This window comes from Sparus aurata, chromosome 21 (assembly GCF_900880675.1).
Source record: "Sparus aurata chromosome 21, fSpaAur1.1, whole genome shotgun sequence".
Taxonomy (NCBI): domain Eukaryota; kingdom Metazoa; phylum Chordata; class Actinopteri; order Spariformes; family Sparidae; genus Sparus; species Sparus aurata.
In genome coordinates, this window is record NC_044207.1 from 697,509 (window position 1) to 978,115 (window position 280,607).

General features: G+C 41.4%; 4 protein-coding genes and 6 long non-coding RNA genes across 13 annotated transcripts in view; 6 read left to right on the top strand and 4 right to left on the bottom strand.

Moving 5' to 3' along the window:
• The window catches only part of LOC115573000 (uncharacterized), a 5,092-nt gene extending 1,158 nt beyond the window's left edge, over positions 1-3,934 (bottom strand). Inside the window, exons 1-3 of the long non-coding RNA XR_003982198.1 lie at positions 3,590-3,934; positions 603-647; positions 278-347 (exon numbers count right to left, since the gene is read on the bottom strand). This is a non-coding gene — a long non-coding RNA (uncharacterized LOC115573000). The remainder of the gene's footprint in view (positions 1-277; positions 348-602; positions 648-3,589) is intronic.
• A 40,141-nt stretch (positions 3,935-44,075) lies between these two features.
• Positions 44,076-150,447, top strand: LOC115572152 (xenotropic and polytropic retrovirus receptor 1 homolog). Its single transcript, XM_030401983.1, has 16 exons — positions 44,076-44,788; positions 99,513-99,564; positions 121,298-121,399; positions 122,676-122,899; positions 123,664-123,813; positions 124,703-124,786; positions 127,136-127,217; positions 131,365-131,454; positions 132,237-132,334; positions 132,685-132,864; positions 135,347-135,512; positions 135,622-135,816; positions 137,717-137,883; positions 138,014-138,153; positions 138,883-139,104; positions 143,591-150,447. The coding sequence occupies exons 1-16, from the start codon at positions 44,720-44,722 to the stop codon at positions 143,643-143,645; spliced, it is 2,076 nt and encodes a 691-aa protein (XP_030257843.1). The 5' UTR covers positions 44,076-44,719; the 3' UTR covers positions 143,646-150,447.
• Positions 65,150-67,629, bottom strand: LOC115572153 (zinc finger BED domain-containing protein 1-like). Its single transcript, XM_030401984.1, has 3 exons — positions 67,001-67,629; positions 66,385-66,856; positions 65,150-66,109 (listed from the first exon to the last, which is right to left on the bottom strand). Exons 1-3 carry the CDS (start codon positions 67,588-67,590, stop codon positions 65,609-65,611), a joined length of 1,563 nt encoding a protein of 520 aa, XP_030257844.1. The 5' UTR covers positions 67,591-67,629; the 3' UTR covers positions 65,150-65,608.
• A 12,858-nt stretch (positions 150,448-163,305) lies between the features above and the next one.
• Positions 163,306-203,667, top strand: ttpa (tocopherol (alpha) transfer protein). The gene is made up of 6 exons (XM_030403986.1): positions 163,306-163,425; positions 166,153-166,649; positions 184,622-184,775; positions 199,088-199,281; positions 201,832-201,942; positions 202,034-203,667. The coding sequence occupies exons 2-6, from the start codon at positions 166,470-166,472 to the stop codon at positions 202,280-202,282; spliced, it is 888 nt and encodes a 295-aa protein (XP_030259846.1). The 5' UTR covers positions 163,306-163,425; positions 166,153-166,469; the 3' UTR covers positions 202,283-203,667.
• Positions 203,668-206,078: 2,411 nt separating this feature from the next.
• On the top strand, positions 206,079-206,863 carry LOC115572158 (uncharacterized). Its single transcript, XR_003982033.1, has 2 exons — positions 206,079-206,513; positions 206,614-206,863. It is a non-coding gene; the product is annotated as an uncharacterized LOC115572158 (long non-coding RNA).
• A 6,760-nt stretch (positions 206,864-213,623) lies between these two features.
• On the bottom strand, positions 213,624-218,276 carry LOC115573420 (uncharacterized). 2 transcript variants are annotated; one of them, XR_003982276.1, is made up of 5 exons: positions 218,051-218,276; positions 215,285-215,446; positions 214,955-215,012; positions 214,332-214,367; positions 213,624-213,785 (listed from the first exon to the last, which is right to left on the bottom strand). It is a non-coding gene; the product is annotated as an uncharacterized LOC115573420 (long non-coding RNA). The 2 variants fall into 2 exon arrangements; XR_003982275.1 differs by lacking the exon at positions 218,051-218,276 and having other exon boundaries at positions 215,285-215,500.
• Positions 217,617-225,514, top strand: LOC115573419 (uncharacterized). Of its 3 annotated transcripts, none has more exons than XR_003982272.1 (5): positions 217,617-217,725; positions 220,020-220,060; positions 220,315-220,417; positions 222,669-222,750; positions 222,891-225,514. It is a non-coding gene; the product is annotated as an uncharacterized LOC115573419 (long non-coding RNA). The 3 variants fall into 3 exon arrangements; XR_003982273.1 differs by lacking the exon at positions 217,617-217,725 and adding an exon at positions 218,165-218,247; XR_003982274.1 differs by lacking the exon at positions 217,617-217,725 and adding an exon at positions 218,324-218,549.
• A 26,023-nt stretch (positions 225,515-251,537) lies between these two features.
• Positions 251,538-252,006, top strand: LOC115572253 (uncharacterized). Its single transcript, XR_003982067.1, has 3 exons — positions 251,538-251,573; positions 251,678-251,805; positions 251,936-252,006. It is a non-coding gene; the product is annotated as an uncharacterized LOC115572253 (long non-coding RNA).
• A 10,446-nt stretch (positions 252,007-262,452) lies between these two features.
• On the bottom strand, positions 262,453-265,368 carry LOC115572424 (uncharacterized). Its single transcript, XR_003982083.1, has 2 exons — positions 265,009-265,368; positions 262,453-263,994 (listed from the first exon to the last, which is right to left on the bottom strand). It is a non-coding gene; the product is annotated as an uncharacterized LOC115572424 (long non-coding RNA).
• Positions 265,369-275,696: 10,328 nt separating this feature from the next.
• asph (aspartate beta-hydroxylase) overlaps positions 275,697-280,607 on the top strand; it is a 34,490-nt gene continuing 29,579 nt past the window's right edge. The window contains exons 1-3 of the mRNA XM_030402233.1: positions 275,697-276,035; positions 277,389-277,547; positions 279,918-279,962. Of these exons, the coding sequence (XP_030258093.1) occupies positions 275,951-276,035; positions 277,389-277,547; positions 279,918-279,962 (289 nt within the window). The 5' untranslated portion in view covers positions 275,697-275,950. The remainder of the gene's footprint in view (positions 276,036-277,388; positions 277,548-279,917; positions 279,963-280,607) is intronic.

Sequence of the window (280,607 nt, forward strand, 5' to 3'; positions counted from 1 at the left end):
CGGATGATTTGGATTGATGGCTGATCTATCGGGGCTTCCTCAGTGATACAGTTCCAAACCAAATTTTAGTCAGATACTAACTACTGGTGCACTACTGCTTAAGCTCAGATTCAGAAAAAAATATATAATATTATATATAAAATATTGGGGGGAAAAAAATGTCAAGAGACCAATAAACAAGATATGTGAAATGATCATGTAGTGACTTTTTTGTTCATTTTTAAAATAACTACATGCAGCTCGAAATATCAATATAAAATCCAGATATCAACAGTACCTTGGACAATCAAGCAGGGGGTGCTTGGTAATATCACTGTCCTCTGCACATCAGTGGCTGTGGCACACGGCTGTAAAATAAGAAATAACATAGCATTGTAGCGTATTCAACATGGTGCATAAAAGACGTGTCACTGGTTCTAATGATTTAGAGGTTAATCAGAGCAAATGTTATGTGTCAACATATGAATGAATGCGATTAAATTACTGACTATAGGCTTAATTTGATCCAAATGTCATTTGCTAGTTTGATGAGACATTCAGTGGTGGATCAAAGTACCACTTGATTTTCTCAGATTATTTACAGTTCTATGTGCTATTTTTACCTCAACATCCTGCTCCAGGGATCACTGTCCTTGTTTAAACTGCCTCTGAAAAAGAATGGAGAGCAATTAGTGACAGATCATATACTTTAAGATGGAAAGATTAGTAGTCAGTCAAATACTCATGCATATCCCTCTCATCGATATGACCACCAAATGAAAGCATATGATTTGAGCTTTCCAAAGATATAAGTTACTTCTCTGTGAGGCAAAGCTTCGTGGAGAAAAACTGCTTTGTAATAACTTAGTTGCTGCAGCTGGAGGCTAACGTTAGCTTTCTTTAGCTTTGACTTTCGCTAATTCGCGGCGAAAACATCGCGTATTCTCGGTCAAATAACTCACACACTATGCCTCCTAACGACATGTGGAGACGAATAGATGAAAACACACAATTTGAATTTTAATAATTATAATAATTATCTTAAGCTCTTACTAAGAATAATGCTAAATGTTTATTTTAAGCACTATTTATACGTGAAATATTAAGTAAATGCATATGAACCTACCCGTGATTGCCTGTCTTCGGCTCCTGATTCATACTTTCAGCTTGAATTAACATGAAATAATTAAGTGTAATTCAAAAAATGTTCTGCTTAATCTATTTACAGTTATAAATTGAATTACATAAAATATCTATTTTTTGTATTATAGTTCATTTCAGTAATAAAAAAACACATTTTGTGTTTGTCTCTATGTTCTGGTCAACTCTGTTACCTCTGTTATAAAACTGCAAAAAAACTCTCCAAAGCCTTCAAATAAAAAGCATGTGACCTGCTACCAGTGATGTCACTTCCTCTTGCTGGAAACATGCTAGCAGTGAGGTCTATCATGCTTCTTCTCTCATTATTTTGTATAAAATGTTCATGATACACTAAGAGTAGATTAATTATTTGTCAAATCTGTTGCTGTGATATTGCAGTGAATCTCTCATTCAATTTTTAAAAAACGGAGATATGATGAATATCCATAAAATTCTGATTTTAGACATGATAAATGATAGCTGGTTTGAGATTAGCACATGGAGTTAAGGCACAAAATGATGTAAAACATCAACTCTGTTACAGTCAACTCTGTTAATGGTTTTAAAAAATTGAACGATAACAGAGCTGACGATGAGTAACAGAGCTAAATGTTCTCAATCACATTTAAGTATTTTGCATTATTTTACATTTATTATGGATTTTGGGTCATTTTACTGTAAAGGGAACATTTATGGTAAACATTACAGGTTAATGAAATTGGATAATTTCTGTTACAGATGAAGTTTTCAACAGCAGAAAGGCAACGACAATACAGGTTACGGCGAGATGCCAACCCTGTAAGGAAGACAGAAAATTTGCAAAAAAACAGAAATAGATGCAACAGTGGCTGATCTGGATGAAAGGGAGAAAAGGTACAAGTGCAGGTATTGGAGAGAGAGGCCCAGTGAGGTGCAGAGCAAGACGGAAAAGACTAGTAGAGATAGAGAATGTGCATTTACAAAAATGTGCATAGTTCACCTTTAATTATGAATACCTATTTCTTGAAAAAATCTAACTTACTGAGGAGTGTACCTTTTAAAATATAGGTAGAAGATATGTTGTGGTATCTCTTTGATGATGTCCTCAGAGTTATCACACAACCAACCTTAGTGATGGCACGTCATGTAAGAATAGACAAAAGAATTTGCTAATGACTGAGTAGACATACCCAGGGCGTGAGGGAGTTAGTGTGGTGAGGTTGTCAATGGCTGTTTGACTGGTTAGTGTGCTTGCCTATGGTCTGGACAGGTTGGGTTTTATTCCTAACTATCTGTCAGAAACATTTTGAAAACTGTTTTACTTTCCAGATCAGTGATACCTGAGACCTATGCAGTTATTATTCATGTTCTGGAAATTCTGTAATCAATGTATCTTTACATGTAATTAAATAGTTGTTTTTCCATTTAGAAATGGTTTTAAAAGTTTTAGTCAGGCAGAAAATGTTGTTGATTTTGATCTTTTAACTGAGGGTAGTCAACTCTGTTATTCATATCAACTCTGTTACCATCAATGTCAACTCTGTTTGTTTAGGGTTTTTGCTTTTAAAATTACCATTAGATAGGTCTAAGTGTTTATTGTTAAAATATTAATCAGAAGCTGTGTCATAACTAACATTCCTACCACATGAAATTTCAAAGCATTTAAGACATTTTTAATGCTGTGTTGAGTTAAAATGCCTACTGTCTTGGCAACATTTCTGTTGAATGTGTTGATATTTGTACACCAAAACAAAAAGTCTCAGTCTTATTAGACTAAAGGCTGAATTAATGGATGCAGAGACAAAAGTTGTCTTAGGAGAGACAGGATTTTGAATTCTAGCACATTTGTTTATTACATATATTTGACCCAATTTGTCCCAAACAGAGTTGACAGATTTTTCAGTTTCTACATCGCTTTTCAGATTAAATATTTAAAATCTTACATGTTTAAGATCAGCAAATACTTAACATGTTAACTTTAAAGTGTATTCTATAAGATTACAAAAAGTTTAATGAAAAAAATTAATCCTATTTTTAGTTTTCTTCCACACTTGAAATGTATCCGCAATTCTGGAATGGCCCATAAGTTACTTGTCTATGAGGCAAAGCTTTGCGGAGAAAAACGGCTTTGAAATGACTTAGTTGTTGCAGCTGGAGGCTAACGTTAGCTTACTTTAACTTTGACTTTTGCTAATTCGCGGCGAAAACATCGCGTATTCTCGGTCAAATAACTCACACACTATGCCTCCTAACAACATGTGGAGACGAATAGATGAAAACATACAATTTGAACTTTCCAAAGATATAAGTTACTTCTCTATGAGGCAAAGCTTTGCGGAGAAAAACGGCTTTGAAATGACTTAACAGCCAAAAAAGTGGAGCATAAAGTGACGTTACCTTGATCCAAAGATCGTTCACTTACTAACATTAACTCACACAACTAATATAAAGTTGTTACAAGCTGCCTAAAATGTAATGATGTTAACCTTACCTTCGAGCTCTTCTATCGGTGTGTGTCAGGTCGTAACATCATCCACCATGGATGTATGTAAGACAACAGTATCTTATCCACCCGTATCCACCTGACGTCTCTTCTTGGTCCCACAATGCAGTGCGGTTCAAGCGCGATTCAAATTTTACAATAATTTGTTGTGTTATCACAGAGGATGGTTTGACTACAGTATTTTACAGTGGAATATTACAGTAAAATTTTGTTAAAACCTGGCATCAGTTTTTTTTTTACAGTAATTTACTAGACTTCACAGAAAATTCTAAATTACAGTATTATATTGTGATTATTACAGTTAAAGCCTGTAAAGTGATAATACAGTAAATTATTGTGAAATATTACAGTAAAATATTGTTAAATTCTGGTAACATTTTACAGTGTAGGTGAATCAATAAAGTCATAAAAACTTGCACACCTGCTCCACTGGGCAGTAACAATTTGTTTTTATGATATATATTATGTTGTACTGTTCATGATTGAACACATGATATAAATAAACCTGAAATTCACTTCTCTCAAAGTTAAGCCCAATTAATTTTCCTCATTTTAAGTTGATCATTTAAAAGAATGCTAGCATGTTCATTCCATTCATTATAATATCTACAAGGTTAAAAATGCTCATTTTGCAGCAGATCATTTCTCCAGTTCCTGATGTTGTACTTGTGGAACTTTTGCCAATTCAGATCAAGGAGGAATTCAGGAGAACAACAACAATTTCTCTGGAGCAACGCTTCATGTACAAACTCGACCACTACACACCAAAACTTGCCCTGATGAAAGCCAAGCAAGGAGTCGTGGGGACCAAGCTGAGGCCTTTCCTGGATAAACTGAGTCAGGTGTACTTGTTCAAAATTGTGCTTGTTTCATATTTTTTTGCAGGGATATGACCTACTGTCTCTCTTACACTCACACACTCATGCACACTGCCTCATGTGTATGCACACACAACACAAATCCACTTCATCCTTCCAGACAAGGCTCTTGCTCCTTGCAGTCAAATCACTGCTCTTTGTATGCTCTTGTATTTTCACTTCACAATTTATTGTGTATGAATAATGGTTTAGTATTGACACATACGTATTAATCTGTTCACAGAACCAAAGCATTGAGATGAGACGTGAAGCTGTTATCCGCAGCCTCATACTGTAACCTTGGCGAGAAAGAAGAGGAACTTTTTGAAGATTGCCTGGTAAAGCATTGTTATTATTTTTGAATACACGGTTAAATTGACAAAATCTAATGAAGTTAGAGTTCAATAATTCAGATGAAGTACAATCACAAAAATTAAACTGGGTTTTCAAAGCCATAGTTTTTTTGTGGGGGCGCTGCTGCACGGGTGAGATGCAGATGTGAAATTCAGCAGCTCCCAACAGGTGCAATTTCAATCAATCAAAAAGACCATTTAGCCAATGTCTCATTCTTGAAATAGTTGCAGGACGTTTATAGTACATTTTGATGCGACAACTGTAAGTTCTCAGTCCTGAGAATGTCGGGTACAGGCAAGCTTAAGGCCAAAACATCGCGGGGAGCTTCTGCCTCTGCTAGCCAAAACATTCATGCTAGCGAGGAAGAGGAGGTAACAGCAACCATGCTCAGAGATATAATACAGTCTTTGAAAGCGGACATCTGTAACTCAATCGAGGCTGCTGTTAAGGGACTTCAAGTTGATATCGCCGCTGTCAAGTCAGAGCTGAGTACAACTACAGGAGCCCTGCAGCAGACCATAAATCTCCAAGAGGAAAGACTAGCCGCTGTTGAGGACTCCGCCACGAAGACGAGAGATAGCCTAGCCAAGGTGGAAGCTACCGTCAGTGCTCTAAAAGGGGAGATTCCTGCACTTCAAAATAAATGTGAAGACCTAGAGAACAGGTCAAGGAGAAACAACTTAAGGATCATCGGCATTGCAGAAGGGGAAGAGGGCAAAACCCTGACAGCATTTATCTCCAACCTCCTAAAAGACCTGTTGAATCTGAAACAGCTACCACTTATCGACCGAGCTCATCGATTAGCCCAAGCTAAGCCGAAGCCGGGGCAACCACCCAGACCATTCATTATGAGGGTCCACTTCTTCCATGTTAAAGAGCAGAGTCTCCGCCTGGCCCGAGAGAAAGGAAATCTCCGGTACAACGATAAGGCAATACACATCTTTGGAGATCTGACCGCGGGTGAGGCGAAGAGAAGGGCGGCTTTCAACGATGTGAGGAAGACTCTGCAGAACATCGCGGGTGCCCGGTTCGGCTTCAGACATCCCGCCACATTCAGAATCACAGTGCCTGGTGGAGAAGAGCATAGTTTCACGGATCCGCAGAAGGCTATGGACTATGTCAAGTCAGCCTCGTCAGAAACTACAGACTCAGAATAGCCCCTGGACTACAACCGGCTTCTGCAAAGGTTATCTTGTACTCTCTCCTCTCTTCTAATGGTTAGCATATCTGTAAATGTTTAAAATACGGTTCTGGATGGACAGTGCCGCATACTTTGCGTTTTGGTCTTGCAGTCATTAATTCATGTGTTTTTTTGTTTGTTTTTTTTCCTCTCACCCCTCTTTTATGGTTTGAGTTCAGCTGTGGTCACACAGCTTTAAAGCTAGTAGAGCTTAATGTTGGGACATAGAGTGAGTTTGCGCCCATGTTTGGGGGGTTCTTGGTTGGGCGGGAACTATGGGCTTGATGTAGTAATATGTCTTTATGTGTTTATGTGTTGTTTTTACCCTCTTAATGTGTTGCGGTGGCCACAATACCTCTGGCTTTACCTCTGCTGTGGACTATATGACAGTATGTTCTCTCTAAAAACATGGCTTGCATTAATTTTGCTAGCTGGAACGTAAAAGGATTAGGTCGACCCACTTAGCTCAATAAGGTTCTGACCCATTTAGATAACATGCATATACAGATTGCATTCCTCCAGGAGACTCATCTTTCTCTTTCTGATCACGTAAAATTGAGAAGAAAATGGGTTTCGCAAAGTTATCATTCTCTTTTCAATGGCAGGGCCAGGGGGGCTGCTATCGTAATACATAGAAATGTTGCATTTACTGCTTCAGATGTCATTGCTGATAGAAATGGGAGATACGTTATTGTGACCGGAACTTTATTCAATACTCCTGTAGTGCTGGCTAATGTCTATGCTCCTAATTATGATGATGAGAGTTTTTTTATTAGATTTCTGTCATCCATCCCGAGCATTGACTCTCACCATCTGATAATTTGAGGCGACTTCAATACTTGCCTAAACCCAATGTTGGATAGATCTTCCAATTGACAAATAACTACATCCAGGTCGGCGAAGGCAATAAACAACTTTCTTAAAAATTATGCAGTTGCAGACATTTGGCGTTCTCTTAACCCAACTACTAGAGCCTACTCTTTTTTCTCTAATGTTCACCAAACCTTCTCCCACATTGATTATTTTCTCTTAGAGAAGAGACTTCTTCCGTTAGTCAGGGCTTGCACATATGAAGCAATTGTAATCTCAGATCACTCACCACTCTCCCTTAAACTGAAATTTAGTGATATACCTATAACTCATCCACGCTGGAGATTTAATACAAATATGCTTTCAGATGAGGATATGATTGAGTTCATTACCACTAACATTGATATCTACATACAAACTAATTCCACCCCGGACGTGTCCCATAGTACAGTCTGGGAGGCTCTTAAAGCATATATGAGGGGTCGGTTATTATCCATATCATCATTTGCGAAGAAACTACAAGCTACAATGCAGTCTCTAGACAGACCACTATCTCGCGAAGAAGTGGCAAAAGCTATTTCTGCTCTACAAACAAACAAAAGCCCTGGCCCTGACGGGTTCCCAGTGGAATTTTATAAAACATTTTCTGCAGAGTTGGTACCAATGTTATTAAACATGTATAATGAGTCATTTGACTCAGGTTACCCAAAACACTACGTGAAGCCTCCATCACATTGCTATTAAAGAAAAATAAAGACCCCCAATCCTGTGGCTCCTACCGTCCTGTGTCCCTTCTGCCTGTAGACTTCAAGATTTTAGCGAAGGTCTTGGCCACACGCCTAGAATCCATACTCCCACTCATAATTTCTCCAGACCAAACTGGATTCATTAAAAACAGATTCTCGGAACTCAAGATGGAGGCGTAGAGAGTGGCTGACTCTTCTGTGCTCCGCACCTCTGCACTCATATTTACGACATAACTCCGCCCAAATCAATATCCACGACAACCTCCGTGTTGGGTATTTTAATATGAGTATTGATGAGTATTTTCTGAGACGCCAGGACAAAATGCCACCAAAAGAAAACAGGAAATCGTCCAAGACAAGCAGACCGGAAGCTACTGCTAGCTTGCCTGACCTTTCCACAGTGGAAGAGGAGCAACAGCCGCTGCTGGCTAGCACCGAGGATGCACTTGACCCGGCTTTTCGTCAAACTATTCGGGAAATAACGATAAACATAACCAAAGTAATTGATGAAAAGCTGGGGCCACTATCCCAAACGCTACAGGCTCACGCCCGGCAGCTGAAAGAAATTGAGGGAAGAACCACCGAGGCAGAGAACAGGATCTCTGAGGTTGAACACACCTCGGAGGCGGCAGAGCAGCGGATTCAGGTGCTTGAAAACCAATTACAAAGCATGGCCAAGCATATCGATGATCTTGAGAACAGAGGCAGAAGAAAAAACGTGTGGGTTATTGGTTTACCAGAAGATGTGGAGGGTAATAACCCAACAAAGTTTTTCGAGAGCTGGATACCCAACCTGCTCGGGCTGGAGACGAAAGCTGGTCGGGTGAAAGTTGAAAGAGCTCACCGCACACTAGCTCCAAAGCCGGGGCCGAACCAGCGACCGCGACCCGTCCTAATCAGGTTTCACAACTTCGCTGACAAACAGAGGGTGTTGGACGCCGCAAGATGCAGCGGGACCGTGAGGTACCAGGAGTCAAGCATCATGTTTTTCCAGGATCTGTCAGCCGCGGTTCTGCGCAAACGAAAAGGGTTTGATGACGTGAAGAAGCGGCTGCGGGACATCGGGGCTAAATACATGATGCTCTACCCGGCCACGCAGAAGATACTCCATGCTGGGGAAGCCAGGAGCTTTGACTCCCCCGCTAAAGCCATGGCTTTTGTTGACACTCTCAAGTGAACTAACTGCACGTGAGTCACTAGTCAATCTGCTCATGTTTATGGACAGGTTATCTATCTGGATGAAAACGTTGTTTTGAACTAAGTTTGTCTATGGGCGGATCATATATCTGTTTGAATAATGATGCTGACTCATAGAGCTAAAGTGAACATTTTCAAATGTCAATCCTTGCCCTACTATCCTTTGTTTCTGTTTATGGGTGGCTGATGACATGATGTGTAGGCCAATAGAGCAGAGAGTATCCTGATTTGTCTTTTGTGGGTCATGGAGACTCAATTTTTTATTTTTTTTTTTTCCTTTCCCCCCTCTCTCTCTCTCTTCCCCTTCTGTTTTGTTGGTCTGCTCGTTCTTGTTTAAGGGTGGATATAATTATCATTCTGGTGGTGTTGTCTGAGCTTGGAGCTGTAAGAGAAGTTAGTCAAGTTAGTGTTCAGTTATGAAGAAGGTTATGGAAATCCCCTGGTTATGCGTGGGGAAGGTTCCTCCAACAGTGCTGTTGGCACATCTGTTTTGTGTAATGTCTGTTGTCTATTTTCTGTGTCTCAGCTGGGTTACAATCAGGTGCAGAATCAACATAGAGATTTTAATACATCATACATTTGGGAGCTTAAATCATTTCAGTAAAAAATGCTATGACCTGTGACACATTGAAACTGTGCACTGGAAATATTAGGGGGAGCCTAATGACATTGCTATGTTGCAAGAAACACATCTGAATGATGAGGAGCATATAAAGCTGCAACAGTGCGTCTTTGACCAAGTTTATTTTTCATCTTTCACCACCAAAAGCAGAGGGGTGGCAATACTCATTAGGAAAAATTTACCAGTTAAAGTGTCAAGATGTATTAAAGATAAATATGGACGGTTTATACTTATTTCAGCCTCCCTACATGGGGAGGATTTTGCTCTCTTGAATGTTTACTGTCCTCCATGCCACCCCCTTAACTTTTTGATTGAGACATTTGCCAAGTTATCTGATCTTGCGGTGGATAAAACTTTTGTTGGAGGGGACTTTAATTGTCTTATGAATCCTTTGATGGATAGGTTTCCTTTAGGTGCCCTATCGTTATCGAAACAGTCGAAACAAGTCATTGGCCTCTGTGAGGACTTTGGCTATGTGGATGTTTGGAGGACACTTCACCCTGCAGATAAAGAATTCACCTTTTTTTCCAACCCTCACAATTGTTACACAAGAATTGATTACTTTTTCGCCCCCAAACAATCTGTAGAATCTGTTGTCTCCTGCTGAATTGGAAACATTATAATATCAGACCATGCGGCGGTGTATATGAACATTACATTTAAAAAACTTTCCAGAAAACCCATGAGCTGGAGAGTGACCACTTCAATTCTAAAAGATCACAAATTCATATCGTATTTCACTACAGAATTTCGTCATTTCCTCTCTATTAACTCCCCCTCTGCTAATAATTCATCTCTACTCTGGGAGACCTCCAAGGCCTATGCCAGGGGTTTAATCATCTCCTATACTGCTACCAAAAGACGTAAAAATACAGAACAACAAGCTTTATTAGAAAAAAGGTTAAGTATGTCAGAGAGGGAGTATGTCAAGAAACCTACAGCAGCTAAACTGAAAGAAATAACTGCTATTCGGTCTACACTAGACTCCTTGTTAACAAAGAAGGCAGGGGAAAAATTAGGATATGCAAAACAAAAGTAATTTGAACATGGGGATAAACCAGGTAGATATTTATCCAATTTAACAAAAAAACAAAGGGCTTCTCAAATTATTGAGTCAATTTTAGATGGGTCAGGGACTTGCTCTTCTGATTCTAAACTAATTAATGACACTTTTAGAAATTTTTATACACAATTATATCAGTCGGAACAAGCTAGCAATGCCAATACATTAATGGAAGCTTTCTTCTCCGAACTCGACCTCCCAACTATATCACAAGATCAGAAATCTAAATTAAATGCCCCCATCTCAGCGGCCGAACTGCGTGAGGCCATTCAACTCCTTCAAACAGGCAAAGCACCAGGCAGTGATGGTCTAGGTAGCTAGTTCTATAAAGAATTTCAAAGTCTTTTATTAGAGCCCATGATGAACATGTTCAACCATTCCTTTGAATGTGGCACTCTCCCACCATCATTAAGAGAAGCTAATATTTCTTTGATTCTTAAAAAAGGTAAATGCCCTGAGGACTGCGCCTCGTACAGGCCGATCTCGCTGCTAAATGTAGATCTAAAAATTCTTTACAAAGTTTTAGCAAGACGCTTGGAAGTCCTTCTACCATTTATAGTGAAGGAGGATCAAACTGGTTTCATTAAGGGCCGTAACTCCTACAATAATGTTAGAAGGTTGTTAAATATTATTCAACTATCTGAGCAGCAGTCAATGGATGGGCTTGTGATTTCCCTAGATGCGGAAAAAGCCTTTGACCGCGTTGAATGGTCTTATTTATTCTTTACACTTGAGCGGTTCGGCTTAGGTGATGGCTTTGTTAAATGGGTGAAGGTCCTGTATACCCAGCCAATGGCTGCAGTCATATCCAATGGTCTTAGATCCACAAATTTTATGGTTCAGAGGGGTAGCAGACAGGGCTGCCCTTTATCACCTCTTTTGTTCGCAGTGTCAATTGAACCTCTGGCGGAAGCTATCAGACAAGACCCTTTAATGGCTGGATTGGATGTGGGTGAAAAATCACATAAAATTACATTATATGCAGATGATGTGTTATTGTTTGTGTTTAACCCCTCAGTAGCAGTTCCTTGTCTTATTCAGATTATTGCCCGGTTTGCGGCCTTTTCTGGATACAAAGTGAATTTCTCCAAATCAGAGGCGATGCCTCTGGGTAATTTGCAACAGCCACCAGATAACCCTAATCCTTTTCCATTCAAGTGGTCCCCTGCAGGTTTCATATATTTGGGTATATATATTACACCTAAATTTAATCGGATGTTTCAAGCAAACTTTGTCCCACTATTAGATAAGATCAAACAAGATATGGAGAGATGGAACAATCTTCCCATATCATGGCTGGGCCGAATCTCACTTCTGAAAATGAATATCCTTCCACGCTTGCTCTATCCAATACAAATGATTCCCATCTTATTCAATCATGAAATAGTGAAAAAATTGAATGGTTGGTTTAGTTCCTTTATCTGGTGTAAGCGAAGACCACGGATCCTGATGTCGGTGTTGCAATTACCAAGTGCTATGGGTGGGCTGGATCTCCCAGATATTAAAAAATATCAATTGAGTGCCCATCTAAGATATATAGCTGATTGGATTAAAAACGATGCTTCCTCAATCTGGCTTGATATCGAGAGTCCCTATCCAACTGTCCTCTAAAAAATCTACTTTTTATCAACAAACTGAAATGTATTAAAAAGCTTTGCAGCAATCCTATTACAATTAATACTATTAGAGCATGGAGGAATACACAGCATATGGAAGGCAGATCAGGGCTCACATCGGTTTTCACCCCGATTGCTGATAACCCTGACTTTCTCCCGGGGACCTTGGATACGGCCTTCAGGTGCTGGTCAGCCAGGGGTATTTCTTCTTTGGGGGACCTTTTTGATGGTTCTACCCTCTTGACTTTCAATCAGATTATGGGAAAATATGGCATATCAAGAAATGATCTTTTTCGTTATTTTCAGGTCAGAGACTTTATTATAAAAGACACATCGCTGCTTGCTGATGTTAATGTCACACAGATAGGAAAACAAGTGCTTCTTTCTCAGGGGAATGCTTCCATTGGAGCCTTTTATGCTGGTCTGAGGGATCGCTCGGGTCACAGTGCTCGGGCGCTGGGGGTGATCTGGGGGGAGCTGGGTGTTGTTATAACTGAGGAGATGTGGGATGACATCTGGAATAATGCAAGGAAAATCACAGTTTGTAATCGGACTAGAGCGATGCAACTTAAGATACTGCATAGAGCACATGTTGCCCCAAACCATCTATCCAAATACAGAAAGGATGTCTCTCCACTTTGTCTTAAATGTAGGACAGAAATTGGTGATCTTACTCACTGTTTCTGGTCCTGTGTTAGGATGCAAAAGTATTGGAGGGAAGTCTTATTTGAAATACAAAAGGTTCTGAAAAAGGAGCTGGAATTTGACCCGGTTTCCCTCCTTTTGGGTCTCCCCAGCGGCCGTGTAACTGATATGTATCAGAAAAAACTGTATAATGTTATGACATTTTGTGCCAGGAAAAATATTCTTCAGCACTGGATCTCAGACAAAGCCCCCTCGGTTGCGGGATGGCAGAGGACAATAATGGAATATATACCTCTGGACTTTCTGACCTGTCTCCTGCACTACAAAATGAATGCCTTTGAAAGAATATGGAAACCATTTCTTGACTATATTAATGTAAATCTTTCTGCTATATTGACTAGAGCATTTGTATAAAAAAGAAGACATTTTTCTGTATTTGGCTCCCATTGGACTTGATTCCACTCTGTGCTGTATAATGTACCTGTCTTGTTAACCTGGAACTGGTTAACTGTTTTTTTTGTTTGTTTTGTTTTGTTGTTTTTTTTTTTTTTTGGTTTTTTTTTGTGTTGTTACTCCCAGCTTGTCTTTCGTCCCTGTTTGGTCTTGTCACGTGTCTTGTCTATGATGTAAAATTAATAAACACATATATTAAAAAAAATTAAAAAAAACAGATTCTCCTTTTTAATATACGTCGACTTTTTTTTTTTTTGTTTTTTTTAAGATTTTTTTCGGCATAGACACCTTTATTAAGCAGTAGACAGAGAGGAAATACGGGAAAGAGAGGGGGATGTGACATGCAGCAAATGACCTCCGGCCGGAATCGAACCGGGGTCGGCTGCGTATATGGCATGCACTCTAACCACTCAACCACCTGCGCGCCCACGTCGACTTTTTAACATAATCTATCACCCCTCACAGTCTACTACCCCTGAAGTTGTAGTCTCATTAGATGCCGAAAAGGCGTTTGATCGGGTGGAGTGGAGGTATTTGTTTTATACATTAGAAAAGTTTGGCTTTGGACAAAAGTTCATATCATGGGTCAAGCTGCTGTATACGGACCCCGTCTCTTCAGTAAGGACAAATAATGTCTCATCTGAACTCTTCTCAGTCTCCCGCGGCACACGACCGGGGTGTCCTTTGTCACCCCTGCTGTTTGCTATTGCAATCGAGCCTTTAGCACTGTCATTGCGCCAGACAACACAACTGACCAGGATTTTTAGAGAAGGCCAAGAACATAGGGTCTCCCTATATGCGGATGACCTCTTGATATACCTCTCTGACTCCTCCCACTCCCTACCATCAGCCTTAAATATCTTAGAGACATTTGGTAAGCTCTCTGGATATAAAATTAACCTATCCAAGAGCGAGCTATTTCCAGTAAATGAAGCAGCGCATTCATCATCATTCAACACCTTACCTTTCAAAGTAACTACTAAATTTACCTATCTTGGAATTAATGTGCCAGACAAATTTTCAAGACTTTTTAAAGAGAACTTTCCTCCCCTCATGACAAAAGTTGAACAACTCTTGAAACATTGGAACCAACTTCCACTGTCGGTGGCAGGTCGAATTAATTCAATAAAAATGTCTATACTTCCAAAATGTACATATTTGTTTCAGAATATTCCCGTTTTCTTACCAAAGTCTTTTTTTCGCAAACTGGACGGAATTATTTCGTCATTTATTTGGAATCATAAACGCGCTAGAAATAGGAAAGGCCTTCTGATTTGACCCAGGTGCTCTGGTGGCATGGCTCTTCCAGATTTCCAATCCTACTATTGGGCATGAAACATCCGACCCATGGCTGTATGAAGACCCTGGTGCGGATGCACTTTCTTGGCAGTTCATTGAGTCTAAGTCATGTAAGCAGTCCTCATTGGCAGCTCTTGTTTACGCACCTTTCAAACCATCCATAATGGATAAAGCTTTCCTTATATGGCACAATGCGGGCATAAAGCAATTTCAAGATCACAATGGAACATTCGTCTCCTTCCATTGTTTGTGTGATACCTTTAACATTCCTAGAACTCATTTTTTCCACTGTCTTCAAATCCGTAACTTCAATAGGAATATGTCCTCTGTATTTCCAAGACAACCCTCTTACACCTTCTATGACCACATATTGGATAAGCCTTTATCATTCAAGGGTATTATATCAATCACTTATAGTGTGCTGACGGCACTTTCACCCTCATCCATTTCTGACATAAAATCTCAATGGGAAGGTGAACTCGGGGAACCCATTTGTGACGAATCTTGGGAGTCTGCCTTGAGCAGAGTTCATGGTTCATCAGTCTGTGCAAGACATGGGTTGCTACAATTTAAGACATTGCATCGCATACATTGGACTAAACTCAGACTGTTAGGTTTTCTGATGCAGATCCGCTATGTGATCGATGTAAGTGCAATCCAGCATCACATACACATATGTTCTGGTCTTGCCCAAAGCTAGATCATTACTGGGCATCCATTTTCGACACAATGTCAGGCTTCTTGAGACAGCCAATTTCACCAAGCCCTTTAGTTGGATTATTTGGGGTTGCTCCTGTTCATCTGGGTCTAACTAGGGCACAATCAAATAGTGTTGCATTCCTCACACTCCTGGCCAGACGGCTGATTTTGGTCAAATGGAAGGACTGTAAACCCCCAACATTTACACACTGGGTCAAGGAAGTACTTTACTTTCTCAAACTTGAAAACATAAGATATTCTCTGAAAGGATCAGCAAAAAACTACAACAAGATATGGGGACCTTTTCGTGATTATGTCAAGGCACATATCACACTATCCTTAGACTAAGTAGAGACGTATACTCCACAGTATAAGGTTGCCACCAGTCATCATAAGGTTACTACAACTTTCAATCAGTGGTCACCCCCCTCCCCTATATGTTTTTTTTTTCTTTTTCTTTCTTTTTAATTGTCTCTTTTTGTGTATGCTTGTTTCTTCTTGATAATTTATCGGTCAGATTGCTCTAATATATTTTATATTCCTTTTACGATCCTTTTTTGTCTTTTGTGCCTTTATTGTCATTTGTCATTTGTCATTTGCTACATTTAATGTAAAATATTTCAGATAATGTTCAAGATGAAGGGCTCTATCTTAACGATCTGAAACACAAGTATCAAACGCAAATCGCAAGTAGCCTTGTGGGCAGATCTCAGGCGCTGTTGCTATTATGCCGGCGGGATAAATGACTCTTGCGCCCGACGCAAATCTAAAATGGGTTGGTCTGAAGTAGCTACATTAGTCATAGGTGTGGTTTGGGGTTAACGTGCAATAAACCAATCAGAGCGTCATCTCACATTCCCTTTAAAAGGAGGCGCGCTTGTTCCATGGCGGATTGCTATTACAATGGCGAATTTGCCAGGCGCACGCCAGGAGAGGTTCACGGCCGAGGAGACCGACGTTCTCGTCAGGGCCGTAAAAGACCGAGAAGTGGCGTTGTATGGGGATGGGAGAAATCCATCCAAATTAGCTTTGGTTAAACGGGCGTGGAAGGAAATTGCCACAATTGTTTCTAAGGCTGGCATCCCCATGACATCGCACCGGGCCTCGGGAGCAGTGCACAGGGGCCGAACAGTGCGCAAGGGCCAGCTGATGACGGAGCAGCGCAAACACCAAGGTGCAGAGGATCCAGACCCACTACACGCCGTGGCAGCATTGTCAGACCGGACCGCACTGTCCGGGATGCGGCAAGGTATTAATGCCCGTCTTGACCAGGTGGCGATGTTGCTGCAGCCTCTCAGGCGCATCGCCTCAAGTCTCCAAACGCACCACCTGCTCCTGTTGTGCCCCTTCCTCCTCCTCCCCCAACTCCATCTCCGTCCACCCGCTCCACTAGGAGCACATCGCGCATTGCCACTCCTGGACCCTCATGGCTATGGCGGGTGCGTCACATATCAGAGGGAAAAATAATTAGTTCTTCTGTTTAAATCTTTTCAACTTTTTTTTGTATGGTTTGCAAAAATGGGAACTGCTTCCTTGTAGATGAGAGAAGCAAAGTGTATGCACGTTGAGCACACACTACATTATGGCCAAGCATGCGCCTTTAAAATAGCATCTGAATAGGCGCGCAGGTGGTCAAGTGGTTAGAGCGCATGCCATAAATGCAGCTGACCCCGGTTCGATTCCGGCCGGAGGTCCTTTGCTGCATGTCACATCCCCCTCTCTCTCCCATATTTCCTATCTGTCTACTGCTTAATAAAGGTGTCTATGCCAAAAAATCTTTAAAAAAAAAATAAATAAAATAAAATAGCATCTGAATAAGCGGCACTGACTTTAGACTAGGGTTTTCCTGGTCTGTTGCGGAATTGTTTTCTGAAACAGCAAAATAGCACCAGTGAACTTTTGCGCCGGAACACGCCTCCTCTTTTTGCTGAACCGCCCCCGGGAGAGCAAAGTCATTCCCTAATTTAAGGACGTGCGTCTGTGGAGGGAAAATTCCAATGTGTGCCGAATGCAAAATAGGGATTACACAAGTGCCAGTGTACAAAGTCAATTGCGCTTAGTGCAAGATAGAGCCCGTAATGTCCAAATTTAACTGAAATAAAAAGTATGTAAAAAAAAAAAAAAAAAAAAGAAGCCATAGTTTTTTCTTTGCACTATAAAGGGGGGCAGTCGATAATGGCACAGTGATTGGTTGGGGTTTGGCACGAGGTATCTTCCACCATCACCGATTGGTTAGTCGCCACCTGCAAGGGGAGATGGGATAACAATGGCAGCGTCAACAACACGAGCATAACATGCTGCTGCATGCGACTTGCCTGAAGACCCCCCGCTGCGTAAGGCCACTTTTGACGGTTGGAGATATAAACATTACATTACTTTGAATTTGTTGAACGTAAGAAAAATAACTTGACTGTAAGGTGCACACTTTGCCCGTGTTGGAAACTTCTCTCCACCGCTGCTAACTTAACGAAGCAGCACGCACACACAAAGCTTGTTGCTAAGGAACCGTGGAGCAACATGAATGTAACGAGTAACGTAACTAATTACTTTCTTCAGGGAGTAATCGTGTAATGTAAGGCATTACTATTTTTGAGAGTAATGTGTAATTCCGTTGCGCTGCGTTTTCTTTCCGCGTTCTCCGTCAGGGTCGCGGGGATGTTACCGCTTTATCACCCGTTTTTCAAGGGGGTTGCGGGTTACTGGGGCCAAATCCAGTTACTTGATTGGCGAAGGCCAGGGTACACCCTGGATGAGTCGCCAGCTCATCGCAGGACCCTTACTGATGGCAGAGGCTGCACCACAGGGTGCCAACTGCACATCAGGAGCAATTTTGGGGTTCAGTATCTTGCTCAAGGATACTTCGACATGTAGCTCAGTTCTGCCCCGGGGAGCCGGGATTCGAACCAGCGACCTTCCAATCACTGGTCCACCAGCTCTACCCACTGTACATCCTCCCCGTAATGTGTAATGTGTAATATAATACTTTTTTGAGTAATGAGCCCCAACACTGTGGATTACTAATCCTGGTTCACTGTAAAATAGATTTTATTCAAAATTGTTATCTGATCTTTGTTTGAAGATGGTCATATTTAGCATGTGTTCACTTTGCCTTGATAATGAAGGTACTTCACTTCAAATGGTTAATGCAATTCTATGTTTGTCTTACTTTTTCTTGTAAATTGTATGCAGGAGGCCAGCCGCAGTGATGCCACTCAACACATCCTCAAGATCCTGGTCATCCATGGTGCTGATGGAGCGGATCCAGTAGATGTATCCATCCTTCTTGAACGGAAGGAAATGTTGCCAGGATGCAGGAGTACTGCTAGACTTTGCACGCTGCTTATGGGGCTAATTTATGCCCTCAATCTTGCATACCCCTCAACACTGCGCTACACCTTTGAGGTGTTTCAGAAACTTTTCCTAGAACTGGATGGAATTAAGCTGGCCCCCAAAATACAAGCTCTAAAGTCGAAGTTACTGCTTTAGATGCTATCACCATGGCAAGTACTGTACAATCTTGGCTGCTGGTACACCTCAACTCAATCAAGCTGAATACAGCAGCTTGATACTAAGACTTGAAGTGGATCTCTTCAGTTTCACTCTCCAAAAGACTATGCTGGATATGGTCAGATATGGCCAGGACTTGTTGACCATATTGCTGTTGGATGGTTTAATGCAAAAACAATGCTTATATGGAAAAATGATTGCAGTGATATAATAATGTATTGTGTGCCAGTGTAAATATTGATATCCCTTTCATTATAAACACTTGGCCCCAGTTGTATGTTTGGCACTTAACAAAAATAATAATGTGGGGCTGTAGTGACGTTGTCCTGCTCGCAATCTTATGGAGAACCTGAATTGAATTTCCTCCTGGGTAACTCATTGTGCAGTTGTGTATATGAAATTCTTTGCATTTGCAAAATGTTTTAATGCATTAAGGTTTTAATGGCATATTTACAGTGCACTAGTCAGAGTGCTGGTTTGAAGGTTTTAACGCTTGAATTGCAGTGATAGTTTTATTACTTTTGAAAAGTTCATGTTGGTGACTGGAGATTGAAGTGTTTTACAAAACAGCAGACACTGATAATTCAGTAATAGTTTATTTTTCAGTAGGACAAAAATGGGCATTTTATATCTGCATGTGTTGATTAATGCTATTCATGAAACTGTTACATTCATGGTTTCTGAGATTGAATCTGTTGAAAAGGCCTCCAGCTCTCGACCCCAAACATTCAGCGACTAACTGCCCTGATAAAAAGTTATTCCACTTGGTCAAATTATGCACAGTTAATTCTAGACAGTTGTCATTCAAAATTATCAGAGGGTTTTTCTGAATGCACTTTAAGTACATGTTTAGAGACTTTACCAGGTGCATGTTAGTGATTCATTGGTATTTAATGTTGACAAAATAAACAGTTTAATTGTATTGTATTTTAGCTGTGTGGTTTGTGATAAGACTATATTTAATGCATATAGAAAATCATTATATTTATTTGGTAACATAGTAAGAGTAATATAACTTCTTACCACTGAAAATGTCAAACAAACTTTTTTAAATAAAATCTACTTACTTTACTTCATAACAGTAAATATTACATATACATAATATTTACTTAGTTTGATTACAGTGACTTTTATGTCTATGAAAAAATAAATAGAATTTACTTAATTAGTTTAGATAAACATATCTAATAAACTTGGATACTATTAACTAACATTTACTTAATATCTTCACTAATTTTAAGTTAAGTGGTAAGTACATTTTATTTGATACTGTCAGGTGAGTTGTACTTGATATTACAGCAGTACTTAAAAAGTGTTAATGCAAATTGTTTCGAGGATTTTATCAAGTAAATCGTACAAGTTATTTTTTTTTTTTTCAGTATATATTGGTTACTGTTACTTCTTTGTCTTCTTGGTCTTCTTCTTCTTCTTGGTCTACATCTAACAAACTGTTACACACCTTGGATTTGTATTAACACTCAGATAATGTTGGGGATGCCAAATCACACAAAATGCCAATTTCTACATGATGTTGCTTTAAACTGACCTTTGTCAGTGAATGAGTTGCTGGCTCCCAGTCCTGCCTGATTCATAGAGTAATTTGTTGAACGTAAAATCAATTATATATTTGTTTAAAGTGATATGTTAAATGTAGTGAGGAACAGCAAGGAGGATGAAGGCAGAGGAGGAAGAGGAGTAGAGAGAAGAAAAGGCTTGAGATATAGAAGGAACCAGAGAGGAGAGACAGCTGCATGTGGTCAAATCACTGCTCCAGCCTCCGTCTGATGAGTGTGTTTGGTGATGTAACAGACTCACAGAGTGATGGTACACTCAAGTGTCATTGAACTTTCCAATCTGCTCCTCTCCTGCCGCACTGCCAGAACACAACTTGTTATTGATTCATTTAGGAAGTATGACGTGAAACACGTTTCAGCTCCAGCTGTGAGTGAACACCTTCCACCTGCTTCTGTCTGATGGAACCAAAGGAAGCACATCATGTTTAAATTATGGGGTTATAACTCTGACATAACTTGTATTCACAAGATGTGGCAAAGCTCCTACAGGAGTGGAGTAACAGAACAAGAAGGGTGAAAAATGTCACAGTCAATCAAATGAGAGCAAATATTCAGAAGACTGGGATGACTTCAGCTGTAAATGTGTTTATGTGGGCAAGTTGATTTTCCAAAACTGAGTGAAGCACACATGTGATTTAACAACAGAAATGTTAACATCTGACAGGACTTTGGTGGAATTTAGTTGTCTGTTATCATTAACTTAAAGGAGCACTGTTGGTATGTGAGTTTTAGCGCAAAACATTCAAAAAATGAACATTATCATCAGACTGTGAATGTTGTGTCAGTGTTGATGTTATGTCATACACTACCAGTCAAAAGTTTGGGCACACCTTCTCATTTAATGTTTTTTCTTCATTTTCAGGACTAATTACATTGTAGATTCTCACTGAAGGCATCAAAACTATTAACGTTAATCAGACAGTCTCAATGAGCTGTGAATGTGCTTACCTGAAGAAGAGACTCTGCTCCTGTGGGCGCGAAGAAATGGCGGTGACCTGAAATTTCAAGCTTCCGTTAACTCGCGGTCCTCTCTCTCTCTCTCTCTCTCTCTCTCTCTCCTCTTTCTGTCTGTCTGTCTGTCTGTCTGTATCTATCTATCTATCTATCTATCTATCTATCTATCTATCTATCTGTCTGTCTGTGTGTCTGTCTCTCTGTCACAACAACAAACACTGCTCCTGTGAGCTCGAAGAAATGGCGGTGAACTGAAATTCTAAATTTCTAGCTTCCGTTAACTCCGTGGTCATCTCTCTCTCTCTTTCTCTCTCTCTCTCTGTCGTTCTCTCTGTCTCTCTCCTCAATTCAATAAAGCTTTATTGACACGAACTACAAACACAACAACGTTTTCATTGTCATGTTTTACATATAATAAAAAAAGGACATGTACAAGAATAAAATAAAAATAGAAATTGTGTTTTCACTACAAAAGAAAGATATAAAATAAAATATACTATAATTTTATGGAAGCCCATTTCCGCCACTTGACAAAAATAATGAGATACTTTGACTTAGTATCTCATAATTATGACTTAGCTATCTCATAATTTTGACTTAGTATCTCATAATGTTTTTTCATCAAGTGGCGGAAATGGGCTTCCATATTATTTAAAAAGGATGTGTTAACAATGTTGCAATAAAACTCTATATGATAAACTCTTACAATTGTTGTAGGCCTATGTTTTCCTGTGGGACAAAAAAGTTAATCTTATCTTAATTCACTGTGTTTTGACAATAATACAACATGTATAGTTTTCTATTGCATTAAGTGCTTGTGTCGGCCTGAACAATGCCCCTTAACTGTGATATAATAAGCACATACCACGGCCTGTCCTGATGTATTGCTTAAATATACCATACTTTTTAACATTCTACTTTCTGTACAAATGATGGTATGATTTAATGGTTGTGTACCGTAAATTTAAACGTAAACAGCAAACAGCAAAATCTGTAATTCAGACAGAATGATACCGTCAATTTTAGGGTAATTACACGCTTGTGACATTACAGTATTTTACCGTGAATTTAGCAAACTTTTTATAACATTCACAGTAAATTCCGTATTTTCTACTTAGTAAGGCCGTAAAATTTAAGTTATTTACTGTTTCTTTATTTATGGTAATTCAATTTATTAACTACATTGATATACAATTTTTGATTTTACGGTTTTTACTGTTGCTATTGACAGTTTTTTACCGTAATTTTTACAGTGTGGTCGAGTATTCTCAGCTTCTTTCAGTTCACACTCACGTGGGGTACTTACACTGATACATAATTCTGTGCCTTTTCATCTTATTAGTGTGGATGAAGATCGACTAGGCAGATACCTCATTATTCAGTGTGAAATTCTTTCAGTTCGATTAAATCTGGTTAATATATATGGGCCCAATGAAGATAATCCGTCTTTTTTTAAACACCTGTTTTTGTCCTTGGCTACTTTACCTGGCAACTTTATCATGGGTGGGGATTTTAATTGTGCTCTACAGCCTGGAATGGATAGATCTACTGGAATTGATGCTTCCCATAATCAGACAAGAAAGGAGCTGCTACAGTATATTAAAGAATTACATTTAATTGACATCTGGAGAGAGAATCATCCTGACCAACTAACTTCCTCTTGTTACTCTCGTACATGTCAGACATTCTTCAGAATTGATTATTATTGGGTTTCTGCCTCCTTGGTATCTACAGTCTTGCGATCCTGGTATGATAGCGTTATAATTTCAGATCATGCTTCGGTTTCATTTATCCTGAACATGCCCCAATCTTTGAATTACTCCCCAAGATGGCGTCTCCAGACATTTTGGCTTAGGGATCCAAAATTTATAGAGTTTATTGGAACACAAATTGATTATTATTTTGAAGATAATACAAATCAGACGTCAGCTGCTATACGAAGGGAGGCTTTTAAGGCCTTTTTGAGGGGCCAGATGATAAGCTTCACAAGCTTTAAACACAAGCAATTTAGATTGGAGATGGAACAACTGGAAAAAAGATGAAGGATACTGAAACAAACTACTTTGCAAATCCTTCTCAACACTTATTTGTGGAACTTAATGAGCTAAGAGCTAAATACAATGTTTTATCTACAAATAAGGCAACTTAAAACTTGATGAAACTGAAGCAGTCCTATTACGAACAGGGTGAGAAAGCTAGTAAGCTCCTAGCCTGGCATATTAAACAGATGGAAACTGAAAGAGCAATAAATACAATACAAACAGATGAAGGCTTGGTAACTAGTGACCCTAAAAAAATTAATAAGACTCTTTCTAGCTTCTATGAAAATGTATACTGTTCGGATTATTCGACCTCAGCTTTTCATAGACAAAAGGAATTTTTTGATTTATTAGCCTTTGTCCCCCTAAAAGAAGACTCTCAGGCTGCTCTAGAGCTTGACCTAGAGGCCGAAGAATTGTCTGCGGCTATAGGTAGCATGAAGGGGGGAAAACCCCTGGACCGGACGGAATTCCCATCGAGATATATAAAACCTTTAGAACTAAACTAATACCACCTCTGCTCGAGATGTATCGTGAATCATTAGATAGCGGATCCCTTCCTCCTTCTCTCAATACAGCAGTAATTACTTTGTTGTTGAAGCCAGGGCAGACAGCCACTCTCTGTGGATCTTACAGACCAATTTTACTGCTGAATAATGATCTCAAAATTCTTTGTAAAGTATTGGCTAGACGGCTTGATCTGAGTTTGCCGGAAATAGTCCAATAGTCCAGCTTTGTGCAGGGAAGGCAGGGCTTTCACGATATCCGTAGAGTACTTAATATAGTGTTTAATAAATCTGGCTGTACAGACACTGCCATTCTGTGATTGGATGCCGAGAAGGCCTTCGACATGGTGGAGTGGCTATATTTATTTGAGACTCCGCAAAGGTTTGGTATAGGGGGAAAAGTTCTTGGTTGGATTCGACTTCTTTATGCTGCTCCACAGGCTGTAGTTTTAACAAATGGGTTATTTTCAACACCTTTTGAACTGCACCGGGGGACAAGACAGAGTTGCCCCCTGTTGCCCCTGCTATTTACCCTTGCTATCAAGCCACTTGCTATGGCAATTCGAAAAAACACCAACCTGAATGGAATAAAGATAGGAGGTATTGAACATCGCTTGGCTCTATATGCAGATGATGTAATTTTGTTCTGTTCTAACTTGAAACAGACTATGCCTACTTTACTTTCTCTCACAAACACTTTTGGGGTCTTTGCAGGTTACAAAATAGATAGCATCAAATCAGTAATATTATTTATGAATGAAAATGAGAGACTCAACCCTCCAGTTCATACTCCTTTTCTGGTTTCATTGAAAGGCTTTGTGTATTTGGGTGTGAAGATCACTTCCACCATTGACATTTTTTTTTCCCACCAAATGTATTTTGTGAAGGACCATCCCCCAGCCTTGGTTTCAATAGAATCTCACTCAATTCATATTCCTTTGAATTTGTATATATATTCAGCCAACAAAAACAAATTAATCAAGCAGACCAAAAACCCCTTCCTCAAAAATACAATAAGGATTTGGCACAGTGCTCTGGAATACTCGGGAGAGACTTCCAAGTTATCACAGTTCTCTCCTATCTTTGGTAATGATGAGTTTCAGCCTGGAAGAGCAGATAGCGGGTTTAAAATTTGGGCATCTTGAGGTGTAGCTAAAATAGCTGACCTCTTTAAAGACAATCATACTTTCATGTCTTTCGAAAAACTTAAGGCCACGTATGGAATACCTTCAAAACACTTCTTTAAATATCTTCAATTGAGAAGCTTCGTACTGGCCAGGCAGTGTAATAGTTTGAAACTTCCCCGACTATCTTCTCTTGAAGACTTTTTGATGAGATTTTCAGACTCTAAGGGGCAGGTGTCCTTTCTTTACAATTTTTTTGTAAGTAAATCCAAAGAGTCATCACAAAACATATTACAATCTTGGGGATCCGATTTGCAAGAAAATCTAACAGAAGAAGAATGGGCCACAGTTTGTTTAACAGCTCAAACTCAAACTGTAAATACAAACTCTGAATTACTACAATACAAATGGATAAGCAGACAGTATATAACCCCAAGTAAACTGCACCCTTTTAACCCAAATATCCCAGATACTTGCATTAAATGTAAGCAACAAAAAGGTTCTTTATTCCATTGCATGTGGGAATGTCCTCTGATACTCTCTTTTTGGGAAAAAGTATTGAACCTGGCCAGTCGAATCATTGAAAAAGAAGTACCTCTTATACCAAAGTTATGTTTACTGAATATTTACCTGGACAACTCTGTGACCTCCAAAAATGAAAAATCCTTACTCAATATCTGTTTTCTGGAAGCTAAAAGATGTATAGCCTGTTCATGGAAAAGGGATAAACCTTGTACTACTTTGCAATGGTCAACAGGGATGTCTTTCTACTTGGCTTTGGAAAAGATAAGCTACACCGCGAAAAATAAGCTTGACAAGTTTTGGAATATCTGGAAGGTTTTCTGTAATTTCCTTGAGAAAAAGGATATCGAAGTAGATGACTGGAATGATGAGCTGAACTGAAGATTTATCTATCTTTTTATTTTATCTTGATTTAGTATACACATTTAGACCTTTACATACATGTATATATATCCGTGTGTGTATATACATATATATATGTATATGTACATATATGTATATATATATATATATATATATATATATATATATATATACACACATATATATATATATAGATGTACGCATTTATGTCTTTACTTATTTTTCATTTATCTATCTTTCTACCACCATGACTTTTACACATGCAATGATAATTTGTTTTGTGGTCAAAATGTCCCTCCTCTTTCTTTTTTTTTTTTTTTTCATTTTATGTTCATCATTATCATTGCCATTATTATTATTGCTGTTGTTGTTTTCTTGTATGTGCCTTTTTGTTCTATGTTGTTCATTGTTTGTAAATTAACAAAATGTGCAATAAACATATGTTTAAAAAAAAAAAAAAAAAAGAACCAGTCAGCTAAATGAAGAGAAATGACTGTCCATCAATACTTTAAGAACTGAAGGTCAGTCAGTGTTGTGGAAATTCTCCTTTGTGAGGTAGAGAGTTGCTAAGTCTCCGAAGAACTTAAGACTTCAGCGTATGAATCAGATCTCTTTAATAACACGCAGCGTGGAGAGAAGTCAAAAGCGTTCTCTCCCGAACTCTAAAATGTTACCCCTTGAAGGGATATTCCGGTGTAAATTTAATCCATGGTCTAAATCACCGTGAAACTATGTTAGACTCCCTCTCGAGAGATCAAGTTAGCAGACCACTAATTTACGGAGTTTTATCAACCTCAGAAACGACCGCACGACAACAATACATTGCAGTAAACGGGTCCAAATATAAACCGCCACCACAAAGCCACAAATAATGCTCAGAACAGCACCAAACTTCAGCAACAGTACAAATAGGGTCTCAGCACATAGTCCGGGGCATATAACCTCCGCTAGCTTAGCTGGATTTCTGCTGAAAAGCTGACTAAATTTATCACTCTCCTGCAGCAGCTTCCTGTTGACGGGAAGTCCCGACGACTCGATTACCGAGTGCAGTAGAGTTCCGCGGCTCATGGATGAAAATGTATGATTATAACTCCATGGAAAAGCAATCAAAGTTCATATGTGTCTTACCTGCCAGTTTATAACAGTTATTATCAAGAGCGGACAGGGAAAAGAACGGAATTAGGTTGATAAAACTCTGTAAATTAGCGGTCTGCTAACTTGATCTCTCGAGAGGGAGTCTAACACAGTTTCACGGTGATTTAGACCATGGATTAAACTTACACTGGAATATCCTATAATAAGTATAGAAACAGAGAGGAGGTTACCTTCATTTACAACAGTCATAAAACATTTTCTTTACATATCAATGACTCTTTGATGTTTGGGTGTATCCTGTTCTTCCCAGGACAGTGACTCTTTGATGCAACAGATGGGACAGCATATGTCATCTTATCTACACTTCTGTATCTTCTCATGTGGGGGATGTGCCCCCACCTGTGGCTCTTCTGACACCTCAAGCAACATGACATTCTCCCTTCCTCCTCCTGTCCTTACAGCACAGTTGACCACTAACAGGAAGACTATGTAATTTCTTACATCAGTCCGGAAAATTGCAAAAACTTTGAATGTGTCCCCAAGTGCAGTCGCAAAAACCATCAAGTGCGACGAAACTGGCTCACATGAAGACCGCCCAGGGAAAGGAAGACCAAGAGTCACCTCTGCTGCTGAGGATAAGTTCATCCGAGTCACCGGATAGAAACACAAGGAATCGACGTTAGACCAGTAGAAATCTGTGCTTTGGTCTGATGAATCCAAATTTGACATCTTTGGTTCCACCCGCCGTGTCTTTGTGTGATGCAGAAAAGGTGAACAGATGGTCTCTACATGCATGGTTCCCACCATGAAGCATGGAAGAGGAGGTGTGATGGTGTGGGGCTGCTTTGCTGGTGACACTGTTGGGGAATTATTCAAAATTGAAGGCATACTGAACCAGCACGGCTACCACAGCATCCTGCAGCGACATGCCATCCCATCCAATTTGGGTTGGACCATCATTTATTTTTAAACAGGACAATGACCCCAAACACACCTTCAGGCTGTGTAAGGGCTATTTGACCAAGAAGGAGAGTGATGGAGTGCTGCACCAGATGACCTGGCGTCCACATTCACCTGACCTAAACCCAGTCGAGATGGTTTGGGATGAGATGGACCTCAGAGTGAAGGCAAAAGGGCCAACAATTTCAGACTTTTTTGTCTACTACATAATTCCATATGTGTTCATTTATAGTTTTGATGCCTTCAGCGAGAATCTACAATGTAAATGGTCATGAAAATAAAGAAAAAACTTAAAATGAGAAGGAGTGTCCAAACTTTGAGATGAGATGAGAGCTGGCACATGACATTTTCCTGTGGCCTGAATGACCACGACCCACTCTGGCTGAAAATACTGTGAAAGTGCTGTCGCCAAACAGAAAACAGCCAGTAACAGGATGCCTCAAACCTGCTGTCTCACAATAATAAAATATATATATATATATATATATATATATATATATATATATATATATATATATATATATATATATATATATATATATATTCATGTATATTTATGTATTTATGTTTAGTTTTTATTAGGGCTGTCAAAGCATTGTTAGATTTACGGCCGTCGATGGCACCTGTAGTCTTGATCCAGAGGGTGGCAGAAGAATAAGAAAGGGAATCAGAAGAAGAAGAAGCAGGGTTGGCGTTCGGGAAAAACACGGTGGACTGAAAAGTGAAAGCGAAAGGAAATGGAGAAAGGACTTATGATCGGCAAATTTACTTTCAAAACACTGCCAGATGGGTCTGTCGATATGACAAAAGTTATCTGCACGTACTGTCGACATGAAATGAGTTACCATTGAAGTACGTTGAGTCTCAAGTATCATTTGCAAGCCAAACAAATGGCAGATGCAGAGAGCCCACCGCCCCCCTCGCCAAAAGCTGACATCACCATGTTTTGATCCCATTTAGAGTAAGATGATATTTTTTGAGCCTTTTATTTTCCTGCATGATTTGAAATGTTGAATAAACATTTTCATAAAGTAAGCATATTTGCCCTTTCTTATGTTGTTAAAAGTATTCAGAACATGAAAAAATACATTAAGGTACATTTAGAACAGAAAAAAATGTGCCAGAAATATTGCGATTAATTTGCGATTAATCACGAGTTAACTATGGACAAAATGCGATTAATCGCGATTAAAAAAATTAATCTTTTGACAGCCCTAGTTTTAATGTTATGTCTTTTTGTATTGCACTGACTGAGCTGAGCTTACAACAGGCGCATTGTTAGACCTGGGCATTCCGGGCTATAACCCCCGATGTATTGGGAATAGCTCCGGATCTCTGTGCCTTAAAAAAAACAAATAAATCAAATATAATTGCCTGATGATGAAAATAGCCCCAGAGGTTTTTATGTGGTTGCATATTGAACAGCCAGCAGCCACAAAAGCAAACATTGTTACAGCACAAATTACAGAAGCTGACCTGGCTTTCCTTATGGCATATGCCCATATATGGGCAGAGTCAGAATAATTTGTTGCTAATTCAACATCAGTGTTATTCTTTCCCCCTCTATGCCTCACTGATATTACCAGGGCCGGTCTATTAGCCTACTGTTTAGTACCATTGTAGCGTTTATAGTAGTTAGTCATTATGGATATACAGAGGTTCTTTGGAAAAAAAAGTGGCAGCCAGAGCAAGAAGAGGGGGAGAGTGAGACATCATCTCCCCCAACCCCTGAGGAGGAGCAGTGATAGCTTGCTTGCGCAGATTCAGCAGTCACGCCGTGAATTCAACCTCTATATGGTCACCTTGACACCAGGAAGGCGCATGGGTTAATTATTCTAATTTTAATTTCTAATTTTGCCCGCTGTGGTAAATCAAATCGGAATTGTGGTCGTGGGTGTAGTCTGTTAAATGAACCTACAAAGCACTGTAGGCCTAATGCAGATAGACAATGAAGCGAAGAAATTATAATAGGGAATATTCTACCTGCTCTAATAGCCTATGCACACAGCACAGGTCTTATTACAGGCCATAATATCTTTAACGAAAACATTACTCAGTAGGCCTATAGTGAGGGAAAATTAGCTTTATTTGTAATTAAAATGTGACAATGAGGATCCCAACAGTTGGCCTTCCTTTTCTTCTCAAACTATGTTGAAATTGCATCTTTAGCAGCCAAATTATCAAAATTTCCCGGGGGAGAAATCCCCAGACCCCTGTTAAAAAAAGACTCTATCTGCGGGCAGTGATGCCAGTAACACATTAATATTTCCAAACCAGAAATCAGATGAAAGTTACTTATTCAAGTCACTGTGCGTTACTATTATTTTTCTAATTTTCCTTGGTAAAAATATATATTTTTGCTTTCTTATTGCGTCTCGGGGAGTGATGAACACATACAACAATGGAGGGAGGAGAGAGATGCGCATTTTCAAGCTGGAAATACAGTCATTATTTTGAGTTTGTCACAGCTAAAGATGAGAATATTAAGGTTTGTTGTACACTCTGTGCTGGCTATACTTTTTAAATGAGTAATCAGAAATCACATGACTTTTTCACGGTAACTGAGGCTAAACCCCTGGATGTTTTGCACTCCTAGCGATGCCCATGGGCTGTGGAGAGAAAAACTTTGGAGACGGGCAGCTCTGAGCTGCTAGGTGCGGGTGCCAACCTGGTGGCAATTACAAGCAGGAGAGGTTGTTTTCAGTCTGCTGCAGTGGCGGTTCTAGACCAGTTTTAATAGGGGGGCCAGGTTGGGGCCGGCGTTTTTGTTAGGGGGCACATACAACCCGGAAAAAAGGATAAATCCCTCATTCAGACAAAACAGTGTTTACAATTTCAGCAATGTTGATTGTGAAGTAAACTGCTGAGACACTTTATTTCTGCCTTTCCCTTCAAAACAAAATCCATACAAGAAATCTGTCATTGTATTATTGATGCAGACTCCCTGTTGGGGGGCCCACAGGGGGGTCCAGACTCGGAGTTACGGGGGTAATGGCCCCTGTTGCCCCCCCCCCCCCCCCCCAGAACCGCCCCTGGTCTGCTGTCCACATGTCTTCATTATCACATAAGTCCACCACAGATGACCCCTCCTGTGATCCGAGGTCTCTGTCCAGACTAAATCTAGGGCCTATGCCCCATGGCTAACTGAGCTATGAGCTAGTTGGCTAACAGTAGCTCACTACAGCTGAATATCACTATCAAAGAGCAGCAGTAGTCAGCTACTCTAGAGACACGTGTTTTTGGAGCTAAAGCTGAATTCTGGCCATATTTTACAAATAAGTCCATTAACGTGTCCAGTGCACCATTGTTGTGTGTCATGTAGTTCATGAAACGGTTTCCTCTCCAGCACATCATCGCTGTGCTCCTCAGACGAGCGGCTGAATATTGAGAAAACATTATTCAGCACAGTGACAGAGGAGCCAACCGGCAGCATCAGCTGCACAGGAGGCCTATCCCGGTCCCAAGGGCAAGGGGGGGGGCATCTGTCTGCATGGTGACGTCACCCCGCCCAAGCCGCTTGAAGCCTGCTCCTGTGCTTAATCCAGCACCCACTCGCCCGTCCGCACCTTCCGGGAGGATGAATTCAAACACTTTGATTTCCTTTGAATATTTTTTCACTATCCAGGGAGTGGGAAGAGGACACCGAGAAGAGACTGCGCCGCAACAGAACTGTCTTTTTCTCCTGCGTGAAAGGATGAGGGAAGGAGAGAGGAGAGGAGGACAGAGAATGCGGAGGCTACGGCATGGACCCTGGAGGAGATAATGCGACAGGGAGACCAGCAGCTCCGGGTTTCACTGCAGATATGGACGCTCTGCATTTTGAGCCGATTGATTCCTGTTGTGTGAGCGTGTGTCGTGGATCTCTGTGCGTCAAACAGACTGATGCAAGCAAATGTATGATTCCGACTAAAATGTTATGTACTCGTGTGTACATCTATATGTTGCAGCTTCTCTGTCTTGAAGCGCACAGTGTGTGTTGTTAGTGTTGGTCAGTAGTGATGTGCTGAGGCTGCTGCATGGCCCGGCCTACAGACTGTAATCATGACGGGAGCAGTGCGCCTTATATAACATTCCTGCAGGGACATTGTGTGTGTGACAGTATTGAGTATTTGGTGTGCATGAAAGCAGCAGGGCTAGCGTGTAGTTCAGTGTGTACAGGAGGCTATGCGCTGCTGCAAGATGTGTGTTTTTTATGGGATCTTATATGGAGACTATATCAACATATCTGTGTCGTCGTTCACAGCTGATTACATTACGCGTTAAAAGCGTTTTTTTTATGAGAAAACTGACTCTGTCACTGTCTGGCGCAGGAGAAGAAAAGATTCCCAGAAAACCCAGTATTTGCTCCTTTTAGTGCGTAAAAGTGTTTTTGTCACTGCCATGAAGTGACAAAGACGCTCCGGTTTCCATGTGTTTCCATGTGTTTACATTGTGATAGACTCCATCAGATGTGGCCTGAGCCTCCTGTACAGGAGATCTCTGCATCCTGGGCTCTGCTCTGTCATGGCTGCCTGCTTGATGTGTCCTTGACATGTCATGCAAAAGAGAGATGGAGTATGATCATTCATGATTTAGACTTTTGAATCTCTCTGAGGGCAGGCTGTAGTAAACAGGTGATGCTAATGTGAATTTTAGAGTGAGAGGAAGATGATCTGCAGGTTTATCTTGGTGTGACCTTTAAATACTGTCATTGTGAGTGTTACCCTCTGTAAAGAAGTCAGAATTGTGTGTGGTGTTCATTACTGTCAGTTTTCTTCACAGATGGATCGGAGGCAGCTGTGACAGCACTACACACACTCTGCTGCTGCACGCTCTAAACTCTCAAGTGATGCTGGACTGGGTTTATCAGCCGACAGTGGGTTATTCAGAGTATACAGGAGTACCAAAGTTACACTGCTTGTTTAACCTCAAGGTGACCGTCTCTGCCTCTGTCTCTGTCGTCCTGTCTCTGGACTTCCTCTCTCAGTGTTCACAGTGGACCTTGATTTAAAATCAGTCAATTAAGGCACGCGGTGAATGCCAAGAGAGGAGCCTTGCTGCTCCAGGATGGCTTGACTTTGGCAGTGAATGTATCAGCCATGGCTGTGAATATGTGAGTGCCCTGTATGTGTTCATGTATAGTACTGTTGTGTTCAGGAGCCCAGGAGGAGCAGAGGCACATCCACTTAGGCACAAGAATTATAGATCATATTTACAATGAGCTCTGCATGAACAAATACAAAAAAGGTAGATGTATTGAATTTATTAAAAGTAGCTACACATTTATACATTCTATACAACTTCAAGTGGATCAATATTACTGATAGAATTAAAGGAACAGTTCACAGTATTCTCAGTCATCCTCTCCTCCCTCCTGATGAAATACAGTCAGGTGAAGTGTCATAGTCCACAGAACATGTGTGAACAACAAAACAGAGTTGCCGCATTCTGCTAAACAACTGAAGTCGCTGGAGACTTGATTTAAAACAGAGAAACAACTAGAGAAACATCAGATGTCTCCATACAGCTCATCTGCTGTGATCACAGTCTGCAGGAGAGAACACATCACTACCTAATCAGAGGAGACATTTTACTGTGAAGCTCCAGAAATGTTTTGTGGACTACGATACTTCACCCGACTTTCACCAGCATGGAGGGAGGAGACGATGACTGGATTTTAATATTTGTGTGAACTGGTCCTTTAATGTTGAACCGTAGTCGATGGAGCTGCTCAGTTTACTGCTGGCTATAAAAAATTATATAAAATAATGCATCATATTTGAAATACTGATCTCACTGATCTTTTGTGTGTAAAACCTCAACCTTTAAATAACCAGTTACTTAAACTATTGAGTAACTGTACTAGAGTACAATATTTGTCTTTGAGTAGTGGAGAAGCATAAAATGGAAATAGTGAGAAGTCAAACACCTCAAGACACCTCTTATCAGTGAATAGCAGCCATGCAGAAGTTTGGATGGACTGTCAGCACCAACCATCCCAGAGAGCCAATCAAAGCCCTTCATACTGAACTGTTTATTGTGATGAAATAATGTCAGATGCAAAATGATTGTAAGTAAAAGGATGATTAAAAATAATAATTGGAACTGGAGCTGAGGACAGTACATCGTGATTCTTTACCAAGGCCTGTTTGGTCAAAAACATGAGAGATGTTTTTAGAAGAAGGGAATGAATGAGATTTATCAAAAAGAAGTTAGAGAAGAAGTTGGTTCTGTTCTGGAGCTGTGGTCTGCACGACTCAGAACAGAGTTACAACAACCCCCTGATGACTGAAGACAGGTCAGCAACATCTACTGTTCATCAGGATGTCTGTCAGTGTTTCAATAATTCATTCATTCAATTGTTGTTTTATGCTGATGACATTAATTCAGCCCGTTCTCACTGATACAAGTAGACTGGACCAATCAGTGGAAACACCTGTCAATACCGCCTCCTTATTGATCAGATGGCTGAATCTCTGAAACACCTTCAAGAAAAACTGGAAATGAAAAGCTGCATCAAGGGAACATCTCTCTCTCTCTCTCTCTCTCTCTCTCTCTTCCTCTCTCTCTCTCTCTCTTTCTCTCAATTTCAATTTCAATTTCAACAAGCTTTATTGGCATGACTGTGGTTCACAATATTGCCGAAGCGTATAGGATTACAGAAAAAATGTTAACAATAATAATGATGATAATAACAATAATAACAATAATAGCAATAATAACAACAATAGTAAACAGAATATCAGTGTGCAGGTAAGAACCCAGTCAGGATCAGCTGGTTCATGTGGAGGAAATCATGTCAGGTGTTGTTGTGCAGCTGGTCTCTTCTCCTGTGGCAGCATTCACAGATCTCGCTGCATCTACAGCAGTGCCAGTTTTTTCTCCCAGTAAATGTTGTAGTTTTTCTTGGTCCGATAGTTTGGGGAAGTCTGGGGTTGTACCTGTGATTTTAATGTATATCTGGGTTCTGAGGTCTGTGTATGTGTCACAGTGCAGCAGGAAGTGCTGCTCTGTCTCCACCTGTCTGTGTGGACAGAACCGACACAGCCGGTCCTCTCTGGACAGCCAGGTCTGTCTGTGTGGACAGAACCGACACAGCCGGTCCTCTCTGGACAGCCGGGTCTGTCTGTGTGGACAGAACCGACACAGCCGGTCCTCTCTGGACAGCCGGGTCTGTCTGTGTGGACAGAACCGACACAGCCGGTCCTCTCTGGACAGCCGGGTCTGTCTGTGTGGACAGAACCGACACAGCCGGTCCTCTCTGGACAGCCAGGTCTGTCTGTGTCTGCCGCTCAAGGCCAGCCTGTGGTTGCTGAGTCTGTACATAGTCAACGTTTTCCTCAGTCTCGGGTCAGTTACAGAGCTCAGATAATCTGCCATGGAGTATTGTCTGTTTAGGGCCAAATAGCATTGGAGTTTGCTTTGGGTTTTGGTTGCGGATGTCCAATAGTTGATGTAATTGTCTTTTTCTTGCTATAATTTGGTGGGGCTGGATGGTGTGAGGGCGGTCTTGGTGCCCGGTGCTGTTGGAGCTCAGCCTGTGGACCAGCTGGCTGAGGGGACTCCCTTCTTTGCTCTCCTCTTGGCATCGTAGGGCTTTGTAGTGGTAGGAGCTGGGCTCGCTGGCTCTGAGGTGTTGGTAGAACTTTATTGCTCTTTTTTGGATCCGAATTAAAAGGGGAAATTGGCCCAGTTCAGCTCTGCATCCATTATTGGGGGTGTTCCTGTGAACTTTGAGGATGCTTTTGCAGATCTCAGTGTGCAAGCTTTCCATTGGGTGTTTGTCCCATTTTTGGAAGTCTTGGTTCATGAGAGGGCCCCACACTTCACTACCATACAATACAATTGGTTCGATTATCGATTGAAATATTTTGATCCAGATTTTGACAGGGATGTCTATGTTTGAAGACTTTTTTATAGTCCAGAAAGCTCTTCTACCTTTTTCTCTGAGATCCTTAATGGCCAGATTGAAATTTCCCGTTGATGTGATATTTAGTCCTAGATATGTGTAGCTGTGTGTGTGTTCTATGTCTGTAGAGTCCAGGTGGAACCTGTGGGGATGTTTCTGACTCTTGCGTCGTTTCTGGAAGACCATGACTTTTGTCTTCTCCAGGTTAACGGTCAGGGCCCAGGTCTGACAGAACTTTTGCAGGTGATCTAGTTGCTTTTGTAGAGCTTCCTTTGATGGAGCGAGCAGTATTAGGTCATCTGCAAACAGTAAACATTTGACTTCTGTGTCAGAGAGGGTGAGACCAGGGATCTCTGACTCTTCCAGGGATTTGGCCAGTTGGTCGATGTAAATGTTAAACAGGGTGGGGCTCAGACTGCAGCCCTGCTTCACTCCTCTACTTTGGGGGAAGAAGTCTGTTTCCCTAGTTCCAATTTTGACAGCACATTTATTATTTATATACATTGTCTTGATAATATCGTAGATTTTTCCTCCAATACCTTTTTCTAGTAATTTCAGAAACAGACCATGATGCCAAATTGAGTCGAATGCTTTCTTGAAATCTACAAAACAAAAGAAGATGGTGTTGTTGTTCTGGTGGACGTGTTTCTGGATGAGGGTGTGGAGGGTGTAGATGTGGTCAGAGGTTCTGTGTTGTGGTGTAAAACCAATCTGACTCTTGTTCAGGACATTGTGCTCACTGAGGAAGTTTTGTAGTCAGCTGTTTAAGATGCTGCAGAATAACTTCCCCAGGTTGCTGCTGACACATATGCCTCTGTAACTGTTTGGATCATATTTGTCTCCACTTTTGAAGATTGGAGTGATAAGCCCTTGGCTCCAGGTGTCAGGAAAATTTCCAATGTTAAGTATCAGATTGAATAATTTCAATATGGCAGTCTTGATTTTCTGGCTGCTAAACTGAAGCATTTCATTTAAGATGCCATCAGGGCCACTTGCTTTCCTTGGTTGCAGGGCCTGGATCTTAGCCAGCAGCTCCCCTTCATTAATCTCATAATCTAAAGGATTTTGGTTGTCTTTAATGATTGATTCAAGGATTTCTAGTTTGTTGAGCAGAGAATTTTGGTCTTAATCCAGTGTGATTGCACTGTATAGATTTTCAAAATGTTTCTTCCATATTTCCCCGTTTTGAATAGCCAATTCTTCCTTGTTTGATTTGTTGAATGAATGCCATTTTTTCCAAAAATTGTTTGAGTAAATGGAGTCCTCAATTTCTTCAAGTTGACGCTGTTCATACTGCTCCTTTTTAGCTCTCAGTGTTTTTCTATATGATTTCAATGTTTCCCAGTACTGGAGGCGGAGCTCATGATTGTCAGGTTGTCGGTGTTTCTCATTGGATAATTTTCGGAGTGTTTTTCTCAGACACCTGCAGTCAGAGTCAAACCACTTTTCATTAGCTGAGTTTGAACTGTGATACTCAGATTTTTTCAGATTGGATAGAGATGCTGTGCTGTCAAATATGGAGTTAATATCCCGCACAGCCTGGTTCAGGCCGTCGGTGCTGTGGGGATATGAGGTGGTGATAAAATGGTCTAACTGACATTGGACTGTTGGATGACCGATGGCTCTCTGGTAGTCATCCTTACTATTACTTGTTCATCTATAAGGTTGTTTGGAGGGGTTGAGTTTACTGGGCTCTGCTACAGGGGGGTCAGTTGGTGTCTTACTAATGTATAGGGTGATTTTGGTACATCAGGTATATGTCTGTCTCCCTGTGCATTGATCTGATCTGGTTCTGTGCCTGTTCTGGCGTTAAGGTCACCACAGATCAGCACGTTTCCTTGTGTCTGGTAGAAGCTGATCTCATCTTCAAGGATGGAGAAGCTGTTTTCGTTATAGTAAGGGGACTCTGATGGGGGGATATAGGCTGTACACATGAATATGTCTCTGTCTGTGGAGACCACCTCTTTTTTTATTTTGATCCAAATTGAGAAATCTCCTTCTTTGAGTAATTGGATTGAGTGAGTGAGGTTCGTCTTGTACCAGATCAACATCCCTCCTGAATCTCTGCCTTGGCTTACACTTCTCAGTTTGGTTGATGGGAAAATGATTTCTCTATATCCTAAAGGACAACCAGTGGGCATGTCTCCTCTATTCCAATTCTCCTGCAAAACAATGATATCTGAATTCTTCAATTCTTTCTTAAAGTCTGGGGTCTTGCTCTTAAGGCCAAAAGCAGAAGACCTCAGACCCTGGATGTTCCAACATGAGATTACAAAAGATTTAGATGTCATTAGGTTTAGAACTCAATATGTAGCATTCTGTGTTAAAATGAGATAAACTTCCAATCCTATTGTCAATGAAGAGATTTGGAACATGTTAGGTATCAGGAGTTTGGACCTAATAATATTATAACCCTTTAACATGGATGAATAAATAAATAAGTAAATATGTACAATAATAGATAATAATAATTTGAAAAAATAAATAAATAAATAAAATGATAAAATAATAATAATAAAATAAAATAGAAGTAAACACTCTAGGGTTGTCTACTGTGTTTGACCTATCAGGTGGGAGCAGAGCAGGCTGAGCATGTGCTGGATGTCTCTCAGCTGGCTGTGTGGAGGTGTAGGGGTGGGGTTGGAGGTTGGAAGGGTAAGTGGGGGGTCTGCTGCTCTCCTCACCACCTAAGCGTAGCTCTCTCTCTCTCTCTCTCTTTCTCTCTCTCTCTTTCTCTCTCTCTCTCTTTCTCTCTCTCTCTTTCTCTCTCTCTCTCTCTCTTTCTCTCTCTCTCTCTTTCTCTCTCTCAAATTCAAATTCAAATTCAAATGGCTTTATTGGCATGACGTAACATTGTACATATTGCCAAAGCAAGCATTACAAGTTATAATAATCACAATAAAGGAAGCAGTATTTACAATAAAGGAAAACAGCATTTACAATGAATTCATAGGTAATCGGTAAAAAAAAAAAAAAAAAAAAAAAACTTTTTTTTTTAATTTTTTGTTTTTACAGTAAATCACTCAATTTGTGTCAACTAAAAATATCATTTAAAGTCATTAAAAGGCGACAATATAACAAACAATAAACAATCTCTCTCTCTCTCTCTCTTTCTCTCTCTCTCTATCTCTCTCTCTTTCTCTCTCTCTCTCTCTCTCTCTCTCTGTGTTCTAGGTTAAATTTGATGCATGCTTCTGTTACATTGCAAAATGCTGGAGTGGATTCTGTTAAATGATTGTAGTCACTGTTTATTGAACATAAATGTGTCTATAGTTCTGATGAATAAAGTGAATCCAGTTCTTATTGTGATTCTCCAATGTGGCTGTTTTTTCATGACTACATTTAGAGAATTACTGTCACGGATCAAAAAATGAAAAAGGAAGGTCCGACAGATCCAGAACATGGGCTCAAAACACCAGATAAGGTCAGACTTTAAAGTGAGAGCCGATGAACACAGGAGAGAGCAGGCAGTAGCTCAGTCAGTAGACTTGGCTTGGGGGTTCAAGTCCAGCTACAGACCACAATATGGAAGTGGACTGGTAGCTGAAGAGGTGCCAGTTCACTTTCTGGGATACTGCCGAGGTGCCCTTAGCAAGGTACTGAAACCCCTATGTGCTCCCCGGGCGTCTAACATGGCAGCCCACTGCTCCTAGTTTGTAGTGTGTATGTGTATGTATACTTACAATGTGCAGCTAGTGATGGGTTAAATGCAGAGGACAAGTTTCAGGTGTGTTTGCATGTTGATTGTAAAAATCACTGACAAAGTTTCTTCTTAAAACAATTTTGATCACACTTGGATCAGAAAATGGATCACCGGGAGAAAAAAGTGCACATTTTTATATGATAAAGTCAACAATGGCTTCTTTTCATTTTTATTTAATTAAACCGGCTGGCAACATTAACCACAACGCAACTTTTTACACATATACAGCAGAACATTTCCTGCAGCTGTCACTTGAACTGTTGCTGTAGTGTGAGGGCAGTGTGTGGACTGATCAGGATCATGTGATGTGATCCACTTTGGCTGTTTTGATGAGAGAGACTGATGTCTGTGTCAGCTCACTGAGTAGTGATCGACTCTGTCACATGCAGCACAGATGCTACTGCAGCAGCTTCCCAATATGGCAGGGGTCTGTGAGTAATGACTGTGTAGTTTCAAACTACAGACACGGATGTATTACGTGTAAACAACCTTATTACAGAAGGTGAGCCGACCTAACTTGAGCCAGGCTGCCTGTTAATCCTCAGTAATGACTGCTCCACATTCAGTTTGCTGGATGTTCCCACAGGCAGTAAATCATGTCAGCCTCACTGGCTCAGGTTCTATTACAAAATCCAGTTTAGAGCTTTTTATGAAAACATAAAATATAATAAACACACACACATACACACACACACACACACACACACACACACACACACACACACCGTACACACACACCGTACACACACACACAGATTATGTAACGTCACATTGTTTCTCTGTATTGATCCAGTTGCATGCTCACATGTATTTCAAGTTGCATATCTGTCATATTAATCCTTCAGCATCAGGCAGAAAATATTCTGAATTACATAATATATAACATACTGCTGAAGCAACAGCACTACAGGATATTTTTAAAGTGTGAAATGTGATTGCCGTTACCTCCCCATGGTGGAAGACTGATAACAGAAACAAAGTCTGCAGTCAATTTCAGTACAGACACATAACCTCTGTAGCTCACATGTAGTGATAGTGATAGTGATAATCAATCATCATTAAATACCTTCAACAAGGGGGCGTCTGTAGCTCAGCGGCTCTAGAGCAGGTCAGCTAGTGATCAGATGGTCGCTGGTTTAAATCCCAGCCCCAGGCTGAGCTGAGCTGCATGTCAAAGTGTCCTTGCGCAAGATACTGAACCCCAAATTGCCTCTGATGTGCAGTTGGCACCTTGCATGGCGGTCTCTGCCACCAGTGAGAGCCCAGCGATGAGCTGGCGACTTGTCAAGGGAGTACTCTGCCCTCGCCCAAAGACAGCTGGGATTGGCTCCAGCAAAAACTCCCACGACCCCATAAAAGGGATTAAGTGTTTACAGACAATGGATGGATGGATCAACGTTCAACAAGTTGGTGACAGGTGCTCACATTTGTGATACAATACAGCCTACCAGTTTCTGTTATATGCAAATTTAATTGCATCGTGCAAATGATACAAATGAGCTTGAGCCATCAGTCAAAAATAAAGGCAGGTGGTTTTGTTGCCAGGTAACAGTGGTTGTCATCTGGCATGCAGCACGGCCCTGCAGGTAGCAGAGGAGCAACACCTGAGAGTGCAGAGCTGCAACCTGCTCCCCTCCACCGACAGCTTCATGCTAACTTTACACTCAACACTGTTACACCTGCTCTGATGGAATCAGACACAAATATTACTTTAGTACATTTATTTGATAAAAGTGACTCGTGTCTTTCAGATTAAATGATGTGTTTACTTTGTAGGTCAATAACAAAGACTATACAGACTAATGAATGAATAATAATCAAGTCATGAAAACAAACTATTCATGGTGGAGAGTTGAGGATGAGTTCAGGAGTCTCACAGTCTGAGGAGTGAAGCTGCTGTGTAGTCTGGTGGTACAACTGTGGCTGGGTAGGGGCTGGCTCTTAGTATCCTCTGTATCAGAGTCAAAGTCACACATGTTTTAATGTATTCATTTTATCAGCAGTAAGATTCAAAATAAACACTGATCCAATAATCTGAAAAATGCTGATCTCTCAACTCAATTTGAAAACATCACCATGAAAATAATAGAGATGGTTTCTGAACAGTCATTCAGCTGGTCCCGGGTTTCTACCAGTCAGATATAATGGTGCAAGACTAGTGGTTTTAGGCTTCAGTCTTGATATTTAACTTTATGCACAAGTATTGGGGGAAGGACTATGATGCATTATGTATAGTATGGGGGAACATACTGTATCTGTAGGTACTTGTTAGTTGGCCTGTAGGTGGCACAACAGGCTCGCGATGTGACTGATCCGACAGGTGTGATTTAAGATTGGATCAATACAGTTTGACTGTGGACAGTGTCATGAGATGAGTGGTTTCTTCTCTTCAAATGTGGGTCTGCATGGTATTACTGTGAATGTGTTCATACAATGACATTTGTTGTCTTAATTCTAGTGGTTTATTTGTATTTCAAACTTCTGGAAAGGAAAAAGATCAAGAATTATATTAAAACATCTTCAGAGAACAAATCAGTGATTTTTCAATTCCAAATATTTGTGAATATTTGGCGTATAAATAAAGTGTTTTTAAAACATCTCATACAGAGAATTGTCATCTGGACATTTTGTTCAAATAATCTGGACATATTGTCCATCTTGAAATGTGGATTGTGTTTTAAAGCATGGGACAACAGTGTTAAAGTGACACACCTTAAATATAGCATGATTTCATATTTCAGCTGGTACTGTGGGATAAACAACACAGTGAGTACAGAGCTGAAGCACTGCTATACTAGTTGTACTTATACTGCTAATACTGTTATTGGCACATCTTTACGGTTACCTTATGGTTCTGCTAGCACCACCACCGCTACATTTACAAAACAACTGAAATGGACTGTATTTTTATCGAGCTTTGTTAGCACTACCACCAGTCAAAGTGCTTTTTGACATATAAGCACATATGCACCTGCACAGTGGTGGCAATGCGTGAATGCTCATCAGTAGTGATGAGTATTCATGCACACTTGCACACAGATTTAAGACCACCTGGAGAAGTTCAGGGTTGAGTTCATCTAGCCTGAGGACACTTCAACATTTAGACTGCAGAGGCCAGGAATCGAATCCCCAATCCTCCAATGGCTGGACGACTGTTCTACTTCCTGAGCCATTAGCATCACACATCTGAACTTTTATTCATTATTACATTATGACTATTACACGCTATTGCTGAATACGTGAGGAAATACAACAGCAAAGAGTTCCTGACAGTCAATAAATGTATCTGAGATGAGACAGCATTACCAAAACACGACCTGCTGGGATGCAGTGTTTTATTTGGACACTAGAGGGCATGGTTCATCTGATTTACAACCACACAAAGATAATTATGAATATGGAACTAATATTTCATGATTTGACCTCAACGGTCTAAACAATCTTCTGAGCATCATTTACAGCCTCATTGTCCAGAAAGTGACTAAAATCTTCACCCCTTAAAGAGTTTAGATGTTTTGTGAACAAGCTGAGTAAAAAGTATTCACAAAAATTGGTCATATGGATGTGCTTTTAACAGATCTGATTAATATGTGGCCAGATGACAAACCAACCCTAACTTGAATCAAGGCGCTTGAACAAAAGGAAGGTCCTCCCTCAGAGACAGAGGCCTTCATGTTATGAGGCTGTACACAGCATCAAATGTATAACATCCACCTGCATGACGTTACAACCTGACCTGACAGAAAACAAATGACATGAGACTCACTTGATCTTGGACGTTAACTTGACTTAAACCACTTGTCTGTGTTCACTGGATGTTTTCAGGTTAGTGTTTTCAGTATGGCAGTCAGTATTTCAGAAAGTTATAGGGTGAGATTTGTATTTTTAGTTGAGAAGAAGTTAAAAAATACATTTTTATAACATTTCTTTTTCTTTCTTTTTTTTGAACATTTATTTCTCTGAACACTAATGATATAATACAGATTATACAGCATGGTTCCTATTTCATAAACATTGAGTATATATCTTTTTATAGGAATGTCCTTTATTTTCTTTTATGTTATATTTCTATAATTCCCAAAGTGACTAAACTGTAGCTTGGTCTGTATCATCCTGATCCATGTTTCCATGTGTAGCTATGGTTGGATGAGTCAGGCACACACACACACACACACACACACGCACGCACACGCACACACACACACACACACGCACGCACACACACAGACACACACACACACACACACACAATATGTGATGGAAAGTTTCCACCTGAATTTCCCCCCTCGTTGAAAAAGACGAGCTGTATCTACGTCATGTTCTGTCAAAGGTGGCTGGCGACGTCACGTGTGTGGCATTCATGTGTCACTGGGATATATGGTAAACACGCGTCGTTTCGTTCACAACAGCAGAGTCGAGAGAAAGCAGAGACGAAAGGAGTTTGAATTAAAAGATTCTCTGGGACACATGACTGAGCAGTTTTTGGTAAACAGCGAAGTCAGCTTTAGAGAGCAAGGATGTCTTCTTCTTATAATTATTATTGTTGTAAAATTCAAATGCACATTTTCTTAAACTGAATTGTAAACATGTCAGGGATCAAGCGAGGTTTAATGAGAGACGTGGAGGACAGAGTGGACAGCAGAGTGAATTGTGGATACACTCTGAACGAAAACAATAACGTGTGACTAAAACAAGACTTCAAGTGCCAGTGTCCACCGAGCTGAGCAGAGGCCTGGTCCCTCCCTCTGTGTGACAGGCTGCCCATCGTCACACCATTAAGTTGACATCGAGCAGTTAGCCGCCCTGGACGGATGACGTTTCCTGAACATTGCCACACCTTGTACCACCCACCAACAACATGTGCGCTGAAGATTGGCTTTTCTTGGTATTTCAGAGTGCTCCTGAAGGCAGCAGAAGGCAGGAGGTGGAGAGAGATAGCCGCTGAACAACAGGGAGTGAGAAGGGGGGGGGCACAGCAGGACCTAGCTAGCGCAAGCACCGTCAGCCTATTTACCACCGAATTAACCGCTGTTTTTTCGACGTTGGCGCGACAGCTAAAATCAAATTTAAACATTTTTCCTTTAGCTAAAATATGACCTCACCAGCATTTCGTCGAGTGTGTCTAGAAAGACAGAAATGTGTGCCGGTAGCTAGCTAGGTTTACGAGAAGACAAAAAGGGCATCTCTGTGTCTTTGACGGAGCAGCCCGATCCTAATCTTCGGATGAGAGTTTCAGTGTGACCGTTTGTGAAGCAGCACGATAAAAGAAACCCGCGACTCGACCGCGCAGCCGCTCCGAGCTTCAGTGACACCGGAGGAGGGGAAAACACCCAAGTGTCAAGATGAAATTCACAGAGCATCTCTCCGCTCACATCACCCCTGAGTGGAGAAAACAGTACATCCAGTATGAGGTGAGTTAGCTTCATGGTAAACCTGCATTTAGCTAATCAGCAGCTAGCCGACTGGCTAACTGGGCTGCCACTGTCAGAATGGCTAGGTGTCTCTCCAGTGGTATATGTGTTCACAAACATTTAGTCTGAGATGGCTTCCTTGTCTCTCTCTTTGTCAATCGCTATTGAACAGGAAGAGAGCTACTGCTTCAGTTTTTATGCCCTTAAACAAGGTTACAGCAGCCAACCCTTGCGCTAGCTATCACTCTGTGAAGCTAGGTGCGTTCAGTGGCTGTGCAGGTCCCCACCTCGGTCACATCAGGCTGTGGTGGAGCTGCTGTGTGCCGGCCCGTACAGCCCCGTGGCTCTGTGTCCGTGTCGGTATCAATGTCTGTCCTTCGAGCCGCTCTGAATGTGTTCAAGAGACAAAGGGCTTTCGGCTGAGTCATCATTTATTGAGGCAGTTAACCCCACTCTCTGTCCCCAGATTCTGAGCGAGCTCAGTCAGCAGTCATGTCGGTGGTGTGGACGGGGTCATTGAGGTGCTGATAGCTCAGTCTGCAACCTTTGAACCATTAATGCTATTAAGACATGCACTACACTTCTTATCTTGATGCTGTAAACAAATTATTACAAAGTTAAAGAAAGCCTTTGTATCGTTGCTATTGTATCTGACATCAGCCGTATAAAGGCTTTCTGTGACAGTACAGTGTATGATGTTTACAGGAGGAACATGGTGCTCATCCTGAGAGAATGACACTTCTGACATAAGTCATGTTAAAACTGTGACTGGCTTACAATTGCCATTCACAGCTGTAACACAGCCCGTCTGTGTTCTGGACGCATTTCATTAACATTTATCAATTTGTAATCAGTATTTAATCAGGTCAATATTGATTGGGGTAATGTAAAAGGTACACCCTGTCACAGTCAACTAATGTTGTTGAGTAAATTGGATGAGAGCAGTACCAGTTCTGCAGGACAGGTGTTTTCTGTATGTCACAATGGATGGATGAAGTTGAGCCAAGGGATGGTGCGTGATAGCATTTCATCTAAAATCAGCATTTGTAAATTCAAGGACCTGTGAAGGATTTAGTGGCATCAGCCATTGGGTTTCAAATTGCAGCCAACTGAATACCCCTTGTCACACCTTTCCCTACAGTTGCTGATAAAAACTTTTTAAACAAATGTGAAAGGCCTCTCTAGAGCAGGTGATCGGTTTGTCCATTCTGTGCTCCTGTAGAAACATGGCGGTGCAACATAACAGACTTCATTTAAAAGGATCTGCTCTCTCTACATAAAAGGCGTATTCTAAGATAATGAAAACACAAGGATTCTTAGTTTCATGTAAGGGGATAATGCTCTTCAAGGTGTCCATAATCAGGAATTACATGCGTCGGACGGTTGCCTCCGCGAAGTCCATTAATTCCTGATTATGGACACCTTGAAGGGCATTATCCCGCTTATACCATGGTCACTTGCCAAAGAAAAGCAATTAAGACCATTAATTTATATTTTCATGCGTTTTAAAAATCTAAATATAAAGTTTTTCACAAGCCATAACTAAGTTTCCCTGGTAACGCCTGAGGGTTTGACTAATACCTGGAACAATCATTACCCTCCCGTAAGGTTTTTAGGCAACGGAAATGTTGTTCACTCTTCCAGTAAATAGGACGGACCTTTGATATGACTTGGCAACGGGAGATATTCTATTCTGCTCAGCGTTGAGCCAGAAAGCTAACGCTATGCTAGCAAGATTCAAAGTCAATAACATTGCATACGGTTGACAAACAGTAGATATAATTTGACAGTATGTTGAACAACAAGACTAGCTAGTCTTAGTGTGTAACATTATGGCCGCAGCCTGAAGTGGAGAGTTGAACAGCGAACGGGATGTGAGATTATTCGCATATCAGTAAATTTAGAGGGGAAGTGAACTTTCTGCAGCTTGTGTGTTACAGTCCTGTGGTGTTCAGAGGATAAGACACTGAAGGACTGACGGACTGAACTCAGTGTTAGAAGTAAAATATTCAGATTTGATAGGCCAGCTAGCGCATTAATAAGGGCGGTGAACAGACAATTTCACTGGAACTACTTAGTAGGTGTCCATATATCACACCCTGCAGCCAATCAGAATTGAATATTCCCCAGACAATGGTATAAGTGATTATAATATATGAACATCATATCATATATCAACCTAGAACCAGATCCAAACTGAACCATAAAGTCAATGCACTGCTCTGGATTATGAGGCATGTATCGCCATTGTGATATAAATTATACATTTATTTGTATGTAGGGTTGCCAACTCCCTGAAAAATAAATAAGAGACACTACCCCCACCCCCCCCGCCCACGGCTTGGTAACTTTTTTTTTAGCCCTTTTTTGTGTGTGAAACGATTTCCAAATCATTTGACTCGAATTTGAATTTAGTTTGATGCATGTTTTTGAGTGATACGAATACATAGAAAAACAATTATTATTCAACAATTTATTTTTTTGTGCAAAATAAAAGATATTTTTAACAGAAATCTGTCCTTCTTAACTTGACAGAATAAAATAAATATTTATCTATTTAACAGAACTGTCCTGCTTAACTGAAAACCGTATAAAATAACAGAAAACAATAGAAAGTTGTTACTTTCTGACTGATATATATAGTTCATGTGTAGTATGTCAACTGCCTGTGCAGTATAAATTCTGCACGTCACATCTATCTATGGACTGTTTGAACTGACATGTGTAAGGTTGTATGTATGTATGTATATAGTATAGTGTGTATTCTTTATCTATTATTCATCTATGTATTACTTTTATGTATTATTGATCTATTTTATGTATTCATCTATCAATTGTATGTGTTTATTACACTAAACGTTTTTTTGGCCACAAAATACTGACATTTATTGGACTTAAAAAACATTCTTCTTTTTCTACATACCATATCTGCCTCTGGTGTATGGAGGACCAAACCTGACATAAGTATAAATAAATAAATAAATAAATAAATAAATGCATAAATGCATAAATAAATACAAAATAAATAAATGCTGAAATAAATGTATAAATAAATAAATGCATAAATAAATACAGAAATAAATAAATGAATAAATAAATAAATGCTGAAATAAATGTATAAATAAATAAATAAAAGTATAAATAAAAGAATAAATGCTTTTTATTTATTTATACATTTATGTTCACCTACATTTATTTATTTATACATTTATGTTCACCTACATTTATTTATTTCTGTATTTCTGTTCACCTACATTTATTTATTTCTGTATTTCTGTGTCCATATGTAAATGAGGAGGTAGGAGGTCCTAACCTCAGTCAAGAGCATGATTGGTCAAATCGGAGAGCCAGACAAAAGCAAACGATTCCTGATCTCAAGCCTCGCTCTCTGTAACGTTGTAAACAGCTCCAGTTAGCTTAATGGCCTCGACCAGTGTGACAGGTTAACTGGCGTTCATTTTAACTTGCGAGGGTCCCAGATGTGCTGGTGGTGTGGTTTGAGAATCCTGTCTGGAGAGCCATGTCCGCTAACCAGGAAAAACATTCTGCTCATCGTTCCAAGTCATGTATACGTGTATTCGTTTTGACGTGGCTTGAACACTTCTATCCACACGGAGAAGCCGGGGCTGCGACTTGCAAACCACTGCTAGACGAGCGCTACAGAGCACAAATCGTCCAAAAGTGCATGTTGTCGGTCTATATCTTTGTCGTGAATCTCTGTACTCTTCAACAACTCATGTATGGAACAGTATTAAGCATTTGTTTACGCCGAACGGCTCGAGAGCGGCGTGGACACCGCTGTTAGCAGTTAGCTGCTAGTTAGCTTTTAGCTGCTCGCTGTAGCGCTAAGAGCGTAGCGTCCAGGTTAACTATTGACACATGTTACCACCGAGAGTGAGATACATGTCTGGGCTTTCCTATGAACCATTGTCGCTACTGGTGTTTGTATCACACGTTGATCTGGACGTCTCACGATTTGCCACAGCTGATTGACCTCACGCTGAGCTCGGGCTGGATGTCAACGTACTCTGCAGACTGTTTGACCAGCAGGCTGTATGACAGTGTACAGTTTTCACACAGACTTAGCGTCAGCTTAATAACGATGTATGCGGCTCGGAACGATGGCTTTAAGTAACCATTTGAACAGTGCGGAATGAAAAATACCCGATGGTAACCGGTGTCACAAGGTAGCATGGACGCTGCACTACAGCGAGCAGCTAACAGCTAACATAAGAGCTAAAAGGGGTCTCCACTCCGCTCTCGAGTCGCTTGGCGTGAACAAATGCCTCAGCCTGTACCACCCATGAGTTATTTCAGAGTACAGACATTCACGACAAAGATATGAGACCGACAACATGCACTTTTGGACGATTTGTGCTCTGTAGCGCTCGTCTAGATACACATATACATGACTTGGAGCGATGAGCAGAATGTTTTTCCTGGCTAGCGGACATGGCTGAGGACCCCTCTCTCTCCAGACGGGATTCTCAAACCACACCGCCAGCACACCTGGGACCCTCGCAAGTTAAAATGAACGCCAGTCAAATTCATAACTAAACCAGAGCTACATGAACAAATGTCAACAACTGCAGCTAACAGTTAGCTGAGCGGGCTTGCTGGTAGCCAGCAACATTCCTGTACAGTGTACAGGAATCAGCGCTGCTAGTAAGGCAGAAGTAGTAGACCCTCATCGAGCACACTCCTGTAACCAATCATGCTCTTGACTGAGGTTAGGACCTCCTACCTCTTCATTTACATATGGACACAGAAATACAGAAATAAATATATGTAGGTGAAGAGAAATGCAGAAATACAGAAATAAATAAATGTAGGTGAACATAAATGTATAAATAAATAAAAAGCATTTATTCTTTTATTTATACTTTTATATATTTATTTATACATTTATTTCAGCATTTATTTATTTATGCATGTATTTATTTATGCATTTATTTATTTATACATTTATTTCAGCATTTATTTATTTATGCATGTATTTATTTATGCATTTATGCATTTATTCATGTATTTATTTATGCATTTATGGATTTATTTATTTATTTATTTATTTATACTTATGTCAGGTTTGGTCCTCCATACTGGTGTTGCCTGGTGGACAACAAACCAGTCAAGGGTCCACCTGGTTGTCCCTCACGTGTAGACCACTAGATGCATGCTGTTTCATGTCAAACAGTTCACCATGGGCTACAGAAAAAGTGCACCAGCAGACATTATCTACACTATTTCCAGCCACGTTTTCTTTTTCCCATTCGAGTCTGTATTTTTGCAGCCTTTTCTTTTTCTCTCGGGGGAGTACCGTTACTGCTCATGGTGGAAGGCGTACCATCTGCAGTGTCCTGTGAACCTGTGTCGTTGTGAGCCATGCTGGATTGTTTTGCCAGTTGCCTCAGTCTCTTGTCTTCCGGTATCTTCTTGCAAGTAACAGTACCTCGACCAATGAGAAGAGCCGGATTCTGTATTGTTAATCTCGTGTGTGAGTCTGCTGTCGGCTCATTGGTCACAGAGCAGGAGAGGGCTGGCAGTAAGATTACCGTATATTTTTATATAAAACGCCCTGTCATTCATTGATTCTATTGACATTTTAAAGACCATTTTGATTCTCAAGGAAATACGGGACAAAGCGTGTCCCTTTTTAAGCTCAATACGGGACACGTAACTTTGTTTCTAAATACAGGACGATTTCGTTTTTCAAGGGACGGTTGGCAACCCTATTTGTATGTAACCCAAGTTACTTTTGCTTAGAGATGATTTCTCTGTCCGATATTTGGGCATTTATATATCGCTTTGTATCTGCATCGATGAATACTGATGATCTGCTCCCACAAATGGACTTCTTCGTCTCTGTTATGTTTCTGGCCTAAACACACGTGAAAATGACATACTGTTGTCACATCTGAGGAACAATGAAGTTATCTGGACACATTCTCATTTTCAATATGTGTATCAACCTCTAATGTTACAAAATCAGAAAGCAATGCCTGTCTCCCTGCTCCTCACCATGGAGCTTAACAGTCTCCTGTTCATTGGAAATGTGCACATGTCCTGTAGTGTGCAGAACATATAAAGGCATTGGCATTCCAAGTGCCTGTGTATAAAGTGTAAAGGTATAGTAATTATTGATAATGGTTAGAATTCAAGTGTTAAGAATTTGAATATAAGAAATACTAAAGAATGACATATAGTGGCTTTATAGAGGAAGATTGAAAGGACTATGCAGCGATGTGTTTTTGTGCTTCACCTATGACTAATGGAATGGAAAATGCATAACACTATGTCATACTTCATAAAAGCATAGTGTAATGTGTTGTCGATATGCATGTGTATGAATATGTTCTTAAGTTGCATCAAGAGGAGTCATGTACTGCATGGTTTGTGGCCTGTGAGGTCGGTTGTGGCAAGAATGCAGCCAACATGTTTCTGCTTCCAGGGCTTCTCCCTCTCCTGACACTTTGTTTTAGTTCTCTGTTCCCTTTGCAGCACAGGCACACTTTAGGTTTGAGCTAAAGGTCTTTTCTTGCAGTTAGAAGTGCAGAGTGTTAAGCAGCTTCAGCACTGTTCGATCAGCGTACCACCACTTTAGAATTCACTGCAGCCCAGCTCCTGACATCCAAGCAACCAAATCAGCCTCAGTTGCCTAATTACCAAACCAAATGAGCTTCTGATATATTCTCCTCACAAGTTTTTGTCTATTGAAATGACAGTGGTCCTTTTTAGAATAACGTGCGGAGTACTTTGAATGAATGAAGCATTGAAGAAAATGCAACAACAAAGTTGTTATGTTAAAGTGAAATGTTTTCAGAAACAGATTCCACTGTGGTTTTGTACAGTTTGTGAGCTGTTTTAAACTACAGCAAAGATGGCACAAATGCATTTGAATTTGAGTTGTAAGTAGGTCCTCAACAAATATTCTTCTTGAATGTTTTGCTATGGACAAAACCGAGCCAATTTAACAGTCAGTAGCTTTTTTAGATGACCAAAACAAAACACAGATTAGGGCTCCTAAAGAGACATGACGGTACATGTCATGATGATGATGTCTGCTTCTTTTCAAGGTGTTTCCCTGGTGTCCTCCTGTTAATCTAAACCCGCTGACTGTTTATAATCATATGCATGCTATTATGTGTTGTGAGTAAGAACATCCTGGAAAGTGACAAAGTTAAGTTTTTCACTCTAAATTAAATAATTACATAATCACCATCAGTAACCTGGATGCTCAGTGCTGTTCATTGAAGTCTCAGTTGGGAGGACTGACCGTCACCGTTTTTTTCAACGCAAACGCTCGGTGAGTTAAAGTTTTTGCCGGTGACAGACGCTCTTTTTTGGGCAGGAATGTGACGAAGAGTCGGTAGAACGGACGGAAGGACTGACACTTCTCCACATATAACTGCAGTATTGTTTTCCTCATAAGTTACAAAAGATGGTTACAGTTACTATGTTACTGTTGTTTGGTCATGTAACGTTGCTTTGTGGGATATTTCTCTGTATTTAGTTGAGTGAAGGACCTGTGTAGTTATCAGTAGGGATGTAACGGTATGAAAATTTCACACCGCAGTAATAGTGACCAAAAGTATCACGGTTATCGGTATATTGCGGTATTTTTAAAAATGTCTTCAAAATGTTGAATAAACACTGATAAATTGAAATAATTTCATCAAGATTTATATTTAAATATATTTATTATATATTAAAATAGTCCAAATCCAAAACACTGCAAAATCAACATTAGATAATTTTAAAATAATGTATCAAAACTGTGCAAAATAGGTCATTGGCTTTTTGTGATGAGGCAGCCTGTTTTTGAAACGTGTCCTTTAATGTCTGCTACAGTGGTAGAATGAGATGTAGTGGCAGCAGCATTCGATTGGCCAGCAGACCCTCTCTGTGAAAAAAATGAATAGAAAATGTCATTATTAATTATTACTGTCATTGTTACTTAATACTAAGGGTGCAACCAACAGATCACAAAACTCACAATTTAGATCACATCACTTTTGTGAGGAACAGGTTGGATAATTTTTTAGATCAAAACAAAAAGGATTATTGTTGTTAAATGAATTATGAATACTCTATTTTGACTCTTATTTCTATCTAGACACTTGTTATATTCACCATTTTTATATTGTTCTTTATATATCTATCTCAGTCAGTTTGTGTTCACTAACTCAGTCCACCCAGTATGTGTTTGTGTCAAATCCTACTCACTGCAGCTCTGCATCAATATTTGGGGAATTATTAGGTCGACTTTAAAAAGTGAAATCTAGAGTTAATAAGCGGTTCAGATAACGTGCCAAATCACGGATCAACTTTGTCCCGTTATACCACTATCTGGTCAGTTTACATTAGTGTGAACAGCAAATTAGACAGAGAAAACTCGACATACACATACATCATGCACACAAGCTTGAGGTTAATTTACCTTGCATTTGCTGAACAGTTGCGGGTGATGGTCGTAAAGTGAAAGTAAGTAAATTAAATGTGTTTTAAGACAGGGCTGCCATCCTCGACCAGCTGTCCTGAGCATTCTAATAACAACCACAATACGCCCAGACTTCAGACTTGGTTCTCTTTAAAGGCGGAAAAATGCTGTGAGGGCCGCTACTATCATGTCCTCCCTCCGCTATGTCTTCTTCATTACATAACAAGCGCACGTTGCACGCTGCACACCGTGGTTACCGACTGCGGCGGTTACCATGGTAATTAAGACTTAAACGGTAACCTTCACCGTCAGGAATTTTACTGTGGTTTACCGTGACACCGGTAACCGTTACATCCCTAGTTATCAGACTGTCAGACTAACACACCTTGATACTGGCTTATCCATTCACACTGGTTCGGTTTGCCAATACTGTGCCTCTAATACTGCCTCCAGAGGCGTATCAGCGCCGGAGCGAAATTTTACCCCTCACTGCCTCTGAGACTTTTCCACAGAGGAGGAGGTAGAGAATTGACGCAGGATCCCAATACTCAAAGGGCAGTGTGAATGGGGCTGTTGTTAGCTGCAGTCCGTAATGGAACTGTTGTCAGTTTGATTTTCTGTTGTCGGTCAACCAATTGATTAGATGACTAATTATTTCAGCGGAAGCTGAACTCGTATAAACACTCCTTCTTTATGGAACCTAAGCATGTGGGCCTGGCCTTGACAAACACATTGTGGCTCAGTGTTATGCAGGTCAGATCCAGCAGCAGTGAGAGGGACCTCTCTGTTGCTTATTTCTACAGCAGTTTCACATGGACTCTGGTTTCCTCCTGCTCTTGCAGTTTTTGGACTCAGACCAGATGAAACTTATTGTTCCACCCAGCTGTAAATCTGGCCCTGGGCCCAGTTAGTTTTAGGCCGGTGAAGATGTGGGAGCCAGGCCCCTGAGGTTTGCATATCCATGCTGACCAGGGCTTCTACGTGCATGTTTTCTCATGGCAGCTGTGTTTGGGTTACACACTTAGCAGGACAGTTGGATAAACAGAGGTGTACCCTGAGCTCTTATGATGTGAGCTGTGCTCAACTAAACACTGTCAACTCCTTTGTTTTCATGCTGGCCTGGGCTATGTACAGCATGGTGTGTTTTATTACCCTCCTGCCTTTAGCTCACATTATTGACATTAAAACAGCATGCAACTTTTTGCGGTAACTGGAAAACTTGTTACTGAATGCAGTCTTACTTGTTCAGTCTTTAAAAATGTGTGGGTCATGACTCAGCCTGGACAATAGAACAAACTTTGTTTACGGACTGCCAGACTGGCCGCATTTCCCAATAAAAATCTATAATGGAAGCAGCTTTATTTTACCTGACAAATTGTGACCAATGACCAATAGACAGGAATGACACTGCTCAAAAGAATTAAGGGAACTCTTAATTAATAGTCACAGTATAACACCAACTCAACTCAACGTCATGGATATTGATCCGTCCATTTAAAGGAGAACTTCGGTCGATTTAAACATGCAGCTTCATTGCTCAAACTACCCTTGACTTGCCAGTACCGAAGACGCGAACAAATTTGGTCCAGCCATTACAGAGCTCCGTGAACGGAGATGTAGCATTGAACGCTAACAGCATGGGGTCAGAACTTCACACTGTGTTTTAACCGTCTTAACATGCTCCACATCTCACACCAAAAGTTATGCAACATCAGCAGACACCTTAGCACACAGCGCTGTAGCATGTATGACTCAAACTGAATAAAAAAGTAGTTAAAACAGTGTGTTTGTGCAAGGAGCTACTTACCTGTTTGTTGACATCCGTGTGTTCCGGTAGCTAGACCAAACTAGTCAATCCGTCGAGCGTGCGCTCACTCCCTCACTGACGGAGACGGAAACGTATTCCAGCATTTTCGTGTTTATGTTCATAATGTACATGTCCATGTTACAGCCTGTCATGAGCCATGAGCCTTACAATAGCCTGTTAAGCCTGTTAAGTGCACACTCGATGGATATGCTAGTTTGGTCTAGCTACCGGAACACACGGATGTCAACAAACAGGTAAGTAGCTGCTTGCACAAACACACTATTTTAACTACTTTTTTATTCATTTTGAGTCATACACGCTACAGTGCTGTGTGCTAAGGTGTCTGCTGATGTTGCATAACTTTTGGTGTGAGATGTGGAGCATGTTAAGACGCTTAAAACACAGTGTAAAGTTCTGACCCCATGCTGTTAGCGTTCAGTGCTACATCTCCGTTCACAGAGCTCTGTAATGGCTGGACCAAATTTGTTCGCGTCTTCGGTACTCACAAGTCAAGGGTAGCTTTAGCAATGAAGCTGCATGTTTAAATCGACCGAAGTTCTCCTTTAAGAAGAACCAGTAATTGTGAACCAGTTTCACCTGCTCATGTGCAAATGAAAGTGACACCAGGTGCAGTGGAGAGGCAAAAGCAAGACAACCCCTCAAAAAGGGAATGGTTTTGTATGTGGTGGCCACAGACAATTGCTCTGTCCGTATCCTTCCTCACTGATTCTTCTCTAGTCTTGTGATCAGCTAGTTTCCTTGTCACTACTAGTAGCATGAGGCAGCACCTGCAGCCCAATCAGGTTGCACAGGTAGTCCAGCTCCTCCAGGATGGACATCCATATGTACGGGCACAAGAAGGTTTGCTGTATCTCACAGCACAATCTCAAGAGCATGGAGGAGATACGAGACTGTTGCATGAGTAGAGCTGGACAGGGCTGTAGAAGCGCATCAACCCAGCAGCAGGACTGGAATCTGCTCCTTTGCACAAGGAGGAACCAGGGGAGCACTGCCAGACCTCCATGCCATAGCCAACAGCACCATGACTCCTGTTAGGTACTGGAATGAAATCCTCAGAGCCATTGTATGACCTTACGATGGTGGAGGACAATGCCGGCCTTATGTGGCCAGAGTGTGTAGGTACTTCCTGAATGACAAATGTATTGATACCATTAACTGGCCTCTTATTCCCCTGACCTAAATCCAAATGAGCACCTATTTGGCATATATTATTATATTATATTCCCGGAGCCTAAAGTCACATATTGTCCAAACAGTCCAAAACCCAAAGATGTGTCATTTACTCTCAGAAATGACAAGGACAAGCAGCAAATGTTTGATGTTTTTTGCTTGACCAAAACGATAAACAATTATCAGAATTAGCTCAGATTAATACTAATTCAGACAACTAACTGATTAAGTGACTAATTTTGGCAGCTCTTGAGGAGCAGATTGCACCAGCTGGTCCATACTAAGACAAGTCCTAACTGCGAGGTCGGTCTTGGGTAAAACCAGTCTTTACGATGGAACTTAAGCGTGGTCTTAATTAGGCCTGGTCTAAGCGATGTGCGTTCATATAAATGCTGCTTGACCATGGCTGATGCCTAGCAAAGCATTTGTTGCTAGAATACATTTTTTATAAGAATGGTGTTGCTTCTTTAAGGAATGGAGCAGTATGTTGTGAGTCTGCGTAGTTTTGTGTGGTGGAGTGAGAGTGTGCGAATAGCAAATAGTGACGGTAGATATAAGTGAAGCAGAGCAGATGATTTAACAGTAAATTGATAATCTACAGTGTAGATCATAGGCCATTTTTTGTGTTCATGTTTTTTTGCCATCATAGCTCTGATCCATCGAGACATGGACTCCACCTCTGAAGGTGTACTGTGGTATCTGGCACCAAGATGTTAGCAGCAGATCCTCTGAGTCCTGCAAGTTGCGAGGTGGGGCCTCCGTGGATCAGACACATCCCACAGATGCACGAGTGGATTGAGATCTTGGGAACTTGGAGGCCAAGTCAACACCTAAAACCTGTTGTTGTGTTCCTCAAACCATTCCTTAACCATTTTGCAGCGTGGCAGGGTGCAATATCCTACTGAAAGAGGCATCTGCCATTAGGGAACACCGTTCAATGAAGGGATGAACTGGGTCTGCAAAAATAGGCTTGTTCGAAATTAACTGCAGCTTGGATGGATAGCAGACGAAACCAGGCAGCAGCAACAGGGCCCAGGCCCAGGGCCCTATACAATCTGTTTTATTTTTTCCCAAATTCCGATTTAAATTTTTGGGAATCACGTTTTTTTTAACCCTTTACTCTCATTATACTACCAAAAACGGTGTGTTTTTAATGTAAATGACTAAAATGTGCACAAATTAAATGGAAATTACCTTAAATTTATTAAGGTGACAAACGCATTTCCTCAATACTGTACCATACAGTACATTAAAGTGCATCAAAAACATTTTGACTTCATCATGTCTTCATACAGTAGTATGTGTTGTGTTTTTATGGGTTTCATTTGGGTTTCATTGAATAAAAACATGGTCAGCTCTCAGGCAGATCCAGTAATTGTTTGCATACCAAAATTGTTCTGAAAATTTAAGTTGTAAATATTAAAAAAATAGCAAAGATGACCAACAAAATGAGAAATTATACTCGTGAGGTTCTGTCAAGTTAGCATACTAACCAGCTAGCAGTGAAAACACCAGCCCTCCCCCTGTCCTCTGAGCACCCAGCCCAGGCAGAGTCAGCTAAGAGGGCTGTGGCTAACGGGGTTAGCTAGCTAACAGCAGCTACTGTTAGCAGCAGTTAGCAGTCAGTCTGGTATTATATGCCGATAATATGAATCGGACAGGTGGCTAACTCTCACGCATTACACCTTTAATTATGATTTCTCAGGTCTGCTTCTTTGCAAAACAACAGTTCACCTGACACATACAAGTCGTTCGGGAACTGCTCGGCTCTGTACTGAGGGGTAAATGACGAGTTTCTGAGTTTTTCGCTGACAAAGACGGAGCCGTGGGCAGCTGCTTCGCCATGCTTACACTTGTTTTGACAGGGGAGGGGCTCAGTCTGTGGAGGGGGGTTGTTGTGCCACCAAGATTTGCTTTCCTACATGCAGTTTTCCCCAGACATACGTTCCTCTTCCACACAAAAACAGCATGTCAGAGAAATTATGTCAAAATCCGCGATATGCCGCGTTCAAAAGTAGATTCCGTTTTAATCGGCCAGTTCCGCGATTCCGTGATCGCGGAAATCATAGGGCCCTACCAGAGCCAAGAAGCTGCTTTCAGGAGGTACAGTTTTCCAGTAGTATTTAGCCTGTACAGGTAGTTACAGAAACACTTGCCTCCTGTTAGATTTCAGTTTGATCAGACACATTATAAGTCTGTGAACAGTTATGACACCACCACCTATTAAAACTCTACACTGGCCATCTGTGATTTCTGTTCATGTATCAACCTCCAGTTTACATAAATTCTCACTTAAATCTGCATCATATTAATTTGCTGCTGTTTATAAGTCATCTGACCAGACCAGTCCTTCTCAGACTACATGGAATACAGTTAAAGGAAACAATGAAAAAAATAGAGGACAATAGTTTCATTATTGATCTGTCACGTATTAATACTTTCGGGACTTCACATCTGAATCCACACATCCTGCTTACCACAAGTTGTTGTGTGGTTAAATATTTTACAGGCTGATTTCAATATTGTCAAATGCTAACAATTATTTATTGTGCTGTTTTTCTATCAAATGTCATAGTTGAGTCAACCTCTAAACCACTCAGCCGTTAGGTCAGGCAACAGTGTGTGAAACGGTGTGTCCCATCATGCAAAATCTCACATTATCAATTTGCACAAGCATTCGTGAATACACTGCAAGGCTCTCACCAGACAAGTGCTTTCTCTGGTAACTTCCACACAGCTGTCATCATTTCTTTGCGCTAGTCAGTTATACTCCTCGTTGACTCCTGTCTGATCACAGTAAGAAAACCACTGAATTTGCATGTTCCTATTTTTGCCGCTTAAATGTTAATTATTTTTTTAGGCACACCATTAAAGCTGCAGTCTGGAGTTTTGAGAAAAAAGTTGTTATTTGAATGAGCACAGTACCCAGGTCCCTCCTTCTTCCTCTCTGCTGCCTGCAGCCCTGCCTTCAAAGCCCCTCCCCACAGAGGAGCCTGCTGTGCACGAGCAGGCTTGTAACCACGGTAACAGAGGAAGCCAGATAACCAAGATGGCGCATTCAAAATACCAACAACAACATAAGCCCTGATTGTTGTATTTCTGATCAAAACAACTAAATTACAATGAGTACCTCATGCTGACCACTGTAGATACCCTGAGTAACAAGCAATATTCCTCACATCGTGGTAGACGGAGTTACCTCAGGTAATCATTCAGCTAATCATCATCACCATGCTGTCTTTCTGAAGCACGAGTAATGTTATTTCTCTTAACCAATTCAACCACTTCAGAGCGTACTGAACACAAATTAATGTTATAATTGCCCAGTCACTTGAAAGACACTTTTGCTAACCAGTAGACATAAAGACAAAGCTAAACACCGGAGTTGGCTAACAAGCTAGATTTATCAACAAGCTATGTAGCTCGACTGCAACATCGGTGATATGCGCTATCTTGAGTATTACTGTAACCACCGCCACCATAGCCTTGTGGTTCAAATATTGAATGAAACATATCAAGCAGCGGTCCTGACTTGTCCAGCAGAAAATTCTTTACAAATCCTGCAGCTCCCTCCACCTCTGAAATGATGCTGAAATGATTTTTACACTGCTTTTCTTTGTCAGTCTTCTCATTTCTTCTCTTTGACGTGTGAAATGGTGGGTTATTTTTCGGCTCTGTTGTTGTTGTCTTTTCTCCGCCATTGTTTACAGTTTGAGCTTGAACATATCTGACCAGGTAAGAGCAGGCACTGCGCCTGCGTTGGGGAGGGGCACTGCCCAGTATGTGCTGCATGAGGGAGGGGGGCTGCCAGCAGCGTGCATGAGAATGACTGACGCTTCTCATCCTTGACTCTGATTGGTTGTGTTGATTCGGGAGTGGTGGAGTCAGACAGCTGACTTGTATCTTATTCTACTGTCACATCATAATGACAATTTTAGCAGATATAACAAAAAAATTGTTGCAGACTACAACTTTAATTAAGCAAAACTAAATGTCAAAAATAGGCGAAAAATATCAGCTCCAACAAACTAACCGGCGAGGCGTCTAGCCTATTGCTGATAGAAGATGTATTTGTCCAATTGCCCAACCTTATCATTAACCACTGCAGACCAGGAACACCCTACAGGACCTGGATTTTGAGATGCTGTAGTTGTTTAGCCATCACAGTTTGGCCCTTCTCAAAGTCGCTCAGATTGTTACGCTAGCCCAATGTTCCTGCTTCCAAAACATCAACTTCCAGTACAAAATGTTGACTTGCTGCCTACTGTATCCCGTGCACTTACAGGTGCAATTATATAGAGATAATCAGAGTTATTCACTTCGGTTGTCAGTGGTAATAACAGCTTTCACAAACGGTGCAGAATATTTGCCTATTCTATCCACCTTTTTAGCCCTGAATTTATTTATTTGGCATAATTCCTGCCTGAGATTTGCCATTGATATTTTCATCTGCCAGACTACTACATGTGATATTGGCAAAAAGCCAGCATACACTGAACAACGTAAACCCTGCCTGCAATTAATAACTATTCTCAGTAACAAATAATTTACTGATTTCACAATTAATTGTTTAGTCCATAACTTTTCCAACTTTGGTTGGCCAAAACTAATAAGTCCAAAATCCAAAGACTGTTCATTTACTGTCAGAAATGACAATAAAAAGCAGTAAATCCTCACATTTAACTTCCACTCCGCAAACTTCTATTATTAGCTTTTGTCGACTGTCTTGTGTTTTTTCGATGTCATACATTGTCATTTCCATTCAGTCAGTGTCACTTTCCATAGATGCAGAAATATCTTGTATTAGGTGTTGGAGCAGAATGATAAACACTGCTATACAGTGGACGGCAGCACCTTGTTTGTGACGTAATGTCCATATGCTGTTGGCCTCAAGTGTTTTTTCTTTTTTTTGTTTTTCATCTTAGTCAACATAATTTTGCTGTCAGGGTCTGTGCACAGCAGCAGAAGTGGAAAGTCCAAACCGCAGCAGCCTTGGTTCATGGGAAGTGAGTTTGCTGATTGTAGCTTGTTTCAGTTGGACTGATGAATAGAGCAACTGACAGAAAAATAATGATGAATCAACAATTCTCCGTTTTTACCTGCAGTCACATTTGGAAATGGGTCTCTGAAACAACAACACACTTAACATTCCTGCTTAGTCTATGATGTTATGAAGTTTCATATGAGCCATTTACAGTTTTATTATATATTCATTTGCTTGTATTTTTTTATGCTGTCTGTGGCAGTGCCAGCCAAAATGTGGCCCAGAAGGCAAATTTGGCCCACTGTCAGATTTAGTATTTTTTTTGTTGCACGAATTAAAAAAAAAACAAAACCCAAAAACACTTGTTAATAATAATAACAATGTATTTGTTTTTACTTGAATTTATTTTTGGGGTAAAAATGCCCTTAAATGTATTTTCATGACCTGCTCACAGCAGGCAGAGTGACACAGCACAGGACGTCTGTCAGTAGAGGGAACTTTGCATCCTAGTAGACCTACTCGTTTTTGTCTTAACAGTGCCAAGCGATAGATGTTTGCTTTGGGCCTGTGGCACCCCATTGCAATTTGGTATTAACCCTAACGCTGTGTCTAGACTGAACATGAAGAAAATACATGTAATGTGTTACTTGCGTGAGTTTGATTGCAGGGTTATACTTTCTGACAGTTTTTTTGGTTTCACAACTTGACAATCATCTGATTGACATTGTGAGTGTGAACGGCAATGCTGATAAGTTTTCGTGAAAATGTCAATATTTTCAACTCATGCGAATGCTTGCTTGGTATAATTTTTCGCGTGGAAATGAGAATGTACAATTGTACATTCGAATCTAAAACAGAATGTAATCAAACTTCTTGAATTAAAATGAATAAAATGTAGCCGCAGAAACAAAACAGTGTATCGGTTGAACATACAATATTATACCATGGTCTGGGTGAATACTTGATTCTGATTGGCTGGAGGGTGTAGGTTAAAAAGTGATATACGGACACCTACTAAGTAGTTCCAGTCAAATTGACTGTTCACCGCTGTAAATCAATGCGCTAGCTGGCTTATCAAATCTGAATATTTTATTTCCAGCACTGAGTGCAGTCTTTCAGTCTTTCAGTGTCTTATCCTCTGAACACCACAGGGTGGCGACTGTAACACACAAGCTGCAGAAAGTTCACTTCCCCTCTAAATTTGCTGATATGCAAATAATCTCACATCCCGTTCGCTGTTCAGCTCTCTGCTTCAGGCCGCGGCCACAGTAACGTTACACACGGCCGGTCATTTGTTCGTGGAAATCTTGCTATTGATTTGGGGACAATGACATGACTGGTTAGCTAGCTATTCATGTTAGCTAGCATACTGTCAAATTATATTTACTGTTTGTCAACCGTATGCAATGTTATTGACTTTGAATCTTGCTAGCATAGCGTTAGCTTTCTGGCTCATCGCTGAGCGGACTAGAATATCTCCCGTTGCTAAGTCGTATCTATGATCCGTCTTATTTACTGGAGGAGTGAACAACGTCTCCGTTGCATAAGAATCTTACGGGAGAGTAATGATTGTTCCAGGTATTAGTCAAACCCTCAGGCATTACCAGGGAAACTAAGTTATGGCTTGTGAAAAACTTTATATTTTGATTGTAAAACGCATGAAAATGTAAATTAATGGTCCGAATTTCTTTTCTTTGGCAAGTGACCATGGTATAAGCGGGATAATGCCCTTCGAGGTGTCCATTAACAGAAATGAATCGGACTTCGCGGAAGCACGCCTCCGCGTCGTCCAATTCATTTCTGTTAATGAACACCTCGTCGGCCATTATCCCTTACGTAATCAAACAGTAGCCAAACACTGTAAACATGTAAAAAATATATTAAGCGCAAAGTCTTGCAAACAGGAATTCAAAATAAAACATAGCAGCTGAACCTGAGAATAAACTAATAAAAAGTTGGTCAAACAAAAACTTGGTCACACATCTCTCTATAAAAGCAAGGAATCTCTGTCTGTCTGTGTGTGTTTGCCTCAAATATCTCTGCGGATCAGGATCAGACTGACCTGAGAGTTTCAACATGGCTGCTGCGTGGTTCAAGAGTGTGCAACGTCGCATTTGTTTGGACTACAATGTTAATGTTACCGTTAGGGTTGTCACGATACCAGAATTTCAGTAGTCTATACCAATACCTGTGAATTTCCACGATTCTCGATACTAATTTGATACCACGAATTGAATTCTCTAAACAAGTCGGGGTGCCTGTCTTTGAGGTGTTTGGCCAGGTTTGACCTGCTTCCTCCTTTCGTTTGAAAACTTCTGAGGCACTGTTTGCATGTCGGCTTGTTTGAGTCTGGAATTGCTCCGTATTTATCCGCTTCGAATGCAAAATACTTCCACACGCGACTCTTAGTACCTGTCTTGTCGACGAGTCGACGTGTTGTGCTTTCACTCTCACTTGCTGAAGCCATTTTTTTCTAAGACAGCAGGTTTTCTTCTTCAGCGCCGCTGACTGCTCTGTGCTGCTCACACGCGTATACTGCCCCCGTCAGTTCCGCCAAGAATCTACACAGCTCGCCGAGTGAAAAGTTGTATATTCGGTTCTGACGGTACCAGAAAAAAGCAAGTATCGAATTATTTTTTTCCGTGTTGGCATCGAATTGGTATCGAAGTATTGGTTCTTGTGACAACCCTAGTTACCGTTAATAAATAATTTCAGAAATGCTTTACGAATTCCGCTAGCATTGCTAACCATAGCCACCATAGTCACGTGCGCACCAGAGCCAATCACTGCACACCATAGCCACGTGCACACCAGAGTCAATCACTGCAGAGCCCGACTCCAAGACACACCTTAAGAAACAAGCGAATTTATACCTGCAGCGGCGCAATCTGGACCGGGATTTTGCCGGCGGTTCGGTTCCATTCTGTGCATCTGAACTGACTGTTGTGGATTAATGAGACTAAACGAGTCCGGACCGAGTCTGTTCGGGTCTGAGGAGATCCGGATACACAAGGACAAAAAACTGGAATAGGAATCTGTCGATGTTCATGTGTAGCTAACGTTAGCTGACGCGACGGCACATCCAAAACCGGACTTACAGTAAATAATGTCCGCCACGCTTTTTCGTGAACATTGCCGCCACGTTTGCGTTGTGTCTGGTGCAGGAAGAAACGGTAAAAACGGGCTTTTGTCACGAAAGTGTCCGCAATAGAGATCGCGAGTTTTGAGAGTTGAGAGATTTGTGACATAGTGTGTTTATCGTGTAGTGTAGTTGTTTTTTTGTGTTGTGAGTCAAAACAATAAGGAGACTGCTGAATGTGGAACAGGCAGGGAGGACCTGAGAGAGCCCTGAGGCATTGCCTGCATTTAAATGTAAATGGTTGATATAACTTTGTAAATTTCAAACACTTATGCACAAATTTAGCAAACAACAATTTATATTTGCATTATAAGTAATAAAAATGGTTTGTTAAACATATTTGTGGTTCTCGCAGTAAAAAATCTAACTTTTTCTACTCTGATTTTATGTTTTATGTGATTTTAGGTCCAATTGTGTTAATACAGTATGTCAAAATGAAAAAATAACTGTGCAGTCACACATGTGAGGTTGTGCTGAAAATAATGACACCAAACAAGATAGGGCTGTAGCGATACACTAATCTCACGATACGATACGATACACGATATTCAGCTCACGATATGATATATATCACGATATTCAGCCAGCGATACGATTCGATACGATTCGATACACTTACATCATTTTCTGAAAGATTTTAAAAGGGACAGTGTGATTTTGGTGACATCTTGTGAGTGAATACGACAATACAACCATTGAATTAATTGAACTGAAAACTGACAGCATCAGTTACACAATACATGACTCTGACTGGACAGAGTCTACACCTTGCAAATGCTGGACAAAATGAATCAAAGATGAGGTGAGAAAATGTGTTTCATTTATTGAAACAGTGCAAACTGTAGCTTACAAGCCTTTGAAAAGTAAATAAAGTGCACTCTTACAATGAACAATGGAGAGTTAAAAAGTGCAGCAAGGGGCCTGTTCTGAACAGATTCTTTGACAGCTTTTTTAGCTTGACACTGAACATATGAGGTAGCCAGTCTAGCCACCAGGTAAGTAAACATAGTACCATGGCTTCTCCAAAACAGCCAATACTTTAAGTCACCAAGAACAACATTTAAACATTTAACTTAAAATGTAGCCACCAGGAAAGTAAAAATAAACCATGGCAGACAGTAATTCAAGTCCATAGGAGCAACATTTAAGCCAACTTAAAACTGTACCCGTCTTAGCAGAGTCGTTTAAGGCCTGTAGGTCCTGACCTACAAGTGAACACGAAACAGAAAGTCTCCTCTCAACATAACTGCAGACCAAGTGATCTACATTCTCTTCAGATTTTTGTTCAGAAATAGTAACTGATCGACGTGCTCTGGGAGAAGTGCACTTCTCTGAGCAGTGATGATATCTCCGGCGGTGGAGAAGACCCTCTCCGAGGATACACTAGTGCCAGGGATGCAGAGGTACCTTTTAGCAAGGTGTGACAAGAGTGGATACTCATACTGGTGATCCTTCCACCAGACCAGTGGATCTTCTTTCACTTCCAGGAGATCTGCCTCCTTGTAGCGGGTCATCTGCTCCTTGGCCTCGTCCTCTTGGGTATTAGTCTTGTGTCGTGCTGCACCACCACCATATCTTTCACCAAGAAGGGCAGCCAGTGGACAAGACGGCCTTGGATTCCTGGGTGGAGGATGCTGACCTTGACTGCTCTCTCCTTCCTTCAATCGCTCTCCATCGTCTACAGCCTCTTCTTCGGATGCCATCCCCTCATCATCAGCACCAGTATTTGCTGTCCCCTCTTCATCCATACTCCAAAGTGACAACTAAATTAAATAGGTCAACATGAAACGAAATTCATGAGCTTTTACTGTAATAAATCTTTTAATTAATATATTTAATATATATGCCTTTAAAACTGTTTACATTATAGTATTTATGCTTTTTAAACTATTTAATATTTATCCATTTTAAACTGCCTTTTAAACTTTGAACAATTATTATTACAATTGTTATTTAGGTCTATGCTTTCTCTTGCCAGGAGATGGTGGATAGGATACAAGGCCAAGGGTTAAACCTAGCAGTACCATCATTGCCTTACCTCTGATGGCTGCATGCTCAGTCTTGCAGCCTCTGCAATCAGTCCATCATAAACTTTCTGTCTTTCGTTCTCAGTCAGGAAAGGAAGACTTTTGAATCTTGGATCCATAGCTGAACATGCATGGAGAGTTGCCTTGAGGTCGGTGTACCTCTTCTGAAGATCCCCAGCCATGGCAGCCTTCATCTCTTTTATGACTGCAGATTCGCCTTCTACCAGTTTCAGTCCGTTGATCAGTGTGTCCTGGAGGGGCGCGACGACTGACAGTGTGGGGGTCTTCTCCTTGGACATGTACTGTGTAGCCTCCTTCATGGGCTTCATCGCGCTGACTACTTCTTCAGCTGTTGTCACGTCTGACTCGGTCAGTGTGCACAGATCCTTCTCGGTCTTCCTGACCTCACTCGAGAGTAGGGCTGCGCAGATGGCTGGTTGTTGCTCAAGGAATCTTTCCAACATGTCGTGCGCACTGTTCCACCTGTAGTTAAATAAGAGTGAGAAACTTTATTTATAGACCTGTAGCACCCTTCACAGCATGGATGCACAGAATGCTGCTTTAAATTAATTACAAAATAAATTAGTAATAAAAACATAAAATATTGAAAAGTAACCACACACTAACCTGGTAACCACGTCTGTCATCAGCTTGTGCTCTGGCAGTCGTAGAAGCCTCTGTTTCTCTTTCAGCTTGTTGTGGGCTGTGGTGCTTCGTCTGAAAAAATTCACAATGCGTCTCACTCTTCCCAACAGGCGTGCGACTGCTGTGATTTTGAGGGCCCGTTGTGCAGCCAGATTTAGAGTGTGAGCATAGCATTTGACATGAAGTGTGAATGCTGCCTCCTCAGCTGCGATTGTCATATTTGACGCATTGTCAGTGACAATTACTGGATCCTTTTCTGTGATTCCCCACTCAGCAAGAGCCTTTCTCAAATGTTCTGCCAGGTTGTGTCCGGTGTGGCTCTCGGGCATGTCCCTGGTTTGTAAGACATGCGTAACAAGCTCCCATTCCTCGTTGATAAAGTGGACCGTGATGGTGACATATGCTTCAGTTATTCGCGACGTCCACCCGTCACACGTAACAGCAACTCTCTCCGCGGTGGCCAGGGAGGCGTTGACGTGTGCCTTTGTCTGAGCATACAGCCTGGGAATGCAAACCTTGGTGAGGTGTTCGCGGGTTGGAATAGGATAGCGGGGCTCCATCGCGTTCACCATGCGCCTAAAGCCTGCGTTTTCGACCACCGAATAAGGTCTCAAATCCTGACAAATAAAGTAGGCAATGGACTCCGTGATCTTTTGCGACCTTGGTGAAGTAAATGGGAACTTGTGTAAACAACCGCCATCGTTATCCAGTATGGTTTGTTTTGGGTCACGCCGCAACTTCTTAGGTTCCTCAGTTAGCATTAACGTTACCTTGTCCGGGTGGTGACGTTTTAGGTGGGCTCGTAGGTTGGTGGTATTACCAGAGTATTTCACGTTTGTGTGACACAGCTTGCAAACCGCCAGACTTTTATCTAAATCGTCGCTTTCCTTCTTCTTTTTAAACCCAAAATGCTCCCACACATCTGCTTTCAAGCATGAAGGTGCTGGATTGATATTCGCCGCCATTCTCTTGAATCTCCTCGCTCTGACTGCGTAAACAGGAAAGTAAAGTAAGTATCTCGACGGGTAACTTGCTAGAAATGCTCTACAGCGACACTAGCGGCTGGCTGACTTAATCGCTCTTCCTGCAAAGCGAACGGGGGAGAATGGCCAGCGAGCAGAGTGCCGGGCGGAACAGGGGGGATTTGAATGGGACTTAATGTATTGATACCCGCGGCTGAAAAATCGATACTTTCTGGGGAAACAAAATATCGATATATATTGCAGAATCGATAAAATTGCTCAGCCTTAAAACAAGACAAGGTAAATTGTTTTTAAGGTGAAATATAATGGTAAAATCAAAAGTATTCAAAAATGGCCAATTATATCCCTGACCTCTCACCTTCAAACACAGCCTCATTTGGCCATCCATGAAACAGCAACTTAACCTCCCACTTTTCTATAGAAATGCATGCTTCCTACGGGCAATGCACTAGTACAAATAATAACCAAACATTGTAAACACGTAGTACAGTGTCACACCACTCATGACCTGTGAATGTTCACTTAATCAGCAATGGCAAAATCTTTCTCATAAAGACAAGCATTTCTGCTCTCTCTGCTGTAAGTCTAATTCTCTTTTCATCCACAATGTTGGAAACTGTGCTGAACACTCTCTCGCTTTCTACACTAGTGCAGTGGGCACAGAGGTATTTTGTGACGGTGGCATCAAGACAAGATAATCGATATTTGTTGACTCCCCAGTACTGGTATGGCTTGTCTGAGGCAGCGATGGTTTTCTCTGTAAGATATCCATGCAGTTGGACTGCATGGCTCAAGCTGCTTGCTGCACCCAGGTTGTCACTCTCCTCCACAATTTGGTCAAACTCTTGCGTAAAGCTGCTCGTGCTTGGTGTTGCTGGTACTTCCATCCGAGGGGCCTTTTCTTGTGGCTCTGCAGCCTCTGATGCTCCAGCTGTGCTGCTCCTCATGTCTTCCTCTAGTTCCCCTGTCAGTGCATCTTTTGCACGCTTTGCAGATTGTGCAGTCGTAAAGTATCTGAAACAGAAGTAAAACATAGGTTAGGCTAAATATGAAAAAACTGATGACACTAAAACTTGAGGCTGATTAAAGTAATATACAAATGAATATATATATTAATTCGTATAAACTATATAAAGAATGTAGCTCTACATGATTTATGTTCTACATGTTTGTACAGCATGACATTTCATCAACTACAGAAGTTGTGTTACTGTGGAGAGTAAAAAAACAATCTATTATATAGATCTAATGTAATTAGTTAGTTTACAATCTCACCTGTCTTTATATTTTGGGTCCAGCCAGATGGCAAGTGCATATAGAGGTTCAGGTATGCAAGTGGAGAATGTTTAAAATGTCCCACAATTTGTCTACCGATTGCAATGGCATCGCTCACACTCCATTGTGACAGTTGTCCCTCATTGACTACAAGCTGCAATGTGTGAGCAAAGCAGCCTAAGCTCCGCACCTCCATGATGTCCATGGCCTTTTTCATGTTACTTGCATTGTCCCGGAATATAACATGCACTTTATCCAAAGGAATGTGCCACTGGTCAAGCATCTCCTTGATTCTAAAACTTTCTGTGTTATTGGCAATGCTTTCAAGCTTTTCCGTTGGAAACTTTTCACGTTGTAGAAGTGCATCTGCCAGAGTTAGTTGCTGGGCTGTACTGTCTCCTGCTCCTTTTGGTTTTGTTGAGCTGCAGGAATTTGGCGTGCTCCTTAGCATGGTACTTTTTGGATGTGCTTGGTTAAATTGGCAGTCTTGTACTTTGCAGTACTACCACCACCCCTCGAAACATTTACTTTGCAGACATTGCAAACAGCCATTGAACTAGTTGGCGTGGCAAGCGTGAAATATCTCTACACAGCCGACTCTTTGGCTCGCTGCATGTTGCTCAATTCTTCCAGCATGCGACAAACGTGCTGCTGACGAATTACGTAGGATGTGCTGCGACAGAGGGAAAACCTGGATCGGCCCATGGATCTGTTAATTTTCCCGATCCAGCTATTTTGTCCATATTGGGGCCGATATCCAATCTTAATATCGGATCGGTGCACCCCTAGTTTTCTTGCAAGGCCTGCCTCTGAGTCAAACATAGTGAACACAACAAAAGAAGCCAACCAATCAAACTAATAACTCATAGTGTAGCTCTGGTTATGTCCGATTTTCTTGAGGTTATGATACCGTGGTCTATGAGCTATAGTCTCTCCTGTAAACACACTGACCTCTTCAGCCTCTCTCCCAGTCTGCTGCTGCTCCTGAGCCTGAGTCCCACTGATCTCCCCCCTCTTGTTATCCAGCGCAATACCAAGGCCACGGAAATCTCTGCTAAATTTATTCTGTTTTTTTTGCTGGGACAAAAGCATTTATCAGTTGGGTTTTGTCCCATTCTCCTGTTGACGGACTTGTTAAATGTATTTAGCACGGACCTCCAAGAGCACCATGGCCATACGAAAACAACCGACTACTCATAATATTCATTTATTCTTCACGAGACATTTAAATGCCATGCAATGCAATGTTTCCATTGCACTTTTTTCACATTTTTCTTTTATTGATATACCAACCATTCATCACTTTTAGCAATATTTAGACTTCTGACATTATCACTGGCACATACACAACTCTAACCCAGCCACCTCCATGAACCCTGCATTTACATATAAACTTTAACATCTAACGTTATGATGGATAACTTGCAAAGAGTCAACTAGAAATATTCAGGGTCACCTCCATTGATCTATTAGACTCTGTCAATAACAACCTGCTCAGCCTGCTAACGGGAGCAAATGGTAGAGTTCATGCCTGGCTACTGTTGTTTACACCTGGTAGTTTCTTTTTGTTTCACCCAGTTCATATGATACAGTATGTACTAGTGTCTTATGAACAGTGATGGGAATAATGGCGTTAAAATAAATGGCGTTACTAACGGCGTTATTTTTTTCAGCAATGGGTAATCTAATCCGAGGCCATGGTTCTCGACCGGAAAAAGGTGGCCTGCTCCCTCCAGGTGGGAGGAGAGTTCCTGCCTCAAGTGGAGGAGTTTAAGTATCTTGGGGTCTTGTTCACGAGTGAGGGAAGGATGGAGCGTGAGATTGACAGACGGATCGGTGCAGCGGCCGCAGTAATGCAGTCTTTGTATCGGTCCGTCGTGGTGAAGAGAGAGCTGAGCCGAAAGGCGAAGCTCTCGATTTACCAGTCAATCTACGTTCCGACCCTCACCTATGGCCATGAACTTTGGGTCATGACCGAAAGAATAAGATCCCGGATACAAGCGGCCGAAATGAGTTTCCTCCGCAGGGTGGCAGGGCGCTCCCTTAGAGATGGGGTGAAGAGCTCTGTCACCCGGGAGGAGCTCAGAGTAGAGCCGCTGCTCCTCCACATCGAGAGGAGCCAGCTGAGGTGGCTCGGGCATCTGTTTCGGATGCCCCCGGGACGCCTCCCTCGGGAGGTGTTCCTGGCATGTCCCTCCGGGAGGAGACCCCGAGGAAGACCCAGGACACGCTGGTGTGACTATGTCACTCAGCTGGCCTGGGAACGCCTTGGGATCCTCCCGGAAGAGCTGGAGGCAGTGTCCGGGGAGAGGGAAGTCTGGGTGTCCCTGCTCAGGCAGCTGCCCCCGCGACCCGGCCCCGGATAAGCGGATGAAAATGGATGGATGGATGGATGGGTAATCTAACTTATTAATATTTCCATTGTTACAACGCTGATACTGACAATTACATGTGGCGCGTTATAAACTGCTACTCATTGAAGCTGATGTCATCCAACTTGGCTCTCAGCCACAGGAGCTGCAAAGCTGTTTTTTTTTTCTTTGGTGAGAGAGGAGGGAGGGGCGCAACAGCCGCATAAGTGATGATGATTGGCTAAGGTAGAGCAGTGCCATAGAGAGAAAGAGTTGTGACACTCTGTGATGTCGCCGCTGGGGCAGTCACGTGGTTCATGTAAGCCCCAATAGTTCCAAAACACAAGCTGACTGTCATGTTCTTCTATGGGACAGACAGCAGCAATTGCGTTATTGAATGGTAAATATAAAAAAAAACCACACACCCAAGTACTTCTCCAGCTGTTATGGCATTATTACACTTTTCTTAAAGGAGTCATCACCTGGTTTTTTACATATCCAGTCCCTCTTGGATCGCTTTGGATCAATTCTTAAAACTTATTAGAAAAAAAAATAAAAATAAAAAATCAAACATAGAGCTTGTTCTGACACTTTTTCATACCGCGACTTTCTCACGCGAGATTATGCGCGAGGTTTTGACCGGTCCGGATGTGCATTGTATTAATATGTAATGAGGCGCGCGTTGATTGGCCGCAGGAAGGACAGCGCCGGAATGGGGGGCGAGCCTGCATGCACACACGGACTCCAAAACATAAACAGCCCCCTGTCATGGCGCACACACTAAATGACGAACCTTACGGAATTCAGGCATTTATGTACGAGCCGGAGTCGGAAACCGAAAGGGAGAGTGAAGAGGCAGAGACGGTGGAAGAGACACGTTTACAGCAGGATGTCTCTGAATGGTAAAATCTTTTTTTTTTCCTTCTTACTTTTCACACTCGTGTTTTACATGTAAGACCTGAGTTTTAATGCTGGCGGTCACGATGTATGGTGTGAAAATGACAGAGAAATAAGCAGATTCGGCGTGCTCACTCTGGCTGAGGACGGCTGTGAGCCGATGCATATGCAAGTAGCCTCCTGTGGTAACGTCACCACAGGAGCAGAGTCAAAATCTCGTGCTTTAGGAACGCGCACTACTGTGCGCTATTCCTGTTCGGAAAAACAGCCAAAGCGAAAAAAATAAGCCACTTTCAAACTCCAGCTTTTCAGGCAAGTTTCAACAGAGGTCCAACACCAATATGCATGATTTAACGAGAGAAATTGCGATTTCCGGGTGATGACTCCTTTAATGTCAGTTTTGCATTTTGAGAGGCAGGGTGACAACGAAAAGCCGTGTATTACTTGGATAACTTTTACATTTTTGGAGGGAAAAGCTTAGTGTTCATGTTTAACTTTTCTTTTCATTATCATTCATCTGATAATAGCTATCTCATGATTTTCACTTTAGCGCAAGTGGCCTGTATTATTGATTCCCGTGATTTGGCCTATAAATTACGATTCAGCCATTAGCTTACCTTCGTGGTAGCGCTAAGAGGCCTGCCGTGGTCCGTTTGGCATTCACCCAGCAGCTAGCTCACTTCTTCTGATGAAAGTGGCCACCCCCAGGACCACAACGAGAAACATGATCATGTTAAGACTAAGAATATTACTAGAATATTTAAGATTAAGCCATACACATATTATCAAAACTATTACAGAATAAAAACTAATTTACGCTTCTATGCTTGGGTCTATAGGTAAGTGCAGAGCTATTAATATTTTTCTCTGTGGTTCTGGGTTAGTGCACAGAGTAGTTTTGTCACGATACCAAAATTATGACTTCGGTACGATACCTGCCTAAAATATCTTGTTACCGATACTGAAACGATACCACGGCAGAAACTAAAACATCATCAAAAGTAATGGAATAAAATATTAGATGACAGAATGCGGAACTTAAAATGATGTATTTCTTTTTATTAAAACACTTAAACTTAAAAAGTCAAAATAAAAAAGCAGTTTTTTGTAAAAGCTGCTGAGCTTTATAGCTACTTAACCTCAACCTGAAATGATTTTGCAGCTGTTTAACTTGGCTGCCAATGTGGTTACAAGCATCTCTGTATCCAAGAAAACAAGTGTCTTCTTGTTTAGTTCCTTTGTCTTGTTTGCTTTCAGAGATTATTAAAAAACCTGATTTTCCATTAAAAGCTCAGTGCTTGTAGTAGAAAAAATTAACAGCACATTAACTACAATTTTATTCAGCATAAAGATAATGAACATAAATGACATTAACTGTAAGTCTGGCAATTCATAAAATAAGAAAATACTTTATTTGTCCCACAAAGGGGAAATTTGCAATTTGCATTTCATGTTGATAAAATTCAGACCCTGGATTATTAGCCTGCAAACTACATCAGTGCACTAAAGTACAACACAAATGTCCCAGACCTGGTGGAGGTCTATGCTCTAATCAGACCATTTTCTAATAATATAAATTACAATGTATATTATAAATAATTGACACAAATGTACATGCTATGATTATATTACCACTGGTTGACTTAAAAAATGTGTAAGTGGTGTTGTTGATCAGCATACTTGTGAACACCAGCGCATGTTATGGTAAAGTTCATGTTACCAGTGTGAATGTTGTGTTTGCATACAGAGATGTGTGGAACCACATCGGACTGTTAAACAGTTAGCTTTACCCCTGACTGCCTCGTGCAACTCTGATGGTGAAAATAGTTCGCTTGTCACAACAAGAACCTCGCTTGACTTCTATCCGGGGGATATTTAACGTTATGTTATCTATCGCTAACCTGCAGCTCTTTGAACTCTTTGAACAAGTCTGCATGTCTGTCAGCTAGATGTTTAGTTGGACGTGTTGGCTTCCTTGGTCATTATGGATTCGAAGCATCGTTTACAGACAGGCTTTGTGGTGTCCGTGGGCTTGCCCTCACTGTCGGCAACATTAGCAAAATATTTCCATATTTCGCTCCGTGTATCTGCTTTTTCAACAAGCCTAGGACGGTTGGCAGGAGCATTCATGCCACTTTCAGCCATGTCTGTCTCGCTCTGCGCTGTGACTGCCTGTCACCGTGAAACCACGCCCACTCTGGCTGCAGGCAGTGAGGAGCAGAGAGAAGCTGCACACAGACACGCTGCCCCGCTGTCGCACTAAGTTCATAAAGTACTGATACTAATCAGTGGCGTTTTCTTGCAGAGGCCAAGGGAAGCCAGGCTTTCTCAGTTTTTTCAGAATATAACCGTCATTTAATAAAAACACTTTTTTAACAGTTTACGTAATCTCTCTGTGTTGTGTCTGTCGTCTCCTCCTCGTCTCTCTTCATTAATTATTGAGCGTTTCATGATGTGTAAAACAGCGCCCCTCTAAATGTTACGTGGTGAATGAGCGCTGAAAACATGTTACTGCACTCTGTTGTCTGTGAGGAGGCCAAGCTGAGCTGGCCTCCCTTAGTGAAAAAAAAAAAAGAATGATTGACCAATCAGGTGAGGCTTTTGTCATGACACTGCTGATGTAATGTTAATATATCATAATAATGCAAGTACACCCTTTCAAATGCAACAATTAAACCTTTATTTTACATTGGAATGTCCAGAACCAGAACTTTTAAATATCCTAAATAAATAAAACAAACAGAAAACAATAAAAATAAAATAAAAAAGGACTCTCAGTCTCTGTTAGAAAAATTGCACCAAAAACAATAAAATAGACCCCGTCTCTCCAAAACAATAAATACAATGGCCTATCCAGTCTCAACAAACAAAACTGCACTTCAGTAATGATAATAGATAATAATAATAACATGTAACACTGCAAATCCAGTTAAAGGTAGAGGTAACAACATAAACACTTGCATATAAGCAGATGTCTTAGCAGACCAAATGCAAATCTGTAGCTACTTTAGTTTGGCAGATTCTGAGCAAGGAACACCAACATGTTGACCTTGTGTGGCTTAAGGCAGGATCTCTCTGGAGTAGCCATGTTGCCAGCTGTGCTAAACATTCTCTCTGAGATGGTGCTTGTTGCACATATGCACATGTATTTTTGTGCCAACTTGGCCATCAAAGGGTATCTTCTTTGATTGTCACGTCACCACATTAAGGGATCAGAGGATGCATCAAGTGTATCTTCCTGGAGGAACTTGGTCAGTTCTGCATCAGCCCGCACTCTTTTTGGAACTGCAGCCTGGGACTGACCTGTGAGGTGAGCCCGTCTGTTTTGAAGAAGGTGACTCAGCTTCTTCTTCTTAGTGTGTGCAGGAGGTTCATCCTCATTTCCTCCAGCAGCAGCTGTGCTGCAGCTCTCACCACTGGTACCTTCTCCACTTGCTTCTGGCTCTTTTAAGTCCAGCAGCTCTTGCACAAGCTGATGTTTGACATCATCCAATGCCTCTGCCTCCTCCATGGTGCCACGGTATCTTGGATCCAAGATAGTGGCCATTCTCAGGAGGACTTGGATAGCAGGTGAATTGTATTTTTCAGTCAGTACCCTGCACATGTTTTGTTTAACATTGACTGTCAGTGCAGTGTCATTGGGCCCTAGAGAGAGAAGGTCACCTTTAAGCAGTTCCAGTACAGGCTTAACTGAGGACACTGTGACGTATTTTTCCCCTGAAAGGACGTCTGTGAAGTCAGCCAGTTGCTTCATTGCTGCGTTGATGGACTCCAACACAGAAACATCCTGCCAGGTTGGGTTGAGGTGGCCATGCTTTCTGTCCTGAACCAGGACACGTCTAATGGCTGGGATTTGCTCCAGCACCCTTCTCTTCCATCTTCTGCTTAGAGCCCCATCGTGTGGCAACATCCTGTGGGAACGATAATATTTGTTATTTTTCATTAGTTGGTCTATATCAACAGTCTTAAACAAATATTACTTTTTACATCTCCATTATTTATCATTAATAATTTGTACATTATATTAGTTCATATGCAACACTATGCACTCTGCACTATACATACAGTAGAGAGAGAGAGGTAGAGAGAGAGAGAGAGAGAGAGAGAGAGAGAGAGAGAGAGAGAGAGAGAGAGAATCAGTGAAATAAACACCACCACTCAACAGCACTAGACTGTGTTGGGGGAGACTGGCCTCAGTCTGTGCCTTCCTCAGGTCTCTCTTCTTAATCCAGCTCAGGTGAAATATGTTAACCAAACTTCTACAGAGTCCTATGGCACAGGCTGTCCGATCTTTGTCACTGTCCAGACCATGGGACACAGCAAGATGGAGATTGTGGCCAGAGCAATTAAGCCGTGGCCAGCCAAGATTCCTTATTGCAGCCACAATGTTTGGACCATTGTCTGTAGTGATGCAGGCTAGTTTGTTCTCATCCAGTCCCCAGTCTGCTAAAGCGGCCTGAAGGTTTTCTTCCAGGGTGGCAGCAGTGTGATTTTCAGGGACATATATGGTCTCTAAACATTTGGAGTGGCGGTCCAGTCGTCAGTTATGTAATCTATGGTCAGGCTCATGTAGGGGGTCATGTTGGAACTGGACCACATATCTTTAGTGGCGGAGTAAAATTTGATGTCTTTTATTTCCTTTAATATGACATCTTTCACTCCGTTGTACAGCTCGGGAATTGCCGTTTGTGACACATATTTTCTGGAGGGCAATTCGTATTGTCGGTCAAAAGTTTGTAACATTTCTCGAAATGCTGGCTTTTCAACCATAGTAAATGGGAGCATTTCTTTGGCAATGTAGCGAACTACACTTTCAGTGAGTGCACCCCATTTTGCGCTGCTCCGACTGTACTTGTTTTGTCGACCAAACGCTTCAGTAAAGCGTTGACTGTTGGGCCGACGGCTCTGCATCTCGGGGTGCAGTTTTTTTCCCCAGCTTGGAAAAATCGAGCGGGTGGTTGTGTTTGAGGTGGGCGTGCAAGTTCGTTGTGTTGCCTTTTTTTGTCGCTACCATTTTTGAACAAAGTCGGCAAACTGGCTCGTCTGTGTTGATGGTCCCACCTCGCTCATTGGGCTTGAAACCGAAATATTCCCACACCGGGGCTGTGGCATTTGGCTTTGCAATAAGCTTTTCCATGGTCCTCACGAGGCTCACTTGCTGCGGTCTGTGTGTGTGTGCTTGCGGCTCCGCCTCCTCCCACAGATACAAAGATCCTGAATGATTGACAAGATGGTTCACTCCCTTCATTTCATTCAGCTAAGCCACAAACGCGCCCAGGTGCTGAGACCGATGCACAGAGTGAACCCTCTTGTCATCCAGCGTGTTTGGAGGCAAGAGACGATGAAAACAAATACACGCATGCACATGCCGATATATCGAGGCCGGAAAAATTATTGAGTTCATTTTCATTTATCATGCGATTAATTGATTTATTGATTATCGTCCCTGGCCTAGAACAGAGTTCTTCAAACAAGGAAAAGGGGTGCATCAGGGCTGCAACCTGTCTCCTTCTCTGTTCAACATATATATCAATAAATTGGCCACTCTTCTTGAACAGTCCCCAAGCCCAGGATTAGATCTACAAGGCAAAGAAATCAAATTCCTCATGTATGCAGATGACCTGGTTCTACTGTCCCCAACAGAACATGGTCTACAGCAGAACCATTCTCTGCAGGAGACGTTCTGTCAAAACTGGGCGGTAGATATCAACCTTGACAAAACTAAAGTCATGGTATTCCAAAAAAAGGCCAGGCTACAGGAATCCAAACATGTTTTCAGGGTAAGAGGTATGGAGGACCAAACCTGACATAAGTATAAATAAATAAATAAATAAATGCATAAATGCATAAATGCATAAATAAATAAATAAATACATAAATGCTGAAATAAATGTATAAATAAATAAATGCATAAATAAATACATGCATAAATAAATGAATAAATAAATACATGCTGAAATAAATGTATAAATAAATAAATAAAAGTATAAATAAAAGAATAAATGCTTTTTATTTATCTGTTCACCTACATTTATTTATTTCTGTATTTCTGTTCACCTACATTTATTTATTTCTGTATTTCTGTTCACCTACATATATTTATTTCTGTATTTCTGTGTCCATATGTAAATGAGGAGGTAGGAGGTCCTAACCTCAGTCAAGAGCATGATTGGATACAGGAGTGTGCTCGATGAGGGTCTACTACTTCTGCCTTACTAGCAGCGCTGATTCCTGTACACTGTACAGGAATGTTGCTGGCTACCAGCAAGCCCGCTCAGCTAACTGTTAGCTGCAGTTGTTGACATTTGTTCATGTAGCTCTGGTTTAGTTATGAATTTGACTGGCGTTCATTTTAACTTGCGAGGGTCCCAGTTGTGCTGGTGGTGTGGTTTGAGAATCCCGTCTGGAGAGAGAGGGGTCCTCAGTCATGTCCGCTAACCTGGAAAAACATTGCTCATCGCTCCAAGTCATGTATATGTGTATCTAGACGAGCGCTACAGAGCACAAATCGTCCAAAAGTGCATGTTGTCGGTCTCATATCTTTGTCGTGAATGTCTGTACTCTGAAATAACTCATGTGTGGAACAGGCTGAGGCATTTGTTCACGCCGAGCGGCTCGAGAGCGGAGTGGAGACCCCTTTTAGCCCTTATGTTAGCTGTTAGCTGCTCGCTGTAGCGCAGCGTCCAGGCTACCTTGTGACACCGGTTACCATCGGGTATTTTTCATTCCGCACTGTTCAAATGGTCGCTTAAAGCCATCGTTCCGAGCCACATACAAAGTTATTAAGCTGAAGCTAAGTCAGTGTGAAAACTGTACACTGTCATACAGCCTGCTGGTCAAACAGTCTGCAGAGTACGTTGACATCCAGCCCGAGCTCAGCGTGAGGTCAATCAGCTGTGGCAAATCGTGAGACGTCTAGATCAACCTGTGATACAAACACCAGTAGCGACAATGGTTCATAGGAAAGCCCAGACATGTATCTCACTCTCGGTGGTAACATGTGTCAACAGTTAACCTGGACGCTACGCTCTTAGCGCAACAGCGAGCAGCTAAAAGCTAACTAGCAGCTAACTGCTAACAGCGGTGTCCACGCCGCTCTCGAGCCGCTCGGCGTGAACAAATGCATGATACTGTTCCACACATGAGTTGTTTAAGAGTACAGAGATTAACGACAAAGACATGAGACCGACAACATGCACTTTTGGACGATTTGTGCTCTGTAGCGCTCGTCTAGCAGTGGTTGGCAAGTCGCAGCCCCGGCTTCTCCGTGTGGATAGAAGTGTTCGAGCCACGTCAAAACGAATACACGTATACATGACTTGGAGCGATGAGCAGAATGTTTTTCCTGGTTAGCGGACATGGCTCTCCAGACAGGATTCTCAAACCACACCACCAGCACATCTGGGACCCTCGCAAGTTAAAATGAACGCCAGTTAACCTGTCACACTGGTCGAGGCCATTAAGCTAACTGGAGCTGTTTACAACGTTACAGAGAGGGAGGCTTGAGATCAGGAATCGTTTGCTTTTGTCTGGCTCTCCGATTTGACCAATCATGCTCTTGACTGAGGTTAGGACCTCCTACCTCCTCATTTACATATGGACACAGAAATACAGAAATAAATACAGAAATACAGAAATAAATAAATGTAGGTGAACAGAAATACAGAAATAAATAAATGTAGGTGAACAGAAATGTATAAATAAATAAAAAGCATTTATTCTTTTATTTATACTTTTATTTATTTATACATTTATTTCAGCATTTATTTATTTATTCATTTATTTATGCATTTATTTATTTATACATTTATTTCAGCATTTATTTATTTATTTGTGTATTTATTTATGCATTTATTTATGCATTTATGCATTTATGCATTTATTTATTTATTTATACTTATGTCAGGTTTGGTCCTCCATAAAGAGGGACCACACTTCAGCATACAATGGAATATAATTATCTAGGCATCATCATCAGTGCATCCGGTAGCTTTGACAAAGCAATAAATTCCCTCACAGAAAAGGCGCGCAGGGCCTACTATAGCATCAAAAGCTCAGTATATAAATTCAATCCCCCAATTACAATTTGGCTAAAACTATTTAACAGTGTAATCAAACCCATACTTATGTATGGAAGTGAAGTATGGGGCCCTCTAATTACCCAGAGGCACACCTCATGGGACACGACACCCACAGAGAAATTTAACCTTCAATTCTGCAAGGAAATCCTCAAGGTCCACAGAAACTGTCCAAACCATGAATGGAGAGCAGAGCTGGGACACTTCCCTCTCTCTCTACACATGATCAAAAGGTCAGTTAAAGCTAGGGTCTACAATCCTGGAGAGCTAGCAAGATTTGAAAGTGGCACCTCCTCTAAGTTCCACCCCCCCTCCCCATCCCGTCAGTGCTCCGTCCAAAGCCACTCCCCCACAAACTTGAACGCGCATCTGGCAGTGGGACTCAGCAGGGAGAATGAGATTCCAGAGCACGACGCAGTAATTCAGCTGAATTTAGCACGGAGCAGACAGGAAGTCAAGCCCCAAAATAACAAACTACATCCGGTTACTTTTCAAAATTTGACACCAGCACACATCGTGAGGCCAGCTGTCTACCGTACTGCGCCGTGGCGGACTCAAACTGCAACCGTTGGGGATTGCCAGAAGGCGGAGCAAAACCGGATCGGAGCCGCAACGCAGCGGACCCCTATGCAGTGGAAATTGGGCCGACTCATTAGCCATTCTCATGGCTAAAAACAACACACAAAGAAGCTAATGTTAGCATTGAGCTAATACGAGCTACAAACATAGCCAAGTTGGCAAACCTCACACATTTCATGAAAATGACAAATGCCCCGAAACAAAACGCATAATTACCTGTCCAACAGAAAGAGAGCAACCTCTGCATCACTTTTCAAGCCCTTCACATGCCCCAGTTGTCTCCACCGCTCAAACGCAGCACCGATGTTGACTCAGTCCGACTTCTTTCTTTATCCAGAGCCTTTTTCATTGCAGCAATTTCTGCCTCAGGCTTTCTTTTCTTTGCCTTTTTAGCGGGGTGAGCTGTTACAAGTAACACTGGCTGCATTTTCTCTGCCATTGTAACCAAATGAACATCTTCTCCTGCAACTCCGTATTTCTGCAGAGGAGTGTGCTGAATATTTCCGGCATCAGTGAAACGTGACGCGTGCACGCGCGGAGGAGGGAGGGACAGAGGACAAGACATGAAGGCATCTGACCAATCTGTGCATCTGACCAATCCGTGCTATCCGGGCCGAATGGCACGGATAGCACGGATTGGTCAGCTTTTTCTCAGTCCTACAGCTGCCACAGAGGTCCAATTATTTTCGTTCCTTTTTCTGAATACATAATGTATTGACTACTCTCAGGATAGCAGGATCATTTCACCCAGTATAACAAAATGTGTTTCTGAACAACATTACAGACCCTAGCTTTAAGTTCCAGGTTCATTTAACACAAGCTGATCCTGATTCCTATCACCACAGAGCCTTTCTCTGTAACAGCCTCTGTCCAGAGACAGACCCTCTGAGAAACACCAGAGAAACCTGCCACCTCAAAATCCAAGACCTCCAAAATCTCTCCAAAACTCACCTAGCATCTATAGACAAAAACAACGAAATGACTTACATTGACAATTGGAAGAATTAAATTAAATCCATCAATAAATTAGAATGCTATCGCTTACTGGATAGAGAATATTCTCAAGCACAATATCTGGTCAGCATAAAAAACCCCAAACAGAGACACACATTAACAATGTACAGACTCACCGACTATCAACTACAGTTTGAAAAAGGTCGGCATCAGAAAGAATGGAAGCCCAGAGCATTAAGAGTATGTAAACACTGTTCTTCAGGAGAAATAGAAACTGAAGCCCATTTTCTCCTCTCCTGCCCCCTGTACCAAACTGAGAGAGAGGCTTTCCTCCAGCAGATAACTGCAGCAGATCCATCATATTGGGGAACAAAATGTGATGAACTGTTAAAAGTATGTTTTGGAGAAGATCCACAATTTATAAAATTAGCTGCACAATATGCAACACTCTGCCATGATGCTAGAGAAACAAACGAATGCTGATCAGAACCATTATTGCTATAGTATAATAATGTTGTTTTTATTATTATTAATATTATCATTTGATATGACCTATATATATGTATATATGTTTTTCATTGTATATGACAACTTGTAATTGCCTAATGATACCCAATCTTATTAATCCTTCCACACACACATTATTCTCTTTATTTTTTAAGTTTCATTTCATTTATTTGTATTTTAACCTACGAATTGTATTTTTTGTTTTGTTTAATTGATTCTTGATGCTTTGGCAACATAGTTCTCGTAACATTCATGCCAATAAAGCGAATTTGAATAGATGGATAGATAGATAGATAGACAGATAGATAGATAGATAGATAGATAGATAGATAGATAGATAGATAGATAGATAGATAGATAGATAGATATAGTGTTATTATGTTTAACTGAATAAAATTCCCAGATAAAAACTAAACTAAAGCTACTTTAAGTGAAACTCTTTTGTGAACGTATAGTCAAACATTCGTGTAAAAGAATAATTACACCGAAAGAGGCACTTTTAAGATTTACCATATTTTCGTTTTCGGCTCAAACTAATTTTCAAAGGGAGTGCATGGGGCACTTTTACGCTAGCATCAAAATCTCAATTTTTCAAAAAAGAAGGCTCGACACAACATGAAACTTTGCTCGTAGTATCACCAGGGTCTCTACACATGAACTCGAGCAATGAGAACATTGTTTGTGTACACAGAATTTACTAAAAAGAGAGTTTTTGAACAACTCACCTTAGCAGTAGCTTGCTCTTCTAGCCGTCATCATGGCAGCCCAGATGTACTCGGGGATCAACGCGTCTGGGCTGCCATGACGACGGCTAGAGGATCAGCTACTGCTAAGGTGAGCAAAGTTTTATGTTGTGTCGAGCGTTCTTAGTGTTATAAAAATGGCGAGTAGCCCTGTGAATGGCAATAAATTTTGTTTTTTCTTTTTTTTTTCATGCCTGGAGGGCACGGAAACAGTCTGCTTTGTGTTTCTTTTTTTTTAGTATTATATTTATTGGATTTTCACAATTATCTAGACACATAAATTAATGAGGGCTTGCATGCCTACATTTGAAGAAAAAAATGTCGGACGTCTGAGCCATTGGATCCTCTGATTGGTTGTGTGCCAGCTGAATGGCCGTTCTGATTGGCAGTGTGCTGGCGAATCAGCGCGGTGTGTGGGAGGGACGGAATACTGTGTGCGCTTTGTTTTTCTATGCACTCCGTTCCGTCATTCCCCATTTTCATGTTTTGCAGTAGTGGCACCAGACTAGTTGTTATGTCTGTTCAGGACGAATTAATTTGTGTAAGTTTGGTAATGCCTCGCTGCATGTTTAGTATGCAGCTGTTTTTATCAGAAATAGTTAAGTTTCGTTTTGATCGAAAGTAAAGAGAGTTGCGTGCATAAGGTTCTCGTTTACAACTCACAGCACAAGCGCCACCCGCTTATTGCATCTGCGCAAGCGCAGAACGTACACGCTACTGTGGCGTAGGCAGCATTTCAAAGCGGTGTGTTCCATGCAACTTTTCTGCCGAACGGGTCAGACAAGGGGCAACGGAGTGGTCCGAGAGTGGTCGGATAAGGCAGTTGGACGTCTGGGCGGTGTGTGGGGGCCTTTAGTCAGTTTCTCCATGGCCAGAGTGTTGGAAAGGCTTCTAAACCAGTGTTCAACTGAGGGAGGCTCAGTGCTCTTCCAGGAAGTTGCTATACAGTGTTTAGCCTGAAGTGAGCGCAAAATGACAATGTTTTTATTCACATCTGACACTCCTAACTCACTTGGGACTAGTCCTAGGATGAATACCCTAGGGCAAACGGGTAATTTGGCAGATATATCAGATAGTTATAATGATAGTTTGAATGAGTTTTTCCCAGAATGTTATAATTTTTGGGCGACTCCACAGGCTGTGAAATAATGTGCCTTCTTCTTCGGTGCACTTTAATACAGAAACCCGAATTTTTGTTATCAAAGAGATGTAACAGGGCAGGAGACATGCATACATACATACATGTACATGTACGCATAATCCATTTAAATTGTAACAATTTCAATCTTGTGTTGATAGTGTGACTTTGTGCATCTTGACAAACTGTCTTCCAGTCAACTTGAGAGATTTCTGCATCTAAATTGCTAGACCAAGCTAATCTTTTACTGTCCGAGGATTCTTTAGATACATCTACAATTATTTTATACAGGACGGATAACTGGCCCCGGCCTTGAAGATGATCTAATATGGCCTTTTCAAGACTAGACAGGGAGGGTTTATGAGGGGATTGTTTCAATGCTGATAAAATGTAATTCCTAACTTGTAGGTATTTAAAGAAGTGTTTGCTCGGGATATTGTAAATTCTTTGCAAATCCTCAAATCTATAAAGAATATTGTTGTCGTTGTACATATCCATAACTTTGCTGATCCCTTTAAGAAATTTAGTTATTCTTGAAAGTAATTCTGGGACTTTTTTTTTTCCTTACTTTTTCGTACTTCGTGTAGGTCTTAAATTTTGTTCAAAGTGGTCTTAAAAAGTCTTAAAAAATCTTAAATTTGACTTGTTCAAACCTGCAGATACCCTGATTCTCTCTTATAACATCTGTCTGTTCCTCTTGGCGCTCTTGACACGTACCTGTTTCAGTCACGGTATACCACAAAAAGTAAGCCCTCAGGCTAGCTAAAATGAGTGGAAAACAAACATCTTCTGAGAGCTACTTTGCAAAGAAAAAAGGAAAAGGCCCAATGATGAGATGGAAGAAGAATCTATGACTGCCGAGAAAAAGTAAGCTACATGTAGGAAGATTGCCAACTGTCTTCAAGTTGGCTGATACAGTGGCTGAATTGGATTAACTGGAGCTGTGGGACGGTGAGTGGACAACTGCTGGAAACTGTAAATGACAGTGGCCTTAAAGTATGTTACCTTAGTAAGTTACGGAGTAGACTAGACATAAGGATTATGCTTCGGTGTCTCGTTGCAGAGAAACGAGCTCAGGGATCCCACTGATTCTGTATTATTGGTGGATGGTATTTTTTGTGCATGTGTGTTGTATAATTGTAATTCATTTGTGCGTAATCAAGCATCCCCTTGTAGGTAGTCACGAATTTTGCTGTACATCTCTGGTAAGGCGGTATCCGAATTGTAATGCTGAGATAGTAGTGCATACCTGAAATTTAAAAACTCGAGATGAAAAAATTAACACTGATCCTCTAACACAGAGAAGGGCTGGTTCTCCAGAGCAATTAATTTGATTACCTTTTCTGTAATCTTTTTGGCCGTGTCGTTGTCTCAAGGATATTTCTCTTTCCTTTTAAAAATATCCTCAAGTGAAGTCGTATTTGTTAGTTATGCGTGAGTCTGCATTCTGCCACAAATTGTAGTCCGTTCATGACAGCTGATGTAAAAATGATCATGCTTGTGTCCACGTTCAAAAATGTCGATCCTGAACGGTGAAAAAATATCGTCTCTACAATCTGGATTACGCAGATTGGCTTGGTACACCCCTAGTGAAGACAGAAGAGGTGGATTGAAGGATAGGAGAGCAGAGAATCTGACATTTCTTAAGGCTTTACTGTCATCATCGTCATATAGACTCTAATTAAGTGTCTTTCTAGGAGCGAAGGGAAATTTATGGAGACGGAAATTTGACCACAGATTGAGAAGGACAGAAGGAAGAGATGAAACGGGTATACACAGGTCAGAGGGATCTGAAAGACCTGAGTGCTGATGGTAATGGCTACCACCTGACTGGTATTAGAGGATCACATACTTGCACATACTCACCCTTCAGGCAGACTGACACACAAATGCATGGATCACATGCCTAGCTCTCCTTTGAGTTCCCATAACTATCCCCTGTCCAATGAGCCTATCTCTGATTATGACTACTGTTGGATCTGATCCAATATTGATACCTGCTTCCAATCCTGACATAATTCACTCATTGGATATCAGACTGATGTCAACGATCCCTCTTCCCATCCACATTCCAGTCTGATGTTTTTGTGTCCTCCTGGCACAAGACATTAAGACCTGCCTGCTTGCCTGGGGCAAGTAAACTTGTTCAGGTTCAGTGGACTGCCTCATGCAGTTGTCTGATCGGGGAAGTGCAAAAAGGCTATCTGGGGAAAAAAAAAAAAAAACTGCTCACAGTATCACTAAAGCTTTTCCAATTGAGCTGCGCGAATGAGTCTGTCTCGCCACTGAATGCCCAACCAGTGATGAAATGAACCTGCGTACACATTAGTCAAGTACTCTTTTGAGGTGCTTTACTTGAGTATTCACTTTTTTTGCTACTTTGTACTTCCTCTCCACTACATTTATTTCATGTATTTAGTTACAATTTACTTTGCAGATTCAGATTACTCAAAGTTTAAAGGCCATGAATTGTGACATGTAGCCAATCAAATAGTCTTATGGGCGAGGAGCAAATGTTGAGAAATGTTGATGTTTGACAACCGACATATGGAGCTCAGACGTGTGTCCAATGTCATTACTAAGTCTTACAGCACAGTAGCTAGATTCCAATTTTACTTACTAGCAGTGCATAGCAGTTTGGTGGGTCACACACAGGAGAAATCTGCAACTTGTTTATGCTTGTCATTGAGGTATAGGCTACACTGTGTATTTTACACTGGGGTTATAATGCCTTTATCATAAATACTCAGAACTACACTTAAGTTGCACTTTGAAATTAATTTTGAATGTTTGAACAATGCTAAAAGTTCTGTGTGTAAAGCCAAACGAAAAAGAAACAGCACTAATGCAAAACTTGTCCATGATGTGGTAAATGTATCTCATCCTTTAGAGAAGTAGAATATTAATGCTACAGTTTAATCATGTTTTTAATTGGCTAGGTATAGTGCAGTGCTTTCATACAGATCTATTATCTAGATCTTTGTTGTTTAAGAGAGGGGGAAAGGCTGCAACGGTAACGATTGGACATGAAAAAGTGGTATCGACCCATCCCTATTAAAGGAGAACTTCGGTCGATTTTAACATGCAGCTTTATCACTCAAGCTACCCTTGACTAGCCAATACCGAAAACGTGAACACCTTTGTTCGACCTCTTACAGGGCTCCTTGAACGGAGAGTTAGCATTGACAGCTAACAGCATGGGGTCAGAACTTTACACTGTATTTTAAGCGTCTTAACATGCTCCAAATCTCACCCCAAAAGGTATGCAACATCAGCAGACACCTTACAACACAGCACTGTAGCGTTATGACTCACAATTAATAAAAAAGTCGTTAAAACAGTGTGTTTGTGTAAGCAGCTACATACCGTTTGTTGACATCCATGTCGTAGTCCAAACTAGTCGATCCGTCGAGCGAGCGCTTAGTCCCTCACTGGCAGCGACGGAAACTTGAATTTTGCAGACAGAAACGTATTCCAGCATTTTCGTTTTTCTGTTCATAACGTACATGTTCTGTACAAGATCTGATTGGGCTGGAAACTGTCAATCCGATCTGGCAACACTGAAGGACTGGGACATCATACAGCCTAATGTGTCCCAGGATAGCGCACAGTGTGTCACCCGCACAGAGTTCAAACGGAGTTTGCACGTCTCTTTGAAGGACGACCAGCCACAACGGTGATGTTTTGGGGTCGTAGAGAGGCAAACGTTGGAAGCTTATATTCTTATATTTCTTCATTCTATTGCCACAATTGGGCATTGCACAAACTCGTACCATTTTCAGTAACTAGCGCTGCTTCGATCATCACGGACTCTCTGCTCTCCTCTCTGTAAGAACCATTAGCATGAGCAGACAAGCTAGCTCTCGGTGCAGAGCGAATAGACTCATAACAGGCTATTGTAAGGCTAATGGCTCATGACAGGCTGTAACATGAACATGTACGTTATGAACAGAAAACGAAAATGCTGGAATACGTTTCTATCTGCAAAATTCAAGTTTCCGTCGCTGCCAGTGAGGGAGTCAGCGCATGCTCGACGGATCGACTAGTTTGGTCTACGACATGGATGTCAACAAACGGTATGTAGCTGCTTGCACAAACACACTGTTTTAACCACTTTTTTATTCATTGTGAGTCATACACGCTACAGTGCTGTGTTCTTAGGTGTCTGCGCATGCTGCATACCTTTTGGGGTGAGATTTGGAGCATGTTAAGACGCTTAAAACACAGTGTAAAGTTCTGACCCCATGCTGTTAGCTGTCAGTGCTAACTCTCCATACAAGGAGCCCTGTTATGGGTGGACCAAAAGTGTTCGCGTTTTCGGTACTGGCTAGTCAAGGGTAGCTTGAGCGATAAAGCTGCATGTTGAAATCGACCGAAGTTCTCCTCTAATAGCCCTCTAAAGGCACAGCCAATCATACAAATTAAAACAAGCAGTAGCTAATAGCAGCAAATCCAAAACACAGCCTTGGGACCTGCGTTCTGATTTTCAGGTCTTTTAATACACAAACACCAGGCTACAGTACCTCAAACTAAGCTGGTCATATTTTATTACAGTTTAAATCATCTCTGCATTTTAAAAAATTATAACCAGTCTATATTTGTAGTCCTGTTTGAGAAAATGATGAATAGTCAATAGCACTTATAGTGTAAAGAATTGCTCAATTAGATGGTAATACTGAGTAGGACTGTAACGATACACGTATCAAAACTGAAATCGCAACACTCAGATCCACGAACTTGTCTCGCAGTGTGAGAAGGCAGAATCGCGACACAACTTCCAAATATTTTTATTATCAATTTTCTTAACAATTGAAGCAACAGACAAACACATACATAATAAAGAAAATAAAAAAAACCTGTAGCATATTTATAATACATGATATTTATTAACCAAGGAATATCTGTTTGGAATAAACCCTGTTTGGTCTCTGAATAAGGGATTCAATACAGTGATGGGAACATTTTTAAGCCAATAATCCACATCACCTTTTGCTTTTGACTTCTTGATAAAACTCCACGAAAGGCTTATTTTTTGATTTCGGGTGTGTGAGTATACCTCCAGCACCAGATCTAATTCTAAGTATAGCCCTACTATTTTGCTGCCCCCTAAGTTGACAAACTAGTAGCTTGTGTGGCTTGTCTCCAAGTTTAAAGTAACGTGTACGTAGACGGGACAATTGATCGCTGACTTGTTTTTGTTAAAATTGTATTGTACTCATATTTAAGGTTAATAATTTCCTGCAGTGTTTGATTGTTATTGCTTTGTTTATATTGTATCTCCAAATATATCTCCCGACACTGCTCGGACGGTCTAATATGAGTTCCCTGTAGAAACACTTAGTCAGAAGGTAGAGATCTTAAATGAGTGAAAACCTTTGCATGTTTAATAGAGTGTCCCAATCCTTTTACATTCCAGCTAACCATAGTAACCCCCTTACTTCTACTACTATTTACTGGCAACATGGCATATTGTGACAGTTATTGCTTGCGTAGTGGACACACTAAATGCCTCAGACAAAAGCATAGGACAACAAAAACACATAGGTGTACAGAACGTGTACAAACCCCCACCCTCCCCCCCATCCCACTTTCCCAAACAAAGTAGTAAAAAACCCTGGTTAAACATACTGTTGAAGGGGGAAATCCAACTGGGCTTAGCCTGGAACTAAGCTCTGAAAACGCTAATAGCAAACTAACAACTCGCTTCCCCTCCGATATGAAATTCCTGTAAATGAAACACCTAAACTGAAACAATTTAGGTAAATAGTAAGGCACTAATTGTGAAATAAACAGTCAGAAAAAGGAATACAATAGATCCTGTAAACGTTTGGCTAAGTAAAAATAATTCACGTGTTATATTATGTCCAAAATTTGGCCTGAACTGTTGTTACATGAATTACAGTTTGAAGGTGGCCACGAGAGCAGCCTCGCTGCTATATGAATACAGAATCTGTCCATGGTGACCAACACTCAAAGTCTCTCATGGGACATCCTAACTTGGTGAGATTGTTTGCGAAAATCTCCGCCTCCTCTGGATTGTTGAACGTTTAGGTGACGTTGCCATGGGTAACGCTCAGGCGAGCGGGGTAGATGAATCCCGTGCGGAGACCAGCAGACTTGAGCCTTTTCCTGGTGTCTTCAAAGAGGTGACGCTGTTTCATAATCTCGGCCAGAAAGTCCGGAAAGATATGAATGCGCTGGCCTTGATACATCAAAGGGGATTGTTGTGCTGCAAGCCTCATGATGAGCTCCTTGATGTGATAGTTGTGTATCCTGGCTATTAGTACACGGGGTCGGTTAGCGCTGTTAGCAGCCTTTCCACCCAGCCCACAAATTCAACCAGGCGACTAGACTCAGCATTTTCAGGCAGGCCTATTATCTGTTTTGGCGTCTGGAGCGTGCCTCGAGGTCCACAACTTCTTCTTGTAAGGCCTTATTAGCATCCCCCAGGTGTTTAGCCTGTAGCTTGAGTGCGGCTAACCTGTTGTCATGATCACTGGCCATTACCTCCACTGCAGAGTCGAGAGGCGTGTTCTGTCAGTGTAGCTTGGCTGGCTTGCAAAGACGCTTCCAGTGATTGAATCTCTCGACCATCTTGTTACTCATCCCGTCTATAGCAGAGAGAATAGCTGCACTTTCTAGCGTGGGACGAGCTGTTAGCTCCATTAGCAGGTCACCCTCATAAGATTCTGAAGTTTCTTCTTCGGGTTTATTAGTCATTTGCTTCTTTGGTTGCATCTTTCGTCGACGTTCCATGCGAGTTTTACAAGCTTGCTCATACACTGTCTTCAGTCAGAAAGAGGTGTTTTTATGAAAAAATTGATTTATCGGAGCGGAGCTTCACCTAAACACGTCTAGTCCGCCATGTGCGCTCTATCGCCCCCCCGAGACACAACTTCCAGTCCAGATCCAGCCCTATGAGTAATAATAAGTAGCCCCTTTCACACAGGAGAAGTCACATTACCATCACAGCGGAGATTTGCCAATTCTCCGCCGTTGGTCGTTTACACAGAGTAAAAACATAGAGTGAAAACGACCTACGCCGTCTGACTCTGTCACTTGTGAGGACGAAGGCTGTTTTCTGGGGGAAAGTTCACTGAACTCTCGGCCTGGAGGGCTGACCGTTGCAGAGATTTTTTTTCATCACAAACACTTGGTGAGTAAAAGTTTTTTGCCAGTGACGGACGCTGTTTATTCGGCAGAAATGTGACGAATAGTCGGTAGGACAGGCGGGAGGACGGACAGGAGGACAGAGCCCTATCCACGTACAGCTGCAGTATTTTTTTCCTCGTTGCCAAAGACAGTTACAGTTACTACATTACTTTAGTTTGGTTCTGTAACGTTGCTTTGTGGGACATTTCTCTTTATTTAGTTGAATGAGGGACCTGTGCAGTTAACAGACCATCCGATCGACATGCCCTCCATACGCACAGCCGGTTCATCTATTCACACAGGTTCAGTTTGCCAGTACTGGGCCTCTGATGCTATAAGACAAGTATCACAGAGGTTATTGAAATGTTGCATGAATAAAATGTTTAATTAAAAAAAAAAAGAGGTTTGTATCGAACCGTGGGTCAAAAATTGTGATACAAACCGAATCATGAGTTTGGTGTATCGTTACAGCCCTAATACTGAGTGAAGCTGCTGTTTTATAGCTGCTTATAGTTTGTGTTATGTGTGCATCACAAAGTGTGACATCATGGTACTCTAACAAAATATCTCCAAAAGACTAATTTTTTTGCTTTCTGCTATATCAGTCCTATAGGCTTGACATTTAGAAACTCCTTCTTTCATATCTTCTCTGCAACACCTTCAACAGGCACTGTGGAACTTAAAAATAAGGAAAAACTTTGAGATCTGAGGTTTCTACAGGACACAAGCGCAAACATAATCCAGTTATGATGCATATAATCCTGCTGACAGTTTGGTGTCAAGATAAAGTGTTTGTTAAGCATAACCCCCCACCCACCAGGAGACAGCGAGGGGCTGAGAAAGAGGCAAATAGAGATTTGGCAGGTGAAAGATAAGTGAGTGGGCACACAGAGGGACGTTGTGGAGAATATTGTAATGGCAATAAAGAGAGAAAATGAAAAGAAAGAAAAACTGACAAACATTAGAAAGAAAAGATAAAGTAAACAAAGAGAGGGATAGTATATACAACACACACACACACACAGTCAACTGTTCTAGTACAACAGTTGACTGAGCCACAAGTCAAGTGTCTGAGAGAGACAGACGGAGACAGAGGGGGACAGACAGATAGACAGTCGGACGGAGAGAGACAGACGGTGGTGAGACAATAGGGTAAGCTGTAGGAATATGGACGGCTGTCCTCCAGCCTTTTAAGCTGCATGTGTTTTGTTTTGGGAACTTGTACCTTAGCACATGCTGAGGCAGCCTACTGGACACACACACACACACACACACACACAATGCAGCCCAGAGGAAGATTGGGAAAGCATGAAGTTTTGCACTTATCTCCCAAAAGTACTGTATGTGTGCCTGTGTGTGTGTTAGCTGCCAGTGATGGTGTGACATCATATTGGTGAACAAAGCACTCTGTCACTGTGAATTAGCATCCTATTAAAAAAACACCATGTTCTGTTGGGCTGTGTGTTTAGACATTAGGGCTTGGGACGTTAGATTCAGCCATTCGTGGCTTTGAGGCTTAAAGGTCACAGAGACTCATAATTTACACAGGAGAAGTAATAATAATAATAATGATAATAATCACAATAATTTCCCAGTCTGGGATCATTAAAGTAATTCTATCTATCTATCTATCTATCTATCTAGACTCACTGTGCAGTTAAGTCCAAAGAACTGATCCCCATAGAAGATACAGAGCTCTGCTAGATCAGCAGTTCTGCTCCACTGAAAATGAGAGATCAACTTGCCGTATGATGTCATCACTATCAACTATCTCCACAGTAGAGTGTTTAACAAGGGAACACCTCTCTTGGTCTTTCTTTGTTTGCAATGTGTTCTTTTAGTCCAGTGACACTCGTCTAGTGAAATCAGCAGTGACATGAAAATTTCACCTTTCAACTTCCAGCTTCTTAACACACTGCCAGTAATGTTATATGAGATTATCTAAAATGACTTCATTGAACTAAAACGGTGAAATTCACTTTAAATGTGATAATTATAAATCACCCAGACATAATTTTATGAACTGTTCTAAAACCAATAAGTTTTCATACTGGCTGATACCAACAACATACACTCATGCATCTGATATTTACGTGATAATGGACGCCAGCCCGATATATCAGTCGGGCTCTATTAAAGACACACATTTAAACTGTGCTAGACTATCGTGCTGAGTCAAACCAATTGAAGCCATGCCAGCACATGTATATGGAAAAGCCTTAGTTTAGACACTGGTTCAGTTTGTGTGTGTGTCACTTCAGTCTGTGTCTATTTTAATGACAAGGATGAAATTCACATAATTCCATGGAAACGATAGTCTTAAGAGTTTGATTCATTCAGTGATTGCCAGTTATTGTGAGTTCGGGTGGTCATGATTGTTAGCGCTTTTCTCACAAAACATGTTGGGAAGTCAACATGTGTCCCTTGTGGAAAAGTGTATTAGAAAGAAACATGAGTCCTGCTTTTAGATTAGTTTTTGCTTTTTGTGGGCATATTTGCATTTGTGTGAAAAGAGGTTATTTTTTTTGGTGATGAAGGAAAATACAGTGCCTTGCAAAAGTATTCACCCCCCTTGATCTTTTCCACATTGTGTCACGTTTCAACCACAAATGTAAATGTATTTTATTGGGATTTTATGTGTTAGTCCAACACAAAGTGGTACATAATTGTGAAGTGGAAGGAAATTGATGCATGGTTTTAAAAAATCTTTACAAATAAAAAACAGAAAAGTGTGGTGTGCAAAAGTATTCACCCCCCTGAGTCAATACTTTGTAGAACCACCTTTTGCTGCAATGACAAAAGAAATATTTTTATCATTTGTTTTAAGAGAGGAGTTATCCAAGTCAGAGTCCTGCACGGGTGAAAAATAATGTACTGTGTCGGACACAGATGCGATCGGGTCGGACGCCTAAAGAGGCGGGTCGGGTTTTACGATTGCCATTTTCAAGGCGTCACTTATCATCAGTCATTATTAGCGACACAAATGATAAGCATTTATATTTCATATGAGCTCATTAATGCCTGCTTGCGCCCTCCCAGAACTCCCATTCCCCACGCTGGCTTACTTTCACTTTTAAAAATTGCGTCCGTCCAATTTTCCTTCGGACGTCGATATCAATTTACACCAGGTTGGCTCGGGTACGGAATGTAATTTGTGCTACTGTCGGAAAACAGGTCGGATGCGGTTAGAAGTATGGCAGGTTCGGAGGGGTTTGCAAAATAAGACCCGTGCAGGACTCTGCTCTAAGTGACCATTTTAATCCTGTAGCTAATTATCAAGCTAAATATCCAACATGCTAGTTAACGTCAAATACTGCGGTGGAAGACAACGGTAAAATATTTACTTTCTCTAACACTAGATTTATTTATGCCTGAATTTTTAAGGTGTGGCGGCTTTTATTTTGCCGTGGCGGTGCACCACAGTCAATTACATGTAGAGGAAACCCTGCTTTGATCTAAACCATTCCATTGTAGCTCTGGCTGTATGTTTAGGCTTGTCCTGCTGAAAGGTGAAACTCAGCCCCAGTCTCAAGTCTTTTGCAGACTCTAACAGGTTTTCTTCCAAGATTGTCCTGTATTTGGCTCCATCCATCTTCCAATCAACTCAGACCAGCTTCCCTGTCCCTGCTGAAGAAAAGCATCTCCACAGCATGATGCTGCCCCCACCATGTTTCATGGTGGGGATGGTGTGTTTAGGGTGATGTGCAGTCTTAGTTTTCTGCCACACATAGGGTTTTGCATTTAGGCCAAAAACCCCCCACATGGTTTGTGGCAAACTGCATGGCTTTGTTTCAACAACGGCTCTCTTCTTGCCACTCTTCCATAAAGGCCTGATTAGTGGAGTGCATGACTAGTAGTTGTCCTGTGGACAGATTCTCCCACCTGAGCTGTGGATCTCTGCAGCTCCTCCAGAGTTATCATGGGCCTCTTGGCTGCTTCTCTGATCAATGCTCTCCTCGCCTGTCAGTTTAGGTGGACGGCCATGTCTTGGTAGGTTTGCAGTTGTGCCATACTCTTTCCATTTTCAGGTGATGGATTGAACAGTGCTCTGAGATGTTCGAAGCTTGGGATATTCTTTCATATCCTAACCGTGCTTTAAACTTCTCTACAACTTTATCCATGACCTGTCTGGTGTGTTACTTATGCACACCTGACAGGTTGTTGTTCTGTCTTGTTCCTGTATTTACACTAAGATTAGATTACACACAGATGGACTCCATTTACTAGTAGGTGACTTCTGAAGGCAACTGGTTGCACTGGATTTTATTTAAGGGTATCAGAGTAAAGGGGGGTGAATACTTTTGCACACCACACGTTTCTGCTTTTTCGATTAACTAGGTGACAATCTGCCCTCATCCTTCCCCATGCTCTGCAGAGAGAGAAGCTCTCTGGTGTTACATCCATCCTGTAAACCCACTGATTCTGATGCAACCTCTCCTATTTAATGAAGGCCTACTTATGCGGTTGTTTTGTACAAACTTAGGTGCACACATGGCTCACCAGCTGTTATGATGAATCGCACTTGGGAAAAGTCTGAGGTGTGTTTTTGGGTGACTTTATAAAACTAAGGTTGCTGGTAGAGAGAAGCCTGTATGCATTCATTAAGGCGAACAGTTAAACCAGATCTGTGTGATGTAGGAAACCTCTTAAAGCGATTCTAAAGAAAGATTTTGATCTTTGATTTTTGAGTTTCATTCTCTTGCTCGGTTCTGATCAGGCAGCTGACTGGGCTCCAGACCACACGGAAGCCACAAACAATGGTCGCTTACTAAATATCTTTTGTCTTTTTCAAGCCCAATGCCGACTGAATGATGCCTTTATCGATTATTGATGAGTCATTAATAATATATGAAACACGCTGGATCATTTTCCATTAGCAAACTGTTGACAGTAACACTAACATGATCTGTGTTCGATGTAAAATGTGAGTTGGCCTCATTAGGAGATAAGAGACGAGATAAAGTGAACATGAAGTTACTTGAATTTGAAATGAAACGTAAAATGACGACTTCATTTCAATTAAGGAGCTTCTGCCTGTCATTGTTCAACTACTGGCAACAAAATTCAGCCAATACCAAGGCGACTAAATGGCTAATATGTGATATTATCAGTTTGTGTCAAATGCGTTTTTGTATTTATTACAAATATCCTATATTTTAACGAAGTACTTTTTTTCATACTAGTATTTTGTGTTATATTTGGATATATTAGAAAAGCAAGCATCTGTTATTTTAAGATACATTAGCGTATCCATGCCTGACTCTGATTGTATCATTCACATTCACGTCCTGATGGCTTTCTCTGCTGTATTTCTGTGTGTTGTCATTTAAACTGTTGTTGTGGCTGCTCTGGGGAAACAGTATAGGCTGGCTGTGTGGGCTACAGCATGACCTTGACTTGCTCTGCTGTTTACTGCAGAAGTCAGCTCTGGTTTGCAGGCCAGCTGGCACACAGTGAGGCCATTGTGGTCTGGTGCTCTGCTGGCACTGTGACTGCCTGAACGTTCCACTCTCGAGTCTTGAACGAGAGTGGATGAAAGAGGGCAACTGTCCTGTTGTCCAACTAGTATATACTGAGACTGAATGACTGTTGCCTACCACTCGCTGCACAGCAGACCAGCTGCAGTGTACACTGCAGATTTACTAACACATAGCATGAAGGAGAATGATGAGCTGCATCATCAGCACTGCATTATTAAAGGATGGAGGTAGAACAAGAAAAGCAAAATGATGCAAAATTGACGAGTACAATTAGATGTGCAGTTCTGGCCCATATGTTTGCCCTGACCATGGGGTCCTTATATGCCCAGCGTGTTATGAAGTGTGCATTTGTATTAGCTATGTTACAGGACTGGAATTCTCCATGTAGATACACTTCGAGTCGAAGGAAACACATCCCCCACTTGAATTATCTGTTACTGTGGGGCCAAGACCCACAGCGTTTAAATACAGCCCACAATTACATGAAAGTCCACGGCTTTGCTGTAGGTGTGTCCACAATTGCATGCAACCACAGTCGGAGGTGGTTAGAAAAGCAATCCAAATCGGAATTCTACAGATCTGTCTCAGTCTGGGCACTCTGGCTGCACTTTAAAATTCAAAGTGTCTTTTGTGTCACTCACAGTATGACACACAGCGACAACCTCAAGTCCTGGTTCACGGAAGTGAATTCATGCAGAGTGGTATGGAAGACAACTCTGAGAATTAGTCTGCCCTGTGATTTGACTGTGTGGAGTGTTAGATGATGGCTCTCTATCTCTCATTGACACTGTATATGTGTCAGACATATACAGTCAGTGCGTTTACATGACACTCAAGAAAACCGAATTACTGTGTTAGTCTGACTATGTTCGGATTTTTAAGATGCATGTATACACCTTTGTCTGACTAAAATCGGACCGGATCGGATTTCTCATAGTCGAATTACACCACGTTGATTATTCGATTGAAAGTCGCATTACTCCTGCATGTATACGTTTCCAGCGGAGCGGATCGGATTTTGCGTTCTGCGCAGGCGCGAGATTTTTCCCCGGGGCCGTGAGCCGGAAGTAGACGGACGGTGGCGGCGGTGGCGGCGTCTTTCCTCCGAAATCACCGCAAGAAAGAGCGCCATTGTGCACCTACTGTGTGTATTTATCATGTACACCATATACGAAGTGTACAAAGATGTAGCTTCGTCTCGCTCTTCGTACGCCATCTTTCTTGAATGCCGAGGCAGCTGGTGACGTAAAGAGGTCAGCCGGAGGTGGCCCCGTTAACACTAGTTGAAATGGGTACAGCGCCACCTAGCGTACCGGGGTATGACATGCTTTCGGCCAGTAATTCGATTTTCTCACCGGCATGTATACTCGGATAATTGCAGTTGTCCGATTGAGTAGCATAGTCGAACTATGGCTGTAATCTGACTAAGCTGTGCATGTAAACGCACTGAGTGTCTTCAGACAGTGGTGAAATAAAATTCTTTGATTCATCTGTGGTTGTATAGTATCTTAATAGGACTTCTAAAAATATACAAAAAGGAATGTTACAGAGGGTTGCCAAGTTTACTTTAGGGACTGTTAATATACATGGACATGGCCCAAGTAGGCCAGAATCTATGGGATGGAAATACTATGCCATGTGTGCGAGAGTGAGGGTGAGAGACAGACAGGGAGAGAGAGAGAGAGAGAGCACAGCACAGCTCCAGCAGTAGAAAATCAATGTGGTGACAGCCTCATGAATGTATAGGAAACCCTGTTCTATCTACCAGTATGCCCCCTTTGTGACATGACAACAGCTTTTTTTGCAGTTGGCCTTATTGATAGGCTACATTGAAAAACAACTAGTCATTCAGGTCCAACCCTACTTAATTGAATGAGACTGTAATGTACTATTTAAAGAGCAAGCTGTTGGACAGGTTAATCCACCCCTGCATCCACAGTCCTCCACCTTGTTTAATTGTCCATGAACAAGACACTTCTCATTTCTACCGTTCATGTTTGTGCTGGAGCCTACTCCTCTCATTTGTGTTCATCTCAAGCGCTGTGATGTCTCAATACAAGACTTCACTCTCAAAAGAGACTCTTCAGCCCTGTGAAGGTCGGGACGATCACAACAACCTTAGGATCAACATCTTCCCAACAGCAATTGTGATCTGGAATTAATCTTTGATAGCACCAGCCTTTATACAACAGAAAGTAATTAATCACTTGGAAGAATGAATTTCCTATGCTAAAGCAGACGTTTCTGTCGTATCATTAACTCATTTAGAGAATGAAAACAAGTTCATGACATGGGCATTTGACAGTACGTCCATGCCATAGATTTGTCATTTCATAATTACTCTCTTGTGTCTGCAGGCTTTCAAAGAGATGCTGTATGCTGCTCAGGACCAGGCCCCATCTATTGAAGGTATCACGCACACACACACTCACACACACGCTGCTCGGTTATTTGCTATTGATGGCCTCTGAGCAACTTTTACTAGGAATGTGGAGTGGAGCTGCTGCTTGGGTTGGAAACATTTCTTCTTAATGGACCATACCAGTGATTTTGCACCAGCCCAGTAAATCCTATGTCCTTATGAGTTACATTAATGCCCACCATTTTTCAACTCTTGCAAGTGGCACTGTAATTTGTAAATACAGGTTCCCTACCACCAGGTGCTTCAGTGCAAAATCACCTCACATGGCCTTGAGACCTATTCATTTAAGGAATCTCACGTCCACACTGCTTGTAGTTGAACATGTTTAATTTTAGTGTTTTAATACTGTTAAAATCAATGTGTGCTCTGTCAACAACTCCTGGTGGTGCCTTCACTTGCAGATGTGAAGTTCTGATGACAGAGCTTTACCACTCATCTGCCACATTGCATCGCATTTATGTTCATGGGCATGACATGTGTCCAGATGAACAATCCAGCATGGAATGGCACAGAGGCAGTGCATCTCTCCTTCATGGAATATAGTCTTACGTGCAAAAATATACTGTGTGTTATATACAGTTATGTGTTTTTGCAGGTGAGGGTTAAAGGGGCATTAAGTAAGAATTTTAGTTGAAAATGTAAAAAGTGAACTAAAAATATCAACAGGATGTAAGAAAAGGGCGGTTTAAATATGGTTCTTTTTATATATATATTATGATGCTTGTGTGTTCTGTTGTGTTGCAGGGATGTCTTAGCCCCAGTTTGTCCAAGTTCAAAGCCTCTTCTGTTGAAGCTGAAACTGTAACATTTAAAGATATATAGTTGAACAGTTTGATCTGGCCTGTTTGACGTCCCTGCTGTGTTTATGTTGAGTAGTATACTGCAATTCTGGCATCTTTACTAGCCACACAACAGAGACATTGCAGATTGCTAGTTGTGGGTGAAGTCAAGCTGTCATTAGGGCCCAAGCAGGGAACCTGCAAGGTCCCTATTGTTTTTTAAAGGATAATTCTTTTTCTTGGCAAAAAATTATCAAGTTTTTCACTGCCAAAACTCACCAAACTTGGAATATAAGCAACACCTGGCGAAAAATTGTATAATCTATTGTCATCTTGAATTTCCACCACTAGGTGGCGCTATAATCAAGGAAAGTGCGTTTTGGCTTATAACTCCCATATACTTTGTCGCACAATCAAAAACCTTATCTCCATGTGTTCAGTGAATTCTCCTGAATCTCGAGGAATTGGCCACGCCCATTTCCGCCTACCGTTTTTTTTCGCAACTTCACGAGGTGTGCTGTGAGGTGTTACTCAAAAGATAAGTAAAATAATTCAGCAGCTGACGTTAAATGGAAGATCAATAATCGTTAATAATTGAAAATCGAATCGATAATCGTTAATAATCGAAAATCGATTTGTAATCGAATCGAGACTTCAATAATCGGAATCGAATCGAATCGGGAAATTGGGCCGATTAACCACCCCTATTAGCTAGTGTTTTCCAGTGCAAAAAAGCCAGATCTTTGTGACCTAAAAATGCTCAAGACAACACTATACACAGCCATTTGAAAACTACAGTAAATGTAACACAAATTAAAGTTACACACAAATTATACCTATTAAATAGTTATGACTGGCCAGCCCCAGGCTAACGTTACTTGCCATGTCTGCCTCCACTCGCTCATCATCATTAGGTCCTCCTCCCTCATCTCCCGGTGCAGCAGCACCTGTGGCTGCTGTCGGGTTGGTGGTCCCGGCACCAAAAAGGTCTGTCAACTTCTCACATTTAGAAGCCTCCACCTCCAGAGACTTCAACTTTTTTAATCGCTGTTTCTCAGCACCACCCAGCGTTTCTTCCTCTTATCCATTTTCAAGTTGCGGACACAACAGTTTCAAAGATGCTCACTACTACTACTCACTAACGTTACTACTGGCTCAGCAGCAGCCCGTCCCGCCCGCCCATCGAGGTCCCACCCCTGCCCCACCCTGGTTCGTGTAGTGATTGACAGCACTGTCAGGGCTCTCTGAGCATGTCAGCCCATGATTGATTGACAATGACAAACAGTGATTGACAGCACTGTCAGGGCTCTCTGAGCATGTCAGCCCATGATTGATTGACAATGACAAACAATAAACCAATTATATGTGGCGATGCTTGTAACACACTGCTAGCCTTCTGTAGCCAATTGGCCGGCCCGATTGGAGGGAATTTAGAGAAGGGAAAAAAGAAACATAGCTGACCGGACCGGCCCATATTGGGTCAACGGCATGCCCGGTATGCCAGATGGCCAGTCCACCCCTGGTGTGTATTGCGTGAGCTAAAGTGCGTGGCATCATCGCTAGAGTGGAAAGCAGCTAGAAATCTGGAGAAAAAAATTCTCTTCAGCTTGATTTGGATCCCACATCTTTTACTTCACATCGCCAATATATGCATAGAAATATAGGAAATCTTGTTGGCTTCCAGCTCATGGTCTTATTTCAGATGTAGGACTTACACTTTTGGCTGTAGGAGCCCCAGAGCGACAAGCCCTCCAGCAACTCCCCCATAAGCTGCAATGTAAATTTTGAGCCTAAATTTCTGGAGGAAAGCAGACGGTACCTGTTTTGTCTCGCTCTCTGCCGCCCTCATTTTTCACTCTACAGAAATAAAAAAACACATTACAGAGTTCAGCAATGTCTCCTGTTACTCAGTACTCACTGTTTTGGTGATAAGCATTACATTTTCTTCAAAAATTGCAGGAGTTTGGGAAGTGTTTTCCTATTCATTCTTACAGGGACATTTTCAACTTTGGCTCTGCTACTGCTCCAGCATGTGTGCAGCCACAGAAAGTGTAAGAAAGGTCTACAGGTCAAGGTCCAACAGCACCCTCTACTGGTGCAAAGACAACTAGCAGTAAACAAGTCAGGACATGCTCAGTCAGACAGCAGACAGTCAGTGAGCAGACCGTTTGAAGCTGCATGGACTTTCAGTGTGTTTCGCAAATGATGTGTGCATTCTTGAGGAAATGTAAGTGGTTTTAGCTTGTTAGTTATCGATAATTTGATGCCTATTGCAGTTTGTGTTATTTTACATGGAAATATGTTGTGTGAGTTTGAGTTAGCTCAGTAGCCTGTGTCTCAGTAGTAGTTAGCTGCCATTTGCTAGCACTGCAGCTACATTTGGATTGTGAGGACTTAATGATGAATATTTTGTTTGTAATGCCAATATTGCAACTCAGTCTATTTGTTGTGATTGTGACTTATGCTTATTGTTAAAAGAGTTTAATGGTCGAATTGATTACTGTGGTAAATAGTCAGTATTTAAAGCTATCATGCTGTTTAGCATGCATTGCCTCTGCTAATGTTTTGTTGGGCACTGTACTGCTTATTCCAACACTAATAATATATTGCATTCAGCCTTTCAGCCTTTTCAGATAGATGGCAGCATGCATCCACAGCAGCATGGACTGCGAGGGCCCATCCAACGCTGCTTGCAGCTTTAATTTTAAATTAGGTTTCCAGCCAAATGTTAGTGAAAGTGTTACTGTATTGTAGTCATACTGTGGCTGTTATCCAACAGTTCATATTTGATCATTTTAGATGAATGAGATGTACACACTTTGAAATAACGCCGTGAAAAAAGACAGTTAAGTTGTATGTAAGCTAATCTGCGATGCCTGGAAGTGTATGGGACTAGAAACAGTGACAGTGAACAATGGCATCGAAAAATAAAACTACTTAAACACTTGTATTTGAAAAAGTTGTTTTCGCACTGAAACAAATTATATTCAAAGAGAAAACAGACATTAAAAATGACTTCATTTTATTTGTATATTTTGGGGGATTTAAAAAAAATTTCTATTACAATCTTCAGATTTTACCGTCATGTTTGTTTTCAATGGCTCATTTTATTTTCGATGCCTTTGTTCACGGCCACTGTTCCGGCCCCAGAGAAGTGATGTCAATTGTGATTGTATCTGTACGTGTGATAGATCACTCCGTGATGTTCTTCCACAGAAAACAAAGGATGTACTTGACATTAAAAAAGTGCCACTCCTTTTTTTTGTCAAGATGTCATGTGCCATTCTGTACCTCCAGTTCCTCAATGACTTTTTATACGGGGCTACCTCATCCTGCATTATTGCTTAATTATGTGTCTTTGTAAAAATACACCAACAACAGCCACCGTATGACCACAATATAAGGCCTTAAACAGTCTTAAAATGTCTTAAAACCAGTTATCAGAGGCCTTAATTTTCATCATGTAATGACAGGCTTCTTTGTGCCCCTACAATGCAGCCTCTTGGAGCAATACAAAACAGCGTGAGCAGCACAATAAGTCTTTTCCTGGTATCTTCCCTTTTATATTATTTTGACAAAATTGAGTTTAACCACTTAAAGGACCTGTTTTCATTCAGATGTATGGAAAAGAACATTAACCTCAGAACAAATCACAAAACAATGTCTTGTTTGTACGGGAGCAATGAGAATGACACAAGCCTCTCAAATCTGCTACGCCCAACCTTGCACTGTAACTGGCTTCACTTGTAAGTCAGCCAACTGCCTATTGATCTGAGGCCATGTGCTGTGTGTGCCATTAGTTTTCATGAGTGGATCATCTGACTCTCTGACCCACTTGACAACCACATAAAAGTATAGAGCTGTTAGCATACAGCAGATTAGGTTAGCACCTACTGTTCCATAAATCACTGTATGTTTTGAAGCCCTAGATCAAAAGCCTAGTTAAGTATGACCAGCTGTCCATAGCAGCAGTCAGAATCAGACTATAAGGAACTAAGTGAAACGTCATGGTTGTCTTTGTCATGTGTAAAGCAGTACCTGTCAAGTGTAACAAAGCACCAGGACAGCTCAGAATACTTGTTTGAAGATTTCTAATCCCTGTTAAGAGTCTGATTGATCAAAAATGAATCACAAATGGATTGATGGAGGACTGGATAAAGAATGGATGGTCTATTCTGAATTTTCATACAGTTCAACAGCAAAGGATGTGACTGTGATCAGAGCTTGTGACACAGCAACAGTTTTCTGTATGTCTAAAACAACACAATTAAAAGTGTTTATAGTCCGAGTTCACCCAAACTCAAGTTTAAAGCTTTTCTTTGTAGAACTTGGAATTGTTGTGCCTTCGCACCAGCAATAGCTGTGGCCGGATATATTATGTTTTCAGACTGACTGTCTGTCCATCTCATCTCAGGAACGCTTAGAGAGAATATCTTCAAATTTGGCACAGATATCCATTTTGTCTCAAGAATGGACAGGTCGCAATTTAGTGAGAGGTCACTGTGCCCTCTGTACAAAACATGTATGGCCATAACTCAAAAATTCATAGTTTAAATACATTTCACGCAAATGTCTAACAGGAGTAAACCATGAATTGATGCCATTTTATATCCTAAAGGTCAAAGGTCAAAGGTTGACTTGACTGTGACATCATCATGTTTTCTGGTCATAATTCAACACCATAACTCTGACATAGAGGGCAGATTACGACCATATTTAACATTAGGTCAGATACTGAGGTGGTGGCACTAATCTTGGGTATTCACCAGAGTTTCTGTGCTGTTGAATTTGTGTAAAGCATCCATGTTTCAGAATCTGTTGCTCCTTCCTGTTTTGTCAGAATCAGCTTTGACCGACATGTGAGCACATACAAGAAATGTGACAGTTTTTTGTTTCTCTCAATGAACTTGCGCATTAACAGACATACCACTATAAGATAATATTGAGCGTCAGGTAATGACGTCCATATGACCAAGAACTATTTCATTAATTATTAATACTTACATTACATTCCTTTGATAAAAGATTGTTATTACATTTTTGAGTCTGGATTTATCTGCAGCTTCACTTGTGTGAGGATTCATACAAGGACAAAGACAGGATCTTAGTTTTATTTACAACCGGTGCTGGCAGCAAAAATAGCTGATAGGATGATGGGCAGCTGTACCTGGTTGGAAAAAGACTTCTTGTTTGAATGGAACCTTACGGCTTATATCATTAAGGATATTGAAAATACTGGCTGATTTTAGTGTTGGTACTTAATGATAATATCTGGGTCATTTGTATGTTATATATCACATGTTGGCTCTCCTGAAGCACTTCACGTTTCCTGATCTATCTGGATTGTGTGACTAGGACGCAGCCCTATTCTCTTTTTTTTGCTTAATCATCAATTGTACAGACGATATTGACTTACTATCTCCCAGGAGAGCCACTAGTGGCTGTTTTGTTGCGGGTCATTTTTTCAAATGATGATCATATTGTTCACGTAAAAAACATAATAATTGTTAAGCTCTGTTTAGTAGTATTATTAGTATGAGTTTATCTAGTGACCCGATGATGTTTAATAGTATTCCAACAATCTGCACACACATTTCTGTCAATACACTATAGAGAAAACTTCACAGTAAATTACAATTACTGATTGCTTTAGCTGTGTGAACAGAAGAGCTGTTCTCTCTTGGTTTAGGATCCTTACATCATGTTGAATTCAAGTCCTACGAATACTGTTAAACGTTGTATGGCGGTTGCTTTTAAAGGTGTACCTAAATTCCAAAAGAAAAGCTGATGTCCAACAGCAGGAGGTGGTGTGGTGCATCACCCACACACAGAAAAAGACAGTTTTACAGTCCTCTCACCTTTCCTCACTGATGGATCCAATCTCATTATCATTCCACTATGGCAATAGCCATGCTAGCAGCCTGACTCTCAGGATGACATTTATGCAGAGACATTCATGGTCCTCAAAGGATGAATCCTACTGACTGTGGTGATGCCCTGAGCTTTTCTCTAGTGCCACTGTGAGGTTAACATCTGTAGTTTTGAGGGTCAGGGGCAGGTAACTGTCCCCCTCTCCGCATCTGGATCTCTCACACTGACAGCGAGGTGGCCGAGTATCACTGCATGATTCACGCATTGAAAGGGAGGGGGGGGAAGGGTGCATTTGATTTACGATATGTTTTCTTGGTGTGGTTCATTGACAGACTAATTTGCAGCCTGGCCATATGTCACCATAACACCAACCCTACATGGTTGTGTTTTGCTGTATATACAGAAGTCTAAAGTCACATGTTGTGATCTGCTCTGATGGAGTGATTCACAGGTTGTTCTGTCCTCATTGTCTGACTTATGAATAAATATATCCAACTGTTGTGCTCACACTGACTGTCCCGTTTAATATTTCCTCTTTACTTGAGTTTATATTAAGAACTGTGGAATGGAATGATTGACTTGTGTTGGTGTATCTGGTCTGTGAATTATCAGCTGTATGGCTCAATCCAGACAATATGAAACTAGCTCAGAGACACTTGAGTTTCTTGCTTAAACCCTCAGTGAATAAAGTGTCATGAAAACCTTTTTAGCCACCAGCTCGAGCACACTGTCATCAGTACAAATTATGTGTAAACAATAGCGATGACGACATTGACCTAAAAATGTAATATCGGGAATTATCAGTATCAGGTTTTTATAATCGATGTTTGTCCTGTAGGCTTCAGCATTTCCGAGCCTGCATGAACACAGCATGGGACGTTTACATGGGGGAACTAAATGACTTGATAACAACAACAACAACATGCTAGACTCGTGGGTTGCTAACCGTGGCTAACAAGCTTGCAATGACTGCAAAGTGTTGGTTATGCGAGGAGGAAACAAGGCGTCTTCCTTTAATACATCATATTTGATCACCCACCTCAAGAAGAATCATGCAGAGTTCCACGCTACATTTGTGCAGCAAGATGATGAAAAGATGCTACAGCTGACAACGAAAAAAAAAAAACACACAGTTGTCGCTTAAAAGAGTCAACTGAGAAAAAAACAAAATACCAGAGTGACCACCCCAGGCGGAAAGCCATCGATATGAAAGTCATGGAGTGTATCACACTGGACAACCAGTAGGGCTGGGTATTGTTAAGAACCTCACGATTCGATTTCGATTCTTTAGGTCGCAATTCGATTCAATATTGATTTAAATTCGATATCGATACAGTAATAAGTAGTAATAAACAAATAATTCCACGGCGCATCACCCTCCGACCCTCGAGCGAGGGCGCGGGCGAGGCGCTTTCAGCTGCTGGAGGCGGGGACAAAGAGGCGTCTGGCGAGGGACAGCGGGTGGTCGGGGGCCACTACTTGCCTGAATCGATTCAGAGGATTTTCTGAATCGATATTGAATTGGTAAAAAATATATTGCAATTAGGGCCGGGACTTTAACGCGTTAATTACGATTAATTAATTACACAAAAATGTACACGTTAAAAAAATTAACGCATTTTAATCGCACTTATTTTTTCACCGCGGAACGTTTCTCACTGGAAGAGTTTCAGGGGTACCAATTATACTGGAGCACCAACTAACGTTCATGACTTCAGACAACAACAATGAACGAAGAAGCAGATGAGACTGCTTTGGTAGGCCCTGTGGATGGGAAATTTTGTTTTCAAAAGCGGACGGATGGCAGCGTAGATAAGAGCATGCTATTGCTGCACTTTATGGCAAAAATTGCACTGGTCGGGGCAGCGTTTAGCTCAGTGGGTAGATCGCGTGTCCCATGTGCCAAGGCTCTGCAGCGGACCCAGGTTCGACTCCCGGCCTGGGTCCGTTTGCTGCGTGTCACTCCCCCTCTCTCCTCCCTGTTTCCTGTCATATCTTCAGCTGTTCTGTCAGGAAAGCCAAAAAAATATTTAAAAATTGCACTGGTCTGTTGGTCTTGAAAAAACAAAAACAATGTTTTGTTGCTTAAGCTTCTGTATTCGGTCATTATTCAATGGTATACTAAAATCCATGTGAAAAAAATTGCTTCTCACTGTTCTCAGGTCAAATATTTATATGCGATTAAAATGCGATTAATTTCGATTAATTAATCACAAAGCCTCTGATTAATTCGATTAATTATTTTAATCGAGTCCCGGCCCTAATTGCAATGCATTGATGAATCTATATTTTTACCCAACCCTAATAACCAGCCTTTTTCTGTCGATCAAGATACCGGATTCACCAAACTTGTGGAGTTCCTCGAGCCACGTTATACCATGCCAAGTCGCAAGTATTTCTCAGACCAGTACTTATCCGAATTGTACAGTATTGTTTACAGCCACGTCGAGAAGCTAATTTCTGGTGCTGTATCCATTAGATTCACTACAGATATATGGTCTTCAAGCGTTAACCAGGTTAGCATGTTGAGTTTGACTGCACAATGGCTAGGTGAGGACTTTGTGTTGAAAAAGGCTGTACTTCATTCTCAAGAGTGCCGTGGGTCTCACGCGGCAGACTGAATTGCATCTTCTTTTGAAGGGATGTTTGAGAAATGGAATATCCCTAAGGTAAAAGTGCACATAGTGTAAAAAGCCTGCATATAATGGTATCGGGTGATAGCGGTAAAAGAAATTAAGAGTTTGACAATATAGGAATATCGGATATCTGCAGAAAAGCCAATATCGAGCATCCCTAGTAAACAATGTACAAATCTGATATTTACGTGGACTGTCACATATAGCAGCAGCTGATCAGAGCTGCATCATGTTAAAGCTGCACAGATCTGAGGTCCGGGCTCATGAACCCCCTGAAAACATAAATATAAGAAAATACAGGCAGATTGCAGGTTCTCTACTGATACAGACAGTGCCACACTTCTAGTGGGTCATACGTGATGATGAAGATGATTGTTTGTGAAGGTGCTGTGGTCACCATTCTTCAGGGACGATGTTCTGTACACATCACTCCTAGATAACACAACCTGTTACATAATCAGTTTTTTCAGATGCCTTCACAGCACAGCCTCTCTTCACACTCTGTCTCCTTTGCTTGCTCTCCCTGTTCAGCCGGTTTGACCTGCATCACATGTCAACTAAATGACATTGACAGCAGAATAGCTGGTGTGGCCAGTCCATGTAGGAAGGAAGCCTGGGCTTGGAAGTTGTCGCTAATTCTATGGCTAAAGAAACCCCCCAGTCCATCTCTGTGACTTTCATACAGACAGCGAGGCAGAATATCAGAGCGAGATTCCCGCTTTGAAAGGGCAGTGTGAACAGGAATTGTGGGAAAATATCATGTCCGACAGCCAGGGCTGTAGCGATACACTAGTCTCACGATACACGATATTCAGCTCACGATATGATATATATCACGATATTCAGCAACAATACAATTCAATACGATTCAATACACTTACATCATTTTCTGAAAAATCTTAAATGGACAGTTATTTTGGTGACATCTTTTGAGTGTTTCATTGACTTGGATTGAATTAATTGAACTGAAAAATAAAAGCATCAATTACACTATATATGGCTCTGACTGGACAGAGAGTCTAGCTTGCAAATGCTGGACAAAATGAATCAAAGATGTGGTGAGGAAATTAGTTTAATTTATTGAAACAGTGCAAAGTGTAGCTTACAAGCCTTTGAAAAATAAATGAAGTGCAGTATTACAATGAACAATGAATGAGAGTAAAAAAATGCAGCAAGTGGCCTGTTCTGAACAGATTCTTTGACAGCTTTTTTAGCTTGACACTGAACATATGAGGTAGCCATTCTAGCCTCCAGGTAAGTAAACATAGTACCATGGCTTCTCCAAAACAGCCAATAATGTCTTAAATAATGTCCTGTCTTAGCCAAGTAGTTTAAGGCCTGTAGGCCTACAAGTATGTGAGGTAGCCTGTATAGCCACCAGGAAAGTAAAAATAAACCATGGCAGCCAATAATTCAAGTCCATAGGAGCAACATTTAAGCCAACTTAAAATTATACCCATCTTAGCAGAGTAGCTCAAGGCCTGTAGGCCCTGACCTACAAGTGAACACTAAACAGAAAGTCTCCTCTCCACATAACTGCAGACCAGCCAGGTTGGGTCCGGTGTGGCTCTCGGGCATGTCCCTGGTTTGTAAGACATACGTAACAGGCTCCCATTCGTCGTTGATAAAGTGGGCCGTGATGGTGACATATGCTTCAGTTGTTCGAGTGGTCCACCCATCGCACGTCAGGGCAACTCTCTCCGTGCTGGCCAGGGTAGCTTTGACGTGTGCCCTTGTCTTGAGTGTATAGACTGGGAACGCAAACCTTGGTGAGGCGTTCGCAGGTTGGAATAGACTAGCGGGGCTCCATCGCGTTCACCATGCGCCTAAAGCCTGCGTTTTCCACCATCGAATAATGTCTCAAATCCTGACAAATAAAGTAGGCAATGGACTCTGTAATCTTATGCGACCTTAGTGAAGTAGATGGGAACTTGTGGGAACAACAGCCATCGCAATCCAGCATGGTTTGTTTTGGGTCACGGCGCAGCCTCTTCGGTTCCTTAGTTAGTATTACCTTGTCCGGTTGGTGACGTTTTAGGTGGGCTTGTAGGTTGGTGGTATTTCCAGAGTATTTCACGTTTGTGTGACGCAGCTTGCAAACCGACAGACTTTCATCTAAATCACAGCTTTCCTTATTTTAAACCCAAAGTGCTCCCACAAAGTGCTGGAGTTATATTCGCCGCTATTCTCTTTAATCTCCTCGCTCTAACTCATAAACAGGAAGAGGAAGACGTCGGCGTCTGTGTAAAGAGAGTATCTAGACAGGTAGAAATGCTCTACAGCGACACTAGCGGCTGGCTGACCTAATCACTCTTCCTTCCTATATATTGCAGGATCGATAAAATTGCTCAGCCTTACCGTCAGCCCATCACTAACATTTTAGTCCCATTCTTTCTCATCATTGAAAACACACATTTCATCAATTTTTATTATGAAAGATCTATTTTTAGCTCATCGAGCCTTAGTCATGAAAAAAAGGTCGTTGACAAACATTTTTTTGTTATAGCTTTAGTTAACAAAATGAACACTGGTAGGGAGGCATGGCCGATGTGACCTAAAATGTATGTCTTGGTACTTTTGTTCATTTTTCCCAGTGATGGTATTATATCACAGTAGGACAAAAACAACAGGGATAGTCTAGTCAAGAACATTTACATCCAGCAGCAGCAGACACACAAACTGAGGATCACAGAGCAGAAGGAGTGTTAAAGTGAAACTATCGCCAAAAAGCAACCAAGGCTTTATTTGTGATTGAATATGAGTCAAACCTTCATTCACAAAGTACAACACTAAGACTACTAAAAAGAAGGTTTTTGAACTACTCACCGTAGGAGCTGGATTTCAGGCGTGTGGCCATCATGGCACACAAAGTGTCGATCCCCAAGTGCAACCTAACAGGTAGGAGGTCCACCATTACTCTCCTGCCTGTTAGGATCGACACTTTTTGTTGCAGCCACGTTAGCAGCAGAACGTGCTAACACTGAGTTCAACAGGTTGACAAAATAAACAGTTACATAAAACAATGACAGAATTTACAGATTTGAATTTTGAACTCTGTGACGATCCATGCTGGAGCTTGAGGTTTAAAGAGCAGCCTGCTTTCTGTGTTGCTGGCCCTCGTTGAGGAGGCAGTCTGAAGTAAAATGGTTGCTGCACACGTGTCAGAGTTTCCAGTTGTTGTGAGGACGTTTCCATCAAGATGACATTGATCCACTGGGTCTTTACTTCCTGTGATGGTGGGAGCAGATGGAGACGTTGGAGGAGGAAACAGTAGTTACTGGATGTAACACCAGTTCTATGAGGACGTGTTAAGCCCTCTAACTGCATGTTCTCACAGCAACAGGAAAACACATTCATTTTAATACACTAAACACTTGCAAGTTCATGACACCAGTGACGATGATGAAGCCGTTGTACCACCCACCCCAAAGTGTAAGGGTGACTATTGATCCTTTCACAATATATGAACACATGAAATTTTAGAAGCGCAGACACTGAAGTTTTTTTATCAGCTCTATGGCTCTTGTTATCGACTGTTCCTGTTCCATCAGCAGTATGAAACATCTCTGTTGTTAAAGGCTGTGTCAGCTTCGAACTGTGGTCAGGGAGCACTGGTGGACACTCCTTCAATGCCACAGGGCTAAGCTGTTGCCATCCTCACAGCTATCCTCATATGGCCTTAACCAGCTCCTGCTAAATCAACAGAGGCTCTTGAGGAGCTGCTCTAGGATTTATGTTCTGACAAACTGTTGTTCATACTGAACATTTCAGTTACCTCCAGCAGAGGAGCCAGTTGGTAAATCAAACTCTTCTGAACTGCTGTTTCATTAAGTGCCTTTGAGCAAGACACAGAGCTCTGATGGCTGTTAGCACACCTCTGTTTGATTGTGTGTAACTGTGTAAGAGTAAAGCATGGTGTTGCTAAAAAAAAATGCTAGAAACATCAATTGTCCAATGAAAAGTATAGCCTATCACAGAGACAGACATGTTATAATCATAATAATGATGATAATCATGATGACGGGCTGAGACACAGAGAGAAAAGAGCAGAATAAGGCCAAAAAGGGATAAGGAGATTACTGTAGTCTGACTGTGGTGACTGTCTCTGTGTTTGTGCACGCGTGAGAGAGGGGGAGAATTGGAGGGAGTGGTTGGGGCACTCCAATTGACTTAATTTGGTGTCTTGTCTAAAAGTAGCCAGTCTGAATCACAGTGAATCACTGAGTCTGCAGAGTCTGACTCAAAACCACCTGCTTATTTGTTGTTTGGTTGTTGTTGACGTGACAGCAGCTACAAGTTAGTGGTTGGACACACAGGTTCTCTATGTCCACTATTCAATTAAAGTTTACCAGAATCTGTCCTGGCGTGAGATCTTAAATGGCGAGATCAGAAATGATGTGAATTACAGGACTGTGTTCTGGTTAAAGTGTATAAAATGTATTTGTCTCATTGGGAGGAACATGAGTTCACCTGTTTTGCACACTATTTGGGAGACAAGTAAATATAACTCATCAACATTGTTGCCAGAACAGCGGAAGCTGTACCACATGCTGGCACGTCACTTGTTATGGACATATCAGAAAACATGATGAACTGATACATGATCCTGTGCAATTTTCTTAAGACTGGTTTGTGATTTTGACTAGTCTTATTTGTCTCATTTGAAGTTTTCACTGGTTCTGGCTTTGGCTCTGCCTTTCCATATGAAAGCATGTGACTGTGCTGCTGTGTGTCCTTCAAGGGCCAGATCAGAACCATGACTGTGCTCTTCCCTCCGTTTTTAGATAGTGTGATGCTAAAACTTGGTGTTGACCTATTAAAAGTAAAGAAGTAGTTATTGATTTATCAGAGATAAGGTCACAGACAGTAATACAAATGATGAGAGCATTAAAAGCATCTGCTCTTTTGTCGGGATCAGGTAACATGATATCAGCAGATAACAGCTCATAATATACACTACTCACAATAAGTTAGGGATATTGTGAGAGACGCAGTGGATTTCATACATACAGTGTTTGTTTCACTTCAGAGAGTTTTGGGATAGGGAGTAAGGCTGAGCAATTTTATCGATTCTGCAATATATATCGATATTTTGTTTCCCCAGAAAGTATCGATTTTTCAGCCGCGGGTATCGATACATTAAGTCCCATTCAAATCCCCCCTGTTCCGCCCGGCACTCTGCTCGCTGGCCATTCTCCCCCGTTCGCTTTGCAGGAAGAGCGATTAAGTCAGCCAGCCGCTAGTGTCGCTGTAGAGCATTTCTAGCAAGTTACCCGTCGAGATACTTACTTTACTTTCCTGTTTACGCAGTCAGAGCGAGGAGATTCAAGAGAATGGCGGCGAATATCAATCCAGCACCTTCATGCTTGAAAGCAGATGTGTGGGAGCATTTTGGGTTTAAAAAGAAGAAGGAAAGCGACGATTTAGATAAAAGTCTGGCGGTTTGCAAGCTGTGTCACACAAACGTGAAATACTCTGGTAATACCACCAACCTACGAGCCCACCTAAAACGTCACCACCCGGACAAGGTAACGTTAATGCTAACTGAGGAACCTAAGAAGTTGCGGCGTGACCCAAAACAAACCATACTGGATAACGATGGCGGTTGTTTACACAAGTTCCCATTTACTTCACCAAGGTCGCAAAAGATCACGGAGTCCATTGCCTACTTTATTTGTCAGGATTTGAGACCTTATTCGGTGGTCGAAAACGCAGGCTTTAGGCGCATGGTGAACGCGATGGAGCCCCGCTATCCTATTCCAACCCGCGAACACCTCACCAAGGTTTGCATTCCCAGGCTGTATGCTCAGACAAAGGCACACGTCAACGCCTCCCTGGCCACCGCGGAGAGAGTTGCTGTTACGTGTGACGGGTGGACGTCGCGAATAACTGAAGCATATGTCACCATCACGGTCCACTTTATCAACGAGGAATGGGAGCTTGTTACGCATGTCTTACAAACCAGGGACATGCCCGAGAGCCACACCGGACACAACCTGGCAGAACATTTGAGAAAGGCTCTTGCTGAGTGGGGAATCACAGAAAAGGATCCAGTAATTGTCACTGACAATGCGTCAAATATGACAATCGCAGCTGAGGAGGCAGCATTCACACTTCATGTCAAATGCTATGCTCACACTCTAAATCTGGCTGCACAACGGGCCCTCAAAATCACAGCAGTCGCACGCCTGTTGGGAAGAGTGAGACGCATTGTGAATTTTTTCAGACGAAGCACCACAGCCCACAACAAGCTGAAAGAGAAACAGAGGCTTCTACGACTGCCAGAGCACAAGCTGATGACAGACGTGGTTACCAGGTTAGTGTGTGGTTACTTTTCAATATTTTATGTTTTTATTACTAATTTATTTTGTAATTAATTTAAAGCAGCATTCTGTGCATCCATGCTGTGAAGGGTGCTATAGGTCTATAAATAAAGTTTCTCACTCTTATTTAACTACAGGTGGAACAGTGCGCACGACATGTTGGAAAGATTCCTTGAGCAACAACCAGCCATCTGCGCAGCCCTGCTCTCGAGTGAGGTCAGGAAGACCGAGAAGGATCTGTGCACACTGACCGAGTCAGACGTGACAACAGCTGAAGAAGTAGTCAGCGCGATGAAGCCCATGAAGGAGGCTACACAGTACATGTCCAAGGAGAAGACCCCCACACTGTCAGTCGTCGCGCCCCTCCAGGACACACTGATCAACGGACTGAAACTGGTAGAAGGCGAATCTGCAGTCATAAAAGAGATGAAGGCTGCCATGGCTGGGGATCTTCAGAAGAGGTACACCGACCTCAAGGCAACTCTCCATGCATGTTCAGCTATGGATCCAAGATTCAAAAGTCTTCCTTTCCTGACTGAGAACGAAAGACAGAAAGTTTATGATGGACTGATTGCAGAGGCTGCAAGACTGAGCATGCAGCCATCAGAGGTAAGGCAATGATGGTACTGCTAGGTTTAACCCTTGGCCTTGTATCCTATCCACCATCTCCTGGCAAGCGAAAGCATAGACCTAAATAACAATTGTAATAATAATTGTTCAAAGTTTAAAAGGCAGTTTAAAATGGATAAATATTAAATAGTTTAAAAAGCATAAATACTATAATGTAAACAGTTTTAAAGGCATAGATATTAAATATATTAATTAAAAGATTTATTACAGTAAAAGCTCATGAATTTCGTTTCATGTTGACCTATTTAATTTAGTTGTCACTTTGGAGTATGGATGAAGAGGGGACAGCAAATACTGGTGCTGATGATGAGGGGATGGCATCCGAAGAAGAGGCTGTAGACGATGGAGAGCGATTGAAGGAAGGAGAGAGCAGTCAAGGTCAGCATCCTCCACCCAGGAATCCAAGGCCGTCTTGTCCACTGGCTGCCCTTCTTGGTGAAAGATATGGTGGTGGTGCAGCACGAAACAAGACTAATACCCAAGAGGACGAGGCCAAGGAGCAGATGACACGCTACAAGGAGGCAGATCTCCTGGAAGTGAAAGAAGATCCACTGGTCTGGTGGAAGGATCACCAGTATGAGTATCCACTCTTGTCACACCTTGCTAAAAGGTACCTCTGCATCCCTGGCACTAGTGTATCCTCGGAGAGGGTCTTCTCCACCGCCGGAGATATCATCACTGCTCAGAGAAGTGCACTTCTCCCAGAGCACGTCGATCAGTTACTATTTCTGAACAAAAATCTGAAGAGAATGTAGATCACTTGGTCTGCAGTTATGTTGAGAGGAGACTTTCTGTTTCGTGTTCACTTGTAGGTCAGGACCTACAGGCCTTAAACTACTCTGCTAAGATGGGTACAGTTTTAAGTTGGCTTAAATGTTGCTCCTATGGACTTGAATTACTGTCTGCCATGGTTTATTTTTACTTTCCTGGTGGCTACATTTTAAGTTAAATGTTTAAATGTTGTTCTTGGTGACTTAAAGTATTGGCTGTTTTGGAGAAGCCATGGTACTATGTTTACTTACCTGGTGGCTAGACTGGCTACCTCATATGTTCAGTGTCAAGCTAAAAAAGCTGTCAAAGAATCTGTTCAGAACAGGCCCCTTGCTGCACTTTTTAACTCTCCATTGTTCATTGTAAGAGTGCACTTTATTTACTTTTCAAAGGCTTGTAAGCTACAGTTTGCACTGTTTCAATAAATGAAACACATTTTCTCACCTCATCTTTGATTCATTTTGTCCAGCATTTGCAAGGTGTAGACTCTGTCCAGTCAGAGTCATGTATTGTGTAACTGATGCTGTCAGTTTTCAGTTCAATTAATTCAATGTTTGTATTGTCGTATTCACTCACAAGATGTCACCAAAATCACACTGTCCCTTTTAAAATCTTTCAGAAAATGATGTATCGAATCGTATCGAATCGTATCGAATCGTATCGCTGGCTGAATATCGTGATATATATCATATCGTGAGCTGAATATCGTGTATCGTATCGTATCGTGAGATTAGTGAATCGCTACAGCCCTAATAGGGAGGCAATTGTATTGGGGTGATAGACACTCCTCATTTTGTGTTTTCCACGTAATGGTCTCACTGTGTACAGTGTGCCTTACATATTGGGGCCAATACCAAAAAACTAAAAGACAACCCTTTTCAATGTGGCATCAATTTCAACATTATGTGAGTATAAAAAGCTGGTATTGTCAGTAAGTCATTCCAAGTTCATCATTCAAACAGCCATGAACACACGACGTCACTTAACAGACGAGCAGCAGCACCTGGCCATAGTGCGCCTTCGGGTCGGTGGCAGGCAGTCAGATGTTGCTCGTGAACTTGGTGTGTCTCAAAGTGTCATCAGCAGACTTGCATTAAGACACAGAACTACTGGCAGAGTTTGTGACAGACCCAGGAGTGGAGCCCCACGAGTGACAGACCGCAACGATGACCAGTACCTAAGGACCTATGCACTCAGACATCGTTACGCAACTGCCACACAGCTGCAGGCCCAGTTACGAGATGTGAGGGGTACTAGGGTTTCCAGACAAACCATTCGAAACCGACGCCACCGCTTTGGCTTGAATGCCAGACGACCGTTGCAGGTGACTCCACTGACACCAAGACACCGCCGTGAACGTTTGCAGTGGGCACAAGACCATGTGACCTGGACAATGCAGCAGTGGTCTACCGTCCTGCTCACTGATGAGTGTCGGGTCACTTTGCACAGAAATGATGGTCGTCAGCGTTGCTGGAGAAGGCGAGGTGAGCGATACGCCGAGGTCAACATGGTCCCCAGGGTTCCCTTTGGTGGAGGAGGTGCAACAGGCTGGGCAGGCATCACCAGTCAGCGCAAAACAGATTTGGTTATTGTACATGGTTCAGTCACTGCACGTTCTTACCTCAGAGTCATCATAGAACCCATCATCATCCCCCAATTCCGCCAGCACACCCCCAACTTTCTGTTCATGGATGATAATGCTCCACCACATCGTGCCAGAATTGTCACAGCTCGACTTAAGGAAGTCGGAGTGCCTCATATGGTATGGCCAGCAATGTCCCCTGACCTGAACCCCATAGAGCACGTCTGGGACCAGCTGAAGCAGAGACTGGATGATCGTATCCCACCCCCACGTGACCTGGCAGAACTGCGTGTAGCACTTGTGGAGGAGTGGAACGCATTGCCTCAGAACAACATCATGAGGCTAGTGAGGAGCATGAGACGTCGCTGTCAAGCTGTCATTGCGGCAAATGGTGGAAACACCCGCTACTGACATTGTCAATTTTTGTTATTTTGGGCTGTCCTTGTTATTGTCTAAATTTTTGGGGTAATAAATATTAAACTAATGAAAATGGTGTTTCTTCTCATTCATTATTAGTAATATCAAAGGGAACGTTTACTTATTTCATTAAGATTCAGACCAAATAGGAAAAGCACTCATGTAAATAACAATATCCCTAACTTATTGTGAGTAGTGTATTTCACATCAAGAAGGAAAAATAGTGATGACATTGAGAAAGGCTCTATTTTACTTCAGTGTCCTAGTAAAGGCTTCCTTAGATTCAGCAGTTTTGTCTGAAAGGGTCGTCAGAGTAATGTTTAAATCTTTGCTCACCACCAGTTTGGAGTTTTTTTCTTTTTCTGCATCTTTAAAACATGATAGTGTTGCAGATGGATGATGCGAGCTGATGCGAGTTGCTGTCACTCAGTCTAAGGTATAAGCTACGTGTATAAATATATTTTTGAAAATCAATATTAGAAAATAATAATCTGTGCATGCAACTAGAGGTGGGTGCAATTCATTGATGTGGCGATGCATCGCGATGCGTCACGTGACGATTTGGCATCGATTAATTAACGTTGATCCTTTGCCACAAGACCGGAACAAAATACACGTAACCAGAACCTTAGAGCGCGCGCCGCCCGGACTGTTTAGTGAGTGGGGCCACAACAAATGGAGCAGTAACGTTAGTTTCTTTGCAAAATGGCAACAGCTTTAGCAGCCCCCAAAGAGCGGCCGATTCTCTCGCCACCGGGGTTCACTGCAACCATGTGGAAGCACTTTGGATTTTATGAGAGAGCAAACAAGACGACTGACAAGACCTACGCGATTTGCTGTTTTCAGTGTTTTCCGCCAATAGAGGGGGCTCTCATGCAAGTGGAGCTTTCCCTGCTCGAAGTCAAGTAGGTCAAAGTGCAAATGTTTACATAGTCATAAAATAATATATTTTGTGTCTTTGAAAAATACAAGTCAACTGTTCAAAAAACCTTGTTATTTACTTAAAGGAGAACTTCGGTCGATTTAAAGATGCAGCTTTATTGCTCAAGCTACCCTTGAATTACTAGTACCGAAGACGCGAACACATTTGGTCAAACCATTACAGAGCTCCGTGAACGCAGGTTTAGCATTGAACGCTAACAGCATGGGGTCAGAACTTTACACTGTGTTTTAAGCATCTTAACATGCTCCACATCTCACACCAAAAGTTATGCAACATCAGCAGACACCTTACAACACAGCACTGTAGCGTGTATGACTCAAAATGAATAAAAAAGTAGTTAAAACAGTGTGTTTGTGCAAGGAGCTACTTACCTGTTTGTTGACATCCGCGTCCGCGGGCATTGATCCCAGCCAGGTCAGGGACTTCTGGTTTTGCCTTCGCCCCACTAAAGGTGCCCACACCTGTGTGCAAGGGTGCTCAGGATGCATACATTCTTCCTCGGCTTTCCCTGGTACACAGTCGGAGTCGCATCACTTCAGCACCTTTGTGTTGGACAGCTCCGCTTGCTGTTTCACGGAGGGGGAACTCTCGTTTTTGGTTGTCCATGGTATTATTATTATTATATTATATTATTTACCAATATTGGTGTTGTGGCATTCATGCCAATAAAACAAATTTAAACTGAATTGAATTAATAAACTTTTAGATTCTTGCCTATATACTTATAAGTGTTGTGTTTACAAATGAGTAATAAATCCAGATTTGAGTTAGGCATTTGAGGTATAGTGCCCAGGAGCACTAAATGGGGTTAATACGGGCCTGGATCTGAGTACTGTGTTTTACAGCTGGCTGCAGTAACAGATCATTGTCAAGCATGTCCAGCAAAAAGTGCTCTGATCTGTCGGTGCCACAGTCCGAGGCCAGTTCTCTCAAGAGCTGATCAAACGTTATTTGAGTGAAATGGATCATTGATGAGCCTGAGCACAACATAGCAAGTCCATTCTGCTGTCTGTATACACTTTTCTTAGTACTGTATCTAAGGCCTTAGAGTGTGTTTGTGTGAGTGTGTGTGCTTAAAATGAACAAAGATATTTAAAGTGTAACTATGCAGCTTATAGTTTTATGACTGCTCTAGCTTTGCCACACATTGACTTGTTACTATTTGTGTTTCTTTGCTGTTTGTAAAAGTATGAAAGAGTCGTCCCTACAACTTTGTCAGCATTAAGAGAAATATTTGACAAAATATTCTTCAGATATAAATGAATGTGTTAATGAGAGGACATTTCATGTGCCAGCATCTCCACATTGTGTTTATGCAACTGTAGTCAAGGAGAAAGCTGCGATGCTGTGATGCTGGATGAGATAACTTATTGAAGTTAGTATGTTAAACTTGTAATCTGTATGAGATGAGTCAAAGTTGTGAAAGCTAACTCGAGGCGAATTATAAACTCTAACTAAAAAGACAGGCTTTGAAAAGGTGTTGATAGGAAGCAGTAAGAGAATCCAGAGGCTCTGATGCCCTGTTGCTGTCTCACTGCTCCATCTGCTGGTCAGAGCAGGACAGTATGGGGCACTGTGCACAAAACCTGAGATTTTCCATTCACACTTGTCCTTGTTGTGTCTTTACTGTCCTCTATTCCCCTTCCCTTTCTGCCATCCTGTCCATTTGCTGTCTATATCCATGTCCCTTAATCAGTGCTGTGAGACAAGTGTCGTAATGTAATGATAATAATAATAAGCTATCTCCCCATATCATATGTTCTTGCAGTGACAGACGAGGACACAGTTAAGAGGTACTATGCCAAGTTTGAGGAGAAATTCTTCCAGACATGTGAAAAAGAACTGGCCAAGATCAACACCTTCTACTCTGGTAATGACCACTACTACTGAGTTACACACACACACACTAGGGCTGTAACGATACACCAAACTCACGATTCGGTTTGTATCACGATTTTACACTTACGGTTTGATACAAACCTCGATTATTATTATTTTCTTTTAATTAAACATTTTTTTTATGTAACATTTCAATAACCTCTGTATATGATACTCGTCTGATAGTATCAGAGGCGCAGTATTGGCAAACTGAAGCAGTGTGAATAGATGAACCGGCTGTGCGTATGGAGGGCATGTCGATCGGATGGTCTGTTAACTGCACAGGTCCCTCACTCAACTAAATAAAGAGAAATGTCCCACAAAGCAACGTTACAGAACCAAACTAAAGTAATGAAGTAACTGAAACTGTCTTCGGCAACGAGGAAAAAAATACTGCAGCTGTACGTGGATAGGGCTCTGTCCTCCTGTCCGTCCTCCCGCCTGTCCTACCGACTCGTCACATTTCTGCCCAATAAACAGCGTCCCTCACTGGCAAAAAACTTTTACTCACCAAGTGTTTGTGATGAAAAAAAATCTCTGTGACAGTCAGCCCTCCAGACCGAGACTTCAGTGAACTTTCCCCCAGAAAACAGCCTTCGTCCTCACAAGTGACAGAGTCAGACAGTGACTTGTTCACTGATGACCATTATGTAATCATGTAATTTAGCGCGAAAAACGTAACTTTGTTACTTTCCAGGATGTTTTGTGGGTCAGGATCTTAATCACTACACATTAAAACGGCATCCATATGATTATAACTTATCCGCGGGTGTAGATTGACAGGGGAAACACCTTGAAAAGATACACACGCCATCATCATTCTGACGTGTACCATCACGCCGGCTTTCTGTGTGAATTACACTGCAGTTCGTCTTTACGCCAGTGGTGCTTCACTCTGTGTAAACGACCAACGACGGAGAATTGGCGAACCTCCGCTGTGATGGTAATGCAACTTCTCCTGTGTGAAAGGGGCTACTTATTATTACTCATAGGGCTGGATCTGTACTGGAAGTTGTGTCTCTAATTCCAGTGTGATTCTGCCTTCTCACACTGTGAGACAAGTTCATGGATCTGAGTGTCGCGATTTCAGTTTCGATACGTGTATCGTTACAGCCCTAGCGCGCGCACACACACACACACACACACACACACACACACACACACACACACACACACAAAGTCACAAATGTTAAAGCTTGGTGTGTTGTGCTCACTCTCCTGCAGTGGCTTTCTGTCTTTCAATCATCTTTATCTTGTGCTCTCTCTAGAAAAGCTGGCTGAGGCTCAGCGGCGATTCGCTACGCTGCAGAACGAGCTGCAGTCCTCTTTGGATGCCCAGAGGGAGAGCTGGGCTAATGGGCGGGGCCTGAGGAGGAGGAAGACAGTGTTTGCTCTGTCGCAGCAGGAACGTTGCAAACACAGGAACATAAAGGACCTGCAACTGGCCTTCTCTGAGTTCTACCTCAGCCTCATTCTGTTGCAGAACTATCAGGTGCACAAACTTCACTTCAACGGGAGATATGCATACAAAGTTTCATTCTATTCTCCTCCTTAAGACCTTCATTTTATTTCATTGTCCCTGGCAAGACGTCAAAAAGGAGCATAATTAACATGTCATGTAACATATTTACAATATACAACATAACCATTAAGTTACTTATGCTCACAGATTGACACATACACGTGTTATAATTTGGGAATTTTAGGACAAACAACAAGTGACAATTATCTGTTTGTTGACTGCTGTAGATGTGATTGGTACAAACTGTTGTTGAAACTGCACTGATGTGTGTGTTTGTAAAATGATGGCCATTGATAAGTGAAGGGTGAGAGGAGATGAGATAAATGCAGAGATAAAGGAATGACAGTAGGTTTTGTTGGTCATGGGTGGTGCATACGTTTATGTATGTGGGCTTAGGTTTTGGGTTGGATTGTGGTTGGGGTTCAGATCATGAATGTGTTCCGTGTTTCATTAACCCAGACAGGGTTATATGTTTCTAAAGTCTTGAGGTTTTCTTTTTTTTCTTTTTTTTCTTTTGTAATTTTCCTAATCTCTTCATTTAACAGAGGGGGGTGTACTGTGCTGTTTGTTTTGTAAAGTGTAGATTTGATTATGGATTTGATTTGTTTGTGGTGGAGGAACTGATCTCTCCCAATCCTGTACTTCTGGATTAGTGTGTTGATGGTTTGTGTCATCTTTCATGACATGCTATACTCTCTCTCTATCTCTCTCTGTCTCTCTCTCTTTCTTTGTAGAACCTGAACTTCACAGGTTTCAGGAAGATCTTGAAGAAGCATGATAAGATCTTGGAGACGTCGAGAGGTGCTGACTGGAGGGTGGCTCATGTTGAAGTGGCTCCATTTTACACATGCAAGAAAATCACACAGCTCATCTCTGAGACTGAGGTAATGTGTTGTTGCTGCAGCAGGACGCACAAGTCCACATAGTCAACATTGTAATTCAGAAGTAGCTGTAAGAAACACTCACTGATATTATCAGTTAGAGGTCGACCGATTAAGGACCTTTTACAAACTGTTGTTATCATCTGAACTTGGCTTCAATAGTTGCACAGCCTCCACTGACCAATTGGTGGAGTATGTCACCAATTTGCATTGAAGGTACACTGAGTCAATGATTATCATTTGAGGGCCACGTCTGCTGAAAATATCTAAATCCTCTTAATATCCCTCTTCCTTTTTAATCTCAAGTAAACAACAGACAACACAGACAGACAACTGCTCTTCGTTAACGTTAGATATGCAGCAGCCGTACAAGCGTGTATTGATAATAAAATTAATGTCATATTTTTCAATGTAGACCAAGAGAGATTAACATTACATCAAATATTTTTGTTCATAAGGTGATTCTCCACACCATGAAATACCTTCCACGCATTACTCTGGCAACCTCAGTTGATCTATTCTCACATATAACGCAATACCATCACCTTGTTAACGATACACTGAAGGCAGCTGGGGAGGCAGGAGAAGAAACCATTCTGTTGACGTTACAATACTTAATCCTCATCCAGACAAATGTTCAGTTCAACAGCAAAGTTAAAGTGAAACTCTCGCCTTTCACTCTCGTGAAATATATATATATATATATATATATATATATATATATATATATATATATATATATATATATATATATATATATATATATATATATATATACATACATACATACATATATACACACACACACACACACACAGTCCGTCGACCTCCATTATCAGTTATTGTCAGTTTGGAAGAGAACAGCCCTGATGATGCACTCTGTGTCTTTTAGGCGTTGGTCACAACTGAGTTGGAAGGTGGTGACAGGCAGAGAGCCATGAAGAGGCTGAGGGTACCTCCCCTGGGAGCTGCACAGGTCTCATTCACACACACACACTTTCCTTAAAGATACAATATGCAAGACCTCTGCATTAAAATGTCTTAAATGAACTAGACCTTAGTTGTATACGTTGCTGAGTTGTGACCTCATATTATCCCCGATGTCAAGTTCACTTTTTTTTTTTTTGTTTCTTTGATATTTTAGTTACTGACTCCAGGGTTCGTACGGGTGCTTGAAATCTGTGAAAGTGCTTGAGTTTCAATGTTGTGTTTTCAAGGTCTGAAAAGTGCTTGGATTTTAGTTTAAGTGCTTGAAAGTGCTTGACATTATGTCTATGCTAATGTCATATACTCTACGTCTTTCACAAAATTGGGATCAGACTGGATAGTTTGCTTATAACAAGGAGAAATAAAATCAGTAAGAGAACCGTATGTGGAGATGTTTCCTCCTGGGCTCCGCTGAGCCTCTCTGCTCCTCTCCGCGACCTGCCGGTCTGTGTGTGACCCCGCCCCTTTCGAAGAGAGACAGCAGGAGATGACAAAATGCTGGGAGGCTGTTGTGTCAACAAGCGTTGGCTTGAAAATTATAACTACAAACTATGGTTAAGATAAGGACCGAATCAAAGAGTGGCGTCATGCAAGGTCTGCAAAAAAGATTTGCAGATTTGTGCAATGGGAGAGCCTGCGCTCTCCAGTCACAAGAAATGTAAGTTAAGACTTTTTGAGTAACTTAGGCCAACACTGCACGTTAACTTTATGTTAACCGCTAACGTTAGCTAAACCATAACACGCTAAATAATAATTAACACACCATTAATCACGTTAAGTGACCTCGTTAAGTTAGCGCCTGATTGTCCGTGTGTCGTTACACATGCAGACTGGTAGCAATAGAGAAGGATGGCTGAAGAGAAGGTCGAATTTGATGCACCAGAGCTGAAAGTGCCAGAGTCAGAAACTGACTGTTCAGTTTGTCTCTGTAACGTCACACCAGGCACTAACATACGTAAGAGCTTCAAGTGTGAAAAGGAAATGTTCACTTTTCTCCCATTTTCATGACTTACTTCTAATAAAGTAAGATTAGCCTACATTGTAAGGCCCTTTAGCTAATGTTTATGAAGTTTTTGTATGTTTTATCTGGATACAGACTGATGTGAAACAGATTGACGTTATGTCGCTGTTCTATTGGCTGATATATTATAGTCAGTAGCCCAGCAGCACTAACCTGTTGAGGCAATGATAGCTTACCTTGTTATTGCTAGCCTGGACGGGGATCTTGCTCACAATTTTTCGAAAAGATGGAGAATCCACTGTTGAAAGTGGCAGCATATCTTCGACAACATACTCTGCCACAGTCTCCTCCCTTTTTGAGGTTCAAGCATCGCAGAACGGGAGAATGTTTTTGCTGCTTAGTTTTTTCTCCACTCTCATCCTCAGTTTGCTTTCTTTTGGTTACTAGCTTAATGTTAGTGTGGCACCGCTCTAGATGTTTCGTTAAATTACTTGTGTTGTTTCGCGAGGTAGAGAGATCTTTTGGTTTTGCACACAAAGTGCACGTAGCTATAATGTTCTTCACATCCTTGTCTATGAGGAACTGAAAATAATGAGCGTATGTCCATCTTGCGAGTGTAGAGTCCAACTCTTCTGCTGCTGCAGTCGTCTTCTCCTCAATCAATAGTTCTCCAGCACTAACAGGAAGTTGATGGCGATTTTGTATAAAAACAACACACCACTTAATTTCGGGTTTAAAATGCATTGTAACACGTGTTACTGGGATTTGTACCAAGTAAAATATTTTTTTTGTAATGCCTTACATTACTGCGTTACAGCAAAAAGTAATGCATTACAGTAATTGCATTACTTTTGTAATGCGTTACTCCCAACACTGCATTTTGAAACATACAAATTTATGTCAAAAAAGAAAATTACAGGGTGCTCTCAGGTCTCTCTTTGTCTCGGTGCGAGTGTGTCTGAAGAACGCCAAGTGGCTTCCATTTTTTTGGATAAAACTTTGTGTTCTCCTTTAATTTCTAAATTTTTTGCTATTATGAAACATAATTTTAGAAGTTTACAGCATAACACAATGTACATAATAGTGATAAAAAGTGAAAAAAAATAAAAATGAGTGTATATATTCCTGTCGATCATGTATTTTACCCCAGCGATATGGTGCTGGAAAAATTTGAAAATGACCCTTAAAAGTGCTTGAAAAGTGCTTGAATTTGACCTTGAAAAATTTGTACGAACCCTGTGACTCAGAACATTAGTATCGTTAAAATTATAGAGTGAGCAGGTTTGGTTTATATTTAAATCTTTAATACAGTAATGTGAATTTTTGATTGTATATTTTGTCATGAGGCATTGACTGCGTTTGTTTGTCTGCCTGCAGCCTGCTCCTGCTTGGACCACCTTCAGAGTTGGCCTTTACTGTGGAGTGTTCCTTGTCTTAATAGTCACTGTAGTCATTACAGGTAACACACACAAGCACACAATCCTCAAAGTATAGATGCAACATAAATTATGTTTCAAAGAATCATTAAAGATAAAAAGGTCTGAAATGTGAGTGATTCAGTTTTTACTTCCTGGAATATGACAGGTCAGTGTGTCCAGGCCATAAATATACTTTGAATATTTTTTTGGGCACTGCTCACAGCAGATCACAGTTTCAGGACACAAAACTGAATTACTGCTTCAAAATTGGTAATGAGAACAAATAAGAAAACTTTAGTTTAAGGCCCACTTTGCTGAGAAGAATAATTTGACTTCTGAAACTTAAATTTACTCTCTGAATCCTCAAAGGATCTTTCACAAGCAAAACGTTCTCCTGGCCTGGTGTAAAATGTGCATACAGACTCAGAGGAAATAGCAGGTTGTGACTGGTTGTCTGAAAATATGATAGTACACTACAAACTGTAACCTAATAGAATAGAATTACTTTATTGATCCCAGACTGGGAAATTATTTTGTCACAGCAGCAGTGGGTCTGCAACAGAACACTCTGTACATAATATTAATAGAAAGCAAGATATATACAATGTGAATATGTACAGTGCAAAACCTACCTACCTACCTAAGGGTTACAATTATCAATAATAATATATACAACAAAACAGTAGAGAGATCAGAGTTCTCTCTGTCAGGCAGAGGTGAGAGAGTTATTGAATAAAGTGATGGCTTGTGGCAGGAAAGATTTCCTGTATCTCTTGTTACGACAGTGTAGCTGAAGCAGCCTTTCAGAGAAGGTGCTCCGCTGTCTGACCAGTGTGAGTTGGAGAGGGTGGAGAGGATTATCCATGATGGATCACAGTTTTTTCAGTGTCCTCCTCTCCACCACAGCCTCCAGAGTGTCCTGTTTACAGCCAATCACAGAGCCAGCCTTCCTGAAGAGTTTATTGAGTCTGTTGGTGTCGCTGGCTCCGATGCTGCTTCCCCAACAAACTACAGCAAAGAAAAGTACACTGGCCACCACAGACTGATAAAAGATCTCCAACATCTTGCTGCACACGTTGAAGGATCTCAGCTTCCTCAGGAAGTAAAGTCTGCTCATCCCCTTCTTGTAAACAGCTTCAGTGCAGTCCCTCCTCCCTTCTTCTTTCCGCTGTTTATCACGTCCCTGTCCGCCCGAACAGTGCTGAAGCCGGGTACAGCCACACTGTGGTCCGGGATGTGTGAGTGGAGCCTGTCTCCATGAAACACAACACATTGCACTCACGATATTCCCTCTGAGACTTTATCAGTGCAGCGAGCTCGTCAGTCTTGTTCCCCAGAGACCTCACGTTCCCCATAACGATCGCTGGTACAGCCGGTCTATGTCTCCTCTTCTTGGCCCTCCGTTTCGCTCCGGCTCTGCAGCCCCGGTGTCTCCTCCACAGCTCCTTCGGGACCTCAGGCCTCGTTCTGGGCAGCAGTGCAGGTTTACACAGCGCAATCAGCTGGTCGCGTGTGTAAACAATGCGCTCAATGATGTGCTCCTGACCCTCCGTTGCTAGGGATAGCAGAAACATCATAAAAAGTGCCGCAAAAGTTTGAAAAAGGACAGTGTCCATCTTCTCACGGTCTCTGGAGAAGAGTTGCCAAAATTCACAACGAAAATCAAAACAGAAATACAAAAAAAATTAAGAAAAACTTGGAAACCCACGGGAGCTGCCACAACAGGCTGCCACCTAGTACGGCGTCATGACAACTGTAATATCAACATTTGAGAACCCAAACTGCTTTGCTCAGTTCGTCAGTCAAAATGTTCTGTTAGAAAAGATGTTTCAGGATATCCATCCATCCATTCATTTTCGTCCGTTTATCCGGGGCCGGGTCACAGGGGCAGCTGCCTGAGCAGGGACACCCAGACTTCCCTCTCCCCGGACACTCCAGCTCTTCCAGGAGGATCCCAAGGCGTTCCCAGGCCAGCTGAGTGACATTGTCACACCAGCGTGTCCTGGGTCTTCCTTGGGGTCTCCTCCCGGCGGGACATGCCAGGAACACCTCCCGAGGGAGGCGTCCGGGGGCATCCGAAACAGATGCCCGAGCCACCTCAGCTGCCTCCTCTCGATGTGGAGGAGCAGCGGCTCTACTCCGAGCTCCTCCCGGGTGACCGAGCTCTTCACCCCATCTCTAAGGGAGCGCCCTGCCACCCTGCGGAAGAAACTCATTTCAGCCGCTTGTATCCGGGATCTTATTCTTTCGGTCATGACCCAAAGTTCATGGCCATAGGTGAGGGTAGGAACGTAGATTGACTGGTAAATCGAGAGCTTCACTTTCGACTCAGCTCTCTCTTCACCACGACAGACCGATACAACGACCGCATTACTGCGGCCGCTGCACCGATCCGCCTGTCAATCTCACGTTCCATCCTTCCCTCGCTCGTGAACAAGACCCCAAGATACTTAAACTCCTCCACTTGAGGCAGGAACTCTCCCCCAACCCGGAGGGAACAAGCCACCTTTTTCCGGTCGAGAACCATGGCCTCGGATTTGGAGGTGCTGATTCTCATCCCAGCCGCTTTACACTCGGCTGCAAACCGCCCCAGGACATGCTGGAGGTCCTGGCTCAAAGGAGCCAACAAGACCACATCATCCGCGAAAAGCAGAGATGAAATCCAGTGGCTCCCGAACCAGACCCCCTCCGGCCCGTGGCTGCGCCTAGAAATTCTGTCCATAAAAATAATGAACAGAACCGGTGACAAAGGGCAGCCCTGCCGGAGTCCAACATGCACCGGGAACAGGTCTGACTTACTGCTGGCAATGCGAACCAAGCTCCTGCTCCGGTCGTACAAGGACCGTACAGCCCTTAACAGAGGGCCTCCGACCCCGTACTCCCGGAGCACATCCCACAGAATGCCACGAGGGACACGGTCGAATGCTTTCTCCAAGTCCACAAAACACATGTGGACTGGTTGGGCAAACTCCCATGAACCCTCGAGCACCCTGCGGAGGGTATAGAGCTGGTCCAGTGTTCCACGGCCAGGACGAAAACCACATTGTTCCTCCTGAATCCGAGGTTCGACTATCGGCCAAATTCTCCTCTCCAGTACCCTGGAATAGACTTTCCCAGGGAGGCTGAGGAGTGTGATCCCCCGATAGTTGGAACACACCCTCCAGTCCCCCTTTTTGAATAGGGGGACCCCCACCCCGGTCTGCCAGTCCAGAGGCACTGTCCCCGACTGCCACACGATGCTGCAGAGACGTGTCAGCCAAGACAGCCCCACAACATCCAGAGACTTGAGGTACTCAGGGTGGATCTTATCCACCCCCGGTGCTTTGCCACTGAGGAGCTTCCGGACTACTTCAGTGACTTCGGCTTGGGTGATGAATGGGTCAACCTCTGAGTCCCCAGCCTCTGCTTCCTCTATGGAAGGCGTGTCAGTGGGATTGAGGAGATTCTCGAAGTATTCCTTCCACCGCCCGACGATGTCCCAAGTCGAGGTCAACAGCTCCCCACCTCCACTGTAAACAGTGTTGGTGGAGGACTGCTTCCCCCTCCTAAGGCGCCGGATGGTTTGCCAGAATTTCTTCGAGGCCGACCAGTAGTCCTCCTCCGTGGCCTCCCCGAACTCTTCCCAGACCCGAGTTTTTGCTTCCGCGGCTGCCCATGCTGCCGCACGCTTGGCCTGCCGGTACCCGTCAGCTGCCTCAGGAGTCCCCCGGGCCAGCCAGGCTTGGTAAGACTCCTTCTTCAGCTTGACAGCATCCCTTACTTCCGGGGTCCACCACCGGGTTCGGGGATTGCCGCCACGACAGGCACCGGAGACCTTACGGCCACAGGTCCGGACAGCCGCGTCGACAATGGAAGTGGAGAACATGGTCCATTCAGACTCAATGTCCCCAGCCTCCCTCGGGATCTGGTCAAAGCTCTCCCGAAGGTGGGAGTTAAAGATCTCCCTGACAGAGGGTTCCGCCAGACATTCCCAGCAGACCCTCACAATACGTTTGGGTCTGCCAGGTCTGTCCAGCTTCCTCCCCTGCCAGCGGATCTGACTCACCACCAGGTGGTGATCAGTTGACAGCTCAGCCCCTCTCTTCAGGATATGAATAATAAAATTGTAGTTCCTTCTGAAAGATCTGGTGTTGGTGTTTTTTTCCTCTGTCCATTCATCATATACTCTGTCTCTGTCCCTGTCCCTAGGAGCTGTGATGATCCGTAGTGAGGATGTCTGGCCTATGGTCAGGATCTACAGAGGAGGCTTCCTTTTAATAGAATTCCTCTTCCTGTTAGGTACACACACTCACGCACACACACAGTCACACATGATACTGAGCTTAGAGACAAGTTTGCATTCATTTAGTTTAGGAGAAGGAAGGTAAGCACACAAACATACTTGTATCTAACTAAAACTGTACATGAAAAAATAAAAACATCCGCAACACCTGTAGTGGTGATGTCACAGTACAGGTTCTGTTATCTGTTGAAATGGAGACACCCACTGTCACACCCTCACTGTCTGTGTTCAAAATCATCACACCTGATATGGCCTGAATAATACATACATATAAAGTATAAATAAAAACGTTTGGCTATGTTGTAACACACAATACACTCTACTCAAAATGAGTTAGGGATTTTGGGATATTGTTGCAAATATGGGTGCGCATGGATTTTTAATAAATGCTAATTGTCCAAAAGACCAGCATTGTTTTTGGGGACCTATATGCCTATATTAATGGGAACCTGGCAGCAAAATCAAAATTCACAATGTTTTTGACCAAATAACTTGATTTTGACGAAATTGTAGGGATGACTGTGGTGCTTACACTCAATATAAACACAAGTGTTAGAAGTAGAACAGTGTGGTGAGTTCAGAAAATCTCATCATGTTACTGTAATGAGCCTTTGTATGGTCTTAGATACTGGATATTATTATAGGTTGATATGTCATAAGTGTTGTTTTTAATTCATATCATGTTAATGATATCATCAATGTAGTGCCCAGCTCTAATCACATGATGTCAGCAGCCATTTGTCTGTTTGTCTGTTGGTTCATTGGTTTTATCCTCCAGGCATCAACACTTACGGCTGGAGACAGGCAGGAGTGAACCATGTCCTCATATTTGAACTCAACCCCAGAAACAACCTGTCCCACCAACATCTGTTTGAGGTATTGGCACACACACACAGATACAATATGTAAGACTTCTGCATTAAAATGTCTGAAATAAACTAGACCTTAGTTATATATGTTGCTGAGTTGTGACCTCACAATATCCCAGATGTCAAGTTCACTTTTTAGCGTCCAAGTCCAAATTCATTTTTGTTTGATATTTTAGTTACTGACTCAGAACATAAGTATTGTTATAATTATCATCCAGACCCTCAGGTCAGAGTGAAACAAGAAATAAGTACACTTTGTTACCAGGAGCATTGCTGTAACTGAGGTTGTGTTCATTTTCCTCTTGGACATCAGAGCTGATGAATATTGTGTGTCTCTGTGTCTCCATGTGTATACAGATTGCAGGTCTGTTGGGGGTGTTGTGGTGTGTCAGCCTGCTGTCCTGTCTCTTCAGTGATAGCATCCTGGTGCCAATGCAAGCTAATCCTCTGGCTCTTTACGGCCTCTTCTTCCTCTTCCTCATCAACCCTTTAAAGACCTGCTACTACAAGTCACGCTTCTGGCTGCTCAAACTCTTGGTACCATCACTCAGTTTATACAGTCTGCATTATGTTATGTTCCTTGTTCTTCACAAATATTACTTGAAACCCTTTCACAGATCCACCATTTAACATGTCATGTTTGTCCATGGAAGTCACTGACCATTGATGTGTTTCACATGCGTCTTTTACGTTCCCTTGCGGGACAATAAAGGCATTCCAATTCTGTAGGTATAGGAGTAGGGCTGCAGCTATTGAATATTTTTAGAATCAAGTATTCTACCGATTATCCCCTCGATTATTCGAGTAATCTAATAAAAAATTATTTTGCATTATTAAACCACAATACCAAATAATGCATAACGAAAATGACAGGCCTGTTAAATATACTGAAGAACTGGCTTTTATTCATGAAAAAACATACAGGTTTTTATTCCAACTATTCCTAACACTAGGAGTAAGAGTGTGTGTTTGTTTGTGTGTGCACGCATGCATGAGCGAGAGTGAGAGAGAAGAGATGAGTGTGTGTGTGTGTGTGTGTGTGTGTGTGTGTGTGTGTGTGTGTGTGTGTGTGTGTGTGTGTGTGTGTGGAAAGGAGTCATTTGGTGTAGGCTATTACTCTCTTGCAATTTAACACAAATTAGTTTCCACATCTTAACATGATATCTAGTCATGCTGACATCAGGCCTCTACAAATACCTTACGATGGTAGGCTACGTTAAATTAGTTAACATCAATGTTTACGTTAGCTTGTGTCGGTGACACTTGGTGAGCTGGTGTTAACAACTGGATGCTTTTGGATCAGATGTTGAATCATTGTTGACATGCTGTTGTGGTAGACCAGTCCTGCTTTGCAGTAGACACATTGCACTTCGTTGTCTTCTTTTTTGAGTGTGAAATGATCCCAAACTTTGGACATTTTCTGTATTTTACGGACGGTTCTTGGCTCTCCGCCATCGTGCCCACTCAATTCTGAACGTGGTGGTGTGTGTCCACAATAACAGTCCGGGTGAAAAAATTATCCCTGAGCTAAGCAGGCCACATAACGTGGGTGATAGGAATTAAACAAAGCCTCGAGGCAGAGGTTTTGCTTCGACCAGATTTTGTAATCTCATTATTCAAGTTACCTGTGTAATCGCTTCTGCTCTATATAGGACCTTAAATGTCGGGCTGCAGCTGACTGGCAGAAAACTTATTTTCAGTATAGATTAATTTGTCAAGTCTTTTGCTCTATAAAACTTAATAAAAGCTTTGAAAATGTTCATCACAATTTATCATAGCCCGAGGTTACTTCTTCACATTGCTTGTTTTGTCTGACCAACAGTCCAGAACCTAAAGATATTACATTTACAGTCATAAAACAAAGTAAAGCAGCACATTCTCACTTCAGAGGAGTTTGAGCTACTCAAAAGACAATTAATCAGTGATCAAAATGAGTCTTTATGCGTACGCACTGGTCACAGCCTTGACCGGAGGCATCATGTTTTCCATCTGTCTGTCTGTCCTTCTAACCATATGTTTGTAGGTCAGTATGTCCATTCCATTCTTGTAAACGTGATAGCCCAAGAACACTTGAGAGAATTGTGTCAAGTTTGATTCAAAGGTCCACTTGGATTCAAGGATTAACAGATTAGAATTTGGTAACTAAAGGTCGGAGGTCAAGGTCTCTGTGACACACATGTAGGGCTTTTCACACCCCTTGTAACACTCCCCTCAAGAGTTGACCTGTCTTCACGATTCACACTGCATTTGGACTAGTCCTGGCTAAAAGAGGGTAGTGTGTTTACGTTGCTGCCATGCGTACCACACAGGGTGCCGGTAAAAACATTGCAGCTATTATTCACCGAGCATTTGTGATCTCCATAGCTTCTAAAACTCACCTGACTGACAGACTTTCCCTCTCGTACAACTACAAACTGTATTGCGCACCCGCAGTGTTCAGTGTGTCAGATTAAAGTCACGTGACGAAGGGCAGAGGGCATCGCTGACGTTGTCAAAATAAAATAACGTTTTGAATTGAAAGTTTGAATTACCGGTATATGGCAATTTAATTTGTTTTAACACTTCTACTTTACCAATTATGGGCTTATTGTATTGATGTAGACACAACAGCAAAAAAAAAAAGGCACTCTCTCCAGAGGGGCAGCTCAGCTACTAAGGGCGAACGGGCTGTTGCCCGAGCAACAATAGCCTGTACCTTGTACACGTCCGTGTCCTCACTACATCCCCTGTATGCTGTCGTGGTAAATTTTTTGAGAGCCTTGAGGCACCTCCAATGTGTTGAACTCAAAGTGTGTTTTGAAATCTTTGTTGGTTGTATCGTTAGATCGGAGAGCCGATTAGTTCATCACATCACCAAAGAACCGTAACAGAATAACAAAACTAATAAAATTGTCTCAGTGTCACTTTCAAGTGAATGATTGAATGAAAGCTAGTGATGTCACTCATCTGGACTGAGCATACAATTGATATAAACTGTTTCAAACACTGACATTGTCCTCTCTGTCCCCTTCTGTCCCAGTTTCGAGTGGTTACGGCTCCGTTTCATCGTGTTGGCTTTGCAGATTTCTGGCTGGCTGACCAGTTGAACTCTCTGGGGGTGGTTCTGATGGATCTGGAGTACATGATCTGTTTCTACAGTTTTGAACTGGACTGGAAAAAACACGATGGACTCATCAGCAGCTCAGGTGAGATTAAAAACAGTTGAATTCAACTTCAGGCGTCCTCCACATAGATTCAGTGATGACAGACTCACACACCATCATGACCACCCTGTGTGTATGTCGTTCTCCGCAGGTAAAGATGTGTGTAACTCCTACTCCTATGGTGTCCGGGCGGTGATCCAGTGTCTTCCTGCTTGGTTCCGATTTGTCCAGTGTCTGCGACGTTACCGTGACACCAAACGGGCCTTCCCTCACCTGGTTAATGCTGGGAAATACTCCACTTCCTTCTTTGTTGTCACCTTTGCTGCCCTATACAGCACCCATAAAGGTACATACCACTTTATTGAAAAGGCCATTAGATAGTTGAGGCTTTTGTTTGAACCACATCTTTTTAGAGACTGTTTCTTCATAATTAACATACCTGCAAACTTGTCGCTTTGGTGGTTTTTTTTTGGGGGGGGGGGGGGGGTATGGACGTGACATGGACTGAACGTAAAGTACGTTGCATTCTCTGTCAGAAAGACAACAAATTTGTCTTCAAAATAAGAGCTTTACATTGCACCCCATTGGAGTTTAGAACTGGGTTCTTAGTGGGGGGCTTTTAATTTGAAAGTAGCGACCGGTAGTAACTTGCCGCTACAACAACAAGTGGACAACGAAGACAGCTACAGAGACTGAGGAGACGCTAGCATCTCCTGGATCTCAGCGGCTGTCCAGTTGCTCATCTTGACGTCCGCTGATGAAGTGATGGACTGACTGCTGTTATCAGCTGTTTCCTGGTTTTGAAACTCCCTGGCTGTGGGTCACACCATAGACATATATACAAAGACGCCTCATTGAGCGCTGGACCGTACGTCGACGTCGCCGCTATATTGGAGGAGGCAGCTTAGCCCCGTGAACTAATACGAGTCAATGAAGTGAACTTTATAAAGCTCACTTCTACAAAGTGCCATAAGTTAATGCCTCTCATTCACACATTCACACACGTACGGATATATTCAGGAAACAGAGAGGAACCAAAAACAACGTCTGTATCGTTCTCTGATCACTATAAACATGAACTAGGCATACTCCTTATATATGTTCAGTGTACAGGTCCGCACCAAACCACAATGTATTTTTATAATGTTTTTACGAGTGTTTATAGCTGCTAATGTATATAACGCTGTTACTGTGATGATACATGACAGTTAAATATTTAATCTGTGTCTATAATAACCAGATCCTGACATGTAAATGTGACATCTTTCTACCATACTGTCAGCTTGTTTCATTAAATTTAAGTTTAATACAGCATATATATTATTATATAATATATTGAAACTATATATGGTGCATATTTATAATAGTAGCCCACTGCAACTTTACTCTTTTTTTTACTGTAATTAAATGTTATTTTATACAATATCATATGTTATAATGTTCTTTCATGGAGTATATCTCTATTCTGCTGAAAAAAAGAAAGCAGGCTCACTGCTGCTGCAGTTTCTTATCTTGATTTGCAGACTGTTAAATTTTGTCGCCATGATTGTTATTATTCGTACTTAGATCATCAAAAATCAAGCATAATGTGACCATGGATAGACACTTCAACAGTTTCCTGTTATGTGTCAGAAGCCAGAGTAACAAAAGGTTAATGGACAGAAATATATGTGCTTTTGACAACTCCCCTCCATGTACAAGTTAAAGGTCCCATATTATAGAAAGTGGGATTCCTTGTCGTTTTGTATCTTAAACCAGTGAAAGTGCTACTGTGAAAGTATCAAAACGCTCAATCCATGGTGAAATGGACAAAACCCTTTTTAGGAAACCGCATTTAAACGAGCTGTCAGGACTTCAGTAAGGTTGTGATCTCACAACTGTACAGTCACCACACCCTGTTGTAAAAACAGCAGAGCTGATCACTTCAACCTGGTGGACAGTGCCTGCTCAGGCCATGAGAGCTGACCAATCAAAGCAGATCAGATTTTTAGGGAGGCGCCCCTTAAAGAGACAGGAACTCATACAGAGCAATCAGACAGGGGGTGAATAGAGGTGCTGCAGCAAAGGACAGCATAAGAAAAAAAAATGTTTATGAAAAATATGTCATGAATATTTTTAATAGATACTCTTAAAAAGTGGATATAGGTGTCAGGGCTATTAGAAAAACAAATTGGTTGCTTTGAAACATATAAGTCTGAGGTTATGCTCGCTGTCTAAGCTCACTCTTGTGTCTCTCTCCTCCTCAGCTGAAGCCCACGCTGACACCCAGATCTTCTTCTACTTGTATATCAGCTGCTTAGTGGTCAGCTCATGTTACACACTGGTCTGGGATCTGAAGATGGACTGGGGCCTGTTCGACCGCAACGCAGGGGAGAATACCTTTCTGAGAGAGGAGATAGTCTACCCACATAAGGTATTTGTACACACAGGGGTGAAGCTCCATGTGATAGAGGAGACTAGCTGATAGTTTGACCCTTTCAGTCTCTGAGAATATAAACTATAATGTGATGTTGTGTTTCTTCCTGTTCTGTCTCTTCATCTAGGCCTATTACTACAGTGCCATAGTGGAGGATGTGCTGTTGCGTTTTTCATGGACGTTAACTGTCACCCTCAGCACAGTCTCAGGGCTTCACGGCATCTCTGACATACTGGCCACTATACTGGCCCCAATGGAGGTCTTTAGGTATATTCCTCCTACGTTCTTTCCTCCCTGATTCACTTTTTTTTTTTATCTCCAGGCTTTCTACTCTACTCCTCCTGTTTTGTAAATGTATGCAGTATGCATTATTAATAATCAGCTACAAACATGGAAATTCTCTTTTCTGCTAAGCACAGCTGTAGGCCTGAATCTACCGTGGACAATGGTGAATAAAAGAGTTAACCAAAGAGAGAACAGCTGAAAGTAGGGCTGTATGATTCGCATAATGTACTTCTTCTAACCCAGGGTTTAATCTGGACACACAGCTAGTGTGACAGTCCAGAATGACCCATCACAACTCATTCCCATAGCTCCCTGTTATACTGGCAACTTTTAGCCCTGTGTCGATATCCAGGGGATAACGTTGTACAGTCGGGGCTAACCCTGCTCTGGGTAAGGTCTTGGGGACTATGCCATTACGAGTGCTCTTTTGCAGTCCTAATCATAATGTTCAATGCTGCTGCTTCAGAATGCACCACTACTCACACTGCTTCAGCAGCTTTTTGTCTACATGCTTGAACCATTCAAAAAACATAAATGTGGGATTTTTCATTTAACTTTTTAACTAAGCATGTCTGACACAGTGTGTGATAGTGGTTGACTGTCATGACGATGTGGACTATTGCTATTCACTACTGTTATAAGTCTGAAAATATGTGAAGTAGTCTCTCATTAACAATTGGCCAGCTGACAGCCAGTGTTTCTTCTTGACAGACGTTTTGTGTGGAACTTCTTTCGATTGGAGAACGAGCACCTGAATAACTGTGGTGAGTTCAGGGCCGTCAGAGACATCAGTGTTGCTCCGCTCAACGCTGACGACCAGACCCTGCTAGAGCAGATGATGGACCAGGAGGATGGAGTCAGGAACCGGCAGGGCAAGAAGAGCTGGAAGAGGAGCTACAGCATGAGTCTACGCAGGCCCCGACTGGCCTCACAGTGAGTCTGAATGCCGACAGTCAGAAACATGATATGTAGAAATGTGTGGGTAGTGAGTTACTGCAGGCTGGCTAAAGATGAATAACAGATTTTTAAAGCCTATATGGGGTATAGATCTTGAAAGAACTGTGCTTTTACTCAGCAGCAAGACTCTGAAAGTAAGATGCCTTATGATAACTGTAGAACTGTGTTGGGCCTTGCATTACATGAGGCACAATTAAGTAGTGTTTATGCAGCATTAAAAGGGAGTTTAAGGCTATTTGGCTATCAATAATAATTAATGATTATCAGGGATAATTATCCAATTTACATTAGATCACCTCGGGGCACCACCCCTGAAGAAGGGAAAACATAGCAGATTTACTAAATCGGTCTGATAAAAAGGTACTAAAGTGTTTATAACTCTGAATAATTGTTCTTGACAGTGTAGAGGTTGGCAACATTCACTCTGGTATAATATTAAATAGACAGCATGAAGTTTTGAAAGTTTTTTTATTCAACACAAAGATAAAAACACACAATCTAACTAACATGTACTATATACAAGGGTGTGTGTGTGTGTGTGTGTGTGTGTGTGTGTGTGTGAGTGTGAGAGACGTGGTGCCAGGTTATAGAAGATGGTTAGTTGCATGCAGAGACTCTGAGTCTGTGTGAAGCATAATTCGGCTAACGCTGAATTAGCTGTCTAGGAAAGCAAACTATCATTAACTTGACCTGAGATCACAATAACACCAACACAGTGAACAAACACATAAATTGAACACATATGCATTACATCAACCAGAGTGTGTTTAGTCGTGCTATGCGATGCTAGCTAAGCCTTGTCCAACATTACCAGTCTTTAAAGAAAAGGTGCTGGTGGTTGCAGGAGAAGGTTGGAACTCCAAAGTTGGATGCCGTTCTTGCTGTGCAAGGACTAATGAAAGTCGGCAGAGGAGGAAACAGTTCCCTCCTTTCCTTTGCAGGGATAGCAGCTCGGTGCTGGAGTTTTGACTATCTGATCAGAGAGGGGTCTGTCACCCTTACCAACAGTAGCTCAGGCTGAATTTTGCACCTCGGTGTGAAGAATGGGGAATTCTGGGACACAGACTTCAGTTCAGAGTCCATTTTGAAATCCACAATGATTGTCTTCATCTGTGGGTCCCAACAACTGTCTCTGTGTGGAACGAGTCTTTAATCACTTAACAGAAAATTTGTGTCTATATTAATACACATCGATACCTTTTCCCTACCAGTCATTAGACTGAGAGGAACAGAAGATAGGAAGCTCAGTCCAATTTAACATCGGCATCATATCAGCTGTCATTACATACGACCACAACACACAGCTGCGGCTATTTATAGCATCTTTCACATGTGCTAATGGCACAATCTGATATCGCTGTGTTGGTGTTATTCCTGGAAAATAATAATTAATGTTGTTCCAGGAGCATAACTGCAACTGGCCATCACATTGTAGTTCCTTTAAAAAAGACGAATACGGATGGGAGAAGAAATCCTTTCAAACGCATGTTGAACATTGGAAAACTAAACTAAACACTGGGCTTTAGTATGGCACTCTGTAGCTTGGACTTCCATACAAGCAGACCCCAGATAGTTCAGATTGGCAGTCACCCGTCCTCTATGTTAGTGCTTAACATCAAAGCCCCTCAGGGCTGTGTGCTCTGCCCTCTCCAGTTCACACTGTACACCCATGGCTGCACGCCTGACATCAAGAAATCTCAAACTGTCTGAAGTGGCATCAGTCATGTAGTCATGAATGATCAGGGGCCTCATGTACTAAGACTTGCGTGGATTTCCTACTGAAACATGGCGTACGCTAGAATCCAGAAACTGTCGTATGCACAAAAAAAATCAGATGTATCAAAGTGTGCGTACGCATGGATCCAAGCACTTTTCCTTTGTCCCTGTCCACGCCCCCATTTAAATATGCCAATTTAATTAAATAGGGCCTGCACCAGGGATTCCCCTCTCTGCACCATCAGATTTACACCATGAGTAAAGGGAAGAAGCGCAACTTCACCGAGTCTGAGCTTGAAACTCTACTAAATGAAGTCGAGACGCAAAGATCTGTATTATTTGGTAGCCTCTCGTCAGGGATAAACACCCAAAAAAAGAAATGTGAGTGGGAGCGTGTGTGTGAGGCAGTGAACGCTGTGGGGTCGGAGCAGCGCACACTCACTGAAATAAAAAAAAATTGGTCCGACGTGAAGGTGGAAGGGGAGGCGGAGGATTTCAGCCCACCGCCGAAGCGTGACCGCAACGGGCGGGGGGACAGGAGTCAAATGAAGGAGGAATACAACATGTGAAATAAGTTTAGTTTCCTTTGTTCATGCACCACTTGATTGAATCACTATTGCTTTTTTTTTTAAAGAAATATATAATAATAATAATAATAATAATAATAATAATAACTGCTACCATTAGTGGGAAACAAACAGAAGGACAAAACAACTTCATTACAAGGATTGACAAGACTGATCACACTTACATTAATGACTGCAGAAGTGCGCCGTGGCTACTGCAGTGTGACATTTCCAACTTTACGCACGCGTTTATTGACACAAATACTGAACACAAGGAGACAATAAAGGGCTTGTTAGATAGCTCCGCTGCTCTATATTCACCAGGGAAAAACAAATACACATATTTGAATGCACGTGCCCAAATGGGCATTGTGCTGGTTTACATTCGGGGTGCAATTAAACAGATAAATTATTTACTCACCGAGAAGCCACCCATCGCGCACCGTGACAGCCTCCAGCCTGTTGCCAACCATGCTATTGGTAAGAATGAACGAGTCATGCGTTGAACCAGGCCACCTTGCCACGATGTTGGTGAGCTGCATTTGCGCATCACATATTATTGTTCAACATATTTATGTTGCAAAAAAAGAGATTTTTAATCTCAATGAGTCTTTTTCCTGGTTAAATAAAGGTTGAATAAATAAAAAATTTATTAAAAAAATTATTTGAACATTAATTGAATGAAAAGGTTTCCTGTTGACAAAAACAAATTCATCCTGTGATGGCGCTTTTATGGCAACATGTGTGCAGTCAATAGCTCCGATTACATTAGGGAAACCGGCTCTTGCTGCAAATTGCGCTTTAATGTTGGCCTGTTCAACAGCATTGTATGGGAATTTGATGTACCTGGATGACATTCTTATGATCCCGTCCCACACAGCTGGCATGGCTTGAGTCAGAGTAGACAGGCACACTCCTGACCGGTCGGCCAGGTCCCTCTGGAAGGCTCCTGTTGCCAGAAACCCCAGAGTGGTCAGCACCTGTGTGGGCACGGACAACCCCGGGCTCCTGGCTGTGTGTCGTTCTAGGGCCGGCCGCAGCTCTGCGCACAGCTCCAGTAACACTGGCCTCGGCAACCTAAAACGACTCATGAGCCAGTTGTCGTCATTTGCCAACAGATCTTCCCGTTCTCTAACATCCTCTCACGTCTGAAATTACCATTTGCGATGTCTTCTAACAAGGCGTAGGCTGCCATGTTAATCCGTTTTTTCATCACTTTGCGCATGCTTTTATATCCATCCATATGATTGCAAACATGTGTGTGTTAATAGTCCATTAATGTGTCTCTGATGTGCACATTACTCTGAGGACTAATTGTTTTCACATAATTAACAGTTTCCCAGCATCACCTCTAAGTGTCGCCAAAGGAACAATAGCTGTAGAAACGTGCGTACGCCAGCCATGAAGCTGGTGTGGGACACCGCACATTTCCACGGTCATTTCACTTTTGATTCATCTGAACGTTGGCATGGAAAATGACGTACGCCACATTTTCGTGTGTACGCAACATTGATACATGAGGCCCCAGGTGCTTTGTGTTTTATGGTGTTTTAATTGTCAGTGAAGTGAGATGTCTGCACAGAGCCCACAGATTCTAGAAGACAGCACCCACCTAGCCACACTCCACTTCATGAAATAGTTAGGGTTAGGGTTTTTTCTTGTGTACCATAAAGGGAATTCACTTCACATGTTGACCATGTTCACCATGTTGGTGGTGTTATCTGAATCATTGTTATTAAACATAAGGAGGATGTCAGTGATTATTCTCATATTCAACTCATATTAAACAGACGTTACACAATACTTTACCTTCTTGATTAAATGAAAAGATCATTAACAGGAGTCATCTTTTAGTGTGTGAATTAATCACAAGCTACATTAGGTGGTAGAGTCTAGGGTCTATCCTTGTGCTCAGTGTTTTCCATGCATGTATGGATTGTGAATATTATTTAGTTATATCTGATGTCTGTTCCTGGTAATATTTCAATCTTCAGGTCATGTGATCCTCTCAGTGTGGAAGGGTTTGTAAGCCTTCAGGCCAAGTGGACACATCATGGGTTTAATAACCAAGAGCAGATGATGAGGCAACTGTACTTGTGGCATCAACAAGTTGACCTGTGCCTAACCTTGTATAGTTTGAGTCAGCACTGTAAACACTTTGTTCCTCTTCCCCTCTTCAGGTCCAAGACCCGTGACACCAAGGTTCTTATAGAGGACACTGATGATGACTCCTGACATCAGGCCACGCCCCTCGCCTGGGTCCAGAATTTATTCAAAGGAGGGAACTCCACCTCCTAACCAAGGAATTACCCAGCGAGTCGGGCGTTGAACTCTCAACCAAGGACGAGTTTGAAACTGTGATGCCTACAGTACATAATCCTGTCCAATGCATGTGCCTCTGCTCGGGTTCAGAACTATTTGCTGGGGGGAACCTCTTGAACAAACAACCCAGCAACATGGCCATGGAACTCCTGCTCCTACCTTCAATAATAACCCGGGGGGAGGGGCTAATCACGTAAACTCTACCTTACCCAAGCAGTGGGTGAATAACTTCCCTGACATCCACAGCCACCCGCAGGTGAACTCTTGAACTGCACCCACACCTCAGCCATTGCTTGGGCTCTCCTCAAAGCCTCAGCCTTGCATGAACAACGCAGCTAAATGGACCGCAAGCCGATCACCCTCACAGGAAGTGTCCCTGCTCCATCTCTGTGCTGCACAGCTCCTGCACATGGAGAGGCCGACAGCTTCAACCTGCTGCTGTAGCGGACCAAAAGTTTTCTCCCCACCCTTAGCTATTAGCCTCCACCCATAGTCCCACCATCTAGGTAAGGCTTATAAAAAGGCCATTCAAAGTTCAACAGATCTCAAGTAAGATTATCATTTGGACCTCAAGTCATTTGAACCTTAAGCCAATAAGATGAATTTTCCAATAAGAGAATAATGAGGGTTGAAAAGTGTCCTCCTTTAGGCACCTTTGGCCTTGTGACCTTCTCTCTGACCCTCAGCTTTCCCACCGGCCAACAGACTATGCTGACGAACATTTAATAATACCAAGCAGTCACAGACTCCCTTGCTCTTCAGCTTGCTCCTTCAAATCATCACAGAGCTGCCTACCTGCACCTTACATGCTTTGGAATGACACACACACACACACACACACACACACACACACACACACACACACACACACAGAACCACGCACTTTGTAGGAATAGTGAATTGTTCTCATACACACAAACAGTGATTTAAAATGTTTTATTGTTCCTGGATGTGCAAAACTTGATGGTCAATCTTTTGAGACCCTGGCAAGAAAACACACACACACATACATAGACTAGCAATTATTTGTTACCGTGGTTGTAAATAAGAGACGGACCAAAGTAGGAGGCTGTGTGAAAGTATTCCGAAATATCAAAAAGTGCAGCGTTCAGACTGTATGGAGCAGCAGCTGGAATGACTGTTCAGTCATGGAGCTGAGAAGGAAATTTGACTTTTGTTTCCAGAAAAAGGTGAAGATCATCTGAATCATCCTGCGATAACTCCTGGTCACTCTGGGGGGAAAACATCTCCTCCATCTGGACATGGTTTTGCTGAATGTAACCCTTTATGTCAGATTCATTTGTTGAGCTGGTTTTGAAACGTGATATTAAACGGTGGGGGGGGGGGGTGCACCTGTCTGTCAGTCACATCCTGGTCACAGTCAAAATGATGTTGTAGTTGAACTTGATTCTGAATGAAGTACTGGTTTGGTTTTGAAGGATCCATGCAGGAGTCAAAATCATTTTTATTAACATAGCCTAAAATCACATCACATTGCCTCAGTGGGCTTTAATGAATGTGATGCTGTGTACAGTCATTAGATTCATGCTGGTCTAACTCTTAAGTCAATTTTGTTATATTTATGTGTTCAGTATATAGTCGTACTTCTCAACAACATGCTGTTAACTCGTCACTGTTAGAAAATGTGTTCTTTTAATTTCTTCAAAGGTCATGCAAACTCAAAACGTCCTTTGTTTCCTCTTCGTCTGGATAAATTCAGTGTAATGTACATTTCCACAGCTTTAATTCTGACGGTCTTGTCACACTCACCACCACGATCATGTTTCCTGTTCTCTTTAATGTCTCAAAAATTCTGCTTTCATTCATTTGTTAATTACGGTTGTCTCATTTTATGATTCTCACCCTCCTGCCAACAAAGCTCAACATGTGCTGCAGAATTCTTCATCACATTAAAAGTAGGCCAGCCTTCTGTTATTAATGTGCTTTCAAAGTCTCCAGAAGTCAGAGATCACAAATTGATTTGAAAAGATGTAAATTACACCCTTGATGCACAGTTAAGCTCGCAGCAACAGAACAATTAATTTTTTCAGCTTTTACAATCATAGCCGTGCAGGGGACATGACTGGGGCTTTGTGACATCACAGTTTGATTGCTCGTTTAAAGGCAAAGTTTCTGAATACGAGTGTGTGCATGTCCCTGTGGATTGAGCGTTTTAAACCTTTCAGTATTTATATAGCTCCCAGAACTGTGTGTGAGAGCTGGCATTTTTGGTTGTAGGTAATCTCATCCCCCAGCATCATTTGATTTTATATCAGAATTTATACTAACTTAACTTGTGCGTGTGTATGTATGTGTGTGTGAGGTATTGATATTGATTGATATTGGTGAACTTGTTTTAGAGACATGATGTCATTGTGGCCACTGTGCGCTGGTGTCAGTCTGTGGTACCAAGTGAAACCATCTGCTATTGTTGGTGAACAGGCAGTTGTAATCACACTGGAGAAAATGGTTTTCTAAATGTTTCTAATAGAGAAGGGAAAGTCATTTGTTAACTTTTTACACATCCCCCAATCAGATGACACACCTCAGCATGAGTTGCTAGTTGGTCCAACACCAGCTCATGTTGTGATCATAAATGAGCTGTTAGCCTGTTGTTTAGGTTTTAGTTGTCTTTTTTAGTGATCGCTTTTACTAACCAGCCATTAAAAACCAACCCTTCCACTTTCATGGTAATGAGGTTTTGATAGCTGGTGTATGCTGTTTGGAGTGAAGGACTGACTCGTGGAGTCCTGACTGAAGTCAGTCACCAGGGAGCAACACGTCTCTCAATGATTCTGTGCACTTTAATGCAAAACTTGATTGAGTTTAAGTTTTCATCGTGTTGTATTGGTGCTTTGCTAAAATACAGCAGATCAATTATTTGAGGGCTGAGATGTGTTGCCTGTTTCATTTGGACCTCCAGCACGAAAACATTCAGCTGCCAGTAAACAATCTATGTAGCAGGGGTAGCAGAGATATTGTCAGTTTGGTCAATTAATCAGAACAATTAAGTTGAAGATGCTGTCTCTTAATATCGACAATTTGACATGTATTGATTTGAAGTATTGGGTTGTTGCACAGTAACACTGAAGTCCTGCGTGAGCTGCGAGGACGCATTCAGCTTCTGATTGACAGGATGTCTTCCACCACCTGCATCTCCACCTGTTTGATGGGGAAAAATCACATTCCATGATTGTTACTTACTGTTCCTCAGGTGTGCCAGTGGATTATACAGCGTTACAAAAAATTGAAAACAAGATCATCTGTGCTGGTTGCAGATGTCTACAAATATTTAGACGCAGAAGAAAATGAGTTTGATGTTTTTGTTCCAGCATGTTTTTTGTTACTCAAATGCTTTTTGCACCTTGGTATGTTAATAATCTGCTAAGCCACTGTGGAAAACCTCCTCTGTACCAAATAGTTGTAAGCAGCTATGCCCTTTCCCTGAACAGCATGTGTGACCTTGTTAAACCAGCAGCTCTTAGGCCTGCTCACACCAGTAAAGCCATGTATATGTTATCACTGTGTTGGTGGTGTTCCTGGAACATCAGAATTAATGTTGCTCCAGCACCATCATTTCTACATATTAAAAGACAGACAAAATCCACATCTGGTCCAATCCATGGTGGCTGAATTAGTTGGGTGCAGCACTTGTATCCCATTTGGAACTTATTGTTTTACTGATCAGTCATTATTTTCACACCAGTTGTACTTCTTATCTTTCACTTTTCTGTTGCTGTTTGTCCTGGACAAACTGAAATAAGCTTGATTTAAAATGTGATCAAAAAAAAAACATTAACCATTAACAAGACACTTAGTTTCCTGCCAAAGTCTTAGGTTTTGAAAAATAATTATAAAAAGTAGAAGTTTAGATTTGGGTCAGTAAGAGTATGACGCTGAATAGGTATCATCCCTGATCCACCAGCTCAGGGTTCTCTCTCTCTTTTTCACACACACACACACACACACTCACACAGGAACATAGAAACAGGATTCCCCTCTTTCATGTGTACATCTAAACAGAGACCAGCTTTCTACCAGGCATCTAAACTAAGATGTTTCCTTTCTGCTTTCTGTCTTCTGTCATTTCCTTGCAGCAGACACAATCATTCTATCCAAAGAGAACAGTTCAGTTGTCTGATTTTAAATACAGTGCATTTGATAGGACTTTTATTTTGTAATTCCTCAGGTTTCCATTTTGAGATGCATGTTATTTTATAAGACTTTAAATTAGATTCTCATGAAGCCATTCCTGTTGTGAAAACAGCACATTCCACAGTGACAAGAGAGGGGGAAGTAAGATGTGATACCATTTGATCTCAGGATATCTTGAGCACATTTGCACCTTAGTCTGCTGATTCACAAGCAACACAGAAGCTTCCTGACTTCCTGCCCCCTGCCTGTTGTCAGTGTTGTATTTGTTTCTGCCATGACTACACAACAGATCTGCTCTAGCCTCGCAGAGGAACCTCTACAAAGTCCAACCATTTCAGTTACTTTTCATTTTGATCTTGTTGATCTGTAAAATGCCAAATAGGATTATGTCCCCAAAACGTCATTCTCCTCCAGCACCACAGCTAAGCCTCATTGTGTCGCATGCTTAATTTGTTCTCATTGTGAACTCAGCGTTTTAACATTTCAGCTGCAGGCAGGCTGATTGGGCTCCCATTGATTTACTCTGTGATGTTTTAGGGTTTGAAGTAGTAAATGGTGTCTTTGGTTTCTTTTCCTACATTCCAGATAGACCCAGACTCCCTCCACACATGAAACTCACCATACTGCTTTCATGTGATGATGTTTGACAGTGTGACAGACCGGTGAATCCCCCAGAAGTCAATCAAATGAAATGTTTCTTTAGTGAGCAGGGCTGGGTATTGATCTTCAGCACCGTTTGGTACCACCACAAATGTATTCTTAGTAATGTCTATCGATGCTTGGGATCAAATATCTGCTTAGACTTGTGATCTTGTTCCTCGGATGTCCGATTTAACTTCTTTGTCAAATGAAAAAAAAAGAGCCATGTTTCTATTTCCCCACTTAGGGTACAAAAACTCTGGTGTTGTATGTGGATCATCAGAAAACATTTGAAATGATACCTGGCCCAGTCAACAGTGGAGGCCAACATTTATTTGTGTTCTGACTTTTTTCTCCAAAACCTGAATCTTTTTTTTTTTTTTTCTGAGGACAGAGTCAGAAGTCAGAAACATGTTTCAGAGTGGCGCTGATCATCTTGTGTAGGTGGGATATGATGGACCAAACAAGTTTTATCAGAATGCGTGGGATTGTTTCAACTGTTCGCACTGCAGCAGCTGATTTTCATCAAATATCATCAGCTGCTTCACAACAGAGCTACTCAGTGGGCCTCATGTTGATCTTCTTTGTCTTCTCATCCTAAACCTCTCTGTTTTTTCTGTTTTCCAAATCTGAGAGGAGGAGCAGCTGATGTTGCACCGTTTGAGTGACCTATATATGAACCCTGATGCTGCTGTGCTGAAATATGACAATAAACTCAAAAACATTTTCTTAAAAATATGTTTTAAATATATATTTCACTTCCTTGAGACAGGTAGTTAATATCCATGTCTTTTCTCGGATCGTTGGGTCTGAGCTCAACACGAAGCCTCAGTATTTGAGACTCAGCTATTAAGGTCACTTCCTGGAGAGAGACAGTTAAGTCAGATGAGTGTTATGCTCGTCTGTGGAAAGGGCCAGACTGTCTGTGTTGACCAGTCCAAACTTTGGTCGGCACCTTTGAGAAAATTCTCTTCAGTCTCACTCAGGTATGACTGTTCATACAAGCATTCCTGCATGAGGCCCAATCTGTCTTCAGATGTCCAAATGAGGCCATTAGACAGATATGGAAGACGCGTAGTTCTGTAGTGAAGCATTTGTCAACATTTTGATCAGATTCCAGTGGTGTGATTGGATGGGACGTCCAAAAGAGACAGTAGCTTGAGCTCTGTTTCCCATGGCAACACTTTCGATTCTACAGGTGCACGATGTCCCAGTTGATGGTGTGGTTGCCATCTTTTCCAGTTCTCGTTCTCAAGTGAAGCCTCGTGAAGTTCAAAAACCTGAAGCTTGAAATGATTTGGTGTTGGTGACCCGACCCTGTCTGACACATGCTGGCCTCCAGTTCTGTTGTGTACACACCAGTCTTCATCTTCCAGTACCCAACGAACGTTTGGGCCTGCAGGGTGGAGCCTGCAGTGTAGAGCCTTTCAAGGGACGACAATCTTTTAGACATACAAAATATTCATGCTGTTAAGCTGCTTTATCATCTTTTTTCGTGATGCTTTTTAAAAAAGGAATTCGCTCTAATCAACTCAGCTGAGACTGCTGACTGAGACACATCACACTCACTGGCTCAAACCTTTCAGTGTGGAACAGAACAGGTTGTGAGAAACAACAACTCCGCTTGGATCAAATTATCTGACATCCAGATGTTAAAGCTGAGTGAGAAGTGGAATAGAAAGAAACAAAAAATGTGACGGACACTTTGTGGTCAGTCTCCATGTCCCCACCACACTATAACCCAGAGCTGTTGATTATACAATACATTATATATTGATGAACATATTGATTAGAAGCATTGTATAATCAGTGACTGTGCTGTGGGTGTTGTCTTGTATGTACAGTAGCAGTGTGATGCTACACAGGTGCCTGGTCCACCAACCCTGTTACAGTTTTTTCAGTAAAACCAGCTCATGCTCCACAGGTGTCTGACTGGAATCTTCTTTCCCCTCTCACACTAACACTGATGATCATGATGTGTCTGTTCATGACAAACAGGTTAACATTTCTGTTTTAAAGTAACAGCATATTCAGTGGTTTCAGGATTTAGAAAAACCATGCTCATTCTGTATTTTTGGATTTGAGCGGAATTGGAACTGGAATCGTGCAGACCTCGAGCTAAAGGTCGTCACGGTTCAACTTGTTAGGGCAGAAAAAGCTTCTCAAACCCCTTTTTAGATGATGAGTACATAACAATCATGCACATTATTTGAGTCAGATCAAAATGTTTTTAACAATAAAGCTGCAGTTAATTGTGTTTTAGTTTAAATATTCAAAAAATGAGCTATGAACAGATTGAAGAAACAACCAGCTAGCCCTGGCCTGTCTCATCTCTTAATACCACTCTGTAGCTCAAGAGGTTTCACCTGGGAGATTAATTAACGTCAGCAGTGACTTTACCATGTTTTACAAGCTCTCTTGGCTTTCAGTTTAGTGAATGAACAAAATAAACTCACAAAATGTCAAGAAAGGAAATTCTCTCACTTCTGTTTTCTTTATTATACAGAAGACTACAGCTGCATACGTCTGAATTCAAGTTTCTCTCCTTTACTGACCTAAGACGAGCTTAATCACTTGGTTAACTCATGATAAAACACACTTTATTAAAACTGAACAGAAACCAAATCAGAGTCCCCAGAACAGTGTTGGTTTGTCTCCACAGTCACCTCTGCTTCGTTCCAAATAAATCTTCAGTTCACAGAGTAACATGTCAAAGTATTCCAGCTCTACACTTCCTTTCAGCTGCTGCTGATCTCCGACTCTCTTTCTGTCCTCGCCTGCTGTGTCTTCTCGTCCCCAGAGCATAGTCCTGGTCAGAGCTGCTGTAAATCACCTCTGTACTGTGTCCCCTGTCTTCAGACCAGAGGCTTGTGTCTTATGTTCAGTCCCAGTCGCTGTCTACACGTCTTCATCCTCAGGCTGCTAAAGCTGGTGGAGCTTAGCTGGCGATTTGCTGCTTCAGATTAAGAACTACATTTGCCTGAGGGAACACATGTTGCCTTTTAGTTTTTGTTCTTCTCACAATAAAAGATCACATTTCTATGACAGCCACGGGCCGGAGGGGATCTGGTTCGGGAGCCAATGGATCTCGTCTCTGCTTTTCGCGGATGACGTGGTCTTGTTGGCTCCTTCGAGCCGGGACCTCCAGCATGCCCTGGGGTGGTTTGCAGCCGAGTGTGAAGCGGCTGGGATGAGAATCAGCACCTCCAAATCCGAGGCCATGGTTCTCGACCGGAAAAAGGTGGCCTGCTCCCTCCAGGTGGGAGGAGAGTTCCTGCCTCAAGTGGAGGAGTTTAAGTATCTTGGGGTCTTGTTCACGAGTGAGGGAAGGATGGAGCGTGAGATTGACAGACGGATCGGTGCAGCGGCCGCAGTAATGCAGTCTTTGTATCGGTCCGTCGTGGTGAAGAGAGAGCTGAGCCGAAAGGCGAAGCTCTCGATTTACCAGTCAATCTACGTTCCGACCCTCACCTATGGCCATGAACTCTGGGTCATGACCGAAAGAATAAGATCCCGGATACAAGCGGCCGAAATGAGTTTCCTCCGCAGGGTGGCAGGGCGCTCCCTTAGAGATGGGGTGAAGAGCTCTGTCACCCGGGAGGAGCTCAGAGTAGAGCCGCTGCTCCTCCACATCGAGAGGAGCCAGCTGAGGTGGCTCGGGCATCTGTTTCGGATGCCCCCGGGACGCCTCCCTCGGGAGGTGTTCCTGGCATGTCCCTCCGGGAGGAGACCCCGAGGAAGACCCAGGACACGCTGGTGTGACTATGTCACTCAGCTGGCCTGGGAACGCCTTGGGGTCCTCCCGGAAGAGCTGGAGGCAGTATCCGGGGAGAGGGAAGTCTGGGTGTCCCTGCTCAGGCAGCTGCCCCCGCGACCCGGCCCCGGATAAGCGGAAGAAAATGGATGGATGGATGGATGGATTTCTATGACAGCACACAGTGCGGCATGCTCTGATGTCATCAGACAACTGAAATAACAGAGAGCAGCTTCTCTAACTCAAAACTGCTTCTTCTGCTGTCCTAGTGTAAATATCCAAATTGCAAATGCTCATGATCGCTGGTGTGTTCTGATGAAGAGAGACGAGATACTGCACACAGACAGAACACAACACAACTAGTATTATTTCAAGTGGACAAGACTGATTTAATGTTCCAACTGTGTGTGTAGATGGTGTTAACGTGAACACTGTGTATGTAGGAGCCTATGAACAATGACACATGACAGCATTCTCTCCTAATGAGCCTCAATCAATCTGCATATTTACTTTGTATCTCATTAATTTGAAAGATCATAATATAACCTAAGAGACGACAAGTGAAGACTGACAAATAAAATCATTATTGATAGTAGAATATAATATGCAAGTAAGTGTTAATACTGATCAGAGGTGACATCATCTTTCACCTGACATGATGACGACCACCTGTTCAGTCACATCCTCAGTGTGCTGGGTCAAAATCAGCTGATGAGGATCTTTCTCTGCTCATTAACATTTCTTCAGTAAAACTACAGACTGCTCCTTTAAGTTACTCACAATTCTACTACTACTTTGATTACGTTGACTCCTTGTCTGACTACAGGAAGCCCAACACTGGTCAAAGTCTGATGTAGCTGTTCTTTTTTTGTGTATTTATTTTTATTGTTTTCATGACAAAGAAATAGATACATATTAACGGTAGTTGGTGGTGCTACACAGAACAGTGCAGGTTTCTTGACAGGGGTTTTTGACATGCGACAAACAGGACAAACATGTAGCTCTCTCAGCCACATTTCAAAAGTAGGAGACCTTTCAGGTTTCCAAGATTGTAAAATTAGCTTTCTGGCTAACAATGCTGAGAGGGAAACAGCCTTAGATTCCCAAGTACTTTTCACACTATCTGGATTGGCAACCCCGAACAATACAGTGAGTGGGTCTGGGTTACATGGATGATTAAAGGCCTTAGTGAAAAACTCAAACAAGGTGCCCCAGAATGATTGTAGCTTATGACATGACAAGAATAAGTGGGATAGTGTTCCTTCCTCACTTCGACACTTAATACATTGGGATGACACATCCAGAAATATTTTTTGCAATCTGGAGGGAGAATAGTGTAGTCTATGTACTGCCTTTAATTGTATCTAATGCTACGTGCTGAGGATTACGTTCATATTGTGGGACATGAGTTCTCACAAAATGTCTCAACTGTAGGAAACGGAAAAAATGCGAAGCCTGAAGCTAGAATGCCCGCTGTAGCTGCTGAAAGGAGGCCAAATGACCCTCAATATAAACTCAAAGTGATAATAGCCTTCTCTCTCCAGTTTGAGAAAACTACATCATCCAGTGCAGGTTTGAATGCATGATTACAGCGTATAGGAGAATCCAAATAAACTTTGGGTGTTTTCAGAGTTGTTATTACCTGCTTCCATATCTTTAATGAATTATTAAATGGTAGAGAAGTGAGCTGACAGGAGAGGTGTTCAATTTGTAACCATGCAGGCATACCCTCCAGGTTATTGCCTGGTAAACAACCCAACTAAAACAAAAAAATATTTAAGAGTGCAGCGAAATAATAGGATCTGAATTGAGACAGGCCGAGACCACCCGCGGAGCAATTTTTGATAAGATGTTTGTTTCTTTGAGATCCTAAGTGTTTTGCCAGACCAAATAAAAGCTGATATGATAGAATCCAGCTGTCTGAAGTGTTTTTGAGGGATGCATACTGGGATTGGTTGAAATATATAAAGGAACATTGTAGGGGTGGGGAAAAAAATCGATTCACATAAGAATTGTGATTCTAATCATCCACAATTCTGAATCGATTCATAAACTCCAAAAATCGATTTTTTATTAACGTTCCCCCGTCTCTCTGTGCGCCCCCATGGGCTTCCGTACACAGCGTTGCAGCAAGCTTGGGGAAAGAAAGACAACGAATTTGTCTTCAAAATAAGAGCTTTACATTGCACCCCATTGGAGTTTAGAACTGGGTTCTTAGCGGGGGGCTTTTAATTTGAAAGTAGCGACCGTTCTTAGCTTGCCGCTACAACAACAGGCTAACAGCGAAGACATCTACAGAGACCGATGAGACGCTAGCATCTCCTGGATCTCAGTGGCTGTCCAGTTGCTCATCTTAATGTCCGCGGATGAAATGATGGACTGACTGCTGTGATTATGAAGGTAGATTTGTGTCTTTATTATTCAATCAAAAAAAGGTTGCTTCAATCAAAATATATATTTTCAATAAAAAAACCTTCACTTTAATCAAAAAAACCCTTTTCAATCAAACAAAAAAAGTGTTTGAATGCAAAAATATAGTTGAGACTCAAAAAAATGCATTTGAACACTGTTTTTCTTTGATTGAAAATGTTTTCTTCGATAGAAGTAAAGGTTTTTTAGTTTGAAGCAACTTTTTTGATTGAAGTAATGTTGTTTTGTGTTTGGGCCATATTATGGGTAGGACATTTGTGTCTTTATAATTCAATCAAAAAAGAAGTTGCTTCAAACAAAAAAAAATATTTTCCATAAAAAAAATCACTTCAATCAAAAAAAAAACCTTTTTCAATCATAGAAAAAAAGTTTTTGAATGCAAAAAAATATTTGAGACTCAAAAAATTGCATTTGATCACTTTTTTTGGATTGAAAATGTTTTCTTTGATTGAAGTAATCTTTTTTGTGTTTGGGCCATATTATGGGTAGACATTTGTCTCTTAATTATTCAATCCCAAAAAAGTTGCTTCACTCAAAAAAAATATTTTCAATCAAGGAAAAAACTCAAATGCAAAAATAAAATTGAATCCCCCCCCCCTAAAAAAAAAAAAAAAATCATTTGAAGTGTTGTAGTTTTTTTATTTTAAATATATATTTTTTCAATTTGAAGTGATTTTTTAATTTTTTTTAATGAAGTAAAAAACGTTTTGAAATTGGTTTTTTTTTTTGATTGAATTATTTTGACACAAACATCCCGGGTGCTTCCCCATTGGTCAGACATGTTTGAGTGTCTACACCACCGACGTCTTTCTGACAAGCAAGTCATGGCCACCAGCAAGCCAGGGAGCAGTGGTGGAGTTGTTGTTAACTACAGCATTAAAATGATTGGTGTCATGTTATTAGCATACTCTGTTTGATATTTCGATTAAACATAAAGCTTGCTAACTTAGTTCACGCTGACTAATTTGTGTGATGGTGTTAGATATCTAACGCAGTCATATTGTCATATGACCGTCAGTGGATATAATACATCCACGGGGACGTCCCGTATTTTCATTATAATGATTTTGTTCCGTATGGGACGGCATATACAGCTTATGTCCCGCTCTTAAAATAAAAGCATCTGCCTCTGTGTCTGTGAGCGTTTGACTGCCTGTATATGTGTTTGTGGGGAGACAACTACCCGTGAGCGAGAGAGAGAGCGGGATAGTCAAATAGCTGTAATCCTGTGGGCTGTGTGAAAAGATAGACTCAGGCTCTGCATGACCTGTTGCTGCTAAACAGGCAGCACAGCAGGCAACAGTTGGACTGCGACTGTTGTTTGACAACTAATGACGTTACTTATTATAACATAACATAGCACTAGCACATAGCAAGCCTCTGTACTTAGGTGAAATAAACAATTCATTCAGTGTGCAGGGCCATCGGCTAACGTTATCAGCTAAGCCTGCCTGACAATATGACGGCGTTAGATATCTAACACCATCACACAAATTAGTCAATGTGAACTAAGTTAGCAAGCTTTATGTTTAATCAAAATATCAAACAGAGTAGGTTAATAACATGACACCAATCATTTTAATGCTGTAGTTAACAACAACTCCACCACTGCTCCCTGGCTTGCTGGCGGCCATGACTTGCTTGTCAGAAAGACGTCGTTGGTGTAGACACTTGTCACTCAAACATGTCTGACCAATGGGGAAGCACCCGCCCACTGCGGGATGTTTGTGTCAAAATAATTCAATCAAAACCAAAAAAAGACTTCAAAACTTTTTTCACTTCATTTAAAAAAATAAATAAATCACTTCAAATCGAAAAAAAATATTTCAATAAAAAACTACAACACTTCAAATGATTTTTTTGGGGGGTGGGGGGGGGGGGGGTTCAATTTTATTTTTGCATTTGAGTTTTTTCTTTGATTGAAAATATTTTTTTTTGATTGAAGCAACTTTTTTGGGTTTGAATAATTAAGAGATTTTTTTTTAATTGAAGTGATTTTTTTTATTGACAATATTTTTTTTTGTTTGAAGCAACTTCTTTTTTGATTGAATTATAAAGACACAAATGTCCTACCCTTAATATGGCCCAAACACAAAACAACATTACTTCAATCAAAAAAGTTGCTTCAAACAAAAGAACCTTTACTTCTATCAAAGAAAACATTTTCAATCAAAGAAAAACAGTGTTCAAATGCCTTTTTCTGTGTCTCAACTATATTTTTGCATTCAAACACTTTTTTTCTTTGATTGAAAAGGGTTTTTTTGATTAAAGTGAAGTTTTTTTTAATTGAAATTATATATTTTGATTGAAGCAACCTTTTTTTTGATTGAATAATAAAGACACAGATCTACCTTCATATGTGATCAGCTGTTTCCTGGTTTTAAAACTCCCCGGCTATGGGTCGCATAACAGTGCAGGTCATCGACACCTCTGCCCATCTCACGCAATTTCTGGCATATCGACGTCTCGGATTTAGATCGCAACGGAGTTGGATAAAAGTGTACCCTCCGAGGTGGCAAATTGGCGGACCAGGACAGACCCCCAATTTATCGGCTTTTGTCTAAATCTGTGGACCGAGCCGCAAAAAGGACGGCCAAATTGGCGGCTTGCTGCCCAGTATAAAAGCAGCTATTAACTATGCAAACAAGGGCAGCCATGCACTGCAGGCACACTGTCAAACAGAAGTGCACAAAAAGAGGGTGCAGGTCATAACATCCACACACAGTGTAGCCAGCACCTTTCTTCCAAACCCTTTTGTATACCATGAACTTATTCTTGTAGTCACTGAGAGTTGAGACTTACTTCTGGAAGAAAGGGGCAGCTGGCCTAAGCTTTTATTTAGGCAATTTTATTTATGCAAGTTATTTCTTGTACAGTAAGTAAGTTGTTATTTGTTTAGCATGAATAAATGTTACCTTTTGTCTTAAGTTTGCCTTTGTATGATGACATCATTGGAATCAGTTTATTTAAAAATCACATTATCTTATACAAACTGTATTGTTTTGATGCCATAATTTGCCTTAACACACTATGCATTGTATCAATTTTTGAATCGAGACTCAGTTGAATCGAGAATCGGATTAATCGAGAATCGGTTGAATCGAGAATCGGTTGAATTGAGAATCGGTTGAATCGAGAATCGATTTTGAATCGAATCGTGACCCTAAGAATCGGAATCGAATCGTGAGACACCCAAAGATTCACATCCCTTGAACCTTGGCAAGACCACTATTTTAATGGCGTTAATACGCCCTACCATTGATATAAGTAAAGTGTTCCAAAACTGTATATTCCTCCCCAACTGATCAATTTTCTCATCCCAATTAAGTCGTAGTAGCTGACTCAACTTCCTTGTGACTATAATACCCAGACTTGTGAACTTATTTGATACAATTCTGAATGGAGTTGTCTTGAGGAATGTCATATCTACCAAATTTGATAATGGCATTAGTTCACTTTTCCCCCAATTTATCTTGTACCCTGAAAATGAGCCAAATCTACAGTATTTATTAACTGCAGCAATGGAGATATAGAGGCTTTGGGGTTTGAAATAAATAATATAACGTCATCAGCGTAGGCTGAGATCTTATGCTGAGTTCCTAGATGTGTAATAGGGTGTATTTCGGGGCTAGAGTGTATATAGGAGGCTAGAGGTTCCATTTAATAAAAGAATTGCCAAATCCAAATCCTACCAGTACCGACAGCATATATGGCCATTCTACCTGGTCAAAAGCCTTTTCTTTTTCGGCGTCGAGGGATATTATAACCGTATCTTTCCTATCACGAAGAGGTTAGATAGTCTTCTCATGTTGAAGTATATATGTCGATTAGGGAGAAACCCTGTCTGATCTGGGTGATGATTCTGGGAGTATGACTGTTGAGATGGTTAGCTAGAATTTTGCTTAATAGTTTAGTTTCCAGTGGGAGAAGAGACACAGGTCTATATGAGGAAACGTTTGTGGGGTCCCGGTCCTTTTTCAGCAGGAGAGCAATATTGCCCTGGTATAGTGTGTTAGTTAAAGAGCCCACTTCCCTTGAGCAATTAAACAAACACAGGATTAAAGGTGCCAGCAGTGTGCTGTATGCCTTATAAAATCCTGCCCCAAACCTGTCAGGCCCGGGAGCCTTATTATTTGGGAACTGGACTATTGCTGCTTTAACTTCATCTAGAGTGATCTCGGCATCTAACTCTGCTGCAGCATCGTGATCAAGTTTGGGTAGATCACACTTTTCTAAGAACTCATTAATCTCATCATTACTAGCAGTGTTATTTGAGCTATATAGAGTACGATAAAAATCTTCAAAACATTTATTAATTCCCTGCTGATCTGTAACAGTCTGTCCTCTTTTGTTCTTTATTTGAAGTATAGCCTGTGATGCCTGAGAGTGTCTCAGTTGCCTCGCCAGCAACCTATGTGGCTTATCGCCTAACTCAAATAATCTCTGTCTTGAGCTAGTCATTTAAGAGCACACGCGTTTTGAAACTATGGTGTTATACTCACACTTCAATTTGGTGATCTTACCCAAGGTGTCTGTTGTTGGAGTGGACTGGTAAGACTGTTCCAGCCGGCGTAATTCAGACTCCATGTCTTTCAAAGCTGCATCCTGCTTTTTACTCTTCCATGATGTATATGAAATAATATGTCCCCTCATGACTGCCTTTAAACTTTTCCATAAGACCGAATCAGCAACGTCACCCTTATCATTTGATCCAATAAAACATTTGATGTGCTCCTCCATACGTTTGTGAAAGACATCATCTTTCAATAGAGCAGCATCAAAGCGCCAATTTTTGCAGCCTCTTGTACTCAAGTTTTGCCACTTTCAGAGTTAAGGAAACAGGGCTATGATCTGAAACTAAGATGGGGTGATAGGTGACATCAACCACCACCGGAATAAGTTTAGAATCAAGGAAAAAATAATCAATGCGAGAATAAGATTTATGCACTGGAGAGAAGTAATAAAACTCTCTGCTAGTAGGAAACAACAGCCTCCATATATCCACAATGTTTAGGTTTTTGAGGACTGTATTTAAACACTGTCCTGATTTTGATTGTTGCAAAGATTTTGAATTTTTTTTATCTAATTTTACATCGAGAACACAATTCATATCCCCCCCGACAATGACATTTGTTTGGTCTATATTTGGGATAGAGTTGAATACAACTCTAAAGAACTCTGGGCAGTCAAAATTTGGACCATATATATTCACAAAAGTCACTGGAGTGGAACACAGGCAGCCGGACACCACTAGAAATCAGCCATTGGGGTCTGCAATTGTCTTATTCTGAATAAAAGGAATGTTCTTCCTAAACAATTGCTACTCCTCTGGCCTTAGCTCCAAAATTAGCCTGATACATCTGGCCCAGCCAGTTGGCACGTAGCACCATCTGGACCGAGCGTTTAGCATGAGTCTCTTGTAATAAAATAACATCAGGGTTCAATGATTTAAGATGAGCAAGAACCTTAGCCCTCTTCACTGGATTACCCAGGCCTTTTACATTCCAGCTTAATATCTTAACTGTGCCATTGTGCGACTTACTGCTGATATTATGTGCCATTCATAACCTCATCAACATGCTTTCTCTCTGTCAACATCCCAGCATAACATGTGTCCATTATACCACCAACATAAAACATAAACAGTTTGAACGCCCTGAACAACTTAACCCCCCACCCCTTTAAACTTGACAGGCTTCCCCAACTGAAACCCGTTTCAAACTTCCCTAATGTCCATTGGTGCGTAGGCATCGCTCCTTTTCCTCCCAGGCTCCACTCGAAAGACTCTTTTGAAAGTACATATTCATCCCTTTAAAAAAACATTTTTTAAAAAGGCATACAAAGAACAGCATATTTTACGGTCAGGTTTGATTATAGACCAAGCTGGATAAGTCCAGAATATTTACCAGTGACCGTTGATTTAAGACGAGGAGGCGGATAGCTTGTCGCGGAGAAAGCGTGCTGCTTCATCAGGGGTGTTAAAGATCCTGGTGACACCATCCACGGTCACACGAAATCTAGCTGGGTGAAGAAAGCCATAGTGGAGGCCGGCCGCCTTGCATGTCTTGCGGACCTCATTAAACATTCTGCGTTGGTTAAGAACCTCCGCTGTTAGATTCGGAAAGATGAAAAGCTTCGTCCCATTGTATTGTAGCGGAGATTTCTGTGCGGAAAGTTTGAGGATGAGCTCGCGGGTCTGGCAGTAGCTCCGTCCGTCGACTTCGGACCCGGGGAGCGGTGTGCTCGGTCCATGAGCACCATCGGATTTGTGAAGTGTTCAGCCCCGAGCAGAGCTGGAATCAGCTTGGTGATGAACTCCACTGGTTTACCCATCTCTGCTCCCTCAGGGATACCGATGATTCTGACGTTCTGGCGTCTTGAACGGGATTCCAGGTCCGCTAGTTTCTTACATTGTTCATTCAAATCGTCTTGCAGGTTACTGCACAAAGTCTCCAGTGAAGTTAGTTTGCCATCATGTTCATTCACGGCCTCCTCCATGTCACTTACCTTCCCTGTCACAGCAGCCACAGTAGCTTGCATAGCGCCCATGGTGTCTGAGATGGCTGTTAGGTGATGGCTGTCATGAGGCCTGCTGTAGCACACAAGGTAGCTGCGCCTAAGCTAGCTTTGCTTAGCTCAGTAGCTAATTCTCAGACCGTCTCACCCGTTTCACCAAGTTCATCGGTCGTTGCGTCATTCTTTTCCCCTCCTTTGTTGTTCCTTGTCTTCGTCATCCTTTTATGCTGAGCTTTAGCAAGTTTTAAAGAGTTATCTCAGTGGGAAATTTATGTTTAAATAAGAATCGAGCAGAACCTCCTCGGAACACAGCTACTCTATAGCTCGCTGTCCATGTAGGGTTGCCACCCGTACCGTTTTTCCCAGAATTGTTCTCTTTTTTCATCAGCTGTCCCGGGAAAACATAAATCTCTTCTGGGACACAATTTGTCCCGTTTTTGTGGGGAAAATGTAAAACCTTAATTTAGTTCCCTTCGTTCTGTAGTCTAGAGAGGTTCCCATCAAAGACACATGGATTAAAGTTCTCCGTCGCTACGACGGATTTCCGTCATTCAAACTTCACAGAGGCAACTTATGAGATCAATGTAGATTGGAGGAGAACAAGTGTTTGGCTGATCTTTATTGACAGATTGTCGCACTCTACAGCCAGTGGTATCGTTAACAGTGTGTGCGCGCCTGACCAATGACAGTGTAGTGACCCACACAGGGCGGGATCTAAACACGGAGCAGCGCTAACGTTTAGCTGCTTAGCTAGCAAGGACTCGTCGCGCTGCTACGTTATCAATTAGTTTTTGAGTTTAGTCAACACGTGAGAACTCGTCTGACACGGAGAGTTTCCTGTTGTGTGCTACATGTGTGAAATAACAACTATAGTCTGGACTTTGTCTGCAGTGTATCCGGGCCCGGTTCTAGGCATGGGCACGGGGGGGCAATGCCCCCCCAAATGCTTCTGCTGCCCCACCAAACCGACCCCGCTTCATTCCGAAAAGAAAAGAAAAAAAAAAAGTATATTCAACTATATAACATTGTAACGTATTCCCATTAGAGGTGGATTTCATCGTTCGATGTCGAGATTCAGTTCCCGTCGGTCAGTTCGGCAGGATGACTCGTTCATGTAGTTCGTTCGTTCGTTCAGTCGCACTTCCGGTACAACGTCGTTCAGCGGTGATTGTAATGCACAGTTCTCTGCTCCTCGTTCTCAAACGATCGTGCTAATGGTCAACATAACACTGTAGTTCAAGGCAAATAGAAAGCTGCAACAACATGATTATGTGTACTTTTAGACAACACGACAGTTAGCAGCTAACAGCTAAAGCTGGCGAGCCAAGAATGAGTGACTAACTGAACGAGAATGACAGGAGAGGAATCAGTGAACGAAAGAGAACGAGAGCTCCTCGTTCTCAAACGATCATGCTAACGGTCAACATAACACTGCAGTTCATGGCAAATACATAGCTGCAACTTCATGATTATGTGTACTTTTAGACAACACAACAGTTAGCAGCTAACAGCTAAAACCAGCTAGCCAACAACGAGTGACTAACTGAATGAGAATGACAGGAGAGGAATCATAACCGAACGAGAATGAGAGCTACGAACGAAATGAAATGTTTTTTGTTTTTTTTCATGTAAACGGTTCTCATTGGCTAAAATTTGACGACAGTGTCCTAGACCCAGCATACGATTGGCTCTCAGTCCTCCTCACCACTCTGATAACTAAACAGTGTTGCCAGATTGGGCGGTTTTCCGCCCAATTGGGCTACTTTTGTTGACGCCAAGCGGGAAAAAAATACATTGGGCGGGTGAATAAAATTTGGGCTGCTTTTGTCCCAATTGGCCGGTTTTTAATATTGTGAAAACAGCACTCTGAACTGCGGGAGCCCATCACGAGCGCCGGAGGAGCAAGTTAAATAGAACAGAAAAGCGCCAACCCCACCCCCCGGCTAACGGCGAGGAGCATAACTCTCTCTCTCTCTCTCTCTCTCCCTCCGCTAACAGCGAGAAACGGCTTCTCTCCCCCCCTCCACAAAAACTTCGTGATTTGGGCTGGTTTTTAGTGGATTGGGTGGGTTCTCAGATCTGATTGGGCTGGAAACTATCAGTCCGATCTGGCAACACTGTAACTAAACAGTGGACAACACAGTGACTGGTCTGTGAGAACGAACGAACGACCGAGAGAGAAGTGAAACGGGGAATCAGGTCAGTTTGTTCGCGTTAAAGAGTCGTTCGTTCGAACTGATTCGTTCGTGACCGAGCCATCACTAATTTCCATAAATGCTGCTCAGAGTAATCACAGTCCACGGCTCTTCTGCCAACAGAGCCGGTGTCTCTCTCTCTCTTGTACCGTGCATACAGTCAGTAGCAGCTTCTCTCAGTTAGCATCACATTAGATACTATGGGCACTCCAGGCTTGTTAGTTGTTAGCATGTCGACTAGCAACTGCTTGTAGTAGCCTAGTCCCATCGGCGGCTGCTGCCGAGTTTGTCTCTGTCCCGCTCCGCCGCATGGGAAGCGTCACACGGGCAGGCTACGTACCGGCTGTGAAGCGGGTTTCAACTTTCAACCCTTGCCAGCCCCGCTGTTAGTCCTGTTGGCCCACGAGCCTCACCCACCCCCGCAGACAGGATTAAACAACAGACGTTAGTGAGAGGGGACTCCATAACCTGTAAATTCAGGTTAGTGCCGCCGGCCACTGTTTAACGTTACTTCCTGGGGCCAGCGCCTCCGACAGCGCGGCTACTCTGAGGCTGCTGGCATCTGGCAGGGAGAAACAGGGAACCCAGGCAGGCACACATGACTTTCCAAAGCGCAAGAAAGTGGTGCACAATAATATAGCATCAACCAATCAGACAAGATTTATTTATTTATTTTTATAGCGCTGTTTACAAAATTGCTTTGTCACAGATTATAAAGAAACTTACCTTTTGCCCCACCACCAAATTTCCAACCTCCCTTCATATCTACCACAATGAATTTGGGAAATTTGGTGGTGGGGCAAAATGTATGTGACAGACTGACAATCTTAAACATGAGCAGATGCCAGAGGAACCACAAGCCCTTATGGGTCGGCTGACCAATCACTCTGTTCCCTGTGTAGCGTTATTCAAAAGCTAAATGACAATTTAGTCTCTTCAATTCCTTCACAACTGCTAAAACAACAATCTGATCACTATTTATATATCACATAGAAGTCTCTGTATCACAGTCGAGGTTACCCTCTACAGTCACGAACTTTTACATCAGTCTGCATTCTTTTGTAGCGAATTTCTTATTCAGATGTTCAAAAACGTGCATGGTTTGAAATAATACAAATCTACCTCCATTTTTTTATTTGATTATTTGTTTGCAAAAGTTAAAAATGAAGCAATGTGTTATGCCCCACGCTAGGGGAACAGGGGCACAATATAAATGAAGCAGAGAATGATGTTTTGCAACCAGAAAAGTTATAATTTATTGTTCACAGCTCATGTGACACCAAGGGCGCTGTACCAGAATGGTGGACACAGTAAAAACAAAATAACCAGAAAACAAGGTGAAGCGTTTCTTCGGGGTGAACCAAGGCCAAAATAATAAACAAAATAGACTGTCTTCTCGACCAGACTAACTTGCCCTGTGAGGGAAAAACAAAAGAACAAATAAAAGTACAAGGGCTAAACCTAACTCTCTAACTAACAAAAAAAAAAAAAAAAACAGGAGAAAAAGGGATCAAAATAAATGGCAGTTGCACCCTTACTGCTTCCTAACAAAAATATATATTATATACAAAAAGTGCTATATACAAAGTGAGTATTTAAGACTAGTGTCGAAACACAGCAAAAATAGTTAGCACCATTCAGTACTAACACACTCACACACAGGATAACACAAAAACTAGACAATTCGAAAATACACTCAGATACACAGCTCACACAAGGAGGAAAGTCACACCACACAGTGACAGCCCTCGAATGCGGTCTGAAGAGCACTGCTATTTCAGACGGACCGCTCCTTCACAGTTCGTCAGGCTCATTGGCTGCAGCTGCTGATGACCAATGGCTGGCGGCAGGAACGTATAAGAATAATAATAATAATTAATGATGATGATGAGAAGAAGAAGAAGTAGAAAAGTTCTGTAGATGGTTGATTATTTGAAAGAGTAAAACTTGAGAGAAGCTTGGCAAAAAAAAAGGCATAGTTTGATTTCATAGATTGAAAATTACATTGAAAAGACAAAAAACATTTTAAGTGTGAATAGAACAGCTGTTCAGATCATCCTCCGGTAAAACACTGTTAGAGAACATGGTGTGGGGTGAGGCTGTAAATCTTATCTTATTCTTTTAGCACGTGTCAAGTAACGTGCCATGTAACATGTTTCACAAATTTTCCGCCATATGTGTTTTGTGTCGGGCGAAAATCTCTAAAATCACAATGAAAATCCGTGCAAAAACAAAAAAGCATAAAGTGTCGTATCAAACAAATGAAAACATGCAGCCCTCGCCACTTTTATGCGATCAGCATTAGGGGTGCGTGCGTGTGTGCGCATCCTCATCCCAAGAGTTCACAGTAATTCGGATCAGATTGCAAAACATACATTTTTCCAGTTGTGTTAATACAACAAATTGGTTGTTATTGTCTTTATGAATAAATGTATTAACAAATGATTAAATTACTGTGTGTCTGTCGTCCTGTTGACATGTTGACCCCCCCGCTGCAACATTTGGTCATTTGGTCAAATCCAAGGTGGCAACCCTATGTCCATGCCCCTGATGTAGCTGTTCTTAATGTACAGTTTGAGATTAAAGTCAGTTTGTGAGAACTCAGACACCAATAAAGTGTCCAGAACACTCTTCAGTTTCAGTCAGAAGCTCTGTTTAGCTGTGAGTTGAGACCGGCTGGTTCTGATCCTGCTCACAGACTGAGGAGGAGGCCCTGTGTCTGTGTCTGCAGGTACCAGCAGTGACCATCAGGGGGAGCAGCTGCAGAAGACACCTCAGAACAACTTGTTCATTCTCCACAAACCGCAAACAGCAGGACGAGGCTCCGAGGAAATATAACACAGTATTCTCTTACAGTGTTGACACAGACACAACTACTGCTCTGCTCGGAGCTCTCTCTCTCTCTCTCTCTCTCTCTCTCTCTCTGTCTTTCTGTCTCTCTCCCTCTCACATACACACACACACACACACGCACTCCTTCCGTCCAGTTGAACCTCCACCGCAGCAAGAGCCCGTTGGCAGTGACATGTAACCGGACCTGGGCTCGACATGAGCGGGCCTGTGCTCAGTGAAGTCCCGGACGAGTGTGTGCAGCTCGTGCCGTGTGTGAGCAGCCTGAGGCGGGAAGCCCTGCAGGCCGGCGAGCTGTCCGCGGTCCGGACCTTCTCCGACGGCTTCCTCATCAAGTTCCTCCGGGCCAGAGACTCGGACGTGGAGCTCTCTCTTAAGGTACGACACAGAGTCCTGTAGGAGGACACTTACATCCCGGAGGACCTCAGACAGTCAGGACAGACGGCCGTGAGTTTCAGAAGTACATTTACTCGAGTACTGGAGGCAACTTTTTTTCAAGTACAACTTTGAAGCACGTTCATTGAGGCTGTTATGATAGCTGCATTTAGAGGCTGTAGACGACGCTGAAGTTAGCCTCCGATTCGCCAGCTTCCGATTCGGCACTTAAGGGGAAAGTTAAGGGGAAATTAACGTATCGTGCAGTGCGACTGTTTGTACACTGATTGTCTGTTTTTTGTGACACTGCTTGATGTAAAAACATTTTAGATATTTTAGGTAAGACATTAACTTTGCCTGACACCCGCTATTGTATTTGTGAAACGTTTATTTTATTTGTGAAAATGCTAAAGGGGAGATTTCACCGTTTTTGTTTGATACCTACAGACCACATTAGACCAGGTCCAGATCAAAAACCACTGTACCCAGACTTCTCAAATCTGGATTAGATTATCCTACAGAGGCTAAACATTCATTATAACACAGTTTCTGATCTGTGAAACCTTCATTATATTTGTGAAAATGCAATAAAGGCATTTTTCACTGTTTTCTCAGCATATACACCACATTAGACCAGGTCCAGGTCAAAAACCACTGTACCCAGATTTCTCAAATGTAGATTAGATTATCCTACAGAGGCTAAACATTCATTATAACACAGTTTCTGATCTGTGAAACCTTTATTCTATTTGTGAAAATGCAATAAAGGCAGATTTCACCATTTTCTCCTCATATAGACCACATTAGACCTGGTCCTGATCAAAAACCACTGTACCCAGACTTCTCAAATCTGGATTAGATTATCCTACAGAGGCTAAACATTCATTATAACACAGTTTCTGATCTGTGAAACCTTCATTATATTTGTGAAAATGCAATAAAGGCATTTTTCACTGTTTTCTCAGCATATACACCACATTAGACCAGGTCCAGGTCAAAAACCACTGTACCCAGATTTCTCAAATGTAGATTAGATTATCCTACAGAGGCTAAACATTCATTATAACACAGTTTCTGATCTGTGAAACCTTTATTCTATTTGTGAAAATGCAATAAAGGCAGATTTCACCATTTTCTCCTCATATAGACCACATTAGACCTGGTCCTGATCAAAAACCACTGTACCCAGACTTCTCAAATCTGGATTAGATTATCCTACAGAGGCTAAACATTCATTATAACACAGTTTCTGATCTGTGAAACCTTCATTATATTTGTGAAAATGCAATAAAGGCATTTTTCACTGTTTTCTCAGCATATACACCACATTAGACCAGGTCCAGGTCAAAAACCACTGTACCCAGATTTCTCAAATGTAGATTAGATTATCCTACAGAGGCTAAACATTCATTATAACACAGTTTCTGATCTGTGAAACCTTTATTCTATTTGTGAAAATGCAATAAAGGCAGATTTCACCATTTTCTCCTCATATAGACCACATTAGACCTGGTTCTGATCAAAAACCACTGTACCCAGACTTCTCAAATCTGGATTAGATTATCCTACAGAGGCTAAACATTCATCATAACACAGTTTCTGATCTGTGAAACCTTTATTCTATTTGTGAAAATGCATTAAAGGCATTTTTCACTGTTTTCTCAGCATATAGACCACATTAGACCAGGTCCAGGTCAAAAACCACTGTACCCAGATTTCTCAAATGTGGATTAGATTATCCTACAGAGGCTAAACATTCATTATAACACAGTTTCTGATCTGTGAAACCTTTTTTCTATTTGTGAAAATGCAAAAAGGGATAATTTCACAAAACCTTCACAAAACAAGACTTTAGCAAGACTGTATTCACACACCTATTGAGACAGGCAATGAGTTCAGTGTCTTGCCCAAGGACACTATGACATGATGACACAGAGTGGAGGAACTGGGATTTGAAACACCAACCTTCCTGTTGGACGACCGTCTAACTCCTGAGCCACAGCCACCGTAAGTGAAGCTAAAAAGCATCCAGCAGTAGAAAATAGGTTTAGCTTTGGACTTTTGGTGTTTAACAGTTTTTTTTATGTTTGCTCATGTTTTTGCCTTTGAGATCTGATTACAGGTTTTGGCTGCATGAGATCACAGGCCTCCAAAGAAATTATCACAGGAATAGTATTCTCACTGTGTTAACAGTGTACTAAATATTTTGGAGAATAAATCTTTGTTGGGCAGTCTATATAGACCCATGTTTCTTTTGCTTTCCTCTTGCTGAAAAATGATATCACTTGGACAAACTTTTTTTATTTTTTAACTTGGTCCAAGTTTTATGGTCTCAACTCTGCTTTTGTAAGGTTGTGTCTTTTTTTATTGATCATTACATATGATTAACCATTAACAAAATGGTCATAAAATGTGTCAACAATGTCATAATGGACACAGTGTAAAAATAAAAAAAAATGTTTGACCAAACATGTTTCGAAAGGTTTGGTTTTAATTTGTTGACGAGGCAACATTTTCAATATATTCTTCTATCTATAATAACCTGATCTATCACATTTGTAGAAAAAGTCTCTTTTCATGCAGTGACTGCTGATATTAGTTTAATATCACATACACCACTTAAGCACTGCTGAAAATGCATCCCAGAGCAAGCCAGCTCTAAAATAATTACATTAAAATAAATTAGACCCTGGGTCTCATTGAGATTTTACCTGTATAGATAAAGGTTAATAAAAAAGAAAATAGCCATTGTTGGGCATGTCATTTGTTGGATTTTTTGATTTGCCTGGCAACAGATTTTTTAAAATATATTTATTAGTTTTTGTATTCATAGAACACAAATCATGACTTTTATCGGATATTTCCCAATTGACCAGTCGATGAAGATGTGTTTAATGTTTAGAGATAAACATTACTTTTTTACTGTTTTATAGTGAGAAATAAACGATCTTCATGTCCATCAGAAATGAGACTTGGCTTAATCTGAAAAAATAAAGATGTTTAAAAAAATGGAAATGTCCCACAATAAAGGTTTCACAGATCAGAAACTGTGTCTGAATGAATCTTCAGAGCCTGTAGATTAAACTAGTCCAGATTTGAGAAGTCTGGGTACAGTGGTTTTTGACCAGAACCTGGTCTAATGTGGTCTATATGATGGATAAAACGGTGAAATCTGCCTTTAATGCATTTTCACAAATAGAATAAAGGTTTCACAGATCAGAAACTGTGTTATAATGAATGTTTAGCCTCTGTAGGATAATCTAATCCAGATTTGAGAAGTCTGGGTACAGTGGTTTTTGACCTGGACCAGGTCTAATGTGGTCTATATGATGAGAAAACGGTGAAATCTGCCTTTAATGCATTTTCACAAATAGAATAAAGGTTTCACAGATCAGAAACTGTGTCTGAATGAATCTTCAGAGCCTGTAGATTAATCTAGTCCAGATTTGAGAAGTCTGGGTACAGTGGTTTTTGACCAGGACCTGGTCTAATGTGGTCTATATGAGGAGAAAACGGTGAAATCTGCCTTTAATGCATTTTCACAAATAGAATGAAGGTTTCACAGATCAGAAACTGTGTTATAATGAATGTTTAGCCTCTGTAGATTAATCTAGTCCAGATTTGAGAAGTCTGGGTACAGTGGTTTTTGACCAGGACCTGGTCTAATGTGGTCTATATGAGGAGAAAACGGCGAAATCTGCCTTTAATGCATTTTCACAAATAGAATGAAGGTTTCACAGATCAGAAACTGTGTTATAATGAATGTTTAGCCTCTGTAGATTAATCTAGTCCAGATTTGAGAAGTCTGGGTACAGTGGTTTTTGATCTGGACCTGGTCTAATGTGGTCTGTAGGTATCAAACAAAAACGGTGAAATCTCCCCTTTAGCATTTTCACAAATAAAATAAACGTTTCACAAATACAATAGCGGGTGTCAGGCAAAGTTAATGTCTTACCTAAAATATCTAAAATGTTTTTACATCAAGCAGCGTCACAAAAAACAGACAATCAGTGTACAAACAGTCGCACTGCACGATACGTTAATTTCCCCTTAACTTTCCCCTTAAGTGCCGAATCGGAAGCTGGCGAATCGGAGGCTAACTTCAGCGTCGTAGGCTGTAGTGACTGGTTCTGATCCAGATGAACGTCTGACACGCATGTTATATGATACAGTAACTGTCTTCATATAGATTCATATAGAATGACACAGCAGCGGCCACAGTGAGCTGCACACCAACATCAAGATGGAGTCATGTACCACTGATACCAATCAAAGGGAGGTGGTTCTAAGTGTCATGGGTTCAAATCCAGTCATTGTTCCTACCGACCCTGATACCTTGGAAATGACTGTCCCGAATCTAGATATCTGGGCCCGTATTCACAAAGAATCTTAAGGCTAAAAGTAGCTCCTAACAGGCCAATTTAGGAGCAACTCATAGAAATAATGGGCATGTCAGTCGTAACTTTAGGACTCCTAATTTTTGAAAATAAGAGTTACCCATATAACCCATATAATCCGTCAGTTTATCCGGTTTCCCAGAGATGGACAGAGTACTCGACCCCAGTACTTGAGTAAGAGTACAAATACTACTGGTCAAAATTTACTCCGTTACAAGTAAAAGTAGCTCAGTCGACATGTTACTCGAATAAGAGTAAAAAAGTACTTGCTTTCAAAAGGTACTTAAGTATCCAAAAGTACATGCTTTTAAATGTACTTTAAGTAAAAGTAAGAGTAAGAGTTATTCACAAAACATTTTGTGAATAGCACCTAAGTCTGGGAGACCTTAGAAGTAGTCCAAAGGACTCCTAACTCGCTAAGACCTGGTCACAAAAAGTCCCAGAATGGCTGCAGTCAATTAATGACTGAATGTTTTGGAGACGCTAAATAACAGGGAATTATTAAAACGATATTGGATGGACCGTGACGGGATTGAAGTTGTGGTTGAGTTGGTGAGGGACGCAATAACATCCCCAACCAACCGAAACAATCCAATAACGCCGGATTTAAAATGTTTGGCAACACTCTGGTATTTGGCTACGGGGAAAATGCAGCTCTACAACGCGGATAATTTAGGGATATCACAGCCATCAGTAAGCCGCTCTATCTACCAAACCATCAACGAGCTCTGTAGACCCCTTATATTGCGTCAGTTTATCCGGTTTCCCAGAGATGGACAGAGTACTCGACCCTAGTACTTGAGTAAGAGTGCAAATACTACTGGTCAAAATTTACTCCGTTACAAGTAAAAGTAGCTTAGTCGACATGTTACTCGAGTAAGAGTAAAAAAGTACTTGCTTTTAAAAGGTACTTAAGTATCCAAAAGTACATGCTTTTAAATGTACTTTAACTACAAGTAAGAGTAAGAGTAAGAGTAAATTTCTTATTTTTCACATCAATGAATTACTATAATTTTTTCTAAATGAATTTAAGGACCTTTTAACTCTTGTTTCTGAGAATTAACTCTTTGAAATCACCTGCACTGATGTGCTTGCTTTTAGAACCACAATGTTATATAAAGCCTGCAGAAACACCTATAAAAACTAATACAATGATGGGGATCACAGGAGGACAGCAGATGTTGCAGATGCAGATGTTTATTAACAATCATTAAAACTGTAACCAAATGAACCTGCACCGTCCAACTAACTCTCTATCATTTAGCTAAGTTGGGAACTGGAACCCCGTCAAAGACCAAAGTTGTCCCCAGACCACTGGCTGAGAATCACTGCTCAGGGATGTGATTGGACAAAGATAAAAAAGCAAGAAATTATATGACCCGTAGCGGGGGGTAGGCCTGGGCAATAAACTGAAAATTTACCGATACCGAAATCTACAACGATAACCGACGTCATTTTGGCCATGTCGGTATATTCGGTGTCATAGGCATAACATCCACTAGGGTCAGGGGACATGTTAGGTCCACTTGATTAATCTACCCCGGCGTATACCGATGTGCTTATTTTACATTAATTTGATAGCAAACTCCGCCCGCTGATGCGACACCAGCTATGCCAGGTTAGTAATCAAGTGAACCCACTCTCGCTGTGAGTGGCGGACAGTTTGTGTAATGATGCTGCGTTCAAAGGCTGCAACAGGCCACTGTCTTCGGCCGGGCCGGTCCACTGATCAAACATTTGTGTTTTGTTTTTTATTCACTCAAAATAATGACTGTATTTACAGCTAGAAAGCGCGCATCTCTCTCCTCCCTCCATTGTTGTTTGCATTTGTGTTTCTGCGTGTTCTGACACGTGAGTGTCCTCATGCTGGAAAACGTGACTTCTCGCGTACGTGACGTCACTCCCTGAGACGCAAGAAGAAAGCAAAAATATATATTTTTTACTAAGGAAAATGACAAAACTAGTAACACGTTACCGGCATCACTGATTGTGTAGCTTAAGTGCAACATGGAGCATGAAGATGTAAAGACAAAAATAAAAACAGTAGAATTAACTTTGAGCAAGTTTGGAGGAAAGTCGGAGGTGTGACTGTGGACCCATTTTAAACAAGTCGTGGGTGATAACATTTGTCGGCTTTGTCGAGTGCATTAAGTGCGGCACTTGTTGCATTATTCATTAAGATTTCTGTAGTTCAAACAACTCGCAATTGTAGTCGAGAACGTCAGTTATAACAGCCCACGTATTAAACAGTTGTCGGGTTTAAATCGGTCTCGGGCTCAGAATTACATTCAGTGTGTCGGGCCGGGCTCAGACACAACGCGCACAAGCTTGATTATAAGCTCTACTCGGGTCCAGCCGCGACTTTACTGAGGTTCACCCAGTGTGAGTAGCAGGAGGACGGTTAGCTCACCTCCCAGAACATGGCACTGAATCGCTGGAAACTGATTTAGGGACTGTCATCAAATTACTTAGCATAAATATATCTATCTATAAATACACGGAACCTCTGTCTGTCTGTCTCTGTGTGTGTGTGTGTGTATGTGTGTGTGCCTCAAATATCTCTGCGGATCAGGATCAGACTGACCTGAGAGTTTCAACATGGCTGCTGCGTGGTTCAATGGTGTGATATTTCGCATTTGTTTGGACTGCAGTGATACCGTTAATAAATTATTTCATAAATGCTTTACAAATTCCACGAGCATTGTCCACCGGAGCCACTACAGTCACGTGCGCACCAGAGCTAATCACTGCACACCGTGGCCACGCGCGCACCAGAGCCAATCACTGCAGAGCCCACCGCGACCCCCCACCTTAAGAAACAAGCAGATTTATACCTGCAGCGGCGCGAGCTGGACCGGGATTTTGCGGCGGTTCGGTCCCGTTCTGTGCATCTAAACTGACTGTTGTGGATTAATGAGATTAAACGACTCCGGACCGAGTCTGTTCGGGTCTGAGGAGATCCGGAGACGCGCGGACAACAAAGTGGAATCAGATCTGTGGATGTTCGTGTGTAGCTAGCCGCTAGCTAGCCGCTAGCTACACGGCCCACCTCCCGAGGCGACGGACCGGAAGCATCGGCACGTCCAAAACCGGATCTAGGGTAAATAATGTCCGCCACGCTTTTTCGCGAACATCGCCGTCACGTTTGCTTTGTTTCTGGTGCAGGAAGAAACGGTGAAAACGGGCTTTTGTCACGAAAGTGTCCAAGCAGCAAGTTTGGTTGTTGAGGAACAGGAAGTTGTGGGAGGGACCTAGGCGGATGTTTGACATGCAACGACGGTCGGTGTGTGTGAGAGTTGAGATATTTGTGACATTTAGCGTGTTTGGAGTGTGTAGTTAGTGTGTTATGTAGTGTTTGGTGTAGTGTGTTTAGTGAGTAGTGGAGTCGTTTTTTTGTTTAATTAGGAGAAGCTGAATGTGGAGCAGGCAGTGCAGCTCTTCATTCAGCTGGAAGGAGCACAGGCAGACCTGAGCATTGCCTGCATTTAAATGTAAATAGTTACATATAACTTTGTAAATCTTTTAAATGTATGCACACATTTAGATAAACAACAGTTTTCTACTCGGATTTCATGTTTTTTTTGTGATTTTAGGTCCATTATGTTAATACAGTATGTCAAAATAAAAAAAATAACTGTACAGTCACACATGTGAGGTTGTGCTGAAAATAATGACACCAAGTAAATAGCTTTTAAGATGAAATATAATGGCAAAATCAAAAATAGTCAAAAACAGCCAATTATACCCTGGAATATCAGATTTCACAACAAACCTAAATATCCCTGACGTCCCACCTTCAAACACAGCCTCATTTGGCCATCCATGAAAAAGCTCCTTAACCTCCCACTTTTTTTATAGGAATACACTTTTCTTACGGGCACTGCACTAGTTAATACAAAATAATTGCAGTTCTTTCAATATCTTCCATGTCATGGGGCCCATTGACTCCAGCAGCAGATTGTATTAGTAAACTGGACGAATCAGACACAGCTATGTTTATTGTACTTTAGTGCTTCCTCTATTTTATATGAATATTGATATGCAGATGTCTTGATTTTTTTTTCTCAATAGCTTACATGTCATGTGACCCTCTGACTTCTGAAACAGATTCTGTGTCTATCAAAAATATATAATGATAAAGAAAATAATGGTAAAAAAAAGTTCTCTAATGCTCAAGAGGTTAACATATTATTAAGCAGCAATGTCAACTTCTCTACTATTTTGTCTCATGTCTTAGATTCTGATTCTGAAGTCCTCAAAATGTTTATTTATTTACATCCAACCTCTTCCACCACCTGCAGTACAACCACGTGATTCAATTCGAAGAAATAAAAAAAAAGGGAGAAGCGAGAAGCTTAGAATTTGTTTATAAGGTACTGTATATTTTATACTTTTAAACTTGTTCAGTTGTTGTAATTTCAAGTAATCTGTGCTTTTCAGCTGTTCAATCGTGTGCTTATCAGTTGTTCTTAACTACTAAATAAATAATATAAATCTTAACTACAATGTAGTTTTACAGTCCTTTTAAAGTGGCATTTCTGTAAATACACAGGATTTCTTTTCCTTTTATTTAGGTGCGGGGGGGGGGGGTTACTTATCGTTCATTTATCGTTATCGAGGTGAGTTGCTCAATATATCGTGATATTGATTTGAGGCCATATTGCCCAGCCCTAGCGGGGGGGTCTATAATAAGTACACCCTGACATGTAAATGTGACATATTGGTTCATTTAATTTAACTTAAAATTTGGACAACTGACTGCATAATATATGAATCAGAAACAGAAATGCTTTACAGCAGCTCCCATTCAAAGTTAAGAATATGCAGAAACATAGTCGTAATAAAAATGCTAACAATAATAATAATAATAATAATAATAATAATGATAATAATAATAATAAACTATGTATATGCTGCATATTTATAATAGAAGTCTACTGCAACTGTACTTTTTTTAAACATTAAATGTTATTTTATACATCATATTTATCATATTTTATAATGTTCTGTCATGGAGTATATCACTTCACTGCTAACAGAAAAGAAAGCAGCTCACTGCCAGTTACAGCTTCTTATCGTGATCTGCAGTCTTTGTTAATTTTTTGTCATAATTGTTGTTATTAGTACTTAGATTATCAAAAATCTCAGTTACATGTCAGGATGTGGTTATTATAGACAGATTCAATATTTAACTGTCATGTGTCATCACAGTAACAGCGATACATACATTAGCAGCTGTAAACACATAAACACATAATAAAACACATCATGTGGTCCCCTTTAAACGCTGGGTGGAGGTGTATATTTTCGTAAATAACCGCCGGCTCCAAATTAATGAAGAGTCTAATTTATAAAAAAAATAAAAAACATCAAGAAAGAAGACGTGACCACTGACACTGTACAATTTTTTCTTCGCCTTTTTCACGTATCGTGCTGCTGTCTGTCAGTCATCACACTGATGATCGCAATGGCTCCGGTGCAGCAAACTTTCTGTCTTAAAATATGCAGAGGAAAACTCGGGAGAAGCAGCCGCTAGATGTTTCTCTGTCGACCCCAAGAGAGGGAGAGATTGGCGAAAAAATAAAACGGAGCTTCAGCGTCTGTCCGCGGAGGACAGCAACAGGGCCAGGCTGCCTGCTGGAGGGAGGAAGAAGGCTAGAGAGGAGCTGGAGATAAACATGCGGGGATGAGTTATCAGCAAACGGGCACGGCAGGAGAGAGTGTCCCGCAAAATGATCAGGGCGATGGAGAAACAAATGTACGCCACCGTGAGTGACAGCAGAGATGAGGAGTTTGCAGCGAGTGCTGGTTGGCTGAATCGTTTCCTCCGCCACAACAACTTCACTTGCAGAAGACAACGTGCCCAGAAGGATGCCAGAGAACTCACAGAGAAGCTGGAGAAGTTTGTGACATTTTCATCCTGGATTTTTGTGAGGAGGGAATTAAAGGCCTGTCCCAAATAAACACCTGGTCTGTTAAAACCTATTGGTTTTAACAGACCTGTTAAAACCTATTGGTTTGGTCTGTTAAAACCTATTGGTTTTAACAGACCAGGTGTAACATCATCCCCAAAAAAAAGCGGATTTGCATGATTCACGAGGGTCGCATTTTCATGTCGAAAAATCACATGCCTGCTGCTTTACAAAAAACTACATCTGATGCAGCCATTGTCGCGGTTTTGTGTTGACAAACGCAGTTGAGAGCGTGGCTACTTTGGTGGTATCCTTATGGGGAGGGATGACGTATTTCCACTTTTACGTAGATCCCAGTGGAGAGCGTGCACTGTGATAGGTTTCCTTCTTTGACAAACACAGCTTGTGTCCAATAGTATTTTAGAAAAAAAAAAGAGCAGACCTGAAAGTAACCAGTACTTTTCAGCCTTCTTAGAAATTAACTTGAGTAAAAGTAAAAATATTTGTCTTGGAATGTATTCAAGTAAGAGTAATAAGTACCACAGAAATTTAATACTCAAGTAAAGTACAAATCCTCTGGATATGTACTTACGTACAGTACTCAAGTATATTTACTCCGTCACTGTCCACCACTGCGGTTTCCATTAGACAATCGCCAACAACAAAGAATCAAAGCCAAATTGATGGAAATTGCAGGTATACCCGGTATGATCGGTGCCATTGATGGGACGCATATTAAAATAATTGCACCTTCTCGGGATGAAGACGTGTTGGTGGGCAATTGGAAAAAGTTGCATTCCATCAATACACAAATTGTCTTTGACGCACATTACAATATACGGGACTTATCATTATGCATAAATATCACTATGCATACATTTTAGTGTCTGATTATTGCATAATGCTTACTCCTCTATCTCTGACAGAGCCGGCCCAAGCCTCCATGGGGCCCTAAGCAAAATTTGATTTTGGGGCCCTCTATTACTGCCAATAATAATGATTATTGTCATTATTATCATTACAAATACACTTGTAAAACTTAATGTGAGAACTTTTTGTTGCAGTTAGATTGTAATCCACAGTGATTAATGCCATGGAAGCAGACACCAGATTTGCAAATTTACAGAAAAATCTTTCAATTAATATTTGGCAAAGTCAGCAACTCCCCCTACTGGCGACACAGTAGTAGTCAATACATAAAACCTTAAAGAGCAGCCCGACATGTTTAACCCATCTATGGTTTTTAATCTGAAATGGTAGCAAATTCAGCTACAAGAGCAGCCTGAGGTTGATTAACACTTATTATACAATGGTCTGGGGGAATACTCGATTCTGATTGACTGCAGGATGTCCGTTAACCCCTGATATATGGACACCTACTAAGTAGTTCCAGTCAAATTGACTGTTCACTGCTGTAAATCAATGCGCTAGCTGGCATATCAAATCTGAATATTTTATTTCCAGCACTGAGTTCAGTCCGTCAGTCCTTCAGTGTCTTATCCTCTGAACGCCACAGGGTGGTGGCTGTAACACACAAGCTGCAGAAAGTTCACTTCCCCTCTAAATTTACTGATACGCGAATAATCTCACATCCCGTTCGCTGTTCAGCTCTCTACTTCAGGCTGCTGCCACAGTAACGTTACACACGGCCGGTCATTTGTTCGTGAAAATCTTGCTATTGATTTGGGGACAATGACATGACTGGATAGTTAGCTAATCGTGTTAGCTAGCATACTGTCAAATTATATTTACTGTCTGTCAAACGTATGCAATGTTATTGACTTTGAATCTTGCTAGCATAATGTTAGCTTTCTGGCTCATGGCTGAGCGGACTAGAATATCTCCCGTTGCCAAGTCGTATCTATGATCCGTCCTATTTACTGGAGGAGTGAACAACGTCTCCGTTGCATAAGAATCTTACGTGAGAGTAATGATTGTTCCAGGTATTAGTCAAACCCTCAGGCGTTACCAGGGAAACTAAGTTATGACTTGTGAAAAACTTTATATTTTGATTGTAAAACGCATGAAAATTTAAATTAATGGTCCAAATTTCTTTTCTTTGGCAAGTGACCATGGTATAAGCGGGATAATGCCCTTCGAGGTGTCCATAAACAGGAGTTAATGGACGACGCGGAGGCCTGCCTCCGCGAAGTCCATTAACTCCTGTTGATGGACACCTCGTCGGGCATTATCCCTTACATATTCAAAGTGATATAGTACTAAGTGGGATACCAGATGTCATCTAGGCCAATTAAAAGTAACAAAATAAACTAATCGTTTACTGCAAACACAATCTGCTTTATTATTATTTTTTTAAATAAACTGCAACACCAAATGTATGAAAACAGACAGTATTAAATACAATAAATTTTAAAAAATCAGACAAATACTAGGTACAAGGTAACACAAATGGTTTATAAATGAAATATTAAGATGAATTAGGTCTGAAAACTATGTAAAAATGTGCAAAATCTTTGGTAAAATGGGACGGGGGCTTCGGCCATCTTGTCTTTTTGGGAATATGAATGTGTCCTCTATAGGCAGTGGCCCTCTTAAAACCTGTTCAGTCCTTTCTGAGTCTGACAGGAAAGAGGGACACTCAGCTGGGTCACCTGGCGGAGCTGCTGATCCCTGCTCCAAACTGGATGCTGATGACGACAAATCAATCTCGATGACCAAAGATGAAGGACCTATAGGGAAATTACAATAATATTTTTGGACACAATTATTCATCTCAGAATATTGAGCAATTATAAAGGCTGTTTTGTTGTTAACTTACCAGGTACAGCTGAGGTTGCAGAAGACACAAAAGGGACAGTGGGCACAGAGGATAGAGATGGACCTAAGATGAAAAACAAGCCAGCCATGTTATAGTCATATTACACTTGAAAATGATGCAGCTTATTTTCTAAATAAAAAAAGTACAGCTAAAGCTTGTAATAAGAAAACAAACTGTGGAACAACTGAAAATTGTTTTGAGAAGTTTTGAAATAATATGGATTTGTGTAAAATCATGTCCCTTGTCATATAATTATATGTTATATTAAAAAAAAATATTCATCTCAGTATGTTCTGCAGTGCACTGAGCAATTAAAGGCTGTTTTGTTGTTAACTTACCAGGTACAGCTGAGGTTGCAGAGAGGACAGTGGGCACAGTGGGAGCAGAGGATAGAGATGGACCTAAGATGAAAAACAAGCTAGCCATGTTATAGTCATATTACACTTGAAAATGATGCAGCTTATTTTCTAAATAAAAAAAGTACAGCTAAAGCTTGTAATAAGAAAACAAACTGTGGAACAACTGAAAATTGTTTTGAGAAGTTTTGAAATAATATGGATTTGTGTAAAATCATGTCCCTTGTCATATAATTATATGTTATATTAAAAAAAAATATTCATCTCAGTATGTTCTGCAGTGCACTGAGCAATTAAAGGCTGTTTTGTTGTTAACTTACCAGGTACAGCTGAGGTTGCAGAGAGGACAGTGGGCACAGTGGGAGCAGAGGATAGAGATGGACCTAAGATGAAAAACAAGCTAGCCATGTTATAGTCATATTACACTTGAAAATGATGCAGCTTATTTTCTAAATAAAAAAAGTACAGCTATAGCTTGTAATAAGAAAACAAACTGTGGAACAACTGAAAATTGTTTTGAGAAGTTTTGAATAATATGGATTTGTGTAAAATCATGTCCCTTGTCATATAATTATATGTTATATAAAAAAAAATATTCATCTCAGTATGTTCTGCAGTGCACTGAGCTATTAAAGGCTGTTTTGTTGTTAACTTACCAGGTAAAGCTGAGGTTGCAGAGAGGACAGTGGGCACAGTGGGAGCAGAGGATAGAGATGGACCTAAGATGAAAAACAAGCTAGCCATGTTATAGTCATATTACACTTGAAAATGATGCAGCTTATTTTCTAAATAAAAAAAGTACAGCTATAGCTTGTAATAAGAAAACAAACTGTGGAACAACTGAAAATTGTTTTGAGAAGTTTTGAATTAATATGGATTTGTGTAAAATCATGTCCCTTGTCATATAATTATATGTTATATAAAAAAAAATATTCATCTCAGTATGTTCTGCAGTGCACTGAGCTATTAAAGGCTGTTTTGTTGTTAACTTACCAGGTAAAGCTGAGGTTGCAGAGAGGACAGTGGTTACAGTGGGAGCAGAGGATAGAGATGGACCTGAGATGAAAAACATATCCCTTGTCATATGATTATATCTTATATTAGTATATCTTAATGAGATAATTTGACTAGAAATTAAATATAGATGGTGACAGTTTTTGATCACCTCATTCATCAGCCTTGGCTGCTCCTGAGGAGGTGGATTGCCCCTGGGCTGAGTCAGTGCCTCCAAAATATTTTAACAGTGCTCCTGGGGAAGTTTCATATAACATATGAGCATATTAGGGAGATGATGTAAAAGGAATATGTTTATTTACTCACATAATTTACTGTGCTCTGCAGCAAACAATTGCAAACAACATACCTCAAACTAGTAAGTTAACTAAATTAATTAATGCAAAACCATATTGCTAGCAAACGTCACCGCGTTTTTAATTAACGTTAGTTATTAAACATTTGCTATCAAACAGTGTTATCAAAAACGTTGTTTTGATGCCAAAAAGCGACCCAGAATAATGTATATACACTGAAAATCAACTTATTCAAAGTATTACACAAACACAAAACGTTAGCTTATTATTCAAGCTATCTAACCTAGTCAGACGTTTTGAACTAATGTTAGCTAGCAAATTTGCTATTATAGGCTAATATATTTGGAACAAAATATCAACAAATGTTACATTACTAAGACATACCTTTTATCTTGTCGTTTTTATCTTTCTTCCTTTTTCTGTTTTCTGCCCCTGAAGGGTAGGTCCTTTTTTGCGACGTCTTTCACCTGTTCCTAGCTCCTGGATGCTGCGTGCGCACTGCATGGTTGGCTGCACTGCACACGTCACTAGCGGAGCTCTGACATATCGAGCAGAGAGGCAGTAGAAAACTACACTCTTTGTTGTTGGTCTTTTTGTTGTTGTTTGTACAAGTATGTACATTTGATAATATATGAATCATCATTACACATGCATGGAAAAAAAAAGTACTTTTTTCTTTTTTAAGTGAATTGCTCTTGGGGGCCCTCTAGTGGTCACAGGGCCCTAAGCAGCTGCTTAGTTCGCTTATGCCTTGGGCCAGCCCTGATCTCTGACAATAACAGCATAGCTGGGTCAGCTGCACCCTCAACACCAGTGATACTCGTGTCTGACCCAGCACGCTGTACACCACTGACGCAACTGGGGACAAAGGCTTTGGTGCTGAACCTGCTCCTGTGCATATAATATTTCAACGATATGTAAAACATAGGCTACCTTACATTTAAACGTCTTCATATCAATAAAGCACTTTGGATATAACAGTCTACCAAGACTGTGAACACAAATATTATTTTGTATTTAGCTTTTGTAAATTTCATTTTAATTTAGCAATGTTAATTCCCACCTGTTTTTTCAATGGCTTGTTTGTAGGCTGCAATCTCAGCCCTCGAATAAGATTGCAGCAAATACCACGTTTCTCGCAGTCGTCGGCTGATGGCGATACTGCTGGGAACGCAGCGTTGATGTTAAAGCTGATGCTTTCCCTGATGCATCACGCTTTGCTTTGCTCATTACACCGGAGCCATATTTACCCTTGATCGTGTGTCTTCTTTCAAGCACCAACTGGGCCAGGAGCAGCAACTGGTCCTGTGACCAATTGGGCTTTCTTGTACGTTTCTTTGTTGTTTCCATTGTTTTCGTTATTGCCATTATCGGAAGAGGTTTGGGTTACTTGAACGGGCTGTCATTCATAGTGTTGCGACATAGTCCTATTGGATAATTGGCCTACGTGGACAACTAACAGGGCAAATGCTGCTTTGCGCATGCATTGCGTAGCCTAAATGACTTTTCAATGGGCTGCCCTGTCACTCAACAACCAATCACCGTTGTCACCGCTTCTAAGTGCGTCCTTATAAAATGACGTCATCCATAGCAACAGAGAGTTACTTCTAGTTTAGGAGTTCACTGTTTTCATAACTAAAAGTAGGCCTCAGCGGCTTTGTGAATTACTTTTAAGAAACGACTCCTACATAAAAACTTTTAGTCCGATTTAGGAGTACTTCTAACGTTAAGATAAAAGTCTTTGTGAGTACGGGCCCAGATGTTCCGCACTGGAAATACGTCCCCCTGTCAGAATGGCACCGACCTCAGGTGTTCAGCGGAATTCTGCAGTGCTGTTCTGCTGTGAAGCTCCAGTACTGTTCTGTGGACTACTGAGGGAGTCCATGAAAGACTTGAGTTTAGATCAGCAGGGAGAACGTCTGTGGTGACACCTCTGACGCCAAGCAACGCTGTCACAGCAAAAATGAAGGTGATCACAACGTAAATGTACATATATATAAATATAAATGTAAATATATGTGTACATATGTATCCCTTTTTAAATGGTCTCCAGCTGTCCTCCGACAGACCTGTGCCTCCTGACGTCACCTACATGTTATATACATGTCAGTACAGCTGTCAGCGTGTCATCAGGCTGCTGCTCAGGTTGGTCTGTGTTGTCCAGCACATTACAGACATTGTTACATCACATAACACTGATGACACCATGTGTGAATAAAGACTCAGCTCTCTGCCCAGTATCACCAAGAGAGTATTTTTACCTCTTTATTGATTAACCAACCGCCTCCTCACTGAGATAAACGCTTTTGCTGCTCTAAGAAGGTTCCAAAGTCACTCCTGACTGAGCTCGGACTCCTTGTTAGAGGTGTTCAGGAAGTCAGAAGTCTGCTTGCTAAATTGGATGAATCTCCTCAACAATGAATTCTTACAAACACATTTCACACTGAACTCTTAGCGGTACATGAACATGAAGTAACATCGACTGGTTTCAATTTCCAGACCAGCACCAGAATTATCGACCAGAGACACGGGGTCCATGACCACAGAGGACATGTGGGACACATACAGTATGACAGGTGTGACTAAAGCAATGAACGAGTTTAGCTCCCTGCTGCTGTATGTGCAGGTTCACTGTCAGCCACAGCTAAAGTTTGGACATCTGGCTGCCATGAAAAACAACGCACCGTTTTAATATTAGAAGTCGGCAGTCAGACAGACGGGTGACATCATAACCTTATATGTTATCATTATCTTGGTGGAATTGTACATGTTTTTTTTTTTTAAGCCAGTCGATGAGATGAAGTGCGGAAGTTGGAAACTGTGGCTGAGTTGAGGTGGATGGATGAAGTGTGTACTGTCTGTCAGTGAAGGTGCGCATGGCTCTTGTCAGACCACTACCTCAGCTCAGTTATCCTTTAGAGCTCAACACGAAGGCGGGGCTGCTTGCTGTCATTTGAAAGCAGCTGGCGCTCAGCCGAGTGGGTCTGAGCTCAGCAGTCTGCAGTGGGACTTGAATCACTGATCCCAAACGGACTCTGGCTCACATTTGCTGCTGTAACATCCAGCAGCCTTGTGTTTTATAACTTTCTGATCTCCAGGAGCATTGACTGTAAGGGTTTGGTCAAAGTAGGTCAAAGGTCATCAAACCGTCTGTGTGACGCTCCTCTGACACACTGGTGTTTCAGCTACACTCACCCTGAACGTTGATGTGTCTTGTGTAGCTCTTACTGAACTACCAGCGGTGGCGGAGGGAGAGTCCTGAGATCAGCTCCTGTCTGTCTCCGTCCTCAGTGCTCGGCCTCCTCAACACGTCATACCACACTGTCCTCCCACAGCGGGACCACGCTGGCAGCAGAGTGCTCATCTACAGGATTGGTCAGTACATCTGTGTGCGTGTGTGTGTGTGTGTGTGTGTGTGTGTGTGTGTGTGAGTGAGTGAGTGTGCATGTGTGTGTGTCTGTGTGTGTGTACATGAATGTGTGTGTGTAGGTGTGTGTGAGTGTGCATGTGTGTGTGTGTAGTTGGTGAGAGTTTTCAACATCACTTCAGCTTCCACTCCTTAACATCCTGTCACGGTGGATTTTCCCAGTTTAAAGGAAAAGGTTGACATTTAATCCAGTGTGTCCTCAGACAGCAGCCAGGCCCCCACGTGAACACTGACTGAGGTCTTCAGTTTGAGAGCTGACAGATGGAGGCAGGGTCATGTTTCCTGTGATTCCCTCATGCTTTGGTAAAAAATTTGAATTTAAAGTGAATGGGAATGGCAGACTCTGACACTAGTCATCAAAACTACCATGTAAAGAATGAATTCCTGAATGTAAACACACTCAGTGACGTGGTGAAAATTATAGAGCATATGGGGTTGGAAAACTTTGAAGGACTCTCATTTTAATTTAAATCTAACTCAACAGTACTGACATTTAAAGATGTAAAACATGTTATTTCTTTAAAATGTAAAATAACTTTTAAAGTATAAAGTTTGCTTGAAAGAACTATTGTTAATTATGGAGATGGAGACAGAGTTGTGAGCCAGTCAGTTGTTTTGACTCATAAAAAAAGGTTCAGAATCAGAATTTCCTTTATTTCTTCATCACAGCAGTCAAAAGACAGTATTGTAATAAATAATAATCTATCTATAAATACAAGGAATCTCTGTCTGTCTGTGTGTGTGTGTATGTGTCTGTTAGTCAAATATCTCTGCGGATAAGGATCACACTGACCCGAGACTTTCAACATGGCTGCTGCGTGGTTCAGTGGTGTGCATCTAAGCATTTGTTTGGACTGCAATGATACTGTGAATAAATTATTTCATAAATGCTTTACAAATTCCGCCGAGCATAGTCCACCGGAGCCACCACGGTCACGTGCGCACCAGAGCCAATCACTGCACACCGTGGCCACGTGCGCACCAGAGCCAATAACTGCACACCGTGGCCACGTGCGCACCAGAGCCAATCACTGCAGAGCTCAAGCCCACGACATACCTGAAGAAACAAGCGGATTTATACCTGCAGCGGCGCAAGCTGGACCAGGATTTTGCCGGCGGTTCGGTCCGTTCTGTTCTGTTCTGTTCTGTGCATCTAAACTGACTGCTGTGGATTAATGAGATTAAACGAGTCCGGACCGAGTCTGTTCGGACTCGTTTAATCTCCGGAGACGCGCGGACAACAAAGTGGAATCGGAATCTGTGGATGTTCATGTGTAGCTAGCCGCTAGCAAGCTGCTAGCTGCTAGCCGCTAGCTACACGGCCCACCTCCCGAGGCGATGGAACGGACCCATGGGCGTGTCCAAAACCGGACCTAGGGTAAATAATGTCTGCCACGCTTTTTCGCGAACATTGCCGTCACGTTTGCTTTGTGTCTGGTGCAGGAAGAAACGGTAAAAACGGGCTTTTGTCACGAAAGTGTCCAAGCAGCAAGTTTCGTTGTTGAGGAACAGGAAGTTGTGGGAGGGACCTAGGCGGATGATTGAGAGGCAACGATAGTCGGTGTGTAGACAGCGATATTGAGAGTTGAGAGATTTGTGACATTTAGCGTGTGTAGTTAGTGTGTTATGTAGTGTTTGGTGTAGTGTGTTTAGTGTGTAGTGGAGTCGGTTTTTTGTTTAATGAGTCAGAATAATGAGGAGAAGCTGAATATGGAGCAGGCAGTGCAGCTCTTCATTCAGCTGGAAGGAGCTCAGGCAGACCTGAGCATTGCCTGCATTTAAATGTAAATAGCTACATATAACTTTGTACATTTTTTAAATGTATGCACAAATTTAGTAAACAACAATTTATATTTGCATTATAAGTAAAAAAATAAAAAAAAATGGTTTGTTAAACATATTTGTGGTTTTCACAGTAAAAAAATCTAACTTTTTCTACTCGGATTTTATGGTTTTTTTTGTGATTTTAGGTCCATTGTGTTAATACAGTTTGTCAAAATGAAAAAAGAACTGTACAGTCACACATGTTGTGCTGAAAATAATGACACCAAGTAAATAGTTTTTAAGGTGAAATATAATGGCAAAATCAAAAATAGTCATAAACAGCCAATTATACCCTGGAATATGGGATTTCACAACAAACCTAAATATCCCTGACGTCCCACCTTCAAACACAGCCTCATTTGGCCATCCATGAAAAAGCTCCTTAACCTCCCACTTTTTTTATAGGAATACACTTTTCTTACGGGCACTGCACTAGTCATATTAAAAGAATAAACAATACAATAAAAAAGAAAAAATACAAAATAGAACTCTCATATACATTGTATATGGATAATGTTTTACACTGTTAATAGTGTAATTGTTGCAGATATGGGTAAGTGAAATTGACCAGTTGACCAGTGACTAACCCAAAAAGCAGAGAAAAAGGGTTCTTTTATGACATAGCGCACAAGCTAGGTCGATTGGGAGCAGTGCTGGTTGTACAGTGTGACAGTATGGAATTAGATTTGTGCCAAAAGAAACAAACAAAACTTCTTAAATGTCAAACAAAAACAGGAATTTGAGAGAACATACAACTCATTTCAAAAATAAAACTTAGAACTTGCAATCAAATAATTTGTCAAATAGTGTAAAATATTGGTCTTTTACTCTTCTAATAATGCATTATTTTGTTTACGGTTCCCTCTGCTGGTTTCTCTCCGCTCAGACTTTTGTGCTGACTCTCAGCTTTGCGCTCTCTCTGCAGCTCTTCCTCGTTTGCGCTCCCTGACTTTTTGTTTGCAGTTTTGGCACAAACCTCTCGGGTGGGCGGGCCTTTTCAGCAGTGTGTCCCCATTGGCTAATTAGTTGTTGACTGACACAGCTCAGTACCTATGTGTAGATAGCTAGCGCGCTAAATGACCCCGGCTTTAAAACGGAGAGAAGAAGAGATGACGACGACAATGAAGAACAATATATGTATGTCGTAACTACTTACACTTCATTCGTTTTTCTTGTTGTGGGTTGTTACTGTTGTTCTTCATTGTCGTCGTCATTTCTTCTTCTCTACGTTTTAAAGCAGGGGTCGTTTAGCGCGCTAGCTACCTACCCATACATACATACTACCCATGTGGTACTTATTACTCTTACTTGAATACATTTCCAAGACAAATATTTTTACTTTTACTCGAGTTAATTTCTAAGAAGGCTGAAAAGTACTCGTTACTTTCAGGTCTGCTCTTTTTTTTTCCTAAAATACTATTGGACACAAGCTGTGTTTGTGAAAGAAGGAAACCTATCACAGTGCACGCTCTCCACTGGGATCTACGTAAAAGTGGAAATACGTCATCCCTCCCCATAAGGATACCACCAAAGTAGCCACGCTCTCAACTGCGTTTGTCAACACAAAACCGCGACAATGGCTGCGTCAGATGTAGTTTTTTGTAAAGCAGCAGGCATGTGATTTTTCGACATGAAAATGCGACCCTCGTGAATCATGCGAATCCGCTTTTTTTGGGGGATGATGTTACACCGGGTCCGTTAAAACCAATAGGTTTTAACAGACCAGGTGTTTATTTGGGACAGGCCTTTAATTCCCTCCTCACAAAAATCCGGGATGAAAATGTCACAAACTTCTCCAGCTTCTCTGTGAGTTCTCTGGCATCCTTCTGGGCACGTTGTCTTCTGCAAGTGAAGTTGTTGCTGCGGAGGAAACGATTCAGCCAACCAGCACACGCTGCAAACTCCTCATCTCTGCTGTCACTCACGGTGGCGTACATTTGTTTCTCCATCGCCCTGATCATTTTGCGGGACACTCTCTCCTGCCGTGCCCGTTTGCTGATAACTCATCCCCGCATGTTTATCTCCAGCTCCTCTCTAGCCTTCTTCCTCCCTCCAGCAGGCAGCCTGGCCCTGTTGCTGTCCTCCGCGGACAGACGCTGAAGCTCCGTTTTATTTTTTCGCCAATCTCTCCCTCTCTTGGGGTCGACAGAGAAACATCTAGCGGCTGCTTCTCCCGAGTTTTCCTCTGCATATTTTAAGACAGAAAGTTTGCTGCACCGGAGCCATTGTGATCATCAGTGTGATGACTGACAGACAGCAGCACGATACGTGAAAAAGGCGAAGAAAAAATCGTACAGTGTCAGTGGTCACGTCTTCTTTCTTGATGTTTTTTTTTTTTTTCTTTTTTTTTTTTTTTTTTTAAATAAATTAGACTCGGCATTAATTTGGAACCGGCGGTTATTTATGAAAATATACACCTCCACCCATTGTTTAAAGGGGAACACATGATGTGTTTTATTATGTGTTTATGTGTTTACAGCTGCTAATGTATGTAACGCTGTTACTGTGATGACACATGACAGTTAAATATTGAATCTGTCTATAATAACCACATCCTGACATGTAACTGTGATTTTTGATAATCTAAGTACTAATAACAACAATTATGACAAAAAATTAACAAAGACTGCAGATCATGATAAGAAGCTGTAACTGGCAGTGAGCTGCTTTCTTTTCTGTTTGCAGTGAAGTGATATACTCCATGACAGAACATTGTAAAATATGATAAATATGATGTATAAAATAACATTTAATGGTAAAAAAAAGTACAGTTGCAGTAGACTTCTATTATAAATATGCATCATATATAGTTCATTATTATTATTATTATTATTATTATTATTATTATTGTTAGCATTTGTCAGTCAAAATCTACCTAGCCAATGGGGACGCTCTGCTGAAAAGGCCCGCCTACCCGAGAGGTTTGTGCTAAAACTGCAAACAAAAAGTCAGAGAGCGCAAACGAGAAAGAGCTGCAGAGAGAGCGCAAAGCTGAGAGTCAGCGCAAAAGTCTGAGTGGAGAGAAACCAGCAGAGGGAACAGTAAACAAAATAATGCATTATTAGAAGAGTAAAAGACCAATATTTTACACTATTTGACAAATTATTTGATTGCAAGTTCTAAGTTTTATTTTTGAAATGAGTTGTATGTTCTCTCAAATTCCTGTTTTTTTTTTACATTTAAGAACTTTTGTTTGTTTATTTTGGCACAAATCTAATTCCATAGCCTGCAGGGGGTGGGACTCCTTCACCAACAGCGATGACAGCGTGTCCATCATTCTGCTCTCTCCCACTACCTGCATTCAATTCCTTCCATTTAAACCCAAGCAATGATGTGTTTATTATACAATCATCATTAGAAACGTACTTCTTTATGTTGATTATATGATTGCTGTAGACCAGGGGAGCCCACCCATTTTTAGCTTGTGAGCTACTTTTCAAATGACCAGGTCAAAATGATCTACCAACTTAAAGAAATACTAAACATCTATTTATTACTGAGTACACTTTATATAACACAATACATAACTGATATTGAGAGAGTAATGTAACCCTTGGTATTGCACATCAAAATTGACAGCAGTAATGCACATAGGCTCCTCTTTTTCAGTCATAGCTGGAAACACCATCGGAATAAAAATGCACAACTGGGCTGTATCGCTGGTGTCTGTAGACTCGTCTAATTGCAGTGAGAAACACTCACAGTCTGCGACGTCTCTCCGAAGCTGCGTTGTCAAATCCTTGGCCATTACCTCACAGCGCTGTGTAACTGGACTCTTTAATAGCTGAAGAGATTTGATTGATGATAATATTTCTGGTTTGTTTTTAAAATCCCAAAACAAGGAGTCAGCTGCCTCAACGAAGGCCTCTTTTATCATCTCTCCATCTTGGAAGGACTTCTTATGCTTAATGATAGAGTGACTCACCCGTGACTATGCTTTGGTGGCGCCCTTTGCTTGTGAATTCTGCTGTGTGAAAAACGACTGTTGTCCAATTAAGTGATTTTAGTTCCCTCACCTTTCTCTTTCTCAGCTCGCTTTTCAGAAGGAAATCAGTGTCGTACTTTTTATGAACAGTTTGAAAGTGCCTCTCAACATTCCCCTTCTTCGGAATAGCAATGGTAGTTCGACAAATCAGACAAATACACTTAGAAAAAAAAGTCCTCCTCCCATTCTGCATGGAAGTGGTATGTTTTTTTTTTTTTTAACTTGGTCCAGCTGCCCCACTCATTTCTTTATATCCCTTCTTTTGTTGATATCAATTGAAGCCGCTAACCAGGTCACTTAGCTCGCTTGTGTTTTGCAGTAGCTAGCACGTTTGCACATGCATGGTGACCTGTGACGTGTGACCCGTACAAGAAGTGATCTAAGACTGGCCGTCCTGTATGTCAATCAGGTGGCATTCATTCATTAATTTTCCTGCTGCTTAACCTAAAAAAAAGAATTGAAATGTCACGCGATCTACCCGCACTACCTTTGTGATCTGCCGGTCGATCGCGATCAACATATTGGGCACCCCTGCTGTAGACATTTCTCACATATTTGAATCATCACTGAAGAGTGTCAAGGGTTACTCATACTCAAAGAACATGCAGAGATCCCCTCCTGACATATTTGAACTTGGATTTAAAACACGTTGCTTTTACTGATAAAGTGTTTCCCCAAGAAGCTGTAATTAAAATCATTTAATTAGAGTTTCAGCAGCTGTTTCCTACTCCACTGTAAATTTAATTCGCAGTTTGTATGTTCAAGTTTCCACATCACACTATGCTAAATACTGGAACAGGATTGGCTGGTAGACCTGCCTCTGCCAGCACAGAGGTGATGTACACTGTCAGTAGATGAATGTGAAAACAGCCTTCATGAGTCAAAACTCTGCACATACACCATTCTTTTTTTTTTTTTTTTAAGATTTATTTATTGACAATGCGCACAAGGTACATTAGCCATTTTTTACAGTGTAAAAGTGAAATGACGAAGATGTAGACAAAAAGGGAGAAAAAAAGAAAAAAGGAAAAAAAAAATACAAAAATACAAAATAAACAAAAACACAGTAAACTGCACTCTTGCAGTTTAGACACCCCACCCCGGCTATGGATTGGTACATTTCACAACACTTGGCCCTCATTAGAGATAAAGAAAAAGCCAAAATAAGAGATGCATACAAGAAGTAGATATGCATGCTTAACTGAGAGGGTTAATTGAATGGAGAAGTGCTAAAAAAAGAGCCCCATATTCTATTACGTATTTCAGGTTTTCTCCTGACATTGTACAGAATTTTCTCTGGCGTGCAGTATGATGAAAGTTCGTTCAGCCAGTGCTTTTGTAAGGGTGGGTTTTCTGATTTCCAGTTCACCAGTGTAAATTTTTTTCCCAGCCGTGCTGGCTAACAACACAAATTATTTCTTATGTTTAGTTACCTTAAGCATGTTGACATCTCCCAAAAGCCACAATTTTTTGATCTCTTGGGATTTCGGTCTCTATAACGTCTGAAACAGTGGCTATAATGAACTTCCAAAAGTCTTCTAGATAGGGACAAGTCCAGAGCATATGGAGTAACTTTCCTTCATTCAGCTTAACACCTTTGGCACATGGCAGAGACATTCCTGTTGATCTTATGGAGTCTGTGTGGGGTGAGATAGGTTCTATGAAAGATATTAAATTGCATTTGTCTATGTTTAGTGGAAATTAGTACCGTTTGGGATCTTTCCTGTTTGTTTTGTCAGTCGACATCTTCATAGTTACAACCTAGGTCTGTCTCCCGCTTGTTTTTAATCGATAATCTGTCATAAATTTGCAAGTTTCTTTTCAAGATGTTGTATATAGAGGATATCAGTCCTCTTGAGGAGGAGAGTCGGGTATCAAGCAGATGCTTCTCAAAAGGGGATTCCTCTGGCAAGTTTGGAAAGTAAGCAGAGTTATCTTGGAGCCAGTGTCTAATTTGAAGGAACTTAAAGTGGTTGTTCTGTGGTAACCTGAATTTAGAGGATAGCTGCTGGAAGCTTGATAGTATGTTGTTACTATATAAGTCACTAACTGTTTAGATCCCTTTCCTGGTCCATTTCTGTAAAGTTCCATCTGCAACAGGGTAAGGAATATTGGGATTATTCCACAAGGGGGTCTTTCTCAGTAAAGAGATATCTAGTTCCAACTCATGCATTATGAGTTTCCTGCCAAGCCCGAAAAGTGCTCAAGATGATGGGGTTTTTTGTTATTAAAGAAAGGTTTTTCTTTGATCCCAAATATCCGAAGGGGATATTTTTTAATGGAGTAGCTTTCAATATATGTTGTTCTATAGAGAGCCATCAGATGTCACTACTCTCAGAGTGTAACCAAGTCCATATTGGACGAAACTGAGATGCCAGATAGTAGCATTTAAAATTAGGAAGGTTCAAGCCTCCTTTAGTATGGTGCTTGGAGAGTAGTAAGCTTTACTCTGGGGTTTTTGTTTCTCCATAAAAAAGAGGAGGTAACTTTGTTGGTCTTATTGAAAAAGCTCTTAGGGACATGAAGAGGGATACATTGAAATAAATAAATAAGTCTTGGCAGCACATTCATTTTAATTATATTTAGTCTACCAATTAACGATAGGGGTAGACCGATCCACCTTTGTGTGTCTGCCTTTTTTTTTTCCTAAAAGGTTCAGGTAGTTGTCTTTAAGTACTTTGTCTCCTTGTTCACGAATATTTATGCCCAGGTATTTAAAGCCACGAGGACATACCTTCAGAGGTTCAACAAGAGTTCCAATATCCAAATCCTGTGTGTTTAAGGGCAGGACTTCGCTTTTTATTGAATTTATTTTGTATCCTGATGCTGCACTATACTCTTGAAGACACTGAAAGAGTGGAGAGACCAAGTCAGCTGGGTCCGTTAAGTGGATCAAGATGTCGTCTGCATAGAGAGAGATTTTATGCTCAGAAGTACCAAATTTGATGCCGGAGACGGCAGCATTAACTCGGATGGTATGAGCAAATGGTTCGATGGCAAGGGAGAATAATAACGGAAAGACACAACAGCCCTGTTGGACCCCTCTAGAAAGTGAGAAGGCGCCCGACAGGACCCCATTAATTAATATTTGTGATTTAGGTGCCTTGAAAAGTGTTTTAACATAGTGAATGAATTTTACATAAAAATTCATAGTTGCAAGTGTTTGAAATAGAAAGGTAGGTTTGATCCTGTCAAACGCCTTCTCAGCGTCCATTGATATTATCAGCGTAGGCTCTTTTGTCATCTGTGCAGAATCAATTTTATGAAATAAACGGCAGACATCATCTGACCCTTGCCTATTCCTGATGAGACTTAATCAAGACTTAAGGGCCTGTAGGAGCTAAAGGTTTTGGTTATAGTGTGATGGTAGCTAATTCGAGAGAGCTGGGCAGAGTCTGATTATTCAAAGCTTCCATGATCATGTTTGTGAGCGGTGACAGCAGCCTATCTGAAAAGGTCTTAAAATATTCAATGGGAAAGCCGCCTGGCCCCGGGGCCTTGTTGTTCTGCAGAGATTTCATGGCCAGGAGGACCTCTTTCTCAGTTATATCAGCATCTAACCTGCTTTTATCTGTGGCATTTATCTGTGGGAGATCAAGACGTTCCAGAAATCGCTCTGCTGCGATGTTATTGTTATTATGTTCTGATTTGTACAGTGTTTCGTAAAAATTTTGAAATTCTGCATTGATCTCCAATGGGTCAGTCAGAGACCTGCCATCATCAGTAATTACTGAATATATTATTTTATCTGATTTTTCCTTCTTGATTTGCCATGCTAGTAATTTACCAGTTTTATTGTCATACTCATAATAGTGGTACTTGGTCCTAGCTAAAGCTGCTTCGGCCTTGGTAGTGCATAAATTATTATACTGTATTTGTTTCCCAGTCAAAGAATTTAAAATATCCATTCTTTTGGTTTCAGAATGTTTTTGTTCAAGTATTCTAATTTCTTCATCTAATTTTGTCAATTCTTTTCTCCTTTCTCTTGATTTATATGTACTGTAGGACAAAATACATCCCCTCATGAATGCCTTAAGAGCTTCCCATATAATTGCATTGGAGGCAGAGTTCACGTTGGTTTCGAGGAACAGATCAATTTGAGTGTTCATATATGTTATGAATTCTGGGTCTTTCAGCATAAATGTTTTAAATCTCCATCTTTGCGGGGATGGCTGTACCGGATCAAGGTTATCTTGATGGGATTATGATCTGAAAGTGCAGCAGTCAAGTATGTACAATCCTTTATCCTGCTAATTATCTGTTGGGGAGCTAAAAACATATCTATTCTGGAATAGGATTTATGAACGTTAGAGAAAAAGGAGAAATCTTTCTTATTAGGATTGAGAGTGTGCCAGACATCACACAGCCCCAATTCTTTTATGCCATGGTTCAAAATCACGGCTGCCTTTGTTGGCGTGGGTGATTTAGGCAAGGAACGGTCCATAGTTGGGTTAAAGGCCAAGTTAAAATTGCCGTCAATAAGGCAGTGTCCCTGAGCTGCAGCAATCCTTAGGACTAGATCATTTAAAAAAAGAGGATCATCATGATTGGGGCCGTAAATAATTATCAATGTCACCCTATTTGTATTAAAAACATAGTCAATGAGCAAGAATCTGCCAGACTTGTCTTTTTCAACTGAGTTCAATTTGAGCCTTATATTCTTGTTTATAAGCACAGCGACTCCTCTAGTATTAGATGTGAATGAAGAAAAAAAGACATGACCAACCCAGTCCCTCCTAAGTTTCAAGTGTTCTAGGTCGGTGAGATGTGTCTCCTGAATGAATGCGATACTTGTGTATAGTTTCTTTAAGTAACTAAGACTTTTTTTTCCTCTTTATGGGTGTGTTAATTCCCTTCATATTCCATGATACACAGTTTAGATGATTATCCATGTTTGTGTGTGATTACTTGTTAAGTGCTGACCATACAGCATGGGCCTAAGTGTTGTGTTATCTGGAAATATTGGAGTATATATGCGTTCAGTGTACCAATCCATCCCCCCCAAAAAACCCAGCCTAAAAACTTACCCTTCATACCTATTTGGTAGCCTCAACAGTTACTGTAGATCTTAAACTAAACGACCTCTATCCTTCATGTTAGGGAGCTGAAAAACACGTATAGCTCCTTTTATAATGAGCGAGAGAGGAAATAAAAAATAATAAAAAAAGAAAAACGGTGACAGATAGTTAGTTAACAAATCAGTCCTATAGCTTATCAGATGTGGCAGAGCTACAAGTTCACATCAGAAGTAAATAGTCCAATTAAAATATGCCATCCTTAAACATTGAAAGTCATAATATGGTGCATTAAATGAGATCAGAGGATGGTAATGACTTACTCAGTTGCTCCATTAGATAAAACACAAGTCCCGTGGCCTGGATGTCCGGTAAATTATCCAGTAGAAGATGTGACAGAACATCAAAATCTATTTCTCCAGTTGGCGCAAAAAGTCCATAACCTCGGCGGGCGAAGTGAACCACTTGGCGGCTCCCTCATGCGAGATGCAGAGCCTGGTTGGATGGTGGAGACTGTACTCGAAGCCCTTCTCCCGCAGCGTCTTTTTCACCGGCTTGAATGCATCCTTCTTTCGCTGTGTCTCAGCGCTGCAGTCGGCATAGATGTAGATCCTTCTGTTTTCGAGGAAGATCTCCTTCATTTCCCTGGCTCAGCACCTTTACTTTGTTTTTAAAGTTGAGGAATCTAGCTATCAGTGGTCTGGTCTTATCTGCGGCTTTACCGAGTTGATGACATCTCTCGATGACAACAGGTCTGTTGAAGGTGATGGGATGGAGGATCTGTGGGATAATCCGCTCGAGGAAACCAGTGGCATCCCGGCCCTCAGTTTTTTCCAGTATGTTGAAGATTCGTATATTATTTCTCCTGCTCCTGTCCTCGAGATCATCCAATTTCTCTTTTACATATCGAAGCTCTTTCTCTGTTTTGTTCAGCCGCATGAGAGCGTCACTCACGTTGTCCTTGTTAGCCGCGACCCATCCTCCCATCTACTCAACTTGCTCCGACAAAGTTGAAAGTGATGTTTCAATCTTCGTGAGTGTGTTTTGGATATTAGTGGTCTTGGTGTCAATCTGCTTGGACAAGTCCTCTTTGCTTTCTCTTATCGCCATCATCACGGTTTCGAGCGAGAGGCTTTTTTCTTTTCCAGCCGCCATTATCGAAAGAGATTGTTTGGTCCTGTCGAGATTTTCTAGTGAAAGTGCCTTTCTCCCACGAAGTTTGTACTGTGCCATGCAAGTACCTGATCTGTTGGATCTTTCTTAGCTTGGGTTGACGAGGTATCAGGTGAAAAAGTCCAATATTAAAGTAACTGAGAGGCTAGCTAGCGGAGCTCACTATTGCATGACCGTCCTCGGCGCTTGCTAACCGGAAGTTCGCGCATACACCATTCTAACCAGCGGAGCTCAAACATTGTTCTAACTAGGGATGTCCCGATCCGATCACGTGATTGGAAATCGGGGCTGATCACGTGGTTTCAGACTCGATTGGAATCGGACGTTACATCTCGATCAGGGATCGGATATATATGTATATTTATTCTCATTATTTTTTATTAGATCTATAATATTTCAAAACAAATGGGAAAAATGTGTCTGCGCAAGGCACGGATCAGATATTGGTAAACATAATGACCGGCCACCGCTGTCAATGTTTTTTGTGCCTCTGATTCATGTCTTCATGTCACGCCGCAAGCAGTTCATTCATTTGTCACAACGGAACTTCATTGAAAGCAGAGCTCCACCAAAGAGCCTGCAATCGTTGCGGAAGGTTATCTGATGCGTCAGCGTTTCACCTATATGCATTCTGCTGCTGGATTTTCAGCACCGCTGCAAAAAAAAAAAAAAAAGAAGACATGATTTTTGTAGGTTTAATATCGCGGGCCAATGGCGAATTTAAGTTGTACACAGTGAAAGCACTACACCCTAAGTTGTCTTGAAATTGATTATTATTGTCATTACTGCTATTTGTATAATTTCTACAAGTCACCGTTTAAGTCGAGTGACTGAAATCCTCGTCATCCTATTCAAAGGCTGCAACAGGAGACTCATTGAACCGGGGTGAAGTTAGTTTCAGGTTGGATATTCTGCGGATATTCACTCGGGTCCAACCGCGACTTTACTGAGGTTCACCCAGTGTTAGCAGCAGGAGGACGGTCAGCTCACCTGCCAGAGCCTCGCGCTGAATCACTGAAAACTGATTTAGGGACCGTCATTAAATTACTTTGCGTAAATATATTAATACAAAATAATTGCATTTTTTTTTATATCTTCTATGTCATGTGACCCAGTGACTCCAATCCAGCAGCAGATTCTATTAGTAAACTGGAGAAATGAGACAGAGCTCTTTCTATTGTATTTTAGTGCTTCCTCAATGAATATGAATATGCAGAAATTGTGATTTTTTTTCCCAATAGCTTCCATGTCATGTGGCCCACTGACTTCTGAAACAGATTCTGTTTCCATAAAAAATCTATAATAATAATAAAAAATGGTAAAAAAAAAGTTCTCTAATGCTCAAGAGGTTGGACGTGTGGGGCGTACTATTGATTTCAGGACAACGGGACAAAAAAAATGTAAAGAGCGACAGTGGAAAAGTATACTTTCCTGCTTTTTTGTCCTTTGCCAATCACACCTATGATAAGTGTTAAATTATAAGATAAGGTGAACAAAATAAAAAATAAGGGACATCCTGGATCTGTTTCTTCGCTCTTCTTCATTTTTTTAATGTATTATAGAAGTATTGGATCGGGACTCGGTATCAGCAGATACTCAAAATCAAATGACTCGGACTCGGGGGCAAAAAAAACTGATCAGGACATCCCAAGTTCTAACCCTACCTGTCACAAAAACATAGTCTTGACAGGAACGGGACTCTAACAAGCAGACAGAGTGGATCATTGAACAGCTAAAGAGGCAGACATTTGTCTCAGGAGTTGGTGGTGACCAAACCAGAGATAAAAGGAAATTGAGTTTATGATTTACATGTAGACACAAACACCTGTCCAAATGAGCCTTTCTGTTGCTTCATGTCTTTTGAGTGTGAGAATGATTGACAATAAAATCAACGAAGAGCTGGATACTGGATGTCACAGGGTGTCCTTCCATATTAATACAAATTTGCAATCCCAGCTTATAAGCAGAAATTTGTTTTTCTTAATGGTTCTCGTCAGTATGGCTTTGTTTACTGCATGTGTGCATCAGTGTTTCCATCCATACACAGCAGATATCCACAGCAGAGGCTCTGATTCATAGTTTTATATATATATTATATAGTTTCTATATTCACTGAACATCACATACTCCTGTTGACCTGTCTAGAGCTACAAACTCAATCAAAGGAACAAGGAGACATTTTAAAGACTGATTGTAGTCCAGAGCTCAGTAACTCGTGTCTAACAGTGTGTGTGTGTGTGTGTGTGTATGTGTGTGTGTGCAGGGCAGTGGAACCCTAAAGAATGGTCAGCCTTCCAGGTCTTCAGGGTCAGCCTGATGACATCAGAGATCATCTCCATGGAGACAGAGACGCAGAGGTGGGGTCTGAAGGTCATATTTGACCTGCAGGGTTGGAGTTTAGGTCACGCCCTGCAGATTAACCCCTCCCTCGCCAGAAAGATATCCTCTGTACTTTCGGTAGGTCTCCCTGCATGCTTCTGATCATTCCATTCCATTATTGTACATTATTACATTACATCATAGTCAGTATAACTGCTTCTCTAAAGCTACGATGCTGTGTTTCAATGTAAGTTGTTTTTATTGTTATGCAGATGACACATAACACTTAATAACAGAAGCAAAAAGAGAAGAACTTGAGCTTCAGGTGTCAGCTAACTTCATTATGACATCAAAATGTCACTCACCCGCAAATACAACCAGGTCATCGTTACTGTGACAGGCACAGTCACACAGTTGAATTTGTTGTTTGTTTAGTACATGTTGCAGAGTACCTTGCACTTGTGTATCTGGGCCCGTATTCACAAAGACTTTTATCTAAACGTTAGGAGTACTCCTAAATCGGGCTAAAAGTTTTTAGGTAGGAGTCTTTTCTTAAAAGTAATTCACAAAGCCGCTGAGACCAACTTTTAGTTATGAAAACAGTGAACTCCTAAACTAGAAGTAACTCTCTGTTGCTATGGATGACGTCATTTTATTAGGACGCACTTAGAAGCGGTGACAACGGTGATTGGTTGTTGAGTGACAGGGCAGCCCATTGAAAAGTCATTTAGGCTACGCGATGCATGAAGTGAAAATAAGGAAGTTGCCTACAAGCCCATGACAAAGCCTATGAAAACATATTGGATAAAGAAATGTGTTTATGAGGAGAATTAATTAACCCCCCCCCAAACAAAAATGCTTCGGACAAAAATGACAAATTAGAAGATTGCGATGAAAAACGTGAATAAAAGCGGCATTTGCTCAAAAAGCTGCGTCAAACCACTCTCCATTAAAATTCGGGAATCGTGTGTTGATCCGGCCCATTTCGCAACAATGTCCAGTATATTGTAACGTGTGTCAAAGACAATTTGTGTATTGCTAGAATGCAACTTTTTCCGATTGACAAAAGCTTTATTCACATGGGACTAGTATAATGTGGGGACCTTGTAATAATTGCGGAGGTCGTCTGTGATCTTAATCCCGTGCAAATCTGCCACGTTCGTAATTTGTAAAGTAAAAATTCCACCGTGAATTACCTACCATATTTAACCAAACACAGAGGTCATTTGATAATATTAGTCCCGTGTGAATCGGCATCCCTGTGATTTGGGGTCGTTTTTTGTTTTTCTTAAGGTTTTTTGTGTTTTCCACACCTTTTTTGTGCCTTTTTCCTGGTCGAGAATTATGGAGGCTCCATTGGGAATTATAAAATAAAGTTTTGACAGCATTTTGGGTGCAAATTCAGGAGGCTCATCAGAAGAGCAAAATCTCAAAAGATGATTAGATGGATTACATGCATGGCAGCATGCGGTAAGGAACATCTTTCAACAGGCTCACCAGTTATCATATTAAAAATATCCATATCTAACCGTTGTGCTGCTCCAGCAAGGGCTCCGGTGCGATCGACCCAGTGGATAATGTCAGTAAATTCGAGTTAAAACACAGACTTCGCTTATCATGTGCGAATGCGCCGCACGAAACACGGACGTGGTGGGATAATTTCTAAATCACTTGAGGTCCCCAGGTAATACTAGTCCCGTGCGAAGAGCTGCATTTTCCCCGTAAACAAATACTGGAGTGTTGCCAAACATTTTAACTCTGGCGTTATTGGATTGTTTCAGTTGGTTGGGGACGTTATTGCATCCCTCACCAACTCAACCACAACTCCAATCCCTTCGCGGTCCATCCAACATCGTTTTAATAATTCCCTGTCATTTAGCGTCTCCAAAACATTCGGCTGTGACCAGGTCTTGGTGAGTTAGGAGTCCTCTGGACTACTTCTAAGGTCTCCCAGACTTAGGTGCTACTTTTAGGCTTAAAATGTTTTGTGAATTACTCTTATTTTCAAAAATTAGGAGTCCTAAAGTTACGACTGACACGCCCATTATTTTTAGGAGTTGCTCCTAAATTCGCCTGTTAGGAGCTACTTTTAGCCTTAAGATTCTTTGTGAATACGGGCCCTGGTATTTATGTGTCGGTGTTGTCTCTAGAACATCATAAGTATTGCTGCTCCATGTGGGACCATCATCTCTACTGAAGAAAAAGTGAGAAAACACACACCAGGAGCGAGCTGTTGTGTCTGAACCTGGTTAGTACAGGACATAAGCTCAGGAGACCAGGACCTGTATCCTGCTGGGAGAATTTTTTACACTGATAACTAATTACAGATTTCTGTTGCTGTGTCCTTGGGCTTATGGAAATGCACAAAGCTATGACATTAAACATACATTAATCAGTTGCAGTGATGGTCCTGCAGCAGCATGAATTATGAAGTTCCAGGAACAACACCAACATGATGCCATCATTGTGTGCTGCCTTACACTTCCTCGCAGAAAAGAGCAATTAAAACATGTAGGGCTTGACTTTTCTGACTTTTCTGACATTCTGATGACAATCTTGCAGTCACCAACAGTCCTCCACAACTGGTGTCAACGGGGGTTGATTCTATTTTATGGTCCTGTATATCGGCTGATTGACAGATTAGTCAGCTCCCCCTCTTTGTTTTTGACTTTGTGTGTGTGTGTTCAGGACTCTTTTCCACTGAAAGTTCGAGGAATCCATCTGGTCAACGAGCCAATGTTCTTCCGGCCTGTCTTCGCCATGATTCGTCCTTTTCTTCCAGATAAGATCAAACAGCGGGTAAGCATTCTGTTCATCACAGATTCAGTCAACCACTATGCAGACACACATCTATTCGTGGACTCTGTTTCACACGCTCTCCTCATTGTAGATCCACATGCACGGTGCTGATTTCCACAACACTTTAAGCGACTTCTTCTCACCGCCTGTCCTGCCTCCAGAGTATGGAGGGGAGGGAGCCGGCATAGAAAAGGCGTGTCAGGACTGGACCAATCAGCTGATTCAATCAGAGAAGCTCCTGCAACAGATTGCCGCCCACCCAACAGGTGACATCGCCATTGCACCTGATGACTCCCTGATCTCAGAGGATGTGCAGACTAAACAGCTCTTGGATGGATAATCACACACACATACACACACACAGACACACACACACAGTCTTAAGACTTAACACATTTGTGAGTATGAGCGCCCATAGAAAAAAAAAACGCTGAAGGTGCTGTTCGTCTAGGCCGTGATGCAAGCTAGGACCGCCACCTGGCATCCATGTCTGTGGTCCTTAGCTGTTGAGTACTGACTGTGCAGGTTGTCGGCACCATGAGAAAAGCTGTCTGTGCTGCTGTGAAGCTTTCAGCACTGGACTAATGTTTTCATGCTGTTAGCCTGTTAGCTAAATGTTTCCCTCCTTATGTTGCCAAAAAAACCACTATGCTTAATAATGAACATGTTGAACCTGTGCACAAAGGACATGTAGAAACAACATGGGCCTTCATGCTAATTTAGCAAATGATCTTCATGAAGTTCTTTCTTTCTTTGTGTAAAAACAGTGTTTATTCGCATGCAGAGCAGGAAGTGAGATCTGATCACTGTGGTCACTCAGACACAGGTTAATGTCAGCTGTGACCTGACAGGCTGAGAGCTGATCATGTGATTGATCCCTCAGGACAGCTGGTGACACCAGGTCTGAATGCTCTTAAAAGGCAGGACCGTGTCTTCTACAGTAATGTGGTATATGTAACTGTATGAATGACATCAAGACAGCTGTTTTCAGGGATCTCTCCAGTATAGTTGTGGATCATCAATAAGTAACAGCCAGCACTCCAGTGGACCTCAGATATGGATCGCCTGGAGGAGATTTGTGTTGTAGCTGTAGGACACCAACCTTCGACTGTTTTCCCTGCTTGAAACAAACGACCATCCTACTGTGATCCTGTGCAGAGTGGCTGTGAAAGAACAGTTTCTCCAAAACTGTGTTTTCAACATGGCCAGCAGATAAGCAGGAAGCCTGTCTGTCTGTTTGTTCATGATCATTTGAACTGTTGGCGTCTTTTTACCGTTTAAGAATTTAAATGTTACAATTTTATACAAGAAACCTTTCACTATGTTTGGACCAATATTGTACACATATCCTATACACATGATTATTTGAACTGATTGTTGTAAAACACTGAATATCTTTTTATAAACATAAAGTATATTTTATTTATTAATTTTACCCTTTAATCTTTTGTAAAAAAAGAGACAGAGTGAATTTGGTGCTTGGGTCACATTAAACACATAACATTACATAAAAGAAGGCAAAGACAAAAGCTCAAGTGATGATGTTCTCATGTGGTAACACATTTATATAGTTTTTACTAATTTGACCTGTACAACATGATTGAAATCAGTTTTGTTTTTATTTTAACTGTGAACAATGTTTAACAAAGATCCCCTTGTAGTCATTTGTCTGCTCATGAGGAGACAGGCAATATTTCTGCACAATAAAGGGCCAATGAAATGAAAGGCTCAAATGTCATTATTAAAGGGTGTGTGCACACTTTCATGTGTGTGGAGCGCCGATGCTCAGCCAGAAACAACAGCTGAGTCACACACAGTAACAGCACCGTGAAAGCAGCCAATCAATAAGACACTGATCTTTTTACTACTGAACTACTGGTCATTAGATGAGATTAATTTTAGGATCATTATGCAATACAAGATTTTATAGTGAAAGTTTTGTGTGTGAGATATACACACAACAAACTATACAGACTAATGAATAAATAATAACGAGGTCATAAAAACAAACTATTCATGGTGGAGTGTTGAGGCTGAGTTCGGGAGTCTCTCAGCCTGAAGAATGAAGCTACTCTGTAATCTGGTGGTACAGCAGCAGGTACTTCTGTATCTGTTGTCTGTTGATCCCTTTGGGATGTTTCCAGTCAGGATGCTTTCTATTGCGCCTCTGTAAAAGCACAACTGTCCAAAAACATTTTTCTTTATTTTTTATTCTAAATCCCAGACTTTGTTATTTGTTCTGTTTTTTAATTGTGGTACTGTTACTTATAACTTCAGTTACTTCAGGTCTGGGTATCTTAAAACACTGATATTAAGCCAGTGGCATAATAAAAACTCAGTACTTCAGTTTCATAGTGTCAGAAGGTTTACTTTGTTTCAGTTGCCCTCTCTGTCCTCTCTCACTGCACAGACCTTTGACCAGTGTTAGCAGGTCAGTAAACATGTTTATCACACTTGCTCAGTCTGCTCAACATCATTAACCCTTCAACTGTGCAGCTGCCTGGGATCAATCCACAATTCAGTGTGAGTACAACCACAGCCCACTTTGACAAAATATTTAGTATGAATAGACAAATACACAGAATGAGCCTTTTTCCTTTACTGTTAGTCCTCTACACTGTACCAAAGATCTCAGCACAGAAAATAGATGTGGCCTAGTTTTACAGACTCCAGGCTGTGTACATATTGTGTGTTTGACACAACCTGCCCTGTGTTCTGGCAGGCATAAGGTCAGTTTATTGGGATCTGTCCAGACCAGGGCTGCACAAAGTGGGGCCTATGGGCCGAGATTGGCCTCCATAAGGTGAAGTCTGGCCTGTCAGATGTTTCTTTACAAAACTTTTTCAAAAATTCTAATATAAATAGCTTTTTGTGTATCTTTGTGACGTAAAAGTGCTCTTAAACTATGTGATTACTTATTGTGAGTTTCAACAGCCAACATTCACAACCGGAAGAAACTTGTAGTGGTAAATGCTGGCTGTTAAAAGCTGATGCTAATTGTGCATTGCTGGCTGTAAAAACTTTGAATAATGAAGAGAATGTGTGAAAAATGTTGAATATTTTAAGAATTGTTGAAGCGCTAAACTAAATTGGTGGTTTTAATTTGTTTGAAGTTGCATGTGAAGGAGTATGAAGCATCCTCATAGTTTGGTGACAGAGAAGGAATTAAATATACTATAAACTGTGAGCCAGATGGCATTGCTGGCTTGAATTTGTGTTGAGAACCAGCTGATGGAGTATGAAGAGATGACACAGTGAGAATTGCTCAGCACTCCTGTCATTTAAAAGCCCACAGAGCCAAAAGTACTGATCAGGGACCGTATTCACAAAGACTTTTATCTTAACGTTAGGAGTACTCCTAAATCGGACTAAAAGTTTTTATGTAGGAGTCTTTTCTTAAATGTAATTCACAAAGCCGCTGAGACCTACTTTTAGTTATGAAAACAGTGAACTCCTAAACTAGAAGTAACTCTCTGTTGCTATGGATGACGTCATTTTATAAGGACGCACTTAGAAGCGGTGACAACGGTGATTGGTTGTTGAGTGACAGGGCAGCCCATTGAAAAGTCATTTAGGCTACGCGATGCATGAAGTGAAAATAAGGAAGTTGCCTACAAGCCCATGACAAAGCCTATGAAAACATATTGGATAAAGAAATGTATTTATGAGGAGAATTAAGTGCCCCCCCCCCCCAAACAAAAACGCTTCGGCCAAAAATTACAAATTAGAAGATTGCGATGAAAAACGTGAATAAAAGCGGCATTTGCTCGAAAAGCTGCGTCAAACCACTCACCGTTAAAATTCGGGAATCGTGTGTTTATCCGAGCCATTTCGCAACAATGTCCAGTATATTGTAACGTGTGTCAAAGACAATTTGTGTATAGATGGAATGCAACTTTTTCCAATTGACAAAAGCCCTAGTCGCACGGGACTAGTAGGCTATAACCTGGGGACCTCCAGCAATTTGTAATAATTGCGGAGGTCGTCTGTGATTTTAATCCCGTGCTAATCTGCCATGTCCGTAATTTGTAAAGTAAAAATTCCACCGCAAATTACCTACCATATTTCGACAAACACAGAGGTCATTTGATAATATTAGTCCGGTGTGAATCGGCATCTCTGTGATTTGGTGTAGTTTTTTTTGTTTTTCTTAAGGTTTTTTTTGTATTTTCCACGCCTTTTTCCCGGTCGAGAATTGTGGAGGCTGCTTTGGGAATTATTCATTTGCAACCAAAATGACAGGATTTTGGTTGCAAATTCAGGAGGCTCATCAGAAGAGCCAAATCTCGAAAGATGATTAGATGGATTACATGCATGGCAGCATGCAGTAAGGAACATTTGTCATGATTCGTATCATGGCAGCCCTTCTGCTCCTCCTTGTTTGTTGTCTGTTTACCGTGTCTGTCTGATCCTCTTGTCTCCCCCTCCCCTGTCTGTGTTGAGGTGCATGGGCGCGGCCTCTCTCTCTCTGCCAGGTAGCGTCAGGTGAACCTCATCCACTAATCAACCTTCTCCATAAAGCCTCCGGATCTCCAGCCACTCGTCGCCAGATCATACTCTTTGCCTGAGCGGTACTCAGTTCGATCCTGGCTCTCTGTGAAATTTGTTCATCTCCGTGTTTGCTTAAGCTTGTGAAGCTTTTTTGCTCATCTGCTGCTTCTTCTGCCCTAGCTGAGTCGCCGTTGTCATTAGCCTGCCTGCCTGCCTGCCCAGCCGCCATCTTGGGGAGCGTCCGGCTAGAAGGACGCTGGCTACGAGCACACGGCGCCGCCATTACTGGAGAAGACACCGAACAAAGAGTACTCACCTGCCACCACCAACACTCCACACGGGACCCCGGGACCCCCCCAGCACGTCACCTTTTCCCCTCCTGCACCTTGGGATTCCACTGTGTCACAATAAATATTGACTTTTGATCTGACTTGTCAGAGTTTGAGTCGTGCGTTTGGGTTGATCTCTGTTCTCTGCCATAACAACATTTTTCCATCTTTCAACAGGCTCAGCAGTTATTATATTAAAAATATCCATAGCTAACCGTTGTGCTGCTCCAGTGCGATCGACCCGTGACCCCATGCAAACATGTTCTATCCTTTTTAATTAATAGAGAGGCGTTAGTGGAGCCTGTTTCATATGTCCACGCTTGCTCTCCATGGGTTCTCCACACCGGAGCGCACAACAAGGATGCGCTCCGACTCGGACTGCCCTTCCACCTGGACACCGCATACCTCGACCCCGTACTCGGCCAGAGTTTACCCTACACACGGTTCTCGTATTTCTCCTTTCACGGACTCCTCGGCGTGTGTGATTACTCCTTCAGCCTGAGTTCAGCCGCAACAGGAGCGGCTCGAGTGCGCTGCGCAAATGAAGGCCACGCGCAGCTCAGAAAGCATCTGCCGCAGGAGCTGAAAGACAAACGACTCAGCGAGGTGGAGACACTGCGGGTAGCTATTTACTATATCAATGTGGAGCCTGCTGGACTTGTATCGGGATGGAGGTGTCACTCTGAGACGCACGTAACTGCGCCGCTGCAGCAGAGGACAGAGTGCAGCAATGATGGCGAATACTCGCTCAAGTTGGCACAGCCATATAAATGTGCCACAAAGTCAACCCAGTGGGAGACTTGAAGATCAGACGCTAAATTCAGATTAGCTGTTGTTAACGCAGTGCTAGCTTGAGCCAGTGTGCAGGCGAAATTGAGCGCACAGAAGGAGAGATTGAGAGCAAGAGTGAGTGATCTGCAGCGCAGCCAGCAAGAGTCTGTGAGAGTGCAGGGGTTATTATTGCACCTTAAAATGCATACAAGCAAACATGCAAACACATTTATTGAGCACAGAATATATTTCTGTTTCCGCAAATTAAATTATGTTTTTAGATTATACTGCAAACCTCCTGTAAATGTTGCTCAGTTTAATCTTTTTGGCACCTGGCATTAGGCCATGTTGCTATCCATGGGGCTGAATGGAGTGTGTGTGTGCAGGTGCATGTGACTGGTTCACAGGGCCCTCTTAGGCCGGAGAACAGGTTTCCACTTTGATCTGTTGCTGTTCTTTGCTTATGCTGTTATTGGTTATTATCAATGTTTGTGCAGACAGGTGATAGTTGGTGTTGTTTTTCATAATATCATTTGAAATCATATTTGCACACATTTTGGTTTTATTATCACCATAAGTTGCTGTGTGTGGTTCTTAAATAAAGTGTATTGTGTTTCTGCTCAAGTAGGCTCAGTGATATGTTAATAACAATATTATGGTGTTTTCTGGCTCAAAGAGGGAAAATTCACTGTTGTATGTCTCGAAAGAAACTAATGCATTTTGTGATGTAGAATACCTAGATATTCGATTTTTTAAAATGAGAATCGAGGGGATGGAGGGGCTACAAAACCTCTCAGCCCCGGGGCCTAACATTAGGTTAAGGCGGCCCTGATGGGGTGTGATCCATCATGTTAGCATCTTTACTTTGACAGGACTCCGGTCCCATTTTCGCCCAATAAGCGCGCACTTTTGCATCAGTATTGTTTCCCCTGCGGCCCGGGTCACTGTTACATGGGTCTCCCCCTGACTGCTTTGCAGCCTGGTCCTCTCTCTGGGGCTCGTATGCTCCCCCTCCTCCTCCCCTCCACTGCTGCGGGCAGTCCCCTGCTCCTCTCCGGCCACATCCACCTGCGCGGCCTGCGCCTCCTCCGCTCCCTCCGGTGTGTGAGATAGCGAGCTTCCCCTGGTGCTGGGTCCATCTTCAGCAGCAGCTGCTTTAAAAAAGCTTCGGGATCCTCTTCAGTAATTCTTTTTCGTCCAACTCTTTCTTAATAAGTTTTTTGCTTTTCTGGGCACCACTCTCAAACGTCCTCCCCGACATTTTCCACTAAATGTCACTCAATCATAGAGGGACACACCTCAAAAGTAACTATAGACATTCTGATAGGTCAGCCCACAGGCCAGAGGCTATGGGGCCACGTGGGTAACTCCTAATTTGGATCAATCAGCAGCCACGTAACGTGCGATTAGAGTGATTGACAGAAAACCTGACAAGTTACAAAACAATATGATCTTTTCAGCTCATTGTGAACCTGAACTTCGGAGGCCCCTGAACGCTTCAGCCCAGGTAAGCCCGTGCATTAAAGCGGCCTTGGACCCGGGGGATAATGTCAGTAAATTCGAGTTAAAACACAGACTTCGCTTATCCTGTGTGAATGCGCCGCACGAAACACAGACGTGGTGGGATAATTTCTAAATCACCAGTCCTGTGCGAAGAGCTGCATTTTCCCCGTAGCCAAATACCGGAGTGTTGCCAAACATTTTAACTCTGGCGTTATTGGACTGGTTGGGGATGTTATTGCGTCCCTCACCAACTCAACCACAACTTCGCGGTCCATCCGACATCGTTTTAATAATTCCCTGTCATTTAGCGTCTCCAAAACATTCGGCTGTGACCAGGTCTTAGCGAGTTAGGAGTCCTCTGGACTACTTCTAAGGTCTCCCAGACTTAGGTGCTACTTTTAGGCTTAAAATGTTTTGTGAATAACTCTTATTTTCAAAAATTAGGAGTCCTAAAGTTACGACTGACTGGCCCATTATTTTTAGGAGTTGCTCCTAAATTCGCCTGTTAGGAGCGACTTTTAGCCTTAAGATTCTTTGTGAATACGGGCCCTGATCTTTACATTTCTATGTGAAGTGAACATTGTGAGGCAGCTGAAGACAATGGGCCTCATTCACCAATATCTTAAGAATCTTCTTAGATTCTTTCTTAAGAGGTTCCTTAAGAAAACCCTACGTCAGATTCACCATCTCGTTCGTAAGCCTCATAATTGTTCGCAGCTGTGTTCTTACATTGATGAAAGCCGCAGGAGCAATATATATGCCATTGTTTTGCAGGCCTTGGATGGAGAAATGCCACGTATAAATAGGTTGGGGGGGTTACTAATTGATGGCATGTTTCCAATTTACTTGATTTATCTTAAATCATTTTAGAATTTAAATTCTTTGTAAATTACCAAAAATATGAAATAAATAAATAAATGAATAAATATGACAGAATTATCACTGTAATATTGCATTTTATTGAACTACACGAGAAGAAAACACAACCATGCCAACATTTCGGCACTGAAATGTGCGTAAGAGTACTCCTGTGTTCGTAGGATTTGTGTTCAGTGTTCGTAGGATTTGTTCTTGCCTAAGAAAAAATCCTAGATAGGAAAAAATTCATGAATGCCCCAATCTTCCTAAGTGGGACTTAAGAACACACTTTTAGAGCTCATCTCCAGCTGTCAACATTTTGTCCAAAACACACTAGGGCTGAAACGATTCATCGAGTTACTCGATTAACTCGATTATAAAAATTCCTCGAGGCAAAAACTCTGCCTCGAAGCCTCGTTAAATTCCTATGACGCGCACTATACGCGCAGGGATCTGATTGTTCCACACGGACCGTTGTTCAGGAAGCACACCAGCGCGTCATACATGTTGAATTTAGCTGGCTGGCACAATTTAGCTCTGTATTGGTAGTGATGTGATGCGGTTTGATTAGATATGATGTTTAGCTTTGATGTTTTTAACCTCTTCAACCCGAGCTGCGCATGTTGCATTATACACCCTATAAGAGCATGCTAATCATGTAGCAACATATTAATGCAGCACACCCACTTAACGGGAAGAAGCTCGGCTAAACGCTCATGATAATCATATTCACCTAATCGAAACTCAATTCAGACACCAAGCAACTAAAGGAGCACGTAGAAAAAACATGCTAATGGCGCATGTCAGAAAAATCGGCGTTAGCGATTACGCTACTTTATGCTAGGGTTAGAGTTACAGCATGTCATATGCAGCATGTCATATGAAAGCTGGGACTCTACAAATTTCAACGGTATACGTCTCATCACTCTGCGCCCAAAACTCACTGAAACAGCCGCCGAAGAAGAGCAAAAATAAACATTAATTTATACAGACATGATCATGAATTACGTGCTACATTGGCTGTTTTGTGATTATAAACTCTGTTTGAGTGCATTACACCGCCTCCACCGGCTATTCCAATGTGTCTGTGTTTTGTTTTGGTTGTTTAAAAACGCAGTAAAAAAATAATCCGATTACTCGATTAATCGATCGATAAAGTGCTAGATTAATCGATTACAAAAAGAATCGATAGCTGCAGCCCTAAAACACACCAATGGAAAAATCTGAAAATGGCTAAAATATGGTGCATTTTTAAACTGTGACTTTGTAAAAAGTATAAAGGATGTGAAAAACTGTGTTGACAAGAAAAAGTCTGGATCTTTGTGAATGTTTCAAAGTTTGAATGGAGCTTTTATGTGAATGTATGAAGGAGTGGGAAAAGTTTAAAAATGAGTGGGATTGATAGGATTAACAAATGTCTTCCATTAAACCTAATCTAAGACAAAGAACGTTGAATAATTAGAAAAATGTTAATGTGGAATATTTTCAATATTTATCTAAATTTGGAATAATGGCTAGTATGTCCTATTTGAGCTGAATGTTTTGTTGTTTGATTTAAATGTTCTGTATTGAAAAATGTGGAAGTAGTTAAAGCTGCACTGTAAAAAAAAACCTAATTTTACAGTATATGACTATTTTTAACAGCAGTTGTTTTGTTCTTTAAAAATAGTGTACAAAACTGTAAAATTCCAGACATTATCCAGACACAATCTGCCTGTTATTTTAAGCATTATGACAGTAATGACAAACTACATTCATTTCTCATTTTTTTACAGAAAAAAGTTTGTAAAAAAGTTTATGTCCATACTAACAATCTTAACACTTTTCTCTGTAATTTTAAGGTAAATCTTATTATTTTTATATTTGCATGTAATTATACATTCAACTGTAATTAATATGTATAATATTGTTATACAAAGGTTTAAGTCCATACTAACAATTTAACGTTTTTCACTGTAATTATAAGGTAAAGATTAGTTTTTATATCTGTGTATTTTACATTCAAACTCTGATAAAAAATTAATATGTAGCTCATTATATAAAGGTTTATGTCCATACTAACAACGTTTTTCTCTGTAATGTTAAGCTAAATCTTGTTCAAACTCTTGTTCACTAGTACTTATACGGTATGTATAAAAGTACTGGTGTAGACATGTATAGCAAGTACTTTAATATTCAAACTGAATATTCAAACTGATGCTTAAATAACAAAGATTAATGCAAAATAAAAGGTTATGAGTGGGTTAGCATTTGTAAATTCCAATGTAGATTAAAATAATGTTTATCTATTGTGTTACATTAAATCGGAATAGGCCTTTATCTGCTATTCAGCTAATTGAAAATGACAGTACCATGAAAACCTAAATAATGACCACATTCTGTAATGCAAGTTAAAATATTGATGCTTTTGATATTTTGCTTAATTCAAGTGAAGTCAACTCACCTTTGTTTATACAGTGCTATAATACACATAATGCAGTAGATCTGTTAGATGTGAGTAGGCGAGGACCCAGAAGCAGAGACCGGAGACAGGGCTGGCGAGGAAAAGAGTTTATTAGGAACTGAAGCGCAGGCGATGGGTCGATGCGAGGTCCAGGGGTGATCGGGGCCCGCGGACGGACCGCCCGGAGTTCGGCCGAGCCGGCGGGCAGATAGAGGGTTGACGAGCAGGTAGGCAGGCGGCCGGCTGGCAGCGGAGCAGAGTGACGCAAAAATCACAAAACGAGTAACGGCAAGCTTAAGAACGTGTTCCTAAACGGCACTAGCGATCACCATAAGATACTGGATAATCTGGCATCGGAGACGAGGGGAGACCGGTGTTATGTAGTCGGCAGGTGATGAGAGGATCCCAGATAGCAAAATTCTTCTGGCCCACACCTGACATGTTCATCCGGCCCACATACCGCATGGAATGATGGCACTTGGGCGCTCCGCTTCTGTTTGCCAAAAGTGGGCCACAACCAAGCCATCACAATGCCAGGTGTCAACCAAAAACAGACCATATAACCTAGCACTCAACGGAATGTGGGCCACTGTGCATTTTTATTCTGGCCCACCTACCACATGGAATCATGACACTTGAGTGGTCCACACTTGTTTCCCAGATATGACCCACAGCCTAGTCATAATATTACGTAGCGTTATGACTAGGCTGACCACTCAAGTGTCATGATTCCATGTGGTAGGTGGGCCAGAATAAAAATGCACAGTGGCCCACATTAGGGTGAGTGCTGGTTTATTGGGTCTCTTCTTGGCTGACATCTGGCAGTGTGTTGGTTTGGTTGTTGCCCACTTTTGGCAAACAGAAGCGGAGCGCCCAAGTGCCATCATTCCATGTGGTATGTGGGCCGGATGAACATGTCAGGTGTGGGCCAGATATGGACCAGAAGAATTTTGCTATATCAACCAAGAGCTGACCATATACATTAGAACTCACTCAAATGGGCTCTCAGACTTATCCAGAACTGGTTTACAGTCTATGAACTTGTCTAGCCTGCACACGTAAGGAGTCACAACCAAACCATGATAAAGTTTTATGTCAAATATGAACAAATACAATAAACCAGAACTGGTCTGAATTTGTGGCTACATGCCATTATGGTACCCCAAGATACTGTGTTGAATGGTGACATGCAGAAGTCCAGTCTTGTTGGGACTCATCTGGGGGTCTAAGATGAAGAAACCTACTGAAGAATTGATGAAATGACCAGACATGAGAAACAACTGGTGAACAGAAGAGGACTATGATTTTTTAATTTTTTTTTTTAACCTGTGAGACAACAAAACAAAATTCAGGCCAAATCATTGGAACCACTGAAAAAGGTGGAACAGTGGAGAAGCTCCAAAAAAATCTTGCCTGGGTCCAACATCATGGCTTATCTTCTTGTGGCCCTTGAAGAAATACACAAAAAAACATATTTTGTTGACTCAGTAAAGCAGTACTGTGGTTACTGAATATGGTGGCAGTGAAGTACAAAACACACAACGTTATCAGGAGACCAAACAAAAAGGGCCCTGTAAAATGATATAAAAGTTATACAATATTGTGTTGATGTCTTTCAAAACTTAAATCCATAGTCTGTTTTTATTTACAATTAATCTGAAGCTATAGTTGATATTATGTCTGATCACTGACCCAATATCTGCTTGCTCAACCTCATTCTATTCAGACAAAACTGAAAGATGCGATTGATAACAAGCAAAGTGAGCTGAAGTAAAGCAGCTTCATCAAACACACCCTCTGCATACAGCTACATCGATATAACAGCAGGAGAATACAGCAACGACACTTAAAAAAACAGTTCAATTTGAAGAATCTAGCACACATTTATGAAGCAGAAAATAGCGGCCAAATGAGTAAGAACCACATTTTTCACTTTAAAAAAGAGAGCTCATCCAGCTGTATTTTGGAGGTGAAAGAAGCTGCGCACAACTTACATGTCCAGATCATTTTGGAACCAGCAACCTAAAAGGCTAAGAAAAAGATGATAAAGTTTAGACCACCATCTAAAACTTTTAAAACAGAATTGCTTACACTTACTACTTAACATAACAACAAGTTAATTACTATTAGCTTATCAAAATATTATCACGGACTACAGCTATCACTACTTTGAAATGACAACATGTTTTCCTCAAAACAATTTGTTTTATATAACATCTATAGAAGGAAAATAGCTCAAGTAAAGTTTTAGTTTTTAACAAGTTTTTAAGACAAATCTTGAATTAAATTTTGGACTCTTTAGACCAATCATCTTTCTTTTTTGCAAGCAAATACTAAGTTAAGTAAAATAATATCTGTGCAGTGCAAAAGGTTAAATATCAATTAGGAAGATGGTATGTATGAACAGAACACATTGATGGCTTGTTGAATTAAATACGGCAAAAAGTTTTATTTTGACCAAATTGGCAAGAAGAATAAACGATGATATGTGTATGTGGGAGTGCGTATGATTTAGGGTTACCACATTAAAACATTGTCTGAGAAAAAAAAAATCAAGTTATTGGTATTTAGAGAGGGGGGAGTTGTGGTTGATAGAAGAATTCATTCATTGGATTACCTAGTATCTTTATCATATCTCCAGTTATCTTCCTTAACTCTGTCTTAACTTCTTGAAACTGGAATAGAGAGATACAATGATGGGAAATACATTCATCACATATCGAAATATACTGTTTGTGAGCTTGGATCCTTTGAGAGATCAGGTTGTAACCTAGGTTAGCTAATGTTAGCTAGCTTGTTCTAGCAGCTAACCATTACATTCATTGTAATTGTTCGCTAGTTAGCACCATGGTGGCTAGCGGAGTTTTGCCTCTGCTGTAAAATTACTGTATTACAATCCATGGGGTAAATAAGTAAAAGTGAATAAATATTAACATTCAACACTTACAGTAAGTCCTGACTGCTGCCGAGTAGGTCGAGCTTTCTGCCTCCTGTTGCTTCCAGCCGGCGCCAACCGTCTCTGCGGTCTGCAACGTTCAAACTTTTCTTCTTCTGCTTTCTTTCAAAGAGCGGTAAGGAATCAGTGTAGTATGCGCATTAGCGCCGCCTTCTGCTTCGGAGGGTGAATCAGAAATTAACTCGGAATAAAAAATTATCCCTGCAGCTGCACAACACTTAAGTAGAAATGAAAAAAATATATAGTCTACATCAAACTGATGCCAATAAAAATACCGAAATTTCACTAAAATACATTTTTTGTCTTCCACTAATGTCAAATCACCCCTATTTAAAACAATATAAATAACAGGACTTTATCATTCTTAGCATGTTTTTACTTAATTCTATTACGTTTTACTTAAGTGATGTTCTTAAGTTATGCATACTTATCCACAAAATAGCTCCATTTAATCAAAAAATATGTGTTAAAATTACTCAAAAAGGAACAACACTTTACACCAACTTGACATAATTAAGTTAGAAGAACTTTTTCTAAAGCTTCGAGTAAACAGTACTTAATATGTTTAATTACTTTGAACGTTCGGATTTACAGTGTAGGTTGTTTATGAGCTGGAGCTTATTTTTTTATGTGCATTCATGTTGTGCATTTAGTGATTATACTCAAATAAGAGAAAACACTGAAAGACATGGTTGGTCATTACGTTATTGTAAGACTTAACATTTATTTTTTTATGAATTATTTAATTTATTTAACCTTTGTTTATCCAGATGAGTCAACTGAGAACTAGTTCTCTTTTGCAATGACGACCTGTAAGATTTAACATCTCAGACAAGAAAAGATTTTATTGATCCCATATCAGAGAAAGTTTCATTAACAAACAACAAATTTATCAAACAAGGCACAGGATTTATACTCTTAGATATGAGAGATAATATATAAATATATTGCACTAAGAGAAAAAATTTGAACTTGACTAGGCCTACTATATGTTGGCTAACTCCTGCTGGTATTAATGTCAGACTTGTCTGACTAACCAGACTCTGTAACGACTCTCAGAATTCACCATCCGCTTGTTGTGTTGTAATATCTTTTTTTCTCTCAGATGTACTATATTGTATGAACAGTGGTGTTTTTCCTTGTATCATGGGTGCAACAGACGGCTTGTCCTGCACATGGGTATGAAGGGTGTTGTACATGATAGTCATTGGCTTAGCTAAAACTCTCCTCTCACCCACCTCCATAGTGGAGAACAGAAGGCAGTTCAGGCCTAAAAGTCTTCAGTTCTCTTACTGCTTCCATAGCCAGCTCCTGGCACCTATATATTTACATATTGACATTACCTAACATCAGTATAACAACATATATGCGGGCCACTTTAGGCTCACGTCCAGATCATCTGATGTTGATTGTGCCAAAACCGGCCCAAATATGTTTTAACGTAGCTGGGCCACGTGTGCTACCTTATATGTGGGCCCCTTTAGGCTTACATCCAGATCAGTCGATGCCAACTTGCCATATTTCGGCCAAAACTGGCCCAAATATGTTTCAACAAAGGTGGGCCACGTGTGCTGAACCACATGTGGACCAGCCTTGGTTCACTTACAGAATAACCATTACCTACTCTGCCACATATTTGCCAAAGATGGGCCATATTTGTTTTGTGATATTTGGGCCAAATGTAACTTTAACTACATGGGCCAGTTTAGGTTCACATCTGTTTTGTCTGGGCCAGAAGAATGCCTACGGTGCCAGATCATTGCCTGAAGTGGCCCACATCCGTATGCTATCTGGGTGAAGAGCGGGTGCGCCACTCTGCCGTCGCTACACCTCCAGCCACACACAGCGAGGGAGAGCAGGTGAGGGGGAAAAGGGAGGGAACAAGGAGGTAGACAGGGGAAACATAGGAAAGAGCAACACACAGTCCGGCTGTCACCGCAACACTGTGACAAGATCGTGTGTGACAGAGAGAGAAAGAGATGCTTATGTAATTGAATATATCAGCCTACAAATAAAAATATATAAACATTTATTTTATTTTATTTATAATCTTTTCTACATAAAGGAAACGATACCACGCTGATACAATTGCTATTGGCTGTCTAGCCATGGTGCTTTGAACGTGATTGGTTGATGTGGTTGTCATCAAGAAAACTGGCTAATGACAACTGTGCGCTTTCGAAAATACGTCACTTTCAACTGAGTACGGCGCTACCGTCAATCGGGCAATCTGAGCACTAATGGATTACCTGGATTATTGCCTGGATTATATTGTATATTTCTGTTGGCCATGTTTTTTTTGTTTTTTGAGCGATTCCGAGTTGTGGGATTTTGGGAACCAAAAAAATTGAGTATGGACGCAGTTGAAGGGTCAGACGGATCTATTTGGTCAGCTAACATTAAGTGTTACAACTGTTCTCCTGCTATATCAGGTAAGAAAACATTTCCCTGTTATTTTCTGTAAATTCATAACACAATGTTTGTGTTCAGTCCCTAACTTACAGTGATGGTGTTTTCAAACAGATTAGCTAACCTTAATACCGCGTTCAGACCAAACGCGAGAGACGCGAATACAATCGTTTGAGACGCTTGTATCGCGCCGCTTGATCATTTTGGACTATTCGCATCATTCGCGCTTGACGCTCAGGGGGGAAAAAAGACGACGCGCTTGCCCGCTCATTTTTGAACCGGTATTTCTCAACCCACACTCTTTCCACGTCGATCATGGCTGATATCACCACCGTTGCTGCACTGTACCTGCTGTGCAAGTCCAGTAACTGCAGTTAGAAAACGTGGAAAACCACTGCCGTCGTGTCTTGGTTCATGAAGTCCTCCGGAGACGCACGGAGCTGGGGGAATTTCACTGTGTCCTCCAGGATCTCCATCTGGATGACGACCGGATCCAGCGGTGCCTCAGGCTGACCGGAGCCCAGTTCGAGGACCTGTTAGCTCGGGTCGGTGCCCACACACAGCTACAATTAGCTTCTCCTCCATGTTGGTCTGAGTGTAAACAACCGTACGTGAGGGAAGTGACGTCGTCGGCTTGAAGCGATGCCGCCTGAAAAGTCCGATATTTTCAACTTCATTTGCGTCGCTTCAGACGATCCTGACGCCCCAGACGCACCGGACGCTTCAGACGCTCCATTCATCGCGCCATTTACATTGATTTTTAATGTAGAGTTGCCGCTCAATTCGCGTCTATCGCGTTCGGTCTGAACGCCCCTTGAGTAACGTTACGTTACGTTAAACGTGACAGGTGACAACGTTAGTTAGCTTGTTGGCCTGATTCGTGATTTAATATTGAATGTGGTTTAAATGAGAGGTTTTGTTTGTGTGTGTATGTGTGTGTGTGCATGCGCGCGCGTGTGTGTGCGCGTGCGCAGTGTTGTACCTGTACGATGGTACGTGAACTGAACGTACTGTATTTCTGCCTGATTAACGTTATTGTGAACACGTTCATTCTGGCATTTGTGAACGGCGCTCTCACAATTTGATTTGGTTCAAGAGAGTGCCAGATTTCCATAAAGCCTTCCAGGTGAAAAGTGGCTAAAACACACCGTAAACAGGCCTTAATATGTAGCGGAGAAAATACCCAACACCAGCCACCACAGAGTCGCACCGCCGCATGCGTCATTAATTTGCATGGAGGCAAAAACACATGCAGGCAGCAGCACCTCAGACTCTGCCTTTACCATTCATACGGCATCTTAGTATGATTACTTAAAATAATTTTATGAAAAGGTGAGTGATGATCTAGGTGGGAAAAATCCTCTACCAGCCAAATCACATTAACAGTGTACAGTAGCGGCTCCGTTGTCTTCATCTCTCAGCCACAGCTGGACAATCTGGTTTTGCAGTATATTGTCGGAGAGCTGCAGCTTCAGAGTTAAAACTGATAAAATAATTACTAACTGTGGTTCTATATGGGCTGTGGCAATACTTTAGTAAAATAATAGCTCGCAGCAACATATTGAAGAAAAAAAGAACTTTGAACTAGTTAATTTTTGGAACTGTGAACTTAGTTCAAAGTTTTAAATTATGAACTATGAACTGAACTAGTTCATTTTAAAATATGTGAACTGAACTTTAAAGTAGTTCATGGAGAAAGTGAACTTTCCCAACACTGTGTGTGTGTGTGTGTGTGTGTGTGTGTGTGTGCGCAGGCGCGCGCGCGCTTACACGATAAAATAAGTAAAGCAGTGGCACAACTCAGCCAGGAAAATAAGGTATAAATGTCTGATACGTGAATATGATGTGAGCAGCAGAGTATACGTTACGTTACATCATATCTGTCAGAAAATAGTTAAGAATGTTGATCGCTGTTTCCCAGAGAGGTGACGTCCTCAAGTGTCTGCCTTGAATCATGTCTGTCTTACATTACTTTAGCAGCAGTAAGTTAGTATTAATTTGTGGGTGAGTTTTTCTCTATATGCTGACTGTAAATGTACATTAAATTAATGAAATATACATTTTACTGTACATTAAAACAACACTGGACTTTTGTGTGTATGTTCCCTGCCTATCCCACCCTTATAAACTTTAGATGGATTTATTTCACACTTTGTTTTACCAGCCAAAATGCAACTGCTTGACTAATGGATATTTTATGAACTTAATGAATACCTAGCAATACATCCAAGTTAGAATGAATAAAAATGTATATTAAGTTCCATGTACTTATATACATACTGTATAAATTCACTGATACCTCTTATTCTAATTCCAGAGACGCTCACCAAGGCAAGGTGGTGATTGTCAGAGGGAAAGGTAAGTCATACAGCCTGTACTACCGGTCATTCTAAGACAATAAAAGATGTGAATGTTTTCAAGTTATTTACATAAATCATACTATTTGCCCCATTAAAAAATCCTGATCAGTCTAAGAGATTAAATGACTGTGTCTGCTTAACATAACTTCCATCCTCAACTCTCATTTGGTGTTGTTCAAGTAGTTGAGAAATTAGTAGAAGAAAGATAAACATGACCTATCCTGTCTCTGTCCTCACTTTCTTTGCAAATAGGAAAATGAAGCATGAGCTCCAGAAGTGCCCGGGGAGTTGCTGTGATGTATTGTGGGGTTGTTAGTTTCAACAGCTTCACTGCAGGCCTTCACTCAACCTGCAGGTAATACCCTTTCCTCTTCTCTCACACATCCAAACACATATTGACACATGATATGATTCATTTACTCAGTGGTGTGAAATATTTTTGATCTGAAGTTTGGTGTGTGTAGGGTAGATGGCAGATAACAACATTTGATTAAATATGGAATTCTTAATTAAGTGCCTGTATTACGCACAAATAAGTCTTGTGCCTCCGCGCTGGCTGGAGTTTTAAAACCAAGAAACAGCTGATCACAGCAGTCAGTCCATCACTTCATCCGCGGACAAGAGATGAACAACTGGACAGCTGCTGAGATCCAGGAGATGCTAGCGTCTCCTCGGTCTCTGTAGCTGTTTAGTTGTGTTAGCTTGTTGTGTCGGCAAGCTATGGACGGTCGCTACTTTCAAATGAAAAGCCCCCGGCTAAGTACGCTGTTCTAAAATCCAATGGGGTGCAATGTAAAGCTCTTATTTTGAAGACAAATTCGTTGTCATTGTTCACAGCCCAACTTCGAGCTTCACGTCACGTCACATGTTTACGCCTACCTCAGAGGCAGCTTTTGGAAAAGATATGGACAGAAATCCCGGGGGGAAAAGGGGGGGCAGGGGGGACATGTCCCCCCCCCCCCCCCCCCCTCCAGTAAAGCTGTCCCCCCCAGAATAATTTAAAAAAAGAATTAATAAGTTTTGAACAATGCAGTAGCATTTATTGAAAGCACAATGTAAGCGGTGCTCATTATAATCGCACAATAAAGATTTAGTCCCCCCCCCCCATTCTTACAAATGGTTGAGTCCACCCCACACTCTTTCCAACGGGCGGAGCTAGCAGCTGCAGCAGCGTGTGGACGGAGCCTGCTACTCACACCGTGCAGACATAGCTACATATGGAAGTTACATATGGAAGCCCGTTTCCACCACTAAAAAATAAATATCCCAGTGGTAAGTCATAATTATGAGACAAAAAAGTCGACATTATGAGAAAATAAAGTCATAATTATGAGATAAAAAGTCGAAATTATGACAAAAAAGTGATAATTATGAGATAAAAAAGTCGTAATTATGAGATAGGAAGTGCGCATGCGCTGCAGCGCGCAGAGGTGGGCGGAGGTGCAGGCAGATGTACCTTCATCATTATCACCATCACTGAACTTTCCCGTGTGCCCCATCAAGACTTTTGGTAATGTTACATTGGATTTTGTAGTATTTTAATCAGTCCACCGTTTACACTATCTCCTGTATTTAGTTGTATAGCAGGCTAACGTTCACGCCAATATTGAAAACAGTGTCGGTAGATCTGCAGCGAGTTGCTTAATGTTACTCAAAGGCGGAAACATCAGCCTCCACATAGCTCTTTAATCAAGAGTTGGTAAGTGTTATCACACCTACAATATCAACCTATAGTCATTTTAGTGTTACACCATTCCTGTTCGGCTCCCGGACTGTGGTCGGGAAGCACAGAGGAGATTATTTCCTCCAGGGCCGAAGTTTGTGTTTACCTTCGGGGTGAAACACCTTTCATGTGTTAAGCTGGTTCGGGAAATAATACCAGGGAGCTTTACTGTATCTGGAGGAGCCGTCGCCTTTATTTCACAACTGCAGCCTATACTGTACATTAATTACTGTTGCTACTACTGTTACCTCCTTCGCTTTCCTTCCTCTCGTATAAATTCACCGTCTACAAGCATGCACATTCCCACACTCTCACTCGCCCACTCACACCTTACGCACATACACCTCACGCACTGTCCTATTCCTGAAAAGGGCTACGCCAGTCTTACACTAGCATACACGTACAACGTGCCGTGAAGACCTACAGTATGTTGAAAAGTCTTCGGACAATGTAACACATGTTTTATGTTCTCAGTTTATGACACTGCAGCACAAATATTCTTAGAGCCCAGGTTGTCCTGAAAAAAACAGCAACAAAAAAACAACAACTGTGTTGTTACCTGACAGTGCATTACAGGGCTGATGTTATACAAGCTTTATTACATATAAATCCAGGGGGACCAAAAGTGGTCCAAAATCGCCTGGGGTTCAGAGTGTGAATTTTTCATAATATCATAGGGCAGCTTTAGAAAATCAGAAAACCAAGAGCTTTATTTTAAAATAAATATAAAAGATATTGAAATGAAAATAATACAACCTTTCTTCTTAGGTGAATAATTTAGAGCATAGTAACAGGTTTTGTCTTATTTTTGTTTTTAAACATGACATTGACTGTGAAGAAAAATGATTTTGTACAGATGTGAAATTTCTTTTTTTTTGAACAGGCAAAATATGGATGAGCTGGGTGACTACTTAAGGTCATGGCATGTGCCGGAGGAGTGCATACAGTGAATGGAACAGGAGAAGGTAGTTAATATAGGAAATGCTCAAATTTGGCAAATCACACATAAACATTAAAAAAATGTTTGAAGAGCTTAGTAAATAATGTCGGTGATGTATAAGCAGGTTGTTCATTGCAAAAAATTCTGAATGTTTCTTCATTTTAGATTGATTCCAGTGTCATACACATCACGACAGATGACCAGCTACGAGAGTATCTGCCATCCTATGGTGATCGGCTGGCTGTTTTTGGATACTGCAGGAGAAAGGAAAAAGAACCCAACAGTCGCAAGTCAAAGATCTTTGAGCGGCTCAGAGGAAAACTCTCTAGAAACAAAGGTGATGACGTATCTGAGAGACAGCATCAAACTCAAAAGAACGCTCAGAAGAATCACAGAAAAATTGAGTTGGGATGGATGCATTTCAGAGAGGGGGAATTTGTGCAGGTGCGCACCAAAAAAGGTGGGGGAACCAGAAAAGAGAGTGTCACAAAGGACAGTAAAAAACAGAACTTGATTGAAAAGGCTGTGCAGTTATTTTTTCCAGATGGGAAAAATGCAGAGGGAAGCCTTACTGATTTTGACATTAATCTAACTGACTTTCAGCAGAATTCACTTGATGATAGTATCACAGTCAGGGAGCTATATGAAAAGACAAAGTTGCCTCTGTTACGTTTCTATTTAACAACCAAGAAAAGAGACAATACCAGTGTGATAAATCTGGAGGAAGACAATAGCGATGCAACTACACAAGATGGTGAAAAGACATGTGACAGACCTGATATCTATTGCCACTCTCCAGACACTTCTGCAGCAGACGCTGTGGAGATAAATACTTCAGATGTTGTTTTTGTTGAAAGCAGCACTGTATTTGCAAATGCAAGCAGTGAAAGTGTTTCCCTTCTATACACTACAGTCGACCTAACTGATGCATCTGGTTTGGTGCATAAGAGGATAGTGGAATTGTGACCTTTTACACAGAAAGCATCCCTGGGATGGTGTCCTCCACTCTAGATGATACCTTGCCTCTCTCTCGGGAACTGACAATAGAATCTCTCTTGCCTCCTTCCATGGATATGTTCCAGGAACAAGCCAGTCAAAGAGAGAGAGAGAAGAAAGTTATTGTTCTTCATCGTGGACAGATTCTTAGAGAACTTATTCAAGTGTTTTCTGAGCAAAGTATCACGGAGGATGACTTGAACTTTAAAGTTATTCTTCCAGATGGAAAGCTTGAAAAGGCAGTGGATGATGGAGGAGTTTTGAGGGATGTACTGTCAGAATTTTGGAATGACTTTTATGAGCAGTGCACCATGGGAAATGGCTTCAAAGTGCCATACATACGTCATGATTTTGGTAAACAAGAATGGGTAGGTGTAGGCCGAATTATTACATTTGGCTGGCAGAAAGAGAAGTACCTTCCTGTAAAAATTGCACCCGTACTCTGGAGCAAGCTGTTTTGGGTTGTGTGGAGAGTGATCTTGTAGACAACTTTCTCAAGTATGTCTCAGAGTCTGAGCGAGTGATCTTTGAATCTTGTTGTTCAGATTTTGAAAGTGTTGACCAAGAGGAATTGTTGGAAATCATGGATATCCACAACTGCCAGAGGATTCCAGCAGCAGATAACATTGAGCAAATCTTGAGGGAGCTTGCTCACCAAAAACTGATTCAAGAGCCCGCTTTTGTCATTGAACAGTGGAGCAACATGCTTGCACCTGTTAGATCAGAGCTGAAAGGGATTGCAGCACTCTATGGAGAACTACAACCAACATCACGAAAGATCATGAGATCAATTACTTACCCTAGTACCCAGAATGCTCAGGAGAAACAAATTGTCAAGTATGTAAGTACATATCTCAGAGAGTCAGACATCCAGCACCTCTCCTTTTTCCTCAGATTTTGCACTGGGTCAGATTTATTCACAGGAAAGTGCACCACTGTCAGTTTCACACAAGTTCAGGGATTTCAGAGAAGACCAGTGGCTCATACATGCGGCTGTTACCTGGAGTTGCCAGTTGCCAGTTATGAAAACTACCCAGATTTTCGACATGAAATGAACAAAATATTACAAAGCAACATGTGGGTAATGGACATTGTCTAAGGCACAATGATTTCAGCTTATAGACTCTGGACTTACATCAGAAATTCATGTTTAGGCTTTGTAAGATTTCCAGACTTTTGGCTTATGAAGGAACTACAACAGTTACAATGGTTTAACCTGTCACAGCATTGATGTGCTGTCCACATCTGTCTGCTGCTTTTGCCACTTTTGTTTTGTTGAACTTTTTGTTTGTTTGAGAACATGTTCTTTAAGTGGTCTGTTTTAATGCAGGTAACTTACTGTGAATCCCTCAGTTTATATTGCTAGACATTACCAATAAGTCTAAATGTTGTATGGTTGTTAAACGGTTCACATGTCATAATGTATTGGGCAATTTGGGATATAAAAGAAAAATTGAGGAACTTTTTCCTTAAACACTTTTTTTCCCCCCAGTTTTTTACAGTTACAACGTGTGTTTGTTGAAACTTGAAAGCACTTGCTATTCATCTAATCCTCAGAGCACACACACATAACAACCAGCTTCACTGTTCTTTCTGAGAAAACACCACTTTACATCAGGTAAACTGCAGTATAACAAGTGGAATTTAGCACAGAAGGGTACCAAAATAAATTGCATTTGAGTTAAAAAAAAATTTTAATAGTTTTATCTGTTGCAAGTAAATTTCAGTTAAATTAAATAATACAGGTTGTATGCTGTGATTGTTTAAACATTTGAATAAATGTATTCAAGTAATATGTGTGTGGATTTTGCATTTTTACTCAGTTCTTACACATTGTCAATGTAAGAAAAACAAAGTAATCTGTGTATGTTTACATGTTTGTTTCACATATGAGTTTCAGTTTGTCCCAGAATGAAACAGGAAACAAACAAAAAAGAGTTAATGATCTAGATCTAGTTCATTGTTTAACAGCTGCCTGAGTTCAATATACAGGTTAGCTGTTTCAAACACATCATTTGTTAATGTCAGATTATACTCTGACATCAGGTCAACACAGGTATGGAACACGTCTTCATCACATGGGAAGTCCTTAAACGCACACTCTTCAACCTCTTGAACCTTCTCCAGGTCCACATGGTGCAAGCAATCTCGGCCTCCATACAGGTGAGGGACAGCATGCAATATGGAGGGACGTCCATAGGGTGATCGTGAGTTGTGGAATTGACGGACTCTGTGGTTGTTCCAAGTCAGTGCAACCTCATTCAGTTCTTCCTAGGAGTCACATAATATAGAGTGAACATAAATATTAGGCATTGGTGACTACTGTCTAAGTCAAGTAGTCCTGACTGTTAGATTTGTCTTCTAATCATGATATGGTGGGTTAGCACACTTATATTAATAACTGCAAAACACAATTTGCAGCAGCGCAATGAATGTTTTATTCTCACAGCTACCAATATGAAGTGGAATAACCTTAAATGTAAAGGGGCCATTACACTATTATGCCATGCCATTCATTACACTGGTACATTCTTAAATAATGCCTACTTATTTGATGCAGAGCTACTTGGAATACCACAACCCACATTATTTTTGCAAACCAAAACCATAACTTATTCATCTTTCTCTGCACAAACACAGGCAATTACTTTTTTACACATGATCATTTGTGGCTCTTGAAATTATTATTGAGCCATTCTTTATCTCATAATGTGTGAACTACTGTACCTATATTGTTTGAAGAAAGCAAAACTGGATCAAGGAATTGTCCAAGAAGTTGTCTGAGAAGTAGCCATCTTCTCTCAGTTTGTCAAAAAGGTCTATCCAAAACTGGACACACTCACTTCGCAAGATCAGCCACCATCGTTCAATTCGCTGGTTTCCAGTGCTTGGACCAAAGATTACACTGTCTGTTTCAGCTTGATTTGTAGGAAAATGCAAAAACCGCTGCATTTCAGCCATATGGCAATTTTCTGTTCCTAAAATCCAGTCTGAGTTTGACAGGGCATCCATCAGCATTGATCACAGTATCCATAAAGTAGCCAGCGATGATCTTTGGGTCACTGTTTGTTTTATAAGCTTCAAGCCATACCAGCTTTCTGGAAAAACCATCAATGCATCTACTGATTGCAATTCCAAATGGCTTAAGCTTGTCGTAGCCATCAATGTGCCATACATAGTAAGGACCACAGCTGTGGTAAACACGTCTTCGCAGTCTGTTTCTTGACCTCAGATCAACGCCTTCACCATCCAATAGCCGAAGCAATATTCGAACTGTTTCTCTGTCAGTCACAATTCCATGTAACCAACATTTTTGGTGCATCCATCGGTAACCATGACACTGACCAGATTTTTCTAATTGCTGTTCAATGAAGGTTGCCACCTCAGCCACATCGGTTTTATTCTTTCTCCGCCAGAGCTGCTTCTTGCTTAAAATCCTTTCAAGGGTGCGTTTGCTTAGTACAATCCCATGTGACTCAGCAAGCAAATTAAGTACTTCATCTGTGGTAAAGCCACGTTTAAAATAGTCCTCAATGTACTCACAATCCATTTCCGTGTCAAATTGATTAAGAGAATTCAGAGAATAAGAGCTGCTACTTAATCTGTTGTGAGAAAGTACATCTCTGGCACCTCTGAAGACAGCACGCTCCTACAGCCCATGCCCTATTTCATAATTATGACTTTTTATCTCATAATTTCGACTTTTTTATCTCATAATTATGATTTACCACTGGGATATTTTTTTTTTGTAGTGGAAACGGGCTTCCATAGTTACAACAACACACACCCCATTTACAAAAAGCGCCAGGTCCAGGCTGTCTGCAACATTTATCCTATATTGTTCAAATGCCTACTCAATTACGAGTGCTGTTAAGCTACGTTAAAAGCTACAGGGACAGGACGGGACAGGACAAGAGCAGTATTAATTATTTTTGTCATTCTAAAAGACAGTCTGGATATAAATGTCAGAATCAGATATAACTGACATTTTAGATTTATTTACAGGAAGGTTTTATTCAGTTATCCAGAGTTAATTGTCTTAACTAGATAGAGAGTTAGAATACATACAGTTTTGTGGCATAATTGTCAGATGTTTGTTGACAACACAATAAATATAAATTTTTGAGAAATTGTTTTATGTTGGATTATTCTTGAAGGTATTTCCTTTAGTTTTGGGATTGTTTGGAGCTTTTACCTCTTGTAAAGATATTTAATGGACTGTATTATGTCAGATGTGTTCACATAAAGTGTATTATTGCCACCTTCCACCTAATACCATTGTTTTGTATTGCTGGGTGAATAAACAAGAACTTGTATACATGTAAGGTAAGGACTAATACAGTATAATGCAATTATTGTAATTATCATAACTTTTGATAAAATGTTTTAAAACATTTGATTTGAACATGCTGACAGTGCAAGAGTGCAACACTGCGAGAGAGAGAGAGAGAGAGAGAGAGAGAAAGAGAGAGAGAGAGAGAGAATATCATAATCTGATATCTTTCATCTGGAAAAAGGCAGTTATCTGATTATGAGAAATCTGATAAACAAACTTAGATGTTTGCCTGATAATTAGTTTATTGATTGCATGTGTACATGTTAATTTGATTTCAATCATTTTGTTTTAAATCTAGACATGTGAAGGTGGACTCAGCCAGTGCTAAGAAAGGTCTTCTGCCTGCCTGTTGGAGAGATTGAGAGGCTAAAGCATCAAATTGCGGTAAAAGATGCTGTATAAAAGACAGGCTACAACTTTTATTCCTTGTACCCCCCTGGAATTATTCTCTAAAGTGTTATTGTTTATTGTCCCCCCCAACTATGAAATGGGATTTTCACCCCTGTTCACAACCATCAGGAGCAAAGGACACAGAAGCAAAGGAGTCAGGGATTGAACCATCTGATTGGACGACCCCTCAACCCCCGAGCCACAGCCGCCCCAATTCTTATTGTCATGCAGTTATATGCCAAGAAAAATAGTGTATGAATATCATATTTCATTTCTGTCAGGTCCCCTATATGGACTAAATACCACTAAATATGACACACTGGACTTTGATATCAAACAGTTTTAAGATTTTTGCATCAGCTCCCCCTAAATTACACAGAAGTACAGTATATGATAAGGCTTATGCCTGTCTTGGAGAGATGTTACAGAGATGTTATATTTGGCCTATGTATGTGTAACTGCCTGTTTATTTCTGAATATTTTTTTTAAAACATGATAAACTGCCCTCTTGGGTGGCAAAAACGTGCACTAAATTGCACTCTTGGGAGACAAAAACACATGCTAAAGTGCCCTCTTGGGAGGCAAAAACGTCTGCTAAAGTGCCCACCTGGTTGGCAAAATACAACTGCCCTCTTGGGTGGCAAAATGTGTGCTAATGTGCGCTCTTGGGAGGCAAAAACGTGTGCTAAAGTGCCTTCTTGGGAGGCAAAAACGCATGCTAAAGTGCCCTCTTGGGAGGCAAAAACGCGTGCTAAAGTACCCTCCTGGTTGGCAAAACACACTAAACTGCCCTCTTGGGTGGAACAAACACTAAACTGCCCTCTTGGCTGGGTACAACATGATAAACTGTCCACTTGGGTGGCAAAAGGGCGTCTTTAAGTGCCCTCCTCATTGGCAAAACATTGGCCCTCTTAGGAGAAAATAAAACACTTAATTGCTCTCTTGGGTGGTTAAAACAAGTTTAAGCGCACTCCCGGTTGGCAAAACATGATAACCTGCCCTCTAGTCTTGGGTGGTATAAACGCGTGCTTAAGTGCTCTCTTGAACATACTAAACTGCTGCCATTGGATGGAGAATATTGATTCCAATTAAGGCATGCAAGCTTTCCCAGAGTCATTTTATGGTCTCAACAAGTTAAACCCTGTTTATGTTCAATACACTTTGTATGGCCATTAGCCCATATTTTCTGTTTTCTTTAATTACAATTTTTTTTTTTTTTTTGCAAACAGCCGATGGGCTAATAAACTTTCTAGATTTTATTTTCAATTTACAATTTAGGCTAGGTCAGTTAGATTCATTGTATTTAGTAAATGATGGAATAAATTGATAGCAGCTAGATTAAGTTTTAAGAACACATTTCCGTTGTTAAATAAGTCCATTCCATGCATTTACGTATTCAGTTTTAGACACATTCTCTCTCAAATGGTCACATGTCAGTGGGGACTTAATACTGACTGAGGTGCAACCCGGCATCCTACTGCTGTGTGAAGTAGGTAGCTAATATAGCAAGCTGTCTATTAAGTTACCAGTTTTGCATTACTAAATACTAGTGTATGTAGCCTGGTGCTATTATTAGGTAGAGATGCCTATCATCACATGTTTAAGCCTAGGCTGAGGAGCTAGCCTAGCTAAGTCTTGCGGGAATAGCTTTTTAAAGCTAGCCAGTAAAATTAAAAGTGGGGTTAGCAATGCATATCAGGGTTTCCGCCAGGTTTAAGTTGACCCCCCACCAGGCTAAGCATTTGGGATTTTTTATTCTATTTTAATTTTTAAAAATGCTTTTCTTTAAAATGCCTTTTTAAGTGCACAGCTCAGTTGGAAACATATACAGTGGCTTGCAAAAGAAATTCACCCCCATTGAACTTTTCCACATTTTGTCACGTTACAACCACAAACGTAATTGTATTTTAATGGGATTTCATGTGATAGACCAACACAAAGTGGTGCATAATTGTGAAGTGGAAGGAAAATGATACAAGGTTTTTAAAAATAGAAAACTGAAAAGTGTGGTGTGCAAAAGTATTCACCCCACTTTACTCTGATACACTTAAATAAAATCCAGTGCAACCAATTGCCTTGAGAAGTCACCTAATTAGTAAATGGAGTCCACCTGTGTGTAATCTAATCACAGTGTAAATACAGCTGATCTGTGAAGGCCTCAGAGGTTTGCTAGAGAACATTATTGAACAAACAGCATCATGAAGCCCAAGGAACACACCAGACAGGTCAGTGATAAAGTTGTGGAGAAGTTTAAAGCATGGTTAGGATATGAAAAAATATCCCAAGCTTTGAACATCTCACAGAGCACTGTTCAATCCATGGGATGGGAAGATGGATGGAGCCAAATACAGGACAATTTTGGAAGAAAACCTGTTAGAGTCTGCAAAAGACTTGAGACTGGGGCGGAGTTTCACCTTCCAGCAGGATAATGAGCCTAAACATACAGTCAGAGTTACAATGGAATGGTTTAGATCAAAGCATATACATGTGTTAGAATGGCCCAATCAAAGTCCAGGCCTAAATCCAAGTGAGAATCTTTGGCAAGACTTGAAAATTGCTGTTCACAGACACTCTCCATCCAATCAGACTAAACTTGAGCTATTTTGCAAGATGGAATGGGAAAATATTTCAGTCTCTATATGTGCATCGCTGGTAGAGACTTACCCCGAAAGACTTGCAGCTGTCATTGCAGGGAAAGGTGGTTGTACAAAGTATTGACTCAGGGCGGTGAATACTTTTGCACACCACACTTTTCTGTTTTTTATTTTAACTGCCACTGTATGTCCATGCTTCATCATAGTTTGTTTCTTTTGAGGTGTCAAATAAATATTTTAAATGTGTATTGTTCCCTGTGTTTTTATCACAGAGCCCTATTGGGTGAAGAAAACACACTAAACTCCAGAAGACTATTAAGACCAAGAAATACTATGAAACATTACTGTTGCAATGACTTTTATGTTGGGCCCCTTTTTGATCCATATTGAGCCAGAACCATATCTCACAGAACCAGTTTGGATTATCTGGTGCTAATATGGTGTTAAAATGCACTAGAATACAGGAAATGGCATCTACTTAATTGAAAATGTTCTGGTTTTTTATTTCCTTCATAAATCCATGTCTCTGTGTGTTCTTTACAGTCCAATGTTGACTCTACACAGTTCTCGTGGATGCTGATCCTAACTACAAATTAACTTGAGTAGTCTGTCTAGTTAGTCTGTTTTAAGGCTATATAATGTGCCATTTGTATAACATATAAACATGTCTAAAGTGCCCTTGGCAACACACGGAACTTAGTGCCCTCTTCAGTGGCGAGAACGCGCTGTATGTGCCCTTTTTTTTCTTTTCGCCCCTGCCCTTCAAAAAGTCTGTGCACGCCACTGCCCGAAGTCATTCATTGTGTATTGGGAGCCAGGCGGACAAGGAGGGAAAGGTGGAAAAGGCAGAGGTGGGTGAAATAGGCGGATTAGAAAAAAAAAAGTTAAAAATCCTCCAACTTCATGTAATGAGCTATGACGCGTCTTGGTGGAAAAGGTGGAGAAGCCATGCGATAACCAATGGGGATGTCTCATTCTGCTGACGTCCCTTGGTCAGGTCCGTCCCAGAGAACAACCTGCATAGTTTTGGTACCTACCAAACATTCGTTCCGAGATGGCGCTGGAAATGTTGATTGCTGCCATAGCAGAACACCAGGTCTTCTACGATTTGACCCTGTTCGCGTATAGGGATTAGAGTTTAGATCAGGCTCACAAAATCAAGCCCGGCCTGGCCCGGCCTGGCCTGGCCGACACATTAACTGTAATTATGAGCTGACCACTTTTTTCAGTAACGACTAATCTAATGCGTTAATATTTCCAAACCAGTGATCAGATTAAGGTACTTATTCAAGTCATTGTGTGTTAGTATTATTTTTGTCATTTTCCTTGGTAAAAATATATATTTTTGCTTTCTTCTTGCGTCTCAGGGAGTGATGTCACGTGTGCAACAAGTCACGTTTTCAGCAGGAGGAGAACTCACTCACGTGTTAGACCATGCAGCGACAAAAACAACATGGAGGGAGGAGAGATATGCGCGTTTTGGAGCTAGAACTACAGTCATTATTTGAGTTATTAAAAAAATACAAAACACAAATCCTTGATCAAGGGCCTGGCCCGAGGATAGTGGAGGGAAATATCGACCCGGCCACAGTCCGGGTCGGGCTCGGGCAGACTCTCTTGAGAGAATCTAAACTCTAATAGGGATTAGAGATGCACAGATTGATCGGCAACCGATCGCAATCGGCCGATACTGCCCCTATCGGTTTTGATCGGAGTTCTCAAAATCGATCAAATCAGTCCGATCAGATGACGTTTCAATATAGAGTGCATTGACTGCACATGTTGGGAATTTTAAAAAATCTCATCGCACGGCCACAGTGGCCTCTGTGCCCCTGGCCCGGTCAGCGTAGTGGGCTTGCCTCGAATTACAGCCACCTGATTGCACAGTAGTCACTCACAGTAACTTGAGTGAGTCCGCGGTTCGCGCAGGTGGAGTCTCATCATCACGATGATCTCACGTGAAAGCCTCTCAAACAGCAGCAGCGTCTCAAAACAGAAGAACGAAACTTACAGCACAGCGAGCGAGCGCAGCCGGTTTTGACATGATACGTAACTGACTTATGTGGTAGGATTTAGTCCGGTAAAGTTGGAAATATATTCACAGATTTGAACTTCCCGGATCAATAAGTGCAACCTTGTTAAAACACAAACGACGGCTCTTTCCTACCGTAGTAAGGTAGACAACGAGCTACAATCGTATTTTTATCAAAACCAGCGGTCCTCTGGGTCTGTATGGTCAGCCGTCTGAGAGACGAGGGCGCAGGGACCGTCTACAAAGTGCAACACTGAAAAGAGAAACTACAAAAAATATTCAATAACTTCACTATTATTCAGAGTGTAGTGCCACCAAAATCACGCCACACATCAGTGGTCTCCTGCTGGTTATTCTACAATATTTTTGTTTGGAAAATGTGCTTTGCCATAATTTTGGGGAATTTCTATTGGGAGAAATATTCAATAACACTAATATTCAGTGTGGCGTCACAAAAATCACCTCACCCTAACCCTACTTAACAAAAACAGTTTTCTAATGTAACATTAACTTGATATTGGTAATAAAAAATGTTTTTAATACATAATCCATGTGAAATGAAGGCCAAATGGACTTGCCCTAAAATGACAAAATTCCCACCCCGACTGCATGCATTCCCACTAGTAAGCTACAGTTGCTCTATGTAAACTGAGTCCAAGTTGTCTCTAAGAGAGTCTCTAGAGTGTGAAATATTGCACATTGCCTCAGCCTGCGATAAAACGGTGGTCAATTCATGATACTTTCTCATCTCCTAATTTTTATACTTAATAATACAATGTCAATGTTGTGTAATAAGAATCATTAATTGAATATATGAAAGTTACACAAGACAACAATATAGAAGAATTTATGGATTTGACGCTGTGATCAGTGATCGGCAATATCGGGATTGACAGTTACTGCTTTCGGTGATCGGTGATCGCCCCCAAAAATCCTGATCGATGCATCAATTAAAGACGGCCGATTCGTGGAGGAAGGTCGCTCTAGTCGTTGGTTTGACTGGTGAGCTTTTAATTGTGTAATATGTTTGTAAGAAAGGAGAGAAATCATTGCATACTAGCTTTGCAACGTAGCATGCTAGCATGCTATTTAATGACATTATCAAGTAACAGTAGTTGCGTGGTGGTGTTTAACACGAGTGGCGGGCACAGGGGTGAAAATCCCATTTCATAGTTGGGGGGACAATAAACAGTAAATTTTTTGAGAATAATTCCAGGGGGGGACAAGGAATAAAAGTTGTAGCCTGTCTTTTATACAGCATCTTTTACCACAATTTGATGCTTTAGTCTCTCTATCTCTCCAACAGGCAGGTAGAAGACCTTTCTTAGCACTGGCTGAGTCCACCTTCACATGTCTAGATTTAGAAACAAAATGATTTAAATCAAATTAACATGTACACATGCAATTCGTTCGTTTTCTTTTCCGCTTTTCCTTCAGGGTTGCGGGATGTTGCCGCTTTTTATCCCCCCGTGGGGGGTTGCGGTGCTTACTGGGGCCAAATCCAGTTTGACTTATGGGCGAAGGCCAGGGTACACCCTGAACGAGTCGCCAGCTCATTGCAGGACCCTTACTGATGGCAGTGGCTGCCCTACAGGGTGCCAACTGCACATCAGGAGCAATTCTGGGGTTCAGTATCTTGCTCAAGGATACTTCAGCATGTAGCTCAGTCCCACCCCAGGGGAGCCGGGGATTCGAACCAGCGACCTTCTGATCACTGGTCCACCAGCTCAACCCACTGAGCTACAGCCGCCCCTTCGAACGAATTATCAGGCAAACATCTAAGTTTGTTTATCAGATTTCTCATAATCAGATAAATGCATTTTATCATAATACAAAAAACATAATACAACAAGAGTATTGCCTTTAGAATACTATAAAGAAGATCTAATTTCATGACATTAATAAACAAATGCTCAAAAAACTGACCTGAGACTCTATGGCTCTGTCTGACTGGCTCTGGCTCTCTGTGCTCTGCTGTATTTTCTGACTTTGCTTTGCCTAATGAATCCATTATGAAACATTTTCATAACTACTTCATTCCTTTCTTATTGATATCTTATATCAAATTGTCATGTTGTAACTGAGGTCTTCACACTTACTTGGAGTTTTGGTGCACTGAAAAATGAGCGGATGTCTTTATTTTTTCTTTTCTCTGTCATTTCAACTGACCTGGCTGACTGACACACACACACACACACACACACACACACAGCAATGTCTTTACTGTCAAATGTGTACAACTCCAGAATGAATATCATGTGTAATAATAGGATCTGACACTTGTGACAATACTGCTAAAAAATCTGTTGAAAATTCATTAAGTTGTGATAATTTAATTGGAGATTGACAGAGACTGCAACATTTGACTCAGAAATTAAAAAACAAAGTAGATACAGTATCTACTAGTTAACTGAACATATTTCAAGACAATTGACTCTGGATAACTGGATAAAACTTTCCTGGAAATAAATCTAAAATGTCAGTAATATCTGATTCTGACATTTATATCCAGACAGTCTTTTAGAATGACAAAAATAATTATTACTGCTCTTGTCCTGTCCTGTCCTGTCCTCTCCCTCTCCTCTCTGTCTGTGACTATCACTATCTCTAGCTTTTAACTTAGCTTAACAGCACTCGTAATTGAGTAGGCTTTTGAACAATGCAGGATAAATGTTGCAGACAGCCTGGACCTGGCGCTTTTAGTAAATGGGGTGTGTGTTGTTGTAACTTATGTAACTATGTCTGTGTGGTATACACAAGGGCATAACCATGGTATAGATCAGGGGTACTCAAATACAAATCTTAAAGGGCCACAAAGATTTTTTTCAATGACTCAAAGGTCCATGTATTGAGGTCTGCCAGGCCACATGCAATAATACTGTAATATTCAAAACAAAATGTCCTTTTCATTCTAAACAACAAAATACGAACTAAAATAAAATGTAATTTCCATTTTAACATAAATCAAAATACATAGTTGAATATTTCCTCTTTTTGTTTGCCTTCAGACATTGTGTCCATCAGTTCATCATACATTATTTTATTTCATTGTGACATAGATGTGACAAGAATCCTGCTTGCAGCTTGATATGACGATTTCAGTGCATTTATTTGTGTTGTGCTTATCTCTGAATTTTGAGGAAATGTCTCTTCAAAATTCCTATGCTTCATCTCATAATGCCGTTTCGAACTGGAAATCTTCATCACAGTTTCTCCTGGCATATTTAATCCCTTGTGGATTGTGGCGCAATGACTCTTGGGTATTCTGTTGATGTTGGTGTAATTATGATTCGTGAATGTGTTTGTGAATAAGATGATATGTAAGATGGTTGTGGGTTAATTCACGTCATTTGTTCTGTGATTAAATGATGTTGAGTTTTAACAAGGATGATACAAATTTTGGCACCGTGAGTGAAAGGGTGTTTGCAGGGACGAACTCCCCGTCCGTTACGCTACAGGTGATAATGTATGATGAGACTTGCTAAAACATGTTAAACAACATAAGTGTGTGTCACTGCTGCACTGTCAGATCCGTGGGTTCTGTCCTGGTCGGAGGGAGAATGAATAAATATTTTAAGTTTCTACTTATATGAGTTGCCGATTCTCACTGTCCACTTTAATATAGCAGTTCACCTGGAACACGCCATTTCAATCTCTTGCCACCGGCAAAATGTGAATACTCCGAATGCTCCGAAAACGAAAGTGAACGTTAAAAGTTACGATCGCAGCGGTGAGTGACCCAGCTGTCTTTGTAACGTTGGCATGGAGACAAGTCCCGGTGTACACGTGCTGACCCAAACAAAACACATGGTGAAGGAATAACAGTACGGGGGCCACAAACAGGAGGCCGGCGGCTATTGAGGACCGCTGGTATAGATATTGGGGGGGGGGGGGGGGTCCAAATGAGAGCCCTTCCCCTGAATTTTTTTTTTAAAGTACATTTCCCACAATTCCATGATATTTTATATATGAAAATTCGCACATTTAGAAGTTTTGAGGTCAACATTGACCATTTGAATTCACATGTAAAGGAATATTCTGTGAAATTGCATGGATTCCTACAGAATCAAGATGAAGCTTCTCTTTAAATTCCCGTTAAGTGAAAATCACTGTTTTCATCTCAAAGGTTTTGCTCTATATCTCACCTACATGCCAGTATCAGGCCCAATGTTACTAGTTTTATTTACTGCTGACCTAGGTTAAAACAAATGTTATCAAGCTGTTTAAGTTCTCATTCAAATTTCTCACCTGATCATCTGTATCTCCAGAGCATGTCCCTGCCTGGCCACTGCTTTCACCGTGCCTCCCTCTCCCTGTGTCTCTGTGCTGCCTACACTGTGACCAGATACCATTATTTTACCAGAAGAACAATGGCTGACCTTGATGATCATTTTAATTTAATACATTGATTTTTCTGCTTATGTTACTAGTTTATTTGCTTTAGCTATATAGTAAGTGCATAAATAACAGTGTACAATGTACAGCAGTGTAGCCACTTTCACTTTCTATTCTGAACTTATCTGGACATTACCTGGAGGAGCTGTATGTGTAACGAATGAGAGCAGTAACAGGGATGAGTTGATGTAGGAGATTTCCTTCATTGAAAAGAAGGTTTTAAACTCCAACAAATAGCTTTAAATTACGTAAATGAACACCTACATGGCATTAATGCAAGAATACAAATGTACTCCTGTCACATAACTCCACTTACATGACAACTTGACTTGAAAAAGAAGTCAATCTTCCTCTTCCTTTTTGGCATTCCTAACAAAAAGAATAATGATCATGTTGAATAATATCAAAATCAGTGGATGTTTCTAGAAAACTATCTGTCAGTTACCATTAACTTTACCTGGCTTACCTGGCTTGGCCTAATTGTTTGCCACCTGGCTTGCTTAATATTAACATGCCACAAAGCAAGACAGAGTTATTTACAGACAAAATTCGACATTATTAACTAGTTAAAGGAGAACTTCGGTCGATTTAAACATGCAGCTTCATTGCTCAAGCTACCCTTGACTTGCCAGTACCGAAGATGCGAAAACATTTGGTCCAACCATTACAGAGCTCCGAGAACGGAGACTTAGCATTGAATGCTAACAGCATGGGTTCAGAACTTTACACTGTGTTTTAAGCGTCTTAACATGCTCCACATCTCACACCAAAAGTTATGCAACATCAGCAGACACCTTAGCACACAGCACTGTAGTGTGTATGACTCAAACTGAATAAAAAAGTAGTTAAAACAGTGTGTTTGTGCAAGCAGCTACTTACCTGTTTGTTGACATCGGTGTGGTCCGGTAGCTAGACCAAACTAGTATATCCACCGAGTGTGCACTTAAAGGTAGGAACACACCAGCCCAACCGTTGGACGTCTGAAGCGTTTGGAGAGGCTCGGACGAGGTCGGGAACACATATGTTTGGTGTGTTCAGCTGCGTCGGAAGCTTTCGGAGCCGCACGGACGTTGTCGGATCCGACTGAGCATGCGAAGTCTGAGGAGGAGGGCCGTCGGACGTCTGAGCCATTGGATCCTCTGATTGGTTGTGTGCCAGCTGAATGGCCTTCTGATTGGCGGTGTGCTGGCGAATCAGCGCGGTGTGTGGGAGGGACGGAATACTGTGTGCGCTTTGTTTTTCTATGCACTCCGTTCCGTCATTCCCCGTTTTGTTGTTTTGCAGTAGTGGCACCAGACTAGTTGTTATGTCCGTTCAGGACGAATTAATTTGTGTAAGTTTGGTAATGCCTCGCTGCATGTTTAGTATGCAGCTGTTTTTTTATCGGAAATAGTTAAGTTTCGTTTTGATCGAAAGTAAAGAGAGTTGCGTGCATAAGGTTCTCGTTTACAACTCACAACACAAGCGCCACCCGCTTATTGCATCTCGCGCAAGCGCAGAACGTACACGCTACTGTGGAGTAGGCAGCACGTCGAAGCGGTGTGTTCAATGCAACTTTTCTGCCGAACGGGTCAGACAAGAGGCAACGGAGTGGTCGGAGAGTGGTCGGATAAGGCAGTTGGACGTCTGGGCGGTGTGTGGGGGCCTTAACAGGCTTAACAGGCTATTGTAAGGCTCATGGCTCATGACAGGCTGTAACATGGACATGTACATTATGAACATAAACACGAAAATGCTGGAATACGTTTCCGTCTCCGCCAGTGAGGGAGTAAGTGCACGCTCGACGGATTGACTAGTTTGGTCTAGCTACCGGACCACACCGATGTCAACAAACAGGTAAGTAGCTGCTTGCACAAACACACTGTTTTAACTACTTTTTTATTCAGTTTGAGTCATACACGCTACAGTGCTGTGTGCTAAGGTGTCTGCTGATGTTGCATAACTTTTGGTGTGAGATGTGGAGCATGTTAAGACGCTTAAAACACAGTGTAAAGTTCTGACCCCATGCTGTTAGCTTTCAATGCTAAATCTCCGTTCACGGAGCTCTGTAATGGTTTGACCAAATGTGTTTGCGTCTTCGGTACTGGCAAGTCAAGGGTAGCTTGAGCAATGAAGCTGCATGTTTAAATCGACCGAAGTTCTCCTTTAAATAACTGTTTCATACCTCTGCTCTGTTCACAGTCTGCAGCAGTGATGGCAGCTCCGTGTTAGCATGTTTACTAGTGGGACTAGTGGGTTTGGTCAAATGGCTGTGATTGGCTTCATGGCTGTCAATCACTCTAACTTGACTAATGGGTTTTCATGTATGGGGGAGCTACTCAGCATACTGAGGTGCGCTCCAATTCAGTATGCTGTTACACCGCGAGGGCAGGCAAACGGTTTAATACCTTAGGATGGGCGCAACCAAGTTTACAATTGGGAGGGGGGGCAGAACAGATATAACTAATGGCTTGATGCTGATTGTTTGAGCATTACATAGAAGTATCAGTCTTATAATAATCAGTGTATTATAATTGGTAATAGTGGGCAGAAGATCTAAACTTTTCTGCAGTATTGGACGTTAGTACAGTACAGCTGGCATTTACAGAGAATGACTTGTTAAACTGACTTCTGAAAATGTTTTTATTTCAAAGAGGTATGTTTTGACTTGGCCTGCAAAACAATAACAAACACTATTTGAAATTGATCAGACAAGAATGTGGGATGTAGGTGAATGACATACCTGTCCTCTGCGAATCTGTGTCTGGACCAGTTCTGCCGTTGCGGGGGGGCACAACTCCTGCAAGATTTCCAAGATGCCTTGGGTAACCTGGCCAGCGTTTTGCTTTTCTTGGGAGCGCCCCTTCATCTATATGCTTCCTTAGGATGCAAAGCTGCAGCTCAGGGATGTAGCTGTAGTCTTTTGCGACCTTTACCGTTTGGACATGGTAATTGCACGACTTTTTGCTGTAGAGTCTCTTGTATGTAAAAAGACAACAGTTTAAAGATTTACTGCGTGTCCCCCTCCCTCCCCTGCCTTTCCTGTCAACCAACAGTCCAGCCAAATAATTTATATCTACGACAGATTATACTAAGTCAAGTTATTTTGTAATACAGATCATGTTCAGTTGTCTTGAAGATTGCACAGGTAATCAATAAAATATGAGACTTACGATTTCTCATTATTCCGGCTGATGTAATCTGGTAGGTGGTTGTGGTGGATGTAGTCTAATGCAGCGAGAAGGCACCTTGCTTCATAGACAGGAGGAGAGAAGGCAAGCCTGGGTGTGTGGGGGGGACAATAGAGATAAAAGTGATTAACCAAATAAAATCTGCAATCTATAGATGTTCTGCTAATGGAAAGAATGTAAAAGATATTCTTACAGACAAGACAATGTTATTAATTTACCGAAAGGTCAGATACTTTGCGACATCCTTCAACCAGCGTCTGTTGAACATGACTCGTTAAAGAGCCTCATGTGGTGCAGAGCCTGGCACATGAGCTCTTTACTACGGGTCGCCTCGTCAAGTGGTCCATGGTCACATTTCTTTTTTTTTGTATATATTTTTTTGGCCTTATATGGCTTTATTGATAGTACAGCTGAAGATATGACAGGAAACAGGGAGAGAGAGAGGGGGATTGACACACAGCAAAGGGTCCCTCAGATGTCCCTCAGCCACACAAGTATGATGGAATGACCCCTTACAATCCCAGCCTGTGAAGCAAAAAAGGAAAAAAATCTGTTTTCATTGTTATTCACAAAGTTAAGACAGTTGTAATGACTGTAGATTCATGTCCGTTTGTTATGTTCAGATTTTGGTTTTGTGTCTTGTATTCTCCTGCATTTGATTTCCATGACTTTTGTCTTGTGTCTCATGTTTTGTTTTTGTTGTCTCATGTCTCATGTGTCCTTTAAGTTCCCCTGTGTATTTCCCTTGTTGAATTTCCATGCCCCTCTTGTGTCTCGAGTCCTTTAAGTGTCTAAGGTTTTTTTCCTCTGTCTCCCTCTGTCTGTAGTTTTGTTTCCCTCCATGTTTCTCCTCTGTGCTCCTCCCCCACTCATTACCACACCTGGCCTCCTCCCTCCTCACCTGTTCCTTGTCTGATTGTTAGTAGCCCTTTTTAGATAGAAAAGGAGGCACATTTGCTCCAAGGTAAGGACGGCAATGTGCCGGCCTGTCTTTCTAAAACGGAGGCGTAATATTCCTCCTTTTCCAAAAGCTGCCTCTGAGGTAGGTGTAAACATGTGACGTGAAGTGAAGCTCGAAGTTGGGCTGTGAACAGTGACAACGAATTTGACTTCAAAATAAGAGCTTTACATTGCACCCCATTGGAGTTTAGAACTGGGTTCTTAGTGGGGGGCTTTTAATTTGAAAGTAGCGACCGGTCTTAGCCTGCCGACACAACAACAAGCTAACACAACCAAACAGCTACAGAGACCAAGGAGGCGCTAGCATCTCCTGGATCTCAGCGGCTGTCCAGTTGTTCATCTTAATGTCCGCGGATGAAATGATGGACTGACTGCTGTGATCAGCTGTTTCTTGGTTTTACAACTCCCCGGCTGTGGGTTGCACAACAGTGCAGGTCATTGACACCTCCGCCCACCTCAAGCAGAGGCCGGCACATTGCCGCCACGTTTTTAGATAGCAGTCGAGGCGGAAATAAGTGTACCCTCCGAGGCGGAAAATCGGCGGACCAAAACAGATCCCCAGTTTGCCGGCCTCTGTCTAAAACCGCGGACCGAGCCGCCAAAAGGACGGGCAAATTGGCGGCTTGGTGCTCTGTCTAAAAACGGCTAGTGTCTATGTTTTAAGCCTCTGTTTTCCCTCTTGTCTTTGTCTGGTCATTGTATGTCTCTGTCTGCATCACCTCATGGATCTGTTCATGCCTCGTTCCACGTCTGCTCATGCTCATGCCTGTTTCTGCCTGTTTCCAGTCTCCCCATGGTATGTGTTTTTTGGACTTTGAGTTTTGCTTTTTTGATTTGAACTTTGCTTTTTGTTTGCACTTTGTTTAGCCCTGATTGCTTTGTTACTTTGTCCTTTTGGTCTTGGACTTATTTTTCTTTCGACCCTCCTTTGTTTTTGTGGATTTCAGCTTTGGTTAATAAAGCTCGCCTTTTGTTTCCCCATACCCTTGCCTTCTGTGTGTTACTGCGTTTGGGTCCACCTCCTATCCCTTCTTAGTTTTCCCATTAAAACTCTACCTGACAACAGTAACATCCACTTATAGTGTATTTACCGCATGAAGTTTCTTGGTCAAATTTTCTGCCGCATGCCATATGTCCAATGAATGTATTACACCTTTGTCTTTGTATCTCCCTTTCTTAGGGTCTGAAATAAACAAAGACATAGTAAGGCTTGTTCACAATATTAGATTATTACATTGTTATAATTTTGGCAATTGTTATTCAGCGATGAGAAGTGACGGTCTCCATAACCAGTCATGCAAGTGTCTAATTTTTGTAATAAATATACTCACCCATCAGGGCTGCAATCTGCATGTGTCTGTCTGTGACAATCTTGGTGATGATTAGGTCCTCCAAAAGGCTGTCAAACGTCTGTATGAAGGCATGCTTCTCCATGATCACACTGTTACGGTTGGTTTGTCTCTTGTCCACAGTGACAACACTGATGATGTCCTTAGACTTATTTTCCATAGTTGTATAAGTGCAGTACTGGGCAGTGTGGCCTGTAGATATAAGTGTGTTGTTAAAATATGAAAAACTTTTTTGCTTACAGCAAATGTGTTTACATAGATCAGAGATTTGATAAATAGAAGACTTACCTGGGGAGTCCATCCTTCCATCAGCTAAAATAGATAAAAGCAAATATATTATGACCTTTGCAGGTGAAACCAGGGCCATTACATATCCTGTATTGGCATTTATTTTCTTAGTTTAGATGTACACTTATGTTACCCAGACATATGTTGAATAGAGTAATAGCTTACAATGCCTGGGAAACAATCGTTTCTCAGGGAAAGTGAAAAGAAATGCTGCTGCTGTTTTGCACAGTACAGTTCTATACTTGGCTAGGGCAACAACACTGTCAGCATCTGTTTTCAGTCCCAGTTCAAGTTGAAGCTGCCTCCATGAGTCGAACGCATATCCAATGTTTATTCAGGTGCCGGCCCGGCTTTGGTCATAACTTCGTTTAGACTTGCGACTTGCCGCTGATAAAACCTTTGTTTTCTTCTCGATATAACTTTTTAGTGGCCTTTTGTTGTGGTGGGTTGTTTTCTGGTCGTAGCAGAGTCCATGACCGGGTCCACCGCGCTTGTCTTCATCTGGTCTCCTTGTCTTCATCCGGTCTCCAAGCCGTCCAAGGACTGTGCGGGAAATTCGGACCACGAATTGCAGTACATCATGCGGCACACAGCCTGTTCAAGGCAATGGGGAGATATGTGTGTGGGCTCATTCTTTTTGGTTTTGAACGCTTCATCACCCATTAGCATTGAAATACTTAAAATGAATGTTTATTTTTTTCCCAAATCCTGCCCTAAGTTCCTAAACTGAATAGTCTTATTTAATTTTGAACTAGGGCTGGGCGATAAAACAATAATGATATCTGTCGCGATAGACACGTGATCAATATCAATAGAAAATACGTTCGATAATTTCACTGAACTCCGTTAGAAACAGGTGATCTACGAGCGGCGAAATACAGTGCGAGGCCCAGTTGCTGGACGAGAGGTTTATGTGCGCAACTCTGTTTACTTTCGATCAAACGAAACTTTCAGACACAGACACAGACCGTAGAACCTCAGTATCCCTACGCATTAGCGCAACTGGGCCGTTGAGAAAATGTAGTGCCAAAAGAAAGGGCGGTCTGACGGCGATGTAAAGCGGTGTGAATTTTCTTTATTCAACGTACACTTGCAATAATATAGGTTTTTTTTCAAGGTGGGCCTTGTTTTAGGTAGGTAAAATTCGCTTTGCATCTGGACTCTGTTCACTGCAGTACAAAGCTGAACATCTGGGCTGGAGCGGCTCTTTACTTCTCTAAACTGAAGCTGCACTGATCGATGAATACGGTAAGGAACAGACCGACTATAGATATGTACTTTATATGACCCTGCTTCAAAAAACACAAACTATTCCATTAACATAATGTCAAGCAGCAATGTCAGCTTCTACACTATTTTGTCTCATATCTTAGATTTTGATTCTGTAATCTTGAAAAGGATTTAAAAAAAAAAAAATCTCACCTGTAGTCACCATTTAATGGGTTATTTTTCAAATTTTTCTTTTTTCAAATGGGTAAAAAAAAAAAAATCAATAATAATCGATATCGACTGATATGAAACACTTATACGTGATACATTTTTCAGCCATGTCGCCCAGCCCTATTTTGAAGTCATCTTTTCTGTGCTAACCTGTCCCTTCCAATCCCAAACCTGAATTGCACTTACATTGTATAATTGTTTGTGTTAATCACAGCTGTCAAATCTGAATGTTTGCTAGATTCATTGAGCTCCTCTGCAAGTTGCTCCTTTGAAAGCATCAATGGAGACAAGCAGGGGGACTCTGATAGCACCATGATTTCGCAGCCTAGTCCTACTACAAGGCGTGCAAATGAGTATGCTTCTCTAGCTCAGGTAAGCTCAGCAGATTTTCTTCCAGTAGTCAAAAAAAAAAATCCTCAAAAAAAAAAAATTTCAACCTAAGCATCATCACACTATTTGTTCCTTGATTAGATAAACATGTAAAAAATATGACTTATATTTAGACAATTGAAAACATTCTGAGTATCAAACCTGGAGGAGAGAGGATCCGGAATGAATATGCCCGGACAAAAAGCCTAACCGATTCCAGAAGACGTGATATGGTCAAGATATTGGTTGCACATATGACAAGTGAACATGTGTATGTTAACACACCTACACATTTGGTTTGACTCAGTAGTACAACATCCCTCCTTTTAGCATGTGTCAGTTACATGTAATTCTAAAATTTTATCTCATGAAGTGACGACATGTGTGCATGTCTAGGACGAGTCCTTCAAGGCGTGTGAAAGAGGAGTACGGAAGGGGCATTATTGCCTTGTTTCCAGACTTGGCTGATCCTAGGAGCAGGTTTGGCTATGTAAGTGAATCAAGACTAAGTCTAACCCATTTCTCCTTCACCTCTCTGCTCTCTGGGACTCTGAACGTTCGTATTGGGTGGCTTAGTCCAACTTTTTTTTTTTAATGCTCACCTTCACTTTCACAAAAAAGCCAAATATTAGTCAACCTCTTTATCTGTGGATATGTATGTTACAAAGGAAAAGTATGAAAATATATTTAACCTGCTACCCAAACTGAATGTCTTTTTACTTTAGGAGCATTTTTACAATGCATAAGATGAGATAGGGTATCTGGCATGGAGACTGAAATTTGTCCAAAAGGAAGCATCAGAGGGACAAAAGCGGACCAGCAGACAGTCTCCCACACAAAGAGGTTCGTTTATTTTAACTGTATGCTGACTGAAAGTCTAGTTCATGACATATGATTGGAGAATGATTATATGAGGGGTTTGTTGGTGTGCAAGAAATCATTCAAAGCACTTAAATTTGGGTCAGATCAGTGCTTGATTTTGTCAGTAATCTGTAAAATGTCTACAATGTTACAGGTGGTCCAGAAGGTGATCGAGAACTCTTTGTGGAGGAAAACTGGCTAAACACAGACACCCTGTGTTCAGAGGCTACTGCACTGATGAAGCATCCAGTCGACGAAGCAGTTGTCAAGAAGTATCACGGCTTAGACACACGACTGTGAGGACTCAAAAGCACGACTGAGACAGAATAGATCAGGTAACAAAGTTTACTGAAGTCAGGGTTCGGTACACAGATGATCAGGCAGCGGGGCAAACAAATCCAGCAAGGAGTAGACAGGTGAGGTGGGTCGGTACACGGGAAGGCAGTCAGCGGGCAAACAAATCCGGCAAGGGTCAGGCAGAGGTGAAGTCAGAAAGCTCACAGAAAAGTCCAAAACCAGAAAGGCTAGAAAAAAGCTAGGAATCAAAAAAGGCTGGAACGCTATGTACAACGACAAAAGACGAACTGGCAACAGACAGGGGGAAACCCGGAACTAAAAACACACACAGGGAACCCAGGTGAACGTAATCAGGGCGGGGAAAGCAATCGGTGAGGAGGAAGAAACCATACGAGCAGGGAGAGTGGATCTGAAATGAGAGGAGATGTAAATACACAAGACAATACCGGGAGAAACTATAATCTTGGACGGATCGTAACAAAGAAGAAGATGAAGCAGACCTTCACCTATCGCCAGAAGATGGTTCATGACCCAGTGAAGTCTTCCAACATATTCACAGCGTTTCCAAGATTTCTAGACATTGTAGGATTGGTATGTGGATCTTCAACTCCCTTACTTTGAAACTGTGAATATCCTTCATAACAATAGTATTAGTAATATTCACTGCTCTGTCTTTATTTATTCCATCTTGTCTGCAGATTGAGCAAGATTTCAGTCTGATGTTTGGTGTTGCCATCTCTGCAAGGTTCCTGGAGTGGTGGCCTACAGTCTACAAGAGGAAAGTCTTTCAACAAAGCCACTGGCACTGTGATGGCGACAGGCAGCAGTAGTGGTATGTGTGTGTGCTCCGTGCTTCTGTCCTTAAAAAACGTTTTAAGGACAGGGACCTCCATGGAGAATCGGTGCTGGGGTCACAAGCAGCCGGGTACGAGGACGTGGGGGAGACGCGGTGATGTATGCCAGAGGCTGAAGTGGCAGGGCCACCGTCGGATGCCGCTTCCCACTGTCATGTTGGGAAATGTCCAGTCACTCCGCAGCAAATTTGACAAGCTTCAAGCTAATGTCACGCATCTGGCGGAGTATAAAAGCGCTTGTGTTCTTGCACTGACTGAGACATGGCTGAAGGACCATGATCTGCAGTCCAACTTTGAGATCGAGGGCTTTGGAGAGCCTATTCTTCTTGACAGGGACTCCATGGTGACAGGCAAATCACTTGGTGGAGGCTTGTGTCTTTATGTGAATAAAAAGTGGTGCAACACAATCATTATTAGAGAAACAGTGTGTACTCCTGACATTGAACTCCTGTCTGTGTCTCTGCGCCCCTTTTATCTGCCGAGGGAATTTCCACAGCTTTTCATTACACTTGTTTACATCCATCCCAAGGCTAATGTGGACCTAGCTACTCAGGCTATGGTGAGAACTGTGCAGCGGCTGCAGAGAATCTCCCCTGACGCCCCGAACTTTGTTATGGGGGATTTTAACCAGTGCAGACCCGGGAAGTCCCTCGGTAACTTTTATCAATATGTGACGTGTTCCACTCGACTTACGAAGCGCCTGGATCTGTGTTATGGAACGGTGAAAGATGCTTATAAATCCCTGTGCAGAGCACCTCTTGGCTCGTCGGACCACAATGTTATTTATTTGGCTCCGTCCTACAGACCTGTCCTGAGGAAACACAAGCCGGAGCGACGACTAGTTCCGGTTTGGTCGGAGGATTCTGTCCACCGCCTTCAAGACTGCGTCAGCTGCACCGACTGGGACATGTTCAAAAGTGCATGTACTGGCCTGGATGAACTCACAGACACTGTCTCCTCTTATGTGACATTTTGTGAAGAATCAATCATTCCAAGGAAAGCCATTACCATATTTCCAAATAATAAACCCTGGATCTCCAAATCGGTCAAGAACACGATTAACATGCTTTTAACAAGTTTTGATAATGGTGATATGGTTCAATACCACATACTTAAGAAACAAGTGAAGACAGAACTGAAAATAGCCAGGGTGAATTATAAGGAGAAGGTGGAGAACATGTTCAGGTCCAATAACTCTCGGCCGGCATGGGAGGGGGTTAGGTCCATGATGGGGATGCCGACCAAAAAGACTCAAATTGCTTTTAATTCCTTGTCTGATTATGAACTGTCTGAAGACCTTAACCATTTTTTTAATCGTTTTAATACCCATGATTTTACGGAGGAGCTCTCTGGTTATAAAAATGTGTCCTCAGATGTAACAGTGCACATTGACAGTGGAACTGTTTTTAATCTTTTTCGTAAAACCAAAGAGAGGAAAAGTCCTGGCCCTGATGGCATAGGAGGTCGCATTTTGAAAAATTGCGCCCTACAGCTGACAGACATTTTTTGTTTTCTTTTTAATATGTCTCTCCAGACTCACAGGGTCCCTCAGCTTTGGAAAACATCTGTCATTGTTCCTGTCCCCAAAAACAAGGCTGCTCAGTCACTGAACAACTTCAGGCCTGTTGCCCTGACCTCACTAGCAATGAAGTCATTTGAAAAAATTGTTAAGGAGGTCCTCTTATCTAGAGTTAAGGTTCATCCGGACCCACTTCAGTTTGCATATAGGTCAGGTAGGGGGGTGGTGGATGCAACAGGAACTCTTTTTAACATGATCTTAAAGCACCTTGAGGGAAAGAAAACATTTGCTAAATTACTTTTTATTGACTTCTCATCGGCTTTTAACTGTATTCAACCCCATATTTTAGCTGAGAGATTACATCGTTTTTATGTTATTGACTCTGGCTTCATAGGATGGTTGATGGACTTTTTAACTGAAAGGTCTCAGTGGGTAAGGGTCAACAGGGTTTTTTCTGATGTCCTCTTCTCCTCTACCGGCTCTCCTCAGGGCTGTGTTCTTTCACCCCTTTTATTTATTTTATACACCAATGACTGTTGCAGCCAGTATCCACAGCGTCATATTTTAAAGTTTGCTGACGACTCAGTCATCCTGTCTCTTCTCAGCAGTGATGACCCTGATCATGGGCCAGTGGTCAGGGACTTCACTGATTGGTATGAGTCCTCCTTTTTAAGTATAAATGTCTCAAAGACGTCCATCGATTTTAGAAAAAACAGTACGGTTACCACACCTGCAGTGATCTTTGGGGATAAGGTGGAGGTTGTGAGCCAGTACAAATATTTGGGAACCATACTTGATGAAGCCCATGTTGACACACTCTGTAAGAAGACTCATCAGCGGATGTACTTTTATCGAAAGCTCTGTGGTTTTAATGTGGATACTACTTTTATGAGAATGTTTTATGCTTGTTTTGAGTCTTTATTAACCTTTAACTTCATCTGTTGGTTTGGTCTTTTAACATGTAAAAACAAGAATAAAATGTTGGGAATAGTCAGGGTGTGCAGAAAAATTGCGGGCACAGCCCTAAATGACCTCTCCGAGCTGCACAAAGAGAGGTCAGTGACCAAAGCCATACTGATTCTGGCATACCCAGATCACCCCTTGCACAGTTCAGGTTGCTTCCTTCCAGACGCAGATACCTGCTTCCGAGATGTAACACCAATAGATGGAGAGATTCATTTGTCCCTGCAGTGATCAGGCTTTTAAATGACATACAGTTGAAACCAGAAGTTTCCATACACTATATAAAAAGACACATATGCTTTTTTTTCTCACTGTCTGACATGAAATCAGACAATCACTTTTCCTGTTTTAGGTCCGTTAGGATTACCAAAATTATTTCTATTAGCTAAATGCCAGAATAATGAGAGAAGGATTTTTTTAGACAATTTTTATTACTTTCTTCAAAGTCAGAATGTTTACATACATTTCATTAGTATTTGGTACCATTGCCTTTAAACTGTATGACTTGGGTCAAACATTTTGGGTATCTTTCCACAAGCTTCTCACAATAGTTGGCAGGAATTTTATCCCATTCCTCCTGACAGAACTGGTGTAACTGAGCCAAGTTTGTAGGCCGCCTTGCTCGAAAATGCCTTTTCAGCTCTGCCTATAAATTTTCAATAGGATTGAGACCAGGGCTTTGTGATGGCCACTGCAAAACATTGACTTTGTTATCCTTAAGCCACTTTGTAACCAGTTTGGCAGTATGCTTCGGGTCATTGTCCATTTGGAAGACCCATTTGCGCCCAAGCTTTAACTTCCTGGCTGATGTCTTGAGATGTTGCTTCAGTATTTCCACATAATGTTCTTTCCTCATGATGCCATCTATTTTGTGAAGTGCACCAGTCCCTCCTGCAGCAAAACAACCCCACAACATGATGCTGCCACCCCCGTATTTCACAGTTGGGATGGTGTTCTCAGGTTTGCAAGCTTCCCCCTTTTTCCTCCAAACGTAACGATGGTCATTATGGCCAAACAGTTCGATTTTAGTTTCGTCAGACCACAGGACATGTCTCTAAAAATTAAGGTCTTTGTCCCTGTGTGCATTTGCAAACTGTAATCTGGCTGTTTTATGTTTCTTTTGGAGTAATGGCTTCTTCCTGGCAGAGTGGCCTTTCAGCCCATGTCGGTACAGTACTCGTTTCACTGTGGATAATGACACACTCTTACCAGCTTCAGCCAGCATCTTCAGAAGGTCTTTTGCTTTTGTTCTTGGGTTGATATGCACATTTCTGACCAAAGCACGTTCATCTCTGGGACACAGAACCCGTCTCCTTCCTGAGCGGTATGATGGCTGGACATTCCCATGGTGTTTATACTTGCATATAATTGTTTGAACAGATGAACGTGGCACCTTCAGGCATCTGGAAATTGCACCCAAGGATGAACCAGACTTGTGCAAGTCCACAATTCTCTTCCTGATATCTTGGCTGATTTCTTTTGACTTTCCCATGATGTTACACAAAGAAGCAGTGTGTTTCATGTGTGCCTTAAAATCCACAGGTGTGTCTCTAATTAACTCAAATGTTGTCAATAAACAATAAAATCAGAATCTTCCAAAGACATGACATCATCATCTGGGCTTTCCCAAATTGTTTAAAGGCATAGTAATCTTACTATATGTAAACTTCTGACTTTGAAGAAAGTAATAAAAAATTGTCTAAAAAAATCCTTCTCTCATTATTCTGGCATTTTGCAAATAGAAATAATTTTGGTAATCCTAACGGACCTAAAACAGGAAAGTGATTGTCTGATTTCATGTCAGACAGTGAGAAAAAAAAGCATATGTGTCTTTTTATATAGTGTATGTAAACTTCTGGTTTCAACTGTATGTTGAATGTTTTTTTCTTTTTGGATGTGTTTGTTTTATGTTTGCTACTTGCTGTGAAACAAATTGCCCCTAGGGGATAATAAAGACTCTTGAACCCAAACCTGGCCTCATGCAGACAGCTGAACTTGGTACAAAATGCTGAATCGACTGAAGAAGTAGAAAATGGTATGCTGGAAAGTACTATAATAATAGAAGTGGTGATTGTTTTTGCTAGAGAAATGGAATGACTGTTATTAGTAAAAACACATTTCTGAATTTTCTTTTTTCAGGATGGGACAGTGAAATATCAGCCATTTTGGTCCTTGTCCAGCTTCTGCCACCATCACCTCATGGTCGCAAGAGACCAGGAAAGCTCTCTTCCAGAGAAGCCAGTGACCATCTTGTGAAGTTCATTAAGGTGAGGTTACAGTTGAATGCAATTTGGAAGATCTGAACTTAAGATCTCAGATATTTAGCAAGATATTTTCTCAAGCTGTTGGTGAACTGCTATTCATCTTAATAAACTAATTGAAGTTATTTTGTTACAGACTGGGACCAGCATCCAAGGGCATCTAGACAGCATCACAGAAAGCCGTCAACCCTATCTATGGACTCTTTGCACGTCAGCTTCTGCGTTCATGTAATACGTGTTCATGTTATCACTCACTTCCGGTTGCCTAGAGATGGCGCTCTTCTACAGTCGATGCCTGACAGACCTGCCGAAGATGACGATTAACGATGACCATCGCATTTGTAAAGCGTCAGCGAAAGCCCCGAAGAGCAAGCTGGAGAAGGGATTTAGCATGTACGCGAATTCTTATGTGTTTGAATATGAACCCAGCTAGCAGGGAATGTTCCCACAATATTAGCTAACATTCCCTACAAGTTCTTATTATGTTTTAAAAAAACGTTTTTATCTAATGTTCAAAGAACATTTTAAGGATGTTTATCATTTCAAATAATGTTCCTATAACGTGAAATGTTAAGAAAGGAAGAATGTTTTAGTGCAACATTCTGAAGATGTTTTTATGATGTTGTTAAAGTAACAGATTATAGAATGTTATAGAATGAAAGGCCTACAATCCCAGAACATTTTTCTAAGACGTTCTTGTAATGTGATATGTTAACAAAGAAAGGAAGTTTTAGCTGTAACATTCTCGGGATGTTTTGGGGATGTGAGGCAACATATTATAGAATGTTCTTCTATAAAACATTCCGAGAATGTTACATGAAAACATTCTGAAAGCAACATTTAGAAAATGTTTTTAGGATGTTATTAGGGCCTCAGATTATATCACATTTTTTATAAAGCATTCCAACGATTTTAAATGACAACAAAGGAAGAACATTCTGTAAGTAACACTTGGAAAATGTTTTTGGGATGTTATTAAGGCCTCCGTTCACAAAACATATGTTAACAAAGGTAAAACACTTTGTCTGCAACATTCTGAGAATGTTTTGGTGACGTTGTTCAGTTAACAGATTATAGAATGTTCTTTAAAACATTCCCACAATGTTACATGATATCAACGGAAGACAGGGGTGGACTGGCCATCCGGAGTACCGGGACTTTTCCCAGTGGGCTGGTCCCTAATGGGCCGATGGACGACCGTTGTTTGTTTAATTTTTATCTATTTATTAATTAATTTTTTTTTTTTTTTTTGTTGCCATGCCTCGCCTTGCCTTGGTAACTATTGTAACTCTCCCGGCCCGGGGAGAGAGACATGCATCGGCTCGGCCCACAGTGCTCAGCTGCAGACACAGCAGAGAGATGACGATTGGCTCAGTGGCTTGTCTGTCTAAAGAATACCTGGCCAAATGGCCCTATGAGAGGTTACAGAGGCCCAGGAGTCCCACCCACGCATGTTATAGACCCCCTACCCCGGCCAATCACTTTTAATGATGAGGAGTCGATGATGAGAGAGAGAGTGAGAGAGAAAAAAACAATACACCAGCACACGAAAAACAAAAATGGAGAAGGAATGTAAAAAACGCAAAGGCGGTGCAGAAAAATTGAGGGAAAGGAAAAGAAAAGCTCTAGCAGCACAGGCTGCTAAAAGTAAAACAATTCCGCAGATGTTTGCTGCAGGAGTCAGCCTGGCCGGGGCTAGCAGCACCGATGCTGCAGCTTCAGCAGCGGGTCCTTCACGTGAGTCTGACAGTGAGTCTGAAGAGAGTGAGGCTCTCATTACCACTGCCCTTATGGTGCAGGAGGAGGCTGAAAACATAAGTGTTGAGGAAGACTCTCCACCATGTGAAGGAGGCAGTAATACCGTGGTTAGCAGGTATGTGCCTTCTAGAATGGTGTGGATAAACATTCATTAAAATAAATGGTTCAGAACGGTTGCTTAACTGTCTATGAACTTTACTTGACATAATAAATAGCAAACTCTGGATGGTGTGGTGTGTTACAACTAAATCTACTTATCTAAAGTATTGGAAAACAATAACCATATTGATATACTATCCTGATTAATTAATTAGTTGCTTTTATTAACCACTTAAGCCCTATTTCATACTTTCATCAAAAGATGCCACGCAAAATTGCAGATCTACAAGCTTACAACTCACATGTTGCAATGTGATGTGTTTTGAGCATGTAGATCTGCTATTTTCACAGTTTTTGATCCTTTCTACCTATAATGACATCCCCCAAATCAGGTCACCAGAGTTAAAGTGTTTAAAGTGCCAACATGCACCTTTCTTCGTGCCCACATGACATTTGGTCATGAAGGACATTGAGCTAAGACCTTAACATGTATGCTTTACATATTTTTGTCAGTGAGTGTTTTTTGGTTTATTGTCCTTTCAACAGTTTAACATTATACAGTTAAAATTAATAAAACACTGATCAACTACTGTTACAATAAAAAATCTGCATACAAATTACTCATGATGCAGTACACATATTACAAGTATTTCATCTTATGTCATTCTTCATTGTCTATACATTATGTTGAGCTATACTGGCTTTCTAAAATAAAATTAGTGTTTGTCCATTTTTCAGATCATTATACTATTGTTTTCCAAACTTTAGCCAATTAGCCAAAGTTCTGATTGCATGCAGACTCATTATGTGCATGTAATCTTGTTCAAACGTAACCTATTCCACACTATTCCTCTACTTTTCAAGTCAAGGTTTGTGATAGGCGACAGGCCCAGTACATCATCTCCCGTGGAGATGATCTCACCAGAGACCCCAAGCAGCCGAGTGAGCCCACCCATAGATTATTTCACCCGTCCCAACCCACACACCCTTTCTCCAGTATCCTTCTTAAGAACAAGTGAGCAACACACTGTGTAGTTATCATTTATTTTATTCAAGGCTTCAGAATATAAAGGGATATTGTATTGTATAGTTGGTGTTATTAAGAGCTTGTGTGTTTGTATGTACATCAACGGGGCGAGTAGGCACAATATCTGCACATGGACTGTACTGGGCCGGTCTTTACGAAAAAAGTCCAGGGCCAAATTTTTGTCCCAGCCCACCCCTGACGGAAGAACATTGTCAAAGCAACATGCAGAAAATGTTTTCAGGATATTAGTAAAGCCTCAGATTTCAGCACGTATCTTATAAAACGTTCCCACGATGTTATGTGATAGCAAAGGAAAAACATTCTCAAAGCAACACACGAAAAATGCTTTGATACCTCAGATCACAGAAAAGAACATCCTAAAACGTTCCTGAAATATGATATGTTAACAAAGGAAGGATGTTTTAGGTGTAACGTTCTTGGGATTTTTTGGGGATGTTATTAAGGCCTCAGATTACAGAACTTTTTTTTATAAAATGTTTCTGTATTGTGATATGTTCACAAAGGAATACCATTCTCACTTCAAAATTCTGAGGATGTTTGGGGGACATTGTTTTATAAATAATTCCCACAATATGACATGTTCACAAAGGAATAACATTCTCACAGCAACATGCTGAGGATGTTTGGGGGACATTGTTTTATAAATTATTCCCACAATATTGCATGTTCACAAAGGAACAACATTCTGCAACATTCTGTGATATGTTAACAAAGGAAGAACATTCTCAAAGCAACATTTGGAAAATGTTTTGGGGATGTTTTTAAGGCCTTAGATAACAGATGACAGAACTTTTTTTTATAAAATGTCATGAACCCATGCCAGCTCCAGGGAAGCAGGCTAAGTTACCTCAGAAAAGCCAATGCAAGCCAAGACACGACCAAACACACCACAATGACGTCGCTAATCCATCCAGACTCCCAGCCATCCCAGGGCTGATAAATTGGATAGGTTGCTGTTTGCAAATGATTTTATCAGCTACAAAGCAACTAATGCCAGATCCATGCTGTCTGGCCACTGGCTGCTTGCTCCTGTGCAAGGTCGCTGTCTGCAGTTGCCCTAATGGCCATCAGTGTCATTCTGATTCTTACACATAGGCCTAGTAGGCCTACCTTTAAATTAGAGATGCACCAATCAGGATTTTTGGGGCCGATCCCCGATCACCGATCATCAAAAGCAGTATCTGCCGATCCCGATATTGCCGATCACCGATCACAGCGTCAAATCCATAAATTTTTCTATATTGTTGTCTTGTGTAACTTTCATATATTTAATTAATTATTCTTTTTACACAACATTGACATTGTATTATTGAGTATAAAAATTAGGAGATGAGAAAGTATCATGAATTGACCACCGTTTTATTGCAGGCTGAGGCAATGTACAATATTTCACACTCTAGAGACTCTCTTAGAGACAACTTGGACTGAGCTTACATAGAGTAACTGTAGGTTACTAGTGGGAATGCATGCAGTCAGGGTGGGAATTTTGTCATTTTAGGGGCAAGTCCATTTGGCCTTCACTTTTTTTTTAGGGGCACCAAGGCCACATGACAGGGCACAAAGGCCACTGAGTAAAATTTGTTGATTTACCTTTCAGACTGATACCATAACATCCTAATTTATAATAAGACATGGATTGTGTATTAAAACATTTTTTAATACCAAAATCAAGTTAAAGTTACATTAGAAAGTAGTTTTTGTTAAGTAGGGTTAGAGTGAGGTGATTTTTATGACACCACACTGAATATTAATGTTATTGAATATTTCTCCCAATAGAAATTCCCCAAAATTATGGCAAAGCACATTTTTTCCAAACAAAAAATTGTAGAATAACCATCAGGAGACCACTGATGTGTGGAGTGATTTTGGTGACACTACACTCTGAATAAAAGTGAAGTTATTGAATTTTTTGTAGTTTCTCTTTTAGGTGTTGCACTTTGTAGACGGTCCCTGCGCCCTCGTCTCACAGACAGCTGATCATACAGACCAGAGTTAATGTCCAGACGCTGGTTTTGATGAAAATACGGTTGTAGCTCGTTGTCTTCCTTACTACGGTAGGAAAGAGCCGTCGTTTGTGTTTTAACAAGGTTTCACTTATGAGTTATTGATCCGGGAAGTTCGAATCTGTGAATATATTTCCAACTTTACCGGACTAAATCCTACCACATAAGTCAGTTACGTATCATCGTTACGCTGCGCTCGCTCGCTGTGCTGTAAGTTTCGTTCTTCTGTTTTGAGACGTTGCTGCTGCTGTGTGAGAGGCTTTCACGTGAGATCATCGTGATGATGAGACTCCACCTGCGCGAACCGCAAAAACTCACTGAAGTTACTGTGAGTGACTACTGTGCACTCAGGTGGCTGTAATTCAGGGCAAGCTTGCTACGCTGACCGGGCCAGGGGCACAGAGGCCACTGTGGCGCGGGGCAACGGCGGCCATGAAATTCCCTCCCTGCATGCAGTTAATGCACTCACAATACTTAAACGTCATCTGATCGGCCTGATGTGATCTATTTTGAGAACTCCGATCAAAACCGATAGGGGCATTATCGGTCGATTGCGATCGGTTGCCGATTGATCGGTGCATCTCTACTTTAAATTGGCAAGAACATCCAATTGTAATGGATGGATGAATGAATTCTAACTTGTGACAATCACAAGCAATCACAATCAATGAGTCAAGGATATTCAGGTAAAATCAAACAAATCATTTTATAGCCCAATATCACAAATCACAAAATTACCTCAAGGGGCTTTACAATATATTCTACAACATAGGCTACATGGGACGGATTTCCTACAGGGTGAGCAATGGCGGAAACCTCAGGAAGAGCAACAGAGTTGGATCCCTCTCCTGGGATTAAAAGACATGTAATATGCATGTAAAATGCTAGTATGGACAATCTGGGAGATGAATTCATGACAATGTCAGATCAACACAAGTGTTTTACAGTACGTTTTACATTATTGTTGTAGCCAAAAAGTTAAGTTTAAAGTTTAGCTTTAAAGTGCACATGTCTGGGGGCTTTGCCAGTTTTTGTTGATTTTTTTTGTTTTTTTTGGTTCTAGCAGAATGTCTAGTGGGGAAGGTGCAATTGAAAAAACGTAACCCTAACCCTTGTTTTAGCTAAAAGAATATAAATAAATAATTCTGTTGAAAGACTTTTGAATATTAATGTTATCAAACTTTTACGTGTGTTAATAGTCCAATTCCAATAGTTAAGGAAATGATCAGTGATCCTAGTAAGGACATTTTTGTCTTAAGATGAAGTGGCAATGTTGTCATAAGGTTTTAATGTTTAAATATTTTAATGAAAAGTTACTGCAAAACATGTATAGATTTATTTCAACTCTAAAATAGTATCATTCCAAGAACATTAAAACATTAATCTTAAAATGTTTTAAGAACATTTGGGCATAATGTTCTAACAGGGCTTTTAGTAAACATTTTAAGGAGGTAATCACTAAACATGTTTGTAATGTTTTTAGAGAACGTTATCCTCGAACATTCTGGGAACTTAACGAAAACTTCCAGCTGAGAACGTTTTCAAGAACATTAGGGCATAACGTTCAAGCAATGTTGTCACTGTACATTTTAAGGAGGTTATCACAAAACATTTTTAGAATGTTTTTAGAGAACGTTAACCTCAAACATTCTGGGAACTTGATGAAAACTTCCCGCTGAAAACATTACAAGAACATTCTTGGTAACATTCTCAGAACGTTTTTAGAACAATAAATTGCTAGCTGGGAAGGTGAGTCTCCTATACTTGTGTCTTTGTGGTTGGGATAGCTAGAAGCTATGGTACTAGGCTAGTTACCGGTAACAGTTACAATAGTAAACATTGAGCCTACTCGCGGACAATGACATATGACAGTACAGCACATAACTAAATTACTGTTGTAAACTTGCTTGAGTACATTTTGCTTTAATCTGTGTTTGCCATTGTAAGTGTCAAATGAAAATGAGTCTCATATACTTGTGTCTTTGTGGTTGGGATAGCAAGAAGCTATGGTGCTAGCTAGGCTGGTTGCAACAGTAAACATTGAGCCTACTCGCGGACGAAAGAAGCACTTTTAAGATTTACCGTAGTTTCGTTTTCAGGCACGTTTATTTTGAATGGAAGTGCTAGGGGCAGGGATACAATGGCATCAAAATCACTATTTTTAGAACACTAAGAAAGCTCAACACAACACAACACAACACAACTGCTCGTAGCATCACCAGGGCCTACAATACGGAAAAGAAGGTTTTTGAACTACTCACGTAAGCTGCTGCATCTAAGGCGCGGCCGTCATGGCAGGCAAAAAGTGTCGATCCACGAGTGCGACCATCAGGAAGGAGAGTAATGGTGGGACTCTCCTCAAGCTTAGTTCCATATGAATGCATGGATAATTCATCGTTTTGTCGTTAGCGAAAAGCAACATTGACGTCCACGTTGAAAAAGGAGCCTCATATTACAAACAATACTACAATTAGCAGCCGGAAAAGTCACGTGACATCTCGCGTGGATAGTTGTTGCCGGAAGCCAGTATGCACTTCATGAGGAACTGCCAACAACTGGAGACAAATCCCAGGCTTCCCTATGTGATGGGTGTTAAATGGTATTGCATTCTAAATTCCTTGCAGTATTTCAATACTTGTGATAATTTCTCTGTTGACATTATGCACAATATCTTGGAGGGGGTGGCACAATATGAAATGTAGCTGCTTTTACATCACTTGATGGACAACTACACAACATTGGAGGAAAATACACACAAGAATAAAGAATTTTAACTATGGCTATGTGGAGCAAGCCAACAAACCACCTGAATGTGTCTTTACAAGTGATGGAATGGGGCTATGAGATAGCAGAAACGATTCGCGTACCTGTTTGACACAAAGGTATTAAATGTGAGATGGGCCAAACACAATGGAACTGTGTATCGTCCAGGTTTAGTTGTTTGTGTGAGAGTTCATTGTGAGATGCCAGTTTTTCAGAGAATCCACCATGTTGTTGTCAAAGATGGGAAGTTGCTTGGTACCCTTGGTAACTTTTGCCTTACAAACAATATGTCTTGATGAGCATTTTTATGGAAGTTAAATCATGTCATTAATCAAGAGCATAGATTTTCAGTTTGAGAGCATGATTTCATTCCTTTTCAGTGACACAGCTCTTTCGCGTGCTCAGATTTTTTCTCCTCATGCTCACATTTTGTTCTTGCATTTAAATTTCTTCTGCTCTCTTTCAAAATGTCAGCTTGAACTCAAAAATCACATGCCCGTGTTCACATTTCTCCTTCTTGCACACAAAAATTTCGCTCGCATTCAAATGTGCCCTCTGCGCGCTCAGATCTAAAGTGCACACGCTCAGAACACACATCTGCTCACAGGTCAAGTTCTGCTCTCGGATCTCTCCTCTGCTCACGGATTTTTCTTGTGTATCAACACTGTCAACCAATAGAAGGCCGGCTACTGTTGACCAATCAGATTACACCCGCTTCTTTGCGGGGCGGGCACTCTTTCTACCGGGTTTATCTACTTCCGCCCTCCAGGCTGTTAAATGTGGTGGTTGCCTTTATTTTTTGACGACCTTTGGAATAAAATATCAGTTAATCAATACACCAGCGCCCGTGCTTTTCATTACAGTAGCTACATCAACATAAAGTAGAACAATAGCGGCTCTACTTTGGCCATATTAGCCAGCTGCCCAGGCTGGCGATGATAGTACAGGGGTTTAAATGTTCGTTTCATAATGATTTTTGCTTCATGAGACGTTGGTTCGCATCCCGGCTCGGCCGGCACCCTCGTTCGTGTAATGAAAAATGATGTAATGACACTATGATGATAAATACGCTATCATCATAGCGTATTTTTCATTCATCCGTTTTTCATTACACGGATTCTACTACTGCAGGGGTCCTCAACCCTTTGCAAGCTGCCCCCCCCCCCAAAGCTGGTTCATTGCAGTTGGAAAAACGTGCAGTGTCAGTGGTCACGTCTTCTTCCTTGATTAAAAAAAATAAATGAATTAGACCCGGCATTTATTTGGAACCTGCGGTTATTTATCAAAATATACACCTGCACCTGGCATTTAAAGTGGACCCTGCGGTTAATTGAAACTCGGTTATTATATAAAGTACATTTACACCCGGCTCTGTACGCCGGGCCGGGATGCGAACCAGCGTCCCATGAAGCAAAAGTCATCATCAAACGATATTCCTAACCGCTGTACTATCGTCCCGATCATAACCACTCTGCAGTATTTATACTATATAAGATATATCCCGCTGCCTGGGCAGCTGGCTAATATGGCGAAAGTACAGCAGCTATTGTTCTACTTTATGTTGATGTAGCTACTGTAATGAAAAGCACGGGCGCTGGTGTATTGATTAACTGATATTTTATTCCAAAGGTCGTCAAAAAATAAAGGCAACCACCACATTTAACAGCCTGGAGGGCGGAAGTAGATAAACCCGGTAGAAAGAGTGCCCGCCCCGCAAAGAAGCGGGTGTAATCTGATTGGTCAATAGTAGCCGGCCTTCTATTGGTTGACAGTGTTGATACACAAGAAAAATCCGTGAGCAGAGGAGAGATCCGAGAGCAGAACTTGATCTGTGAGCAGGTGTGTGTTCTGAGCGTGTGCACTTTAGATCTGAGCGCGCAGAGGGCGCATTTGAATGCGAGCGAAATTTTTGTGTGCAAGAAGGAGAAATGTGAACACGGGCATGTGATTGTTGAGTTCAAGCTGACATTTTGAAAGAGAGCAGAAGAAATTTAAATGCAAGAACAAAATGTGAGCATGAGGAGAAAAAATCTGAGCACGCGAAAGAGCTGTGTCACTGAAAAGGAATGAAATCATGCTCTCAAACTGAAAATCTATGCTCTTGATTAATGACATGATTTAACTTCCATAAGCATTTAAATGCTTTTAAAGTTGTGTGCACAAGAGTTGGACCTCATGGAGTGGATGTCAAAGAGCTTTTTTGTCATCAAGCATTTGACATACAGACATCATATGGTAGTGATAATTCAAATCTGTTCATGTTCCATACCATTTTCTGTGAAATGTAAAAGTGCACAATAACGATGAGCTTCCCACCCTTAGCGTAACATCAAGGGAATATGGCTGTTGTGTGAATAGGGTCCATTGGCTTTTTTTTCTGTCTTCTTTTACATTTTTTATGCAGCTTCATTGTATTTTATTTGAATATATTGATTCTGTTTGTTGTTGAACAGGCCACAATTTTGATTACTGATGGTATGACATGGTGCTTCTTGAAACAAATCTGATGTGTTATTTAAATGTCTTGCAATGTGTTTATCTGTTGCATTAGTTTGTGTAATGCAAACATGTTTTGATTTTGTGATTAATAAATGTGCTAAGGTGCTTTTCTAAATTGTTTCTGATTAATTGAGTTCAGAGAAACTTCACAAATGTCACTCCAGACAAATGATTTGCATTTCTGAATAGAGTAACAACAGTTAGACAATATTAAACTATATATTTTGAATGTATTTATATTTTGAGTGAAATAGAATTCTATTTTGAGTGACATATTATTCTAATAAGAGTATCATACTATTATATATGGAGCATAATACAATCTGGTGAAGAGTAGAATATGAATCAATATGGAGGAGAATATAATTATTCCTAGAGTGAACTATAATTTTATTTTGAGTGAAATATTATTCTAATAAGGGTAAAATACTATTCTTTATTGAATAGAATACAATCTGGTGAAGAGTTGAGTATGAATTGATATAGAGTAGAATATAATTCTTTATTGAGTGAATTATAATTCTATTGTGAGTGAAATATTATTCAGTATAAAGTAAAATACATCACCACATTGAAAAAAGTGACTGTAGAGTTATTTTATACAACATAGAGTATATCATCATCATGTAGAGTAAATTATGGACACTAAATAGAGCAAAAACAACTCTGTAAAATTAACTCTGTGGGAAGAGTAATTTTTACTCTATTTAGACTGGGATACAATTTTATCTTCAATCTTCAAATTTTCTTCAATTTGAGTAAAATTTACTCTGACAAATTTCCTGTGCAGGTTTATGTACAAATGCAGGATTATGTACAGAAATAATATAAAGCTCAATAGTAATATGTGTGTTTTATGTTTTGTTATGTGAGCATTGTAAAGTCTGACGACAGCAAGTAATGATTTCCTGTGCCGTTCCTTAAGGCAGCGACCGGGTTGAATGGCTGAAGCTGCTCTTGAGCTTGTCCAGAGTTTTGTGGAGGGGGCTGAGAGACATTGTCCATGATTGCCAGCAGTTTCACCAGTATCCTGTCCTCCACCACCTCCTCCAGGGAGACAAGCTCAGAGCCAACAACAGACCTGCCTTCTTTATGAGTTTATTCAGTCTGTTTGCATCCTTCGTTTTGATGCCCGCACCCCAGGACACCAAGGCGAAGAACATGGTGCTCGCGACAACAGACTGAGACTGAACATCTGGGGCATCTGGTTGCAGACATTGAAGGATGTGAACCTCATCAGGAAGTGAAGCCGGCTCAGGCCCTTCTTATAGACTGCCTCTGTGTTTGTAGTCCACTCCAGTTTACTGTTCAGTACCTCACCCAGATATTTGTATGTATCCACAATGTCAACGTCTGTCCCACCAATGCAGACTGGAGAGGGCGGGGCCTGTTCCTCCTGAAGTCCACCACCATCTCTTTCGTCTTTGCCACGTTCTGACTCAGTACGACGTTACGACTCAGTGCGGTACTTAAAATCTGCAGTGTAGGTGGTGAAGAGGAAGCGAGACAGCACAGTTCCCTGGGGGGTGCCAATCAGACGGTCAGACAGTCTTCAACCCATGTGACAAGGGTAGAATCCACCTGCATGTTCTCCAGTTTGGCCTTCAGCAGCCTGGGCTGGATGGTGTTGAGAAGTCAAACATGATGTGGAGCGAGGTGTTGAGTCTATCCAGGGAGGAGTAGGCTTCCTGCAGCAGGTAGGTGATCGCATCATTAACCCCAACATGGAGCAGATATGGCGACTGTAGGGGGTCCTGTGATGGGCACACTAAGGGTCTGAGGTGTGCTAGAACTAGCCCCTCCATGATCTGAGGGGTCAATGCAATTGGCCTGTAGTCATCCAGTGCCACAGGATGTCCTTTTTTGGGCACTGGAACGAGGCAAGATGTTTTCCAAAGCACTGACACTCTCTGAAGGTGGAGGCTCAGGTTGAAGAGGTGCTGGAGAACTCCACAGAGCTGGCAAATGCTGGCCAGAACATGCTGTGGGACAGGGTACACTGGTACAATGTTGGCATTATATTTCCTTTAAAACACAAAAATTAAGCAAATTAATCATATTTGAACACAATTTTATATGACTACTGATGATGATTGCTACAATCATGGCATTTATAATTCCCAAAGTCAACCTGTAGAGGGAGCCACTAGGAGTTTTAACATGACAGTTGACTTGCATTATTACATATGCATTATTTTAAAGATTTTTTTTGGCACGTGGCATTGTGTTTTACACACATACTGTATGAAACCGCACTAACCCCTCCCCCCGTAACACACAACACACATCATGCAAATGACATTTCCACTGTGGTGATTAGATCACTCAGATACACTCAACAGTGATTAGGTCAATTCAAAGCTCTCACTGCTCCCTCCCTCAGCCATACATACATACATCCATACAGGGTGTGAGAACAGCTGTCTTTGTCACAGCAGACAGCTTGGAGCTTTGTTTGCTCTGGGCTGACCAAATGTGAGATATGCCTGTGAGATAACCAGATGGCCAGCACTCTGCAGGAGCTGTCACTACTTGTGAATGTTGTAAAAGTGCAGACATAGTACAATGTCTCTAAAACACACACATGGGTCAATCTATACCAAATCACCTTGGCCCTCCTTGTTCTCTAAGGGATTTTATTAAAAATCTTCACGTTCAACCCTTCATTAAATTCACAAAGTATTGCAAGAGCTTATAGTTATAGCTGTACTCCAAATATCTTTTAAGTTATCAATCTTTGAAGTTTGACCTTCAGGGCTAAATTTCAGGACAAGCTGCAACAATACATCATATATCTATGTGTACCACGTAGCCCTAACTGAAACCATCCTGTAACACTGTCTCCGCTGCTGTACATGAGTACATGGGATGAAGCGGATTTAGAGGCCTATGAAGATGGCGGCTGTGAGTGCATCACATGTAGCGAGGCCAGTCTGGTGTGGATGTATATGTATATGGTGGAGTAGCGACATGTTTCTGTGTTGATATTTGTGACATTAAACAAATAAGATGGTGACATCGCGATGCCAGGGAATCTACCATCTTGCCACGTTCCAGAGGAGCAAAGAGGGCGGGGCCAACCATAAGACTATCCACACGGTTGAATAAGCTCAACTCCTCTGCATTCCCATTGGTCTGAAACATCCCCCCTCCCCCGCTCCGCCCGTTTTTGGGATGCGAGTCAGTCATTGCTCGAGAGAGCTGTCACTCCCAGAGTGGACGGGATTTCCATGGTCCTCAGTTTTATGAGGCAGGAGAAGATATTTCGATTTTCTTTTTACTGCTAGAAGTGCAGCCACTCCGGACCCTCTCTCTCTCTCTCTCGTCAGAGCTCTCCCTGCCTTCCGCCACGCTCCGCCATGGCTTCAAAGAAGAACGCAAAAGTGCACGTCAAGTCCAAAGGTGCGTCGCAGCTCTCCACCTTGTGTGTGTGTGTGTATGTAGCAGTGTGGGATGAAGCGCCGCAAGCCTTCAGCTTTCACTGGCAGGCCTTTCGAAGTTAATCGGGTGTCAAGCTGTTGTTTCGTTCCGGGCCCTTGTTCTGGCTAGCTAGCGTCATTTGGCTTTATAAAACGGTTTGGACGTGTTAGCCGCTTCTTGCACTGCTTCAGCCGAACTTAAGCTGTCCGTACAGAGCATGTCAACACGTTGTATAACTATAAGCCTGCCTATATTCACGCACAGAGCTTCGACACCAGTAACCGCCACTAACGTTTGCTGGCTCAGTGTGTTGATGTGGTTCTGTGTGAGCGACATGACGTTACACTTCACCGCCTGTAACATCGTAACGTCTGAATCAGCTCTTTCGCGTTAACGCTGCCGTTGGTAACCCCAGCTGCACCGGGGTCCGGGCTGGTTGACCGTGGCGACTCCATCTCGTGGGATTACAGTGGAGCACCGGCTCACACGCGACAGATAACGTTAGCCCGCTCTGCTGTGGGTTTAGTTTTCCTGCCTGCAGGCCTGGTACTGAGCCCCGATCTGTGGGCCTGTGTGCCGCCAGCCTCTCTGCTCGGAGACAACAAGCTGGACCGGAACTGCTAGTCTGTGCACCCCGGCGCGCCAGGCACCCCGCCCCCGACTTAAGTCGAGTCACTCTTCTAAATGCTCACGTGTCATTTCTAGAAGCCGTGGGTGGGGTTATACGTGGCTCCAGGGGTCTCCGCTCGTACCCGTATCCCCCCCCCCCCCCCCCCCCCCCCAACCCCCCAACCCCCAACCCTCACATCTATAGCTATGCTATTGTATAGGCTCCATGTAGCTGTGTGCAGTGTCGAGCCTGCTGTCTCATGTCTCGCCTCACGACACACTGCAGAGAGCGACGCTGCTCCCAAATCAGTCAAATCGGTCAAACCATGACACGAGCAACGCCGTTTGTTCCTAACACAGTGAGCTGCACAGACACAGGCTGCTCCTCAGGACAGCTTCATGGTCTGTGTGTGGATGGAGGAGGCAGTAATACCACTGACACGTGGCTGTGGTTGAGCTGCTCCAGGTCCGAGTACACGTTGTCCTTTACTAACTGCACCGGTCTCATGACCGTCAGAACGACGGACCCGTAGAGGTACACGTTCAAACACACGACATCTGATAAAATCCTGCTTGTGTAAAGTGTTAGCTGACCCGTGAACCTATCGTCCAGCACACCCAGCTCAATGATTAAAGCTCAGTGTGGTGCAGCTTCAGACTTGAGTTTTCCTCCATTCTAGTGGTTGTACCTCTATGTGCAGAGTTCATGGTGTTCCTGATCAGAGGACAGTGTAACGGTAGAAAGCCCAGAGAACAAAATGTTCAGTTTTTCGTGTGTAGTGTAACCCCGCCCCCACAGACCCTATGTATGCACATATGTAGCTTGTGGCTCAAGCTGACTTGGTTACATTGGAGCTGTAGGCCTGTATGTCCTACAATGAGCACATGCCCACTCCCCAGCAGAAAATGACTTTTATTGAATAAACTTGGGTATTAATTAATAAGCCCACATTGTGCAAATGTATGAAGCTCTGTGTTTACAAGGATAACCTCCAGCTGTTGGTTCACACTGCATCTGTGAAAGTTGTCGCCAAGCAGTTGACAAGTATCACAGCACATTCCACTATCAGTATCGGTGTCAGAGCTTTGAATGATGCAGACTGTGTTGTGTGACACATGAGTGGATGTTTAACATAATGGGAGAACCCTGCCTGATGTGGTCCCTTAACCCAACACCAGTAGAAAAAAATGTCTTGGCTCTCAGTAGTGCTGTGCGATATGGATACAATTCTATATCCCGATATAGCTGATTTTATATCCTGATAACGATATATATGCATATATAATTTGATGGATGGATACACATATCTTGACATATGAATTTAGAGATGGCATCTGTAATTTCGTGCTGTCTGTGGGACTGCTTGTCATAGGGGGTGCCTCTTTTCAACGATACTTTCAGGGTTGCACCAATTCTTCTTGGGGTTCTGCTTCTGTATCCGGTCTGATGTAACGTTACTAGTAACGTTATTTTCGTCTTCCATTGTGCTCTCCTCCGTCTCCGCCATGCTGCTTTGCCTCTGATTTCTCCCGAGCGACCGGTGCCGTAAACGAGTCCTTGCAGATGACGTAAAAATGCTACCACAGAGCAGGAGCATTGCTGCAGTAACATACACTTTCATACAATACACTTGTTTTGAACTCGAAATTTGGATATCCAACGGTCATTCCGACGTTGAGTTGTGCTTCACACGGCGTATTGAATCACAACCGTAGTGTATGCTAACGTTAGTGCTAAACAAGTAGCCTACACGTTAAAATTATGATATAAACAACGGAGGGTTATATCCTACGGTAGACATTTTTATATCGCACTACGATATATATCGTAATATCGCACAGCTCTAGCTCTCAGCCATACCTGGTCAGAAGGTGTGATATCTTGCCCTACGGTTGAGTATGAGTGTGCTCCCCTGCAGCAGCGGTAGATTCACTGAGCCACAACTGAAAGGGAAAGAAGGGCCAACACACTGACTCTGCATTTATTTGACTTGACACATGATCAAACACTGGGTAGCTTATCAAATAATGATGTTGGCTCTAAGTCAAGTAAATATCTCAAGGTGTGCTGGTCATATGGCTGGTGTAATCATGGACCTCTGAGGCTTAATATTATTAAGAGTGGTAGTGGTATTAAAGTACAAATAATTTTGATGAGTTTGAGTTGATTTTTGTTATCACTTTTCTTGAATCATTGCTTCATATTTCTCCCTTAGACTGAACCATATGCAAAAAAATATATAATAATAATGAAAATATTATCTGTGATGAGTCACAATTTTTTATTTTGACTAAATAAGATTTGATTTTTGCAGGGGTGTTTACCAACCAAGCATTTCTACATCGGACAACATGATGTATACCAATGCCTCTGCAGCACCACAGTGCTTCATTTATAATGATACATTATGACACAGGTTGCAGCTCCTGTGTTATGTGGCACTTTTTTAAATAACTGTGTTGTCTGGTGTTTACCTTTTTTGATTTGTTTGTCGTGTGTTTTCTTTTCTTTCCTACATTATGTGTCATTTCATCTCTCCAGGCCTCCTCCTCCCCTCGTCTGAGGTCTGGGTAGTATGTACAGCTGACAGGTTATCAGCTTGGTCTGTTCCTCTGATGTTGCTGCTATGTTGTGTTCTTTGCGTTTGCGCAGTGTGTTTTTGAAACTTGAACCCATGGATGGACACTGCCATTTAACTTTGCACGAAAGTTCAATGCTGTGTGCGTTCTGTTAAGGCTTGGTGTTGCATCTTCCTGCCTGCTGCACAAGTTTGATTTTTAACAAAACGTAAAGCATTTTTGATGTTGCTATGGTAAAGGAGTGTATTTTTGGATTAAACTGAGTGCTGGAGCTCTGTATGAGGTTTTCCCATGTAGGCTTTGCTTTATATGGATACCAGCCAGCAAATCCGAAACTTTTAAAATCTCTAATTTCTGTTGCAAAGTTACAGGAATCATATAAAAGTAGTGGCACATGATGTGCACAAGTGTAATATTATACAGCAGTTTGTCCTCACTACTGTTGGAAACGGTATGAAGTTGCAAAATGTTTAAACAGTGAAACGTCCACACTGTGTTTGACCAGTGTGTTTTACAGTGAGCTAGTGATGAATCCAGTTAACTCAACACCACAACAGACAGTAGCTCAAGCTGACACTGGTGATTTTCTGGGGATTTCTCACAACAAAGCCATGAATAGGATCTGTTCCCTGCCTTTTCTGTTGTGCACAGCCTTCATCACTGGAATGTACTGTTCACCATCACAAACCCTGGTGCCATGACTGAATCATTACGGTCCACTAGAGTGCTGCTCTAAATGAGTGTATGTAGTTGCTGTCAAGGCCATCCACATGATTTTTGATTTGATTGTAGCTCTTCCTGTCATCAAAGGAACCTGCTGTGTGTTAGAAGACCCTTAACGTGTGTGTGTGAGAACTTCTACTGGTCTTCTGAAAAGCATCTGTTTTAAAGTTGGTTACGGGTCAGAGGTCGGCCTCTGTCAGCAGTTTCGAGGCTTAGATAATTAAAGTGTGTGGAATGTACTCAAAGGTAGAAGAACCAGTATATGTGTGTGCACACTTATTAGCGTGCTTGCGCCTTAAAAGCCAGAGGGAAGTGGGAGATTTGAAGGCGGTGCACAGCAGCCTTACATAAAACTAAAGAGGAGCTGCTCAGGCCGAACAATGTGTACTGAGCCTCAGAGAAGCGACGAGCACACAGTATTCCATTAGTTTGGAAAAGAAGATTGTGTGTAAGTGGATGCATTTGCGTGTGTGTGAAGTAGCTGCTGTGGTCTTACGAGGATGGAGTGTATAGAAGAACTAAGGGGTACGATATTGCATGGTTTTCCCTCTTCTTTTGGTGTGTAGAGTGCGGGATGGCTTCTCTTTGTATTAGCTTATGTGTGGAAATGACTCCGCATTATTGTAGTTGGGGTCGAAAGTTTTAGCATGTGGTTGAACCTCCGGCTTTTCCACTGTATGGGCACCATGTCTGTAGTGATATGCAACATGACTGCATCCATAGGATGTCTACCAGGACCCTTTCTTGTCATATGGAACACAATGTTTATCCCTCTGGCCTTGTTCGTTTTTACTACCCTCAACAGATTGAGTCTGAAATTTTTGGGATTTTGTATGTTTTTTGCTGCTTTTACTGCATAAAATGTTTAATTAATATCAGTTCTTGTCATAAGTACAAAAAATTAATTCATTTTTAATTTTTTAACCCCTCAAATGCCAATTTGTTTGCACAATACGCTTGTTGGAAAACTACCACAAAAATGATCACTGCCTATCTTCTCAGTGCTACCGGTTTATCTTGTATTATCAATAACACAGTCTGAGATATGTAACTGATTAACAACAACACTGATTATTATGCATTGTTATTTTTGTGCATATATAGATAGATAGATATAGATAGATATAGATATAGATATATATAGATATATAGAGATAGATATAGAGATAGATATAGAGATATAGATATATATAGATATATAGAGATAGATATAGAGATAGATATAGAGATATATATATATATATATAGAGATAGATATAGAGATATATATATCTATCTATCTATCTATCTATCTATCTATCTATCTATCTATCTATCTATCTATCTATATATCTATATATCTATATATTATATATATATATACATATATATATGTATGTATGTATGTATGTATATATGTATATATATATATAGAGATATATAGATATAGATATAGATATATAGATAGATATATAGATATATATGTGTGTGTGTGTGTGTATATATGTGTGTGTGTGTGTGTGTATAATTCCATTTTTTTTCTTCCAGTTTTTTAAATTTGCATCAGTCCTGGTCATGAAAACTAAAATTTCATTTAAATTCTGAATTTTAACCCTTTAAATGCCTATGAGATAACATAATGCTGATGATTTATAAGAGAGAATAGCATTAAATCACCATGTTTTTGCAAAATAATACATGCTACCTGTATTATTCTTTAACCATCATTGCAGCTTAATGTGTGTCAATAATAAGCAATATCAATGATTTTTATGCTTCATTAGTTTTTTGTGCAGTGGCAGAAAAAACATAAAAACTCCCTCTTAGCTTATGCATGGCCAAAAGTGTCCACCTCCTGTTTGCTTACAAAATGCTATATACAAACACTATATACTGAAAATATTTGCTTTTTTTAAATTTGACATCAGTCCTGATCATGAAATCCAAAATTGTAATCAATTCCAGAATTTTAACTGGGTCGTTTTCCCATGTAAATCTCCATGCTCCAGGCATAGGAGGTTGCCACATCACAGGTGAACCAGATTTTAATGCCATACTTTGCAGGCTTGTTGGGGATATATTGTAGATGTCAGTGGTGTGCATGGGGGGTCAGGCAGTGGCCCAATTGTTGAAAAATGCACACTAAAGTGCCCTCTTGGGAGCCAAAACGCGCGCTGAAGCACTATCTTGGGAGCCAAAACGTGCGCTGAAGCACCATCTTGGGAGCCAAAACGCGCACTGAAGCACCCTCTTGGGAGCCAAAAAGTGCGTTAAAGTGCCCTCTTGGTTGGCAAAACACAACAAACTGCCCCCTTGGCTGGTTAAAACATGATAAACTGCCCTCTTGGGTGACAAAATCAGGCACTAAAGTGCCCTCTTCGGAGCCAAAATGCGCGCTAATGTGCCCTCTTCAGTCGCAAGAACGTGCTGTATGTGCCCTTTTTTTGCCTTTCGCCCCTGCCTTTCAAAAGGTCTGTGCACGCAACTGGTCGAAGTCCACAATGACCTATGAATGCAACAAGCTGCTCGTCAACACACACACATCAACCCCTGGATTAAATAAGAGGGGGAGTCAAGCAACCCACTTTTCCCACAGGATGCGAAATGCAGCGAGTTTATCATTCCTGAAGCGTCCTGAGTGGGAGAGCCTGTCATCTAAGCAGATGTTAGCGCTGATCTGAGTGAAGCTGTAGAGGGGCATCGTGGCACTAAACGTGGCCCGTCCTGTCTTGGCATCCCACATGCCACGTGTTGCTTCATGTCTTGAGCGGTAGACGCCAGCCAGAATCAGAATCCCAATGTAGACTCTCATCTCCACTTCATCCACATCCTTCCAATCCTCACACCCTCGCCTTCAATGCAGGTTTGTGCTGGTGCACAGCAGCTGAATGATCTCCTCCGTAATAAAATGGTCAAAGGCAGACCTCAGGTTGCTGATATGGGCAACTGCATACAGGGTGGGCCCTGGGGTGAAACCAGTGGATACTGGATTGTGGTGCAGGGTCTCTTCAGCAGTAGGAAACCACATAATTTTCCCATGACGAGACATCCACTCACCCGCCAGCCCCTCTGTCTCTGCCTTCAGCTGATCGGCCTCCATCGCTGTGTCTGTACTGTCCTCTTCCCCTGAGGAAGAGGAACCAGGCACTGGCTGGAAGTCGTTATCAGTGGTGTTGCTGTCATCCTCTGAGGAAGGTGTCCCATCATCTTCAGGAGAGGACGTGTCCTCATCTTGGGTAAAAGATTTCTCCTCCTCAACCACAGAGGATTTCTCCCCATCTTTACTCTCTGAGCCCATCACATACTCAAGTGCTTCAGTCAGGGCATATGACCTTCTTGCCATCTTGCAGATAAAGAAGGATCTGGGAGCTGATAGGCTCACTTATAGCATTAGTACTGACTGCACCTGCAAAAACTCCAGGACAGATTTATAAACGGTGTCAGACTTTATTTTTGTTTCCCCAGAAGCCAGAGGTCAAGATGACCTGTGATCCTTTTTTTTGGAGAGCAGCTATTTGAGTATGTAAAGGCTATTGTGTAGTTGTGTGTGTGTGTGGCATTTTTTATGAAAAGATCAAAGTTACAGGTGTTTTCAACCTGTGCATCACAGCCAGGTTTGCCTTGGAAACTCAAAGCTCAATAACCTGTACCAAGAGAAATTCACCGAAACTTGTAGGGTATGATACACTGTAATTTATGTCACTTTATCTTGCTAATACTCTTTTTTTTTTTTTTTTCATGCACAAACACACATCATTACCTGACATCCTTAGGATCACACCTATGTCAAAATTGTGTCATTCATTTGCTCCATTGGAGTGCAGGAAGCCATCATACACCCCTAGTGGAAACTAAGAATATTAACTGAAATTGCTCCCTTGCCCAAAAATGGATAAATGACACAATCTGGTAAAAAACATTAAAAACTAAAATTTTCAAGTGTTGAGTTTAGAATGAAAGTCATTTTACCTAAATTATATGATTTTATACTGTAAATCACAAGGAATTAAAAAATGTGGTTTTCATGGGTTTCAATTAGCCAAAAGTGTCCACGATAGAGCCATAAGGTACAATTGTAGATACACAGTATAATATTGACATATTTAAAGAGCAGGTTTTGAAAATTGAAAGACCAGCCAAAAATCCAGACCCCTGGGAAATATCATTCCATATGCATAAATACAGCTAAAATGATCAATAAAAGGAAGTGAGGTGGACACAAATGGACAGCATAGAGTCCAGAGGGCTAATTGACTCTGCTAATGTTTGCTGCTTTTTAGCGGGTATTTGTGGGCTGCCACGCTCCTGTGCATCTCGTAGTGAACAAGTGTCCCACTCTGATGCATGTGTCTGTTTGAGATGCTGAAATAAATGGGTTGTTCTGCTGCCTTATATTGCATCAGCCTTTAAACAGACTTTGCAGCCGACTGTGGTTTGTTTGAGGTTTAGATGGTGTTGAGTTTCATTTCAGCCAATGAAGAGCTTTCTTTTCTGATTTCTTTACCAAAAACTACAGAGTGCACCAATTGATCTTTTTTCTATTCACTCTCCTCCTGACTTTTATAGTGATGTAAATTGGGAGAGCAAGGAATAACTTGAATGCATGAACCTGAATTTCTTGCTTTGTCAAATATGTCACCATACAGGTCCTCTCTAGGTGTGAAAAACAATGCTGTAGCAACAGTTTTATCGGCAGGAACTCTTCAGTCGTGAGCTCCTCCCTGTCCTTTCTCTGTTGAAGTGAAAATGAGCCAATATTACTGGAGTTTCATCATGTCTGTAGTTTCAACTGTATTCCAGATTCACACACACGTCAAATAGGGGCTCAGAATTGGCAACATACTATATGTGAATATGTTGAACGTTCTCAGTCGTCCAGATCATGGTAGGAGGCTACTTCTTACTAATTGGAGAATTGCATGCTTTTAAACTCAGTGGGAGTTTCCTTTTATAGAGTTGTTAAGGATACGTGTGAGCTCTGAGGCCTTGTCCACACGTATCAAAACAACCTTTTTTTTCCCCGTCTTCCTCGGCATTGTTTCAAGAATAATTGCGTCCATACGGAGACACTGAAAACGACCGAAAAAACGCTGGTGGCACTTGAAATTCACCAAAGGCGGAGAAGAGGAGACGGAGCGTGTGCATAAGCTTGCGCTTTGCAAACAAACAGACAGTAGAAGGAGAAACCAAACACAACAAGAAGAAGATGAAAATGGCCAGTGCAAGGAAACCAGAATTGTTTGTGTGGACCGGTAATGAGGTCGAACTGCTGCTGCGACTCAGACTCAACTACAAGGAGAGTAAGTTGCAAGAAAGGCTCAATATCTTCTGTGGCACGAACACGAGCATGTAGTCCGCTGTTGTTGTTGTTGTTATGAGACGTCGTGGGGTTCAGAGGTCGGAGGCTAGAGGTCGAGGGGTGGGGCGATGACATCATCGTTTTGGAAAGTATGCAGATTCGCTGTCCACACGAAAACGGGAGGGCTGCATTTTTGGATTTTTTCCAACCTGCGACCCGTTTTCAAAAAAGTGCGTTTTCAGGTGCTGCGTTTTTGTTTTGGCCGACCGTCCACATGGATCCTGAAAACGCTGTGATATTGAGCCTTTCTTGCAACTTACTCGCCTTGTACACAGAGGAGGGTGCGGAAAATTGGCGCAGGATCCCCGCATGCAAGCGGCAGTGTGAATGGGGCTACTGACTCAGTGCATTTATATGACACTCGAGAAAACCGTATTATTGGGTTAGTCCGACTATGATCATTTTTTTAAGATGCATGTATACACCTTAGTCTGACTAAAATCAGATTGGATTTCTCATAGGAGGATTAAAACACCTAGATTATTCTATTGATAGTTGCATTACTCGTGCATGTATACGTCCCATCGGATCGGATTTCTGCGTTCTGCGCGGGCTCGAGACTGCTGCGGTGTCTTTCCTGCAGATGCAGATTTCTCTGGAGGCTTTCTATTACTTTGGATGATAGATATATAGAGATTTCCTCCCAGACACCTGTGAGCACTTTGTTATATTGGCATGATTCTACTCTTTGTGAAAGTTGCAGCTCGTGTGAAGCTGGTTGAGTTGGTGTCACCTGTAGAGCACAGACCCATTCACACTACTGTGTAGCCCCTCCTCTGCTATGTTACTAGGCGATGCTCTGTTGTGATGTGCGAGTACCTCAGGCAACAGATACAAAGAGCAGAAAAGAAATCTTTCAGGTGTTCTGTCAATATGTCACTGAATATGTCATTTGTGTGTGTGTGTGTATCATTATATTTAGCACTCCCCCCCCCCCCCCTTTTTTTTTTCTTTATTAAAAAAAAACATGTTTTCCTTGATAAGAAACCCCATTTGATCCTTCAAAGCTGGCCCTGCCAAGTTAGCCTTCTCTTCCTCTCTTTGTGTCAGGCACAGCTGTTCTAACAGCACTATAAATAGCTGTATTTGACCTCCAGAGCCATATGAGGCTCAGAGAAAAGGGTGACAGAGAGCAAGGATTACTGGCAGATGAACGATATACCCCGTGAACAGAAAAAGTGAGGAGGGACAGACGGGGAGGCAGAGAGGAGGTGCGAGCAAGCGGCACAGCTACACTTTGCCTGAGTTGGACCGATTGCTGTCTTTGTAGCCACTTCATACTTGGTTAGTTGGCAAGCCAGGTCAGCAGGAATGGGTGATCCAGCGACCGTGGTAGAGGCCGCCACTCCTCCCGTCGTCACGGCAATCCCCGCGGTGATGGCAGGGGAAATGCAAGGTGAGGAAAGTCTCTGTTCAAGGGCTACTGACTTGAGATCTGGCATGGACAACGGAGTGTGGAGGTCATTAAGCGTGCCTGGTTGTCCTGCTGCAGGGCTGAGGACTGGGTGGGGAATTGACATCTCGATGGTCTGAGAGCACTTCAAGCCCCCTGAAGCTCCAGTTCATATACAGTTTTATTGATATTGTATGTAATTGTGGTATGAGGGTCAGATCTCTGTAATAGAAGTACATGAAGAAAGCAGATATGTATTCTGAGCTGACTGTGTAAGATGGGAATCAGGAAGAATTCTCAAGATGTCGGAGACCTGCATGTTTTTCAGGTGATGGATTTTGAGTTGTAAAATTGAACAGTGATCAACTCCAGAGGTTTGAGTTAACTGTTTCACATACTGACCACAGTTGACCTCTGGAGTTGATCACTGAATATAATGGTCACTACTGTATGTCTGTCTGTGCAGCTTGAGTTTTAGCAAGTTATATTAAGATGCACTGTAGGTTTGAGGGCTTTGAACTATGCTCTTTGAGTGTAAGTCTGAGTTTGACCTCTCCCAATTTTGTGGACTCCAACACCTGTTCATTCTCCCTGCCACTATTTTCTCCCATCATGCCTTGTGAAATGTCATCGGCATCCCCAGAATAGCCTCTTGGATGCTTTTTATTTTCTTTCCATCGCCTGCGCTTCTTTCTCCAGAACAAGTTCTGAGGGATTACTCCAGACACTGCACGTTGCATATGAATTCTAGCACATTTCCCTAGATTTTAGTTAAAAATGGTAACAACTCGTAGTAACTCTGCGGGGGTGGCAATAGCTCACACCGTAGGGACTTGGGGACTTGAAGGTCGCTGGTTCAAGTCCCACTCGGACCAAAAGTATGATGTGGACTGGCACATGGAGAATGCTAGTTCACATCCTGGGCATTGCCGAGGTGCCCTTGAGCAAGGCACCGACCGTAGCATGTCTAGCAGTCCTTCAATCATGTCCTCTACACTGCTTGTGTGTGTGTGCACGCCTGTGTGTAATGGGAGTGAAAAAAAAATGAATTTCGGGATTAACATAGTATATAGAATTGGATATATATATCTATCTATCTATCTATCTATCTATCTATCTATCTATCTATCTATCTATATATCTATATATCTATATATATATCTATATAAACAAACTCACTGTTCATGTGTAGACTGTATCGCATGTGTTTTGAGTGATGCAGTTGTTTTTTTTCCCTAGACCATCATTATTTGAATGCACAGCATGACTTGATTTGTGTGTATTAAAAAAAGAGAAAGAAACCTGTCAAAAGGTAACCTGAAATCATGGTGTATATGTACTGTCCTTGGGTTGCAGATGGGACAAAAACACAGTCAGCAAATAAGAATGGGAAAAAGACAGACTCTGGGTCCAGCAGCAGCTTCTTCACCTGGTTCATTGTATTGGCCCTGCTGGGAGTCTGGACATCGGTAGCTGTGGTCTACTTTGACCTGGTCGACTACCAGGGAGTGCTCGGTGAGTACACGGTGCAGCACACTTGAACATTTGTCTAGCCAGATGTTTTCTTCCTTCCTCTCCTTTTCACCTGATGCCTCTGCTGGAAAGGACTTGGTAACAACTAGTTTAACTTTTGTCAACACATACGCCTGCCATCTGTTCCTGAAGTCCACCTAAGTCTTGGGTAAGAGTCAGTCTAACCATGATGTTTAGCATTCCTATCAGAACACGAAAGTCACATCTGCAGAGTCTGCTTTAAGCCTCCATCCTTCTTACTCCTTCCATATTCCATTTTCTGACACACTTGCTTTAAACCAGATACTTAAGATGTCCATCAGCCACCATAATTGCTGTGATCAAGAATTGGTCAAATCAAGTGATGCAACAATGCCTTCATTTAAATAAAAGGCTTATGTCGTGCTGCATCCTCAACATGTATTCTTGGGATAAATGTGAGCATATAAACGACATGGTGTCTATGCGGGATAGACTGATAATCGGCCTGGCTGATTATCTTCAACATTCTGATATTCAGCATATTCCAAATGGCGACCTCTGTGATTTTTCTTTTAGATTGCTGATTAAAATAATCGAAAATTTAAAAATGTTTGGCTCTCATGCAACATCCTCTCACACAATGTCCTGCCCAAAACCCCATCTGATTGGTAAAACTTCACAATGATTGGCCTGTAAACCCTGATTAATTGAATCAGCAAAGTAACTAGTAACTAAATGTACCAAATATGAAGCGGACTGAAAATATCATGTAGCAGAAAATGGAAATACTCAAGTAAAGTTCCTTTTAAAAAAACTATACTTAAAGCTGCAGTCTGGAGTTCTGAGAAAAAAGTGGACTTGGCAAGAATATCTGAATGATACAGCTTCCCAGGTCCCTCCTTCTTCCTCCTTGCTGCCTGCAGCCCTGCCTTCAAAGCCCCACCCCACAGAAGAGCCTGTTGTGCAAAGGCAGGCTTGTTACCATGGTAACAGAGGAAGCCAGATAACCAAGATGGTGCATTAAAGATGACAACATCATAAGCCAATAAAATTGTTGTATTTCTGATCAATACAACTAAATCCCAATGATGAGTGCCTCATGCCGATCACTGTAGATATCCTGAGTAACAAACACTATTCCTCTCATCCACATAGACGGAGTTACCAGCTAATCATTCAGGTAATCATCGTCACCATGCTGCCTTCCGATGTTATTTCTCTACTCGTACTCAAACTAACGCTGTAATTGCCCCGTTACTTGAAAACACTTTGGCTAGCCATAAACACAAAGCTAAACACCGGAGCTGGCATACAAGCTAACAAGCTAGATTTACCAACGAGCTACGTAGCTTGACTTAACATCGCAAGGCGATATGTGCTATTGCGAGTATTACTGTAACTGCCGCCACCATAGCCTTGTGGTTAAAACATGGAATTAAACAAATCAAAGCAGGGCTCCTGACTTGTCCTGCAAAAAAAAGTCCTTACAAATCCCACCGGTTCCCTCCACCTCTGAAAATGACGCTCCGACATTCATCCTAGTTTTCTCTATGGCTCGGTACAATTCTTTCTTTTTACACTGCTTTTCTTTGTCAGTCTTCTTATTTCTTCTCTTTGACGTGGGCAATGGTCGGGCATTCTTCTGCTCAGTTGCCTCTCCGCCACTGTTTACAGTTTGGGCATGACTGCATCTGACAGGTAAGAGCAGGCACTGCGCCTGCGCAGGGGAGGGGCACTGCCAGCAGCATATGCACGAGAATGATTGACACTTCTCCAACACTCCCCTTGGCTCCGATTGGTTTTTTTGCCCCAGGAGTGGTGGATTCTTGCAAATCAAATTACAGCCACTGGGTGGACCCAAATACAGTGGATTTTTACACAGTCAGCTTGTATCTTATTCTACTGTCAGATCATAATGACAGTTTTAACAAATATAACAAAAAATAGTTACAGACTACAGCTTTAAGTACAGTACTTGAGTAAATTATTTGTAAATTATTTCGTCACTGGTTGCTCAATGTTTTGACAGTTTCATTACCACTGTAAATGAACATCAGTCTCCTTAATTTTTAATGTTCTGTGTCAGCCCTGAAAAAAATCCTATCAGGCAACCACCTAGTGTGTACACAGTCTCATCTAGTGTTTTTGTTAATATGATAATCCATATATTGCATTACCAACTCTTTTACCTTTTAACAATCTGTCTGTTAGATGCACGTCTGTCTCCGACTACACAATCCTGTATGTCTCTTAACTTAACTACTTATGATAATTGTTGAACATTGCTGTCTTTTTAGTAATCCACTATTAATGTATGAATTATAAATCTGCTATGGTGTTTTGGTTAATCCTGCTCTTGTTCCAATATGTGTGTTTTGTGTTTGCATGCAGACAAGGCTAAGGGCTTACAAATTAACCTGTCTGAGGCCTTGCAAGGTAAAAAAAATCACAAGGCATATTTCTGTTGCACCCTGTGTGATCATGAATTAATGTTGTCGTATGTCTTGTCCTTTGTGCGCTCATTCCCTCACTCCCTTTCACACTCTCCTCAGAGCCCTGAATCTAAACCAGGCAGTACTCTTCACACATCATGAACTGATGATGAAGTAAAACATTCTGCACACAAGCCTCATTGCTTTCTGTTCCTGCACTGTGTTGAAGAAAGGCTCAGTGTATTCATAAACGGAGGCCATGTCCACACAAAACTAAAATAAGAATGATCTCTGTCCACGTGAACATTTAGCACCTGATGATGATGATGATGATGATGATGATGATGATGATGATGATGATAATCCCTTTATAACCTTATCCATACTACACTGAGCAACCCTGTGCAGTTTAAACAAGGCAGGCAGCAGAGTCCTTCCAGAGTAATTTGATGTCACTAAAACCAAATGTCCCACAGTGTCCTCCTATGGAGCCAGAACATTCTCATAATGGATAAATGCACACATAAAGGAAGAAATGCAAGAAAAAGGACTCACAAATGTATTTGGGGAGGTGTGTGTGTGTGTGTGTGTGTGTGTGTGTGTGTGTGTGTGTAATTTTGTAAACATATTTGTGATGCGCACACAATAT

Bases quoted from the DNA above. Each gene is read 5' to 3' on its own strand.
- LOC115572153 (XM_030401984.1), bottom strand. From the start codon at position 67,590: ATGGTGAACGCGATGGAGCCCCGCTATCCTATTCCAACCCGCGAACAC. The intron at 66,857-67,000 runs GTTAGTGTGTGG...ATTTAACTACAG, and splicing joins ATGACAGACGTGGTTACCAG to GTGGAACAGTGCGCACGACA. The intron at 66,110-66,384 runs GTAAGGCAATGA...TATTTAATTTAG, and splicing joins TGAGCATGCAGCCATCAGAG to TTGTCACTTTGGAGTATGGA.
- ttpa (XM_030403986.1), top strand. From the start codon at position 166,470: ATGAGCGGGCCTGTGCTCAGTGAAGTCCCGGACGAGTGTGTGCAGCTC. The intron at 166,650-184,621 runs GTACGACACAGA...TGTCTTGTGTAG, and splicing joins ACGTGGAGCTCTCTCTTAAG to CTCTTACTGAACTACCAGCG. The intron at 184,776-199,087 runs GTCAGTACATCT...GTGTGTGTGCAG, and splicing joins AGTGCTCATCTACAGGATTG to GGCAGTGGAACCCTAAAGAA.
- LOC115572152 (XM_030401983.1), top strand. From the start codon at position 44,720: ATGAAATTCACAGAGCATCTCTCCGCTCACATCACCCCTGAGTGGAGA. The intron at 99,565-121,297 runs GTATCACGCACA...ATGTTCTTGCAG, and splicing joins CCAGGCCCCATCTATTGAAG to TGACAGACGAGGACACAGTT. The intron at 139,105-143,590 runs GTGAGTCTGAAT...TCCCCTCTTCAG, and splicing joins AGGCCCCGACTGGCCTCACA to GTCCAAGACCCGTGACACCA.